Source organism: Pseudophryne corroboree, chromosome 3, assembly GCF_028390025.1.
Source record: "Pseudophryne corroboree isolate aPseCor3 chromosome 3, aPseCor3.hap2, whole genome shotgun sequence".
Classification (NCBI taxonomy): domain Eukaryota; kingdom Metazoa; phylum Chordata; class Amphibia; order Anura; family Myobatrachidae; genus Pseudophryne; species Pseudophryne corroboree.
In genome coordinates, this window is record NC_086446.1 from 178345120 (window position 1) to 178633477 (window position 288358).

Consider the following 288358-nt stretch of genomic DNA (forward strand, 5'->3'; position numbering starts at 1 on the left):
AGTGGCAGCCAATCAGGAGCAGTCTCTTATTATTCACAATGAGAGACCACTCTTAATTGGCTCCTTGTCTATACAGTGTGTGAGCTTGTAAAAGTGTAACTAATTTGAGTCAGGAAGCTCAGGCAAGAGTTCCACTTTGATAGTTTTGATTTTTGGGGGGATTTTTTTTAAGATACGAAGAAGTAGAAAGGCAAGTAATAACCGCTACACTACAAAAAATAGGGTAGGAGCATTAAATATTACTATTTTAACAGTGCAAAGAATATAAAAAATGGAGGGGGCAGTCAAGGGCATAACTAGACCTTTGTGGGCCCTATAGCAAAATTTTTAAAGCCCCCCCCCCCCCCCCCCCCGCCGTACTCTGTGAGATTGATGAGGACGACAATGTGGTGCTCTACCTGATAGTAGCTTGTCTGATGCTCACATAAATGGCATATGGAGAAGTCTGAGAGGGGGTCTGATGGCCATTGTACAGGGCAAAATGACAGCAGGGAAGAGTGGCAGTAGGGAAGCAGGGTACAGGGCAGAGTGGCAGTAGGGGGGGCAGGGTACAGGGCAGAGTGGCAGTAAGGGAAACAGAGTACAAGGCAGACAGGCAGTAGGGAAGCAGGACTCAGGGCAGAGTGGCAGTAGGGAAGCAGGGTACAGGGCAGAGTGGCAGTAGGGGGAACAGAGTACAAGGCAGACAGGCAGTAGGGAAGCAGGGTACAGGGCAGAGTGGCAGTAGTGGATACATCGTACATGCTCCTGGTGCCCACTGCTGCAGAGGACTAGGAGGGGGGGGGGGGGGGGTCATCACTGCTCACTCACCTCAACATGATCTGCGCTGCTGAAGAGTTATTTCCGGTCTCTAGGCGACCCCGGGCAATGCATACAGTCACAGTGAGTGACTGTACAGTACCAGTGACACTCCCCCCTCTGCAATGTTAACAGCACAATATTATAAAAAATGAAGACAAAGAACAAACGGTGCAGAGGGGTTGCTTCCTGGGCTGACGGGGGCCCCTGCTCAGCTGAGCCCCATAGCAATTGCATTCTTTGTACCCTCTCTAGTTACGCCACTGGGGGCAGTAATATTATTTTATTTATGAAGGGGGCACTACAATTATAACTATCTTTAAAAAAAAAGTGGCACATGTATTAATAATAAAGTAAGGTGACACAAACAGTATGTATAATAATAAAGGGAGAATATAAGTTTTTATAATGTAAAGAGTGCACATATATTCTTTATTAAGAGAATGGTGGCACACATTAGTTTGAATAAACTATAGTGCCCTACATTTCTTTTCTTTAGTCCTGGTGCCCAGCAGCCACAGTAACCAGGAAGGGGATGCGGTCAAGATGCCGCCGGCCGGAATCCCGGCGGTCGAAATACCGACGCCGGAATCCCGACCGCCACAATCCCGACATATTCTCCCTCCGTGGGTGTCCACGACACCCATAGAGGGAGAATATAATAGTGTGCCGAGCGTAGCGAGGCACCGAGCCCGCAAGGGGCTGCGTTCCGCTCACCACCCCTGTCGGGATTGTGTGGTCGGGATTCCGGCGTCGGTATTTCGACCGCCGGGATTCCGACCGGCGGCATTTAGTACTGATCCCCCAGGAAGGGATCAAGGCTACTTTGCATTGGAATGGAGAGCTCTAGGTGTGGTGCATTCAGACTACCACAAAACATAAATCCTATAGTGCAAAGGTTCTATAATGTGGTCCTCAAGGCACCCCAACAGTCCAGGTTTTAAGTTTATCCATGCTTGGCCACAGGTGACTTAATTAGCACATCGGTCAATTTTATTTAACCATTTGTGCTGAGCCTTGGATATACCTAAAACCTGGACATTTGGTGGGCCTTGAGGACTGCGTTTGATAACCTATGTTATGGTGTATTTATATAAAATAAAAAAGGGAGAAGGGGCTATGAGGTCTAAATCCAGCTCTGTCTAGCTTCCACACAAAAAATTCCGTTATAAAACTAATGAATGTTCTGCAATCCTTGTTTCCAAAGCTAAAGGAGGCAACCATGAGGAGCAGGTTAGGCAAGCTGGTGCAGACGGCAGAAACCAGGAAGGAATGTTGGAGGAGACAAGAACTGCAGAGCGGAAAGGTTGATGGGAGACAGGAGTGTAGTGGCAAGCCTGAAAAGGAACTCTCGTGGACTGCCTACTTCATGCCCTAGGTTCAGGCAGCCCTACCCCTAAAACCCAGACACCCCCACCCCTGAAACACCACAGAGAGCTTTAGTGGAATATAGCAAAAAAAAAACCTAAAACACAATCACAGTGGCTGGCGGAGAACACTCGTGAAGGGGATGGAGTTCTTTTTTTATGTTGCTTTTTTTTTCTGAGAAAACTATGGTTTCAGATATCTCACCTGACACCACTTTTGGTTTTGGGGTGATTTTCAGCGGGTTTGCCTGCAGTTTGTGTAAATATGATTTCCAGTGGTCGAGTTTGATAAATGGCGGTTTTTCTTTGATTTCCCAGAGGTTTTGCTTTCAGAAATCTGTGTACTGTTTAACTAAAGCCTGTTATAAAAGATCTGTTGCACTTGTAACCTTAATTGCATATCCAAAACAAAATGATTGCCATCTCAACCCTCTTGTGCTTATCCTTCCCTTACTTAAACCATCCTCGACGCAACTTAATCCCATGGTTTTCTGCCACCCTGATACTTATGTCAGTGTTAATTTACCCAGTACTTGTCCTATATTGTCTTCAACTGTAAGGCACTATTGTCCTGTTTTTTCTTATGTATTCAGTAATTGGGCACGGCGGATCCCTTGTGGTGCGATATAAATAAAGGATAATAATAATAATCTTCCTTTTTTTTACTGGACGAAATGCATTTCACTATTCACATTCCACTACTATCTTTGAATGTCAAGTAGAACATAATACTAATTCAAAGTAAGATTCATATTCCTATAAATAGAGCATAACATAAATGGTAAAAGTTACAGTATGAAAAAGAATAAGTATGAAAACAAATTGACACATAAATTGTATTTCTTAACAAATTAGTTTTTTTGCAGCAATTGCTTTCCAATGAGGTATCTGTCTTGAATGGTAGAATGAAAAACCTCCCAAATCACATAGATATAAAAATAAGCAAAATTATATTAGTAATGTAGTCCCTAGAAGTATTACAGCTGGCAGAAAGGCAGGGGAGTGGTTTCCCACTGGAAGGGGTGGTCTTCAGTATGCCGACTGACGGGATCCCGGCGCACAGTATACCGGTGCCGGAATCCCGACAGCCGGCATACCGACACTTATTCTCCCTCGTGGGGGTCCACGAACCCCCTGGAGGGAGAATAAAATAGTGTGGCGCACATATAGCATAGCGCGCCACCGTGCCCGTAGCGTGGCGAGCGCAGCGAGCCCGCAAGGGGCTCATTTGCGCTTGCCACACTGTCGGTAAGCCGGCGGTCGGGCTCCCGGCGCCGGTATGCTGGTCGCCGGGAGCCCAACCGCCGGCATACCATACTGAACCCACTGGAAGCACTATCCGCTGATCGCAGTTCTGACTGCCTGTCCACATGTGATTAGCAGATAATGCTTCCAATGGGAAGTCATTGCAATCACTGGGGGCTCACCGGTGTTGGCGGATTTTTACTGGAAAGGCTGCTACCCTTAGGTGAAATCTACCACTGGTTATGTTTGTGAGTTTTCGGTAGCCAAGAGATGTTGGTGATTTAACCTGTTGAATTTGCCTGTTAACAAATTACAGTTTTAAAGCTAGCAGCTAAATCTCTGACATCTCGTGGCTGCCTGCAACTTGCAAGATAGTACATATATCCAATGGTGTTGTTGTCCTATACCATACCCTCCAACACGGCTGAGCAGAAAATCGGTACAAATTAGGAAAGTGGGTGTGGCCACAGGTAAAGAGGGCATGGCCCTGTGGCGCTACCATAGGAATCAATAGGAATGGGAGATGCTGAAACCCGGTACAAAGACCTTTATGGCCGGTACAGACCTCAAAAAAACTGTACTGCACCAGTCAAAAATGTACAGTTGGAGAGTATGCTATACTATAGAAACCCGCAAAACTGTCCCTTTACATTTGCAGCATGACACTTGAACATGAAGACATCCTTACCGAAGTGTAATTATCTATGGGTTGGGGCTGTGAGATGGGTGCTGGGAATGCCGGCGGTGGGGGCGATTGTAACAAAGCCTCTTGTGGGCTCAGTGGGTGTCTGCGCTCACTACAGGTTCAATTCCCACCCTATGGGTGTCGTGGGACCAGTCCCTGTCAGTTGGCATGTTGACTGTCGGGTTGTTATGTGGGCGGGATCCCAGCATCGGCATGGTGACTGCCGCAATCCTGAGCGTTGGTCACATGACCGGATCCTTTATCTATATCTAGGATGGGTGATGTGCACAGAGTTATAGAATCTTATTGCACACTTTGGCCAATACAACAATCAGTTGTTTTTATGAATGTGCCCTGTTGTTGGCAGCGTAATTGCACCAGAAACATCACCAGCATGCGCAGTGCCACCTCTAGATAGCGCCTCAATGATGATGCATCATTCCTCCTAATAGATTAAGTACAAACACTGCTTCTGGTATAGCTATAATCTTGCTGATGAAATGTTGACACAAGGGCAGTCTGTAAAATCAATTAAAACATTATTATTTGTTAATCAATAACTTCTTTCTATCTGAACTATAAGGTCTCATCTGTGTGGTCAGCATTTTTAAAGTGTTTATCACGCATTCTCAAAGCTTATTAAATATGCTCCATGCTGATAGTCCCAATGATAATTTGATGGAACAAACATGTACGTACACATATAATCTGGTTCTCTTACACATATTCTGATAAGAGTTCTTTTAATCTTATATTGGATGAATTTCCATTTTGCCTGCATTTGAAAATCACAATGGAGTTTTATGGTAATGGTCAAAAAGTACAGTACAGTAAGTTTCAGAGAAGATTGTAGACGCATTAATGAATACACTATAAAAATAGGGATAAAGTTAAAATTTTTGTTTGTGCTTTAATCAGTTTTATTTTTCCGTGCCTGTGTATCCGCACTCCTAGCAAGCTGTTATAAAATTGTAATTCGCAAAACATCACAATGATTAAAATGAGATTAACCTTTTTTCCTTTAAACAATTAACAATACAAACTGTGTCAAGTTGGGAGTAGCTGGAAAGGGGGACATCAATTAAGTCAGCAACACTCTGCAGTAATTAAGAGCCCCTGGAGTGACCATGAAGAGGACAGTACACAGGCTGTGGTCAGTTCACACTGATTGAATCAGCATGGCACAATTTGGCCTCATGCAGGACAACTGAGATCAAAGCACTTGTGAGGAGAGTGTCAATTACAGATCTGTACAGGAGGGAGAGCCGGGAAGTCATCAGAAAAGTCCCTATCTTTGTCCCATCACTGGCCCTGTATAGCCTCCAGGCTGCGGTTGGAGGAAGTACGGGAGAGAAGGGAAAATTCTGCTTCCCACATCCATCTGACACATGCTGAGCATGTGATATGCACCCTAGACCTGTAGAGACTCATTGCAAAGAAACAGAGCACTGCTATAGTATATTTGCCTTAATACTCAGAATCAAATTATTCAAAATAAGTCCGAAGAAACATATTTAACGTCTAACTGCCAATGTGTTCTTTCAGGATGACATTGCTGCACAAGGCCTGAAACAAGACACTGTGTTCAGTTGCAGCTGGCCTCCAGTCTCACAGAGCCTAATGTAGTTAGTGTTTTTTTTTCTTCTATGAATTGTCCTCCTAATAAGACTTGGAGCCTGCTGAATAAGCTCCCCCTCCCTCCCTTCCCCCAGGCTAGTGAGTCATGATAGCTTTCCTGAGCACTAGATCTGCTCATACTATATGCATACTTGCCTACCTGACCCTCTCCATGAGGAAAAAAATGCTCTGTTCCTGGACTTTCCTGGTAATGTATGATTGCCATCACCTGTGGGGAAACACCTTTCTTATCAATTAACTAGCTCACCACAGGTGATGGCAATCATACATTACCAGGAAAGTCCAGGAACAGAGCATTTTCTCCCTCATGGAGAGGGTCAGGTAGGCAAGTATGACTATATGTAGTACTTCTCTGTATGCATTCAATTCTTAACTATGCCCTGGCCTATGCTGTACTCATATGGGAAACATTGCATTTGAAAATATGAGGTTTATAGTTATCAAAATATTTCCGTTTCTAAGAATGCATTGCACTGGGTAAGGGGGGTAATTCCAAGTTGATCGCAGCAGAAATTTAGTTAGCAATTGGGCAAAACCATGTGCACTGCAGGGGAGGCAGATATAACATGTGCAGAGAGAGTTAGATTTGGGTGGGTTATTTTATTTCTGTGCAGGGTAAATACTGGCTGCTTTATTTTTACACTGCAAATTAGATTGCAGATTGAACACACCCCACCCAAATCTAACTCTCTCTGCACATGTTATATCTGCCTCCCCTGCAGTGCACATGGTTTTGCCCAATTGCTAACTAAATTCCTGCTGCGATCAACTTGGAATTACCCCCAATGTGCAATACGTTTGTATGAGTAATGTGCTTGTCATCACTTTGTCACCATGCAATCAGTGGGGGCTCTGCTCTAATTCTTCTGGCTTGGTAGCATCAAACACACAGTGGGCCTCAGTTAGAGTTAGTGGTAAACCAAGCAAAAGGTTGTAAATTTGCACCTTGACAAACCATGCTACCTACAATATATGTGGCCAGGGTTTTGGTGGGTACACACTGATAGATATATCTGCAGATCAATTGATCTGCAGATATATCTATGGACGGATCGGGCAGGTGCTGTGCATACACGCTGTCTGATCTGTCGGGGACTGAGGTCATGAACTGGGCGGGCGTGTACACACTCCCGCCCAGTTCAGCTGTCAATTACAGCCTGCTGCCGCAGCTTGTGTACGGATGGTTGGCTGGTCGCCAATACACACACAGCGATGCGCCAATATATCGTAGATATATTGCCCGTCGGCTGTGCTGCAGGGTCGACGCGATATGTCTGTGAACGACGGAGTTCATAGACATATTGTCCGTGATTGACCGACGGACCCGCGATATCGTCCGTTCAATAGAACGGACCATATATCGTCCAGTGTGTACGGGCCTTTATGCTTGCCACACACTGCCAAAATACTGGACAAGAGTGTAAAAAAATCAAGATGACATACCACAGGCGCTTTAAGAGAAGAGGGGATCCGTGTGGAATCTCCAATTGGGCCCCCTCCTCTCTGGTAGTTCAGCAGACTCTGGCATTGTGCCAGAGTCTACGTCCACGCCATGTTCCCGGGGACATCTTTTTTTGCGTATGTGTGAATCACCAGTAAATATCAATTTTCTGAGTGATTTTTGCAACTCTACATCAAGTGCCAGGCTGCAGAGTGTGCGTTGTGTGGGCCCCCCTGGACCCCAGGGGGCCCCACAGAATGCACACCCTGCATCTATTTAACTATACTCACCCATTATAGAAACGCCAGTGTGACATACTAATTTGATCTTTAATGTTATTAGCTACATTAGAGACATTTTATTTATTACCAGTTATTTATATAGCGCACACATATTCCGCAATGCTCTACAGAGAACATTTGGCCATTCACATCAGTCTGTGCCCCAGTGGAGTTTACACACACGTTAGGGTTAATTTTGTTGGGAGCCAATTAATCTACCAGTATATTTTTGGAGTGTGGGAGGAAACCGGACTACCCAGGGAACTCCACACAAGCACAGGGAGAATATACAAACTCCACACAGTTAGGGTAATGGTGAACCCATCACCTCAGTGCTGTGAGGCAGTAATGCTAACCATTACACCATTCATGCTACCCAAATGTGGTTATTTATTTCTTGGTCAAGAACAAAAATGAAAACAACTAATTACAATAATTGCAGCACATATATAGGTATCATTAAAGTATATTCTACAGTTGTCTGTCCACACATCATAAAACATGCTACTGAGTCATACTGAGTCATCCTCGTTATAGGACCACCCTGTGTCCAGGAAAGGAGTTGAGATACTCTGTTCTGAATAATTGAGGTGATATAACCACAACCATGAACACAGCACCTATTGTGTAGAATACATCCAGCAGTGCAGGAAGCCCTTATCTCACAAGAGATAACTGTGTTAATGTCACAATTATCTTTCATTACAAAATGAAGCTCTCCCCATTGCATCAATCCACGTTTCCTCGCTGTCTGACACTGTTTAGTGAAGCCATTCTAGCAGTGTGGAGCGATAATAAGAATTTACTCACCGGTAATTCTATTTCTCGTAGACCGTAGTGGATGCTGGGAACTCCGTAAGGACCATGGGGAATAGACAGCTCCGCAGGAGACTGGGCGCATCTAAAGAAAGAATTAGGACTATCTGGTGTGCACTGGCTCCTCCCCCTATGACCCTCCTCCAAGCCTCAGTTAGGACACTGTGCCCGGAAGAGCTGACACAATAAGGAAGGATTTTGAATCCCGGGTAAGACTCATACCAGCCACACCAATCACACCGTATAACTCGTGATAGGATCCCCGGTTAACAGTATGATAACAAAAGGAGCCTCTGAACAGATGGCTCGCAATAACAACCCGATTTGTGTAACAATAACTATTTACAAGTATTGCAGACAATCCGCACTTGGGATGGGCGCCCAGCATCCACTACGGACTACGAGAAATAGAATTACCGGTGAGTAAATTCTTATTTTCTCTGACGTCCTAGTGGATGCTGGGAACTCCGTAAGGACCATGGGGATTATACCAAAGCTCCCAAACGGGCGGGAGAGTGCGGATGACTCTGCAGCACCGAATGAGAGAACTCCAGGTCCTCCTCAGCCAGGGTATCAAATTTATAGAATTTTACAAACGTGTTTGCCCCTGACCACGTAGCAGCTCGGCAAAGTTGTAAAGCCGAGACCCCTCGGGCAGCCGCCCAAGATGAGCCCACCTTCCTTGTGGAATGGGCTTTTGCAGATTTAGGCTGCGGTAGTCCCACCGCAGAATGCGCCAGCTGAATAGTGCTACAAATCCAGCGCGCGATAGTCTGCTTAGAAGCAGGAGCACCCAGTTTGTTGGGTGCATACAGGATAAACAGCGAGTCAGTTTTCCTGACTCCAGCCGTCCTGGAAACATAAATTTTCAGGGCCCTGACTACGTCCAGTAACTTGGAATCCTCCAAGTCCCTAGTAGCAGCAGGCACCACAATAGGCTGGTTCAAGTGAAACGCTGATACCACCTTCGGGAGAAACTGAGGACGAGTCCTCAACTCTGCCCTATCCATATGGAAAATCAGATAAGAGCTTTTATAGGACAAAGCCGCCAATTCTGACACACGCCTGGCCGAAGCCAGGGCCAACAACATGACCACTTTCCACGTGAGATATTTCAAATCCACAGTCTTAAGTGGTTCAAACCAATGTGATTTCAGGTATTCCAAAACCACATTGAGATCCCAAGGTGCCACTGGGGGCACAAAAGGAGGCTGAATATGCAGAACTCATTTGACAAAAGTCTGAACTTCAGGCAGTGAAGCCAGTTCTTTCTGGAAGAAAATCGACAGGGCCGAAATCTGGACCTTAATGGACCCCAATTTGAGGCCCAACGTCACCCCTGCTTGCAGGAAATGCAGGAATCGACCCAGTTGAAATTCCTCCGTTGGGGCCTTCCTGGCCTCACACCAAGCAACATATTTCCGCCAAATGCGGTGATAATGTTTTGCGGTGACATCCTTCCTGGCTTTGATCAGGGTAGGGATGACTTCCTCCGGAATGCCCTTTTCCTTCAGGATCCGGTGTTCAACCACCATGCCGTCAAACGTAGCCGCGGTAAGTCTTGGAACAGACAGGGCCCCTGCTGCAGCAGGTCCTGTCTGAGCGGCAGAGGCCAAGGGTCCTCTGAAAGCATCTCTTGAAGTTCCGGGTACCAAGCTCTTCTTGGCCAATCCGGAACCACGAGTATAGTTTTCACTCCTCGCCTTCGTATTATTCTCAGTACCTTGGGAATGAGAGGCAGATGAGGAAACACATAAACCGACTGGTACACCCACGGTGTTACTAGAGCGTCCACAGCTATCGCCTGAGGGTCCCTTGACCTGGCGCAATATCTTTTTAGCTTTTTGTTGAGGCGGGACGCCATCATGTCCACCTGTGGTCTTTCCCAACGGTTTACCAGCATTTGGAAGACTTCTGGATGAAGTCCCCATTCTCCCGGGTGGAGGTCGTGCCTGCTGAGGAAGTCTGCTTCCCAGTTGTCCACTCCCGGAATGAACACTGCTGTCAGTGCTAACACATGATTTTCCGCCCATCGGAGAATCCTTGTGGCTTCTGCCATTGCCCTCCTGCTTCTTGTGCCGCCCTGTCTGTTTACATGGGCGACCGCCGTGATGTTGTCTGATTGGCTCAGTACCGGCTGGTTCTGAAGCAGGGGCCTTGCTTGGCTTAGGGCATTGTAAATGGCCCTTAGCTCCAGAATATTTATGTGAAGCGAAATCTCCTGATTTGACCAAAGTCCTTGGAAATTTCTTCCCTGTGTGACTGCACCCCAGCCCCGAAGGCTGGCATCCGTGGTCACCAGGACCCAGTCCTGTATTCCGAATCTGCGGCCCTCTAGTAGATGAGCCCTCTGCAGCCACCACAGCAGCGACACCCTGGTCCTTGCCGACAGGGTTATCCGCTGTTGCATCTGGAGATGGGACCCGGACCATTTGTCCAACAGGTCCCACTGGAAAGTCCTTGCGTGAAACCTTCCGAATGGAATTGCTTCGTACGAAGCTACCATTTTTCCCAGGACTCGTGTGCATTGATGTACCGACACCTGTCCCGGTTTTAGGAGGTCTCTGACCAGAGATGACAACTCCTCGGCTTTTTTCACTGGAAGAAACACTTTTTTCTGGTCTGTGTCCAGAATCATTCCCAGGAACAGAAGACGTGTCGTCGGGACCAGCTGTGACTTTGGAATATTGAGAATCCAGCCGTGCTGTTGTAGCACTTCCCGAGAAAGTGCTACCCCCACTACCAACTGTCCCTTGGACCTCGCCTTTATCAGGAGATCGTCCAAGTACGGGATAATTAAAACTCCCTTCTTGCGAAGGAGTATCATCATTTCGGCCATTACCTTGGTAAAGACCCTCGGTGCCGTGGATAACCCAAACGGCAGCGTCTGGAACTGATAGTGACAGTCCTGTACCACAAATCTGAGGTACTCCTGGTGAGGAGGGTAAATGGGGACATGCAGGTACGCATCCTTGATGTCCAGGGAGACCATGTAATCCCCCTCGTCCAGGCTCGCAATCACCGCCCTGAGCGATTCCATCTTGAACTTGAACTTTTTGATATAAGTGTTCAAGGATTTTAAATTTAAGATGGGTCTCACCGAACCGTCCGGTTTCGGTACCACAAACATTGTGGAATAGTAACCCTTTTTTGCTGAAGGAGGGGTACCTTGACAATCACTTGCTGTGAATACAGTTTTTGAATAGCCACCAACACTGCCTCCCTGGCATAGGGAGTTGCCTGTAAGGCAGATTTTAGGAAACGGCGGGGGGAGACGTCTCGAATTCCAGCCTGTACCCCTGAGATACTACTTGAAGGACCCAGGGATCCACCTGTGAGAGAGCCCACTGTGCGCTGAAATTTCTGAGACGGGCCCCCACCGTACCCGGGTCCGCCTGAGCAGCCCCAGCGTCATGCTGTGGACTTACCGGACGCAGGGGAGGACTTCTGCTCTTGGGAACTAGCTGTGTGCTGCAGCTTTTTTCCTCTACCTTTGCCTCTCGGCAGAAAGGATGAGCCTCTAGCCCTCTTGCTTTTCTGGGGCCGAAAGGACTGTACCTGATAATACGGTGCTTTCTTTTGCTGTGGGGTAGCCTGTGGCAAAAAGGTCGATTTCCCAGCAGTAGCTGTGGAAACGAGGACCGAAAGACCCTCCCCAAACAGTTCCACCCCCTTATAGGGCAAAACTTCCATGTGCCGTTTAGAGTCGGCATCGCCTGACCATTGCCGAGTCCATAACCCCCTTCTGGCGGCAATGGACATAGCGCTTATTTTTGATGCCAGCCGGCAAATATCCCTCTGTGCATCACGCATGTATAAGACGGCGTCTTTTATATGCTCTATCGTCAGCAAAATATTGTCCCTATCCATAGTATCAATATTATCCGACAGGGAATCTGACCACGCAGCTGCCGCACTGCACATCCATGCTGATGCAATAGCTGGTCTCAATATAATGCCCGTGTGTGTGTATATAGCTTTAAGGGTAGTTTCCTGCTTTCTATCAGCAGGTTCCTTTAGGGCGGCCGTATCCGGAGACGGTAGTGCCACCTTTTTTGATAAGCGTGTCAGCGCCTTATCTACCCTAGGGGGTGTTTCCCAACGTGACCTATCCTCTGGCGGGAAAGGGTACGCTGCCAATAACCGTTTAGAAATTATCAATTTCTTATCGGGGGAAGTCCACGCTTCCTCACACACCTCATTTAATTCCTCAGATGCAGGAAAAACGACAGGTAGTTTTTTCTCACCAAACATAATACCCTTTTTTGTGGTACCTGGGGTATTATCAGAAATGTGTAATACATTTTTCATTGCCTCAATCATGTAACGGGTGGACCTATTGGAGGGTACACTAGTCTCATCGTCGTCGACACTGGAGTCGGTATCCGTGTCGACATCTGTGTCTGTCACCTGAGGTAGCGGGCGTTTTAAAGCCCCTGATGACATTTGAGACGCTGGAACAGGCACAAGCTGAGTAGCCGGCTGTCCTATGTCGTCAAACCTTTTGTGTAAGGAGTCGACACTGTCACGTAATTCCTTCCATAAGTCCATCCACCCAGGTGTCGACCCCGCAGGGGGTGACATCACATTCACAGGCATTTGCTCCGCCTCCACATCATTTTCCTCATCATACATGTCGACACAGCAGTACCGACACACAGCACACACACAGGGAATGCTCTGACAGAGGACAAGACCCCACAAAGCCCTTTGGGGAGACAGAGGGAGAGTATGCCAGCACACACCAGAGCGCTATATACCACAGGGATATCACCTATAAAGAGTGTTTTCCCTTATAGCTGCATATATATATTATACTGCACCTAAATTTGTGGCCCCCCTCTCTTTTTTTACCCTTTCTGTAGTGCAGGACTGCAGGGGAGAGCCAGGGAGCGATCCTTCCAGCGGAGCTGTGAGGGAAAATGGCGCCAGTGTGCTGAGGGAGATGGCTCCGCCCCTTTTTCGGCTGGCTTTCTCCCGCTATTTTAATAATTCTGGCAGGGGTTAATATACACCTATATAGCCCCTGGGGCTATATATGGTGTCAGTTTGCCAGCCAAGGTGCTTTTTTATTGCTGCTCAGGGCGCCCCCCCCCAGCGCCCTGCACCCATCAGTGACCCCAATGTGTGGTGTGCATGAGGAGCAATGGCGCACAGCTGCAGTGCTGTGCGCTACCTTGGAGAAGACAGAAGTCTTCAGCCGCCGATTTTCCGGACCTTCATGCTTCTCGCTCTGTAAGGGGGACGGCGGCGCGGCTCCGGGAACGGACGACGAGGTCGGGTCCTGTGTGCGATCCCTCTGGAGCTAATGGTGTCCAGTAGCCTAAGAAGCCCAAGCTACCACCACTTAGGTAGGTTCGCTTCTTCTCCCCTTAGTCCCTCGGTGCAGTGAGCCTGTTGCCAGCAGGTCTCACTGTAAAATAAAAAACCTAAACTATACTTTCTTTCTAGGAGCTCAGGAGAGCCCCTAGTGTGCATCCAGCTCGGCCGGGCACAGAAATCTAACTGAGGCTTGGAGGAGGGTCATAGGGGGAGGAGCCAGTGCATACCAGATAGTCCTAATTCTTTCTTTAGATGTGCCCAGTCTCCTGCGGAGCCGTCTATTCCCCATGGTCCTTACGGAGTTCCCAGCATCCACTAGGACGTCAGAGAAATATGATTTAGTAATCATTCCACCCATTCTTTGTTCTTTATAGTTTATACTCTCTGAATGTGATGATAAATTGTTATCTTTGATACCAGTTTTCAGTAAATAGTGTTTGTGCCCTATATGGAAAAAAAAACGGATAGTAAATACAATAGGGCTGATTCAGAGCTGGGAGGCAAAGCAAAAAAATCATATCTTTGCACATAGGCATAAACCATGTCGCAAAGCAGGTGGGCAAGATTTGAAATGTGCGGAGGGATTTATGGGGGTGATTTTCCAGAAAGTGAACATCAAGTCCCGTGCATCACACGCTTTGAATTTTTTTTTCCTTTTAAACTGGTCTGTTGAGAAATTGTTCTTATATGAAAACGTATTTGCTTACCCTATAGCTTACCCTATAGCTTAAGACTCACTAAAATCTTGGTATTTTGGAGAAATATGTCGTTTGACTTTGTTTAGCTGTCCTGTGCATCACAGAGTATGCGCACGGGTATATTTACTAAAGTGCGGGTTTTTAGAAGTGGAGATGTTGCCCATAGCAACCAATCAGATTCTGGCTATCATCTTCTACAAGGTGCTAGATAAATGATAGCTACAATTTGATTGGTTGCTATGGCAACACAGCCGCCTCTGAAAAACTCACACTTTAGTAAAAATATCCCTTAGAATTGGGAGGTTCATGTCCTAGCTGAACTCTAATTGCACTTTAAAAATAAAAGTTGTGAAGCTACATGTAAGAGCAGCCAGTATTATAAAAGTATAAATGTATTTGTACACCTTGTATTGCAACATGGTTCGTCCAGGTGCTAAGTTACTTCAGTTTTACACTTTTCCCATGTCAGAAGCAGCCCCTATCTGTGCACCTCACAGTGGTGGTCATTCCGAGTTGTTCGCTCTGTAATTTTTTTCGCATCGCAGCGATTTTCCGCTTAGTGCGCATGTGCAATGTCCGCAGTGCGACTGCGCCAAGTAAATTTGCTATGCAGTTAGGTATTTTACTCACGGCTTTTTCATCGTTCTGGTGATCGTAGTGTGATTGACAGGAAGTGGGTGTTACTGGGCAGAAACTGGCCGTTTCATGGGTGTGTGCGGAAAAACGCTACCGTTTCTGGGAAAAACGCGGGAGTGGCTGGAGAAACGGAGGAGTGTCTGGGCGAACGCTGGGTGTGTTTGTGACGTCAAACCAGGAACGACAAGCACTGAACTGATCGCAGATGCCGATTAAGTCTGAAGCTACTCAGAAACTGCTAAGAGAGGTGTAATCGCAATATTGCGAATACATCGGTCGCAATTTTAAGAAGCTAAGATTCACTCCCAGTAGGCGGCGGCTTAGCGTGAGTAAATCTGCTAAAAGCAGCTTGCGAGCGAACAACTCGGAATGACCCCCAGTATTTGTTTCTTCCTACTAACCGCTGTCAATGTAATGTATAGCCTCTACATCAGTAATGCATGACTAACAGTAACCCAGCAGCTAACGTGCAGGGAGGAATCTCTGCCTCTGACTTCCTCATTTCCTCAAAATGATGATTATTTAAACGTCCTTATGACTCAGAAAGAGAGGAGGGCCTGAGATGAGGATCCATCCAATCACAGCCATATGTGATTAACATATTCATGTATGCAAATGAGTTTGGGATATAGTCTGTGGTCCATGTGCTGGGCGTGCGTGGGAACAAGCAGAGGATACACTGTATTCAGTAGAGTCGCAGTACAGCATGGGCTACATCCTCTCCGCACTGCTGCTGGCTCTATGGGCTGCGCTGCCGGGTAAGTCATCTCTAGGACACATTGCCGGTGACATGAAGATCATGGTCTGGGGAGAACATCATAACTTTTTTTTTTACAAAAAGAAAACCTGAAATAATCAGGAGGGATCAGTTGATCTATTGCAGTCACACGGATCCCCTGTGAAGGCTGATGTATGGAAACAGCATATTCCATGTATTATGTGCGTCGTCTGGAAATCTATTTTGTTTATACACAGAGGGTGAGAGAGTATGTTATATATAAAGCGCATGATATGGATCCCAACAATAGATGGCTAGAGTGAACAGTTTGCTTTATGTATACTTGCCTAAAGTTTTATTTATAAGGAACATGTTTCCACTGCACGATTTTAATTGTGACTTTTAAGAACAGCTAAGCAGTCATTGGGTACAAGGAGCTTTGATGGAGCAGGACTGGAGTGTCTATATACAGATTATGGGCCAAATGTAATAGAGTGAGAGCTTCCAAAAGTGTGAGATTTGGTAAGGTTTTGCAGGGTTTTTTTTAAGTGGCAATCATTTACACAGCAAGATTTGCAGTGTAAAACCTTACCAAATCTCTCACTTTCTGAAACTCTCACTCTTACATTTGGCCCTATCTGTTTTACTCTCTTTTTAACAGTTCCTATAACCCATGATCAGCACTATATTATGTTTTATTCTTTGGATCTCTCTCTCTCTCTCTCTCTCTCTCTCTCTCTCTCTCTCTCTCTCTCTCTCTCTCTCTCTCTCTCTCCCTCTAGAACATTGTGACAAAGTAGTTGTGCATATTTAATATGGAGAGACAGTGACCGAGGGACATGATTGCTTTCACACTCTCATTGTGAATTGCATAGGCAATTCATAATAATACCCCAGTGTTAAGGTGTGTACTTTGGGTTTCCATGTATTTGTCTTATGCTTAAGGTTTAGTAAGCCATGAGCCATTGCACATACAGGAAACTTGTGAAATGGATATTAAATGATACATTTACTTATATATCCAGTGTAAATAGACTTTTTAAATATTGGATAGTTAATTGTGTTGTGAAATAATACAATTAGTCTAAAATGTATGTTTATTGACATTTTTTATCAATTGCTAGCGTATTCCATTGCACTTTACAATTGTTCATTCAATTTGTGTTCATATGTGAAACAAAAAAATGAGAAGATTCACTGATATCTGGCCACAGACCTTCTGTGTTGATAGATGGATAGATGGATGGATAGATAGATAGATAGATAGATAGATAGATAGATAGATAGATAGATAGATAGATAGATAGATAGATAGATAGATGTGTTTTATTTTGGTGTTGATATTTGATTAGATTGCACTTTATTTTGTGCATGTGGTATAGTTCCTGTTATTGAAAATGTGTAGATCACATAAAATATGAAATAATGTAGATTTTGGTAATCTGCCCTCTGTGCATTTCCAGGTGCAGAAAAGGGATCCAGGTGTCTAGGAGCAGAGCTGCAGTACCTTAGTTTTGGGGGTTTTCTCTGTCCCGTGTTGATATTTTCATTTGTTTATTGTGATTTGCAAAGTAATATTAGCCATTCATCACCACTGTTGTTACTATCATTAGATGCTTTCGACTCATCATAAGCCTTCTGTTCTTTTGCAGGCTATTCAGAAAAAATAAAACTCCCACATGTTGAGACATATGAAAGTGTGTTCCCCATAAAGTTGCATCACGTCTTTTCCAAAAGGGACTTACATGGGACACAGGTTAGTGTATTTTTTTATATGCTTTATTATATCTTTTTATACCTTTCATTTCACAAACATGTCTATAAGAGGTGGATGCAGTATTCATGTGTACATGGCAGTGGAAAGGTTAATCTAATATATCATGCCTGGGAGCATTCTGTCTAGGCAATAACAGGACAAATTAAATGAGCGACCCTGTAGCAAAACCTATAAACCATTCTGAGAAGGCAAAGTTCAACCTCTGATCTGGCGCAGCCCTCCTTTGTCTTCTTACTACTTTTTATGAAGCTATTTTTCATGTCAGCGAGAAATCTTGTGTTCCCTGGGACTTTGACTCAGACGAGAGAAGAGGGGTGTCCGACCAGAGATAATGTAAACAGTCTGGGCACAAGCCCCACTTATTCACTTCCAAGTATGACATTTCTGATGTGAACAGTTCATAAGCCAGCAGTGATCATTGGGGTGCTGTAATGGTGACTTATTGCACCGCCAGAGAGAGTGACTAGGCCATCACATACTTCCTGCTGAATTTACAACGGGTTATATGCAAACAGAGAAAAATGTCCAAGCACAGTCCTAAAGGCTTTGTGAACTCATACAATGGGGTAAATTTACTAAGATTCGTATTTTCCCGTTTCAGGTCAAAGTTCAATCACGAATGACATCGACAGTGTAAAATTGCAACTTTTTGAATTGATTACGTCTAATTTACTAAGCTGCCGTATTTAGCCTTTTCGGGTTTTCCGATGTCGATGTCATTCGTTTTTTTTTTCTGTTTTTTACGGCAGTGATTAGCAAAACACTGCCGACTTTTTTACAATGAATCTCGGCCGGATCTGTGTGATCCGTGCTGGGGTTCATTTTTTTTTTTTTTTTTTAAATGAAACACTGTAAAATCCAAAAAAAAAATTGCGTGGGGTCCCCTCTCCTAAGCATAACCAGCCTCGGGCTCTTTGAGCCGATCCTGGTTGCAAAAATATGGGTAAAAAATTGACAGGGGTTCCCCCATATTTAAGCAACCAGCATCGGGCTCTGCGCCTGGTCCTGGTTCCAAAAAAACGGGGGACAAAAAGAGTAGGGGTCCCCCGTATTTTTAAAACCAGCACCGGGCTCCACTAGCTGGACAGATAATGCCACAGCCGGGGGTCACTTTTATATAGTGCCCTGCGGCCGTGGCATCAAAAATCCAACTAGTCACCCCTGGCCGGGGTACCCTGGGGGAGTGGGGACCCCTTCAATCAAGGGGTCCCCCCCCCCCCCCAGCCACCCAAGGGCCAGGGGTGAAGCCCGAGGCTGTCCCCCCCCATCCAATGGGCTGCGGATGGTGGGGCTGATAGCCTTTTGTGATAATGAAAAGATATTGTTTTTCATTGTTAAAGTGACGTCACCGCTGAGCAGAAAGTTCCCACCATTGGTTACAATGGAGCGCATAGGCGCTACATTGTAACACTGCCGTGTGCCGCCTGTCAGACAGTACAGGAGCACACAGCCGATCAGGAGGGTGCTACAACGTAGCGCTCCCTGATTGGCTGAAGAAACCCACTTAGACATCAGTCAGAGTGGGTTTCTGGCATTCGGGGAAAGGAGTCCCATGTGAAAACATGGGGCCCCTTTCAGTTCGTGGCTCGGCTTTCCGTTTTGTTATTTTATTCAAGTACCTGGATTACAAATGGTTGCCCCGAGGACCCTGGGACCCGGGATCTGGTGAGTAGAATTTATTCAACAGGTACCCCTTGGATTCTACTGGAGAAGAGGACAGACCCTCGTGTGAACATAAGGTAAGTATGTATGTATGTTTGTGTGCATGTATGTAATAAATCTTTACTTTCACGGTGTGTGTGTCTTGTCTTTTTTTGGGTATTTTTTTAGTAGTAGTACTACAGGTACCAGCGGGCCCGTTTTTCCGCCGCATGCTGGTACTTGTGGTTCTCCAAGTACCAGCATGCGGGGAGGCTTGCTGGGCCTTTTAGTACTGCTACTAAAAACAATATCTTTTCATTATCACAAAAGGCTATCAGCCCCCCCATCCGCAGCCCATTGGATGGGGGGGGGACAGCCTCGGGCTTCACCCCTGGCCCTTGGGTGGCTGGGGGGGGGGGGGGACCCCTTGATTGAAGGGGTCCCCACTCCCCCAGGGTACCCCGGCCAGGGGTGACTAGTTGGATATTTGATGCCACGGCCGCAGGGCACTATATAAAAGTGACCCCCGGCTGTGGCATTATCTGTCCAGCTAGTGGAGCCCGGTGCTGGTTTTAAAAATACGGGGGACCCCTACTCTTTTTGTCCCCCGTATTTTTGGAACCAGGACCAGGCGCAGAGCCCGATGCTGGTTGCTTAAATATGGGGGAACCCCTGTCAATTTTTTACCCATATTTCTGCAACCAGGATCGGCTCAAAGAGCCCGAGGCTGGTTATGCTTAGGAGGGGGGACCCCACGCAATTTTTTTAAATAAAATAACCACTTTCCCACCCCTTCCCACTGATATACATGCACGGATCTCATGGACAATCACGGATTAAAAAAGCAGGTCTGTTTTTTTTTAGCACTTTTTTACGAGTTGTAATTTTTCACGGCAGTGTTTGTTTTTTTTTTGCTTTGCACTTCTTAGTAAATTACCGAGATTCATACTTAAACAGCCGCGTTTTGACCGATGGTGTATTCATTTGTATTTTTTTTGTTGGACTTCCATAAAATTACGAATGCCCTCATCACTGCCGTGATTATTGCTTAGTAAATTACCGAGATGACACTTTGATGAAAAAACGGCATCTCGGTCAAAATCGGGACCTTAGTAAATTTACCCCAATGTTTCTTGTGCATCGTTTTAATGCTCTTATGCCTGTTTTACTGGAGATGCACAAGGACTAAATAGAAATAAGTCAACAAATATATTTTGAGTACATTTTTGGCCATTAATGACCAGATAACCATATGGTGTTGATGTTTATTAGACCTATGCCATTACTTTCTGTGGCCTTTTGCGTTCCAAAATAGGTACTTTTTCACAATATAAAACATGTTACATTTCTTTCTTGGCAGTAATTGTCACCTAACCTAGAGATTTGCTGTGTTCCCTGTGTATTGTCTGTATGTATATGCATGTGATTTGGGAATTGAGGTTACAGACACACACAAAAAATAAAAATAACTGAAGGATTAGTATAACTGACATTTTTATCATGTTGTAGTTTTCCCCATACTATGAGATATTAGAGTTTCTTGTTGCATCTTAAGGTATTTGTCATATGTTAGTTTAAATCACCATCGGGAGTATATGAATGAGTTATGTAATCAGCTGCAAGCTTCTTATTTCTTCTCCTGTGGTCCAACAATTTCTTACATGTATTCTTATACCTCTGATGAAAGCCAGGCCTAAACTAGGCCCAAACGTGAAATACAGTCTATATCACTTCTTTACTCAACTCTACTTCCCTTTCTAATATTTATTGTCCAGTATTTATTATTATTATTATTATTATCCTTTATTTATATGGAGCCACAAGGGTTCTGTAGCTCCTAACTAAGTACAGAAAAAATGAGCAAAACTAGAAAACAGCAACTTACAGCACAAGACAATGCAGGACAAGTACATGATATAAAAATAGTTCTACAGCAGCATTCATAACACTAACATAAGCATCAGGGTGACAGAAACCTAGGGCTAGGGGCAGATGTAGGGAGTATGGAGTAGAAAATAGGTACTTTATCTCTCTCAACTTTTTCTCTCTCCAAGCTTTGATACATCTACCCCTTAGAGTGAACTAGATAACTAATAGGTAAATGCTATTTGGTTGCTATAGGCAACACCAGAAGTTTGACTAATTCTTCCTCTAATGGGCCCTACACACTGGCAGATAATACTGAACGATATGAACGATCTCGTTCATTAATGAATGAGATACCGTTTATATCTTTCAGTGTGGAGTCTCCAGCGATGAACGATGCGCGGCCCCGCGCTCGTTCATCACTGGTGCCCCGTTGCCTGTGCATGCAGGACCAATATGAACGAGATCGTCCATATTTTCCTGCACTGCTATGGAGACGGGGGAGTGAAGAAACTTCACTCCCCCGTCACTGCTCCCCCCCGCCACCAGGTCGCCCGTCGGCCGCATCTGCCGTCAGGCAGCTCGGCGGCGGATCTATCAGTGTGTAGGGCCCATAAGTCTTAAGCTTTTTATGAATGAAGCAATTAGCCTCATCGGAAATGTTTGTTCATTTAGCAGTTGATTTAATGCCAACTGGCAGTACTCAAAAATCATTGTGGCATTTCCTCACGCAATAACAATACCAACCAGTAAAACATGTAAATTTTAAAAAAAAGTATGTACAAAGTTGTATTTTTTAAAGTTTTTTTTTGTTTTACAAATCATTAATGCACATTTTTCTTTTTAATAATCAAGATTAAGACATATTTGTTGCTTATTTATCCAATCTAAAAGTACAACTGACTAATGCAAGCTACCATTCCTTGCATTGCAAAAGGGCGCACCGCTTTCAACACTCCACAAAAATATTGAATTATGCGCCAGCTCAGAGCAGGTGGTCTCTGTGACCTTTAGTTGGAACGGGGTGGTATAAGGTTAAACATTGATGTGAAGTTTACACTCTTAAGTGCACTAATGATATATTCCACCTACCTGCATACCGTGGCACATTTCCAGGTTGTAGAGGTGTCTCCCATTAGCGAATAATAGTTGTGTGCCTTGTAGTACACTTACTGTACATGACATGCTATTATCAATGTAATTGTTGCTGATATTGATTGTTTACAGGACCTGTACCCAGACCATGCTCACTACGCACTGACTGTGGGAGGCAACAATCTCATACTGAAGCTGATAAAGAACAGGTATTGACAGCAATGTGGTGGGCGGTGGGTACTGTTTCCTGGTATAAGTACAAAGACACGTGAATATAGGACAACAAAATGTTCATTATTTTAATACCATGAAAGCTTCTAGGGCTTAATGGGTTAACTTATTCCAGCTGATAGATGGTAATATTTTCTGTGGCCATTTACACTGGGCATCACTTATCTCTGCTAGCTGTTCTTCCAGTCATTGGCAATATAGCTATTTTTGGACCATACCCATGGGAATTATAAACAGATCTACACTTCCCCTTTCTGATTTTTTTCACAATAAGATGACAGTAGAAAAGTAAGCTTACTGCCTGCTAAGGAGGTTACTATACAAAGCTGTGTGCATGAGGTTTCCAGTGTAGATGTCACAGTTACTAACCATATGAACAATTCACTTCCCATGCCCCTTATTTCTGGTCACACGTAGGGGCTGATTCTGAGTTGGCGGCACTGCCTATGTTGGAAGCAGTTTGCTGATCTGTATTCTTCTGCACATGCATCTAGAGTCAGTGCCCACAGAACTGCAGTAGTGATTGATATACTCAGTATCAGTAATGTCTTGAGAATGTTTTGGACGTTCCTGAGCAGTAACAGAGTTTTTTTTACTGTATAATGCTGCATTTTTAATTCCTGTGTAACGCTATGAGCTGTTTTTTAAATGATCTTAATTTTTGTTCCGTTTAGACATACATGTAATCACGGTCGGATTGGCCCACATGGGGTACAGGGGAGACCCCCGGTGAGCTTCACTGTTTATGGACCCATCCCCTCCTCTAGGGATCAGGTTCCAGACTGTGCACTTGTATTATACAAGTGAACAGTCTGGAACCTGATCATAGTGCAGAGTCAGGATCTGTAGTCTTGTGCAGTATAACGTTATCTTATACTGCACAGAATTATGGTATATTTCAAGCCTCTATGGAGGCTGACCACACCCCTAGCTATGGGCCCCTAGTGGGCCCTTCTTGCCTCAGTCCGACACAGCATGTAATAGTGGAGCTTATTGAGTTAGCTGGGCTATTGAGTTAGCTGTCTCAGGCAGCAAATTTTGTCAAGATGGAAAATGTAAAGCAATCATTTAAAGGGGGACAATGCGATTTGTTATATTCCGACCATTTCTCTGGCACCTTGCGCTTACCAAGTTCGCAGATTCCCCATGGAGACGCGCAGGAGCACTCAGTGTTGCAGTAATTTAATAAGTGGTAATAAGCAGCCGCACATCCTACATGCACAGTGCTGCTAATTTCATTAAACGTTCACAGTTTTTTGCTGAAGAAGTTGGGCAAATAGTAGATTCAATAATGAATAGTTTCAATGGGTGTATCGTTACAATGAACAGCTCATATGTACAAATATTGTGTTAAACAGTGTTAATGTTGGTGTGGGCGCTACTTTCACGTGTATTTGTGGTTTACTTTGAAGATAACCTATTTCACAGATCTTAAATTACAATCGGCTAACCAGATGATCTTGTGAAGGTGTTTCATTGAGTAAATCGGTTAATGAACACTTTTGTAAGGATTGTACTAAATAATGATCTCTATAGATTTATGGCAGTTCACAGCCGGCAATGTGTATGGGCACAGGATTCAGACCATTATGCTAATAACTTGCTCATTTGTGTAGGGAATTTCTTGGGAAATCGTTTACAGTGACTTACTATTTGGAAGATGAGACGGAAGTGACAGAAACTCAGGATGGGGAGGTGGGTATCCTTACATATGTGCAGTAGAACAGCTACATTACTTGTTATCGTTCTTTTTAATACCATGCTTTTTACAGCTGTAGGATTACTTTGTAGCATTTATGCAATAAAGATCTCATGCAGTGCCAGAAATGAGGTAACATGGAATTGCATGTAATTTGTAAGGAAAGTTACTTTGCAATTTAGCCAGAGCCAGCCTCTTATGGTGTCTTTCTCATCAAAGAATCTTTACAATGCTGACATGGCAAAGTGCTCACTTGCAATTTAAAAAGAACCTATATCACTATAGTTTACATGTCTAGGTTACCTCATTTTCATTGAAAGCATAAAAGCCTGATTTGTGGGTGCTTGATCACCTCAAATATTTGGGCACAAATATATGTGGGTTAGAGCACACCCAATTATTTTATAAAAGATCCTATCATAGTGCCTAGCGGTGCTAGCTCTGTGGGTTCTACTACAGGTGGTTGATTACCTTCAATATTTTTGCTGCCACTATCCATATCTTCCCATGTCTGTGTATGGCATTTTCCAGTCATATCTGTGGGTGTTTGAGCACCAACAATATGTGTTCTGCCAATATTCAAATCCAGGCATGAATTTATTTATTTTTATCGGTAGGGGTAGTTATTTGAGCACCCCCATTTATTATAGAAATATATCTTCCATGCACCTACTCATTTAAAAAAATGACTGCCTACAGTATGTTTGTGTCCAGAGGCAGATACAGAAATATAAGCAGTTTGGAAACTATCTGCCTATTTATTACAATAAAAATATTGACTGGTTGCTAAGAAACATCTGATTCATATTCAACTACATGCTACATAAGAATTGGGATAGTGTAAAAAGTTGTCAAAAGTTTTTTACACCAATTACCCTAATAAGTCTCAAGTTCTACCAGTCTCCAGTGACTAAGCTAAGGTGTGAAACATTGTGGTATGTGCATTTTATGTCGGTTCTACCTTTACACCATATATGTAACTCTCCGTTTCAAAGACAACGATCATTAGTTGTGAAATGAATATTTCAATTAGAATAGAATAAGGGACTCCACATATTTTTTGTTGTGTTACTAGTGATATAAATATTAAAGAAAAGTGTTCTATAATCTTCTAATTACAGAACTTTAGTTTCTATGGTTTCATGGTTGTGCTGCCAGCAAGTCTGCTTGTAGAGCTAATCATTTAGTACAGTTCCATTATTTGCTTTCTTTTCCCCACAATCACTTTATCTTCTCCCAGAATTCTGTCAATCCAACTGTGGTATGATAATCTTCTGACAATACAACACCTTTGGGGCATGTCCTTATGACATTGGCTATATGTGACCTCATTTTGGATGTGATCGGATTCAGAGAGGTCCAAAAACATGATTGCAGTTATAGGGCTAACCCATGACTTCTGATGTTTGCCCGTGGCATAAACAGTAACGTCGTCTCCAGAATATATAACATAACTTTTACATAGGCACAATTGATCACAGATCATATATCGCTTTAAGGAACCACTAACCCCCCACCACCCACTCTATTGAGCAGAGCAGGAGGAATAGAGAGGAGGTTGTGTGTGAAGAACCTTCTGCTGTTTTCTCCTTCATGATACTCTGCAATCTGTCTCCTGAAGACTGGGAGAGGCCTGCACGGCTCTGCACTGCTAGCACATGGCTCGGAATAAGTGTTTTTCTCTCTCTCAAGAACATACTGTACTTGAAAATATTATGTTCTTCAGTCAGCTCCTTTCACCAGTATTCCATTTCTATAGCGCTGAATCGGTTAACAGTTTTATTTCTAAAAATATATAAAAGGTTCAAAGATATTCTAACTTACAAAGACCTGTCAATCACATTCAATAAAAAAATCATATTGGTAATACTATGCCAGCATAAACAACAATTAGGATGGATATTACCCAATAAATAGTGACTGTCCTTTATTTTCCAACATAATATGTGTAATTAGTAGCTCCCATAGAAGTTGTGGAAACCGAAGTCCTGGATCTTCCAGCATGTTTAATATGGACATACCATAGAGTTGTGAAGTCCTGCGGGATAACTGTGCAGTGGTAACATCACACTATCCTCCCCATTTAGAAAGCCTCCTACATTTATTACTTAAGACTGCACTAGTGCCGGGAGGAACAAAGCAGCACTGAGTTCTTACAGAGGCCCCCAGAGCCACTGCTGCAGTTTCTATTGCTGATCCTTACTCCACTGATCTCTACCAATAAATATGGTCATCATTATCTTTTATAAATGTGTGAACATTTCAAAATACTGTTTTTTTTTAAGTGTTCAACCATATTATTTCATGTCCATTAATCATATTGATAAACTGCAAAGGTAAATAGCAGTCCTCCTATCACTTTTGCTATTATTTGGGGAAATATTTTGTTAACCTGTGTCTTTTGTCTGACAGGATCACTGCTTTTACCATGGAGATGTGGATGGAGAGAGTGATTCATCAGCCAGCATCAGCATCTGTAATGGAATAAAGTAAGATTCACATAAATGGAAAAGACAGACACTTAATATTTAAAACAGTAATACCACTTAATTTTTTTTTCTTCAAATAGCATGTTAAGTACATTTTCAGGCTTGCATCTTGTAGTCTTTTTTTCTTTTGCTATTAGCCTGCAAATCATTGTCTTTCTCTCTCTCTCTCTCTCTCTCTCTCTCTCTCTCGAGAGAGAGAGAGAGAGAGAACAGACATAGACCATCCAGCTCTCAGCATGTCATGTAATGGCAGAAGGGATTAGAAAGAGGGAGGATATCTCAGTGAAAACAGCTTAGTTGGGAGTTACAAAGTCTCTATGCTCACCCCATCGTGTGCTATTCCTGTAACGTGTACCTCAACTCATTGCACACCCTGCCAGCAGTAACCTATGCAGTGCACCCCAGATGGTTGCCTTGGATGGTTTCTCCCCCGGCAGGATGTATTTCACAGGGTATATCATACTACTACACATGTGTCAGTTTTCCCATACATGCATTGGGCCCTTGTATGGCTCATCTCCCAACCTTCGAAGTGCGCACAACATGGCTGCCTCATCTGGTACACTTGCGATGAATAATACATGGACCCAACGGTTTTGTTAAGACCTTCCTCTGAGCGTTAGGATGCTGCAATCACCCCATATTGTGTCATCTCTTCTAGGGGTATACTATTCCACCAAGGGTAATCCTCTGCAGTGCGCCCAAGATGGCTGCCTCACCTGTTACCTGTGAGGGTGGAATACACAACCTGTGGAAGTTATTACCCACAATGCCTACAACAATCTTAGATTATGATTACTGTACACTCTAGGTTTTCTTTTTTATGTGTGTGGCTTGTCTATTGCTTTATTATTTAAATATTCTGTATTATGTGTATTGTTTGTAAAGCACCTTGAGTCCTGTTGGAGAAAGAGTGCTATATAAATAAAATGATTATTATTATTATTATTATTATTATTACATCATGTGTCATGTGACTGTGGTTGTCAAGGTAGTCACAAAATTATCCATCATTAACCACTTGCCTGGAATGGTCGCATCATTTGCGACCACGCCAGTCAGTGAGTTATCTGATCTGGTCGCAAATGATGCAAGCAGTCAGATACAGTGTGGGCGGCTGCAGGAAGAGAATCTTCCCTTATCTGCTGCCCTCAGGAGGACCTTCCATTGATCAATCGGCACGGCACGACCCCCCACCCAGCGGCTGCAGACATTAGCAGCCACTGGGAAAATGTAAATTAACACGCCCCCCCCAGTCCCCAATTGTGTACCTGATGGCTGCTTAGATGAACAGCCGCTGGGAAAATCAACATCCCAATATTCTGATGGTGACAATACGATGTTTTGATGTTTGGGGGAAATAAAATTAATTTGTACAATATATAATTATTAGAATTATTATTTTATTTATAAAATCATTTTGGATAAGTTTAAATACATGTTCTTCACCTAATCCACAATTTTCCAGTTAAGTGGTTAATAGCAGTCCAAAGAAACAGACCAGTGAACAATGTTAATTACCAAGATGCTTCTTATAGTGATTTATAAAAACATATAATTCGATTTCTGCTTAAAATATGTACCATTGCTTACACAAAAATTACTGTCCTGTAATACAAAAAGCAGAGACATACAAAAATTGTGCAATGTCTGTTGATTGATTGATTGATTGATTGATTGATTGATTGATTTAACTGAACCCAAATGAAGGAAAGTTTTTTTGAGAAGAGCGACTGTTGAAATATATACTGATATCTGGCTAGCCTAGGAAGCTTTATGTATATATATATATATATATATATATATATATATATATATATATATATATATAGTTACTATATATATTGGATAAATTGGTTGTTGTAGGCCGGCAACAGAAATCTTGGGGCCTGTACAGTGATATCTCTGGGGCCCCCTCAGATTAGATAGATAGATAGATAGATAGATAGATAGATAGATAGATAGATAGATAGATAGATAGATAGATAGAATCAAGTTGAGTCCCAAGTTAACAAGCATCTAGTTGAATAAAAGTTATAAAATGAATGGGGCCTGATCTCGGTCTTTTTAATGTATGGAAAACAAGTCAATTTATTTAAAAGAATAAACTTACTTTCTTGCCCTAAATAAACTTAAGAGGAAATGTAACACTAAGCAAAAAGAGCTTCCTTTTTTCTGATTATTAACTCTTATACTGGAAACTCATAACATCCAGGAAATGAGGCGTACGGAGGTAATTTCTCATATTGTCTATTTCCTGGCCTGAGGCATAAATACTCCCCCCCGTGCAGCTCTTCTTTCTTCAGAAAGCAGGAGAAATATATATATATATTTAGCTAGAGAGGGCTGTGCAGAAATATACAGATAGATAATTGTGTCTATATATATAGTATGTACATCTCTACAAATTGACGGAAGGAAATGTGCATTTTATCTAGCAATGTAACTGCTTTATTTTAGGAAACTAAGATGTAGATAAATTGAATGTGTTTATATGCTATATTGTTGTATTTTTCAATCAAGAGTTTAAGAGAATTTAAAAAAACAAAAGCTTTTTAACTTAAAAGGGACATTAAAGTGAATAAGAAATGAGATATTTAATAGACTAAAATAGTAAGATCCCAGGTTTGATTATTGTACAGTTGTTCATATTTAATATATTAACTTCTTTTCTAAGTAAACACCTTATATTTGCTTTTTAGAATGCTGACATATACCCCTTTCACACATGCAGCTATATCCCGGGTTTTTGCACATGAACGCACATCAACCCAGGATTTCTGCCTGGTCTGGAGCAAAGTCATCTGGGTCAACGACCTTGTTCCCGACCAGGGTCATCGAGCTGAGACTCTGGAATTTGCCGGCTTGCTAGACCAGGCAAATTCCCTGGTCACACTTCTGAAAGCGGCATAAGGTGGGCTGCAGGTGTAAATATGAAACCAGAAGTTTTACTTCCAGAATTTCTAATCAACACCAGCTGCCTAGTCAGGATTGTTAACTGAATAAGTTGGTTTAAGATTTTCTGATGATCAGGTTTCAGAAAATTCTGATTAATATCTATTCTTTCATCTTCATATAAATGAAAGAAAAACTAATTACCGGTATACTTATTTATTTTTCATTCCTGTTATAAAGATTCCCACATATTTAGTATTTAAAATGTTTGACAGAAGGGATGCAGTTAAATTGCCAGCAGTTGGGATCCCGGCACTCAGGATACCGACGCCGGGATCCCGACTTCTGACAATGCCGCCAGCCGGAATCCCGACTCACAGGGGCTATTCCCATTCATGGGAGTCCACGACACCCTTAGAGTGAATATAGAACCTGCGCGAGCCACCAAACCCGCAGCGTGGCGAGCGCAACAAGCCCACAAGGGGACTCTGCGCTCACTGTCGGCATACTGACAGCCGGGATGCCGTTGTCTTTATACTGACGGCCGGCATCCCGACTGTCGGTAATTCATACTGATCCCTTACAGCACTATCTATCTATCTATATATAAAGACATATATATATATATATATATATATATAGCAGAAAATGCTAATTTGCCCATTTTTCCTCCTTTTGTCAACAGTAAATTGAATATTGTGCTTACCAAGTCATCAACTCAATTGTAAACTGTATAGGGGGGTACACACGGAGAGATCCGTGTTTAAAATGTAAGCAATCTGACAAGATTGCTTAGATTTTAAGCACGGATCTGCCGTGTGTATTGTATGCCCCCCAGTGATAGCGATGCGCGGGCTATCGCTGGTGCTAGATTGAGCCTGCATGCAGGCTCAATCTAGTGGGTCGCTCGCTTCACCGTTATGTGAAGTGAGCTCCCCCCCCCCCCCCCCGTCCGTCTTTCCCCTCGCTCAGCACATCGCGCTGTGCTGAGCGGGGGGAGAGATGTGTGCTGAGCGGTCTCTGTTAAGATCGCTCAGCACACATCTCTCCCATCAGTACCCCCTTTATGATTAGTTCCTGTCATCCTTTGTGCTGGTAATGTTCTTGGGTGTTGGCTCAGGCTGCTGTAATTTCATTGGCTTGTGTATCTTCAGTGGGTTCTTTCAGGTGGATGACCAGATGTACTTAATAGAGCCTCTCTCAGGGGTCGATGACCAAGGTGAGCATGCTGTCTACAAACATGAACACTTGAGGATGAAGAGAGGAACCTGCCAAGACACCAACAGCAATACTGTGTATGACTATGGGCCTAAAGTGGCAGCAATGCTGAAGCCCCAGTCCTGGGTAAGTAGAAGTGTTTTGATATGTGGAGAGTGAGCTGATGTCAGGCCTCATTGTAAAGGTGGAAGCTGTGCAAGTGTGTACACCAGAGAGATAGGGGAAAGTCCCACGTGTACATACAGCATGCAGATCTGTAATGTCATTATGAGACTGCTAACCTTGTAGGATGTATCTGTGTTGTGTTTATGAGACAGCCTTATGAGTGGTGGAAGAATGTAGCAGATTAGATCAGTGATGTGATTAGTGCTTCCGTATTGTATAAACAGAAATGTAGGACATGCCATGTTAATTCAATTCATAAACACCTCATTATACTTCCGAGTGTTATCCACTCCTATAAATCAATTTTATTAAATTCAATCCAGTAAATCTGTTAATCCAGGTACATTAGGAAGATAATTATTACAATATCATATTTGCTACCTGCATACTACCATTATAGTCTTCTCAAAGTGGCCAATATTGTTCTATATAAGCCATAAACAAATAGAATTCTGTGATAACAAATATAGCTTTTATGAGATATTTAAAAAGTATAAAAAAATTCAACAATAAAATATTTAAATGAGCTATGCTAATGTATAATTTATTTATTGATCAATTTAGGGACAGATTTATCAAAGCTTGGGGAGAGATAAAGTACCAACCAATCAGCTCCAAACTGTCATTTTCAAACACAGCCTGTAACATGGCAGTTAGAAGCTGATTGGTTAGTACAGAGACTATAGTATCGATTGTGTACCGTTAGCATATATACAAATGTCTTCTGGTTTTAGTGACACCAAATAAAGGCTCCAACATACAAACCATTTTGTATTTGCTACTTTGTCATATTTAATAAGTTCATACAATTATCGTTATTTGCTAAAAAAAAATGCAATTGATGCGGTTCGATAATTTTGGTCGCCCAGCTCTTCACAGCGGTTCTGAATTTAGGGATAAATTGAACATTCATGACTAAGCAATTGTTTTACAGTGCATGCTTAAAATTCCAATTATATAATTTTAAGATAGTTTGCTATATGTAAACATTGTTCATCAACAATATATTTAACATACAATTAAAATTCATCTGATGAGTGTAAAGTAGCATTAACACTTATTCCATCAGTTTTCAATGACCAAGTTCTGCCCCTTTACAAAAGCAGCTGTCCAGAAGCACCCTTTGGCTTCTGGCCAGGACTGTAATACAGCAATCCCTGGTAAGTGACTGCATGAAGCTGCCAACATGGCTTCCAAAGAGGATGATTTTGTTTTCACCCTACTTGGCCAGGTGGCTTTAAAGCTAAACCTATAGTGAAAGGAGTGATTACTGATTATACTGATGCACTAAATGAAATCCTGTTCTGTTTCTATGAAATTGAAAGCTGTAATAATGTATATGTATTATAGAGATTTGCCCCTCTGCACACTGGCATCAGATATGTGGAACTGTTCCTGGTGGTTGACAACACTGAGGTACGTTCAGGATCTTGGAGATAATTAGACTACAAGTATTTATTTATGTGCGCACATTGTCTTACCATCTGCTCTCATACCTTTCCAGTACCTCAAATACAAAGACATCCCCACTCTCCAGCATCGCATGAAAGAGATTGTCAACCATGTAGATAAGGTGAGGGCTTTAGCCTGACATGCTGTTCTACTCTGGGATTTAGATGAGCAAGTGTTACAGTTTGGTGAACAACTTGTTTAGTGGCTGAATCACTACAGTTTCTAGGGAACATATGTATCAAGCTTTTTTTTCTCAGAAAATTATGTAGAAACTGGAGTTTCTGCATTATTGTATGGTTTGTGGCTGTGTACTAATAGCATAATGCAGGAGATTTCTGTGAATGGGCACTATGATCTCACCCCTATGTATAAAACCATGAAAAGTGAAGCTTCTCAGAGTTTGGCCACGTTATATTACACCATCTTCAGATGAAGTAAACTCCTTTAAGTCTATGTTGGCATGGTAGCGGGAGAAAAATCCATCTGTGTTCCCCACCTGCAGTCTCTGTCCAGTGCGGACCTCAATTCCGGAAACTCATACTGTGCACATGCACAGCATCAGATTCCCCCAGGGGAGTGAAGAACTCCTCCAAAATGCAGGGGAAATAACTCCCAGGGACTGTGGTTATCGCTATCACTGTCCCTGCGGATTTTCCTACATACATAGTGGGGATCGATTCATTAAAAAGATCTGCCACAAAACGAAATGTTAAAAATTGCGGCAGTTTGCGATTATTAATACATACAGTACATACCTAAATATGAAAAGTGGATGTGTTGCCCATAAGCAACCAATCAGATTCTAGCTATCATTTTTCGTTTCTCTATTACATTCTAGAAACTAAAATCTAATTGGTTGCTAAATACAACACAACCTCTTCTCTGGTTTAGAAGCTTCAGTAAATCTACCCCTTAGTGCAATCCTGGTCAACCTGATGTGAAAGTACAAGTCCTAGCATACCCTACCACAGTTTTGCTATTAGGGGGGATGCTAAAACTGTGACAGGGCATGCTGGGATGTATATGTAGAGCCAAAGGTTGGCTAGACTTGCCTTAGTGTTATATAAAGTTTTTGGAATTTAACTTTGATCATTTAGATGTATATGACATAGGTGAATTATTAAATAATACATGATAAAATTCTGTGTTTTGTGATTTCCATCAGCTGTACCGTTCCTTGAATTTCCGAGTTGCTCTTATTGGTATGGAGGTTTGGACCAAACGTGACAAGATAGTAGTGAGCCCCAATGCTGGTGTAACTTTAGACAATTTCCTGAACTGGCGCAAGAAGGACCTTCTACGAACAAAAGTCCATGATAATGCCCAGCTCATCACGTAAGATTGATGTGTAATAAATGTTTGCCTGCTATTTTAGAATTTTTCTGTGAACCCTATGTTTTTTTTAATCATGCGGCGTCATTGACAGACATTACTGGTGTGGTTTTACTTCTTTGATGGAATTTTTAAACATCTTTGACCTCTTTATGTTTACACATAGTGGGGTGGACTTCGAAGGGAATACTGTCGGCCTGGCCACCAAACTTGCAATGTGTACTGGTGACTCTGGAGCTGTAAACCAAGTGAGTGGAATGGAGATTTGTTTCTATTGAATTTGTAATGTACACAGAACCCTTTGGGATACATAGTAATATTACACAATTACCTGACAATAGGCCGGATTCTGAGTCACAGGAAGCGGTTTCCGTATGTACGGCTTTGCCAATTGCACATCTGCGACTTGGTGCTAATACCGCTATAAACTGTTACCTTGTGTATATCTGTGCTTGTGAATGTGCAAGGACTGAGACGCCCACTTCGAGTGTCTCCAGACGCTGCATTTGTGCTTGGTGCCTCTTTAGACACCACTATCGGTCGCACCATGGGAATTTGCACCAGCCCTATGTTAGGTGCAGATTTGCATCCGAGTATGGCTTCCAAAGAGAGCGATTAAGCAAATGTGTACACAGACACTTCAGCAACACTCCTTTAAAACAGCCATAAAATGGACCATCTCCATGCGTTTCATGAGCCACCTTCCTGTCACTGCCCAGAAACGCCCAATCCATTTTCAATACACTTCTGGGTGCATACGTCTGATATCACAACTGCAACTCTGTACAAGCACAATTGGGGTACGACTTAGACTCGTGTGCAGTGAAAAAAAAGACAACTATGTCCCATATTGACATTGGGCCTGATTCTGATTTTCAAGAACAGCAAAAAAAAGCAAGCAACTGGGCAAAACCATGTTGCACTGCAGGTGGGGCAGATGTAACATGTGCAGAGAGAGTTAGAATTGGGTGCGGTGTGTTCAAACGGACATCTAAATTGCAGTGTAAAAATAAAGCTGTTTAATATTTGTGGGCTACATGCAGAAGCAACCAGAATATACCCTGCACAAAAACAATAAAAATGTATTTGCTCCCCATGTGTGGCAACATAATTTGTTTCATACACAAAGGGGGTAATTCAGACCTGATCGCTGCTGTGCGATTTCGCACAGCGGGTGATCAGATCTGAACTGTGCATGCGTATACACTGCAATGTGCAGGTGTGACAAATGGCTGCAAAGTGGATCACTGGTCAGTGACAGGTTTGTGAAAAGGATCCATTCACATGGGCATATGCAAGGAGATTGACAGGAAGAGGGCATTTGTGGGTGGCAACTGACCGTTTTCAGGGAGTGTCTGGAAAAACGCAGGTGGGATCAAGCGTTTGCAGGGAGGGTGTCTGACGTCAAATCCGGCCCCGAACAGGCTGATGTGATCGCACCGGCTAAGTAAGTCCTGTGCTGCGCAGAGACTGCACAAAATCTGTTTGTACAGCTCTGCCACACATGCGTTCGCACACTTGCTCAGCAAAAATACACTACCCTGTAGGCGGCGACTATCTGTGAACGCAGGACTGCAAAAAATCGCTGCCTAGCGATCAGATCTGAATTACCCCCAAAGTTACTTGTTTTTTTTTTTTGTTTACTTACAAAGCTGAATCAGGCCCATAGTATATAACCCAGAATCTAGCCCTATTGTACTGATTCTTGAACAGGCCATTTTTTTAGTCCATAACTCCAAAAATTACCAAGCATTATTTAATTTTTAATAACCTAGGACCACAGTACAAATCCCATTGGGGCTGCGTCCACCCTGGCACACGAAATGGGGCACAACCTTGGCATGTCTCATGACGAAGATTTGGAAGGATGCAGCTGTGCCGTCAGTCGAGAAAAAGGAGGTTGTGTCATGTCGAAGATTGTTGGGTGAGCGCAAAATGATTTACAAGGTCTTTTATACGAGCCTTAATGGCTTTCCATATGTTTCTAATACATAGCGAGTGTGCATATACTCTGATTACCATTTGTGCCTGTTATGACTGCATCTAAATTTATGTGTGTTCTCTGACCCACAGCATAGTGTATCCCAAAATCTTCAGCAGCTGCAGCCGGAAAGACCTACAGACTTTCCTAAGTAATATAAGCCCCAGCTGTCTCTTCAACGTCCCAGACAGTAATCAGCTATTTGGGGGTCCAGTCTGCGGAAATGAATTTGTGGAAAGTGGAGAGGAGTGTGACTGCGGAACACCTGAGGTAACCATTCCATATAATACCGGCAACTGTGCTCAAGTATCTACATATCAAAAGAGAGCAGTAAAAGCTAATTCAGCCCCACATATGGCAGATTGTAGTTTGCTGTTTCTTCATCTCTGCTTCTTTTATACTGACAGGAATGCACTAACCCGTGTTGCAATGCTACCACATGCAGGCTGAAGGAAGGAGCAGAGTGTGCACAAGGAGAGTGCTGCCAGCAGTGCAAGGTACACATATCATGCCAATGTCTTCAGCCTTGTGGTGGTCAAAAAACACTGGATCCTTGGTAGCGTGTGATTGCAAACAATGACATGTTTAATGCTATGTTTCCATCCATGAAGCTACTTGGTAAGAAAATAAAACCGGTTATCAATCGGATATCTTCCTTTTACTAGATCCGTCCAGTTGGGGAAATGTGTCGCAAGAGAAAGGGAGAGTGTGACCTGCCTGAATATTGCTCTGGAAACTCTGCCCAGTGCCCCGAGGATGCTTTTCAGGAGAATGGAGCGTCCTGTGCATCTGGGAGCAGCTACTGTTACAATGGAGACTGCCCATCTCTTGCTCAGCAATGCAAGGCACTGTGGGGATCAGGTATATGTTCAGGCCTTGTCATGGTGTACAAGCTAACTTAATGTTGGCTGCTGATTGACTGTAGGTTAGGGCAACGAATTGTATCCTATGAGTTATAGATGTATGCCTCATTTTGTGTGTGTGTGTGTGTGTGTGTGTGTGTGTGTGTGTGTGTGTGTGTGTGTGTGTGTGTGTGTGTATAAAGATACTTCACGGACATGTACTGGAGCATTTGTTGCATTGTATGTAATTTTTAATATGTAGTATTAAACTTACCAAGTTGTATTATTTTGTTATGTAGATGCACAAGTTGCCCCAGATACATGCTTCAGGAGCAACATTCATGGCAACAAACATCTGCACTGCAAGAAAACGGAGCATGGATTTCAAGGCTGTAGAGCTAAGTATGTGTCACCAGTGGCGCCCTTCCCTGTTGCGGACAGCAGGCAGGCAGGGAGAGAGAACTGACTGCTGCTGCTTCAGCAGCCTCTCTTCCCCAGCACAGCACATGCAGCAGCAGTCAGCCTCTCTCCTATGTGCGGTGATTGATTGATAAATATATAATGATTATTTTTAATCTGCTAATGAAAGAATAGAAAAGACCGTGTATTGTGCCTGTGAATAATGAAATCGTGCCTTTCATACTTTGGATTCAATTTGTTTTGTTATGTAATCATGCTTTAGTTATGCGGCATACAATAAAAGATTGTTAAGTACATGTATTCTTGTGTTTGTCTTCTTCTAGGGATGCGAAATGTGGCAGAATACACTGTATAAGGGGCACGGAATTCCCTATAACTAACAACAAGTATATGATGAAACTTCAAGGCGGCCAGGAGTGTAAGGTGGCTGAGGTTGCTGATGAGGAGAGAGGGATCACTCCTGATCCTGGCATGGTTTCAACAGGGACAAAGTGTGGCACAGGAATGGTAAGATGTATGCAAGTATTCAGCTTCATGTAACTGGCTTTATCTCGCCTCATTACACGGCTAACGTCTGATGCTCTTGACATTTTGTGAAATGTGCCTATAATTCTTTACAAGCCTGACAGGGCCTGCAACAGAACTCTAAATTACAATTAACCTATGTTGTAGGTGTGTTTTGATGGTGAATGCCAGGATTTATCGGTGTATGGAGAACAGAACTGTTCTGCAAAGTGCAACAACAGAGGGGTATGTATACATGTCATCATTATTAACTACTGACTTAACATGTAGCAGAAGTTCTGGCAGTTTGTTTATTAGAGAAATGAGTGAAATTTGAGTGTGTGAAGCATGATCCAAACCCACTATTTTGGTGACACCACTACTTAGTAACTCCCCGCTCCCCAACTAACTGTACCTGGGGCTCATATGTTCCCAATAAACCTTTGATGTCTCAGTAATAGTCCCTTCTATAGAAGTGGCAGTCAGGAGAATTTGAATGCCATTGCTACTGCTACCCAGGTGTCAATTGTTAGTAATTGCATCGAAAACTAATTTTTTATCCATTTCATTGGCTGATTGTGGTACACATTGTAGAAAGTATTACCTGCTTACAGCCATGCGTTGCTTGCAGTTGATTGGTCAGCTTTGGTAGCTGTCCAGTGAGTTAGAAATGATTGCACACTTGTTATCAGTATTGGGATACAGAAGTTTCTTGAGAGCATTGGCTGGGAATGGTTCATTTCTGAAGATCAAGTGCTGGACATTTCTCACATGCTGTTAGTTGGGGAATTTTCGATAAAACACACTGCTTCATAAATATGGCTCCCGTTGCCTTACAGTAGAAATGATTATTATCTTTCTATAGATTTGTAACCACAAGCAACAGTGCCACTGTGATCCTGGCTGGGCACCACCATACTGCGACCACAAATTTACAGAGAACTATGCAGGTATGAAACTTCCTGTTACTAATCTGTCACTGTTACCATGACTCTAAACTCTCTAATAGCATCTCAATCATTAGGACATAGCACTTAAGTAAATCAATTTAAACCTCAAGTTGTCTTTCTTTAGCCAGTGTTCTTGGGATCAGCTTGGTGTACCTGGCCAAATAGGGCATCACAGGTTAGTATGTGAGCCAGCCATGTGCAGTCATGGCAGTGTAAGCTACGCCACTTGATCACAATAAGGGGCCAAACAAACTAGCATTTATTATTAAAACTCATCACAAGGTCCGACAGTGCAAGTACAATATCTTGGTGCAGCACAGTATTTCTCAGCTGTTTTACATACTGTACGGATGTGTCCACATAAAGTTGCACTAAACATCCCTTCTAGACACATGCGACTTGGCTTACACCGAGTATTTCTGTCGCAGGAATGTGCATCTTTGTTGCAATGCGAGTGGACTAAACCGCTTCACGAGACTGTGCTAATTAACTTGATATGTGACACTTGTACATCTGTGTGCAGCTGAGTCTGAATAATTTTTGATTCTACGATGCAGCTGCTTTTTTATTTTGCCAAATTCCGTTGTGCTTCAGATACAGAATCAGTCGCACACAGATATACAAGTGTCGCATATCACCCCAAGCCCTTGCGCAGCATTGCCTATTGTGGCTCCCCATTTTTCCTTTAACTGTTTACCAAGTCCCCCCCCCCAAAAAAATAAATAATAATAATAATAATAAATAAATATATATATATATATATACACACACATTTGTACAGTATCCACCTATTGTGTACACATTTTTGTAATGTATAAATGCTTGGCAGTACGCTTTAGTGTGCATTAGCTGTATTTACAATTTTTTTTCTTTAGTTTTCCTTTTTGTTAATTGGTCTTTATCATTGATTATTGTTTTTTCCTGTTACAACTTTTGAGTATATTTTACTAATAGAATAAACTTGTTACAGAGAATGACAAAGGGGTTCTAGTTATTGGAATTCTAGTCGCTGTTTCTCTCTTAGCCATCATTGTTGCCATAAGCATTTTCTACTACAAGAAAAGACAAAGGAAATTTCCAGAAAAAAGGTGAGCAGTGCTTAAAGGAATGAATCAGTAAGCTGGCAATTTGTTGAACAAAATTCCATTTAAATCCGTGGGAGCAGACTGTTTCCTATCAAATCATTAGGGTTTTGTCCAATGAACACATATCTAAGAACAAAATGTATTTTTTTATGTTGTTGCTGAAATATGTTACAGCTATACTCTTCCTGAACTGAATCATTCTGTGATGAGGTTTCATGTTACAAACTAATTGCCATCAGCATTCCTGAGCCTTATGACCAATTATTGATTAGATTTTATGTCAGAGTAAATCAGCCTTTTGTGGTGTTCATCAGCATTATGCTAATACAGCAGTATGAGTCATTGTTTTACCTTGGCAGCTCTCTGCTTCTATCTGAATCATACCATGATACATTTTGGAAGTTGATCAAATCTGTCTAATGCTATGCTAGAGTCTCTTTGATGTGGTTGCAACATGGAGAGTGCTGCTTAGGGTAGATACCCCCACTGGTGTTTGAATTCTGCTTTTCACAGGTTTTTTTTAATAAATGCAAAGGATTGGAGATCATATAGAAGGGGAGAAGGAGGTGAAATATGTCATAGAAAAAATAGAGTTCAGAGGGGTACTCAAAAGCCTCTCTGCTCGCTACATCATGGGCCATGTGACTGATATTGCCATGGAAATTATCAGTCATTAATAGTAATCTGAAGACTTTAACCATAAAAAGTAATTACTAGTGAATTACGTAAAGGTGTGTACACACGGTAAGATCTTTTCTTCCGATTCTGACTATATAGTCAGAATCGGAAGAAAAGATAGTGCAGATCGCAAGGTGACAGTCACCTTGCGATCCCGATCCGATGCCGATGCGCGGCCCCGCGCGGTCGGCATCGGCCGAAAAAATAGGCTGTGCAGGCAAGTCAATCCTGACTATCTCTATAGAAGAGATAGTCAGGATTGACACTTAGCCAAAATCGCACAGAACCAGGATCGCAAGCACACTCATTATGTGCTTGCGATACTGGCTAAGTGCCGACCCGGCCCCCTGTCGCACAGTGAGAATCGGATAAGTCCGAATCTCACCGTGTGTACACGCCCTTACAGCAAAAAAACAAACTTTATTTTTTCTTGGGATTGCTGCTCTTAACTGTCCAAACTTGTTACAATGTTAAGCTAACTTCTGCTCTCCAAAGCATCAAAAGCAAGAGTAATTTGTAAGATGTTTGAATGCCCATTTAATCAGATGTCATTGTTTTGTTGGAAAAGGTTGACACATGTTCATACATGTATGTCCTTTTTAGTAAAGCACTACTGCTGATCTTGATACTTTTAAATTGGAGCTGAGGAAAGCCCAAAGGTGACCTGAAAATGTATTACAATTTATAATCTACAGCAGTGATTCTCAGCCTCAGTCCTCAAAGCACACTAACTGTCCAGGTTTTAGTGATATCCATGCTTGAGCACAGATAATTTCATCAAAATAACGGAGATCTAAAAGTATGACTATTCTTAAAACCTTGACTGTTATAGACCCATGTACACTGAGCTTTTGACACAGATTATTGCTGGGTTAATCCTGGTCGTGGCTCGATGTAAGAAGGTTTACCCGGGACAAGTGACCCGAGAATCCAACACGGCTAGCTTGCAGGGTTGGTCCTGGGAAGGATCTGGGTCACAGTGTAGTGTAAATGGGTAAGCCGGGTTGATGTGACCTGGAATAGGAAAAGGTGGCGCTTGGAGATCATTTCATCTCCAAGTGCTGCCTCCGCATGCGTCGGTGATGTTACCAACCCGGCATATGGTCGGCCCGTTGTCTGAAAGGGGTCTCAGCAGAGTCGCACTCGGGAAGAAGCTGTGTACAAATCCCATGTGCGACTCTGCATTTAGTTATAAAAGCGTTATCAGTGTGCCTTGAGGATCGTGGTTGGGAATCACTGATCTACAGTCTCACAAATATACTGAACCTCATTTACAAAGAACACGAGATATGCAGTGAAAAATTACCTGCATTTGCATTATTGTGCATCATTTAAACCCCATTTATAGTTTAACCTAATCAAGACAGCTAAAGGACATTGGATCTGCCTTTATTACATGTAACTTTATCTGAGTTTGAAGATTTATTTTGTACTTCCTAACTGAGGCCCACTGTGTTTCATCATTACCTCTTCTGGACCACAACCGGTCACTGGCTTCGGCCACTTCCTGCAGCTGTGCGGGCTCCTTCCTGTTCAGTGGGTCACAACTTTTGTGGTTTTGCTACAGCTGTGTGCTATGGTTTATATATGTTTATTTCTGGAGGAAGAGGAACTGATGATATAGACTGGTCAGCATCAAGAGAATGACTCAATACTTTGCAAACATCCCGTTTCTTTTTTTTTTTCTTTTTTTTTCCAGGTCATGTGATTAACACTTTTAAACCCAGTGATTGCTTAGGTTGATTGTGAATACTCCATATACAGGGCAATTATGTCCATTCCTTATTTTTCAATGTTGTTAGCAATTAATAAAGTCATTATTAATGCTGATGTCATTGATTAAAAACATGTGTTTAAAAATATGTTTGGGAGACAGGAGGGATGAATTCCCTGTCATGAACTTGGGTGTGGATTGAAGGATAGACTACATAGATAGACAGTCAATAGGTCAGCACCAGATAGTCAACAGGCAAAAGTCAACAGGTTTCTCTACCATGAGATCTCTACCATGAGATCTCCAGGACCAGGCTTACCACCTCTCCAGCTGAGAACATGCCCCTGGGCCTAACCCTCAAGATGAGCAGGGAACTGTGCGGGGAGAGCACCAGGACCAGGTTCAGCAGGGACATCTCCATTGCTCCTGAGTGTGCTCCCCACATTCTCATACCCACCCGTACTATGATCTTGGCAAAATAATGTTATTCCAATTTTCCTTGTGCCACTGGTTACATGCAAATGTTTTTTTCCCTCCTGTATTTTTTTTTTCTTTTCTCTTCCACCCCACTGTGTGCTTTTCCTGTAATGTTTACCTCAACTGATTGCACACCCTGCCATTGCGCCCTACATACAGGGTACATCACACAGGTGTCAGTTTTCCCATATATGCACTGGGCCCTTTTATGGCTCACCTCCCACACTGTAACCTTCGAAGTGCGCCCAACATGCCTGCCTAATCTGGTACACTTGTGGATGGGATGAAAAATACATGGACCTGGTGGTTTTGTTTGAACCCTACTCTGAACTTTAGGACTCTGAAATCACCCCCATTTTGTGTCATCTCTTCTAGGGGTAAACTATTTCACCCTGGGCAATCCTACGCTGTGCGCCCAAGATGGCTGCCACACCTGGTACCTTGTGAGGGTGGAATACACAACCCTTGGAAGTTATTACCCAAAATGCCACCAATCATGCATTATGCTTTCTGTGCGCTTAAGGTTTTATTTTATGTCTGTGTGGCTTATCTATTGCTGTATTACTTAAATCCCCTGTATTATGTGCATTGTTTTTGATGTCTGTAAAGCGCCTTGAGTCCTGTTGGAGAAAGAGCGCTATATAAATAAAATTATTATTATTTAAATAGTCGACATGCAAATGGTCGACACAGAAAAGGTTGACTTATTTATTTAGTTACTCTATTCGTAAAACTCCACTGGGTGCCTAACCATAGCCTTTCCTCTAGTGCCTAAGGCTACGGCCACACATAGCGGTCAAGCGGGTCCCACTGAACGGGACCTGCTTGGCCGGGAGGGGGGTTTTGTGTTCACACAGATCCTGTTCTGCGGGATTCCGCAGAACAGGATCCGGCCAGTGACACACGGAATTTCAATAGCACACATGCTGCAGTTGGATCCGGTGGTGGCGGGACTGCCACACATGTGTAGGCGCCTGCATAGGCGCCCATGTGCAGTCTCCTTGCGGCCAAGTGGGACCCGCTTGGCCGCTATGTGTGGTCGTAGCCTAACCCTGACCAGCCCCTTCAGCAGTCTAACCCTAACTGGTCCCTCCAGCAGCTAAGGCCTAACCCTAATCCTAACCCTAAAAATCATGAAAAACCATGTGTTGAACCTTTCTGTTTTGACAATTTGACCCTGTCAATCTATTGCCTGTCGACCATCTGGTGTCTACATATTGACTACCATTCAGATACCTATGAACTTTACAAGTTTCCAATGCAGCTGTCTTTTTTTTTATCCATTTGCTGCTCTAAGCTAGTTCAGTGACAGTGTTTTTTTATTTTAGGACGGCCACTCCTGGTTCAGGATCTGGATTGTCCAATCCTTTATTCCAAGACAGCGGTAGCAGCAAGCCTTTCATCAAGAGGGATGCCTTCAGTCACCTGATTGGGCATCCTCGGTTGATTGCCAGCACGTCTAATCTGCAAGACTCCAGCGCTGCATTCATCACTATAGTCCCCAGTGATGACACAGTGAAGGTGAGAGCTGAGAATATCAATATATAAAAATTGAATTATTAATTTTGCCAAGGTCACATGATCTTCTACATTATGAAAAAAGTAAGGTATCTTTTTTTTCCCTAATAATCCATCATAGGAGATACGTTTTTTTACTTTCAATGTTATTATTAACACCTATTGGTAAATATCTACAGTGCTGCACAGGTAATGTTAGCCTTAGAAGGTTACAATTTACACCTCATCTTCAGTGTGCTGTTACTTCTTCCATGCGTAATGTTATTTATTTATAAAGCTAATGGGAGTTGATTGGTGAGGGTTTTTTTTTCACATTCTAACGTTACAGCACCTAATATTGGATACTTGTGTATAGAATATGCCATTTTTGCGATGGTACCTAGATTTACAGTTTATTTTGTCATTCTGTTTAGCCCCATTTTCTTGATGCACCTCTTCAGTAGAATATTTTACCATGTCATCTCAGTGTATACACTGTAATTACCCAAACTTGTTGTTGAATATCACTTTTTTGTTCATTAGTATATATATTTTAAGAATTCATATCATCCTTTCTGCCTAGCTCTGATCTTTCCTGATTTAGGCCAATTTGAGAGGTATGACTTCAGGGAGTATCAGGAGGTATGTCCTGCCCACCTTGGTGCATTTAGTAGTGCCGGGGCATGACAGGAAATATCCTTGGTCACATGAACACTGTTCTGATTTTTCCAGTGACAATGTTGGGAGTCTTTTATTTAGCACTCTTCAGGCACCAATGTCAGGAAACTTTGCTCTGATAATGGTGAATAAACAGCACCAAAACCTTAAGAATAATTAATTTGCACTGAATAAGATGCATTCCAGAACCTGTTCTGGAGCTTATTTATGTGTGCGACAAGCTTTCTGTTATTAAATTGCCATATAATCCGTGACAAAATGACTTCTAAAGTACCACTAATTGCTACTTTACATTTTAGTACTTTTTATTGCTTAATTTAGTTAGATTGAATTACTATATTTGTGCAGACAGTCTAGGTTAGGAAATATACACTTTCATTATTGGTACACTAAATATTAAATAAAGAAAGTAGTTTGTGACTTAAGGCCAGTACTGACGGGAGAGATGTGTGCTGAGCGATCTTACCACAGAGCTCTCCGCATACATCTCACCCCCCCCCCCCGCTCAGCACAGCGCAGCGCAGTGTGTGCTGAGCGAGGGGGGGGGGGGGGAACGACAGGGTGCCACTCACTTCACACAGCGCTGAAGTGAGTGACCCACTAGATTGAGCCTGCATGCGTATCGCTATCGCTGGTTGGCATACACACGACAGATCCATGCTTAAAATCGAAGCAATCTAGTCAGATTGCTTAGATTTTAAACACGGATCTCTCCATGTGTACCCCCCTTTACTCTATTTCCTAGTTGGATTTTAAAGCAATTTGCTAAGCATTGAATCCAGTAGTGTATTGCTGTCTTGGTCTACATCTGTTTCTTGCTTTGATGGTCTTTGTTTTTGTCTTACAGAGTCCCTCATTCATCTCCAGTCCCCAGCCGGTGACTCCTATATCTATCCCCAAATCCCCACAGGTAATTTGCTTTTTGGTTTTAAGTAATAAAGTTTTGTCTGAACTCTTAGTAAATATATGTGCTATGTGCAGGTCATTTGATGCCTATAGGTTTTACCATGTCATTGCCATTACTGTACAGTCTTCCTCTCACAGGGTTTTATCCAAGCTGTCAGCAGTGTTTAGTGTCAGACTTACAGTGAATGGGAAAAGACCTTCCATTTATTAATGTTTTCATCCTCAGGGATGGTTAGTAACTATAGTGGTCTGTTTACTAAGCCTTGGATGGAGATGAAGTGGACGGAGATAAAGTACAGGTTGAGTATCCCTTATCCAAAATTCAAAATGACTAATTTTTGGGTCCCCTTCTGAGATAATGACACATATCTATATATATTATATTGGGTGTGGTATGGTATGCCGGCGGCCGGGCTCCCGGCGACCAGCATACCGGCGCCGGAAGCCCGACCGCCGGCATACCGACAGCGTGGGGAGCGCAAATGAGCCCCTTGCGGGCTCGCTACGCTCGCCACGCTGTGGGCACAGTGGCGAGCTATGCGCGCAGCGCTATTTATTCTCCCTCCAGGGGGATCGTGGACCCCCACGAGGGAGAATAAATGCCAGTATGCCGGCTGTCGGTATATTATATATCTATATCATTTATCTATATATACACATAATATATAATATATATGTCATTATCTCAGTAGGGGACCGAAAAATGTGGGATTTAGAATTTTTGGATAAGGGATACACAACCTGTACCAGTCAATCAGCTCCTAACTGCCATGTCACAGGCTGGGTTTGAAAAATGTCCACTTTATCTCCATCCAAGGCTTAGTAAATAGATCCCAAAGTGTACAGAGATAAAGTACCAACCAAGCAGCTCCTTTTATTTTTCAAACACAGCGTGTAACATGGCAGTTAGGAGCTGATTGGCTGGTAGTTTATCTAGCTCCACTTTATCTCTTTCCAAGGCTTAGTAAATAAACCTCACTGTTTCTACAGCGGGGTACACTGGTATTCCACAGGGAATAACATTGGGGTGTAGAGATGGATCTTGATCCGAGGCACCAACAGGCTAAAGCTTTGACTGTTCCCAGGAGGCACTGCATCGCCTCCTCTATAGCCCCGCCTCCAGGAACTGGAGCTCAGTTTGTAAGTTGGTGCCTGCAGTGCAGGTCACTAACGGGGGTGGGCTGCGCTATGCAGCCCTAAAAGTGCTTTTTAAGAAGACTTCAAGGGCCACAGCACTTATGTCATTCTGACATGCTTTGCTGCGGCTCCATCACCTCCCTCAGCAGCACTGCAAACTCCTGCGGCCTGGTTCCCGGGTACTTGCAGCGGGGACGCACCGGTTTCTAGGCATACCACCGCTGCTGCTCTCCTGGATCGCGTAGCTGCATGACGGGGAGGAGTTAAGAGGGTCCCCCAGGTGGGACCCGCCGGTAAATCGCAATCCGGTAGCGGTCCCAAGAGACGGACCGCGCCGCTAGCGTGGACACTGTGGCCGTACAGAGACCCCACTATATCCACCAGGGCAGGGAGCACAGGTCAGATTTACTAAAAATCCGTTTGTAATAGGCTCCATAGTACCCGATGGTGAAGTCCAGCAGATGGGGATAAGGCGCTGACCCGTAGCCCCTCCCCCAGCTCCGGGTGCCATCTACTGCTGGTGTTCCCGCCCTGGAGCTGCTTTTCTCTCTCCCTCACTCCCTGCTGAGATTTTAGCGCCATCTTCACTACTAGCTGGGCTGATCTCCGGGACTGCTGGGCTCCGTCTCCTCTGTAAAACTGCCTGTCTTATCAGCGCTGTGTATTTACAGACACTTAAGTATTCTACATGTCATTTTAGACAGTGTTAGTTACAAATAAGTGTACTGCTATATGAATATTTAGTACAAGTATTCTGTGATATACATCCAGTGTTTACTGTGCAGTTATATCTGTATACATATATGTCTATATGTAGATTTACTAGTCCAGTGCAGTCTTATTGTTTATATGTAATAATTTCTACATTGTATCTGTGACTGTGTGTGCCTATAGCTGCTGTGTGGATTCTATTCTGTGTATCACACGTATTGCTATCACTATATTCTGTACCCTGGGGGGCTAAGTGCATCAGGGTCTCATATCAAATATAGTGTTCCACAGGATCTACTGTTTTGTATTTTTCACTGGGTGTTTCAGTCACCTCACACCGCTTAAATCCTCTGTTTGTGCTCTGCATTTGCTGTCACATAACACTGTTTTTTTTTTAAGGTATTGTGTTTGGCTATATTGTACTGTTGCGCCCTCTGGCTACATTCCCAATAATGGCAGCTACACAGGGTGGGAAATCCGCAGACGCTCCTGCATCATGCTGTGCTGGCGCCATGGATTTGACTGAGAAAAAGGTCTCCGCTGAGGGTTCAGGTACTGGGTGCCCAGCACCTTCCAGTCAGTCTGCAGCACCTGTGGCAAATCAGGACCCACCTTGGGCTGCATTTTCAAATATGCTGACTAGGCTTGTAACACGACTTATGCCTCCTGTGGGGCCTCCTGTGCCATTGCAGCCCCATATTGTCCCTGTAGTTAACCCGCCTTGGGCGGATACTCTCTCTACCCAGTTACAACAATTAAATCAGTCTTTGGTTAGGCAAAAACCTACCCCTCGCCCTGCTGGGGCCAAGGGGTCATCTAAGCGGGCCATTTCTTCCTCACAATCCTCTAATATTTTGGATGATTCTTCCGATGAGGATGGGGATTATACTAATCCATCAGACACTGATACAGTTGCTTCTGATGAGGAATCTACAACTCAAGTTGATGTTCCTGACCAAGTGGAGGCTATCAAACTGATTCTCCAGATTGATGATGAGATTGATCCTCCTGTTACGTATAAGAAACCTGATAAGTTCAAACGTCAGAAGGTTGCTAAAGTAGTTTTACCACATTCTGACCTTTTAATTGACATACGTCAGGAATCCTGGTCGTCTCCAGGAAATACATTTTCCCTGTCCAAAAAGATGCTAGCTCTTTACCCTATCCCTGCGGAGTTGAGTAACAAGTGGGAAACTCCACCGCCGGTGGACTCTCATGTCACCCATCTAGTGGTATCTTCTACTCTGCCTGTCACCACAGTCACCTCACTGAAGGAACCGACAGATAAGCTTGTGGAGGGATGCCTGAAGTCTGTTTACACACTTACCGGTGCTGTGCATAGACCCACTATGGCAGCCTCTTGGGCTGCAAAAGCTATTGAAACATGGGTTCAGGCAATTGAGGATGAGCTACCTCTAAATTTTTCTGACACTGCCAGATAATATCTGTCGTATATTACCACAGCCTCACACTATATTCAGGAGGCGGCCTCTGATGCAGGGGTCATGGCAGCCAAGGCATCTACTACGTCTATCCTGGCTGCCGGATTCTGTGGTTGAGGTCCTGGAAAGTGGACCTGGACTCTATAAAGACCTTGAAGGTGCTTCATTTCAAGGGAGACATACTATTAGGGGAGGATCTGAACAAGATTGTGACTGACTTGGCGACGGCCAAGACGGCGTTTCTCCCAAGTACTAATCCTTCTACCCAGAATGCTAAGAGTACAACTTTTCATTCCTTTTGACCTCCAAGTAAAGCAAAAGGTCAGGCGTACCCGAGACAGGCTCGTACTTCCAAAACCACTAAGCCCAAATCTAAACAATCCTGGGCCGCCCGTTAGCCTGCTTCCAAACCAGCCAAGCCTGCTGCATGATGGGGCGGGCCTCCCCCTGGGGGATCCCAGGGTGGGAGGCCGACTTCTGCAGTTCGCCCAGGCCTGGTTAAAGACCACTTCAGGTACCTGGGTGCGGGAAGTTGTCTCTCACGGGTACGCAATCTCTTTCAAGAGACGTCCACCTCGCCAGTTCTATTCAACGGTTATCCCCTCGGCTCCGTTGAAAGCGCAAGCTCTACACTTGGTTATACAATCCCTCATAGAAACAGCAGTGATAGTGCCGGTACCTCTGTCCCAGAGCGGCAGGGGATACTATTCGACCCTGTATCTAGTTCCGAAACTAAATGGGTATTTCTGGCCTATCCTCAACCTCAAATCATTGAACAAGTTTGTGAGAGTGTCCAAATTCCGTATGGAAACCCTGTGCTCTATTGTGCTGGCCATGGAACCCGAGGACTATATGGTATCCCTGGACATACAGGATGCTTACCTGCACATACCTATTGCCATTTCACATCAGCAATATCTGCGGTTTGCTATTGGCAACCTTCATTTTCAATTCCAGGCTCTACCATTTGGACTGGCCACTGCACCTCAGATTTTCACCAAGGTCATGGCCGTGATAACGGCTATCCTCCGTCGTCAGGGAATCCTGCCGTATCTGGACGACTTGCTGATTCTGGCGAACTCCCAAGATGTCCTCCTCAGTCAACTAGAGATGTCAGTCCAATGCCTACAAGCCCACGGGTGGCTCATCAATTGGAAGAAGTCCTCGCTGGTCCCTACTCAGAGCATGGTGCACCTGGTGGCTCAGCTGGAAACACTCAGCCAAAGACTGTTTCTGTCTCCAGAGAAGGTTGTGAAACTTCAGGACAAGATGAGATGCTTCCTCTCTCGCCAGAGAGTGTCGATACACTCGGCGATGCAAGTACTAGGTTTCATGGTGTCGGCTTTCGACATGGTAGAGTACACTCAATTACACTCTCACCCTCTGCAGAGGTTAATCCTTTCCAAATGGGACTGCCTGCCTCATCGGATCAGGTCGCAAATTATCTCCTTGACTCCGGAGGTTCGTCGGTCACTGAGCTGGTGGCTACAGGACCAACAGTTGAGCAGGGGCCATCCCTTCTGGATCTCCACCTGGGTCCTCCTGACAATGGACACCAGTTTGCGGGGTTGAGGGCGCGGTGTTGGAGAAACACTTTCTCCAGGGTCGGTGGACCAGGGAGGAATCTCTCCTCCCGATAAACATTATGGAATTGCAGGTAGTATTCAATGCGTTGACATTGGCCCTGCGTCTTGTACAGAACAAGTACAATCAGACAGCGCCACCACGGCGGTGTACATAAATCATCAAGGCAGCACTCGAAGCCGCATGGCAATGATGGAAGTGTCAAAAGCCCTCCAATGGGTGGAACGCCATCTGCCAACCATATCGGCAGTGTTCATTCCGGGAGTCCTCAACTGGGAAGCGGACTTCCTCAGTCGTCAGGACGTGCACGCCGGAGAGTGGAGTCTTCATCCCGAAGTCTTTCAACTCCTAGTGGACAAGTGGGGCCTACCAGATGTAGACCTGATGGCATCTCGACACAATCTAAAGGTTCCGGTCTTCGGAGCACGGACAAGGGATCCTCAAGCAGCGTTCGTAGACACACTGGCAATTCCATGGAACTTTCGGCTGCCATACGTGTTCCCTCCAGTGTCACTCCTGCCCAGGGTAATACGGAAGTTCAAGCAAGAAGGAGGAATACTACTTCTAGTTGCTCCAGCGTGGCCCAGACAGCATCGGTTCTCAGACCTGCAGGGTCTCTCAATAGAGCATTTTCTTCTACTTCCTCAACGGCCAGACCTCCTCGTTCAGGGCCCTTGTGTCTACCTGGACCTGGCCAGACTGGCTTTGACAGCGTGGCTCTTGAAGCATCACTCCTGAGAGCCAAAGGATTCTCTGAGGCGGTCATTCAAACTATGTTGAAAGCCCGTAAACCAGCTTTTGCTCGTATTTATTACAGGGTCTGGAATTCTTACTTCACATGGTGTGCTGCTAAGAATTATGATGCATATTCTTTCAAAACTTCCAGACTTTTTGGCTTTTCTGCAACAAGGCCTAGACGTGGGCCTTCGTCTGACCTCTCTCAAGGTTCATATATCTGCCTTGTCGGTGTGGTTTCAGGTGAAAAATTGTGTCTCTTCCTGATGTGCACACTTTCACTCAGGGTGTCCTACGGATTCAGCCTCCCTATGTCCCTCCTGTGGCTCCATGGGATCTGTCTGTAGTCTTAAATGCCCTGCAAGAGTCTCCATTTGAACCTCTTGAGTCTGTGGACCTTAAATGCCTTACGCTTAAGGTCGTGTTTCTGTTGGCTATTGCCTCTGCTAGGAGGGTGTCGGACTTAGGCGCTTTGTCCTGTCGGCCACCCTTTCTGATTTTTAACCGTGACCGGGCAGTTCTTCGAACTCGCCCTGGTTATTTACCTAAGGTGGTATCATCTTTTCACCTTAACCAGAAGATTGTGGTTCCGGCCTTCAACTCTTCTGGTTTGTCCTCCACAGAAAGATCTTTGGACGTGGTACGGGCTCTCCGTATTTATGTGGAAAGGACTGCCTCTATCAGGAGTTCAGATTCCCTTTTTGTACTTTTTGGTTTTCACAAACGTGCCTGGCCTTCGAATAAGCAAACCTTGGCCAGATGGATTAGAATGGTGATTGCACAAGCTTATGTGCAGGCTGGGCTCCCAGCTCCTGCTGCTATCAAGGCCCAGTCTACTCGATCTGTTGGGCGGCCCGCCGTGGCGCGTCCGCAGAACAATTGTGCAAGTCGGCTACGTGGTCCTCAGTGAACACGTTCATCAGGTTCTATGCCTTTGATACTTCCGCCTCCCAGGATGCTTCCTTTGGACGCCAGGTTCTTGTGCCCGTTACAGTGGAATACCAGTGTACCCCGCTGCATAAAAGGAGCTTTATGGTGGATTTACCATTGTTAAATCTCTTTCTGCGAGGTACACTGGATTCCACAGGGCGCACACCTTGACGCACTTAGCGTCTTTGGGTTTGTATGGCATTAGCCGCTAGTCCCTTCTCCTGTCGTGAGAATGTCGTTCTATGTGACTAACATTTACCGTCTCTCTTACCTGCTACTTCATTGGACTGGTTAACTTAACTGAGCTCCAGTGCCTGGAGGCTGGCTATAGAGGAGGCAGTGCAGTGCATCCTGGGAACAGTCAAAGCTTTAGCCCAGGCATGTACAAACTACGGCCCTCCAGCTGTTGTGAAACTACATATCCCAGCATGCCCTGACACAGTTTTGCTGTCAGAGAATGCTAAAGCTGTGTCAGGGCATGCTGGGATGTGTAGTTTCTCAACAGCTGGAGGGCCGCGGTTTGGACATGCCTGCTTTAGCCTGTTGGTGCCTCGGATCAAGATCCAACTCTACACCCCAATGTTATTCCCTGTGGAATCCAGTGTACCTCGCAGAAAGAGATTTAACAATGGTATGTCTACCATAAATCTCCTTTTTTACCTCATGCTGTTGCATAAAAAGCACTAGGGATCTGATTCTGATTCAGTCAACTCTGACAAATTTTCTGCAACTGTATTGCCCACAGCCCCCTGCCCAGTATTATCTGCCCGTGCACGGATCTTTGCAACTGTACCGCCCACAGCCCTCTGCCCACTATTAACTGCCTGTGCACACAGATCTCTGCAGTTGTACTGTCCACAGCCCTCTACCCACTATTAACTGTCTGTGCACACAGATCTCTGCAGTTGTACTGTCCACAGCCCTCTACTTACTATGATTTACCAGTGCATGGATGTCTGCAGTACCGCCCACAGCCCCTGTCCAGTATTATCTGCCTGTGCATACGGATCCCTGCAACTGTACAGCCCGCAGTTCCCTGCCCAATATTATTTGCCTGATTATGGATCTCTGCAGCTGTAATGCCCAGAACCCTCTGCTCACTATTTTCTGCCTGTGCACACAGATCTCTGCAACTGTACCGCCCACAGCCCTCTGCTCACTATTATCTACCTGTGCACACAGATCTCTGCAACTGTACCGCCCACAGTCTTCTGACCACCATTATATGAATGTGCACATGGATCTCTACAACTGTACCGCCCACAGCCCTCTGCCCACTATTATCTGACTGTACACAGATCTCTACAATTGTATCGCCCACAGCCTTCCGGCCACCATTATCTAAAATGTGAACATGGGTCTCTGCAACTGTACCACCCACAGCCTTCTTGGCCACTATTATCAGAACGTGCACATTGATCTCTGCAACTGTACCGCATACAGCCTTCTGCCCACAAAGCACAGCTGTCCTCACTTTTGGCACCTACCCTGTACTCGGTGCAAGAGATATGACTGAAAATGGTTCCAACTCCGCATACGCAGAACTCAGAAAAAGACACAACTCAGGCTACACACCCATGACACTCCCCTGCGTACGCTCAGTTTGTGCCCAGTTCATAACCAGAAATGCCCATTTGACGGACTGAGTGAAACTTCAAAAATGAGTCTGAACAGAGCTATGCAAAGATTTGTGTTTGTTGCAGCGTGTGCAAAGATGTGTGTTTGTTGTGTGACTCACAATCAGACCCTAAATATTTATGTATTAGTATTTTATCAAGATGTTTTGTTGAAGTGAACAAGTCATAGGTTATACATGTACAATAATAGTAGACTCAGGTTTTTTTTTATTATTCTATTTATTAAGGTGTCAAAACCTCCTGTAGCCCCGCCTAGACCTCCAGGCACAGCTGTGTCAGCACAAGGTGGACCAAAATGCCCGCAGGTTTGTGAATTAACAATGGGACTTCTCTAACACCTTACACAATATGGCTCAAGTTTTACTGAGTTTGGTTTTCCTTCTTTATTTCAGAAACCGACACCTCCAAACAAACCATTGCCAGTCCTGAAACCAAAACCGGTAATTAATGGCTTACCTTGAAATCATTACTTTCCCATTACAGACTTGTAATGCACTAATACACAGAGATTGTCTGAATAGGCATCAATAATTCTTTAACTTTATTGGGCACTTAGATGACTATAAAATGTAACAATTATAGGTTGGGCATACCATTTTCCCATAAACTATCATGTCCATGACTGGTAGATAATAACATCACATCATATTTCTAACAATTTTTACACAGGATGGATATAGGTGATTTGCCACATTGAAGAAATAACTTGCATTCTGGTGTCTTAATGTTTATAGACTATTACCTTACAGTTATCCAGAAACTTATATCATACTTTGTTATATACAAATTGTATTTGGCAATCCGCACTTTTCAAAGGTTGTTCTATGCAAATTCTATATTTCCTTTCAAAGCACTCTCTGTTCCAACTAATGGTCCATGTGAATCTCTCCATCGGGGAAGCAGTGTTAATTGCTTACTCTCCCCGATCACAGTCTTTCTCCATGCAGCTGTGTCTGGGGACTGTTGAAATAGAGCAGGGACTGCTTTGGTTGCCATGAAACTTCTGATTGGTTAAGCTACATATTCCATATCCATTTTAAATGATTCTATGGTATTTGCATGGAGTTATCCTATAAACTGTAACTTCATGTACAAATCCAAATTCTAAAAACTTTCTAATGTCACCTCTTCTTTTTTTTTTAGGTATTAAAACAGAAGCCATCACCTTTGGCTCCTTTACCGCCTTTAAAACCGTCGTCAATGAAGACTACCCCTCACCCATTGCATGTGAGTATAAGAAAATAAGAATTTACTCACCGGTAATTCTATTTCTCGTAGTCCGTAGTGGATGCTGGGGACTCCGTCAGGACCATGGGGAATAGCGGCTCCGCAGGAGACAGGGCACAAAATTTAAAAGTTTGACCACTAGGTGGTGTGTACTGGCTCCTCCCCCTATGACCCTCCTCCAAGCCTCAGTTAGGATACTGTGCCCGGACGAGCGTACACAATAAGGAAGGATTTTGAATCCCGGGTAAGACTCATACCAGCCACACCAATCACACCGTACAACTTGTGATCTGAACCCAGTTAACAGTATGATAACGTAGGAGCCTCTGAAAAGATGGCTCACAACAATAAACAACCCGATTTTTTTGTAACAATAACTATGTACAAGTATTGCAGACAATCCGCACTTGGGATGGGCGCCCAGCATCCACTACGGACTACGAGAAATAGAATTACCGGTGAGTAAATTCTTATTTTCTCTGACGTCCTAGTGGATGCTGGGGACTCCGTCAGGACCATGGGGATTATACCAAAGCTCCCAAACGGGCGGGAGAGTGCGGATGACTCTGCAGCACCGAATGAGAGAACTCCAGGTCCTCCTTAGCCAGGGTATCAAATTTGTAGAATTTTACAAACGTGTTCCCCCCTGACCACGTAGCTGCTCGGCAGAGTTGTAATGCCGAGACCCCTCGGGCAGCCGCCCAAGATGAGCCCACCTTCCTTGTGGAGTGGGCATTGACAGATTTAGGCTGTGGCAGGCCTGCCACAGAATGTGCCAGTTGAATTGTTCTACAAATCCAACGAGCAATCGTCTGCTTAGAAGCAGGAGCACCCAGCTTGTTGGGTGCATACAGTATAAACAGCGAGTCAGATTTTCTGACTCCAGCCGTCCTTGAAATATATATTTTCAATGATTTGACAACGTCCAGCAACTTGGAATCCTCCAAATCGCTAGTAGCCGCAGGCACCACAATAGGCTGGTTCAGGTGAAACGCTGATACCACCTTAGGCAGAAAATGAGGACGCGTCCTCAATTCTGCCCTGTCCGAATGGAAAATCAGATATGGGCTTTTATACGATAAAGCCGCCAATTCCGACACTCTCCTGGCTGAAGCCAGGGCCAGTAGCATGGTTACTTTCCATGTAAGATATTTCAAATCTACCGATTTGAGTGGCTCAAACCAATGGGATTTGAGAAAATCCAAAACTACATTGAGATCCCACGGTGCCACTGGGGGCACAACCGGGGGCTGTATATGTAGTACTCCTTTTACAAAAGTCTGGACTTCAGGAACTGAAGCCAATTCTTTCTGGAAGAAAATCGACAGGACCGAAATTTGAACCTTAATGGACCCTAATTTGAGGCCCATAGATAATCCTGTTTGCAGGAAATGTAGGAATCGACCCAGTTGAAATTCCTCTGTCGGGGCCTTCCTGGCCTCACACCATGCAACATATTTTCTCCAAATGCGGTGATAATGTTGTGCAGTCACCTCCTTCCTGGCTTTGACCAGGGTAGGGATGACCTCTTCCGGAATGCCTTTTTCCCTTAGGATCCGGCGTTCAACCGCCATGCCGTCAAACGCAGCTGCGGTAAGTCTTGGAATAGACACGGTCCCTGCTGAAGCAGATCCCTTCTTAGAGGTAGAGGCCACGGATCTTCCGTGAGCATCTCCTGAAGTTCCGGGTACCAAGTCCTTCTTGGCCAGTCCGGAGCCACTAGTATCGTTCTTACTCCCCTTTGCCGTATAATTCTCAGTACCTTGGGTATGAGAGGCAGAGGAGGGAACACATACACTGACTGGTACACCCATGGTGTTACCAGAGCGTCCACAGCTATTGCCTGAGGGTCTCTTGACCTGGCGCAATACCTGTCCAGTTTTTTGTTGTGAAGAGACGTTTCCAGGCTTGACCACACGCCCTGGAAGTTTCTTCCTTGTGTGACCGCTCCCCAGCCTCTCAGGCTGGCATCCGTGGTCACTAGGACCCAGTTCTGTATGCCGAATCTGCGGCCCTCTAACAGATGAGCACTCTGCAACCACCATAGCAGAGAGACCCTTGTCCTTGTCGACAATTTTATCCGCTGATGCATCTGCAGATGCGATCCGGACCATTTGTCTAGCAGATCCCACTGAAAAATTCGTGCATGGAATCTGCCGAATGGAATCGCTTCGTAAGAAGCCACCATTTTTCCCAGGACTCTTGTGCATTGATGCACAGACACTGTCCCTGGTTTTAGGAGGTTCCTGACGAGTTCGGATAACTCCCTGGCTTTCTCCTCCGGAAGAAATACCTTTTTCTGAACAGTGTCCAGAATCATCCCTAGGAACAGCAGACGTGTCGTCGGGATCAGTTGGGATTTTGGAAAATTCAGAATCCACCCGTGCTGTTGGAGCACTACTTGAGTTAGTGCTACTCCGACCTCCAGCTGTTCTCTGGATCTTGCCCTTATCAGGAGATCGTCCAAGTAAGGGATAATTAATACGCCTTCTCTTCGAAGAAGGATCATCATTTCGGTCATTACCTTGGTAAAGACCCTGGGTGCCGTGGACAATCCAAACGGCAGCGTCTGAAACTGATAATGACAGTTTTGTACCACGAACCTGAGGTACCCTTGGTGTGAAGGGCAAATTGGGACATGAAGGTAAGCATCCTTGATGTCCAAGGACACCATAAAATCCCCTTCTTCCAGATTCGCTATCACTGCTCTGAGTGACTCCATCTTGAACTTGAATTTTTGTATGTACAGGTTCAGAGATTTCAGATTTAGAATAGGTCTTACCGAGCCGTCCGGCTTCGGTACCACAAATAGCGTGGAGTAATACCCCTTTCCCTGTTGTAGAAGGGGTACCTTGATTATCACCTGCTGAGAATACAGCTTGTGAATGGCTTCCAATACCGTCGCCCTGTCTGAGGGAGACGTTGGCAAAGCAGATTTTAGGAACCGGCGAGGGAGAGACTTCTCGAATTCCAACCTGTAACCCTGAGATACTACCTGCAGGATCCAGGGGTCCACCTGCGAGTGAGCCCACTGTGCGCTGAAATTCTTGAGGCGACCCCCCACCGCCCCTGAGTCCGCTTGTAAGGTCCCAGCGTCATGCTGAGGCCTTTGCAGAAGCCGGGGAGGACTTCTGCTCCTGGGAAGGGGCTGCTTGCTGCAGTCTCTTACCCTTTCCTTTGCCTCGGGGCAAATATGAATGTCCTTTTGCTCGCTTGTTCTTATAGGAACGAAAGGACTGCGGCTGAAAAGACTGCGTCTGTTTCTGCTGGGAGGGGACTTGAGGTAAAAAGGTGGACTTCCCGGCTGTTGCCGTGGCTACCAAATCCGATAGACCGACCCCAAATAATTCCTCCCCTTTATACGGCAATACTTCCATATGCCGTTTGGAATCCGCATCGCCTGACCACTGTCGTGTCCATAGACTTCTTCTGGCAGATATGGACATCGCACTTACTCTTGATGCCAGAGTGCAGATATCCCTCTGTGCATCTCGCATATAAAGGAATGCATCCTTTAATTGCTCTATAGTCAATAAAATACTGTCCTATCCAGGGTATCAATATTTTCAGTCAGGGAATCCGACCAAGCCACCCCAGCACTGCACATCCAGGCTGAGGCGATTGCTGGTCGCAGTATAACACCAGTATGTGTGTATATACTTTTTAGAGTATTTTCCAGCCTCCTATCAGCTGGATCCTTGAGGGCGGCCGTATCAGGAGACGGTAACGCCACTTGTTTGGATAAACGTGTGAGCGCCTTGTCCACCCTAGGGGGTGTTTCCCAGCGCGCCCTAACCTCTGGCGGGAAAGGGTATAACGCCAGTAACTTCTTTGAAATTAGCAGTTTTTTATCAGGGGTAACCCACGCTTCATCACACACGTCATTCAATTCCTCTGATTCAGGAAAAACTACAGGTAGTTTTTTCAGACCCCACATAATACCCCTTTTTGTGGTACTTGCAGTATCAGAGATATGCAAAGCCTCCTTCATTGCCGTGATCATATAACGTGTGGCCCTACTGGAAAATACGTTCGTTTCTTCACCGTCGACACTAGATTCGGTGTCCGTGTCTGGGTCTGTGTCGACCGACTGAGGCAAAGGGCGTTTTACAGCCCCTGACGGTGTTTGAGACGCCTGTACAGGTACTAACTGGTTTGCCGGTCGTCTCATGTCGTCAACCGACTTTTGCAGCGTGCTGACATTATCACGTAATTCCATAAACAAAGCCATCCATTCCGGTGTCGACTCCCTAGGGGGTGACATCACCATTACCGGCAATTGCTCCGCCTCCACACCAACATCGTCCTCATACATGTCGACACACACGTACCGACACACAGCAGACACACAGGGAATGCTCTGATAGAAGACAGGACCCCACTAGCCCTTTGGGGAGACAGAGGGAGAGTTTGCCAGCACACACCAAAGCGCTATAATTATATAGGAACAACCTTATATAAGTGTTGTTTCCTTATAGCTGCTTAAATATATATAATATCGCCAAAAAATGCCCCCCCTCTCTGTTTATTACCCTGTTTCTGTAGTGCAGTGCAGGGGAGAGCCTGGGAGCCTTCCTAGCAGCGGAGCTGTGTAGGAAAATGGCGCTGTGTGCTGAGGAGATAGGCCCTGCACCCTCAGTGACCGCCGGTGTGAAGTGTGCCTGAGCGCAATGGCGCACAGCTGCAGTGCTGTGCGCTACCTCATGAAGACTGAAAAGCCTTCAGCCGCCGGTTTCTGGACCTCTTCTTACTTCGGCATCTGCAAGGGGGTCGGCGGCGCGGCTCCGGTGACCCATCCAGGCTGTACCTGTGATCGTCCCTCTGGAGCTAGTGTCCAGTAGCCTAAGAAGCAAATCCATCCTGCACGCAGGTGAGTTCACTTCTTCTCCCCTAGGTCCCTCGTTGCAGTGAGCCTGTTGCCAGCAGGACTCACTGAAAATAATAAAACTATCAAAACTTTTACTCTAAGCAGCTCTTTATGAGAGCCACCTAGATTGCACCCTGCTCGGACGGGCACAAAAACCTAACTGAGGCTTGGAGGAGGGTCATAGGGGGAGGAGCCAGTACACACCACCTAGTGGTCAAACTTTTAAATTTTGTGCCCTGTCTCCTGCGGAGCCGCTATTCCCCATGGTCCTGACGGAGTCCCCAGCATCCACTAGGACGTCAGAGAAATACCGGTGACATTTCAGCTCCAGAGACTGATGAGACTCTGCACATTGAAATATCTTCTGAGTGGAAATATATTGTTATCTACAATGTCCCAAATGCTAATGGGGTTATTCAGAGATGGACGGCGATCTTGCTTCCACAGCGAGATCTGGGTCCATCTATCACATGCTGGGGACTGCCCAGCACAGGACAAGGCCGCCTAGTGGTGCATTCGCAATTTAATTGCGAACGCATCGATTAGAGGACAAGCCCAGGCTGCGTTGGCAGGTGGTCCGGTGCCATTTTTTCCTCAGAGCGGCTGCGTGTGATGAAAAAAACGGTCTGGACACTGCTTTACTTTTTTTTCAGTGGTATTCAGTTCTCCACAATGTGCAGCCGCCATATTCATTACAGTAAAATGTAGTATCCCAACAGCACCCCATTACCTGTGCATCTCTATGCAGTGCAAGGGAAAACTGGCAAAGTAAGTGACCACAAAGTGAAGGCGTTCTGACCATCCACTGTTATTCTGTCTACTAGGTTTTCTCTGCTGAATTAAGCCAGACCTGTATTCATGTTTGCCACCATTAGTAGCATTTTAAAGATGGCTTTATGCTCCCCTTATGTAGGACCATTTTAAGTTTTGTGTAATGTAATTACAGTTACTCAGCGAAGAAAAATTCCTTTAGTCTAAACAGCTTAGGGATGTCAAACAAAGCAGTTAAACTGACAGATGATTATTTTGTTTAATCATATGATACAGTGGAACAGCCTGAGACTATTCTTCCTCACAAGGCTCTTCTGGCTATATTCCATTCTGTTCAAAAGTGTATATGGGGTGGTGTTTGTGGGGCTGTTACGTTCTAATCTAAAAACGCTGGAATTAAGCCATTAAAGTTCAAACTCTTGCTCTGAATGAATATGTAATTGCTAACGTCAATAGCTTTTAAAGTTATTGACTTGACTCCAAAGAAAAACCAGAACATTTATTTGCCCTTTACTGACCTTAAAACTGTTTTTATTTTGCTTTCAGAAAATTGCCTTGAGACCTCCAGTACAACAGAGATGACCCTATCCATGATCTACGGGGCTAGCCAAAGATTGAGAAATTGCATAAGACATATCAGTGTCAAGTTGTCTACCTAAGTCATGGTAACCACTCTAAAAACACAAGATGTGCCTTAAGGATCCTTCTTATGAGATTAACAAGGCTTGTGACATCAATTTCCATTAATGAAGCCTTGAGCAGAAGGTTTCTGCTTTCTGATTGGTTTAGCACGTTACAAAAGGCAGTTTGTGTTTGAGGCAAGTATGTAAAAAAACAAGTGGAATGAAGATTAAATACCATTCATTGGGACTGCAGTTGCTGGCGTCAGGATATGTGTGCTAGGATTAAGTACACTGTGAGAGTATCATACTGCGTTAAAGAAAGAAGATTCACTCCGAGTAAATGAAGGAAGAATTCCAAGCTACCACTCTCCTTACAGTGCAATATGGGTTTGGGGTTTAACAGACCAGACAGTTTGCACTAAAAGGCATGGACATCCACTAGGAAAAAATGTTTTTAAGCAAGAATCTCAAGTGTGTTTAAAATAAATATATTTTTACATTCATTAATTTGCACTGCCGCATGCACACGTTACAATTTAGATTATAGGGTTAAAGGGATTTCAATTGTCACATTTTTTTTATTACCTTTCATGTTTTTAATAATAATAATGTTTGTCATTTAAAAAGGACCTAGATTGTTTACAAATATGTTTTTCTTGCTGATCTTCCTTGTACATTTAACTAGAATCTAAATTAGCTTTATTTATAAATTGGCATCTGTGAATATTAGTTGCATGCTTTATAGCTTCTTTACTGCTTCACTAGGATTTTTTAAAAACGTTAGTATTTTTTATTATTATATTACTATTTATAATGTATGCTTATCTCCATGTTGGAGGAAGCATAAGTTTACATGTTAGGTACACACGAATTCATGATAGGAACGAATTCTTGGTTACTGAGATCCTATGCAGATCCATATTGCGTTGATAGCACATACATTCTCCTATATCCTCTTAGATGCACATTCTTTAGTTTTGAACATTGTAACAATGAAGTGACTTATTCTGCTATTGCATTGCAGCTTTTTTTAAACATCTCATAGACTGTAACTGGCATTTTTAGATCTTCTGGAAAAAATGGGTTTATTTGAGTCAAAGAAATACTGTGTTTCATCTCAAAACCACACCGTATCTGCAGTTTCCACTGTTATATGTAATTGGAAACACTTAAGTACTATGAAAAAACTGGAGTCACAGGACTAGTCATCATGGAACATTGCAACCTTAAGTCTGAGACACATAGCTGAGCGGTGTGGTCAGAGGTTATGCTGACAGACTGGATTGCTGCCTAGCTCAAATCCACTGGTGCTTTCTTCACAGAACCATACATGACTTTTCTTTCTACTATTGTTTGTCATGTGAACCAGCCCAGAAAAGGTTAATTTATTACCACGTACATATACCTTTTCAAACTGGGTAGGAAAAAAACCACTTCTTTTTATTTCTTATGTGAATTGTTAAATGCTGCATTTCTGTATGTATTTTTTATTACATCCTTCTGAACAAAGAGTCCTGTGCAGTGCACAGTAGAGGTGTAATGCAGATTCCTTGGGCAGACAAAGGCTTAAATTATTGTTTAAACTATTTGTTGAAAGAATAGTTGAAGGTGGAATTTGTGTGCATGGCTTTCAGGCCACCACAATGTGAGGGTATTTTCAATATACTGTTTTATTAATAAAAAAAAAAGTGTAATATTGGAGATTCTCTGTAGTCAATGCAATATTAATACAAAGTTGCAGTGTGCAGACTGTACATGTGATTGCAGGTCTTTTGCTGGTCAACATGAGGTTAATTTATAAAGTGGATTTATATTCTGTACTGTTCAATATTGCTGCAAAAGAGACAGAATAGTATCTGTCCGGGTTCAGTATGATGTACCGCCACACGGGATGCAGAATGTCAGTTTATCGACATCGGCATCCCGAGTGGTGGAATGCTGGCAGGGTGGCCAGCACAACTAAGCCCTTTGCGAGCTAGCTTTGCTCGCCACAGGTTCTATTCTCCCTCTATGGGTGTCGTGGACACCCATAGAGGGGGAATCACCTACCTCGCCAGTATACCGGCGGCGGTATAGTCCCCCCGTCGGGATCCCGTCACCTGTATTGTGACCGCCAGGATCCCGATGATTGGTATGCTAACCGCATACCGTCTGTCCCTCTGCCCACAGCCACACACCATCTTTCACACAGTATAGCCATGGCAGGAGCAGTGGAGAGCATATGCCCACAGCCAGGGCTGCCATCAGAAATTATGGGGCCCGGGTCTGGCCAAATAGGCAGGCCCCCCACTCCTCCGTCCCCCCCCCCCCCCCCCCCAAAAAAAAATAAAAATAAAAAAAATTATATATATATATATATATATATATATATATAAATAAAATAAATGTATATATAATAATAATTCCTATGACCCCATCATCAAATTATCATATTATTTAATGCCCCACTACCTGTATTGGGGTTCTAGTCGCGTTGTCAGGGGTTCTGCTTGTCCTCCACCCTACCCTTCTGCCGCAGCAGGCAGTTCAGCAGCCTACTTCTAGTAAAACTATTGAAAATGTCCCTCCCAAAATGTCCGCCGCCTCAGAGGAGACAGTTATTAAAGATACTAGAGCCTCCTCTAGTATCTTTAATAACAGTCTCCTCTGAGGCGGCTGCCATCTTTAAAGGGACATATTCAATAGCCTGCTACGGGTAGTGGGCACACAAAGGCAGTGGCGGCAGACGGACGGGCAGCAGCATGAGCGGCCCGGCCCTCCCCTCTCTGTCAGAGAGGCCGGGCCTGGGACAGCTGTGCCCGCAGCACCCCCCTGATGGCTGGCCTGCCCAGAGCCTTTTCCTATTATAGGAAGTCTTTGATTATATTCCACAAAATTCAAATTTAAATTAACCAGAGTTAACGTAATCCAAACAATCCCTTGTATATCAGCTATGTAGTATTTTAGTAACACAAAGACAACATATATAGTATATTACTATGACAGCCTTAACATTTAAAAATTTTTACATTGCAATAATCGAAAATAGGTACAGAGGGTAGCTCATACTGAGACTGAAGCTCAGGTTTTAAAGAAGTCTATGGCAATTTGGTCAGGTTCTGTTCCTATTCCTTCAAAATCTGCTAGCATACATCCACAGAAACGTGAACTTGCCCAGATTTTGCAAGATGACACGGATACCGGCTCTGACACTGCAGACGGTGATGTGGAGGTGCTGAGTGGGGCGTCATCCCTTGCAAAAGGGGTGCAGCTAATGATTGAGGCCATTAGAGATGTGTTAAATATTACTGAATAAACACCTGAGCAGGTTGAGGAGGCTTACTTCACAGACAATAAGAAAGCCTCGCTAACCTTCCCTGCGTCTAAAGAATTAAACGCTTTATTTAAAAAATACTTGCAAAACCTGGAGAAAAATTTCCAGATTCCCAAAAGGATTCTGGTTGCTTTTCCCTTCCCTGAGGAAGATAGAAAAAAAGCTTCTTTAGAGGTGGGCGGGCAAAATACAAAAAGTCTGCACCCGCAGGCTCCCAGGACCAGAAGCCTGCTTCTGGTACCTCAAAATCCTCAGCATGACGGTGGACCACACAGCCTGGAGGACGGGCTGGTGGGGGCGAGACTCAGATGTTTCAGCCACATCTGCGTGTTGTCCGGCCTGGACCCCTGAGTACAGGATATTGTGTCCTAGGGGTACAAAATGGAGTTTCAAGAAACCCCACCTCACCGATTCTTCAAATCAGGCTTGCCAGCTTTTCTGACAGACAGAAATGTCCTACTGGAAGCTATCCAAAAATTGGAAAAGTCAGAGGTCATTGTTCCAGTTCCACCTCATATGCACAACATGGGTTACTATTCAAACCTTTTCGTGGTACCGAAACCGGATGGTTCGGTGAGACCAATTTTGAACTTGAAATCGCTAAACCCTTATCTAAGGGAGTTCAAATTCAAAATGGAGTCTCTGAGAGCGGTGATCTCAGGTCTGGAGGACGGGGAGTTTCTGGTATCCCTAGATATCAAGAATGCGTATCTGCACATTCCGATTTGGCCTCCGCACCAGGCTTATCTCAGATTTGCACTGTTAGACAGTCACTATCAGTTTCAGGCACTGCCATCCGGTCTCTCCACGGCACCGAGGGTGTTCACCAAGGTGATGGCAGAGATGATGGTTCTCCTCCGCAGACAGGGAGTGAACATAATTCCATACCTGGACGATCTGCTGATAAAGGCGTCATCTAGGGAGAAGCTGTTGCAGTCCATTGCTCTCACGACTCATCTGCTCAGGGTCCATGGTTGGATCCTGAACCTTCCAAAGTCGCATTTGCAGCCGACAAGGAGATTGTCTTTCCTGGGGATGATCCTCGACACGGAAACGCAGAGGGTGTTTCTACCAGAGGAGAAAGTGTTGGTGATACAAACAATGGTCCGGGATGTCCTGGAGCCAGCCTGGGTTTCCGTTCATCAGTGCATTCGCATTCTGGGGAAGATGGTTGCCTCCTACGATGCTCTACAATATGGAAGATTTCATGATCGATCCTTCCAATTGGATCTCCTAGACAAGTGGTCGTGTTCTCATCTACATATGCACCTGAGGATACGTCTGTAGCTGAAAGCAAGGATTTCACTCCTCTGGTGGCTACAAATGCCTCACCTTCCGGAGGGCCGCAGGTTCGGGATTCAGGACTGGATACTTCTAACCACGGATGCAAGTCTCCAAGGTTGGGGCGCAGTCACTCAAGGGGAAACCTTCCAAGGAAGGTGGTCAAGTCTGGAAACCAGTCTTCCAATAAACATTCTGGAACTAAGAGCCGTATACAACGGTCTTCTCCAAGCAACTCATCTTCTGCGAGATCGACCCATTCAAGTGCAGTCGGACAATGTAATGACTGTGGCCTACATAAACCGTCAAGGCGGAACAAAGAGCAGAGCTGCAATATCAGAGGTGAGAAGAATCATCCTTTGGGCAGAAAAGCACGCGTTAGCACTGTCAGCAATTTTCATTCCGGGAGTGGACAACTGGGAAGCGGACTTCCTCAGCAGACACGATCTCCATCCAGGAGAGTGGGGCCTCCATCCGGAGGTGTTTACGGAGGTGACTTTTTTTTGGGGTTCCTCAAATAGACATGAAGGCCTCCCGCCTCAACAAAAAACTTCGGAGGTATTGCTCAAGGTCAAGAGATCCACAAGCAGTGGCGGTGGACGTCCTGGTAACTCCGTGGGTGTTCCAGTCGGTGTACGTGTTTCCTCCACTTCCACTAATTCCAAGGATTCTAAAGCTGATAAGGAGAACAAGAGTTCAGGCAATCCTCATTGCTCCGGACTGGCCAAGAAGGGCTTGGTACGCGGATCTTCTGGATCTAATGCTGGAAGAGCCGAGGCCTCTTGCTCTTCAGGAGGACCTGCTGCAGCAGGAGATGTTCGCTTATAAAGACTTAACGCGGCTACGTTTGACGGCATGGAGGTTGAACGCCAGATATTAGCTTGGAAGGGCATTCCGAACAAGGTTATTCCTACCCTGATACAGGCTAGGAATGGAGTAAGGTCTAAACATTACCATCGCATTTGGAAAAAGTATGTATCTTGGTGTGAGTCCAAGAAGTTTCCTACGGTGGAGTTTCAACTGGGACGTTTTCTCCTCTTCCTGCAAGCAGGTGTGGATATGGGCCCGCAGTTGGGATCCGTAAAGGTCCAGATTTTGGCCCTATCCATTTTCTTCCAGAAACAATTGACTTCCCTCCCTGAGGTTCAGACTTTTTTGAAAGGAGTTCTGCACATCCAGCCTCCCTTTGTGCCGCCTATGGCACCCTGGTATCTTAAGGTGGTGTTGCAGTTCCTCCAATCGGATTGGCTCGAACCTCTACCGGAGGTTGAGGTCAAGTTTCTCACGTGAAAAGCTGTCACTTTGTTGGCCTTAGCTTTTGCTAGACGTGTGTCGGAGTTGGGGGCTTTGTCTTGTAAGAGCCCCTACTTGATCTTCCATGAAGATAGAGCTGAGCTCCGGACAAGTCAGCAGTGCCTTCCGAAGGTTGTGTCTGCATTTCATATCAACCAACCTATTGTGGTGCCAGTTGCGACTGACTCCTCAATTTCATCAAAGTCCTCGGATGTTGTAAGGGCTCTGAAAATCTATGTGAAGAGGACTGCTTGTTACAGAAAATCGGACTCTCTGTTTGTCCTGTATGATCCCAAGAAACTTGGGTTTCCTGCTTCTAAGCAGACTATCTCTCGCTTGGTCTGGTTCACTATCCAGCATGAGTATTCTACCGCAGGATTGCCGTGTCCTACATCTGTTAAGGCCCACTCTACTCGTAAGGTGGGTTCTTCCTGGGCAGCTGCCCGGGGTGTCTCGGCTTTACAGCTTTGCCGAGCGGCTACTTGGTCTGCGTCGAACACGTTTGCGAAGTTTTACAAGTTCAATACTTTAGCCTCTGAGGACCTGAAGTTTGGTCAATCAGTTCTGCAGGAGCCTCCACGCTCTCCCCCCCGTTCTGGGAGTTTAGGTGCATCCCCATGGTATTAATGTGGACCCCAGCATCCTCTAGGACGTAAGAGAAAATAGGATTTTAATTACCTACCGGTAAATCCTTTTCTCGTAGTCTGTAGAGGATGCTGGGCGACCGCCCAGTGCTTCGTGATCCTGCAGTGGTTACTTAGTTCAGTACTGCTTAGTTCTTGGTTAAGTACTGTTTTGTTACTTGGTTAAGTAATCTGGTTCAACCATTGCTGAGTTTTCAAGCTGGTTAGCTTGGTTTGCATTGTATGTGTGAGCTGGTGTAAATCTCGCCACTATCTGTGTAAAATCCTTCTCTCGAAGTTGTCCGTCTCCTCAGGCACCGTTTCTAGACTGAGTCTGGTAAGAGGGGCATAGAGGGAGGAGCCAGCCCACACTCTCAAACTCTTAAAGTGCCAATGGCTCCTAGTGGACCCGTCTATACCCCCATGGTACTAATGTGGACCCCAGATCCTCTACGGACTACGAGAAAAGGATTTACCGGTAGGTAATTAAAATCCTATTCTCTGTGCAGGGTATATTCTGGATCCTATTGCATGTAATCCACAAATGTTAGACAGCTTTATTTTTACACTGCATACCTCCCAACATGACCCATTCAAGGAAGGACAAAATGCTCTGTTCATGGACTTCTCTATTCATTTTTGATTGTCGTCACCTGTGTTGAACTAATTATTTAATAAGAAAGGAGTTTCAACTGACGTTTTCCGCAACTTTTTCCCAATGTTTCTCTGATATTTTTTTCATGCTATCCTATTAGGTCGTGTGAAAAAAAAAAAATTCTCTGAAAAACGCACAGATTCACTGACAACTGTGTTTTCGCCAGCTGCAGCCTCGTTTTTGCATGAAAACGGGGCTGTTTTCGGGGAATTGGTTTCGTCTGCCTGAGGCAGGTGAAACAAAATCCTTCATAAACCGGTGGGGGCTACGGCCTATCAGGGCTAATTGGATAGCCCCCGGCGAGATATTTACTCGCAGTAATTGGATACCCGCCTTAGCTTGTATTTGATGACTTTGAAGGGATCGTCTATCCTAGGGCATTTGGTTGGTTCACTAAAACATTATCTAACAAGCTGATTTTAGCTATGGTAGACTGTGGACGTACCACCTTCGTACTCAACCACATATAGGACATTGGCCACCGAAAGAGTTAATATCTGGCATAAAAGGTGAAGTCCTAGTATTGTGCACAAGGTGTCTGTATGACACTGTGCTGCCAGCAGATGCAACAGCACAGTAACCCAAACCAGCAGACACAGTACAGTGGATGCCACAGTAAACTTGTAATTATGCAGCCTTGATTCAGAGTAATCTAGGCTATGCAGTGCCTCCTGAGGACCAAATTGCAGAGTGCCACACTGGAGCTCCTCCAGCAGAAGCTTTCAGGGGACTACTGGCTACTGGTCTGGAATCTGGATACCCACCCTAAGGAGCCAAATTTAGTTTGAGGAGGAACTGCATGTGCATGAAGAGATAACCAATGAGCAGACATCATTCTAGGCTGCAGGGACCCTTCAAGCTAAATGCTGGTGCCACAGGGGAGCTATGGTGACGCCTCCTAGACCCTGTATTCAGTGATTGACATTTGTCACTGTTAATCCCATGACTTTATCTCATTTGTCTCTAAACAGCTCCTTTTATAACAGGACACAGGATGAATAGATTCAAGGCAAAAGGCCAGGTACTATGTCGGCAATCTCAAATTAACCAGGCACACAGGGAAATTACATGTTACAACTATTCATATTATTACAGGTACAGTATGTGGGCCCAAATAAAGAGTAAAAAGTACTGTATGATATGGTGAATCCTGAAACTTCTATGACCGCTCGTCTGCCTGACCAAAGTTTTTAGCACATATTCAAAGATAACGTGTAATTGGAATATAATGAGATTGGCATATGAGAAATAATGTGTTATTGTAATATCATGAGCTCTCCTGTGACTCCTCTCCGTGTCTCTGGCCAAGCTGTCACACGCAGCTGTAAGCGCATGCCGAATGTTTATGTTCCTGCTGGTTACCCGTAGACTAGAGCTTGAGCGGCATGTCGCTTAGCAACCCATGCGGTATCCATAGTAACGCGGGCAGTATAGGCCAGAGTCGCCTGCGATCGCTTATACCGTGCATCGAGGTGTAGTACATAACGATGAGCGCAGAACTGAGCGAGGAGCAGCTGCAGGAGCTGTATGCCTGGATAGACCAGGTGCCTCTCAGCCGAGCCAAGAGAAACATTACACGGGACTTCAGTGATGGAGGTACGGGGCGAGGAGGGGGTGGTGTACGTAGTACAGTATGAGCACTGTCACACCAATGGGTATGATGCAGGCAGGGGTCAGGCTAGGGTCAGTATGATTGCTGAAAAAGTCGTTCGGCTGCTAAGCAGGTGCTGCATATGCTGGTTATGTACATTCATATCACATATTTATTAATTACTTTATATTTTAAATTCATTGTACCACTGTACTGTATGGATGGAATCAGAGGTGGGTTTATACCTCATGGGGCCCTACGCAAGACCCTCCTCCCTCAAACAATCCATAGCACTATATTTTTGCAGCTGATTGCAGGTGGCATTGGTAACGTATCTTGGCGCATGCACAGTCTACTGATAAATGCTTAGATGCATGGACATCAGCATTGCGTACAAATCTGAATTAGTTTCTAAATTTTTTGGAAGTAGGCTTAATACCTGTGTCAAATATAGAGTAAATGGACTGCCCACATACAGTGGATGAAACCATTTTGTGTGTCCAAACATTTTTTATCCTATCAAAAAACATCAAAGGAACTTTGAGAGTGTGGGCAGGTCCATGTGATGTCACAACATCACACAGTAGCCGCGCAATGCTCCTCTGGGAACGTTTTGGGTGGCCAGGATATCTTTATGGGGCCCCTTGGGACCTGCTGGGCACTAGGCAGGCACCTAGGTTGCCTTGTGGAAATCCTCCTCTGGATGGAATCAACATAATGGTCCATGACCTCATTCATGTCTTGTTAAGCCCCATATAGACGGGAGAGATGTGTGCTACAGCACACATCTCTCCCGCCGCTTAGCACAGCGCGATGTGTGCTGAGCGATGCGGGGGAGGACGGGGGGCCGCTCATTTCACCCAGTGGGTGAAATGAGCGATGTGCTAGATTGGCCTGCATGCAGGCCAATTTAGCACCGGCGATAGCGATGTGCCGGGCGGCGCATCGCTATCGCTGTGGAGGGTACACACGAGTGATCTGTGCTTAAAATCTAAGCAATCTAGTCAGATTGCAAGGATTTTAAGCATGGATCTCTCCGTGAGTACCCCCCTTTACAGTTAAATTGTTCATTTCTAATTAGTGACATTGAAATAAAGGCTAGCATGCTCTCAGGAATATAGGGGGAATATTGTGTGTCCATTTGTGAGATAGATAGATACTGTCCATGTGTCTGTTCTTTGGCAGAAAAAAAAGTTATTTCTATGGGGTCAATTCAATTAGATGCAGGTTTGCGAAAATTATTTTGCGCCACAAATTAACATACATTACTGCAATGTGCACACCCATGAAATGTGGTGCAAACAAAAATACCACACTTACATACAGTACTGTGCAAATGTTTTAGGCAGGTGTGCAAACAATGCTGCAAAGTAAATATGCTTTCAAAAATAGTAGTGTTAATAGTTTATTTTTAGCAATCTATCACAGAAATACAGGCAGGTACTTATCTGTCATGCAATACCATCAGGTAGGTGTCTTATTGGCTGCAAATCTATTCTGCAGCAGGGCAATGACACCAAACATACAGTCAATGTCATTAAGAACTATCTTCAGCATAAAGAAGAACAAGGAGTCCTGAAAGTGATGATATGGCCCCTACAGAGCCCTGATCTCAACATCTGTGTGGGATTACATTAAGAGACAGAAGGATTTGAGCAAGCCTACATGCACAGAGGATCTGTGATTAGTTCTCCAAAATGTTTGGAACAATTTCCCTGCCAAGTTCCTTCAAAAACTATGTGCAAGTGTGCCTAGAAGAATTTATGCTGTTTTGAAGGCAAAGGGTGGTCACGCCAAATATTGATTAAATTTAGATTTATCTGGGAATCTATATAAGCAGCAGCAGTGGCATGATTCATGGGTGGGGGTGGGGGGGTCCGTGTGTGTGTGTGTGTGTGTGTGTGTGTGTGTGTGTGTGTGTGTGTGTGTGTGTGTGTGTGTTGTTTATTACATACACACTTGTTTTGGTCATTGATACGATTTGCATAGCTTTGTGGGAGGGGACTGGGACCACAATGATATAATTCACATAGAGCTGCATTAAATAGAAGGGCAACTAAAATGGTGCATGGCCTACATTAAACTTACCCGGAAAGGCTAAAATATCTTAACATGTATAGTTTGGAGGAGAGTAGGGAAAAGTGGGACATGATAGAAACTTTCAAATATACCAAGGGCCTTAACAAAGTTCAGGAGAGAAACATTCTTCAAAGGAAGAGAAGTATTAGAACTCGAGGACATACACTGAGACTGGAGGGGGGGATGTTCAGGGAAATTGAAGGAAAAATTACTTCATAGAAAGGGTAGTGGATAAGTGGAATAGCCTCCCGTCAGAGGTGGTAGAGGCTAAGACTGTTGAGCAATTTAAACATGCTTGGGATAGGCATATGAATATCCTTACAACGAACTAAGGTTCAAAAAGGGTTGGAATTACCTAAGGATAAAAAAGGGGAAGACTAGATGGGCCAAGTGGTTCTTATCTGCCGTCAAATTCTATGTTTCTATATTTGCTCCGCCCCATCCCAACAGACCTGCAAATCACTACATAAAACCGAGAGGGGGAGGGCTCTAAATCACGACCCATGGGCCTGACAGTCAGCCAGAAAGACATTTGTTCCGTCATGGGGGTTTCTAGGTACTCAGCTGCGACAAGCACCCTAACCGAGTGTTTTCCACAAGATATGCATCTTATTCACATCATTAATGCGTCAAAACTACAATGCATAGGTATCGTGAATACTGATGCTGGCATTTCATGTGTGCAACTAATTCGCTAATTTGTGTAAAAAGGCAAAAGACAAAGTTCTGATACAAGTGACCCTCACCATGACTTGTACCACGTGTCGTTATTTGTAATGTGACTTTATACCATTTCCTTTGCTGCAAAATTACTATTCTAGTGTGATAACCGTGGTGGAGCCATACGCTACAGTGCTTTGTGATGTGTGCAGTTACTTATTATGATAAGTTTTTAATACAAAACTTAAGTGTGTGTCTATGAATACATTAAGGTCTTTGCTCTTTAGAAAGATTGTGTTTTATGTGTAAGTTTATTTATACTGTATATATTCATACTTTTAGAGTAAATATTTCTATAAATAAGAGAGCATGCTTCATTCATCGTGTACTAATTTAGTTAATGTTTAATATATACCTATACTAGTTGTACAACTATGCAAAATGGGAAAATAAATATTTTATCTATTCTTTACTACTGGTCAGACAGAGACATACAGTACAAATAGAAACTGATAGATTTCAGTAGAGAATATTATTGCTGCTTATGATTGTCAATGATGGAGAACATAGAAGTATTTTATTATCATGGGTTATCCTGCAAAAACATGCAGCAACCTGTAGAAATCATTTATACATTTAATTTTAGTAAAGTAGTGTGAATGAGTCAAATGACAATCAGTGTGACATTTTGCACCTTTGTGCCATTTAGTTTAGGTAAACCAGGGCCGAAACTAGGATTTTCGGCACCTGGGGGAAGGACAGTAACTTAGCTCTCCACCCCCCTTCCCAATAAGTAAGTATACAAAAAAAAAATCTAAATTATGCCACACAGTAGTGCAACCTTACTCTCATTACACTGCACAGTAGTACCCTCATTAACATTATGCTGAACCACAGGGGAGAAACAGGTAGGGAGAGAGAGAGATGGGAGAGAGAAAGATAGAGGAGAGGGGGATAGAGAGAGGAGAGACAGAGAAAGTAAGGATGGGAGAGAGGAAAGAGAGAGAGAGAGAGAGGTGAGAGAGGAAAGAGGAGGAGATATAGGGGGTCATTCCGAGTTGTTCGCTCGGTAAATTTCATCGCATCGCAGCGATTTTCCGCTTAGTGCGCATGCGCAATGTTCGCACTGCGACTGCGCCAAGTAAATTTGCTATGAAGTTAGGAATTTTACTCACGGCTTTTTCTTCGTTCAGGCGATCGTAATGTGATTGACAGGAAGTGGGTGTTTCTGGGCGGAAACTGGCCGTTTTATGGGCGTGTGGGAAAAAACGCTACAGTTTCTGGGAAAAACACGGGAGTGGCTGGAGAAACGGAGGAGTGGCTGGGCGAACGCTGGGTGTGTTTGTGACGTCAAACCAGGAACGACAAGCACTGAACTGATCGCAGATGCCGAGTAAGTCTGGAGCTACTCAGAAACTGCACAGAGATGTCTTTTCGCAATATTGCGAATCTTTCGTTCGCAATTTTACTATGCTAAGATTCACTCCCAGTAGGCGTAGGCTTAGCGTGTGCAAAGCTGCTAAAAACGGCTTGCGAGCGAACAACTCGGAATGACCCCCATAGACAGGAGAGTGGAGAGGGAGAGATGGTAAAGAGAGAGAGAGAGCTGCGAGGGAGAGTGAGATCTTTCTCACTGGCTCCCCCATAATATTATGCATCAGAGACAGTACCCAGTAATAATATGCTCCAGCCTCCTCTCCCCATAATAATTTGCACCACTGACTCACACACTGAGAGAATGAGACCCTCGACGCTGCAGGCTGGCAAAGGCAGGGTGATGGTAAAACTAAAAAATAATAGTTTCAAAAAATAAAAAGCAAGGTGCCTAAATAGGCTACTACTGCAAAGGGGACAGGCAGGAGACAGGCCCACGCCTCTGCAAACTGGCCACCGCACTCGGCACTGCTCTGCTGCTGAAGACGTATGTCAGAAATCTCTAAGATAAAGGAGGACAGGGGCTGCGGAAGACACTACTTAGCCCAGCATCAGCGGTGGGTGAGTCATTGCTGGTGTTGCGGCTGCAAGCGAGTCCAAATGTCGGCCGCAGTAGCAGTAAGTGGGCGGGGCTTCGGGGATGTGTATACGGGGTTCCTAAAAATAAATATATTGTAGTACATTGGTGTTAGTAGTGACCTGATTCTCTTCATGTGAATCAGCGATCTGCATTTATACAGTATCATATATATGACTGGTAAACCATATTCCCAATGTGAGGACAGACCTGCATGTGATCCTTCTAACGTCACTGTATAGTTGATGGGATAAAATATTTCTGTTTAATGAACGGCTCATTTTTTTGTATTTGCTGAAAAGTGTTGGTTGCAGAGGTCATTAAACATTTCATCCCCAAGATTGTGGAAATGCACAACTACATCCCAGCAAGCTCAACCCAACAGAAACTCTGCAACTGGGGAACTTTAAACCGGTAAATATTTCTTGTTATATTTCTCCATTACATATAAAAATGACTTAATATTGTACATAACAGAAGACACCAGTATTTACATAACAGCCAGGTGTGGGAGCATGTTTACAGGTCAAACTCTCAAGTCTGGTCCCTCCTAGACTGAATTTATAAACTATTTGGTTCTATATTTGTGAGATTGTTAAAAATCATTTGGTTAATTGGTTCATCAGTTCTGAGCTAGCGAGTGCCACTAGAAAACCACTACAACTCCAGAGCAGAAATGAGGGTTAGCTGCTCCCATGGTGACCATGGTCTGTCATTGACTAGCTGCTGCCGCTTTATCTATGGAAGCTAATTTAATTGGCTCCTGTAACTTTTCCAAATTTAGTAGTCTTCCGGGTATTCCGTGAGAGTAGACTATTATGAGACTGTTAAACTGGTTTTGCAGAACGGATGTATAGTACTTTCTATTCCCAGTTTAGTTTAAAATCTACTATTATTATTTATTTCACAGCCTTTGTCTCTACAGCTTAGTTTGTCTGGAGTGAACGAATGTCACACTGCAAATTCAAAATAGAATTGCTATATTGTGCAAAATTGGAAGCGGGAAAATGGGTAATTGTCCGATATTAAAAATACCCATAACATTTTTCCTTTTATTAATATTCAGGAAAGTATTTTCCAAGCTGAACTCCCATGTCCAAGAGGACCTTGTCCGAAAGATTATTTCCAATTCACCCGGAGTGATTGAGTCTGTTCTGTACACTCTGCGGCAGAAGATCAATGAGAAACTGCAAAACAGGTGCCAGAGAGAAAGGGACACACAGCAAGTCAAGGTATGCTGCCCATTGTAGTTTTTAATAAAGTTATACCAATTCTAGATACCAAAGTGTTTATGATATTATTAAGCACATTTACGTTATTAGCCTGCAAGGGCTATATGTAATAGAGTGTGTGTTTCATGAACCAGTAGGATCTCGGCGATTATGGCTGTAGTATTAAAGCATCAATAATGTAAAAGGCTGAACCAGTCCCAGTTCAGATTTGGATGCACAGTACTAGAAAATGTGAGGGGTGTTCCTGGACTGTGAATGGGAAGTAACAAAAGTGGCTAAAAAGACGTACAGACCTGTTTCTTTTTATGGGAGTGTCGGAGGTGTGTCGTTGGCAAGTCAGGGAAAGTGCTTACTTACAAAGATGTTGCACTGCTCATATAAGAAGCCGTACTAGGATGGAGACACTGCACTGCTCGTATAAGAAGCCGTACTTGGATGGAGACACTGCACTGCTCGTATAAGAAGCCGCACTCGGATGGAGACACTGCACTGCTCGCATAAGAAGCCATACTCGGATGGAGACACTGTAATGCTCGCATAAGAAGCCATACTCGGATGGAGACACTGTACTGCTCATATAAGGAGCCGTACTCGGATGGAGACACTGCACTGCTCATATAAGAAGCCGTACTCGGATGGAGACACTGCACTGCTCATATCAAAAGCAATACTTGGATGGAGACGCTGCTCACATAAGATGCTGTACTCGGATGGAGAAGCTGCACTTGCCATAGGGCTAGTGCAAGTTTCAATAGTGCAACCGATGGTTCATCCGAAGATGCGCCTATTAGTAATTAAAATAAAATAATAACATGCCCCTCCTGCTGTCCTGCGCCGTCTCTCCACATACTTCCATACAGTGAATGGCTGTCGGCACTCTGATTGGTGGAAAGCTTCAGCCATCCATAAATCAGCATACTGACAGCCATTCACTGTCTGGCTGCAGGCTGGTATGCAGTTAGAGAATGCTGCCTCAACACTCTGGGGGTAATTCCAAGTTGATCGCAGCAGGAATTTTGATAGCAGTTGGGCAAAACCATGTACACTGCAGGGGAGGCAGATTTAACATGTGCAGAGAGAGTTAGATTTGGGTGTGGTGTGTTCAATCTGCAATCTAATTTGCAGTTTAAAAATAAAGCAGCCAGTATTTACCCTGCACAGATACAAAATAACCCACCCAAATCTAACTGTCTCTGCAAATGTTATATCTGCCCCCCCTGCAGTGCACATGGTTTTGCCCAATTGCTAAAAAATTTCCTGCTGCGATCAACTTGGAATTACCCCCTCTGATTGGTGTGGTGTGACTACCACCTACCCCTGATCAAAGGCCCATAGAATTGTGGGCAGGGCGGCCATCAGATATTGTGGGGCTCGAGACTAACAAAATAGGCAGCACCCCCCCAAGTCAATACACATATATATATATATATATATATATATATATATATAAAATCTCTGTAATAGTCAGCAGCACTCCATACTAAACAATACAAGTGAATTAGGCCGGTGCCCTCCGTATGGCATCCCCATACAATTTTTGCACCTTTAAAGTCTCCGAGTGCCGCCCCCTTTTTTGCCTATATATATATATATATATATATATATATATATATATATACACATACATACATACATACATACATACATACATACATACATACATACACATATATATATATATATATATATATATATATATATATAGGCAAAAAAAGGGGGCGGCACTCGGAGACTTTAAAGGTGCAAAAATTGTATTTCACGAACAAACCAACGTTTCGGGGTTAATATACCCCTTTGTCAAGGTGAACAAGTGTACAATAAGTGAACAACATACCTTAAATACTGAAGAATCCCGCTATGTGTTCCACGCTCGGCTGCGCTGTTTCCTCTTTCTCTTCCGGCTACCCGCTGATGACGTCACTGGAGACGCGTCTGGTTGCCATAGCGACTACAGACGCCAAACGGCCGGGCTGCAGCGCTGTATGAGTGAAATAGAAGTGACTGACTAAAGTACAGTACCCAACCACCACATAGGAAAAAAGCCTCAACTAAAAAAGCATCCACTTAGATATCAGACATGATCACAGGGGGTTATTGCGGCCGGATGAAAAGTTGCTAGAATACCACATATGTATCTTTCAGACCAAAAGAGTATTCAACACTTTGAGATTTAAAGGGTTATCATAAAACAATGGTGGTCATTCCGAGTTGTTCGCTCGGTAATTTTCTTCGCATCGCAGCGATTTTCCGCTAATTGCGCATGCGCAATGTTCGCACTGCGACTGCGCCAAGTAAATTTGCTAAGAAGTTTGGTATTTTACTCACGGCATTACGAGGTTTTTTCTTCGTTCTGGTGATCGTAATGTGATTGACAGGAAGTGGGTGTTTCTGGGCGGAAACTGGCCGTTTTATGGGAGTGTGTGAAAAAACGCTACCGTTTCTGGGAAAAACGCGGGAGTGGCTGGGCGAACGCTGGGTGTGTTTGTGACGTCAAATCAGGAACGACAAGCACTGAACTGATCGCACTGGAAGAGTAAGTCTCGAGCTACTCAGAAACTGCACAGAGAAGTCTTTTCGCAATATTGCGAATCTTTCGTTCGCAATTTTGATAAGCTAAGATTCACTCCCAGTAGGCGGTGGCTTAGCGTGTGCAATGCTGCTAAAAGCAGCTTGCGAGCGAACAACTCGGAATAAGGGGCAATAGGCGGAAAGTGATTATGAAGGGGGCCACCATAAAATTAGTAAATAACTAAAGGAAGGGTTTACTAAATAAAAGCCCTCCCCATATCTAAACTGCTCATCTAATATCTAGATCCTGACTAATACCTCAGTGGTCTGCATAAAAAACACTTCCCAGTAGGGATTCAAGAAAATAATTAACTATAAGAGAACTCATAGTTAAGGCTACTTGAAGATATTCAAACTCAGTTTTTCATTGAGGCCATTCGGGCTAGTAGTCCCGAGTTCGTAAATCCATCTCGCCTCCAGCTGTAACAATCTACCATCTCTATCACCTCCTCTGACATGTTTAGGGACATGATCAATAATTTGGTGGCGTAAGTCCTTCATAGTATGGCCCGCTGTTGCAAAATGTCTCGCCACTGGCTGCTCAGATTCCTTACCCTGCAGCGCTTGTTTGATGGCCGAGCGATGGAGGGCCATCCTTTCTCTGAAGGTTCTAATAGACTTCCCCACATAGTGGAGATCACACGGGCATTTAATAATATAGATGATGTGGGTGGTGGTACATGTAAGAACATGTTTAATACTGTAGATCCTGTCACGGTGAGGATGCTTGAAGCTCGAGCTGGTAATCATATATTCACATGTTGTGCATTTAATGCATCTGTAGCAACCGGGTTTTTTTCCCAAAAATACAGAATGGGACCGTCCTTGCCTGTCCAGTTCGGCTTGAAAGCCCGTGACATCTGAATGGACTACTCTGTCTTTGATATTCCTACCACGCTGGTAACACATCATAGGTCTTCTATTATTAAGAGAAGGAAGAGCTTGGTCAGAGGCCACTATAGGCCACAAGGCTGTAGTGGCTCTTTGCACCACTGGGCTGGAGGTACTATACCTTGTAGAGAATGGGATGACAGATTTTTGTTGTTGAGTTCTTGATGTTAACAGCAACTCTCTAGGAATCCGCATAACCTCCTCCTTATGCTTAAGGAGGAGCTGGCGGTTGTACCCTCTCTCCAAGAATTTAGTTACCATGCGATCCAATTCATGTTCCAAGGTAAGGCGGTCACTGATGATTCGAGATACCCTGATCATTTGCGACCGGGGAAGGCCATCTTTGAGAGCCTTAGGGTGATGACTGCTCGCTTTGAGAAGGGTATTTCTGTCTGTTGGTTTACAGTAAAGGCCTGTGTGAAGTGTCCCATCTCGGATGGTAACCTGGACTTCCAGGTAATTTAAAGTACTAGTACTTGTCTGGAAGGTGTATTTGATACTAGAGGATCTAGAGTTGATGGTAAGCATAAGTGAATTAAATTGATCCTCACCTCCTGTCCACAAGATAAACAGGTCATCTATAAACCGAGTGAACAGAAGGATGTGGGCCGCTATTGATTCATTCCTGAAGAACACTTCAAATTCCTCCTTAAACATAAAAATATTGGCGAACGATGGGGAGACATTGCTCCCCATCGCGCACCCCGTTTTCTGACGGTAAAATTTACCGTTAAAAAGAAAATAATTATTTTCTAATATCATACGGAGGAGAGCCATGAAGAGTGGACGGTCAAGCGACTCCATTTTTTCATTTATTAAGAATTCTTCCATAGCAGCCAAGCCTGCCTCGTGGGGGATACTAGTGTACAGACTGACCACGTCTACAACACAGATCAAGGTATCAGCTGGAACTTGTTTAATCTCTCCAAGGCGGTTAATGAAGCACGTTGTATCTTTGATGAAATTCTTGTGCTTAAGGATCAACGGTTGCAGGATACTGTCCAAAAATATAGACACCGGTTGGAATATTGAATCACGGGCCGCTATGATGGGTCTGCCCGGCGGTGCCTGAGGGTTTTTATGAACTTTAGGAACAGTGAAAAAGATGGGTACTAAAGGATGTTCCTGCTTTAATGCTTTGTACAGCTTCTGTGTGATTGTACCTTCCAGTTTGGCCTTATCCAGGATGAGATTCAGTGCCCTTTGATACTCAGTGGTGGGGTCCTGTGATAGTTCCTCATATGTGGCTATGTCAGCCAGTTGGCTATAAATCTCCTTAACATAATAGTCCAGATCGAGCACCACCACTCCTCCCCCTTTGTCCGCCGGGCGGATCACGATGTCCCTATATTCCCCCAACTTCTTTAAAGCAGCCCATTCTGCCCGTGACAGGTTACAATGTGCTTTTGGTAGCTCAGGAGCCGCATTGTATTTTTTAACAGAGTCTTCCAGCAGTCTCGAGAAAGACTTTATGGAGGCATTCGTAGAGATAGGGTCGAAGGAGGATTTCAAACGTTGGTTCAAAAAATCTGGTGTTGAATATCCAGCATAGAGGGTGTGGGGGTGTCTCCAACGCTGGATTGAAAATTATTCCTGGCGTCTCAATTTACGGGTGAACTGGTGTAATTCAACATGCCAAGTAAAATCTTTAAATGGATTAGTGGGGACAAAAGACAGCCCCTTCTCTAACACGGACTGTTCCACCTCAGAGAGAACCCTCCTGGACAAATTATATACTAAGGTTTTGTGCTTGTTGAGGCACCTCTGGTCCCGCGTGTTTTGGCTGCCCCTGCGGGTGGCCGACCTCTTCTTCCTTTCTCTGCCGGCGTGATTGTAGTTACCCCTAAAGGTGCAGCCGGCTGTTGGATTGGTCCTTCTGAGTCAACCGGGCCAAAATCACTGTCGCTGTTGGAAGTACCTGCAGTACTCTGCTGCGCTTCCCTCCTTTTTCGCCAGCTGTGTTTGCTCCGATAATTATACGGTTTGGAAGTTGCTGCATTATCCCGCATTAACCATCTGTAAACTCTATTAGAGTCGTAGTCCTCTTTCACAATAAGTAGTTTATTACGCTTGAATTTAACCAGATCACCTCTATATTTATCAACTTGGTTCTGCAGTTTCATCATCCATTCCTGGTTTACATCACTCTGCAACACTGACTTGTATGTACTTTCAATTCTGCTAATTTTCTCCCGGGTGATACCCAACTCCTTGCCTGCTTCTTCCACCACTAGCAGCATAAGATCTAGGCTGCATTTGTTTAGTATCCCGACCCACTTCCTGCAGAAGTCGGGACTAAACCGGCCTATGGTGGGTTTTTAATACGGAATCCCCTTGGCACCATTTTTTGCCTATGATAGTCAGAAAGAGAAATTCCGTGCAGCAGGAAGTCCGTCTCCCGTCGTTTAAGTTTTAGCAATTGATGATAAAGATCCTCAATATTCCCTGAAGATTCTTTGGGATCAAGATGTTCTTTAAATCGCAGACGTTCTGCGTCATCGTCAGTGAAGCTGAAGGACTCCCCTAATGTGGAGAACATCCCCTTGCATCCTGGCGAATCATCAGTGATGGCTGATTCCATATTGGTTAAGGTGCTGTGTGCTTAATAGTGATGCCACAAAAGTGCTAAGTGTCCAAGGTGCTTGAGTGCAAAGTGCAATATATCCACTCCTGACAGAGAGTAATCCTCAGCTAGTGTCCCAAGCTGATGGGGCCGTGAGATTCACAAACCAGCATCAAAGCAATAGATTCCACACGGACCGGCACTTCCTCCTCCACTCGGTCAGAGCTCCGGTGCCCTCCGAGAACATTTGTACGTAGGCAAAAAAGGGGGCGGCACTCGGAGACTTTAAAGGTGCAAAAATTGTATTTCACGAACAAACCAACGTTTCGGGGTTAATATACCCCTTTGTCAAGGTGAAAAAATTGGATGCCCCACACAGTAATGCCCCAGTACCTGCTTGTTATCAAGGGTTCTGCTCATTGTTAGGGCATATGATCCCCCCCACCACCACCAGCCCCCTCCTCCGCCGCAGCCAACTGTTTGGCAGCCTGTTTCAAGCAAAAACTATTGAAAAAGTCCCTCCCAAAAAGGCCGCCACCTCAGAGGAGACAGTTATTAAAGATACTAGGGCCTCCTCTAGTATCTTTAATAACTGTCTCCTCTGAGGCGCAGCGGGCATTTTGAGAGGGACATTTTCAATAGAGACTGCGGGTGTTGTCAGACGATGGCAGAGGGACTGGTACACGGACTGGGCGAGCGGCGGCATGAGCGGCCTAGGCCCTCCCCTCTCTGTTAGAGAGGCTGGGCCCAGAACTGCTGTGCCCACAGTAACCCCCTGATGGTGGGCCTTATTGTGGGGCCCAGTGTGCCTATACATTATGATGGCCCTGGGTGTGGCCTCATTGCAAGGAGTGTGGCCTCACGGGAAAAGATTACCTTAACACCATATTGCACCCTGCACTTCCACACATTGGCTGCTGCAGGGAAAAAAAACACTGACCCCCACACTAAACAAACACATAAACAAAACACAATGGCCCCCACAATAAAAAACACACTGTACTGTAAGCTCTCACAGTAAAAAAATAAAATACATGGGACCTCACAGTAAAAGAACAAAACAAACACATTATTTGCCCCAATTTCCCCCCCCCAGAAGACTTACCTGACCTGTCAGTAGCACTGGAGGAGAAGAGCTGAGTCCATCCCTCAAGCGTGTGCAGCACCGCCATCAGGATCAGTGATGCAGAGGCAGCACTGTGCGGGTGGGACAGAGTGCGGCTGCGTAACCTATGATATCACATTGTCAATGGTCAATGCACTGCACCTTTCACCTGTTGTATTGTTTTTTCTGTTACACAGGTTTGTGTAAGAAAATGAAACAGTTATAGTAAGTAACACTAAAAGCTGATGGACGTGGATATGTTGAAGACTGCTATATAACTATTTTTGTTCAGTATTTACGATTCAAAGAGATCATTAAAGGGGTCAGTTAGGGAATAGTTCAGCATTCTGTAGACACAAATGTATTTAGGGTACTCAAAACTAAAAGTAGATAAGACAGTGGTTCAAGATTATACACATCCAAGAGTACTAAACCTACTAGTAATGGCTTGTAGCACCATTTCCAACCAATCATTAATGCTGTATATAATTCCAAGTGTTTCGAGGATGTAGTTCCACTACACAAACAAATGCAACATGGAAAAATGTGATACCTAGTGGCAGTGAGTAAAGCATCAATAATAGGAAGATTCATGGAATCGCTTTAACAAAATAAAATAATTATTTATTTGCAAAAATCGCAAAATAAAAAATCTAAGGCAAGGTAATCCTTACTGCAGTGGTTCCCAAAGTCGGTCCTCAAGGTACCCTAAAGGTCAAGGTTTTAAAGATATCAATAGCTGAGCACAGATGGTTAAATCAAATAGACTGAGGTCCTAATTACAGTAGGTCATCTGTGCATGGTTAAGGACTGAGGTCCTAATTAGGTCACCTGTGCCCAAGTATGGTTATCCTTAAAGGTGCCCTGAGGGAACCTCTGCCTTACTGATTCCTTATTGATGCACAGGGTGGCCTGGTGACATTATATTGAATATAGGCCCTCATTCCGAGTCGTTCGCTCGGTAATTTTCTTCGCATCGCAGCGTTTTTCTGCTTAGTACGCATGCGCAATGTTCGCACTGCGACTGCGCCAAGTAATTTTGCTATGAAGATAGTTTTTTTACTCACGGCTTTTTCTTCGCTCCGGCGAACGTAATGTGATTAACAGGAAATGGGTGTTACTGGGCGGAAACACGGCGTTTTATGGGCGTGTGGATGAAAACGCTACCGTTTCCGGAAAAAACGCAGGAGTGGCTGGAGAAACGGAGGAGTGTCTGGGCGAACGCTGGGTGTGTTTGTGACGTCAAACCAGGAACGACAAGCACTGAACTGATCGCAGATGCCGAGTAAGTCTGAAGCTACTCTGAAACTGCTAAGTAGTTTGTAATCGCAATATTGCGAATACATCGTTCGCAATTTTAAGAAGCTAAGATTCACTCCCAGTAGGCGGCGGCTTAGCGTGTGTAACTCTGCTAAAATCGCCTTGCGAGCGAACAACTCGGAATGAGGGCCATAGTGATAGTGGTTTGTTTATTCGCACCTATCCAGGGCCCTCGTTCCGAGTTGTTCGCTCGCAAGGCGATTTTAGCAGAGTTACACACGCTAAGCCGCCTACTGGGAGTGAATCTTAGCTTCTTAAAATTGCGAACGATGTATTCGCAATATTGCGATTACAAACTACTTAGCAGTTTCAGAGTAGCTTCAGACTTACTCGGCATCTGCGATCAGTTCAGTGCTTGTCGTTCCTGGTTTGACGTCACAAACACACCCAGCGTTCGCCCAGACACTCCTCCGTTTCTCCAGCCACTCCTGCGTTTTTTCCGGAAACGGTAGCGTTTTCATCCACACGCCCATAAAACGCAGTGTTTCCGCCCAGTAACACCCATTTCCTGTCAATCACATTACGTTCGCCGGAGCGAAGAAAAAGCCGTGAGTAAAAAAACTATCTTCATAGCAAAATTACTTGGCGCAGTCGCAGTGCGAACATTGCGCATGCGTACTAAGCAGAAAAACGCTGCGATGCGAAGAAAATTACCGAGCGAACGACTCGGAATGAGGGCCCATGTGCAACCAGATCCTGGGTGCAGTATATTTTGTTAAGAGTCAATGTTGACAACATAATGTCAACATGTTCTGAATGTTGGCATGGTAGTCGACATGTGGAAAATGTTGACGTGTCATCACTGACATAATTTTTACATTGCCAGAATGTAGACATTGTGACTGTTGACAGCATGTTAGGGATGTTCTAAACCTAACCCTAATTGCAGCATATACCTAAAACCAGATGTCGACATTGTTGCTGCCGACATTCTGTTGACATTTTGTCAGTGTCAATATTTTCCATGTCAATATTCTGTGCACGTCAACATTCTGAATGTTAACATTTTGAGCATCTGGACATTATGTTGTTGATATCCTAAGTGTTGACATTCTGAATACTGACAAACTGACTGCATACCATCCTGGGAGTGCACAACTTAGAATCCTGAGTAACACACCCACGACACGTCCATGTGATGGTACTTGTCTGTGATTAAGCCCAGTTGCTACCTAGAAATGACCATTTCCCATACAGCAAGAAACGGGCCAGATACTTCTGACTCGGGATCGACCTTGCCACAAAGATGCGCAGTATGAATTTTTTTTTCACTCCATCTGCATTCTGAGCTACTTGTACCCCTTAGTCAGGCCCCAGATGTCTAAGTATGTATAGAAATTTACCTAATAGTAAATCATCATTAATTACATTTTCCGATATGCACTCTAATAGTGATTCATTTATTGCAGGAATCTGAATACTACAGCACAGATACAGCTCAAACTACATATGGTAAGAACTATAGAAATAATGAATACTTCAGAATACATGACATCAATATTTATATATTTAGCAAAAATCTGATTTTGTATCATAAAAGTAATCTAATTTTTGTCATATATATGCAAGGCATCACAAAAAACTGCAGCATGCAACAGGATATTTGTGTCATATATAAAATTACACAATTATATCACATGCTGCTAAAATGTGGCGCTGATGTGATTTGGAAAATGTGCCTAACATACGTGTACTTATAATTATTGTGGTACAAACATTTCCATATAGAATAAAATAATCCTAGACATATCATGCAGTAAATGCAGATATCCAAGGAAGTATTGGTCTGATGAACCACATAATGATGGTAGAACAAGTAGGGGTTAGGTCAGATTATTCCGCCTTGCATATGGAAGAATATGAACCTTATGTTGATGCTGGTGTGCAGATGTCCCAAGTTTTTGTGTCTTGCACTGAAGACATTTCAGATCTCTTCCTGACAGATTTCCATTTAAATCAGTCCTCAGACAAGGAATAATGGCAGAACAGGATAGAATCTCTGGTGCATTACTTTATTGATCCAAGCAAACTAGATCTCATATTAAAAAGAAAAAAGCACTGTTGTCAGATGCCACAAGTGCTCGTACCAGATAAAACAGGCAATGTGTATTCAGTATCGCAACGTTAGATGTATAGTAAATCCCAGGATTGATGCGTTCCTCCTCAGTCACATTGACAGTTTCTGTCCAGTTATTATCTTCGATTGGTAAGCAGCCTCAAGAGTTCAGTAGCACCGTACATAGGGGGTCATTCTGAGTTGATCGCTCGCTAGCAGTTTTTAGCAGCCGTGCAAACGCTATGCCGCCGCTCACTGGGAGTGTATTTTAGCTTAGCAGAAGTGCGAACGTTTTTATCGCAGAACGCGTGCAAAAAAAAATGTGTGTAGTTTCAGAGTAGCTCAAAACCTACTCAGCGCTTGCGATCACTTCAGACTATCCAGTTCCGGATTTGACGTCCCACTCCCGCCCAGCGTTCGCCCAGCCACGCCTGCATATTTCCTGGCACGCCTGCGTTTTCCCGCACACTCCCTGAAAACAGTCAGTTGCCACCCAGAAACGCCTACTTCATGTCAATCACTCTGCGGCAACCAGTGCGACTGAAATGCATCGCTGGACCCTGTGCAAAACTGCATCGTTCTTTGTGCCCGTACGTCGCGAGTGCGCAGTGCGCCCGCATACGCATGCGCAGAACTGCCGTTTTTTAGCCTGATCGCTACGCTGCGAACAAATGCAGCTAGCGATCAACTCGGAATGACCACCTTAGTGAATGGATCATACAGCAAAATTGCAGAGTACAAGTTCAAATAAGACCGTTTTAGACAAGTTCATAACTTTTCAGCTATACAGATACATTTAATAATATAATTATAATCCACAGATTTCATAATTAATTAGAGACCACAGAGTTAGAGAGGTCCTGCTCACAAGAGCTTACAGTCTGTGTAAATACTTGACTGCACACCGTTGCTTGAGCGATGATGTGAAAATCGGTGGCCGGAAAATCGCACAGTGCATACACACTGAGTGATTTTCTCCCGGCCCAGCAATTTTCACGGGGGTGAACCACTTTCCACAGTAGGAACTGTGAAAGTGGTTTACTCGGCCGGTATAATAGGCCAACGGACGGCGGCCGCCAGCGATGATGCAGGAGCGCGCATCAGCGCTCATCGCCCCGCCAAACACACTAGGCTATTTCGAGCTCAAAGTAGCTCAATACGCAAAAAATGAGCTACTTTGAGTTCAAAATCGTCCCAGTGTGAATGGTCCTTTACGGCTGTAGTTTTTCTCAAAATCTAAATGATCTTGATATTTAACCAATTTGTAACCAGTTAGGTGTAGTTCTATTTACATGTTATAAAATGTTGCAGAATGTACATACCGGTAAATACATATCAATAGTGTTAATACATCTACATATTATTAACACTATTGATATGTATTTATATAGCATGTGCATATGCTACAGCATTTTACAGTGGGAATAAACATAGTAATAGAATGAGACGGTAATAAGAGAGAGGCAGAGAGGTAAGAGGACCCTGCTTGCAAGCTTATAATCTATAGTATACATATCTAATATGTATTTGGTAACCTAAATTCATTATTTAATTACAAAAGTGTTTTAATATCTACAATATAATCCTGAATGTTGTCCTAGCTCTGTCATACACAGTGGGAGCTGGAGCATGCACCTAACTGCATGTGTCCATCACTAACGGCACCCTCTGCCACCACTGACCTCGATGCTGATTCCCCCACTCTTCCCCATACAGCTGACCCTGATATCTGATACTGGTCTAGGTTAGGGAGAGGGCAGAAAGACATAGACAAGGGAAATAAGAGGTTAACAAAAGACAGAGGAAAGGCTGTAGATTATTATGTACACTAAAATGGTCTATAGTCAATAGGTTGACCACTAATGGTCCACATTCATTAGGATGACAGGGCCAAAAGGTTGGCATGGAATAGATAAACAGTAGAAAAGTTTGACGGAGTGAAAAGGTCGGCATGGAAATGGTCGACACAAAAAAGTAGACACTTTTTTTTTGGGAGGGAGGAGGGGGGGGGGGGGGTTGGCACTCTTCTGCCACAAAAAAGCCCCATTAGTCTACTGCATCCTCTCACATAGCTCCGGGCAAGGTTACTATTTCCAATTGTAGTCCACATGGATGGTAAAGTATAAAAAAGCTGGAAAAAAAGAAAAATAGTTAAACAAGTGTACCAACCATACGTGTGTCTACCATTGTCATGTTGACCTTTTACATGTCAACCTTTTGACCCTGTCGACCTAATGCAAGTCAACCATTTGTGGTCTACTTATTGACTGTAGACCTATTTAGGGTAGATCTAGAGACCGGTACCCAGAGGAAAGGAGGGGGAAAGAGATACAGGGACAAAGAGGGGGAGGGTAAAGCTATGGGAAGGTAGGAAAGAGAGAGACAAAACAAATCACAGGCACAATACTTAGCAAACCAGTGAATAACAGGTCAAAGATACTAGTTAGCCATATTTTATTGTGTACAAATTCCAAACAATACTGCTCCTCACCTGCATGTACCTTTTAAAAAATGTTTGTTTATATATATATATATATCAGGGACGTGCAGTCAGGAGAGGCAGTGCCTCCCCTGTCATTAATGATTAAGATAATACAAAGAAGATGCATATGACACATATTCTGTGTCATATGTATCCTCTTAATATTATTCTTATCATTGCTCCCCTCCTTATGTGTTTGGGAGGCACCGAAGGTGCGGGCAGCGGGATGCGGCGGTGGAGCGGGCGGTGGTGGAGCGGGTGGTGGGTTGCGGCGGCAGTGCGGGCGGCGGAGGTTTACCTTTAGCCTGCAGAGTTTGGCAGCGGAGCGGTACCAGTTTCAAAAATGGCGCCTCAGCGTCATTTTTTAAATTCAAGATGGCCACCGCGAGCCAATCACGGCTCGCCGCGCCATCGCCCCGCCCCCTCCGGCTGACTTATATAAGTCAGCGCGAGGCAGAGGAGCGTCAGTCCGACGGCGGAGGAGGAGCTGTGAAGAGCTCCTGAAGAAGGAAGACGCTGGAAGTCCCGGATGGGCGGCGGCTATGCAAAAGAGCTTAGCAGCCGCCGCCCACCAGGTGAAGACGCTGGAAGCCCTGGGGAGGTGGCGCCCCCCCAGGTGAAGACGCAGGAAGCCCTGGGAAGGCGGCGGCCACGCAAAAGAGCTTAAAGGCCGCCGCCCCCAGGTGAAGATCCAGTTTAATCAAACTTATTTTTAAGACCGTGTGGTGTTTTATTTTAATATTTTCTTTACTGGTGGACTACAGGTGCCAGCGGGCCCTTTATGTCCGGGCATGCTGGCACTTGTGGTTCTCCAAGTGCCAGCATGCTGGGGCAGGCTTGCTGGGACCTGTAGGCCACCTGTAAAGAACAATATTACTATTCTTTGCAGGTGGACTACAGGTGCCAGCGGGCCCTTTATGTCCGGGCATGCTGGCACTTGTGGTTCTCCAAGTGCCAGCATGCTGGGGCAGGCTTGCTGGGACCTGTAGGCCACCTGTAAAGAACAATATTAACACACAATGAACCCCGCACCCACCGCCACCAGGGGTGCGGGGCATAGCACTGGGCTATCAGCCCAGTGCTGGTTATTGCTCGGGAGGGGGGACCCCTTTTTTATTTTTTGGGGTTCCCACTTTCCGAGGAATTCCAACCCTGGGCTGACTGGCTGGGGGGATGATTAATGTTATGGCAGGGGGACCCCTCACTGAGTGTCTCCCCTGCTATGGCATTACTCCCCCTGGCTGGTTCTGCCTAGTGCTGGTTTTATTGATGTATCGGGGGACCACACTTTTTTTTTTTTTTCCTCGGGAAGGGGGGGGGGCTTGTTAGCTGCCAGTGCCTCCCCAACCAGTGACCTCACCGCACGTCAATGATATATGTATATATATATAATGTGTGTGTATATATATATATATATATACAGATTGTAAGCTCGCAGGAGCAGGGGCTTCTTTTCTCATGTGCTATTCCTTTTCTTACTTACACTATCTTATACTCCATACTCCCTTTGATGGCACCTAACCCTGGGTTTCTATACCTGTCCTATATTGTCTTGAACTGTAAAGGACCATATTCACGGGCAGATGTGGCCAGAGGTGTGTGCTGAGCGAACCGCTCAGCACACATCTTCCCCCCCCCCCACTCAGCATAGCGCGATGTGTGCTGAGAGTGCGCGGGAGGGGGGGGGGGGGAGGAGGCGCCCAATGAGCGACCTGCTAGATTGAGCCAGGCCAATCTAGCACCATGAGTACCCTCCTTAAGTGCTGTTTTCTTGCTTGTTCATCTTATGATGTACTGTGTAGTGGGCGCTGCGGATCCGTTGTGGCACCATATAAATAAAGGATAATATATATATATAATTAACTTTTTTTTTTTTTTTTTTGAGATGACAGAAAAGAAATGTTCCTCAGGAAAACATGAACACAGTAATACAGTAGATAAAAAATCAGCAGCACATCATGTAAAAAAAATTGTTTGGAAAAGTAAATTGTAGGAATATAGAGGGCAGGAAAGTGGGGTGGGGGGTGGAGAGAACAGGGCGCCAGTTAGGACAAAATCATAACCAAGAAAGGAACCATGAAATACCAATGGATATTGGGCCTAATTCAGACCTGATTGCTGTGCTGCAAATTAAACTGTCCTGCGATCAGTTAGTCTGCACCCAGGGGGAGTGAAAATTTGCCCCGTGCAAGTTTGCGATTGCATGTGTACGATGTGCGAAAATTCCCCTCAGTCAGCGGACAGCTGCAAAACCGTTCCCATCACACTCACCATCTAATGATTTTCCCATTCTGTGCAGTGTGTGCGTAGCCCAATACTTACTCCTCCAGTTCGAAGAAATCAGGCTGATCGGGGCCGGAGCTGACGTTACACACCCTCCCTGAAAACGCTTGGGAACGCCTGCGTTTTACCAGACACTCCCAGAAAAGGCCAGTTATCACCCACAAACGTCCTCTTCCTGTTAATCACCTTACGAACGGCGTGCAATTGAAATTTTCGCACTATCCTGTCGCTGTTTAGCAGCGTGCCTGTGCATTGCTGTGCATACGCATGCACAGTAGTTCGATAATCGCCCACTGTGTGAAAATGCACAGCAGCGAGCAGGTCTGAATTGGGCCCATAGATGGATAGACCAGAGTATTTTACACCAAACACAGCATATTGGGGGTCATTCCGAGTTGTTCGCTCGTTGCCGATTTTCGCTATGCTGCGATTTGTTATTTAACTAAAAACTAAGTAGATTTGCTGTGGATCCTGCGGCGCTTTACAGTCGCTCTGCTGATCAGAGAGTGATTGACAGGAAAGGGGCGTCTCTGGGTGGTAACTGAGCGTTTTCTGGGAGTGTGCTAAAAACGCAGGCGTGTCAGGGAAAAACGCGGGAGTGTCTGGAGAAACGGAGGAGTGGCTGGCCGAACGCAGGGCGTGTTTGTGACGTCAAACCAGGAACTAAACGGACCGAGCTGATCACAATCTGTGAGTAGGTCTGGAGCTACTCAGAAACTGCAAGAAAATATTTAGTAGCAGTTCTGCTAATCTTTCGTTCACTATTCTGCTAAGCTAAGATGCACTCCCAGAGGGTGCCGGCCTAGCGTGTGCAATGCTGCTAAAAGCAGCTAGCGAGCGAACAACTCGGAATGACCCCCATTGTCAGATGTCAGGCTGCATATGAATTTGTATTCATTTTATTCATTGTTCAAGACTTGTTATGTGTCTTTTGTTCATTGATGGATAAACATAGAAACATAGAATTTGTCGGCAGATAAGAACCACTTGGCCCATCTAGTCTGCCCCTTTTTTTTTTTTTTTTACTATTATTTCTCTATCGTCCTAGTGGATGCTGGGGTTCCTGAAAGGACCATGGGGAATAGCGGCTCCGCAGGAGACAGGGCACAAAAAGTAAAGCTTTAGGATCAGGTGGTGTGCACTGGCTCCTCCCCCTATGACCCTCCTCCAAGCCTCAGTTAGATTTTTGTGCCCGGCCGAGAAGGGTGCAATCTAGGTGGCTCTCCTAAAGAGCTGCTTAGAAAAGTTTAGCTTAGGTTTTTTATTTTACAGTGAGTCTTGCTGGCAACAGGATCACTGCAACGAGGGACTTAGGGGAGAAGAAGTGAACTCACCTGCGTGCAGGATGGATTGGCTTCTTTGGCTACTGGACATTAGCTCCAGAGGGACGATCACAGGTACAGCCTGGATGGTCACCGGAGCCTCGCCGCCGGCCCCCTTGCAGATGCTGAAACAAGAAGAAGGTCCAGAATCGGCGGCATGAAGACTCCTCAGTCTTCTTAAGGTAGCGCACAGCACTGCAGCTGTGCGCCATTTCCTCTCAGCACACTTCACACGGCAGTCACTGAGGGTGCAGGGCGCTGGGAGGGGGGCGCCCTGGGAGGCAATGAAAACCTATTTTTGGCTAAAAATACCTCACATATAGCCTCCGGGGGCTATATGGAGATATTTAACCCCTGCCAGAATCCGTTAAGAGCGGGAGACGAGGCCGCCGAAAAAGGAGCGGGGCCTATCTCCTCAGCACACAGCGCCATTTTCCCTCACAGAAAGGCTGGAGGGAAGGCTCCCAGGCTCTCCCCTGCACTGCACTACAGAAACAGGGTTAAAACAGAGAGGGGGGGCACTAATTTGGCGTTAGAAATATATAAAAAAGATGCTATAAGGGAAAACACTTATATAAGGTTGTCCCTATATAATTATAGCGTTTTTGGTGTGTGCTGGCAAACTCTCCCTCTGTCTCTCCAAAGGGCTAGTAGGTCCTGTCCTCTATCAGAGCATTCCCTGTGTGTGTGCTGTGTGTCGGTACGTGTGTGTCGACATGTATGAGGACGATGTTGGTGAGGAGGCGGAGCAATTGCCTGTAATGGTGATGTCACTCTCTAGGGAGTCGACACCGGAATGGATGGCTTATTTAGGGAATTACGTGATAATGTCAACACGCGCCAAGGTCGGTTGACGACATGAGACGGCCGACAAACAATTAGTACCGGTCCAGACGTCTCAAAAACACCGTCAGGGGTTTTAAAACGCCCGTTTACTTTAGTCGGTCGACACAGACACAGACAGGGACACTGAATCCAGTGTCGACGGTGAATAAACAAACGTATTCCTTATTAGGGCCACACGTTAAGGGCAATGAAGGAGGTGTTACATATTTCTGATACTACAAGTACCACAAAAGAGGGTATTATGTGGGATGTGAAAAAACTACCGTAGTTTTTCCTGAATCAGATAAATTAAATGAAGGGTGTGATGATGCGTGGGTTCCCCCCGATAGAAAATATGGGCGGTATACCCTTTCCCGCCAGAAGTTAGGGCGCGTTGGGAAACACCCCTTAGGGTGGATAAGGCGCTCACACGCTTATCAGAACAAGTGGCGGTACCGTCTATAGATAGGGCCGTCCTCAAGGAGCCAGCTGACAGGAGGCTGGAAAATATCATAAAAAGTATATACACACATACTGGTGTTATACTGCGACCAGCGATCGCCTCAGCCTGGATGTGCAGAGCTGGGGTGGCTTGGTCGGATTCCCTGACTAAAAATATTGATACCCTTGACAGGGACAGTATTTTATTGACTATAGAGCATTTAAGGATGCATTTCTATATATGCGAGATGCACAGAGGGATATTTGCACTCTGGCATCAAGAGTAAGTGCGATGTCCATATCTGCCAGAAGATGTTTATGGACACGACAGTGGTCAGGTGATGCAGATTCCAAACGGCACAAAGGTGTATTGCCGTATAAAGGAAGAGGAGTTATTTGGGGTCGGTCCATCGGACCTGGTGGCCACGGCAACTGCTGGAAAATCCACCGTTTTTACCCTAAGTCACATCTCTGCAGAAAAAGACACCGTCTTTTCAGCTTCAGTCCTTTCGTCCCTATAAGAGTCATATCTGCCCAGGGATAGAGGAAAGGGAAGAAGACTGCAGCAGGCAGCCCATTCCCAGGAACAGAAGCGTTCCACCGCTTCTGACAAGCTCTCAGCATGACGCTGAGACCGTACAGGACCCCTGGATCCTACAAGTAGTATCCCAGGGGTACAGATTGGAATGTCGAGACGTTTCCCCTGCGCAGGCTCCTGAAGTCTGCTTTACCAAGGTCTCCCTCCGACAAGGAGGCAGTATGGGAAACAATTCACGAGCTGTATTCCCAGCAGGTGATAATTAAATTACCCCTCCTACAACAAGAAAAGGGGTATTATTCCACACTATATTGTGGTACTGAAGCCAGAAGGCTAGGTGAGACCTATTCTAAATCTAAAAAAATTTGAACACTTACAAAGGTTCAAATCAAGATGGAGTCACTCAGAGCAGTGATAACGAACCGGGAAGAAGGGGACTATATGGTGTCCCGAGACATCAGGGATGCTTACCTCCATGTCCCAAATTTGCCCTTATCACTAAGGGTACCTCAGGTTCGTGGTACAGAACTGTCACTATCAGTTTCAGACGCTGCCGTTTGGATTGTCCACGGCACCCCGGGTCTTTACCAAGGTAATGGCCGAAATGATGGTTCTTCTTCGAAGAAAAGGCGTCTTAATTATCCCTTACTTGGACGATCTCCTGATAAGGGCAAAGTCCAGGGAACAGTTGGAGGTCGGAGTAGCACTATCTCGGATACTGTTACAACAGCAGGGGTGGATTCTAAATATTCCAAAATCGCAGCTGATCCCGACAACAAGTCTCCTGTGCTTAGGGATGATTCTGGACACAGTCCAGAAAAAGGTGTTTCTCCCGGAAGAGAAAGCCAGGGAGTTATCCGAGCTAGTCAGGAACCTCCTAAAATCAGTGCATCATTGCACAAGGGCCATGGTAAAAAAATGGTGACTTCCTTCGAAGCAATTCCAGTCGGCAGATTTCATGCAAGAACTTTTCAGTGGGATCTGCTGGACAAATGGTCCGGATCGCATCTTCAGATGCATCAGCGGATAACCCTATATCCAAGGACAAGGGTGTCTCTCCTGTGGTGGTTACAGAGTGCTCATCTTCTAGAGGGCCGCAGATTCGGCATTCAGTTTTGGATGTTGGTGACCACGGAGGCCAGCCCGAGAGGCTGGGGAGCAGTCACACAAGGAAAAAATTTCCAGGGAGTGTGATCAAGTCTGGAGACTTTTCTCCACATAAATATAGCTAAGGGTAAATTTATAATGCTCTACGCTTAGCAAGACCTCTGCTTCAAGGTCAGCCGGTATTGATCCAGTGGGATAAAACATCACGGCAGTCGCCCACGTAAATAGACAGGGCGGCACAAGAAGCAGGAGGGCAGTGGCAAAAACTGCAAGGACTTTTCGCTGGGCGGAAAATCATGTGATAGCACTGTCAGCAGTGTTTCATTCCGGGAATGGAAACTGGGAAGCAGACTTCCTCAGTAGGCACGACCTCCACCCGGCAGAGTGGGAACTTCATGGGGAAGTTTTCCACATGATTGTAAACCGTTGGGAATTACCAAAGGTGGACATGATGGCGTCCCGTCTGAACAAAAAACGGGACAGGTATTGCGCCAGGTTAAGAGACCCTCAGGCAATAGCTGTGGACGTTCTGGTAACACCGTGGGTGTACCAGTCGGTGTATGTGTTCCATCCTCTGCTTTTCATACCTAAGGTACTGAGAATTATAAGACGTAGAGGAGTAAGAACTATACTCATGGCTCCGGATTGGCCAAGAAGGACTTGGTACCCGGAACTTCAAGAGATGCTCACAGAGGACTTATGGCCTCTGCCGCTAAGAAGGGACTTGTTTCAGCAAGTACCATGTCTGTTCCAAGACTTACCGCAGCTGCGTTTGACGGCATGGCGGTGGAACGCCGGATCCTAAGGGAAAAGGCATTCAGGAAGAGGTCATTCCTACCCTGGTCAAAGCCAGAAAGGAGGTGACCGCACAACATTATCACCACATGTGGCGAAAATATGTTGCGTGGTGGTGAGGCCAGGAAGGCCCCACGAAGAAATTTCAACTCGGTCGATTCCTGCATTTCCTGCAAACAGGAGTGTCTATGGGCCTCAAATTGGGGTCCATTAAGGTTCAAATTTCGGCCCTGTCGATTTTTCTTCCAGAAAGAATTGGCTTCAGTTCCTGAAGTCCAGAAGTTTGTCAAGGGAGTATTGCATATACAACCCCCTTTTGTGCCTCCAGTGGCACTGTGGGATCTCAACGTAGTTCTGGGATTCCTCAAAACACATTGGTTTAAAACCAGTCAAATCTGTGGATTTGAAGCATCTCACATGAAAAGTGAACATGCTCTTGGACCTGGCCTGGACCAGGCGAGTGTCAAATTGGTGGTTTTTTTCTCAAAAAAGCCCATATCTGTTTGTCCATTCGGACAGGGCAGAGCTGCGGACTCGTCCCCAGTTCTCTCCCTAAGGTGGTGTCAGTGTTTCACCTGAACCAGCTTATTGTGGTGTCTTGCGCCTACTAGGGACTTGGAGGACTCCAAGTTGCTAGATGTGGTCAGGGCCCTGAAAATATAGGTTCCAGGACGGCTGGAGTCAGGAAAACTGACTTGCTGTTATCCTGTATGCACCCAACAAACTGGGTGCTCTTGCTTCTAAGCAGACTTTTGCTAGTTGGATGTGTAATACAATTCAGCTTGCACATTCTGTGGCAGGCCTGCCACAGCCAAAATATGTAAATGCCCATTCCACAAGGAAGGTGGGCTCATCTTGGGCGGCTGCCCGAGGGGTCTCGGCTTTACAACTTTGCCGAGCGGCTATTTAGTCAGGGGCAAACACGTTTGTAAAATCCTACAAATTTGATACCCTGGCTAAGGAGGACCTGGAGTTCTCTCATTCGGTGCTGCAGAGTCATCCGCACTCTCCCGCCCGTTTGGGAGCTTTGGTATAATCCCCATGGTCCTTTCAGGAACCCCAGCATCCACTAGGACGATAGAGAAAATAAGAATTTACTTACCGATAATTCTATTTCTCGGAGTCCGTAGTGGATGCTGGGCGCCCATCCCAAGTGCGGATTATCTGCATTACTTGTACATAGTTACAAAAATCGGGTTATTATTTGTTGTGAGCCATCTTTTCAGAGGCGCCGCTGTTATCATACTGTTAACTGGGTTCAGATCACAGGTTGTACAGTGTGATTGGTGTGGCTGGTATGAGTCTTACCCGGGATTCATAAATCCTTCCTTATTGTGTACGCTCGTCCGGGCACAGTATCCTAACTGAGGCTTGGAGGAGGGTCATAGGGGGAGGAGCCAGTGCACACCACCTGATCCTAAAGCTTTACTTTTTGTGCCCTGTCTCCTGCGGAGCCGCTATTCCCCATGGTCCTTTCAGGAACCCCAGCATCCACTACGGACTCCGAGAAATAGAATTATCGGTAAGTAAATTCTTATTTTTTATCTCTAACCTTGGAGGTCATTCCGAGTCGTTCGCTCGGAAAATTTATTCGCATCGCAGCGTTTTTCCGCTTAGTGCGCATGCGCAATGTCCGCACTGCGACTGCGCCAAGTAAATTTGCTATGAAGTTTGGATTTTTACTCACGGCTTTTTCTTCGCTCAGGCGATCGTAGTGTGATTGACAGGAAATGGGTGTTACTGGGCGGAAACAGGCCGTTTTATGGGCGTGTGGGAAAAAACGCTACCGTTTCCGGAAAAAACGCGGGAGTGGCTGGAGAAACGGAGGAGTGTCTGGGCGAACGCTGGGTGTGTTTGTGACGTCAAACCAGGAACGATAAGCACTGAACTGATCGCAGATGCCGAGTAAGTCTGAAGCTACTCTGAAACTGCTACGAGATGTGTAATCGCAATATTGCGAATCTTTCGTTCGCAATTTTAAGAAGCTAAGATTCACTCCCAGTAGGCGGCGGCTTAGCGTGTGCAATACTGCTAAAATCGCCTTGCGAGCGAACAACTCGGAATGAGGGCCCTTATTTGATCCTTATTTCTTTGTAAGGATATCCTTATGTCTATCCCATGCATGTTTAAATTGCTCTACTGTCTTACTCTCTACCACCTCTGATGGGAGGCTATTCCACTTGTCCACTACCCTTTCTGTGAAATAATTTTTCCGCAAATTTCCCCTGAACCTCCCCCTCTCCAGTCTCAGTGCATGTCCTTGTGTCCTATTGCTTCTCTTCATTTGGAGAATGTTTCCCTCCTGGACTTTGTTAAAACCCTTGATATATTTGAAAGTTTCTATCATGTCCCCCCTTTCCCTTCTCTGCTCCAAACTATACATATTGAGATTTCTTAGTCTTTCTGGGTATGTTTTGTGATGTAGGCCATGCACCATTTTAGTTGCCCTCCTTTGTACAGTTTCTAATGTATTAATATCCTTTTGAAGATATGGCCTCCAGAACTGAATACAGTATTCTAGATGAGGCCGTACCAATGACCTATACAGTGGCATTATTACTTCTTTCTTTCTGCTGCTGATTCCTCTCCCAATGCAACCAAGCATCTGACTAGCCTTCCTCATTGCCTTGTTACATTGCTTACCTGCCTTTAAGTCATCTGAAATAGTGACTCCTAGATCCCTTTCCTCCTCAGTAGTTTCCAGTATAGTGCCATTAATACTGTATTTAGCTTTAGGATTTTTGAGACCTAAGTGCATGATTTTGCATTTTTTGGCATTAAACTGTAATTGCCAGACTCTTGACCATTCCTCTAGTCTACCTAGATCCTCAATCATTTGTTTTACCCCACCTGGTGTGTCTACCCTGTTGCATACCTTTGTGTCATCTGCAAAAAGGCATACTTTCCCTTTAATGCCATTTGCAATGTCACCAATAAAGATATTAAAAAGCACTGGTCCAAGTACAGATCCCTGGGGTACTCCACTGGTAACATTTCCCTCCTGTGAATGCACTCCATTTACCACAACTCTCTGTGTTCTATCCTTCAACCAAGATCTTATCCATTCAATAATCCTAATATCCAATCCCAAACTTTCAAGTTTATTTAGCAGTCTGCGATGTGGAACTGTGTCAAAAGCCTTACTAAAGTCTAGATAAGCTATATCCATGGCTCCACCTTTATCCATCACTTTAGTCACACAATCAAAAAAGTCAATAAGATTTGTTTGACATGATGAAGGAGGAAATACACCAGGAATCTTTAACTTCAACAAAACTGTAAGGAAAAATAATGGTGAATGAATAGGAAATGTTACCATTATACATGAGAATATCAATGTTTGGGTTTAGTTGCTCTTTTATGTAACTTATTGCTTTTTATACTAATGGGGTATATCTTCATCTAGGGTCTATGACTCATACATCACCCCAGTATGGAAAAACATTTCCTTACACAGGTTCCACAGACCAGGCACAGAATCACACAAAAAGGTAAGATGTTGACAATGCTAAATTCCTTGTCGTGTAAACAACCCTTATGAAGCTAAGAACACTGTACGCTGTTTATTTAAGAAATACCGTAATGATACGCTATTTGCGTAACGATCGCTCAGCCGTAGGCGAGACGCTCAAGCGTCACGTTCGCTCACGGCCCAGTGATCACAGGACACGTTATTGGTTATGTCTAGGGGAAAGATTCGCTGTAACGTAGCGTACGCTAGAGACCACGAGGAGGTCACCAGCGATGCAGACGCTCACAACACTATACCTTTATGTTAAACCTTATACCGATGAAATACACTGAATACCTTAATGTGAGTACAGGGTGTAAGTGCAACCTTGTGGAACCTGACTATCTACAAAGCTGCATGAGCGTCACCGACGCTCAAATGAACACTTATCACTATAGGAAATACACAGATACTGGTTTAGGTTTCCAAGGCCTATTAACTGTATTATGTCTAATATACTTGTAAAAGGGGATAACAGTACATATGATACACTACAATATAACAGAGACTTCCTAACCACAGAACTAAACAATAAATACAAAAAAGAAAATACTACACTGACCTAAATGCAATACGATACAATACTATAATACTATAAGGTATTTAAGAGAAAAAGAGGAGAGAGAGAGATAGAGAGAGAGAGAGAGAGAGAGAGAGAGAGAGAGAGAGATTGGCTCGCAGAAAGACAATGATTATGGAGAGAACTTACGCACAAAGGGTATGATCGCCAGCGCCTCGATATCCAGCTCCCGATTATCAGCAGATAACCGTTGATGAGAGAGTGAGAGCTGGATGTGGTCGGCCTGCCTATTTATGCTCCACACACAATGCAATCTCCTGGTCCTACAATCCCATTGTCCATTGGCCGAAGGAATTCGGCCCTGCATCATAACAAAAGGTCATAGGGTGATTCATACAGGTGGGCTGTGACGATTTCCAACAGCTCAGGTGGGTGGGAAACTGGGTTTCCCGCCGCATACCTGAGTATGTGCAAATCATAGAAATGGACATAAACTTCTTATGTCCATAACTATTCGCACGAGCGATTAATACGCTCCAAACCAACACCGGAATATTGCTAATTAAATACTCTTCCGATGGGTACCAAACACTGCTGTATGATTCCTGTTAAACCCTTCGTACGATGCAAAGAGGGATTCCTCAGCTCTGGGACATTATACTTTAACCAAACTTACAGAAACTATCAAAGGGATCATGATCTATAAACTACATTAATTGTGAACATTTGTAACTAATGAGTCGCACGCTACGATCACATAAACTCTACCGTAAATGCGCATACTGCGCGTGCGAGTGCACGCTATTGCGGGTATGCGCTTCCACGGGAGAGCGTACGCATGCGCAGCACGGACCAGTGTGCGGTGCAAATATGGCAACGTGCATTGAGACATTTTTCTGACTTTGACAGTCCACCCTTTGGCAGTCAATAATAACTGCCACAAAATATTTAAGGAGAAAAATGTAAGTCAGGGGTTAATTGATTTCCATGGTTGGGTAGGGGAGGAGAGAGGAGAAGGTGTGAAGAGGGTATGACCTAGTGAGAAAGCAGGAGCATGTGTGTATGAGTCCATGTTTGGAGGGTCATGTATCATCGTGCCGTACGTGTAGTAAATCAAGCTTCGAGGTATTGCGAAGTATACATTTGAATTCCTTCTTATCCTGTGGTACAGGTCTGTGGATGGGCTGTCAAACTTTACCGAGCTCATTTCGGCTTTCAGTTGTAACAAAATGGGGATGCACATTTTAGTTGATGATACATGAATGGGGGAGGTATGTGGTTGCTGATATCTGTGCCTGTATTCCCTATCGTCTATGTGTGTCGTTACCTGAGGGTTGTAGAGATGAAGATAAAGAACACTTACGAAAAATGCAATAATATTCTATGTCAGGGAAATGTACATTCGTCGATTGAGGTCTTGATTGGTGTCAGTTGATTGGAGTCTTCTTCTTTGTGCTTTTGCTCATAAATCGTGAGTAAAGCATACAACGTCCATGGATTTACAAAAAATGTTGGGCTAGCGTGATTTTAAAGTTCCTAGGGAAACTGGGGTACCCATGGCATTGTCCATCAAAATCTTGTTTATCAGGTCGTCTGCTCTTCTTCTTTCCATCTTTCCGTTGTCGGCCCCTTGGCTCATCAAATCCTTCGTCTACGTGGGTCTTTGTACCTCGGAGGAAAACATAGAAATGGGTGAAAGACGGACCGTATACTCATTACATCATTACGTCATGGTTTCTAGCATTGGGTCATAAATCAAATCCAGGTTAATTACAGTTTCCTCACTCCTCAAGCTCATCACTTTTGTACTTTGTTTGCACCTTATTAAAGCCTGCCCGCATCTAAATATCAATCCAAACGATATAACGACACCCAAAATACATAGGAGAAACTTTCCAACATCCATTATGACTCCTTGAGCCCAGTCTCCTAAACCGGAGAACCAATTTCGCGGGTTCAACCATGACACCCAACCAGTCAGCTCATTACCTACAGCAGCAAGGGTGAGATTGTGTTTTCGACGAAATTCCCACTTTAATTGCAGAATATCGTCCATCTTTTGGTCTATGACCTCTATCGGATCCTCGGTGCTATTTGTGATATACGTGCAACACTTTATGCCGTACTGTGTTGCCAATGTAACACAATATCCGCCTGTTACTGCTGTAAGATAATTAAGAACCATCCTATGCTGAACTAGTTCTGTTTTGTAAGCTTGAAGTTCTCTTCCAGTGTATCTAAACGTGTCATCATACATTTCAGTGATATTATCTAACAAATTGGCGAGTGCGGAAATGTATCTATAATTCATCACACCTCGAGCGGTGCGAGTGAAATCTAACGCTACCAGAACCTGAATCCCGGTGGATTCATGGATAAGATCAGAGGCCGGATGCTCTAACCTTTCTGACAGTTGTCTTTTAACAAGGTGCTCGTAGTGAGTGTGAGTATAAGGAGTTTGGGCACCACGGTGTATGTCCTTCATTTTGTCATGTGTAACAGTCATTACTTCAGGCAATACTTTTCCAATATAACACAATCCTTCAGAGTTTGGGGCAAGCCACTTGTACGCCTTTCTCCCACATATGAAATATGCACCATCGGGGAGAACATAGGGGACGGAGAAGGACATGACCATGTTACAAACCTTCCAGGTGAAATCTCCTGACCCTAATTCTTCCATCTGCCTAATGCACGTATCGGTTTGTACGATATGTGCACAGTATCCTGGTGATACCTCTCCAACTTTAGTAATCCTATTTCCTAAGGTATATCGATACCGGAAAGATTTTCCTCTACTGGCTATGTGGCGTACGAGCTCTGTATCTGTAGGCATTCTATCTGCTCTGTGTGAAAAGGTCATGGTAAGGTTGCTCCATGACACTTCCCAATTTCCCGGTTTTCTAGGATTGGAGATGTTGAAACATAAGAGGGACCTATCCACATGGTACTGGTGGAGCTTCAAACTAGGAGGGCTGGAGATGTTAAACCTCCGGTCCACCGGTCTCCCACCCTTTAGCTCAAGTACCTCCCCTACCGTTAAAGGAAATGGTACTAGCCCTGATTTGCTGTGACCCTGAGGTACTTGAGAGCATACCCAACAATCTGTTTGGTCTGATACGTTACCCACTAAGGAGTGATTGTCACTCAATGGATGCCGGTCCATATGGATATTAAACCTAGATTGGCATTTCTTTGTTACAGAGCCTACAGATACAACTTTCTTTTTGAACTAACATTACTTCACAGTTGTTTACAAATAACATGGTTGTTAGATCGTGCCCGGTACTCGCCTTTGCTTGGTGATTGGGTTGCTATTGGAAATTTACACCTCCGTCTCAGTCATCAGGACCTTTCTGGATCCTTTCTCGACCTCACTGGTACTCTCACCGAAACAGACTGCTTTGGTCAACATCATGGTTAACGGGAAAAATCCATATCACAGTCTCTTGGGGCAAGTCCATCTTACAGGAGGAGAAAAGAAGAAATTTGTAAATGGGGTATAGAAAAATCAGTTTGAGGGGGAGAGAACTCGTTACGATAATAAGTTCTCTCGTCTTGTTGTTCTTCTTGTTCTGCTGTCCTCTCAAAGGTGTTGTCTCTCAGTCTTCAAAACGATCATTCTTGTGATGCAATATTCCTTCCCAACCGACGATCTTTCTGTAAGGAGCAAAAATCTGGCATTACCATTGGTCCAACTGAGGGGTGACATAGCATCTTTAAACCATGGAAACATGAGTGAGAAGAGAGAGAAAATAAAAAAACAAAAGAGATAGAGAACAATTCATGTGCATATATACCTTACATAACCCGACAATAACCACCAATAAGAGAAGAGAAACAAAGCATTTTTTAAACATTGTAAGAAAACATTGTTAGCATTAGAAAAACATTGTCAGACTATCAGGCTGTCGTATCTACGTGTCTAATGGTCTCCTTGAGCAGTCCCTCCCCACCAGCACTTGCATTATTCCACTGTCTGTATCTGGCCAGAATACATTGTGGTGGTTAGGTCATGCTGGGGTTTGGTAGACTTCTACAAGGACCAAGCGAATATGCAATGTTTGAATTCTTACCAATAATCGTCAGAGATGGGGATAGAGAGTGAGACAAGAGGAAAACATTTTTCACAAATACATTTACAACGTTTAACCTGGTCATTCCTGTGTCTTCAGTGAATGACCTCTCACTTCATTAACCGTTACCTCAGGCTTGCCTCCATTCCTAACAATCACCTTTCCTGCCTATGTGTTATGGGTGTGGCCCAAAATTCTTCCTATATGATCCCTGCTTGTAATTTGGTGTGTTATATTCATGCTTATTTTCATGTCTAGGGGGTCTAACTTTATGTGGGTTATTACAGTTACTGGCATAATGCCCTTCTCTTCTACAATGGTAACAAATCCTGGGCTCCCTCCAAGTGTCAGTGAAATGGGGTCTTGGCTGATTTGATGCCTCCTCAAACGCTCGGATGCTCATCATCATCAATCGTTTCCCCTGTACTTCCCTGGTTCCTTGGATTTTATGATTATGGTGTTGTCTTTCTCGTGATCTACAATCTCTTGCAATGTGTCCCTTTCTATGACAATGGTAACAGACTACCATATCTGGATTTCTCGCAGGGGTGTGGGGCTTTTGTTGGGGTGGTCTTGTGGTTTGGGCCTGTATTTTTGCTGCCATTAACTTATCTCTTTGTGACTCTCTGTATCTGGTGATATTCTGATCCTGATTGATGACGGCCTCTCTTAGTGCAGTCACCGAGATATCTCTCCAGTTTGGGTTGGTGGTCTGTACCCTTGTTTTTAATTCATCTTTTAAACCATTCATTAATACCTTAACCGCTATTCCTCTATGTTGTGCATTTGTCTTAATGTCTGTGATCCCAGTGTTTCCAGCCATTATTTGCAGTGCTCGATTGAAATAATTAGAAACATTTTCCCTTTCGTTTTGCCTTATGGAGAAAATTTCATTCCACTTGACAGCAGCTGGGAAATATATTCCTAACTGTCGGTTAATCTGCTTAATACATTTCTGATTGTGTTCCTCCGTACAAGGTACCTCTGTGTTTAATTTACAATCAGCAATGAACTTTTCAGGGTCAACCCTAGAGGGCAAACATGCCCTCAGCACTGTCCGCCACTCTTTGTTGGTGGGTTCTGTGGCGTTTCCTAGTTCTTTTATAAACCTTTGACATTTGGCTAGATTTTTCCTAGGATCAGGAAATTCAGACATAATTGATCTCAATTCGGTCCGGGACAAGAGACAGCGCATTGCACTGTCCTTGACGGGAATGATTCCCTGGTCGTCAGTCTTCCCATTGGGGACTGAGATCGCCCTGGCCAGATCGAGCTCAGTTACATCATCTTGTGTTGGTCTTACAATATGGGGTACATTTGTTTGTGCGTGATATGAAACATTGTACGTACCTGTGGACACGACCTCACCTGACCCTCCGTTAGGGGGTTCGATTATTGCCTTTACCAATTTGGTCGTGTCCACCTGGATGGCTTCTGTGATGGTTGCTGGAAGAGGTGCTGACATCGTTCTGGGCTCACTGTCTTGTTTGTATTCCTGAGGGAGGTTTGACATGGGGGGCAACTTGCACAGGTTAATAGTTGTACATTCAACAGTATTACAATAATCATAGTTACATTTATTACACTTATTCTTATAATCTATATTACAGTTGCTAAGAGCGTTTTTATTGTTCCACTTTTGTGCTTTTCTCTCCGCAATCAACTCCTCTCCTGATGCCATGTCTCTCCTCTCAAGATAAGAGTCAGAAGAGTCAATAGACTCTCTTTGTAATTCACTTTCCTGTTGCCATAACTGTAAATATTCATAATGTTTATTTTGTCTCTTCGTTGGTTCAACGAGACTTATCCTCCTCCTTAAATTTTGTAACACCTCTGGACTGAAGCTACCTATTCTTGGGAACTTGTCCCTGTCTTGTACAGTCATGCTCTCCCATTCATCACATAAACTTCAGCGTGATTTCCATATTTCTTACACATCACATATCGTGCCGACCCGATGGATCGGTTCTCAGAATCAACCTGAACCTGGGTTGATCGCCCCCTACCGGAACAAATGGCCCCCATAATCTGCAGGCGTTGCTTATTCCTCCTTGAATATCAAGGCTTTCAGCGAAACCTTACAAACAAACCAAGATGTCCTTGGGCAGGCCGGCGGTGGTGGTTTATCAAGTACCCCACTTACTTCTCGCCCACGTTGGCCTATGCCGCAATCACTGTAAACCAGAGCTGTGGTACCCAACCCAGGGCCCCTGTGAACCTTTACTTACTGGGGCGTGCTGGACCTACCAGTCCCCAGCAAGTATCGGTTGTTGGATAGTTCCTGAGTGACCAGCGAACTTCCCTTCCCAAAAAAATAAAAAATTACACAAATCACGTCAGAATGTACAAATAGCGTTTGTGACCACTTTACTCTAATGGTATTTAGGTCAGATTACTAACTACTGCACACAATTACGTGTGGTCCAATCGTTCAGTACACGAGCACTACTTGTCATGTACTGAAAGATCAATGGAATCGATGTTTCCGGCCGCGATTCCTTCAGCAAGAGCTTATGGCCTATATGGGTTCTGCACCAACACCCCAGGCGTTGTGCCACTGGACTTTTATAGCGGACCTTTTACCTTACGACCTCCTGGTCTTGTTCCTTATGACCTCCTGGTCTTGTTACCTTATGGTCCGCTATACTCTAATGCTCAAATATTATTTAACCAGGGATGCCTCCCTGGCCACCGTATATGTCACTTACACGTATGTTCCTTGACGAGTACCCGACTTTCCTTTTGGTTCCACCTTAAAGTTATATAAACTTTTGTATACAAAACACACTCACTCAACACATGTACACTTTGTTTCTATATCTATTTCTGCGCAGAAATTGTCTTCAGGCCAAAAGTGTTACCAATTAGGAGCAGGATCTGTTAAACTAAATTTCAGATTTTCCAAAAAATAGATTTGCGTTATTTACCGCGTCGCGTTATCTACCGCTGTGCGTTACTTATCGCTTTTGCGCTAATTATCGCTTTGCGCTAATTATCGCTTTGCGCTAATTCAACTTTTCGTGACTTGGGCTACGTGGGCGTAACCAGACGCTACGTTGCGTAGTGAACGCTGCGTGCGTCTGCCTTTTGGATTGCGTACGCTAGTCTTTGTTAGCGACACGTGTACGCAATGCAAAGGATCCACCGTAACACAATATATTTATTTATCAATGTAGGTGATCCCTGATCATCTACCGCAATCCACACTGCCTGCCTTGTATCTCAGACAAACCGTGTGTTTGTTCTATACTTTAACTATTACCTCTAAAATAACAGCAAATCTCTTTTTTAGCACTTTCTATCAACTATAAAAAATTGGCAAACAGGAATAGTGATATACGAAAATGAAACAGAAATGCAGATAAATGTATGCGTACGCAAGACAAAAGAAAAATAAACAGTTTTAAAAGACACAAGCGTTTTGTTCTTACTTCCGGTTACCGGATTCCTTCAGCACTCTTTACCTAAGCGAAGCAGACGCTTATCCCGTCAGCAACTGCGAGACAACCTCCCACCCTTTTGCTGGGGGATAACGTCTGCTGATCTACCTAGTGCAGATGTGAAAAGGACCGGACGAGCCCGCAATTGACAATGCTAAATTCCTTGTCGTGTAAACAACCCTTATGAAGCTAAGAACACTGTACGCTGTTTATTTAAGAAATACCGTAATGATACGCTATTTGCGTAACGATCGCTCAGCCGTAGGCGAGACGCTCAAGCGTCACGTTCGCTCACGGCCCAGTGATCACAGGACACGTTATTGGTTATGTCTAGGGGAAAGATTCGCTGTAACGTAGCGTACGCTAGAGACCACGAGGAGGTCACCAGCGATGCAGACGCTCACAACACTATACCTTTATGTTAAACCTTATACCGATGAAATACACTGAATACCTTAATGTGAGTACAGGGTGTAAGTGCAACCTTGTGGAACCTGACTATCTACAAAGCTGCATGAGCGTCACCGACGCTCAAATGAACACTTATCACTATAGGAAATACACAGATACTGGTTTAGGTTTCCAAGGCCTATTAACTGTATTATGTCTAATATACTTGTAAAAGGGGATAACAGTACATATGATACACTACAATATAACAGAGACTTCCTAACCACAGAACTAAACAATAAATACAAAAAAGAAAATACTACACTGACCTAAATGCAATACGATACAATACTATAATACTATAAGGTATTTAAGAGAAAAAGAGGAGAGAGAGAGATAGAGAGAGAGAGAGAGAGAGAGATTGGCTCGCAGAAAGACAATGATTATGGAGAGAACTTACGCACAAAGGGTATGATCGCCAGCGCCTCGATATCCAGCTCCCGATTATCAGCAGATAACCGTTGATGAGAGAGTGAGAGCTGGATGTGGTCGGCCTGCCTATTTATGCTCCACACACAATGCAATCTCCTGGTCCTACAATCCCATTGTCCATTGGCCGAAGGAATTCGGCCCTGCATCATAACAAAAGGTCATAGGGTGATTCATACAGGTGGGCTGTGACGATTTCCAACAGCTCAGGTGGGTGGGAAACTGGGTTTCCCGCCGCATACCTGAGTATGTGCAAATCATAGAAATGGACATAAACTTCTTATGTCCATAACTATTCGCACGAGCGATTAATACGCTCCAAACCAACACCGGAATATTGCTAATTAAATACTCTTCCGATGGGTACCAAACACTGCTGTATGATTCCTGTTAAACCCTTCGTACGATGCAAAGAGGGATTCCTCAGCTCTGGGACATTATACTTTAACCAAACTTACAGAAACTATCAAAGGGATCATGATCTATAAACTACATTAATTGTGAACATTTGTAACTAATGAGTCGCACGCTACGATCACATAAACTCTACCGTAAATGCGCATACTGCGCGTGCGAGTGCACGCTATTGCGGGTATGCGCTTCCACGGGAGAGCGTACGCATGCGCAGCACGGACCAGTGTGCGGTGCAAATATGGCAACGTGCATTGAGACATTTTTCTGACTTTGACAATGTAATTACAATTTAGCTACAAATGCTAACAACCTTAAATATCTATATATTAATACGACTTTTATGAGTGACATATTTCTCTGATGCCGTTGTCTGAGCAGGGCACATCATATACTAAATTTAAGGTCTTGGTCCGTAGATTTGCATAATTGGTTGCTTGTTTCGGATTTAGGTGGCAAAACGTCTGCCTGCCTGGAACATGTGACCTGCATGGGTGGTCTGGAAACTGTGATAGTTATTTGTAGGCACCCTGTAAGCAGGAATCTTTAGAAAACCTTAACTCCTAAGGGAGTGAAAGGGGGTAAAATGTTCCACCCGGCAAACCTTTACCCAGTTGAAGCTAGGTATTCTATATTAGTGTAATCATAAGTATAGATGAGATGGGAGTGCCGCTCATCTCTTTGTATATACAGCGGGTGCACCTGCACGAGAAGGCACCGGGCATTACTTTGTCTAAGATTGGAGTGCCGATTACGAGGACGTCTATATATATATATATATATATATATATATATATATATATATATATATATATCTATCATTAGTCCACTGCACATATACAAATACACACTGAGTACTGGGTCCCGGTCCTTCTGTACTGTGTGAGTGGCTTTGGTAAGACTGGGTACTGGGTCCCGGTCCCTCTGTACTGTGTGAGTGGCTTTGGTTAGACTGGGTACTTGGTCCGGTCCCTCTGTACTGTGTGAGTGGCTTTGGTTAGACTGAGTACTGGGTCTCGGTCCTTCTGTATGGTCTATGCACACAGAGAGGATTCGACACTGACATCAACAGGATTTTATTGATGTCCACCACGTGCAGTGATTGCTCGACACATGTTCCAGACATGTATGATATAGCCAAAGTTTTCACCAATTAGACCAAATGGGGCACTCACCAATTCGTATAGTAGAACAAAAGGTTTATTAACACATCAATATATCCTTAAGTTTCGACCCCTAAGGGTCATTATCATGACAATCGCTGGAGGACATCTGTACAGCATACAGGCAGCAGGTAAACCTGCTGCCTGCATGCTGTACTGATACCCTCCAGTGCTGGAACTGGTGGTTCTGGATGCTGTGCTGAGAACTGCGTTATTGTAGCTGTCACCGGTGGTTCAGGACGCTGTGCTTGGAACAGTGGTACTGTGGCTGGACACTAGGCTGGAACTGGTGGTTTTGGTCCCTGTGCTGGGAACAGCGGTACAGTGGCTGGACACCAGGGGGTAAATTTACTAATATGGGAGTTCTATTTAAGATGAGATGTTGCCCATAGCAACCAATCAGATTGCAGGTATTATCTTATAGAAGGTGCTAGATAAATGAGAAGTCGAATCTGATAGGTTGCTATGGGCAACAACCCATCTTAAATAGAACTCCCGTCTTAGTAAGTTTACCCCAGGCTGGAACCAGTGGTTCTATACACTGTTCTGGGAACAGCGATACTGCGGTTGGACACCGGGCTGGAACTGGTGGTTCTTAACACTGGGATAGAAACAGTGGTTTTGGGGCTGGAACAATGAATCACTGTGGAGGACCCAATAAAAGCACACTGGGGCACACAGGACATCTACTCATGCTGAGAGCAATGAGAGACATTGCACTGGCAACCTGCCAGCACTTCAGGAAGTCCTTTTTGTAGGGACTGCAGGCAGCGGATTTACTTGAGACCCTTAGGGAACCAGGAACTACATTTCTATTGGCAATGCAGTGGTCAGCTGACTTGCTGGAAGATGGCTGCTCCCTTAGTCCGGGGCTGGCGGAAATTCCCGCGTGGAAGATGCCAGGACCGGCCACACAGACTGAACTCAGAAGCCGGTGGGGAGATGGAGTACCCTTAGAAGCTTCAGCAGAGACCAGCAGCCAGCAGACTCCCAGCACGCCACGGAGGAGACCCAACAGCACCTGGACAGGCAAGTGGCGGGGTCTGCAGCTTACAGTAGGTCTCCAGTGCGAGCTGTGATGCCTAGAAATAGATAGATACCAAGCAATATCATTTGTACAATATAATAACAGATCTTATTCTGGAATAGTCCAGAAACCAAAGAGAGATATTTATAAAAGCGGCATACATAAAGGAAATTACTATTGGGAATTCTACATATTTAAGAACTAGTAATGTCCATGACTTTAAATAAAAATGTAATACTCAAATGTGAATGGAACATTCTCCTATCTATGTGAATGGAACATCCTCCTATATATGGCTTTTACATTGCTGTAATTTCTTACTGGTGTCAACGTTGCATTAAAGGGTTAAGAGCTTCAGATGAAAAGGCAAAATTCTTCTGTTTTGGTAAAGTGACCCTTTTGTGCAGAAGGTGCATGCTCCAAGGGCTCAATATATAATGCATTGCAGACTTTTCACTGCCTGGGTTCATACTCCCATCAGATACAGGAAACGGAGGTCAGTGGCTCCAATATTTCTTTGCTTTTCCTTCTTACTTTCCCATGGGCAGCGGTCTTTCTATTCAGTGAGACTATACATTTTTCTCTATTGCTCTAACTCTCAGTCGCTCTCAGTGCATACACCTGGAAAGTCATGTAATACATATAACAGAATAACCAACAATTTTGTACGACACATCAGCATGTTTTCCAAATGGATTTTTTTTAAAAAGTGTATTTTATTGGTTCCCAAACTTTTGAATCACGTGACCCTAGAAGAGTAGCAAACATTTTTTCACGGCTCCACTAGGCCAAAAGTGGCTGATTCATAAATTTATATTAATTTGTGTAAATAATAATATCCCTCATTTTATTATGAAGCATATGCAGCCTGTGCTCCGCAGATTATATACACATTGTGACCTGCTGTGACAATGGGCCTAATTCAGAGATGTGCGCAGTGCTGCTTATCGGACGACTGCACGTGTGTTTTGGTTTCACTGTGCATGGTACCTTTGTGGCATCGCAGCTGGGAGCAGGGGCTCTGTCATGCTGAGGGTGTAGCATTAGCTTTTTATGGCCTGTGCGGTGTGTGGGAGGGGCAAGCACAGGATCCCGTCCCCCCACCGGCGTGCAGTATATATAAGGCAGTTGAGACGATTATCTGCCTCCTCACCCGCATAATCTGCAGCCCCAATGCTGACCTCTTCTCCTCCTGGTCACCGCACTGCTCACTCCACACATGGTCTCGCCCCTTTCTGCTGTACTGACTCACCTTCTCTTCCCTACCGATAAGTGGCCACACGTGTCCCTAGTGTCTCCACTCTGAGTGCTGCGGGAGTCTTGTGGTTCCTACATCTGTTTTCTGGTTACCTCTGCTACATGTTGCCGAGTCCCGGGATGGCAAGTTACCTGGGTTTGCAGCATAGTATATAGAGGAGGGGATGCAGAATATGCGGCATGTGGTGGAAGCAGTATATGGAGGAGGGATGTGCCCTGTATATAAGGGCACTATATGGAGGGGTATGAGGGTGCAGTGTTTATATAGGGGCTGTTTATGGTGGGGGGAGCAGTGTACATAGGGCGTGTGTGTGTGTGTGTGTGTGTGTATGTCCCTCCAGTGGCTGCCGGTGGCGCCACAGTGGTGAGGAGCAGCGTTAGATTAATGTAACCGTATGTGGAAATCAAACAAAAGGATAGAAAATCCAGTCCATTTTGAATATGAAATGTTGGGGTGGTATTCATGTGACCGGTAGTCAGCAGACCGACGGTCACATGACCTCCCCCAAAATCCTGCCCCCTCACTATCCCGACGGTCGGGACTATTTCCACTCATAGGTGTCCACGACACCCATAGAGTGGGAATAGAATGACTAAAAAAAGGCGGATTGAGATGAGGGAGCTGAGAGGAGGAGACGGGGAGGAGAGCCGCAGGGAGACAGGGGGAGAGCAGCGCTATAGCACAGCATATGCAGGAGGATGCCGTGAGGTCTGGAGGCGCTGCCACATCCTCCTACAACGCTGCTGTAGCTGTAGTGCTGCTCTCCCCCTACTCCCGTCCATCTCCTCCTCTCAGCTCCCTCGTCTCAATTCAACTTTTTTTTAAGTCGAATTGAGATGGCCATTGAATAGCCCTTGTCGGATCCATTCTGACAAATGCATGTCGGAATGGATCTGACTTCAAATGAATATACCCCTAAGATGGTTAATGGTGAGTTTTTAATTTGAGGAAGTCCTGATTGCCTGTAAATGTATGAGAAGTGATAGAGGGGCTGATACAGAGGTGGACGCTATGGCATAGCCTTCGTGTACGCAACACCTGTGTGATATTATGCTAAAGCCGCAGGAGGTGTCTTACGTTAAGACGCCTACTGCCAGCTTCTCTGATCCGCTACTGGATGCAACATCGGATCAACTGTGTGACTATGGACATCTGAGTAACCTTGGACACAGCCACAGGCTTTGGCACGACTAGAGAATGGACCCTATGCTTCTCCGCTTTCTGGAATGCTGCCAGTTGCAGACCCCAAAATCCAGACGCATGTCAATTATGCTGTGACTTTTGGAGTACTGCAAGCAACATTGCATCCCCAGATCTGCACATGCTCAGTGCGGCTCCTGCAAATGCGCAGAGCCACAATCGTCGGCCTACTGCGAAAATAATTGAAATAGCATCCACTTCTGAATCTGCACCAAAGTCATTTAGACCAGAACTTGGCTCCCGTCTTTCAGATAAAATATGTTCACTGTGTTAAGATCCAGCATATGGCAGCATAAAGTCAATTACGTTATTATTACTATGCAAATATACAGAAGATATAGTTTTTATCTGCTCCACTTCACCTAAAATATATATAGTTAAAGGTTCCGCATATTTATAAGCCTTGGAAATATGAAAGCCTTTTTAACATGTCTGATAATATCAACATTATTAGAGTAGTGAGGAAATTATCCAGGCTTCATTAGAGAATGTAACATTCCTGAGGGCTGATTTATCTGAAGTGAACGCATCAAGAGGGGACTACTTTATTTATCTGGGTTTTCACTTCTGTAAACCCACAAATCCATTGATGTCCTTTGTAAAGGGAATGGAAACACTTTAGAAGTATCACCAGAATCTGATACTGGTCTTAGCTAAGCCGTCAGTCTGGACAATGTCAGTATTATACATCTTTTTGGCAATATATACAATAAATACTTATACGAAATGTTGCATGAAGTATAGATCCAATTACTGATTTGTTATCACAACCTAGTGAATAATTCTGCTTCATTCCAAACAAATGAAACTATAATTCACAATGTAGAAAAATCGTTTTCGTTGGCGACATGGGAAAAAAAAGGTGCCTTTTGTTTATGCCCACAATAAATAAAAACTAGAGGCTTTATTGTGTTACATGTCAGTGGTGCACCTGATTGGTTACATAATCACATATTTGTAATGTAAGGTAGATGTGAGAATATCTCAGCAATGCTTTGGACTGAAATACTTATTTTTAAACAATTCCTTTTGGAAAACATTCTGAGATGCCATAAAGAAGTGATGCTTCTTATTCTGCTGAATGGATAAGATGACTCTTAGGTGTCTGCACTGACAGTGACAAAAGCGAAAAAATTTAAAATGTGACTGCGTGGAAAGACCCCTGCCCATGGGAACATAAGATGAAAACGCAAATAAATCATAGAACACTCTGTTTCTTGCATCTGATCTGGGAGTATGAACTCAGACAGTGGAAAGCCTGCAAAGCATTATAGATATTGAGCCTTTGGAGCATCTACCTTCTGTTTACCAGGTAATAATTATAATCTTTTCTAGTTACAAAGTCATACACAAAAGTCGTAGTGCTGAACAGGGGTTGAAGTGAGCCGGAACGGGGCGGAACTGCGTTCTGTCAGTTCCATTTGGAGAGTCTTCCGGCCCACCTAACCCAGTTGCCACTGTGAGGGAAGGGGGGGGGGGGGGGGGGGTTGAGTCAGTTCCACCACCTCGTTCCACCACCTCTCTAGGACCACTTTAAGCACTTGTGCTGAATACATTTTTGTTAAGATTAAAATGTATACAGATTATGAAACCAAACTAATACATTTTGATTTTATATATTAAGTAGTAAGGTAAAATGTATTGTTCAGTCTTACTTTGAGTATCCATTGCTTAATTATTTTATTTTCTTAGAGCAACACCATTCTTCGACAGTAGCAAAGTAAAAAGAGAAAAAATTCTGATACAGGACCAGTGGCAGCTGCTGACCATAGGCTTGAGGGGTTGTCTTCAGTATGCCGACTGTCGGGATCCTGGCGCACAGTATACCGGCGACGGAATCCCGACAGCCGACATACCGACACTTTTTCTCCCTCGTGGGGGTCCACGACCCCCATGGAGGGAGAATAAAATAGCATAGCGCGCCACCGTGCCCGCAGCGTGGTGAGCGCAGCGAGCCCGCAAGGGGCTCATTTGCGCTCTCCACGCTGTTGGTATGCCAGCGGTCGGGCTCCCGACGCCGGTATGCTGGTTGCCGGGAGCCCAGCCACCGGCATACCATACTACACCCGGCTTGAAGGCACACCACACTTTGCATGGGGGGTGGACGGTTAGCACATATAGACATACATGCAGTGTTGTATGTAATATATGTGCTGGCTACCTTACCTCCGGGATTACCAGCGCTGTGCATTTCACAGCCGCTGCACCCTGGGTACAGCAGCATTTGGCCTAATTTCTCCTTCTGAGCTCACCCCCTTACTCCTGTGAAACTAGCCAATGAGTGGGGGGTTCCTACTGTGCTGACTGATCAGCAGTGATCGGCAGCACGGCAGATACTAAGGGCAAGTTCAGGAAAGCAGAGGGGCCGAGATGTCCTTCTGTGATTGAGGCTGCTAGAAGAATATCTTCCGGCAGCCAGCCACTCTGTGTAGCTGACAGGTCGCATTGTGTTTGCGACCAAGTCAGATAACACACTGCCTGGTGTGGTCACAAATGATGAAACCACTCCAGGCAAGTGGTTAAAGGGTACAGGTGTTGAAGTTGCCTATAGCAAACCAATCCGCTTCTAGCTTCCATTGTATAGCATGTACTTAATAAAAAATAGCTAGATGCTGATTGCCTGTGATGGACATCTTTAACATCTGTCCACTTCAGAAGGTTTGATACATCTCCCCCAAAATATATTGCCCCAGTTATTCAGGTGCCCTCGTTCATCCTATCTAATCTATGAACAGCTTAAATCAGATGATGGCAATGCATCTATCTATTGCGCAAAGCTTAGTTACAAAGTGACACGCCTTTGTCTGAGAGGAAAATGAAAGTTTATTAAAATAAACAATTAAAAAATGTTAAATTCAAATTTCTCATACGTCCTAGAGGATGCTGGGGACGACATCAAGACCATGGGGTATAGACGGGATCCGCAGGAGACATAGGCACTCTAAAAACTTTTCATTGGGTGTAAACTGGCTCCTCCCTCTATGCCCCTCCTCCAGACCTCAGTTTTAGAAATGTGCCCAGGCAGACTGGATGCACTCTGAGGAGCTCTACTGACTTTCTCTGAAAAGACTTATGTTATGTTTTTTATTTTCAGGGAGATCTGCTGGCATCAGACTCCCTGCTTCGTGGGACTGAGGGGGCAGAAGTAGAACCAACTTCCTAAAGAGTTTCATGGCTCTGCTTCTGGCTGTCAAGACACCATTAGCTCCTGAAGGGTACTGAACGCTAGCCGTGTCTAGATGCTCACTCCCACAGCACGCCGTCACCCCCCTCACAGAACCAGAAGTCAGAAGACAGGTGAGTATGAGAAGAATGATCTTCAATCAAGTAAGTGACGGCTGAGGTGCGGCGCGGCTGGCGGGAGTGCAGCGCGCCATTGCTGCCCACACACACAGGCACTGCAGGGGGGGGGGGCCCTAGGCAGCAAGAAAAATACCTCAAACTGGCTAAAAGGGGGCATAAGATGCCGCTGGCACAGCCCTACCCCCACCAGTATAAATATTATGTAGTATACTGAGTGTAAGGATGCGCCATTGCGGGGGCGGAGCTTCTTCCTCAGGCAGCCAGCACACTGCTCAGCGCCATTTTCTCTCTCTCCTCAGGCTGCAGAGAACACGCTGGTCCTCTCCTCCACTTCTGACAAGTACAGGGTGCTATTAAGGGGGGGCACAAAGCGATTGTGGTGCATTTGATAGTGTATATTACTATTTAAAAGCGCTGTTGGGCTGTGGACATACTGTGTTCACAGGCAATACTGGCGCTGAGATTGTGAACTGGCTGCTCCTATCCTGTGTCCCTCTGACAGATTTTACTGTGGGTCTGTCCCCAAAATAAGTCCCAATGTGTCTGTGAGTGTGCTGTACACGTGTGAGGCATGTCTGAGGCAGGGAGTTCCTCCCCGGAGGAAGCCATTTTAGGGACACAGAGTTGTAATGTGGTGGCACTACCGGCACACCAAGAGCCTGCATGGGTGAAAGAGATACGTGACAGTATGCATCTGATTAACCGTAGATTAGATAAGTCTGAATCTAAGGCTACATGCTGGAGAAAATCTGTGGAAGATGTGATTTTTCAGGATGCTGTTATTCCTTATGCGGGCGGCCCCTCTGGGTCACATAAGAGAACACTGATACCGACACGGATTCTGATTCTTGTGTCGACGATAGTGAATCCAGAGAGAGAGATCATAAATTGGCAAAAAGTATACAATATATGATTGTGGCTATAAGGGACGTGTTGGAGGTTACAGAAACCACTCGTGTACCTCAGGCGAAGGCTTATTTATGTAAGGAAAAGAAATCCAAAGTCACGTTCCCTCCTTCACACGAACTAAATGCTCTGTTTGAAGGGATGTGGGTGAATCCTGATAAAAAATTTCGTATTCCCAAAAGGCTTCACATAGCTTACCCTTTCCCAGCTGAGGACAGAAAAAAATGGGAGTCACCCCCTGTGTTAGACAGTGCACTTTCCAGGTTGACAAAGAAGGTAATTCTCCCTGCTCCTGGCACAGCTTTTCTTAAAGAGCCGGCAGACCGCAAAATGGAAACAACATTGAAATCCATTTATGTTACCAATGGTACACTGCTCAGGCCCACTATTGCCTGCGCATGGGTGAGTCGCGCTATTGAAAAATGGTCAGAAAGTGTGTCATCAGAAATTGACACGATTAATAAAGATTAGGTACTCCTTAAGTTAGGGAATATCAAGAACGCTGCCGCCTACATGCTGAAAGCAATGAAGGATATTGGACTCTTGAGTTCACAAGCCGCTACCATGGCAGTATCGGCTAGGCGGCGTTGTGGATTCGCCAGTGGAACGCGGATGCGGATTCCAAAAGAAACATGGAGGCTCTCCCATATAAAGGTGAGGCCTTATTTGGTGATGGCCTGGATGCGTTAGTCTCGGCGGCTACCGCAGGTAAGTCGACATTTTTGCCCTCTGCACCGGCAAAAAAGACCTATCACCTGCAAATGCAGTCCTTTCGGCCCAATAAATACAAAAAGACAAGAGGTTACCCCTTCTTTGCTGGTAGGGGAAGGGGAAGGGAAAAGAAGCCCGCAGCGGCTCCAGGTTCCCAAGAGCAGAAGACTACCCCTAATTCTGCCAAATCCCCAGCATGACGCTGGAGCTCCCTTGCGGGAGGCCGCTCGGGTGGGGGCACGTCTCAAACTCTTCAGCCAGGATTGGATTCTGTCTGGCCTGGATCCCTGGGTGTTGCAAATAGTTTCCCAGGGATAGAAACTGGAGTTTCAAGACGTTCCTCCATGCCGATTTTTCAAATCGACCTTGCCAGTTTCTCCGCCAGAAAGAGAAGCAGTAACAGCGACAATCCCAAAATTATGTCAAGACCAGGTCATAGTCCTGGTACCGTTGTCACAACAAGGGCGGGGTTTTTATTCAAGCCTCTTTGTTGTTCCGAAGCCGGACCGCTCGGTCAGACCGATCCTAAATCTAAAAGATCTGAATTGCTACCTGAAAAGGTTCAAGTTCAAGATGGAATCACTTCGGGCGGTGATTGCCAGTCTGGAGGAGGGGGACTACTTGGTGTCGGTGGACATAAAGGATGCTTACCTGCATGTTCCCATTTATCCTCCTCACCAGGCTTATCTGAGATTCGCAGTTCAGGATTGCCATTACCAATTCCAGACGATACCTTTCGGTCTCTCCACGGCGCCAAGGGTATTCACCAAGATGATGGTCCTCCTTCGTCAGAAAGGAGTCAATATAATTCCTTTACTGGACGACCTCCTGCTAAAGGCGAGATCCAGGGAGCAGTTGTTACAAAATATATCACTTTCTCTGTTAATACTCCAACAACACGGGTGGATCATAAATTACCCAAAGTCACAGTTGGAACAGACGACAAGGTTGTCTTTCCTCGGGATGATTCTGGACACAGAAGTTCAGAGAGTATTTCTTCTGCTGGAAAAGACTCTAGAAATCCAGAAAATGGTAAAACAGATATTGAAACCATCAAGTGTGTCGATCCATCAGTGCATTCGGTTGTTGGGGAAGATGGTGGCGGCCTACGAGACCATACAGTTTGACAGGTTCCATGCCAGAGTATTCCAGTGGGACCTGTTGGACAAGTGGTCGGGGTCACACCTACACATGCACAGAAAGATAATCCTGTCGTCAAAAAACAGGATTTCGCTCCTGTGGTGGTTGCACGGCTCTCACCTGCTAGAGGGACGCAGGTTCGGGATTCAGGACTGGGTCCTGGTAACCACGGATGCAAGTCTCCGAGGCTGGGGAGCAGTCTCTCAGGGAGAAAACTTCCAGGGACGTTGGTCACATCAGGAAGCCTGCCTTCACATAAACGTACTGGAGCTAAGAGCCATTTACAACGGCCTTCAACAAGCGGTACATCTTCTTCAAGACCGTCCCGTGCAGATCCAGACGGACAATGTAACAGCAATCGCATATATAAACAGGCAGGGCGGAATGAAAAGCAGAGCGGCAATGGCAGAGGCGACAAAAATCCTCCGCTGGGCAGAAAAACATCTACAAGCTCTGTCGGCAATATTCATTCCGGGAGTAGACAACTGGGAAGCAGACTTCCTCAGCAGACACGATCTCCATCCAGGAGAGTGGGGCCTCCACCAAGAAGTCTTCACAGAGGTGACAAGTCTTTGGGGAGTTCCACAAATAGACATGATAGCGTCTCGTCTCAACAAGAAGCTTCAGAGATACTGTTCCAGGTCGAGAGACCCTCAAGCAGTAGCAGTGGATGCACTGGTGACCCAGTGGGTTTTTCCGTCAGTGTATGTCTTCCCTCCACTTCCGCTGATCCCAAAAGTACTCAGGATCATAAGAAAAACAAGGGTTCGAGCAATCTTCATTGCCACAGACTGGCCAAGGAGGGCTTGGTACCCAGATCTTCAGCAGTTGCTCATAGAAGTTCCTCGGCCTCTTCCTCCTCGAGAGGACCTGCTGCAGCAGGGGCCGTGCGTGTACCAAGACTTACCGCGGCTACGTTTGACAGCATGGCTGTTGAGCGCCGTATCCTAGCCAGGAAGGGTATTCCCAAGGAGGTCATCCCCACCCTTATTTAGGCCAGAAAGGGAGTAACGTCGAAACATTACCACCGTATTTGGAGAAAATATGTGTCTTGGTGTGAATCCAAGAAAGCTCCTACGGAAGAGTTTCAATTAGGACGTTTTCTCCAGGATGGTGTGGAGGCGGGCCTCCGATTGGGATCAATCAAGGTCCAGATATCGGCCTTGTCAGTGTTCTTCCAAAAACAATTGGCATCTCTTCCAGAGGTTAAGACCTTTGTGAAAGGGGTTCTGCACATCCAGCCTCCATTCGTGCCCCCAGTGGCACCATGGGACCTTAACATGGTATTGCAGTTTCTTCAATCAGATTGGTTTGAGCCTCTACAAAAGATAGAGTTGAAGTTTCTCACTTGGAAAGTGGTGATGCTTTTGGCTTTGGCATCCGCAAGGCGGGTGTCTGAATTGGGGGCCTTGTCTCACAAGAGCCCTTACCTGATCTTCCATGAAGATAGGGCAGAGTTGAGGACTCGACAACATTTTCTTCCGAAGGTGGTTTCATCTTTCCACATAAACCAACCTGTTGTAGTTACTGACACATTCACTGATTCAAAATCTCTAGATGTGGTTAGAGCTTTGAAAATCTATGTTGCTAGAACGGCTCTTATACGGAAAACAGAGGCTCTGTTTGTCCTGTATGCTCACAACAAGATTGGCTGTCCTGCTTCCAAGCAGACTATTGCACGTTGGATCAGAAATACGATTCAGCAAGCTCATACTACGGCTGGATTGCCGTTACCGACGTCGGTAAAGGCCCACTCCACTAGGAAGGTGGGCTCGTCCTGGGCGGCTGCCCGGGGGGTCTCGGCATTACAACTTTGCCGAGCAGCTACTTGGTCAGGGTCAAACACATTTGCTAAGTTCTAGAAGTTTGACACCTTGGCCGATGAGGACCTAAAGTTTGGTCAGTCGGTGCTGCAGGGTCATCCGCACTCTCCTGCCCGTACTGGAGCTTTGGTATAGACCCCATGGTCTTGATGTCATCCCCAGCATCCTCTAGGACGTATGAGAAAATAGGATTTTGATACCTACCAGTTAATCCTTTTCTCCTAGTCCGTAGAGGATGCTGGGCGCCCGTCCCAGTGCGTACTTTACCTGCAGTTTAGTTTTTAGAGTTACACAAGTTGTGTTATCTTTGTTTTCAGCATGTTGCTGCAATTGGTTCATGCCTGTTGGCGTGTGTTATGTTGAATGCCATGTGTGCGGCATGGTTGAGGGTGTGAGTTGGTAGATATCTCACCACTAGTTAAGTAATTCTTTTCCTCGAAATGTCAGTCTCCCTGGGCACAGTTCCTACAACTGAGGTCTGGAGGAGGGGCATAGAGGGAGGAGCCAGTTCGCACCCAATGAAAAGTTTTTAGAGTGCCCATGTCTACTGCGGATCCCGTCTATACCCCATAGTCTTGATGTCATCCCCAGCATCCTCTACGGACTAGGAGAAAAGGATGTACCGGTAGGTATCAAAATCCTATTATCTCCCACCAGGAACTGTGTATAGTACGGTCTATAGCAAGTAAATGAGCACAAGTTCTAGCTGACTCTCAGCTTCACATAAAAGGTTCCTGGTGGAAATCCACAATTGCTATACACAGATGTTGTCAAAAGGGGAGGCACTCGATATCCCGGCTGTCGGGATCCCGGCACTCTGCATACCGGCGCCGGTATCCCGACCGCCTGGATGCCAGCAGCGTGGCGAGCGCAGAGAGCCCGCAAAGGGCTTTTTTCTGCTCGCCCCGCTGCCGGCATTCCGGCAGTCGGGATCACGGCGCCGGGATAATGTAGTACACCCGTCAAAAGGTAGATTAACCTAATAACATGTAGGAGCAGTACATCTGCACATCTGTTCTGTGCTAACACCCCCCGGTTTCTTTGCCATGTTACAACTGCCCAAGTTCTCATATTTTTTTACAAGGTTAGGTGTTCTTTTATCTTATCTTTCACAAGATGTGTTTGCAGACTGTGTTACTATCTTATAGACTGAGTATCCGCAGTCACAATTTACAAAGTTGTGTACTATTTAGAGATGAGCGGCGAATCCGCTCATCTCTAGTACTAGTGTGTCCTTTTTATACTGTGGCTTTAGCCACGCCAGGTAACCTCTCTCAGCACGCCAGGTCACAGGCGATTTGGCTGGGCCAAGCAACTTTGTTATTTAAAATTTGCTTCTTTTTTGCATAAGCAAAACAACTGGAAGCAGTAGACGTGCATTGCTAGCATACACAGACCACTGGGGCTTACAACATTTGCACATCTGTGTGCGACTTAGAATCAGTGATGTAACGATCCGAGCAGTCGCTGCTTTTCCTCGCGCCAAGTTCCCTTGTGCTTAATCTGCAACGTTGCATGTGTGTAAAACCAATTCCTGTGTAATCGAAGTCGCGCCCAGCGTGTCTGGTACACTGTGTGCAGCTTTTCTCTGCATCTGCAATGTGACGATAAATAAGGGAAAAATAAGATATGCTGCTCGTCCCGAAGTTTCTCAGTCGCTCCAGGTGTCTTGCACCTTATGCTTCATGTATGAGAACAGATCTGTACAAATATACAGAGCATCTGATCAACGCATATTAACAAGCTTACAAAGTGTTATGGAAAAAAACAAATTAACCAACAGAATTCTGATTGCAAGTATAAATGTACAAAGCATTTTATGACATGTATAAGGCTACCTTGATGCGTTACATGGACACCAAACTAAAACATTGTTTAAATAAATAGTAAATTCATTTCTTGAAAGAAATAAAAAGAAGTGATTTGTAGATCTAGGTGTTCCTTTCTATAAGGATATGCAGCTGGCATTATACCATTCTGGTAGCTGGTCAGGCAATTCCCTTAGTCCATGATTACACAGAAGTGACAGTCGCAGCACCACAGTGCTTGAGAAAACAGGTCAGATATCTAAGAACTCTTGTTAAGGTTTGACACAACGCCTTTAGACAACTTCTAAGCACCTTTATTTAGAGTTCATGTAATCAGAAGACATTGTAACTTAAATATTTTGACATGTGAATAAACTGTCTTTCAGCCTAAATTCAGTCTACTTGTGTCTGGCCTCTAGCAACCACTTTCTCCTCTCAGGCTGGCCAATAATGTTACCAGAGCATACTTTGGTGAGCCTCAGAATGAGGATACAAATAAAACATGATGCGACATGTGACTTTATTGCCATCTGTTATCACAAAATCATAACCCAAATACATCCAATTTTCAGACCATTGTGTATCTATAATATTAATTATGTGTATCTATAAAAATATTTCCACCCTTATGGACTGTAACCGCAACATTAATACCCCTTTCAGACATGCACTTTTGACCCAGATATTGCCGGGGCTTGCAGCTCGACCCAAGTCTCGGTAATGTGTGAACAGACCGTGACCCTGCTCGGTACGGTACTAGGGTTATTCTTGTGACTGATCCGGGTCACCTGTAGTAAGAACAAATGCAACCAGGTTTTTAGACCCAGGGTTGCTTTACAAATACTTTGATTGGCTGTTTGGGGAGCTGGCATATGACCTCATATGCAGGTGCCAGAGCACATGACAGCGGGGCAGACGCAGACACACTGAATACCAGGGCAGACGGGTGATTCAGTGTACACAGGTTTTCGACCCGGGAATTCCTAGCTGAGACCCGGGTTTAAGCAGTTCTCAAAAACCTAGGTCGGAATCGTGTCAGAGCCCTAATTAATGTAAGATGTAGAAATCATCTGAAATATGCAGAGGGCAAAAGAAATACTATATATATGTTATACTGTACATTTAGTAGTAGTTTGAACCAAGCATCTGCCCCAGGTACCCCCTGTCAAAGTCGAAAAATATTGTAGCACACACACCACGTACTAACCACACACACATGCCCTCTGCGCGTGCACTTGTTCCGCCGCGCGTGCACATATCCGCAATTTGCGTATGATCGCTCCCGCGGTCCTGCGCATGGTATGGGTATTTATGGCGGAGTTTGTGAGCGCATAGTGGGTTATCAAAACATAACATATTTAACCCAAATAGTGCACATTGTACACATAGCCCCCCTGCACCACATCAGCAAGTATCAACAGTTTAAATGATTCCAGGACTAAGGGATTCACCTTTGCATGATAGGAAGGGACAGACTAAGGTTATAGGGTGATGTCTAGTATCCAGCTGTAGGGTATTTTAAGGGTAACATTCCGGTGTTGGTTAGAGGAAGATCGCATGTTCCTGCGTATAGTTATGTGCAGAAGTAGAATATAGATATAAACTGTATTTACTGTATATTATGTATGCGGCGGGAATCCAGAGGAGACCACCCACAAGAGCAGTTGGGAAAGACATCGCCCACCTTTTCAAATCAACCTATGACCTCTCCTGTAATGTAAAGATGCATCTCTGTGTCCAATGGACAAAGAGATTACAGTAACCATTGTATTGTTTATGGAAGTAGTGTATAAAAAGCCTGTTGCTGCCTGGCCGATCAGAAGACTCTGAACGCTATCTACCTGATGAGCGGAGGACTGGTCCAGGTTGCGCAAGCGAATATTCTCACGTATGTACAATTGACTGTAGCCATTTTACTCTGTTGTATTTTGTAGTGTATAAATTGTATTGTTATCCCCTTTCAGACATATACGCTGAGGTTTCGGTGCCCAGTGTTTAACTACAAATCGGTGTTGTGTCCTCTTTTCCCTGCTAGGGTTTAAAGCGTATTACATTACCTAACTGTATAAGGTTTAAGTGTATTGATAAGGTGTGTACGCACTGCGGGTACTTTATACTGTCAGCGCTGCGTAAGGTTTAAGGTGTAACATCATTGCAGTGCTTTGCGGCACAAGGTTTAGAGTGTAATATTATCATTGCATTGCATTACGAATAAGGTTTAAAGTTTATCAAAAGTGTGTGCGCGCGCTGTGTGTACTTTGTACCCCCAGCGCAGCGTTTATACGCTAAGTCTGTACGCGGTACGGGACTTTGTACGCAAATAGCGTACAAAGTACGTAGCGTGGGTATCAAGTGAAGCGGCCGCAGCGGCTCCATTATAAAAGTGTGTTTAAAGGTATAGCTTTATGGTTTAAGATAATATCGACATTATCACCCCCCCCCCTTCCCCACACACACCCACACAGTATCTACAACTAACACATTCTGAACTTTCCAGCGGTCCTCACTTTCAACACCACCACCCACAGTGTGAGCCAATAGCAGGGCTGGGGTGGGGGAGGGGTCCGTAACACAGTTATAGATGCTTGGCCTGGCTCTGAATGAGCAGGGTTACATTTTTGTCCAGATATGTCTGATAACAGAGTTATAAATGGGCCTAAATCAGAGTTGATCGCAGCAGCAAATTTGTTAGCAGTTGGGCAAAACCATGTGCACTGCAGGTGGAGCAGATATAACGTGTAGAGAGAGTTAGATTTGGGTGGGGTGTGTTCAAACTGATATCTAAATTGCAGTGTAAAAATAAAGCAGCCAGTATATACCCTGCACAGACACAAAATAACTAGAGGTGAGAGGGTTCGGATTTACTCTGTTCTCAAAACGGCATCTTATTGGCTCATGCATGTCACGTGTTTTGGATAGCCAATAGGAAAAATCCGGACAAAACCGAACTGGCGTTAACTCCGAACCCGCTCATGTCTAAAAATAACCCACCCAAATCTAACTCTCTCTGTAAATGTTATGTCTTCCACACCTGCACAGCACATGGTTTTGCCCAACTGCTAATAAATTTGCTGCTGCAATCAACTCTGAATTACCCCCCAATGAACGGCCAGTTCAGGAGCCTTCTTGTCAAATCTAGTAGCGTTCCAAATTCATTATAGAGAGGCACTCCTTGAGATTGATGAAAGTTGCCCCTAAATTAAAGATCAGTGGTACTGTTCTGGGCTCCATATGTGCTTCGCTTCTAGGACTGACAATTATTGTCTCACTTGGTATTTTTAGCAAGTGTTATTTTAAAAAGACAAAGTTATTTCCAACCAATGTTTACTTCATCTGAAGCTTTCTGGGGCATGTCACTACACTCATAACTGATTCATCTTTTAGGTTTGCGTACGAAATCCTTGTCAAAAATTAATTTATGACTTTGCAAAGCTACTGTTTGTAAAACAGAAACGTCAACATGTGTTATCCTTTTATCTATCTACATGATACAACTTTGATAGAGTGATGTGTAGTAAAACTCATTGACCTGATTCAGAGTCGAGCGGTTATTTTTGGTACTGCGTGAGCCAGATACCAGTTTATGCATTTTTGTGAACCTTTGAATGATTCTGAGTTGGACGGATATCTGCTTGATCTAGATTTGTGTGAAATGCGCTGAGAGTAGCCTGCAGCATGCAAGAGATATGTTTCATGGCAGTGTCATAGAAGTGTTGGGAGTGTCATGGGCGTGTACCTGAAGCTCTGAGATTTTGAGTTACTCATATGGAGAAGGGAAGCCAGTTGCAGAGAAAATCAGTGGGCAGCGCAGCTTTCCACTTGAAGGTACACGGATTCTCATATTAAATTAATGGAATCTCGCATTTAGCATAAAGTAGTAATTCAGACTACTGCGGCTTTAACTCAAGCAATCACTTTTCATCTGATTCAGAATCAGATGAAAAGTTAAAGGATTGTAAAAGTGGGCATACCCACATAGCAAAAGGTGCATGTCTGTATCATGGAGGGGAGTGTCAAAGTCGAAAAATATTCCAGTACACACATCACGTACTAACCACACACACATGCCCGCTGCGCGTGCACTTGTTCCGCTGTGCATGCACATATCCGCAATTTGCGTATGGTGGCTCCCGCGGTCCTGCACGTGGTATGGGTATTTACGGCGGAGTTTGTGAACGCATGGAGGGTTATCAAAACATTACATATTTAATCCAAATAGTGCACATTGTACACATAGCCCCCCTGCACCACATCAGAAAGAAATAGCTGTTTAAAATGGTTACAGAACAAAGGGATTCACCTTTACAGGATAGGAGGGGACAGAACAAGGTTACAAGGTGGTGTTTGGTATCCAGCTGTAGAGTATTTTAAGGGAAACATTCTGGTGTTGGTTTGAGGAAGATCACATGTTCCTGAGGATAGTTAGGTGCAGAAGTAGAATATAGATATAAACTGTATTTACTGTACATTATGTATGCGGCGGGAATCCAGAGGAGACCACCCACAAGAGCAGTTAAGAAAGACATTGCCCACCTATTCAAATCGACCTATGACCTCTCTTGTACTGTAAAAGTGCATTCCTGTGTCCAATGGACAAAGGGATTACAGTATCCATTGTATTGCTTTTGGAAGTAGTGTATAAAAAGCCTGTTGCTGCCTGGCCGGTCAGAAGACTCTTAACGCTATCTACCTGATTAGCGGAGGACTGGACCAGGTTGCGCAAGCGAATATTCTCACGTATGTACATTGACTGTAGCCATTTACTCTGTTGTATTGTAGTGTATAAATTGTATTGTTATCCCCTTCCAGATATATACGCTGAGGTGTCGGATCCCAGTATTTTAACTACAAATCTGTGTTGTGTCCTCTTTTCCCTGCTAGGGTTTAAAGCGTATTACATTACCTAACTGTATAAGGTGTAAGAGTGTATTGATAAGTTGTGTACGCGCTGCGGGTACTTTGTACCGTCAGCGCTGCATAAGGTTTAAGGTGTAACATCATTGCAGTGCTTTGCTGCATAAGGTTTAGAGTGTAATAATATCATTGCATTGCATTACTAATAAGGTTTAAAGTATATCAAGAGCATTTGTACGCTAAGTCCGTACAAGGTACGGGACTCTGTACGCAAATAGCGTACAGAGTACGTAGCGTGTGTACTAAGTTTAGCGGCCGCAGCGGCTCCATGGTAAAAGTGTGTTTAAAGGTATAGCTTTATTGTTTAAGATAATATCGACATTATCAGGAGTGGCCAAACCCCTGGGGGCATGAATATTGGTAAAAGGTGGCAGACAGCCCCTTATGCCCCTCAGCTACTCTCCAATCACCGTTCACTGTCATTCACATGGTACCTGTTTACCGCTGCTCTCCTAATTTCAGATCTGTATTACTCCCATTCTGAAAAACAAATTCTGACCCTAACTCTCTGTCAAACTACTGTCCCATCTCTCAGCTCCATGCCCCTCTAAACTACTTGAGAGATTTGTCTAAACTCGCCTCACACACTTTCTTATCTCATACAACTTATTGGACTCATTTCAGTCAGGCTTTTGTTCCCCACACTCCAGCACTGACTGTCGAGAACGAGCCCTCTCGGCAGCGCCGGATTAAGGTTATAGGGGGCCCGGGGCACTTCAGACCGTCAGGCCCCTAATAAAGAGGCAGGCCAATGAATCATATGAATTATATGCCGCCGTCTTTGACTGGTGTGTGTGTGTGTGTGTGTGTGTGTGTGTGTGTGTGTGTGTGTGTGTGTGTGTGTGTGTATACACTGCTCAAAAAAATAAAGGGAACACTTAACACATCCTAGATCTGAATGAATGAAATATTGTTATTAAATACTTTGTTCTTTACATATTTGAATGTGCTGACAACAAAATCACACAAACATTATCAATGGAAATCAAATTTATTAACCCATGGAGGTCTGGATTTGGAGTCACCCTCAAAATTAAAGTGGAAAAACACACTACAGGCTGATCCAACTTTGATGTAATGTCCTTAAAACAAGTCAAAATGAGGCTCAGTAGTGTGTGTGGCCTCCACGTGCCTGTATGACCTCCCTACAACGCCTGGGCATGCTCCTGATGAGGTGGCGGATGGTCTCCTGTGGGATCTCCTCCCAGACCCGGACTAAAGCATCCGACAACTCCTGGACAGTCTGTGGTGCAACGTGGCATTGGTGGATGGAGCGAGACATGATGTCCCAGATGTGCTCAATTGGATTCAGGTCTGGGGAACGGGCGGGCCAGTCCATAGCATCAATGTCTTCGTCTTGCAGGAACTGCTGACACACTCTAGCCACATGAGGTCTAGCATTGTCTTGCATTAGGAGGAACCCAGGGCCAACCGCACCAGCATATGGTCTCACAAGGGGTCTGAGGATCTCATCTCGGTACCTAATGGCAGTCAGGGTACCTCTGGCGAGCACATGGAGGGCTGTGCGGCCCCCCAAAGAAATGCCACCCCACACCATTACTGACCCACTGCCAAACCGATCATGCTGGAGGATGTTGCAGGCAGCAGAACGTTCTCCTTGGCGTCTCCACATTCTGTCACGTCTGTCACATGTGCTCAGTGAGAACCTGCTTTCATCTGTGAAGAGCACAGGGCGCCAGTGGCAAATTTGCCAATCTTGGTGTTCTCTGGCAAATGCCAAACGTCCTGCACGGTATTGGGCTGTAAGCACAACCCCCACCTGTGGACGTCGGGCCCTCATACCACCCTCATAGAGTCTGTTTCTGATCGTTTGAGTAGACACATGCACATTTGTGGCTTGCTGGAGGTCATTTTGTAGGGCTCTGGCAGTGCTCCTCCTGTTCATCCTTGCACAAAGGCGGAGGTAGCGGTCCTGCTGCTGGGTTGTTGCCCTCCTACGGCCTCCTCCACGTCTCCTGATGTACTGGCCTGTCTCCTGGTAGTGCCTCCATGCTCTGGACACTACGCTGACAGACACAGCAAACCTTCTTGCCACAGCTCGCATTGATGTGCCATCCTGGATGAGCTGCACTACCTGAGCCATTTGTGTGGGTTGTAGACTCCGTCTCATGCTACCACTAGAGTGAAAGCACCGCCAGCTTTCAAAAGTGACCAAAACATCAGCCAGAAAGCATAGGAGCTGAGAAGTGGTCTGTGGTCACCACCTGCAGAACAACTCCTTTATTCGGGATGTCTTGCTAATTGCCTATAATTCCCACCTGTTGTCTATTCCATTTGCACAACAGCATGTGAAATTGATTGTCAATCAGTGTTGCTTCCTAAGTGGACAGTTTGATTTCACAGAAGTGTGATTGACTTGGAGTTACATTGTGTTGTTTAAGTGTTCCCTTAATTTTTTTGAGCAGTGTATATATATATATATATATATATATATATACACATACATATACACAGATACATACATATATATATATATATATATATACACACTTTTACAGAGCTTACCCGGGTTAAATGGAAACAGATCCGACATGGGATTAACCCGTGTCGAAGTGCAGTGGAAACGGCGGGGCCGAAGCGGGTTGTAGCCGGGTTAAGCATCCCGATCGGGCCCGGTACTCAGGTGGAAAAGGGGTATAAGGTAGTGACTGATCTGATCATCTAACGGTAACTTGGACAGGCGCTACAGCGGGCTGCATTGTCACAGCAGCGGTTTAGAAAAGTGGGATAATCATTACCAATAGATAATAGAAAAAATTCTATATTAAATTAATAATTACAGATTAAATGAAATATATAGAAATATTATGTTATAAAAAGATTAAAATATTAATCACATGTTGCAATGTATCTCAGATAACACAATAAAACCAATTAAAACCATGTATGGCATATGACCTGCACCTCTCTTTATAAGTGGTTATAACAATAAATAAGAAAATATTTTAGATTTAATACTTTGCTGATTTTGGTAATTGGGGTGATTTTTAGTCCACTAAAGTGCAGTTTAAAGTTGTACAGTATATGTTGTTTTAGTTATTTTACTCTTCTGGGATGATAAATCCCCCTCCCAGTAGTCTTAATGGCTGTGCTGGCTAGCCTGTGACTGGTTATACTAATGTGCTTGCATTAAGGATTTGGGGAGAGCGATAGGACTCTTGCTTTTTAAATTATTTAAATATTATTTGTTTATTATTTGCTGTTTGTGGGTGGATGACCGCATAGTATGAGATCATATCAATATCACTGTCTTGTGAAACAGAGGGCTATATTCAGAATAGTTAAAGGAAGACACTTCTATGTAATGAGTCTTCATTATTTGGTATGTTTAAAAAAAAAAAAACATTGTTTTATAGTTTTGGGTTTTGTTTTTTTAAATGCAATTCTTTTGTCCAAGGAAATTTGTAAACGTTCTCATGGGTTTAAATACAACTGAGTAGCTGGCCCAGCCCCATGTATTCTGCCCTTTCCTGTAATGTAAAGTGTATTCTAATTGTGTCCTATATTGTAAACCGTGAAAACACCTCTGACAAAAAGTGGGTAAGTGTGAGCTCCCAATGTGCCTTTTGATACTTACGGACTCATTGCAGAGACATGAGTTTTTCACATTTGTTTTTAATTTTTGAACATTGTCATACTTTACGATCCACGTGGACTACGATTGGGAATATTAACCTGTGCCGAGCGCAGCGGTAGCGGACCGAGGCACCTTGCCCGAAGCATGGCGATGGAAGCGAGTCATGTGAGGGGATACGGTGCACTAATTGGGTTTCTTGGACACCAAAAAAAATTATGTGTAGCACTAGCCTAAATAACTGTGATCCTTGCAAACTGATTTTGCAGTTTTTGGCTACTGAAAGTTCTATATAATAAGGTAATGAGTCCGTAAAGTACACAAGTACCGGCATTTTATTATTAAAGTTATTAAGATACAGCATAAGTTTGAATCATTAACTGTGTACATTTTTTGTTTCTGGCCTAGCAGCATTTACATGTTTGGATCCCATTTGGGGAAATAGAAATATGCATTGTATAACAAAAAGCAGAACAATCTAAAAAGATTTTCTGTAACTAAATAAATTCTTCAAACCACAAGTACAGTAGGTCTTACAAAAGCAGAAAGCGGGGAAACTGCAGCCTTAAACCCCCACCCCCACCACCTCTCCTGACCTTGATTGCTCTGTACTCCAAATGTTGTGTAGTCAGCAAAGCATTTCACAGGCAGAGGTCAAACCCAAGTGCACAGACACAGAGATTTATAGGTTTGAGACCAGGGTGAGGGGGTTACTCCAGGGTTGGGATGATTTATGTAAACCATATGTTTTTTTTATATTTTGTTGTTGTTCCTATCTTTGCTCCCAGTTTAAATAGGAAGCTGCATTGACAACTGACCATACTGTCATATTGTCTTATAGACCGGACGGTCGTTCACACCCATATGCACATCTGGAACCTGGTGTACGCTTGTTGTTGGAAGAAAAAGAACAAGAATTGCTAGCACTACAGGAAACTGTTCAAGTGAGTGTGAGGGGAGCCTAGAACTCTGCTTCTCCGAGACTTTGTTTTAGAACTCTGCTTCTCCGAGACCTTTGTTTGCAGTTCGGAGGTTCCGATAACACTGCTGTGCTGCTTCAATCAGGAGCGGTGACTGTATTACGTGGGTGAGGCTTGCTTAGAGTGAGCAACAACAGAGCAGTCCTCGCTATATATACACATCTGAACTTTTCATGTGGTATTAAGTTTATCATATGAACTTTAAAGAAGGAGAAGGTTGGTATGTGTAGTTTATGTATACATTCCATATTCCACACCCTAATAGATCATAGGGAGCAGAGAAAAGAGAGAGGTCCTTAAAAAGAATAAACAAAAAAAAAAAAAAGCAGAAACACATACTTTGCATGTTTTGTACTTCAATTCAAAGTAGGAAATTGGTTTGGAATCCAGAAAGATGAGATTATTACTGCCTTACAGCAATTAAAGTTATGAGGTCAATGTCTGACCAAGGCATTATCTGTGTGGAGTTTGTATGTGACCCCAGTGTATGTGTGGTCTTCTTCTGGGCGCTCCTATTTCCTCAAACACTCCAAAAACATACTGATGGGTTAATAGACTTCTGACAGAAAGCACTCTAGTGTGTTGGTGTGTGTACATGTGGTGGGGACTGCTGGAGCAGGGACTGAAATATTCTCTGTAAAGCACTACAGGATATGTGAGCACTAGATAAACAACTGAGTAAATAAATAAATGTTGATAGTGGAGAGTTTGCTAGACCTCAGTCAGAATGGGCAGCATTATAATTCAGTGCACATTAGTGTGTGCTTACAATCTTTGGATGCGCACATCCCAATAATCACTTTTTTTATGAGCTATGGGATTCAAGGGAAAATTGTTAATGTTGGTGTCTACGACGTGCCAGTGTTTCCATTATCACCATGCTATTGTTCCCATTGTCATCATGGCATTTTTACAGAAAAGAAATTGAGTTGTGATCGCATAGCGGGGCGGGGCCACACATGCCGGGCGGCCTTGTCTTGTGCTGGACGGCCCCCAGCATGTGATTTTAGTGGTCGTAGATTTTGCTAAAATAGCAAAAATCTGCGACCAACTCTGAATAACGCCTTTTATCCTTCTCAGTATCCTCAGTACTATAACATTCTCAGTATCATATCCTTCTCAGTATCCTCAGTACTATAGCATTCTCAGTATCACATCCTTCTCAGTACTATATCCTTCTCAGTACTATATCCTTCTCAGTATCATATCCTTCTCAGTATCATATCCTTCTCAGTACTATATCCTTCTCAGTACTATAACATTCTCAGTACTATAACATTCTCAGTACTATATCCTTCTCAGTATCATATCCTTCTCAGTACTCTGGGGGTCATTCCGAGTTGTTCGTTCGCAAGCGGATTTTAGCAGATTTGCTCATGCTAAGCCGCCGCCTACTGGGAGTGACTCTTAGCATCTTAAAATTGCGAACGAAGTATTCGCAATATTGCGATTACACACCTCGTAGCAGTTTCTGAGTAGCTACAGACTTACTCGGCATCTGCGATCATTTCAGTGCTTGTCGTTCCTGGTTTGACGTCACAAACACACCCAGCGTTCGCCCAGACACTCCCCCGTTTCTCCGGCCACTCCTGCGTTTTTCCCGGAAACGGTAGCGTTTTTTTCCCACACGCCCATAAAACGGCCTGTTTCCGCCCAGTAACACCCATTTCCTGTCAATCACATTACGATCGCCAGAACGATGAAAATGCCTTGAGTAAAATTCCTAAGTGCATAGCAAATTTACTTGGCGCAGTCGCAGTGCGGACATTGCGCATGCGCATTAAGCGGAAAATCGCTGCGATGCGAAGATTTTTACCGAGCGGACAACTCGGAATGACCCCCTATATCCTTCTCAGTATCATATCCTTCTCAGTACTATGGGGGTCATTCCGAGTTGTTCGCTCGTTATTTTTTTTCCGCAACGGAGCGATTAGTCGCGAATGCGCATGCGCAATGTCCGCAGTGCGACTGCGCCAAGTAAATTTGCTATGCAGTTAGGAATTTTACTCATGGTTTTTTCTTCGTTCTGGTGATCGTAATGTGATTGACAGGAAGTGGGTGTTTCTGGGCGAAAACTGGCCGTTTTATGGGTGTGTGTGAAAAAACGCTACAGTTTCTGGGAAAAACGCGGGAGTGGCTGGAGAAACGGAGGAGTGTCTGGGCGAACGCTGGGTGTGTTTGTGACGTCAAACCAGGAACGACAAGCACTGAACTGATCGCAGATGCCGAGTGAGTTTGAAGCTACTCAGAAACTGCTAAGAGGTGTGTAATCGCAATTTTGAGAATCTTTCGTTCGCAATTTTACTATGCTAAGATTCACTCCCAGTAGGCGGCGGCTTAGCGTGTGCAAAGCTGCTAAAAGCAGCTTGCGAGCGAACAACTCGGAATGAGGGCCTATATCCTTCTCAGTACACAGGTATAACATTCTCAGTACTATATCCTTCTCAGTATCATATCCTTCTCAGTACTATATCCTTCTCAGTATCCTCAGTACTATAACATTCTCAGTATCATATCCTTCTCAGTATCCTCAGTACTATAACATTCTCAGTATCATATCCTTCTCAGTATCATATCCTTCTCAGTACTATATCCTTCTCAGTACTATATCCTTCTCAGTATCATATCCTTCTCAGTACTATATCCTTCTCAGTACTATAACATTCTCAGTACTATATCATTCTCAGTATCATATCCTTCTCAGTATCATATCCTTCTCAGTACTATATCCTTCTCAGTATCATATCCTTCTCAGTACTATATCCTTCTCAGTACTATAACATTCTCAGTACTATATCCTTCTCAGTATCATATCCTTCTCAGTACTATATACTTCTCAGTATCATATCCTTCTCAGTACTATATCCTTCTCAGTACTATAACATTCTCAGTATCATATCCTTCTCAGTATCCTCAGTACTATAACATTCTCAGTATCATATCCTTCTCAGTATCATATCCTTCTCAGTACTATAACATTCTCAGTACTATATCCTTCTCAGTATCATATCCTTCTCAGTACTATAACATTCTCAGTACTATATCCTTCTCAGTATCATATCCTTCTCAGTACTATATCCTTCTCAGTACTATATACTTCTCAGTATCATATCCTTCTCAGTACTATATCCTTCTCAGTACTATAACATTCTCAGTATCGTATCCTTCTCAGTATCCTCAGTACTATAACATTCTCAGTATCATATCCTTCTCAGTATCATTTCCTTCTCAGTACTATATCCTTCTCAGTATCATATCCTTCTCAGTACTATATCCTTCTCAGTACTATAACATTCTCAGTACTATAACATTCTCAGTACTATATCCTTCTCAGTATCATATCCTTCTCAGTACTATATCCTTCTCAGTACTATATACTTCTCAGTATCATATCCTTCTCAGTACTATATCCTTCTCAGTACTATAACATTCTCAGTATCATATCCTTCTCAGTATCCTCAGTACTATAACATTCTCAGTATCATATCCTTCTCAGTATCCTCAGTACTATAACATTCTCAGTATCGTATCATTCTCAGTATCCTCAGTACTGTAACATTCTCAGGGGTCTATTCATGAAGCAGTGAAAAGTGTGGAGAAGTGAGCCAGTGGAGAAGTTGCCCATGGCAACCAATCAGCATTGAAGTAACATTTATAATTTGCATACTATACAATTGTATGGAGCAGCTGATTGGTTACCATGGGCAAATACTCTATAGGCTCACTTTTCACTGCTTCATGAATAGACCCCTCAGTATCATATCCTTCTCAGTATCCTCAGTACTATAACATTCTCAGTATCATATCCTTCTCAGTACTATATCCTTCTCAGTACTATATCCTTCTCAGTATCATATCCTTCTCAGTACTATATACTTCTCAGTACTGTAAAATTCTCAGTATCATATCCTTCTCAGGATCCTCAGTACTATAACATTCTCAGTATCATATCCTTTTCAGTACTATATCCTTCTCAGTATCATATCCTTCTCAGTACTATATCCTTCTCAGTACTATAACATTCTCAGTACTATATCCTTCTCAGTATCATATCCTTCTCAGTATCATATCCTTCTCAGTACTATATCCTTCTCAGTATCATATCCTTCTCAGTACTATATACTTCTCAGTACTATAACATTCTCAGTACTATATCCTTCTCAGTATCATATCCTTCTCAGTACTATATCATTCTCAGTATCATATCCTTCTCAGTATCATATCCTTCTCAGTATCCTCAGTACTATAACATTCTCAGTACTATATCCTTCTCAGTATCATATCCTTCTCAGTACTATATCCTTCTCAGTACTATAACATTCTCAGTATCATATCCTTCTCAGTATCCTCAGTACTATAACATTCTCAGTATCATATCCTTCTCAGTATCCTCAGTACTATAACATTCTCAGTATCGTATCATTCTCAGTATCCTCAGTACTGTAACATTCTCAGGGGTCTATTCATGAAGCAGTGAAAAGTGTGGAGAAGTGAGCCAGTGGAGAAGTTGCCTATGGCAACCAATCCGCATTGAAGTAACATTTATAATTTGCATACTATACAATTGTACGGAGCAGCTGATTGGTTACCATGGGCAAATTCTCTACAGGCTCACTTTTCACTGCTTCATGAATAGACCCCTCAGTATCATATCCTTCTCAGTATCCTCAGTACTATAACATTCTCAGTATCATATCCTTCTCAGTACTATATCCTTCTCAGTATCATATCCTTCTCAGTATCCTCAGTACTATGACATTCTCAGTATCATATCCTTCTCAGTATCCTCAGTACTATAACATTCTCAGTATCATATCCTTCTCAGTATCCTCAGTACTATAACATTCTCAGTATTGTATCCTTCTCAGTATCCTCAGTACTGTAACATTCTCAGTATCATATCCTTCTCAGTATCCTATCCTTCTCAGTACTGTATCCTTCTCAGTATCATATCCCTCTCAGTACTGTATACTTCTCAGTATCATATCCTTCTCAGTACTATATCCTTCTCCGTATCATATCCTTCTCAGTACTATATCCTTCTCCGTATCATATCCTTCTCAGTACTATATCCTTCTCAGTATCATATCCATCTCAGTACTATATCCTTCTCAGTATCATATCCCTCTCAGTACTGTATCCTTCTCAGTACTGTATCCTTCTCAGTACTATATCCTTCTCAGTACTATATCCTTCTCAGTATCATATCCTTCTCAGTACTATATCCTTCTCAGTACTATATGCTTCTCCATATCATATCCTTCTCAGTACTATATCCTTCTCAGTATCATATCCTTCTCAGTACTATATCCTTCTCAGTATCATATCCTTCTCAGTACTATATCCTTCTCAGTATCATATCCTTCTCAGTACTATATCCTTCTCAGTATCATATCCTTCTCAGTATCATATTCTTCTCAGTATCATATCCCTCTCAGTACTGTATCCTTCTCAGTACTATATACTTCTCAGTATCATATCCTTCTCAGTACTATATCCTTCTCAGTACTATATCCTTCTCAGTATCATATCCTTCTCAGTACTATGTCCTTCCCAGTACTATATCCTTCCCAGTATCATATCCTTCTCAGTACTGTATCCTTCTCAGTATCATATCCCTCTCAGTACTGTATCCTTCTCAGTACTATATACTTCTCAGTATCATATCCTTCTCAGTACTATATGCTTCTCAGTATCATATCCTTCTCAGTACTATATCCTTCTTAGTATCATATCCTTCTCAGTACTATATCATTCTCAGTACTGTATCCTTCTCAGTATCATATCCATCTCAGTATCATACCCTTCTCAGTACTATGGGCCTAATTCAGAGTTGACTGCAGCCGTTGCGTTTACATGCGCGACCCTTCACCGTATGATCACATCCCGGAAGGATGCGATTGCATGGTGATTGACAGGCAACGAGTGTCCGGAGGGCGGCAATGTGGAATTGGTGTGGGGGGGGGGGGGGGGGGGAGGATTGGGAAACGTAGGCATGTCATGGCCGTTTTTGGGGCCAGCCAATGACGTTAACTGCATGTGGAAACATGGAGGTGATGCCCCTCAGGTTAACCTCTATTCGATGTGATCACAACTGATTTGCGATCGCATTCCTTGGCGGCACCACACACTCGATGCTGCATTGGGAGGCAGCGCCACACAGATGCGGGGAGGCCTTGCCCTGTGCTGGGCGATCCCCAGCATTTGAGTATATGGTTGTAGATTTCACTGCGAGAGCAAAATCTATTACCAACTCTGAATAGCCCCCTATATCCGTCTCATCATATTCTTCTCAGTATCATATCCTTCCCAGTGCTATATCCTTCTCAGTACTATATCCTTCTCAGTATCCTCAGTACTATGGCCCTCATTCCGAGTTGTTCGCTCGCAAGCTGCTTTTAGCAGCATTGCACACGCTAAGCCGCCGCCTACTGGGAGTGAATCTTAGCTTAGCAAAATTGCGAACGAAAGATTCTCAAAATTGCAAATAGAAATTTCTTTGCAGTTTCTGAGTAGCTCGAGACTTACTCTGCCACTGCGATCAGTTCAGTCAGTTTCGTTCCTGGTTTGACGTCACAAACACACCCAGCGTTCGCCCAGACACTCCCCCGTTTCTCCAGCCACTCCCGCGTTTTTCCCAGAAACGGCAGCGTTTTTTCACACTCCCATAAAACGTCCAGTTTCCGCCCAGAAACACCCACTTCCTGTCAATCACATTACGATCACCAGAACGAAGAAAAAACCTTGTAATGCCGTGAGTAAAATACCAAACTTCTTAGCAAATTTACTTGGCACAGTCGCAGTGCGAACATTGCGCATGCACAATTAGCGGAAAATCGCTGCGATGCGAAGAAAATTACCGAGCGAACAACTTGGAATGAGGGCCTATATCCTTCCCAGTACTATATCCTTCTCAGTGTCCTCAGTACTATATCCTTCCCAGTTCTATATCCTTCCCAGTACTATATCCTTCTCAGTACTATATTCTTCTCAGGATCCTCAGTACTATGGTGGTCATTCCGAGTTGTTCGCTCGTTGCCGATTTTTGCTATGCTTCGATTTGTTGCTAAATGCGCATGGTACGCAGAGCGCATGCGCTAAGTTATTTTACACAAAACTTAGTAGATTTGCTGGTGTTCGTGCGGCGCTTTTCAGTCGCACTGCTGATCGGTAAATTATTGATAGGAAAGGGGCATTTCTGGGTGGTAACTGAACATTTTCCGGGAGTGTGCTATAAAACGCAGGCGTGTCAGGAAATAACGCGGGAGTGTCTGGAGAAACGGGGGAGTGGCTGGCCAAACGCAGGGCGTGTTTGTGACGTCAAACCAGGCTTACCACCTCTCTGGCTGAGAACATCAAGTCTGCCCCTGGGCCTAACCATCAAGATGAACAGGGAACTGTGGGGGAAGAGGACCAGGATCAGCAGGGACATCACCATTGCGTCTGAGTATGCCCCCCACATTTTCCTTCCCACCCGTACTAAGATCTGATCAAAATGTTATCCCACTCCTACTTCTGCCACTAGTTACCTGCTATTGTGTTTTTGTTTTGTTTTTTTGGTTTTTTTCTTTCCTCTTCATTGCTCGCTTCCACCCCACCATGTGTTTTCCTGTAATGTTTACCTCCACTGATTGCACACCTTTCCATTGTGCCCTACATGCAGGGTACATCATACTACTACATAAGCATCAGTTTTCCCATATATGAACTTGGCCCTTGTATGGATCACCTTGCACAGTGTAACCTCCAAAGTGCGCCCAACATGGCTGCCCCATATGGTACACTTGTGGATGGGATGAAAAATACATGGACCTTGTGGTTTTGTTGGAACCCTACTCTAAACTGTAGGACTCTGAAATCACCCCCATTTTGTGTCATCTCTTCTAGGGGTAGACTATTCCACCCTGGGTAATCCTACGCGGAGCGCCCAAGATGGCTGCTGCACTTGGTACCTGTGAGGGTGGAATACACAACCCTTGGAAGTTATTACCCAAAATACCTGCACCAATCCTGCGTTATGCTTTCTGTGGGCTTAAGGTTTTTCTTTTATGTCTGTGTTGCTTATCTATTGTTGTATTACTCAAATCCTCTGTATCATGTGTATTGTTTTTGATGTCTGTAAAGCGCCTTGAGTCCTGTTGGAGAAAGAGCGCTATATAAATAAAATTATTATTATTATTATTATTATTATAACTAAACGGACCAAGCTGATCGCAATCTAGGAGTAGGTCTGGAGCTCAGAAACTGCAAGAAAATAGTAGCAGTTCTGCTACTCTTTCGTTCGCTATTCTGCTAAGCTAAGATACACTCCCAGAGGGCAGCGGCCTAGCGTTTGCAATGCTGCTAAAAGCAGCTAGCGAGCGTACAACTCGGAATGAGGGCCTATATCCTTCCCAGTACTATAGCCTTCTCAGTATCCTCAGTACTATATCCTACTCAGTACTATATCCTTTCAGTACTATGGGGGTCATTCCGAGTTGATCGCACGCTGCCGATTTTAGCAGCGCAGCGATCAAGTTACTACTGCGCATGCTTATGCACCGCAATGCGCACGCGCGTCGTACAGGTACAAACAGCATCGTTGCTGGGCTTCTAGCGACAAATCCATTCGCACGAGTGATTGCAAGGAGATTGACAGAAAGATGGCTTTTATGGGTGTCAACTGACCGTTTTCTGGGAGTAAGAGGATTGGAAGAAAAAAGATTCCCTGTAATGGGCACACACGGACCAATATACTTTCCTATAGTCAGATATCTTTCGATAGATGATCACTAATTCTAAAATATAGCTTTTATTTCTCTAACGTCCTAGTGGATGCTGGGACTCCGTCAGGACCATGGGGAATAGCGAGCTCCGCAGGAGACAGGGCACATCTAAATAAAGCTTTTAGGATCACATGGTGCGTACTGGCCCCTCCCCCTATGACCCTCCTCCAAGCCTCAGTTAGGTTTTTGTGCCCGTCCGAGAAGGGTGCAATCTAGGTGGCTCTCCTAAAGAGCTGCTTAGAAAAAGTTTTTTTTAGGTTTAAATCTCAGTGAATCCTGCTGGCAACAGGATCACTGCATCGAGGGACTTAGGGGAGAGATTTCCAACTCACCTGCGTGCAGGATGGATTGGAGTCTTAGGCTACTGGACACTTAGCTCCAGAGGGAGTCGGAACACAGGTCCTCCTGGGGTTCGTCCCGGAGCCGCGCCGCCGATCCCCCTTACAGACGCTGAAGACGGAGGTCCGGAAAGCAGGCGGCAGAAGACTCCTCAGTCTTCATGAAGGTAGCGCACAGCACTGCAGCTGTGCGCCATTGTTGCTACATGTCTCACTGATTCAGTCACGGAGGGTGCAGGGCGCTGCTGGGGGCGCCCTGGGCAGCAATATTAAATACCTTTAGTGGCAAAATAAATACATCACATATAGCCATTAAGGCTATATGTATGTATTTAACCCAGGCCAGTTTTCTTAAAACCCGGGAGAAAAGCCCGCCGAAAAAGGGGCGGAGCTTATTCTCCTCAGCACTCAGCGCCATTTTCCTGCTCAGCTCCGCTGGTGAGGAAGGCTCCCAGGACTCTCCCCTGCACTGCACTACAGAAACAGGGTAACAAAGAGAAGGGGGGCATAATTTGGCGATATTGATATATTAAAAGCGCTTATATCAAAAACAACACCTTCTAGGGTTGTTTATATACATTTATAGCGCTTTTGGTGTGTGCTGGCAAACTCTCCCTCTGTCTCCCCAAAGGGCTAAGAGGGTCCTGTCTTCGATTAGAGCATTCCCTGTGTGGCTGCTGTGTGTCGGTACGTGTGTGTCGACATGTATGAGGACGATGTTGGTGTGGAGGCAGAGCAATTGCCGGTAATGGTGATGTCACCCCCTAGGGAGTCGACACCGGAATGGATGGCTTTAGTTATGGAATTACGTGATAATGTTAGCACATTACAAAAGTCAGTTGACGAAATGAGACGGCCGGAAAACCAGTTAGTACCGGCTCAGGCGTCTCAGACACCGTCAGGGGCTGTAAAACGTCCCTTACCTCAGTCAGTCGACACGGGTACCGACACAGATGAATCTAGTGTCGACGGTGAAGAAACAAACGTATTTTCCAATAGGGCCACACGTTATATGATCACGGCAATGAAGGAGGCTTTGCAGATCTCTGATACTGCTGGTACCTCAAAAAGGGGTATTATGTGGGGGGTGAAAAAACTACCTGTAGCTTTTCCAGAATCAGAGGAATTGAATGACGTGTGTGACGAAGCGTGGGTTAACCCAGATAGAAAACTGCTAATTTCCAAGAAGTTATTGGCATTATACCCTTTCCCACCAGAGGTTAGGGCGCGCTGGGAAACACCCCCTAGGGTGGATAAGGCGCTCACACGTTTATCAAAGCAAGTGGCGTTGCCGTCTCCTGATACGGCCGCCCTCAAGGATCCAGCAGATAGGAGGCTGGAAACTACACTGAAGAGTATATACACACATACTGGTGTTATACTGCGACCGGCAGTAGCCTCAGCCTGGATGTGCAGTGCTGGGGTAGTGTGGTTGGATTCTCTGACTGAAAATATTGATACCCTGGATAGGGACAGTATTTTATTGACTCTAGAGCAATTAAAGGATGCTTTTCTTTATATGCGAGATGCTCAGAGGGATATTTGTACTCTAGCATCAAGAGTAAGCGCGATGTCCATATCTGCCAGAAGAAGTTTATGGACGCGACAGTGGTCAGGTGATGCGGATTCCAAAAGGCATATGGAAGTATTGCCATATAAAGGAGAGGAATTATTTGGGGTCGGTCTTTCGGACCTGGTGGCCACGGCAACTGCCGGCAAATCCACTTTTTTACCTCAGACCCCCTCCCAACAGAAAAAGACACCGTCTTTTCAGCCGCAGTCCTTTCGCTCCTATAAAAACAAGCGACCAAAAGGACAGTCTTATCTGCCGCGAGGCAGAGGAAAGGGTAAGAGAGGGCAGCTTCAGGGTCAGCCGGTGTTGATCCAGTCGGACAACATCACGGCAGTCGCCCACGTAAACCGACAAGGCGGCACGAGAAGCAGAAGAGCAATGACAGAAGCTGCAAGGATTCTGCGCTGGGCGGAGAATCATGTCATAGCACTGTCAGCAGTGTTCATCCCGGGAGTGGACAACTGGGAAGCAGACTTCCTCAGCAGACACGACCTTCACCCGGGAGAGTGGGGACTTCATCCAGAAGTCTTCCACATGATTGTGAACCGTTGGGAAAGACCAAAGGTGGACATGATGGCGTCTCGCCTCAACAAAAAATTGGACAGATATTGCGCCAGGTCAAGAGACCCTCAGGCAATAGCTGTGGACGCTCTGGTAACACCGTGGGTGTACCAGTCAGTGTATGTGTTCCCTCCTCTGCCTCTCATACCAAAGGTACTGAGAATTATACGGAAAAGAGGAGTAAGAACAATACTGGTGGCTCCGCACTGGCCAAGAAGAACTTGGTATCCGGAACTTCAAGAGATGCTCACGGAGGATCCATGGCCTCTACCTCTAAGAAGGGATCTGCTTCAGCAGGGACCTTGTATGTTCCAAGACTTACCGCGTCTGCGTTTGACGGCATGGCGGTTGAACGCCGGATTCTAAAAGAAAAGGGCATTCCAGAGGAAGTTATTCCTACCTTGATTAAGGCTAGAAAGGAAGTGACTGTACAACATTATCACCGCATTTGGCAAAAATATGTTGCGTGGTGTGAGGCCAAGAAGGCTCCAACGGAAGAATTTCAATTGGGTCGATTCTTACATTTCCTGCAAGCAGGATTGTCTATGGGCCTAAAATTGGGGTCCATTAAAGTTCAAATTTCGGCCTTATCAATCTTCTTCCAGAAGGAATTGGCATCAGTGCCTGAAGTACAAACTTTTGTCAAAGGTGTACTACATATACAACCCCCAATAGTGTCTCCAGTGGCACCGTGGGATTTGAACGTAGTTTTGAATTTTCTCAAATCTCATTGGTTTGAGCCTCTAAAATCGGTAGATTTAAAATACCTTACATGGAAGGTAACCATGCTATTGGCCCTGGCTTCAGCCAGGAGAGTTTCAGAGTTGGCGGCTTTATCATACAAAAGCCCATATCTGATTTTCCATTCGGACAGGGCAGAACTGCGGACACGTCCTCATTTTCTCCCTAAGGTGGTTTCGGCTTTTCACTTGAACCAGCCTATTGTGGTGCCTGCGGCTACTAGCGACTTGGAGGACTCCAAGTTACTGGACGTTGTCAGAGCATTAAAAATATATATTTCAAGGACAGCTGGAGTCAGAAAATCTGACTCGTTGTTTATATTGTATGCACCCAACAAGATGGGTGCTCCTGCGTCTAAACAGACGATTGCACGTTGGATCTGTAGCACAATCCAACTTGCACATTCTGTGGCAGGCCTGCCACAGCCTAAATCTGTAAAGGCCCACTCCACAAGGAAAGTGGGCTCATCTTGGGCGGCTGCCCGAGGGGTCTCGGCATTACAACTTTGCCGAGCAGCTACGTGGTCAGGGGAGAACACGTTTGTAAAATTTTACAAATTTGATACTCTGGCTAAGGAGGACCTGGAGTTCTCTCATTCGGTGCTGCAGAGTCATCCGCACTCTCCCGCCCGTTTGGGAGCTTTGGTATAATCCCCATGGTCCTGACGGAGTCCCAGCATCCACTAGGACGTTAGAGAAAATAAGAATTTACTTACCGATAATTCTATTTCTCATAGTCCGTAGTGGATGCTGGGCGCCCATCCCAAGTGCGGATTGTCTGCAATACTTGTACATAGTTATTGTTACAAAGATCGGGTTATTACTATTGTTGTGAGCCATCTTTTCAGAGGCTACTTCGTTTTTTGTTATCATACTGTTAACTGGGTTCAGATCACAAGTTGTACGGTGTGATTGGTGTGGCTGGTATGAGTCTTACCCGGGATTCAAGATCCTTCCTTATTGTGTACGCTCGTCCGGGCACAGTACCTAACTGAGGCTTGGAGGAGGGTCATAGGGGGAGGGGCCAGTACGCACCATGTGATCCTAAAAGCTTTATTTAGATGTGCCCTGTCTCCTGCGGAGCCCGCTATTCCCCATGGTCCTGACGGAGTCCCAGCATCCACTACGGACTATGAGAAATAGAATTATCGGTAAGTAAATTCTTATTTTTTATCATTAAAACATACGCGAAATATGGTGCATGTGAAAAATAAATTGTGAAAACTAAATTAAGTGAATTAAAAAGCTTAACCACTGTATTTGTGTGTTTCTTCACTGTCTCCAGTATCTTAAACAATGTTTCAATATTTTTTAGCTGTGCTAGTTGCCAAGTGTCTTGTAATGATACATATGTATCCAGGAGCCACAAGCTCCTGAGTGATTTTATTTTTGTTTTTTACCACCACTAATAAGGTTTAATTTCGTATTTGCAGTGTGCGCATCACTGACTAATAATACACTCTATTATCACTACTTATCTGGTGGACCATATACTTTACAGAAGTGCCTCCTGATGTTCATTCTACGTGCTAAAATAACTTTAAATGAATTGCATATCACTGTCCCTGTGCAACTGTCCTTCATGGGTTGCTATATGATGAATGTTATATAATGGAGCCTCTCCTTATCTAAGGCTCCCCTTATCCTATCTGAGAGAGGGATAATACAGATAATTGAATTCATTCACATTCCCTCTGCTTGTTGTGTGTGTGTATCATGGATATTATAAGTGCTGTCAGGGCCGGTGCTAGGGTGTTCGACGCCCTCCTGCAAACTATACATTTTGCGCCCTCCTACAACTACAGATGTGGCCCTGTCCCCCCATAGCATACATTAATATGCCCCTGTCCCCCCATAGAACACATTAATATGCCCCTGTCCCCCCATAGCACACATTAATATGCCCCTGTCCCCCCATAGCACACATTAATATGCCCCTGTCCCCCCATAGAACACATTAATATGCCCCTGTCCCCCCATAGAACACATTAATATGCCCCTGTCCCCCCATAGCACACATTAATATGCCCCTGTCCCCCCATAGAACGCATTAATATGCCCCTGTCCCCCCATAGCACACATTAATATGCCCCTGTCCCCCCATAGAACACATTAATATGCCCCTGTCCCCCCATAGCACATTAATATGCCCCTGTCCCCCCATAGAACACAATAATATGTCCCTGTCCCCCCATAGCACACATTAATATGCCCCTGTCCCCCCATAGCACATTAATATGCCCCTGTCCCCCCATAGCACACATTAATATGTCCCTGTCCCCCCATAGCACACATTAATATGCCCCTGTCCCCCCATAGAACACATTAATATGTCCCTGTCCCCCCATAGCACACATTAATATGCCCCTGTCCCCCATAACACACACTGTTGATATTCCCCCTCCCCTTCCCTTTTATCCAGTACTTGCCTGAGTCTCTGCTTTTCTGTTAATCATGTGCTGCCTGTGGCTGCTCCACGCCTCCTGGCTCCTCCTGTGTGTGCAGCGCACAGACAAGTGTGACTCATGTGACTTCCTGATCTAATCAGGAAGAAAGCTCAGCAGAACGTCGTAACTGGGAGGTGGCTGCCCGGCTTCTGCTTTGAGCACAGTCAGAGGCGGGGACAGACAGGCGGAGCTGCTGTCTGTTATCCAGATTGACGGGGCAGTGGGGAGGAGCAGGTACGAGAGAGAAGGGGGAGCGCCCAACATGCAATCATCAGACTGGAGGAAAGGAGTCTGTAATCTGCTGATGCCGCTGCGCTGCCTATCATACTGCATGTGACAGGAGCGCTGCGGCAGTGAAACAGTGCACAACAGCTCAGCAAGGTGGCAGAGCGGGGAGAGCGCCTCTCTAGCCCAGCGCCTCCCTGCTTTGCAGACCTTGCTGAGCGGTTAGCGCCGGGCCTGAGTGCTGTATTTGATATGGTAGTGAACCATCTTTATATTTCCTTATGTCAGCACCAATTACACACAATATTCTGGAATTTAAATAGCACATTCATCAACCAGCTAATATCTACCATTAATATAAGGACAATTGTTCATTCAATATGACATTTAGCACGTAAATTTTTTTACATATATATGGTGTGGTGACACCGTGTGTTTTAACTGTGAGGCTGCCCTTGTATTGTAATTCACACATCCAAAATGTATGGGGATCTCTATGTGTCCCCTTACCGAGACGTTGCTCGCCCGCTGTGTGTCCGCTTAGTGCAACACAGTGGCACCTGGGAGCGGCATTAGCTTTGGCTTTGGGGCTTATTCACACATTTGCGCAAATATGTGTAACGAAGATCTCTGAATTCTATTATTATATGGAATTTAAATCTGGTTACGGTTATCATTCAGGGTGCTGGGGGAAACAAATGGCTTTTTTCTTGCTTAGAAATACCCCTCCCTTTCGAGCACCTGAATGATATCACTAAGCTAATTGAGCATCTACCAATATAAATGTTTGTTGTGAGAGGCAGAGAGGTTCCTGCATTAGGAGGAGGTACAGGCCCTGACATGCCACATGGAGCATTATGGGGTTGCTCCAAGGTAGGTAGCTCTTAGCTTAGACATATTGTAGTAAGGAGCCATTATCATGTGGCTCCTTGCTGGTTAATCTTAGACCCAGATTGGGGTAATGGAGGTGTGAGGTGTGGTGCCTCTGGACTGGCTGAGCTGGATGGCCTTAGTGTGGCATACCCTTACATTCTATTAACACTTTTCACTTATTAATTTTTTAACACTATTTCTCTATTTTAATTGCATTTCATTTTTGTATCACTTTCTCTATAGCTTCGGCTTCCTAAATACTAATTTATTAACACTATAGTTTTTTCACTGGTATGCTACGCTGGGCTTTCTGGCTTATGCTGGTGTTTTGGGGTGCCACACTGCACCTAGATATAGCGCTAGGGACCCCAAATATACAGAGATGCCTTGATGCGGCTTTGGGGCTTATTCACACATTTGAGCAAATATGTGTAACGAAGATCTCTGAATTCTATTATTATATGGAATTTAAATCTGGTTACGGTTATCATTCAGGGAGCTGGGGGAAACAAATGGCTTTTTTTCTTACATATGTATCATTACAAGACACTTGGCAACTAACACAGCTAAAAAATATTGAAACATTGTTTAAGATACTGGAGACAGTGAAGAAACACACAAATACAGTGGTTAAGCTTTTTAATTCACTTAATTTAGTTTTCACGATTTATTTTTCACATGCACCATATTTCGCGTATGTTTTAATGATAAAAATAAAAGCTATATTTTAGAATTAGTGGTCATCTATCGAAAAGATATCTGACTATAAGAAAGTATATTGGTCCGTGTGTGCCCATTACAGGGAATCTTTTTTTCTTCCAATCCTCTGTATCTGTTTTATCCCTTGGAGCACCTCCCGATATGTAAAAGGTATATCCCCGTACTATTGAGTATAAGGGAAAGGATCTATACTATATACGAGAATATAAAATGAAAATAGAAGTCTGTGCGACTCTTCAATTACCCCGTTTTCTGGGAGTGGTAGGGAAAACGCAGGCTTGTCCAGGCGTTTGCAGGGCGGGCGTCTGACGTAAATTCCGGGACTGGACAGGCTGAAGTGATCGCAAGGGCTGAGTAAGTTCAGACCTACTCTGAAACTGCAAAAAATCGTTTTCGTCCCGCTCGGCTGCACATGCGATCGCACACTTGCAAAGCGAAAATACACTCCCCCTTGGGTGGTGACTATGCGTTTGCACGGCTGCAAAAATTAGCTAGCGAGCGATCAACTCGGAATGAGGGCCAATATCCTTCTCAGTATCCTCAGTACTATATCCTTCTCAGTACTATATCCTACTCAGGATCCTCAGTACTATGTCCTTTTCAATATCCTCAGTATCATATCCTTCTCAGTACTATATCCTCCTCAGTATCCTCAGTACTATGTCCTTCTCAATAGCCTCAGTAACATATCCTTCTCAGTACTATATCCATCTCATTACTATGGGGGTAATTCAGACCTGAACTGCGCATGCGTCTGAGCCGCAATGCGCATGCGCGATGGAACGCAGAAACGGGGATCACCGGTCAGCGACAGGATTGTGCAGAGGATCCATTTGCATGGGCATTCGCAAGGAGATTGACAGGAAGAGGGCGTTTGTGGGTGGCAACTGACCGTTTGCAGGGAGTGTTTGGAAAAACGCAGGCGTGTCCAAGTATTTGCAGGGAGGGTGTCTGATGTCAAATCCGGTCCTGAACAGCCTGATGTGATCGCAGCGGTTGAGTAAGTTCTGGGCTGCGCAGAGACTGCACAAAATCAGTTTGTGCAGCTCTGCTATACATGCGATCGCACACTTGCACCGCTAAAATACACTCCCCTTGTAGGAGGCGACTATCTGATCGCAGGGCTGCAAAATCGCTGCCTGGCGATCAGGTCTGAATTACCCCCTATATCCTTCTCAGTACCATATGCTTCTCAGTAAAATATCCTTCTCAGTGTCCTCAGTACTATATCCTTCTCAGTACCATATGCTTCTTAGTACCATATGCATCTCCGTATCCTCAGTACTATATACTTCTGAGTGCCATATCCTTCTCAGTATCCTCTGTACCATATCCTTTTCAATATCCTCAGTACTATATCCTTCTCAGTACCATATCCTTCTCAGTATCATCAGTACTATATCCTTCTCAGTATCATATCCTTCTCAGTACCATATCCTTCTCAGTATCATATCTTTCTCAGTATCATATCCTCCTCAGTACCATATCCTTCTCAGTATCATATCCTCCTCAGTACAATATCCTTCTCAGTATCATATCCTTCTCAGTACTATATACTTCTCAGTATCATATCCTTCTCAGTACCATGTCCTTCTCAGTATCCTTAGTACCATATCCTCCTCAGTACCATATCCTTCTCAGTATCATATCCTCCTCAGTACAATATCCTTCTCAGTATCATATCCTTCTCAGTACTATATACTTCTCAGTATCATATCCTTCTCAGTACCATGTCCTTCTCAGTATCCTTAGTACCATGTCCTTCTCAGTATCCTCAGTAATTATATCCTTCTCAGTATCCTCAGTACTATATCCTTCTCAGTATCCTCAGTACTATGGGCCTAATTCTGAGTTGATCGCAGCAGCAAATTTGTTAGCAGTTGGGCAAAACCATGTGTACTGCAGGGGGCGGGGGGACAGATATAACATGTGCAGAGAGAGTTAGATTTGGTTGGGGTGTATTCGAACTAAAATATAAATTGCAGTGTAAAAATAAAGCAGCCAGTATTTACCCTGCACATAAACGAAATAACCCACCCAAATCTAACTCTCTATGCAAATGTTATATCTGCCCCCCCTGCAGTGCACATGGCTTTGCCCAATTGCTAACAAACTTGCTGCTACGATCAACTCAGAATTACCCCCTATATCCTTCTCAGTACCATATGTACAATATGCTTCTCAGTACCATATCCTTCTCAGTACTATGGTACTGAGAAGGATATGATACTGAGAAGGATATGTCCTTCTCAGTATCATATCTTTCTCAGTATCCTCAGTACTATATCCTTCTCAGTATCATATCCTTCTTAGTATCCTCAGTACCATATCCTTCTCAGTATCCTCAGTACTGTATCCTTCTCATGATCATATCCTTCTCAGTATCCTCAGTACTGTATCCTTCTCATTATCATATCCTTCTCAGTATCCTCAGTACTATATCCTTCTCACTATCATCCTTCTCAGTATCCTCACTACTGTATCCTTCTCATTATCATATCCTTCTCAGTATCCTCAGTACTATATCCTTCTCATTATCATATTCTTCTCAGTATCCTCAGTACTGTATCCTTCTCATTATCATATCCTTCTCAGTATTCTCAGTACTATATCTTTCTCAGTATCATATACTTCTTAGTATCCTCAGTACCATATCCTTCTCAGTATCCTCAGTACTGTATCCTTCTCATTATCATATCCTTCTCAGTATCCTCAGTACTGTATCCTTCTCATTATCATATCCTTCTCAGTACCATATCCTTCTCAGTATCCTCAGTACTATATCCTTCTCAGTATCATATTCTTCTTAGTATCCTCAGTACCATATCCTTCTCAGTATCCTCAGTACTGTATCCTTCTCATTATCATATCCTTCTCAGTATCCTCAGTACTGTATCCTTCTCATTATCATATCCTTCTCAGTATCCTCAGTACTGTATCCTTCTCATTATCATATCCTTCTCAGTATCCTCAGTACTTTATCCTTCTCATTATCATATCCTTCTCAGTATCCTCAGTACTGTATCCTTCTCATTATCATATCCTTCTCAGTATCCTCAGTACTGTATCCTTCTCATTATCATATCCTTCTCAGTATCCTCAGTACTATATCCTTCTCAGTATCATATCCTTCTTAGTATCCTCAGTACCATATCCTTCCCAGTATCCTCAGTACTGTATCCTTCTCATTATCATATCCTTCTCAGTATCCTCAGTACTGTATCCTTCTCATTATCATATCCTTCTCAGTATCCTCAGAACTGTATCCTTCTCATTATCATATCCTTCTCAGTACCATATCCTTCTCAGTATCCTCAGTACTATATCCTTCTCAGTATCATATCCTTCTTAGTATCCTCAGTACCATATCCTTCTCAGTATTTTCAGTACTGTATCCTTCTCATTATCATATCCTTCTCAGTATCCTCAGTACTGTATCCTTCTCATTATCATATCCTTCTCAGTATCCTCAGTACTGTATCCTTCTCAGTACCATATCCTTCTCAGTATCCTCAGTACTGTATCCTTCTCATTATCATATCCTTCTCAGTCTCCTCAGTACTATATCCTTCTCATTATCATATCCTTCTCAGTATCCTCAGTACTGTATCCTTCTCATTATCATATCCTTCTCAGTATCCTCAGTACTGTATCCTTCTCATTATCATATCCTTCTCAGTATCCTCAGTACTATATCCTTCTCAGTATCATATCCTTCTTAGTATCCTCAGTACCATATCCTTCCCAGTATCCTCAGTACTGTATCCTTCTCGTTATCATATCCTTCTCAGTATCCTCAGTACTGTATCCTTCTCATTATCATATCCTTCTCAGTATCCTCAGTACTGTATCCTTCTCATTATCATATCCTTCCCAGTATCCTCAGTACTGTATCCTTCTCGTTATCATATCCTTCTCAGTATCCTCAGTACTGTATCCTTCTCATTATCATATCCTTCTCAGTATCCTCAGTACTGTATCCTTCTCATTATCATATCCTTCTCAGTATCCTCAGTACTTTATCCTTCTCATTATCATATCCTTCTCAGTATCCTCAGTACTTTATCCTTCTCATTATCATATCCTTCTCAGTATCCTCAGTACTGTATCCTTCTCATTATCATATCCTTCTCAGTATCCTCAGTACTGTATCCTTCTCATTATCATATCCTTCTCAGTATCCTCAGTACTATATCCTTCTCAGTATCATATCCTTCTTAGTATCCTCAGTACCATATCCTTCCCAGTATCCTCAGTACTGTATCCTTCTCATTATCATATCCTTCTCAGTATCCTCAGTACTGTATCCTTCTCATTATCATATCCTTCCCAGTATCCTCAGTACTGTATCCTTCTCGTTATCATATCCTTCTCAGTATCCTCAGTACTGTATCCTTCTCATTATCATATCCTTCTCAGTATCCTCAGTACTGTATCCTTCTCATTATCATATCCTTCTCAGTATCCTCAGTACTTTATCCTTCTCATTATCATATCCTTCTCAGTATCCTCAGTACTTTATCCTTCTCATTATCATATCCTTCTCAGTATCCTCAGTACTGTATCCTTCTCATTATCATATCCTTCTCAGTATCCTCAGTACTGTATCCTTCTCATTATCATATCCTTCTCAGTATCCTCAGTACTATATCCTTCTCAGTATCATATCCTTCTTAGTATCCTCAGTACCATATCCTTCCCAGTATCCTCAGTACTGTATCCTTCTCATTATCATATCCTTCTCAGTATCCTCAGTACTGCATCCTTCTCATTATCATATCCTTCTCAGTACCATATCCTTCTCAGTATCCTCAGTACTATATCCTTCTCAGTATCATATCCTTCTTAGTATCCTCAGTACCATATCCTTCTCAGTATTTTCAGTACTGTATCCTTCTCATTATCATATCCTTCTCAGTATCCTCAGTACTGTATCCTTCTCATTATCATATCCTTCTCAGTATCCTCAGTACTGTATCCTTCTCAGTACCATATCCTTCTCAGTATCCTCAGTACTGTATCCTTCTCATTATCATATCCTTCTCAGTCTCCTCAGTACTGTATCCTTCTCATGATCATATCCTTCTCAGTACTGTATCCTTCTCAGTATCCTCAGTACTATATCCTTCTCATTATCATATCCTTCTCAGTATCCTCAGTACTGTATCCTTCTCATTATCATATCCTTCTCAGTATCCTCAGTACTGTATCCTTCTCATTATCATATCCTTCTCAGTATCCTCAGTACTATATCCTTCTCAGTATCATATCCTTCTTAGTATCCTCAGTACCATATCCTTCCCAGTATCCTCAGTACTGTATCCTTCTCGTTATCATATCCTTCTCAGTATCCTCAGTACTGTATCCTTCTCATTATCATATCCTTCTCAGTATCCTCAGTACTGTATCCTTCTCATTATCATATCCTTCTCAGTATCCTCAGTACTATATCCTTCTCATTATCATATCCTTCTTAGTATCCTCAGTACCATATCCTTCTCAGTATCCTCAGTACTGTTTCCTTCTCATTATCATATCCTTCTCAGTATCCTCAGTACTATATCCTTCTCAGTATCATATACTTCTTAGTATCCTCAGTACCATATCCTTCTCAGTATCCTCAGTACTATATCCTTCTCAGTATCCTCAGTACTATATCCTTCTCAGTATCCTCAGTACTATATCCTTCTCTGTATGATATCCTTCTCCGTATCCTCAGTACTGTATCCTTCTCATTATCATATCCTTCTCAGTATCCTCAGTACTGTATCCTTCTCATTATCATATCCTTCTCAGTACCATATCCTTCTCAGTATCCTCAGAACTTTGGACCTTATTCGGTAAGGATTGCAAAATTTGCAATTCATAATCCGGCCGATTATCGAACGACTGTGCATGCGCTGCGTTCGCATTGCGCGTGCATTGCGCACGCATGAGCAAAAATAGGAACAGAAATTGTAAACAGATCGTGGTCACAGTGCAGCTGCTGTTTGACTGACAGGAAGCCGGCGTTTATGGACGAAACCTGCTGTTTTCTTGGTGTGCCTGAAAAACCAGGCGTGCCCAGGTATTTTTAAGGAGGGCCTCTGATGTTAGCGATGACCACTTCCAGCCTCTTGTGTCGCAAGAATTGTGGCTGAAATTGCGCAGATAGGAAAAATCTTTGATGTTCCGGTAATTCCGTATGGTTTTGCAATCAGCCCACATATTGCGATGCATTCGCAATTTCTGCTATGGGCGTTTTTTCTCTATTTTGGGGTGGCAACTATTTGATCGCAGCAACTGCTTTTTAGCAAAAACTGCAATCCTTACTGAATGAGGTCCTATATCCTTCTCAGTAATGTATCTATTTCCCTTTTCACTAGTTCCCTACAGAGAAAAGAATTAGGTGAAAAACTGTCATCTTTCTTTTTATTTAACATACAAGTGTTACATTATTAGCACATAATAGCACAACTAGTCATAATTAAATCTTTAGAAAAACATATCAATACATATTTCCTTGCCTGGACTGTAGCAAGTCTATTTAGTTTATAGAAAATCAAATTCAGATCCTCTTATTCTGATCAGATCCTGGAATGGCCTATGCAGTTGTAGTGTGGAAACCCAGTATATTCATGGTGGCAGGGCTGGACTGGCCTTATGGCAAATGCCAGAAGGGCCGATGGCCAGGCGGGCTGGTCCGGTGCCCCTGAGAGTCGGGAAGGCCGCACGCAGCGCAGCCTCCATCTCTCTGGTTTAGCTGCCCCCCGCTCTCCATGGAAATGGGGGCGTGCCGCGAGTCCACGCCCCCCGGACTCGCATCGCGCCCCCTCCCACAGCAAGTATCGCCATAGAAATGGGGGCGTGCCATGAGTCGACGCCCCTTGACTCGCGGCACGCCCCGTATATCGTGTCACAAATGCCCGGGCTGAAACAGAGGCCCAGTCCGTTGCTGCATGGTGGTAACTGCAAACTGGGTACATTGCACTGCTATGGTCAGAAAATGAACTAGGGCACTATTGTGGGACATAAAATAGACAACTGCTGTGGAGAACTGTTTCTCTAGATGATTTGGGACTGGGCCCCTACAAAATGTTGCTATGGGCCCCATAGAGTTCTGGCTGTGCCCCAGGTTAAGGACAGTAATTGCATTTACAATTAAGGTAACCTGCTGCTTGTGCATCGTATAGGGAAATGCTGATTATAATATTTTGATAGAGATTGAATAGGGTCTCTTTTAGAATAGTTAAGACCCTATATGGTCTAGTCTGGTTCTGCTACTGTAATATATCCGGGACACATCTTTTCACCTTTAATGCCAGGAAAAAGTTTTACATGCTTAGATCAGACTCTTTAAAACCAACGTATGACAGCAGAAATCCAGACTTGCAAAGTATCTGCTAACATAAGGCCTCCAGTTGTTTAGAACAGAATTCCAACATAGAACTTTCCTTGCACTTTTCATGTGTCCTCAAACTATTCCAGACATAAACCTTCCCTTATACAAAATAAACGTGATGCTTTTCTGCAGTTGTTCATATGGAGTTATTGGGGAATGAAAAAATATACATAACACAGTTTGCTGTGTTCAGTCTTCAGATAAGACCCCTGAGATATTATCTTATGCGAGAATGGCAGAGCTCTGCAATGTGTAACAGGCGCCTTGTTGGGCTGTAACAAAACATAAAGGCTTCTTTATAGATAACACAGATGTTTCTCATCTGTCCTCCGTCCATCCCAGCTGATAACGTTAGAAAAACAACCAGCCAACCACTGTTTAGTTACACGCTGTAACTCCACATCAAGGTAAAGCAATTGGCACATTCTAAATTGTAAGCACTGAAAAAGGACAGTTGCCACAAGAAAGAGAAACCAGACAGTCTGTATTTAAGGTTTCATGCAAGTATCTATAATTGGGAGAGATCTGTTTAAAAAACAAAAACATTTCCCACGGCAGTGGGCACTTGCTGACCAGCTATATGAAGGCTCAGCTGCCACCCAGAATTGAGAAACACCATAGCAAACAATGTGGTCAGATATATTGTTTTAAGCTTTTGCCTTGTTGGCACTCATAGATGGTTATGCCAGAGTAAAGCATTACAGTATAAAACCAATGTTTATATCTCAGACAGCACTACGTGGTCCTGTATTTAGTGCACAGCATTACGTTATTGGCTCCAGTGTACGGTAGATTGGAACACAAGTTAGATGTAATTGCGCCTGCAGTGTGTGAGAGGAACTAAGGGCCTGATTCAGGTTTGTAAGTAAAGCAAAAAAGCAAGCAACTGGGCAAAACCATGTTGCACTGCAGGTGGGGCAGATGTAATATGTGCAGAGAGATTTGGATTTTGTGTGGGATGTGTTCAAACTGAAATGTAAATTGCAGTGTAAACATAAAGTAGCCAGTATTTGTAATCTACTTGCAAAACTAAGACAGTATTTACCCTGCACATAAAAAATATAACCCACTCAAATCTAAATCTCACTGCACGTTACATTAGCCCCATCTCCAGTGCAACATTGTTTTGCCCATTTGCTTTCTGTTTTGCCTTACTTACAAACATTAATCGGGCCCTGAATGCTGAGTAGGACACATCTTTGTGATCACCCTGGTCTGTGCGCTTGGCTTGATATCCATCATCATCATCAGTGCCCTTTGCACTAGCCCTACGCATATTTATGCATGCGCACAACTCTGCGGAGCTACGCTTTTTAGCCTATGTGTGATTGGCCAAGTGGAGATGCGGTTGAGTTGCATTCGACTTGGGATGTCTATAGTTGTGTACACTCAGCTCTGGAGCATACACTATGCAGTGCGAAAACACACAAAATACATTTGCAAAGAAATTACATTCAGCGCTGCATCATCCCCAATGTGTGGAGTCTTAAAAAAAGATCATATAAAATGTATATAGTACATATTAATGAATGACCCTTGGCTTTCTAGCAAAATATTATTTCTCTGACGTCCTAGTGGATGCTGGGACTCCGTCAGGACCATGGGGAATAGCGGCTCCGCAGGAGACAGGGCACAAAATTTAAAAGTTTGACCACTAGGTGGTGTGTACTGGCTCCTCCCCCTATGACCCTCCTCCAAGCCTCAGTTAGGTTTTAGTGCCCGTCCGAGCAGGGTGCAATCTAGGTGGCTCTCCTAAAGAGCTGCTTAGAAAAAGTTTGTTAGGTTTTTTATTTTCAATGAGTCCTGCTGGCAACAGGCTCACTGCAACGAGGGACTTAGGGGAGAAGAAGTGAACTCACCTGCGTGCAGGATGGATTTGCTTCTTAGGCTACTGGACACTAGCTCCAGAGGGACGATCACAGGTACAGCCTGGATGGGTCACCGGAGCCGCGCCGCCGACCCCCTTGCAGATGCCGAATAGAGAAGAGGTCCAGAAACCGGCGGCAGAAGACGTCTCAGTCTTCATGAGGTAGCGCACAGCACTGCAGCTGTGCGCCATTGCTCTCCGCACACTTCACACCAGCGGTCACTGAGGGTGCAGGGCGCTGGGGGGGGCGCCCTGGGCAGCAATGTAATATACCTATTCTGGCTAAAATATATCACATATAGCCCCTGGGGCTATATGGATGTATTTAACCCCTGCCAGGTTCCAAAAAAACCGGGAGAAGAAGCCCGCCGAAAAGGGGGCGGGGCCTATTCTCCTCAGCACACAGCGCCATTTTCCTGCCCAGCTCCGCTGCGAGGAAGGCTCCCAGGACTCTCCCCTGCACTGCACTACAGAAACAGGGTAAAAACAGAGAGGGGGGGCACTTATTGGCGATATTTATAATATTTGAGCTGCTATAAAGGGAACACACTTATTAAGGTTGTCCCTATATATATTTATAGCGCTTGGGTGTGTGCTGGCAAACTCTCCCTCTGTCTCCCCAAAGGGCTAGTGGGGTCCTGTCTTCTATCAGAGCATTCCCTGTGTTTCTGCTGTGTGTCGGTACGTGTGTGTCGACATGTATGAGGACGATGTTGGCGTGGAGGCGGAGCAATTGCCTGTAATGGTGATGTCACCCCCTAGGGAGTCGACACCAGAATGGATGGCTTTGTTTATGGAATTACGGGATAGTGTCAGCACGCTACAAAAGTCGGTTGACGACATGAGACAGCCGGCAAACCAGTTAGTACCTGTCCAGGCGTCTCAGACACCGTCAGGGGCTGTAAAACGCCCTTTACCTCAGTCGGTCGACACAAACCCAGACACTGACACTGAATCCAGTGTCGACGGTGAAGAAACAAACGTATTTTCCAGTAGGGCCACACGTTATATGATCACGGCAATGAAGGAGGCTTTGCATATCTCTGTGTCACGATCCGGGTATCTGGACGCCATTTCTTACCTATCAGATGCCTCCTAAGGCTGGCTCAGCGCTCCAGGACCGGATCCCATCTGTTATCCTGATGTGCACATTCCCGCATCCTCTCCTGTCTCTCTGGACGCAGTCACAGTAACGCCTTATACATCTGGCATGGCGTCTCCCGCGGCCTCCGCCGCCGTCCCTGAGCTTCTGCATTCTGAGTGGCGATTACGTCAGCCGCGGCCTCCGCTGTGTCCGCGTGGTCGGATGTGCATCTGTCAGCCTGGCGTCTCCTGTCTCCGGTGGCCGGCGCCGCCATTACTGTTTTCCAGACCACATGGTTTACAATCCAAACTTCCCTCCAAGTGTCTGCATGGGCGCAGCCATCTTGGATTCTGTCAGCTGATCTTTCCTACCAATCCGTTGTCAGTATTATTAATTTGCATAATTACCTAGCCAATGCCTTCCTTGCTGCAGGTATAAATAGGTTGTGCCTGAGCAAGGAAGGCGTCAGTGCTTTGGTTGTCAAACCTAGTTCCAGTTTGTCTCTCTTCTGTGAATGTCTTCCAGGTTCCAGCTCCTGTCTCCAGACTTCTGCTATAGAGACCCGCACCAGCATTCCATCTGCGGTGTAGCCTGACTCTCCGATCCATTCTGGACTCACCTGTTTCCAGCTACAACATCACCTGCTTCCAGCTCAGCTTCCAGCAGTGTACAGCTTCTCTTAAAGGGCCGGTGTCCTTTCTGCAGTTTACCACTCTCCACCGGTATTATTATTTCTCTGCTCTCAAATTCTACATTTCATCTACATTGCATCGCTCTCAAGCTTTATTTATTATTTAACTGGTTCCAGCCAGTATCCACTCCGTGCCAACACCTGTCTGGTTCTAACCAGTACCCACAGCAGCATTTTATCTACAGCAGTCCAGCTTTCCCTGGAACACCAGCTGGTACGACCCTGGGCTTTCCTCATTGCTACAGTTGAGCCTGGTAAGGACTTTCCAACTTGCAGATAATAAGAACTGTCTCATACCACCAGAGCTCTGTGGCCCCTGCCACCCTGTAGTACCCAGGAACTGTATTATTATTTCTCTGCTGATTTTTATGTTACTTTTTACTGCTACTGTGATGCATGGAGTTTGTCATAAATAAATATCATTGACTTTTACTCAAGTTGTCGTGGTCACGCCTTCGGGCGGTTTCTCTTCATGTTACTTACATGTCCAGGGGTTTGATACAACCTCCCAGGTTCCGGTACATCTCAGCCCCTACAACTGAGGCTGCCTTCCGTCAGCTCAGGCCCTCAGTTGTGACAGTAAGCACTGACCAAATGAATCCAGCCGGAGACCAGGATCAAGCGGCCAGGCCGATGCAAGAACTGGCAGCCCGACTTGAACATCAGGAGGCTGCACAGGGCCACATCATCCGCTGTCTCCAGGATCTCTCTACTCGGCTGGATGGGATTCAGACAACTCTCCGTGGATCAGACGCGTCCGGTGCGTCAACCACAGTGACTCCAGCTATAACCCCACCCACCTTACCCGTTTCTGCTCCACGTCTTCATCTTCCAACGCCAGCAAAATTTGACGGTTCTCCAAGATTCTGCAGGGGATTTCTCAACCAGTGTGAGATTCAGTTTGAGCTACAACCTGGCAATTTTCCCAGTGACCGTACAAAAATTGCCTACATCATCTCTCTTCTCAGTGGCTCAGCCCTTGATTGGGCATCACCGTTATGGGAGAGGTCCGACACCCTGCTATCTTCTTACACTGCATTCGTGTCAACATTCAGGCGCATCTTCGACGAGCCAGGCCGGGTAACTTCAGCTTCGTCTGAGATTCTCCGTTTACGCCAGGGATCACGTACTGTAGGACAATATCTTATACAGTTCCAGATCCTGGCATCCGAACTGGCATGGAACGACGAGGCCCTGTATGCTGCATTCTGGCATGGTTTATCCGAGCGTATTAAAGATGAGTTAGCTACCAGAGACTTACCCTCCAAGTTAGATGAGCTAATCTCACTTTGTACAAAAGTTGACTTACGTTTCAGAGAGAGAGCAACTGAGCGTGGAAGATCATCTGCTCCAAAATCTTCTGCTCCTCCTCCTCGCCAACTGTCACCAACTAAAGATGAGCCCATGCAAATTGGCCGTTCCCGTTTAACTCCTGCTGAGCGCCGAAGACGTCTCTCCGAGTCTCTCTGTCTTTATTGTGCAGCTCCGTCTCACACCATTAATGCTTGTCCCAAACGTCCGGGACTCCAGACCCTAGCTCGCCAAGGAGAGGGCCGGCTAGGAGTAATGATCTCCTCTCCATCCCCTCAAGATTGTAATCTCCCAGTCTCGCTTCAAGTTGCTCAACGTTATCAGAACGTCATTGCCCTCCTGGATTCCGGAGCAGCTGGGAACTTTATTACCGAAGCCTATGTTAAACGGTGGTCCCTACCCACCGAGAGACTTCCTTCCTCCTTTTCCTTAACTGCCGTGGATGGCAGTAAAATTTTTGATACAGTTATTGCTCTAAGGACTCTACCAGTTCGTCTGAGAGTGGGAGTTCTTCATTCCGAACTTATTTCACTTTTAGTGATTCCAAGAGCCACACATCCTGTGGTCCTGGGCCTTCCATGGCTCCGTCTTCACAATCCTACAATTGATTGGACGACTACGCAAATTCTGGCATGGGGTTCCTCCTGTGCTGAGACATGTTTGTTTAAAGTGTTGCCTGTCTGTTCTTCCTCCCCCAGGTCGTCTGATGTTCCACCTCCTCCATATCAAGATTTCACGGATATGTTCAGTAAAGCTTCTGCTGATATCCTTCCTCCTCATAGAGAATGGGACTGCCCGATTGATCTCGTTCCAGGGAAGGTTCCACCTCGAGGCCGAACTTATCCGTTGTCTCTGCCTGAGACGCATTCTATGGAGGAATACATTAAAGAGAACCTAGCAAAGGGGTTCATTCGACCTTCTTCTTCTCCAGCCGGCGCAGGCTTCTTCTTTGTAAAAAAGAAAGATGGTGGTCTGCGGCCGTGCATCGACTACAGAGGTTTGAACGACATTACCATCAAGAACCGCTATCCTTTACCCCTGATTACTGAGCTCTTTGACAGAGTTAGCGGAGCTACCATCTTTACAAAGCTGGACTTGAGAGGTGCATACAATCTCATCCGGATCCGTGAGGGTGACGAGTGGAAGACCGCATTTAACACCCGTGACGGACATTATGAGTACCTCGTCATGCCCTTCGGATTGAGCAATGCTCCAGCTGTCTTCCAGCATTTCGTCAATGAGATCTTCAGAGACATTCTATACCGTCATGTCGTGGTCTATCTAGATGATATCCTCATTTTTGCCAACAATTTAGAGGAACATCGTTTTTGGGTAAAGGAGGTTCTGTCCCGTCTCCGTGTCAATCATCTCTACTGCAAATTAGAGAAATGCGTCTTTGAAGTCAAGTCCATTCCGTTTCTAGGGTACATTGTGTCCGGTTCCGGACTAGAGATGGATCCTGAGAAACTACAAGCAATCCAGAATTGGCCGGTACCCTTAACCCTCAAAGGGGTCCAGAGGTTCTTAGGGTTCGCCAATTATTACCGAAAGTTTATACGAGACTTTTCCACCATTGTGGCGCCTATTACTGCTTTCACCAAGAAGGGTGCTAACCCGTCCAAGTGGTCTGAAGAAGCCATGCAAGCTTTTCATCTTTTGAAACAGAGGTTCATCTCTGCGCCTGTCCTGAAACAGCCTGACATTGACTCTCCTTTCATCTTAGAGGTGGATGCCTCCTCCGTTGGAGTAGGAGCGGTGTTATCTCAGAGGGCTAAAGATGGCCATTTACATCCTTGCAGTTTCTTCTCCCGGAAGTTCTCCCCAGCGGAGCGCAACTATGCCATTGGCGACCAGGAGTTGCTAGCCATCAAGCTCGCTCTAGAGGAGTGGAGATATCTGTTGGAGGGAGCTTCTCATTCAATCACCATACTTACAGACCACAAGAACCTTCTATATCTAAAAGGCGCACAATGTCTCAACCCTCGTCAGGCCAGATGGGCACTTTTCTTTTCCAGATTCGACTTTAAACTCCAGTTCTGTCCGGGCTCTCAGAATCGCAAGGCCGATGCCCTTTCCCGCTCATGGGAGCAAGAAAATGAGTCAGAGTCTTCAGACAAGCATCCTATTATAAATCCGTTGGCATTCTCCACGGTAGGGATGGACTCTACGCCCCCATCAGGGAAAAGTTTTGTGAAGCCGACACTAAGGAAGAAGCTCATGCATTGGGCCCATGCTTCCCGCTTTGCCGGACATACAGGTATCCAAAAAACCCTGGAGTTTATCTCTAGGTCCTATTGGTGGCCAACTCTGAAAAAGGACGTTTTGGAGTTTATTGCATCTTGCCCAAAGTGTGCCCAACATAAAGTATCCCGCCAGTCGCCTGCAGGGCAACTGGTTCCACTATCTGTTCCCCGTCGACCATGGACCCATTTGTCGATGGATTTTATTACAGATTTGCCCACGTGCAACAAGTTCAATACCATCTGGGTGGTAGTTGACCGGTTCACCAAGATGGCACACTTCATTCCTCTCACCGGTCTTCCGTCAGCTTCCAAGTTAGCTCAAGTATTCATACAAGAGATCTTCCGACTCCACGGTCTTCCAGAGGAAATTATCTCAGATCGAGGAGTTCAATTCACAGCCAAATTCTGGCGAAGTTTATGTCAAGTCCTCCAAGTCAAGCTAAAGTTTTCCACGGCTTACCATCCTCAGACCAATGGTCAAACTGAGAGGGTGAATCAGGACTTGGAGTCCTTCCTCCGCATCTATGTGTCCTCCTCTCAAGATGACTGGGTTCAATTACTTCCCTGGGCCGAGTTCTGTCATAACAACCAGTATCATTCTTCATCTTCTTCAACACCATTCTTCACCAACTTTGGATTCCACCCTAAAGTCCCTGAGTTCCAACCGCTTCCAGCAACTTCTGTTCCCGCAGTGGATATCACCTTGTATCAGTTTGCCAATATCTGGAAGAGCGTACGATCAGCTCTGCTCAAGGCATCGTTCAGGTACAAGAAGTTTGCGGATAAGAAGCGTCGAGCAGTTCCTGCTCTCAAGGTGGGTGATCGGGTATGGTTATCCACGAAGAATTTGAGGTTGAGAGTTCCAGGTATGAAGTTTGCACCTCGCTTCATCGGTCCTTTTAAAATTGATCAAGTCATCAATCCTGTTGCTTACAGACTCCAGTTACCTCCTTTCTTAAAAATACCCAGGACATTCCATGTTTCCCTGTTGAAACCGCTAATCTTGAATCGGTTTCATTCCTCACTTCCTCCAACTCCGAAAGTCCAAACTCAACGAGGCGTTGAGTATGAAGTGGCCAAGATCCTGGACTCACGTCACCGTTACGGTCAACTTCAGTATCTTATTGACTGGAAGGGTTATGGCCCTGAGGAACGTTCATGGACCAATGCTTCTGATGTCCATGCTCCTGCCTTGGTCCGGAGATTCCATTCCAAGTTTCCTCAAAAGCCAAAGAAGTGTCCTGGGGCCACTCCTAAAGGGGGGGGTGCTGTCACGATCCGGGTATCTGGACGCCATTTCTTACCTATCAGATGCCTCCTAAGGCTGGCTCAGCGCTCCAGGACCGGATCCCATCTGTTATCCTGATGTGCACATTCCCGCATCCTCTCCTGTCTCTCTGGACGCAGTCACAGTAACGCCTTATACATCTGGCATGGCGTCTCCCGCGGCCTCCGCCGCCGTCCCTGAGCTTCTGCATTCTGAGTGGCGATTACATCAGCCGCGGCCTCCGCTGTGTCCGCGTGGTCGGATGTGCATCTGTCAGCCTGGCGTCTCCTGTCTCCGGTGGCCGGCGCCGCCATTACTGTTTTCCAGACCACATGGTTTACAATCCAAACTTCCCTCCAAGTGTCTGCATGGGCGCAGCCATCATGGATTCTGTCAGCTGATCTTTCCTACCAATCCGTTGTCAGTATTATTAATTTGCATAATTACCTAGCCAATGCCTTCCTTGCTGCAGGTATAAATAGGTTGTGCCTGAGCAAGGAAGGCGTCAGTGCTTTGGTTGTCAAACCTAGTTCCAGTTTGTCTCTCTTCTGTGAATGTCTTCCAGGTTCCAGCTCCTGTCTCCAGACTTCTGCTATAGAGACCCGCACCAGCATTCCATCTGCGGTGTAGCCTGACTCTCCGATCCATTCTGGACTCACCTGTTTCCAGCTACAACATCACCTGCTTCCAGCTCAGCTTCCAGCAGTGTACAGCTTCTCTTAAAGGGCCGGTGTCCTTTCTGCAGTTTACCACTCTCCACCGGTATTATTATTTCTCCGCTCTCAAATTCTACATTTCATCTACATTGCATCGCTCTCAAGCTTTATTTATTATTTAACTGGTTCCAGCCAGTATCCACTCCGTGCCAACACCTGTCTGGTTCTAACCAGTACCCACAGCAGCATTTTATCTACAGCAGTCCAGCTTTCCCTGGAACACCAGCTGGTACGACCCTGGGCTTTCCTCATTGCTACAGTTGAGCCTGGTAAGGACTTTCCAACTTGCAGATAATAAGAACTGTCTCATACCACCAGAGCTCTGTGGCCCCTGCCACCCTGTAGTACCCAGGAACTGTATTATTATTTCTCTGCTGATTTTTATGTTACTTTTTACTGCTACTGTGATGCATGGAGTTTGTCATAAATAAATATCATTGACTTTTACTCAAGTTGTCGTGGTCACGCCTTCGGGCGGTTTCTCTTCATGTTACTTACATGTCCAGGGGTCTGATACAACCTCCCAGGTTCCGGTACATCTCAGCCCCTACAACTGAGGCTGCCTTCCGTCAGCTCAGGCCCTCAGTTGTGACACTCTGATACTGCAAGTACCACAAAAAGGGGTATTATGTGGGGTCTGAAAAAACTACCTGTAGTTTTTCCTGAATCAGAGGAATTGAATGACGTGTGTGATGAAGCGTGGGTTACCCCTGATAAAAAACTGCTAATTTCAAAGAAGTTATTGGCATTATACCCTTTCCCACCAGAGGTTAGGGCGCGCTGGGAAACACCCCCTAGGGTGGACAAGGCGCTCACACGTTTATCCAAACAAGTGGCGTTACCGTCTCCTGATACGGCCGCCCTCAAGGATCCAGCTGATAGGAGGCTGGAAAATACTCTAAAAAGTATATACACACATACTGGTGTTATACTGCGACCAGCAATCGCCTCAGCCTGGATGTGCAGTGCTGGGGTGGCTTGGTCGGATTCCCTGACTGAAAATATTGATACCCTGGATAGGGACAGTATTTTATTGACTATAGAGCAATTAAAGGATGCGTTCCTTTATATGCGAGATGCACAGAGAGATATCTGCACTCTGGCATCAAGAGTAAGTGCGATGTCCATATCTGCCAGAAGAAGTCTATGGACACGACAGTGGTCAGGCGATGCGGATTCCAAACGGCATATGGAAGTATTGCCGTATAAAGGAGAGGAATTATTTGGGGTCGGTCTATCGGATTTGGTAGCCACGGCAACAGCCGGGAAGTCCACCTTTTTACCTCAAGTCCCCTCCCAACAGAAAAAGCCGCAGTCTTTTCAGCTGCAGTCCTTTCGTTCCTATAAGAACAAGCGAGCAAAAGGACATTCATATTTGCCCCGAGGCAAAGGAAAGGGTAAGAGACTGCACCAAGCAGCCCCTTCCCAGGAGCAGAAGTCCTCCCCGGCTTCTGCAAAGGCCTCAGCATGACGCTGGGACCTTACAAGCGGACTCAGGGGCGGTGGGGGGTCGCCTCAAGAATTTCAGCGCACAGTGGGCTCACTCGCAGGTGGACCCCTGGATCCTGCAGGTAGTATCTCAGGGTTACAGGTTGGAATTCGAGAAGTCTCCCCCTCGCCGGTTCCTAAAGTCTGCTTTGCCAACGTCTCCCTCCGACAGGGCGACGGTATTGGAAGCCATTCACAAGCTGTATTCTCAGCAGGTGATAGTCAAGGTACCCCTTCTACAACAGGGAAAGGGGTATTACTCCACGCTATTTGTGGTACCGAAGCCGGACGGCTCGGTAAGACCTATTCTAAATCTGAAATCTCTGAACCTGTACATACAAAAATTCAAGTTCAAGATGGAGTCACTCAGAGCAGTGATAGCGAATCTGGAAGAGAGGGATTTTATGGTGTCCTTGGACATCAAGGATGCTTACCTTCATGTCCCAATTTGCCCTTCACACCAAGGGTACCTCAGGTTCGTGGTACAAAACTGTCATTATCAGTTTCAGACGCTGCCGTTTGGATTGTCCACGGCACCCAGGGTCTTTACCAAGGTAATGGCCGAAATGATGATTCTTCTTCGAAAAGAAGGCGTATTAATTATCCCTTACTTGGACGATCTCCTGATAAGGGCAAGATCCAGAGAACAGCTGGAGGTCGGAGTAGCACTAACTCAAGTAGTGCTCCAACAGCACGGGTGGATTCTGAATTTTCCAAAATCCCAACTGATCCCGACGACACGTCTGCTATTCCTAGGGATGATTCTGGACACTGTTCAGAAAAAGGTATTTCTTCCGGAGGAGAAAGCCAGGGAGTTATCCGAACTAGTCAGGAACCTCCTAAAACCAGGGACAGTGTCTGTGCATCAATGCACAAGAGTCCTGGGAAAAATGGTGGCTTCTTACGAAGCGATTCCATTCGGCAGATTCCATGCACAAATTTTTCAGTGGGATCTGCTAGACAAATGGTCCGGATCGCATCTGCAGATGCATCAGCGGATAAAATTGTCGACAAGGACAAGGGTCTCTCTGCTATGGTGGTTGCAGAGTACTCATCTGTTAGAGGGCCGCAGATTCGGCATACAGAACTGGGTCCTAGTGACCACGGATGCCAGCCTGAGAGGCTGGGGAGCGGTCACACGAGGAAGAAACTTCCAGGGCGTGTGGTCAAGCCTGGAAACGTCTCTTCACATAAATATACTGGAGCTAAGAGCAATCTACAATGCTCTAAGCCTGGCAAAACCTCTGCTTCAGGGTCAGCCGGTGTTGATCCAGTCGGACAACATCACGGCAGTCGCCCACGTAAACAGACAGGGCGGCACAAGAAGCAGGAGGGCAATGGCAGAAGCTGCAAGGATTCTTCGCTGGGCGGAAAATCATGTGATAGCACTGTCAGCAGTGTTCATTCCGGGAGTGGACAACTGGGAAGCAGACTTCCTCAGCAGACACGATCTTCACCCGGGAGAGTGGGGACTTCATCCAGAAGTCTTCCACATGATTGTGGTCCATTGGGAAAGACCAATGGTGGACATGATGGCGTCCCGCCTCAACAAAAAACTGGACAGGTATTGCGCCAGGTCAAGAGACCCTCAGGCAATAGCTGTGGACGCTCTGGTAACACCATGGGTGTACCAGTCAGTGTATGTGTTCCCTCCTCTGCCTCTCATACCCAAGGTACTGAGAATTATACGGCAAAGGGGAGTAAGAACGATACTCGTGGCTCCGGACTGGCCAAGAAGGACTTGGTACCCGGAACTTCAGGAGATGCTCACGGAAGATCCGTGGCCTCTACCTCTAAGAAGGGACCTGCTTCAGCAGGGACCGTGTCTATTCCAAGACTTACCGCGGCTGCGTTTGACGGCATGGCGGTTGAACGCCGGATCCTAAGGGAAAAAGGCATTCCGGAAGAGGTCATCCCTACCCTGGTCAAAGCCAGGAAGGAGGTGACTGCACAACATTATCACCGCATTTGGAGAAAATATGTTGCATGGTGTGAGGCCAGGAAGGCCCCGACAGAGGAATTTCAACTGGGTCGATTCCTACATTTCCTGCAAACAGGATTATCTATGGGCCTCAAATTAGGGTCCATTAAGGTTCAAATTTCGGCCCTGTCGATATTCTTCCAGAAAGAATTGGCTTCAGTTCCTGAAGTTCAGACTTTTGTAAAAGGAGTACTACATATACAGCCCCCGGTTGTGCCCCCAGTGGCACCGTGGGATCTCAATGTAGTTTTGGATTTTCTCAAATCCCATTGGTTTGAGCCACTCAAATCGGTAGATTTGAAATATCTTACATGGAAAGTAACCATGCTACTGGCTCTGGCTTCAGCCAGGAGAGTGTCAGAATTGGCAGCTTTATCATATAAAAGCCCATATCTGATTTTCCATTCGGACAGGGCAAAATTGAGGACGCGTCCTCATTTTCTGCCTAAGGTGGTTTCAGCGTTTCACCTGAACCAGCCTATTGTGGTGCCTGCGGCTACTAGCGATTTGGAGGATTCCAAGTTGCTGGACGTTGTCAGAGCATTGAAAATATATATTTCAAGGACGGCTGGAGTCAGAAAATCTGACTCGCTGTTTATACTATATGCACCCAACAAGCTGGGTGCTCCTGCTTCTAAGCAGACGATTGCTCGTTGGATTTGTAGCACAATTCAACTGGCACATTCTGTGGCAGGCTTGCCACAGCCTAAATCTGTCAAGGCCCACTCCACAAGGAAGGTGGGCTCATCTTGGGCGGCTGCCCGAGGGGTCTCGGCATTACAACTCTGCCGAGCAGCTACGTGGTCAGGGGAGAACACGTTTGTAAAATTCTACAAATTTGATACCCTGGCTAAGGAGGACCTGGAGTTCTCTCATTCGGTGCTGCAGAGTCATCCGCACTCTCCCGCCCGTTTGGGAGCTTTGGTATAATCCCCATGGTCCTGACGGAGTCCCAGCATCCACTAGGACGTCAGAGAAAATAAGATTTTACTTACCGATAAATCTATTTCTCGTAGTCCGTAGTGGATGCTGGGCGCCCATCCCAAGTGCGGATTGTCTGCAATACTTGTACATAGTTATTGTTACAAAAAAATCGGGTTGTTTATTGTTGTGAGCCATCTTTTCAGAGGCTCCTACGTTATCATACTGTTAACTGGGTTCAGATCACAAGTTGTACGGTGTGATTGGTGTGGCTGGTTTGAGTCTTACCCGGGATTCAAAATCCTTCCTTATTGTGTACGCTCGTCCGGGCACAGTATCCTAACTGAGGCTTGGAGGAGGGTCATAGGGGGAGGAGCCAGTACACACCACCTAGTGGTCAAACTTTTAAATTTTGTGCCCTGTCTCCTGCGGAGCCGCTATTCCCCATGGTCCTGACGGAGTCCCAGCATCCACTACGGACTACGAGAAATAGATTTATCGGTAAGTAAAATCTTATTTTCAGCTTTTATAGCCATTTAAATAACAATTGGCCTGATTTTGAGATCGGAGTAAAGTAAAAAAGAGCAAGTAACTGTGGGCCTAATTCAGACCTGATCGCGGGTGTGGTATGGTATGCCGGCGGTCGGGCTCCCGGCGACCAGCATAACGGCGCCGGGAGCCCGACCGCCGGCTTACCGACAGTGTGGCGAGCGCAAATGAGCCCCTTGCGGGCTCGCTGCGCTTGCCACGCTGCGAGCACGGTGGCGCGCTAAGCGCGCCACGCTATTTTATTCTCCCTCCAGGGGGGTCGTGGACTCGCACGAGGGAGAAAAAGTGTCGGTATGCCGGCTGTCGGGATCCCGGTGCCGGAATCCCAACAGCCGGCATACTGAAGACCACCCCCTGATCGCAGCAGCAACTTTGTAAGCTAATGGGCGAAACCATGTACACTGCAGGGGAGGCAGATATAACATTTGCAGAGAGTTAGATTTGGGTGGGTTATATTGTTTCTGTACAGGGTAAATACAGACTGCTTTATTTTTACACTGCAATTTAGATTTCAGTTTGAACGCACCCCACCCAAATCTAACTCTCTCTGCACATGTTATATCTGCCCCCCCTGCAATGCACATGGTTTTGCCCATTTCCTAACAAATTTGCTGCTGCGATCAAATCTGAATTAGGCCCTGTGGGGATAATTCCAAGTTGATCGCAGCAGGAATTTTTTTTAGCAATTGGGCAAAACCATGTGCACTGCAGGGGGGGGCAGATATAACATTTGCAGAGACAGTTAGATTTGGGTGGATTATTTTGTTTCTGTGCAGGGTAAATACTGGCTGCTTTATTTTTACACTGCAAATTAGATTGCAGATTGAACACACCACACCCAAATCTATCTCTCTCTGCACATGTCATATCTGCCCCCCCCCCCCCTGCAGTGCACATGGTTTTGCCGAATTGCTAAAAAAATTCCTGCTGCGATCAACTTGGAATTACCCCCTGTGTGCCTTCCTGGACAAACCATGTTGCAGTGCAAAGGGTGCAAATTCATTTATTATTTTTGCATGCAGGTTAAACACTGGCTGATTTTGCATGTAGCCCACTAATGCTGGACAGCTTTATCTATACACTGCAATTTAGAGTTCAGTTTGGACACGCCAGGGGCAAACACTGGATTTCTACAGGGCGGTTTCCAAATACTTTGTTTTAGAGCAAGTGTGCCGCCGATAAAAAGGACAAAATTAGCACTTGACCAGATATTTTCCACCTCATACAAAATCAGTGTATGTAGTACTTCAGGCATGTACATGACCAATGATCACATTAAGCCGTTAAATGTGAGCTATGTGATTTTTCTGGATGTGCTCACCTTTCCACAATCCAAGTCCCCTGCTCTGCGGAGCATTGAAGCAATTCTGGAGCTGTGGCAGAATAACCTGTACATATACATACACATTGGTCTCCTTATATGCTGGATATACACTGGAAAGTGTATGATATACAGTATTGATAATTAACAATATTGATGGGTCTATAGTAGTGTACCCTTAAGCTGGGTACAAACCTAAAGATTTATCCGTCCAATCTGTCTGCTTGGAACAAAATCTGGTAATGTACGGGAGCAAATTACAATTGACAATTTGCTCCCAAACACTGGAAAACAGACAATGGTCGTTATGGCAAATTGGTTAAGTCCATTTTATTTAACAAATTTATCCAATCATTTTTGTCCATTTTCCTGCATTTGGGAGAAATTGGCTGATTGTTATATGCTCCCATACACTACCAGATTTTTGTTCCTATTAGGCTTAACATACTATCCCTTTAAACCAGGACACTAAGTTATACCCCTTTCACACCTCACAAATAACCAGGTAGTCGACACGGGTCAGTCTGCGGTGTGAAAGCGCCATGTTGGATTTCCCGGGTCGCCTGACCCGGTAATTCAACCCGGGTTATAAGCAGTGTTATTCCCGGGTTGAATACCGGGTCAGGGGCTCTGTAAACGGATTCCCGGGTCGAGCAGATCTGGGACCCATTTACAAGATAGGGAGAGGCGGCGCTGGAGATGAGCTCATCTCCCAGCGCTGCCTCCGCCCCCGCTGCCGGCTCCGCAATTTGCCGGGTCGGGAAGCCACCAGAAGAGGTAGGAGAGTCTCCAATGCTGGATCCCACCTGGGAAGGACCCGTTTCCTATTCCCAGGTGGGATCCGGCATTGGAGATGTGAAAGGGGTATAATGTACACAGGTTCTCTAGCTGCTTAAAGTGAGGTGAACTGCAGGTTCAACATTTGCCAGCCACATAACCTGTATAATTAATGAGTGTCACATTTTAAAGGAATAGTATGGTAAGCCTACAGTTAGACACATTGAACAGATATTTCTTTAGGCATTTACCCAGCATGTTTTCCAGATCTCCAAGTTGGTGCACAGATGAAGTCATTACTTGCTGACACATTTTCACAGATTCACAGGTGGTGCTAATTATGGCGTGGGCCAAGTAGGGGGGTTTCCTGGCAACCAGAACCCCCCTCTGTGTTTGCCTATACACAATTCTCTCAATTTTAAATCTGTGCACATTTAACATCTGCCCCACCTGCAACACGGCATGGTTCTTCTAAGGTGAACATTTGCTTGTTCTTACTTTATTCAGGGACGTGCAGTGAGCTAAAAGGCTGAGGAGGTACTGCCTAGCACCAGAGCCAGATTAACACACACAAAATATGAGCCAAAGCGTACATCTGGCCATTATACACAGGTGCAGCAGTATAAACTCCTGGAAATTTGGTGAGTTTTGATCAGAGATGTGTGGAAAAGATAGGCAGGGAAGGCACTGCCTCACCTGCCATAGACTTTTTTTACTCCAGAGTTTTGGCTATAAAAATGATTAGAATAATGCAAAGAAGGTATTTCAAACATATTCTTTGTATTTTTCATATACTTTATACAGTCAAATCTCTGGCACAAACGTTAGTATGGCAGGAAAGGCTCTGCCTCACCTGCCTCACCCCACCGCACATCACAGACTTTATTCCCAACTAAGAATCAGGCCCACTGTATTCTTAGCACTATATGTTAGAGATATTATTTATGATCTGGACGTTACAGTTTTAAAAACATGGTTAACTGGGAAAAATAAGTTATGTAAAGTTGCACTAAAGCCCCGTCAGTGCTTAAAGTCGTCCTAGAGTAGTTAGCCCCTATGCAGTTCGCCCCCAGTAGCTAGCCCCTATGCAGTTTGCCCCAAGTAGTTAGCCCCTATGCAGTTTGCCCCCAGTAGTTAGCCCCTATGCAGTTTGCCCCCAGTAGTTACCCCCTATGCAGTTTTCCCCCAGTAGTTAGCCTCTATGTAGTTCATCCCAGTAGTTAGCCCCTATGTAGTTTGCCCCCAATAGAAGAGTTGCTTACACTCAAACATATAAAGAAAAACCCCTCACATACTCACCAAGCCCCGCTCCCGCATCCGACCACTACAGTCCTCCTGGCGTCCACTCCTCTGCACTATGGGAGAGACGTCATTACGTCTCTCCCATAGCGCACACTGACAGAGCCGGAAGCCGGATCTCAGTAGTGAGCTCCTGCCTCCGGCTTCCGCTGTGGAGAGAGAGCCGTGCGCCCGCTGGTAATGGTAATCCAATCTCAGCGGGCGCACGTCATCTCCCTGCGGCGCCGGGCACACATAGGGTTAGGTGAGCCGGAGGAGGCGGAATTGCGTTCCGTCTACAAATAGAACTGACGGAATGCAGTTCCGCCCGGTTCCGGCTCACTTTAACCCCTGAGCCCTGTACACACTGGGTGACAACACAGGACAATATTATGAACGATAGTGTTCTTTTTTTTTTTGCACATCCACAGGCCGTTCTCATTCATCCATGATCTACCGAACATGCAGCTCAATGTTAACTATATTGTTGAGCTGCATGTTCGGAGAGTGCGGGGGATGACGTCACTGAACAATATTGTTCAGTGTGTATGCACTGGAGATCTCCCCTAATTAGCAATCAGCGATATAGTGCTAATTGCTACTTAGGGCAGTTCAACCAGTGTGTACCAGGCTTTAATGTAGTTATTTACATTGGAGTTCTCAAAAGATTGTATTTCATTAAAAAAAAAAAAAAAAAAAGCAAAGTAAAAAAACTTTTTTCTTGCCAAGTAGAAAATAGCATTAAGATTTAGGTGGTTGTTTACAAAAGGCATACGTAGTTCTCCACCTTGGTGGATCTATAATTGCTTCAAATGCAGTCGGCTTAGGAAAATGATCAGTTATTTGTTTTATTTTCCCACTATCCTGAGTGAGTTTTAAAGGGGGTACTCACGTAGCAATCGCTGCTTAAAATCTAAGCAATCTGACTAGATTGCTTAGATGTTAAGCAGCGATCACTCCGTGTGTACCCCTCACAGAGATAGCGATGCGCAGCCCCGCGCATCGCTATCGCTGGTGCTAGATTGGCCAATCTAGCAGGTCGCTCATTTCACCCGCTGGATGAATTGAGCGCCCCCCCCCCCCCCCCCCGCTTCCCCCCCCCCCCCCCCGCACGCTCAGCACACATTGCGCTGTGCTGAGCAGTTCGCTCAGCACACATCTCTCCCCAGATCTGCCCGTGTATACGGGCCTTTAGAAATAGAGCCAGAAAGATTCATCGAGCTGGCACAAACTAAAACCTTTAATGAGTCGCCGCATTGCTTACAATAATTGAAAAGATAAGATTATGCAAAGAATTAATTACAAGAAAAAAGTTCTAAAAATTGTACACACATTTTCTGCAAATTTTATATGGAATAATAAGCTACTCATGTAATGCTGTGTCTAGCCATTCAAAGTATACTATAAATAGATTCCTTAAGGCTGTAAAGATCGCAGGGTTCAACAAACAATTTTTTTTCCTTTTGTCCCATATTTTTCATATATGCAATATATCATATTACGAACTGACTCATCTCCTTTAAAGAAAATGGTTTGATTGTAAGCTTGTGAGCAGGGTCCTTGTCAGTGACAGATTTTAACTATGGACTGCAGCCACCCCAGCAAAATCTGCCACTTGCAGGTACTGCTTTGCATTGGCTGTAGCTTCCCATTGGAAGCGCTCCCTGCTAATCACAGCCAGACAGACAGTCCCAGGGGGAGGATTTTCACCACCTGGGACTGCCAGTCTAGAATGCTATAGCAGAGAGAGCACTTTCCATCGGAAGCCACTCCACTGCTATTATAGTAGCTCTATCTGGCTTTTAGGGGCTACAGCTAATGCAGTCCCTAGAAGCCAGAGTGTACCTGACTCTGCTGGACTTAAGCTCTGCCCACTGGCGTATCTATAATGGGTGTAATGTGTGTTGTACACATGCGCCCCTAGGTCCAGGAGGGTCCACACACGCACACCCTGCACCCATTTAATTTTACTCACCTCTCCGTTGGCGCGGCGCTGGCTTCAAAGCTGCAAATATCACTCGGAAAATGCCCAACACGGTTATTTTCTGCTGATTCGTGCATGCGCAATAAAGATGTCCCCAGGAACTCACGCGGAAACCATGTTCCCAGAGACCTGTGCATGCGCAGTAGACTGTGGTACAATGCCAAAGTCTACTGCACCGCCAGAGAGGAGGTGGCCCAATCAGAGACTGCACACAGGCCCCCTCCTCATTTAAAACGCCCCTGGCTCTGCCCCTGGATTTAGACTCCACCTACTATCAGACTTAAGCCCTATCTCAGGGCTGTCAGCCATTATTCACTGGGAGAGCAGGGATGAGAGGGCGGCACAATGCTATATCCCACCCCCACCCCGGCCAGACAGGTAAAAAGCTGCCGCTAGTTCTTGTACAACTTTGTCTGTTACTATAGATCTTGTTTTAATACTCTGTGTGTTCCTAATTGTAAAGGGTTGTGCATACGTACCTACTTTTGCTCTCTCTACTCCAGGAGAAGCCCAGAGTAGAGAAGTAGCTGTGGGGTGGGACCCTGCACTACTTGCCACTAGGTCCCGCCCCTCACTGGAAATGTTGTGAATCACAGGTCGATCAAGAGGGGGCGAGGCCAGTATGATGTTATTTTCATATAAACATCATATGGGATCCCTGTTTAACAGCACTTCTTAGCATTCTCCTCCTCAGTGCCCACTTTACTAGGAAGTGGCCAGGATGCAGGAGGGCTGCCTACTCTTGCGGGGGACTACCTGCAAATTTAGGAGCCTCTCACATTATCCGGAAGAGTAGGTAAGTATGGGGCGTGTAATGTGTAATATTGGTAATACACAGTAATGTCGAGCACCACTCAGAAATAAGCTCTGCCACAGACCTAACTTTGTCTCTGTAATTTCCAGATACTACAAATGAAAGTCCAGCGCCTGGAGCACTTGGTACAGCTGAAGGACTTGAGGATAGAAGATTTAACAAGGTACATAAACCAAGAATACACAAGAACATAACATAACGTGATATGGTTTGTTTTAAAACAACACCACTACGGACTAGCTTACGCATCCTTGGAACTTTCAGGACTTTCAGACTCTGAGATGCACTTGAAGAAGTGTCCGTTATATTTCCTTTTCTATCATTAGCTTGTTTCCTAAGGCTGTAGTGCCAGCTACATATCTAAATGACATATTTTTGTTGTTGTATCTAATGTGTGCATGTAGTATATTAAACAGTCATTTATTAAAAATAACGTATCGTTATTCTACATAGTTAAAAAGAGAGTGAAGTTGAAAAAAGACTGTTCTTTATCATGTTCAACCTGTCACAAATATTAATTGTGTTGATCCAGAGGAAGGCAAAACAAAGCCCCCATTGTGACAGTTGCCAATTTAGCTTAACGGGGGGACAAAGTGAGCCAACTATAACCATAAGATACATAACCTGCATCAGACACCACTAAAGTAATGTTCTTTACTGATTAGAGATACTTATCCCATTGCTTAAAGGCACACATTCTACTTTCCAGTTCTGTGAGTGAGTTTGCCATTGGCACCTTCTGTGGTAAGTAGTTCTGTAGTGGAGTAGAATTCATGTGACCAGCAGTCAGCAGACCAACGGTCACTTGACCTCTCCCAAAATCCTGCCCCCTCACTATCCCGACGGTCGGCATGCCGACCAACAGGGACTATTTCCACTTGTGGGTGTCCACAATACACATAGGGGGTCATTCCGAGTTGTTCGCTCGTTATTTTTTTCTCGCAACGGAGCGAATAGTCGCTAATGCGCATGCGCAATGTCCGCAGTGCGACTGCGCCAAGTAAATTTGCTATGCAGTTAGGAATTTTACTCACGGCATTACGAGGTTTTTTCTTCGTTCTGGTGATCGGAATGTGATTGACAGGAAGTGGGTGTTTCTGGGCGGAAACTGGCCGTTTTATGGGTGTGTGCGAAAAAACGCTACAGTTTCTGGGAAAAACGCGGGAGTGGCTGGAGAAACGGAGGAGTGTCTGGGCGAACGCTGGGTGTGTTTGTGACGTCAAACCAGGAACGACAAGCACTGAACTGATCGCACTGGCAGAGTAAGTCTCGAGCTACTCAGAAACTGCACAGAGAAGTCTTTTCGCAATATTGCTAATCTTTCGTTCGCAATTTTGATAAGCTAAGATTCACTCCCACTAGGCGGCGGCTTAGCGTGTGCAAAGCTGCTAAAAGCAGCTTGCGAGCGAACAACTCGGAATGACCCCCATAGAGTGGGAATAGAACCCATGGTGACCGCAGGTCGCCACCGAGCCCGCAGCGTGGCAAGCGCAGTGAGCCCGCAAGGGGCTTGCTGCACTCGCCCCTTCCCGCCGTGATCCCTTAAGTCATTTTCCATCTCTGCGTTCTACAGTTGAACATAGGAAAGTTTTGCTGATGGATCCTGCATGTGTCCAAGCTGGGAATATGCAACTTTGAACAGTTACAGGCGCTTCTGAGTCTGTACTTGCGGTTGCATGTGTGTACATGGGAGACAACTAGGCAATCACACATAGGATAAGTGTTCTGAGGCATGTCACTGTGTGTAAGCAGCAGTGCCTGGCTGCAGCCTACAGCTCTAGGACTAGGGGGGCCCCAGTTGGCAGCTGGTGAATAAAATTAAGTCCTAAGTCATTCTATTTTGGGTTAAATAAAGAAGCTTGCTAATTATTCAGGCATCCCAACATAGGTGGTCATTCCGAATTGTTCGCTCGTTGCCGATTTTCACTATGCTGCGATTTGTTGCTAAATGCGCATGCGCATGGTACGCAGCGCGCATGCGCTAAGTTATTTTATACAAAACTTAGTAGATTTGCTGTGGATCCTGCGGCGCTTTTCAGTTGCACTGCTGATCGGTGAGTGATTGACAGGAAAGGGGCGTTTCTGGGTGGTAACTGAGCGTTTTCCGGGAGTGCTAAAAAACGCAGGCGTGTCAGGGAAAAACGCGGGAGTGTCTGGAGAAACGGGGGAGTGGCTGGCTGAACGCAGGGCGTGTTTGTGATGTCAAACCAGGAACTAAATGGACCGAGCTGATCGCAATCTAGGAGTAGGTCTGGCGCTACTCAGAAACTGCAAGAAAATATTTAGTAGCAGTTCTGCTAATCTTTCGTTCGCTATTCTTCTAAGCTAAGATGCACTCCCAGAGGGCGGCGGCCTAGCGTGTGCAATGCTGCTAAAAGCAGGTAACGCGCGAACAACTCTGAATGAGGGCCATTGTGTAGAGGTGAAGGTTGATAATGGATGTGCTCAGTGGCAGATTGGGCCAGTGAGAATGGGAGAGCCCCTGCTGCCCCCCACCCAGGCTGCACCCCCCCCCCCCCCCCCCTCCTCTACGGGCCATGCCGGTCAGGTCTGGTGTGATTGAATTCATAACTACATTGCTGCTAAAGGTTAAAAGGGACTGTAAGAATGCAGAACTGTGTGTGGTATACAATTGCCCCCACAGTGTCAGATCCACAATTGCTCCCACAGTGTCAGGTATTACCTGACACTGTGGGGGCAATTGTGGATCTGACACTGTGGGGGCAATTGTGGATCTGGCACTGTGGGGGCATTTGTATACCTGGCACTGTGGTGGCATTTGTGGATCTGGCACTGGTGGGGCATTTGTATACCTGGCACTGTGGGGGCATTTGTGGATCTGGCACTGTGGGGGCATTTGTGGATCTGGCACTGTGGGGGCTATTGTGGATCTGGCACTGTGGGGGCATTTGTATACCTGGCACTGTGGGGGCATTTGTGGATCTGGCACTGTGGGGGCATTTGTATACCTGGCACTGTGGGGGCATTTGTGGATCTGGCACTGTGGGGGCATTTGTGGATCTGGCACTGTGGGGGCATTTGTGGATCTGGCACTGTGGGGGCATTTGTATACCTGGCACTGTGGGGGCATTTGTATACCTGGCACTGTGGGGTCAATTGTAGACCTGGCACTGTGGGGGCAATTGTGGACCTGGCACTGTGGGGGCAATTGTGGATCTGGCACTGCACTATTGGGGGCATATGTCTGTGTTTCACGTCCCATTTTAATTGTCCACACCCATTTTTTGGGCGCACGCGCGCCGTGGGGCGCGCCGTGGGGCACAGTTCCTCTATGGGGCACTCTCTGTCTGATTGGTCACCGCTTAGCCCCGCCGGGAGTGCACACAGACGCTCTCATTCCAGTGAATGGGGCGCGTGCGTGTCACGGACACGTGCGCGCCCCAGACGTGGTGATAGGCCCAGGCACAGACGGAACTCCATCTGTAATGTAAGGGGGCATAAGTCAGAACAAAAATATAGTGCTATGGATTGTTTGAGGTAGGGGGGCCCCAAATCGGTATTTCGCTTAGGGCCCCATGAGGTCTAAATCCACCTCTGTGTGTGCTGCATCCGGACCTCCCAGTTCAATAGAGTTTGCGGGCAGCTACAGCGCTGTTGCAATCAGTTGGCCCACCTTCACATCTTACAATGTGAATAAGAAGCAGTGACTTCACAAGGCAACATCTCATTCCCGCAGCACAGAGAAACAGCAGAGGAGGCCGCTCAGCTGACTGATGTGAGTCACACTACTGGTGTGTGTATAGAAGCTAGATTCATCATGAACTAATTTAGTAAACAAATCTAAAAAATAATGCTGGGTACTCATGTCAGGAATCAGTGGTTGGGGACTGACATAAATTGGGGCAAAAAAAATATCAATAAATATACATAAAGAGGGGAAAGGGAGTTAGTCACGAGGCAGGTAGATGGCGCTAGTGGGACGAGGATGAGGCTGTAGAGACACTGGGGATGGTGCTGGGGAGACAAGGGCAATGTTGCTGGAGGGAGGATAGCACTGGAGAGACGGGAAATGTTACTGGAAGGAGTATAGCGCTGGAGAAACAGGAAAATGTCACTGTAGAGATGTAGGGAGGACAGGGAAAATGATTATGGAGAGAGAGATGCAGGGAGGGTGGTACTGGAGGGTTTTATGTAAAGCACCAGTCAATTACAAGGCAAAACCATGACTCGTAAAGACCGCTGCTTTAAAAAGAAATCCGAGATCAGCCGCTACCAGCACCTCTGGCAATCTTGGACGCCATTACATCTTGTCTATAATTTATTCAGGTCTTATCTATAATTGTGCTTTAATCAAGGGTTCCTACTTTCAAACATTCAGGGGCAGGTGGGAGGGGTGCTAATCTAGGCTGAAGGAGTCTCTTGGCCATTAAATATACATACATATACACAATATAGGATATATGGTGGGGCTGGTAGACTGCACACCCTAAATACATGTAATGAGAGGTGCTACTATGCTGAGACTTTTAGTGCCACACACAAAAAGAAGGAATGCAGATGCACTTTCCAATCATTGCTAATCAGAATTGCAATAAATGTAGCAATTAAGTATCAAGTTATTGGCTTACCCACCGCATCCAGAGAACCTCATCATCGGGTCCCTAACATTCTAGTCTAGGCTGGGGCGTGGAACACACCCAAGCCAACCTAACCAAACCACCCCAAGGCACCACACTAGTGCAATTGCAAGTGAGATTTTCTCAGCTTCACAACTGCTGATATCAGCAAGTGTAGCTGCCACCCAGAAATGAAAAGAGACACCCACGGGAGCTATTGCAACTCATTTCCAATTGCGTACACATTTGAAGTCGGGCCCTCATTCCGAGTTGTTCGCTCGCTAGCCACTTTTCGCAGCAGTGCACACGCTAAGCCGCCACCCTCTGGGAGTGAATCTTAGCTTAGCAGAATTGCGAACGCAAGATTTGCAAAATTGCGATTCGAAATTTCTTAGCAGTTTCTGAGTAGCTCGAGACTTACTCTGCCACTGCGATCAGTTCAGTCAGTTTCGTTCCTGGTTTGACGTCACAAACACACCCAGCGTTCGCCCAGGCACTCCCCCGTTTCTCCAGCCACTCCCGCGTTTTTCCCAGAAACGGCAGCATTTTTTCACACACACCCATAAAACGGCCAGTTTCCGCCCAGAAACACCCACTTCCTGTCAACCACACTCCGATCACCAGAACGAAGAAAAATCCTTGTAATGCCGTGAGTAAAATACCAAACTTCTTAGCAAATTTACTTGACGCAGCCGCAGTGCGAACATTGCGCATGCGCAGTTAGCGGAAAATCGCACCGATGCGAAGGAAAATAACAAGCGAACAACTCGGAATGAGGGCCTCTATACGAAAGAACAAGGAACATTGGCCTTAAGGGTAGCCCTATGGATTTGCAGACTGGAAACGGCAGGACAACACAAGCGCCATGTTTTTGTATACAATACTGTGCAGCTGATGGCAGATACACGCCCCGAAAATGCCTGCATTGTTGCAGCCACTCCCGTTAACACCTCCAAATGTTCACTTCCTGTCAATCACTGTGCGACGAAATCCTCATTGTGAGCGTGATCGCAGTGGCACCTTGACACATACACAATGCGATCACAGCACATGCGCGGTCTGCTGAAAATTGCTCAGTTGTGTGGAACATCAGCATTGAAAAATGATTAATCCCGGGATATCCGGGATTGGCTATTCCCTATGTGTCCGCCCCCTCACCCTGCCCGCCCCGCACACACAATACTCACCATACAACGGGGGCAGGCGAGTGGGTGGGAAACATCCGTCGCTCTCGGCAGATTACGGCAGACGGCGCAGCGTGACCTGTCACTGCACGTCACGCTGAGCTGGAGAGCCGGGAGGAGCGAGCCGGGCAGCGTCTGAGCATCCTGAGGACACTCAACGTGATCCCTTAATCCCAGGGATTGAAGCTCCCAATCCCAGGACTGAATCCCGGCCATTTTTGGGCCTAAATCCCAGGATCTTGCCGATCCCGGGATTGGCATCCCTACTACTGGTCCCCATGGCTTTTAACAATAACTTATAAGGATACTTTTAATAAGTATTGTTTAGAGGTATTGGTTAAATAAAATGTAGTTTATATTTTCAGATATATTATCTGGGTGTGGACAGGGTAGGGCAGAACGTTTTTTTAGGTTGCGGGGAGGGGGGGGGGGCAAGATATAATTTCAGTTTGGCGCCCCTAGCTTCCCAGCACACTTGACAGTGGTGACATGCTAATCATGTGTGGGTGCATCATTACCTGCAGCATGGTGACCACATGACAGAGGTTCAGCAGGTATATGACAGTTCTGGTGGCAAATTCAAAGCCAACCTCCACACCACACATCAGGCAGAGCACCACCAGCAGCAGGTTCTTGCCCAGGCTATCCGGGCAGGAAGCGTCTGCCGGAAGGTCCTTGTCCCCTGGCTTCCCCCGGCGATCCTACGCAGAAAAAGCCCAAGCTCCAGTCGTGACACCAGCAGCAGTACCAGGCTCTCACTAAGCTGCTCCTCTGTGGACAGGAAGGACGCACCCCCCATTGCTGGCCTGGGGTTCAACCCTGCGTACAGCCAGTCCGAGAAGCAGGACATGATTTTCTCGGTCAGCAGCACACCCCCTACTGCCTCCTTCCTGGCAGAACATGATCGGGATACTGACAGCCGGCATCCTGCCCGCTGGTAACACATATGTATTCCATTTCAATTACATCCCATATCTATATACCTGTATATCCATATATTCATAAATGAAAACAATTCTTACCTGGCAACCTTAAGTGGTGTTGAACAAGGTTGGTCGTCCATTCTGTCATGCCTCTTCTGATCAGCAGCCAGCAAAGCTATTTTGTGAGGCAGCAGAGGCACACAGGGACAGGGGTATATAGGGAGGGAGCAGAGGTACAAATGTGGCGGAGCAGAGGCACACATATGAGGAGGCAAAGGAAAGATGAGAAAGGACAAAAGCACATATAAAGAGAGGGCACAGGCACAGATATAGGCACACAGACAGGGATTGGCCAGAGGAACAGAAGTGTGTGTGTGGGGGGGGGGGGGGGGGGCAGAGGTGTAGATATGGGGAAGGGGCAGTGCACTTATATGGGGAAGGGGCAGAGGCAGGAATGGTAAGGAGGACAGTGAGTCTGTATAGCAGAGAAGCAGTGGTGCCGAGAGAGGGGGGAGAGGGTACAAATTACCCGGGCCCCCTTACCTGGCAGCAGCTGCAGCTCTTCTCCTCAGCCCAGTACACTCTGCTGTGTACTGGGCTGCACTGTGGCCATGGAGGTGCTTAAAATACTATTTTATGAGTATTTTTTTCTAAGGGTACATGACCACACCTCCTGTGATTAGGCCATGCCCCTTGAAAAGTAACTGGGTCCAGCCCGGCTCTCGACTGCCCTGCAGAGAGGCGTTTTGTGTGTGTGTGTGTGTGTGTGTGTGTGTGTGTGTGTGTGTAGGCAGAGCTGAAAGGGATCCGTTGTGATCCCTGAGAGTGGGTGAGGACCTGCTATGTGAGAAAGGAGGGCAACACAACACTCCTAATAGTAAGTGCCAGTGTTGATCCCTGTGGTGACCTGCTTGTGATCTATAGAAGCAGGTCACCATCCTATACACATACCTCCCAACATGACCCTCTCCAGGAGAGACACAACGCTCTGCTCCTGTACTTCCCTCTTAATTTATGATTGCCATCACCTGTGCTGAACAGGTTAGTGGATAAGAAAGGTGTTTCACTACAGGTAATGGCAATCATAAATTAAGAGGGAATCCCAGGAGCAGAGCATTGTGTCCCTCCTGGAGAGGGTCATGTTGGAAAGTATGTATACAGTGTGACTGTGCAGCTCATGATTGAGGGCAGGGCCCGCTATTAAGGGGACGGGGCTTCCTACGGACATTGCTAGCAAGCCTCTCACTAAGAGAACCTGGGAAAATTTTGTCATTTTTTTTTATTAAATAATTTGCAATTAAGGAAATTGATAACAATATTTGCAATTTCTTTCCCACATCCCCAGAGAGTGGTCCACTTTGTCCCCTGCTGTAAGGGAGTGTTTCAGTTTATGTGCCGATGGTGTAATGGTTAGCATTACTGACGTAAATGGCCAAATATTCTCTGTAAAGCGCTGTGGAATATGTGTGCACTATATAAATAACTGGTAATAATAATAATGTGCCATATAGGTGTGTGTATAACACACACACACGGTATATAGGCACAGACTTATAATTACACATATATGGTATATACACACAGACTTATAATTACACTTATTTTCAGTCTTGTGAGTGTTACTGGACTGGAACTTATTTTACAAAAATGCAGATGTAAAATGCATTCATAAAAAGACACATTCCCTTGTGCACGCAGAGTCTGATGTATCTCATGTTGCCTTTTATGCACAAATACAGGGGAAAGGGGGAGGAGCTGGACCGCTAACCCTAATTTTAATCTTAGTAAGGGTTGCTACCGTGCTGAAACTTGTAGTGCTATGCAAGAAGATTGTGCAGGTGCACACTCTAAACACTAAGAACACTAAGAGGTTCTCAGCACATATTAGGCCAAACACGTGAGCCCACCCACCAGATGAAGGTGAACCCATCATCAGATGGGTACCTAACATTGATAATACTAATATAGTTATATACATTTATCAAGGACTTACTCTAATAGTGCACACTAATATGTAGACAGCAATGAAGTGCACTTGTAAAGTTTGTGTGAAAATCAGCACAGGCCGCCCTAGTCCTAGAGCTGTAGCCTGCAAAAGTGTGACTTTACTAGCTGATTTTTGGGGAAGGGGGGCAGTGGACTCGAGCCCCCACTGTTATCCAACAAGCCCGGGACTGGGTAATTATTATTCGCTATCCACAACAACCTCTCGGTGCCACAGAGGAGAGACACAGCTGCACATGCTGGAATACCCTAACTATAGTATTTTGTTACTGACAGATGTGCTGTGACTTAAAGAATATATTCAGAATTTAAAAAAATATATAATAATAATAATAATATATAAAGCACCCATTAGAGATATTTTCTAAATATTGCCTTCCGCTCTGTTGGTATTTAAATTTATGTCATTGTGTATGGAGCAACTTGAAACCAAATGAATATACACTGCTCAAAAAAATAAAGGGAACACTAAAATAACACATCCTAGATCTGAATGAATGAAATATTCTTATTAAATACTTTGTTCTTTACATAGTTGAATGTGCTGACATCAAAATCACACAAAAATTATCAATGGAAATCAAATTTATTAACCCATGGAGGTCTGGATTTGGAGTCACACTCAAAATTAAAGTGGAAAAACACACTGCAGGCTGATCCAACTTTGATGTAATGTCCTTAAAACAAGTCAAAATGAGGCTCAGTAGTGTGTGTGGCCTCCACGTGCCTGTGTGATCTCCCTACAATGCCTGGGCATGCTCCTGATGAGGAGGCGGATGGTCTCCTGAGGGATCTCCTCCCAGACCTGGACTAAAGCATCCGCCAACTCCTGGACAGTCTGTGGTGCAACTCCTGGACAGTCTGTGGTGCAACGTGGCGTTGGTGGATGGAGCGAGACATGATGTCCCAGATGTGCTCAATTGGATTCAGGTCTAGGGAACGGGCGGGCCAGTCCATAGCATCAATGCCTTCGTCTTGCAGGAACTGCTGACACACTCCAGCCACATGAGGTCTAGCATTGTCTTGCATTAGGAGGAACCCAGGGCCAACCGCACCAGCATATGGTCTCACAAGGGGTCTGAGGATCTCATATCAGTACCTAATGGCAGTCAGGTTACCTCTGGCGAGCACATGGAGGGCTGTGCGGCCCCCCAAAGAAGTCATGCTGGAGGATGTTGCAGGCAGCAGAACGTTCTCCTTGGCCTCTCCAGACTCTGTCAAGTCTGTCACATGTGCTCAGTGAGAACCTGCTTTCATCTGTGAAGAGCACAGGGCGCCAGTGGCGAATTTGCCAATATTGGTGTTCTCTGACAAATGCCAAACGTCCTGCACGGTGTTGGGCTATAAGCACAACCCCCACCTGTGGACGTCGGGCCCTCATACCACCCTCATGGAGTCTGTTTCTGATCGTTTGAGTAGACACATGCACATTTGTGGCTTGCTGGAGGTCATTTTGTAGGGCTCTGGCAGTGCTCCTTCTGTTCCTCCTTGCACAAAGGTGGAGGTAGCGGTCCTGCTGCTGGGTTGTTGCCCTCCTACGGCCTCCTCCACATCTCCTGATGTACTGGTCTGTCTCCTGGTAGCGCCTCCATGCTCTGGACACTACGCTGACAGACACAGCAAACCTTCTTGCCACAGCTCGCATTGATGTGCCATCCTGGATGAGCTGCACTACCTGAGCCACTTGTGTGGGTTGTAGACTCCGTTTCATGCTACCACTAGAGTGAAAGCACCGCCAGCTTTCAAAAGTGACCAAAACATCAGCCAGAAAGCATAGGAGCTGAGAAGTGGTCTGTGGTCACCACCTGCAGAACAACTCCTTTATTGGGGGTGTCTTGCTAATTGCCTATAATTTCCACCTGTTGACTATTCCATTTGCACAACAGCATGTGACATTGATTGTCAATCAGTGTTGCTTCCTAAGTGGACAGTTTGATTTCACAGAAGTGTGATTGACTTGGAGTTACATTGTGTTGTTTAAGTGTTCCCTTTATTTTTTTGAGCAGTGTATATCAATGGTTTTGGCATGTATAATATAGGGTGGAAGTAGAACAAGGAGACATACACTAATAGTTGAGGGTAGTAGACTGTATAAAATTTGAATAAAAATTCTGGGGGAGATTTATCAAAGTACCAACCAATCAGCTCCTAAATGCCATGTTACAGGCTGTGTCCACAAATTGACAGGAGCTGATTGTTTGGCACTTTATCTCTCTCCAAGCTTTGATACTTACCCCCGAAGGGTCACTGATTGATATATGGAATAGCCAAATAACAGAGGTGGTACATGATAATACACTAGAGTAATTTAAGTATGCGTAGCACAGACATAAAGTTTTCCTTAATATGAAAAAAACCCAAAAAACTTTGCAGCAAATAGATTTCTGAGATCATCAGGGAAAAAATAAGATTTTACACTTACCGGTAAATCTATTTCTCGTAGTCCGTAGAGGATGCTGGGACTCCGTAAGGACCATGGGGAATAGACGGGCTTCGCAGGAGGCATGGGCACTTTAAGAAAGACTTTGGACTCTGGGTGTGCACTGGGTCCTCCCTCTATGCTCCTCCTCCAGACCCCAGTTAGAGAAACTGTGCCCAGAGGACATGGACAGTACGAGGAAAGGATTTTTGGGAATCCCAGGGCAAGATTTATACCAGCCACACCAATCACACCGTATAACTTGTGATAACTACCCAGTTAATAGTATGAACAAACAACATAGTCTCGGTCTAACCGATGAAACTATAATATAACCCTTATGTAAGCAATAACTATATACAAGTTTTGCAGAAGAAGTCTTATTTTCTCTAACGTCCTAGAGGATGCTGGGAACTCCGTAAGGACCATGGGGATTATACCAAAGCTCCCACACGGGCCGGAGAGTGCGGATGACTCTGCAGCACCGATTGAGCAAACAGGAGGTCCTCCTCAGCCAGGGTATCAAATTTATAGAACTTTGCAAAGGTGTTTGACCCCGACCAAGTAGCTGCTCGACACAACTGTAATGCCGAGACCCCTCGGGCAGCCGCCCAAGACGAGCCCACCTTACTAGTGGAATGGGCCTTAACCGATTTAGGCAATGGCAATCCTGCCGTAGAATGCGCCTGCTGAATCGTGTTACAGATCCAGCGAGCAATAGTCTGCTTTGAAGCAGGCGCGCCAACTTTGTTGGCTGCATACAGAACAAACAGCGCTTCAGTTTTCTTAACCCTCGCTGTTCTGGCCACATAAATCTTCAAAGCCCTGACCACATCAAGGGACTCGGAATCCTCCAAGTCCCGTGTAGCCACAGGCACGACAATAGGTTGATTCATATGAAAAGAAGAGACCACTTTAGGCAGAAATTGAGGACGAGTCCTCAATTCTGCCCTATCCACGTGGAAAACCAGATAGGGGCTTTTATGTGACAAAGCCGCTAATTCCGAAACACGCCTCGCAGAAGCCAAGGCCAACAACATGACCACTTTCCAAGTGAGATATTTCAACTCCACTGTTGTGAGTGGTTCAAACCAAGGTGACTTGAGGAACTTTAATACCACATTAAGATCCCACGGCGCCACCGGAGGTACAAAAGGAGGCTGAATATGCAGCACCCCCTTCATGAATGTTTGTACTTCAGGAAGAGAAGCCAATTCCTTTTGAAAGAAAATGGATAAGGCCGAAATTTGGACCTTTATGGACCCTAATTTTAGGCCAAAGTCACTCCTGTTTGCAGGAAGTGAAGCAGACGACCCAAATGGAACTCCTCCGTAGGAGCAGTCCTGGCCTCACACCAAGAAACATATTTTCGCCATATATGGTGATAATGTTTCAATGTCATGTCCTTCCTAGCCTTGATCAGGGTAGGAATGACCTCCTCCGGAATACCTTTTTTCGCTAGGATCCGGCGTTCAACCGCCATGCCGTCAAACGCAGCCGCGGTAAGTCTTGGAACAGACAGGGCCCCTGCTGCAGCAGGTCCTGTCTTAGAAGAAGAAGCCACGGATCTTCTGTGAGCAACTCTTGCAGATCCAGATACCAAGTCCTTCGTGGCCAATCTGGAACAATGAGGATTGTTCTTACTCTTCTTAGTCTTATTATTCTCAACACCTTGGGTATGAGAGGTAGAGGAGGGAACACATAGACCGATCTGAACACCCAAGGTGTCACTAGAGCGTCCACCGATACCGCCTGAGGGTCTCTTGACCTGGCGCAATACCGCTTTAGCTTTTTGTTGAGACGGGATGCCATCATGTCTATCTGAGGCAGTCCCCACTGACCCACGATCTGTGCGAAGACTTCTTGATGAAGTCCCCACTTTCCCGGATGCAGGTCGTGCCTGCTGAGGAAGTCTGCTTCCCAGTTGTCCACCCCCGGGATGAATACAGCTGATAGGGCGCTTACATGGCCTTCCGCCCAGCGAAGAATCCTGGTCGCTTCTGCCATGGCCACACTGCTCCTTGTGCCGCCTTGGCGGTTTACATGAGCCACTGCTGTGACATTGTCTGACTGAATCAGAACCGGTTTGTCCCGAAGCAATGCCTCCGCCTGGCGTAGGGCGTTGTATATGGCCCTCAACTCCAGGATGTTGATGTGGAGACAAGTCTCTAGATTCGACCAGAGACCTTGGAAATTTCTTCCCAGTGTGACTGCTCCCCAACCTCGGAGGCTTGCGTCCGTGGTCACCAGGATCCAGTCCTGAATTCCGAACTTGCGGCCTTCTAGGAGGTGAGCACTGTGCTGCCACCACAGGAGAGATACCCTGGCTCTGGGAGACAGGGTAATCCTCTGATGCATTTGTAAATGGGACCCGGACCATTTGTCCAGTAGATCCCATTGAAAGGTCCTCGCATGGAACCTTCCGAAGGGGATGGCCTCGTACGATGCCACCATCTTCCCCAGGGCACGCGTGCGGTGATGCACTGAAACCTTTTTTAGCTTTAATAGGTTCCTGACCAGGGCTATGAGCTCCTGAGCCTTTTCCATCGGAAGAAATACCTTTTTCTGGTCTGTGTCAAGAATCAGACCCAGAAAGGTCAGGCGCGTTGTAGGGACTAGCTGGGACTTTGGTATATTGAGAATCCAGCCGTGCCCCTGCAACATCCTCACCGACAGCGACACGCTGTCCAGAAACTTCTCCCGAGATCTCGCCTTTATGAGGAGATCGTCCAAGTATGGGATAATTGTGACACCCTGCTTGCGCAGGAGCACCATCATTTCCACCATTACCTTGGTGAAAATTCTCGGGGCTGTGGAAAGCCCAAACGGCAACGTCTGAAATTGGTAATGACAGTCCTGTACTGCAAATCTCAGGAACGCCTGGTGAGGAGGGAAAATTGGAAATTCAAAATCACCCACAAACACTCAGAACCCAGCCAACCTTATCCCTATCTCCCCTGTCCCCTCCCTTCCTTTCTCCTGTGCACTTTGGAATGCTAGATCAATCTGCAACAAGCTGCCAACTATCCACGACCTCTTCATCTCCCACTCTTTTCACCTTCTCGCCATCACTGAAACCTGGCTCTCCTCCTCTGACACCACCTCCCCTGCTGCCCTCTCCTACGGAGGCCTCTCCAACACCCACACGGTCAGACCTGATGGTCGCCAGGGTGGAGGCGTGGGCATCCTTCTCTCCCCTAACTGCACCTTTCGTGTCATCCCACCTGAGCCCTCCCTCACCTTCTCCACCTTCGAGGTCCACACTATCCGCCTCTTCTACCCCATTCACCTCCTTGTGGCAGTGATCTACCGCCCCCCTGGCCACTGTTCACCTTTCCTTGACAACTTTGCTGCCTGGCTTCCCCACTTTCTCTCCTCCGACCTCCCCTCTGTCATCCTCGGTGACTTTAACATCCCTATTGACATCACTAATGCCGCTTCCACTAATCTTCTCGCCCTTTCCACCTCCTTTGGACTTTCTCAATGGACCTCCACCCCTACTCACAATCTCGGCCACTCCCTCCACCTTGTCTTCACCCACCGATGTGATCTCTCTGATTTCTCAAACACTTCCTTCCCTTTCTCTGACCACCATCTGCTTTCTTTCACCCTCTCATCCTCCTTCCTCCTCTCCACGCCCAGACCCACCACCACCAGACGCAATCTCAGGTCTCTCAACCCCACTTTCATGTCCTCCCTCGAAACTTTCCTATCTCCTCTACTATAACTTGTCCCAACCAGGCAGCCTCCTTCTATAACTCTTCCCTAACCGCTGCTCTCGACTCTGTGGCCCCCCTCTCCTCTGTCCCCCTCCGCCGCTCCAAACCCCAACCCTGGCACACCAAACTAACACGTTTCTTGCAAAAATGCTCACGCTCCGCTGAACGCTCCTGGAGGAAATCACACTCTCTGCCGGACTTCCTCCATTTCAAGTTTATTCTCTCCTCCTACAGCTCTGCTCTTTCCCTCGCCAAGCAATCCTTTTTCCAAGCACTCATCTCTTCTCAGTCCTCCTTTCCACGCCGTCTCTTTGAAACTTTCAACACTCTCCTTCGCCCCCCTCCTCCTCCCCTCCCATCCTCCCTCACTGCCACTGACTTTGCCTCCTTCTTCATCTCCAAAATTGAGGACATCCAACACGACATCTCCCGCCGTCACCCCTCTGCTACCCCCCTGCCCCCTTTATCCCTCCCCTCCATCTATCCCACCCTGTCCTCCTTCTGTCCCACTTCAGAAAAGGAAGTCCACTCCCTCATCTTATCCTCCCCCCCCCCACTCCACCTGCGCCCTGGACCCCCTTCCCTCCCGTCTTCTCCGCTCCCACTCCCCCACTGCCTGCTCCCACCTTGCTCACCTCTTTAACCTGTCCCTCTCCACCGGCATCTTCCACTCACCATTCAAACATGCTCTGGTCTCTCCTATTCTCAAAAAACCCAACCTCGACCCCTCATCACCCACTAACTACCGCCCCATCTCTCTTCTCCCTTTCGCCTCCAAATTATTTGAACGACTAGTCTACAGCCGTCTCACAAGCTACCTCTCTGACAACTCCATCCTTGATCCACTACAATCTGGCTTTCGCCCACTCCACTCAACTGAGACTGCCCTGGTGAAAGTCACCAATGACCTGCTTTCGGCCAAATCCAAGGGCCACTTCTCTCTGCTCATCCTTCTGGACCTCTCTGCTGCCTTTGACACCGTAGATCATCCTCTTCTCCTCCGCACACTCCAAAACGCTGGCCTCTCTAGCACTGTCCTTGACTGGTTTTCTTCTTACCTCACTAACCGCTCCTTCTCTGTGTCTGCCTCCAGCACCACCTCACACCCTTCCATCCTTCCTGTTGGTGTCCCTCAGGGTTCTGTCCTTGGACCCCTTCTGTTCTCCCTGTATACCTCTTCCCTGGGTGCGCTCATTAACTCATTTGGCCTTCAATACCACCTCTATGCTGATGACACACAACTCTACATCTCATCTCCTGACCTGTCCCCCTCTGTCCTCTCTCAGGTTTCCAGCTGCCTCTCCGCAATCTCCTCCTGGATGTCTGAACGCTCTCTAAAGCTCAACATGGACAAAACTGAACTCATCATCTTCCCCCCATCCAGAGCAACACCCCCGACCAATATCTCCATCATTGTTGACAACACCACCATCTCCCCCGTTCCCCAACTCCGCTGCTTGGGCGTCACTCTTGACTCCTCCCTCTCCTTTGCACCCCACATCCAAGCTCTGGCACAATCCTGTCGTTTCCAGCTACGCAACATTGCTCGTATCAGGCCATATCTCTCCCAGAGTGCAACATCCACTCACTGGTCATCTCACGACTTGACTACTGCAATGTCCTCCTCACTGGCCTCGCTTGCTCCCATCTTGCTCCCCTCCAATCTGTCCTGAACTCCGCAGCTAGGCTTATCTTCCTCTCCCGCCGCACCACATCTGCCACTCCCCTTCAACAAAATCTACACTGGCTCCCATTCCCCTACAGAATCCTCTTCAAACTCCTCACCCTCACATACAAGGCCATCTCTAATTCCACTGCTCCCTACATCTCCAACCTCCTTTCCCTTCATACTCCCTCCCGCCCCCTACGGTCGACTAATGACCGTCGCCTCTCCACCGCCCTGGTCACTGCTTTCCATGCACGAGTTCAGGATTTTGCCCGTGCTGCACCCCTTCAGTGGAACGCACTCCCCCGCTCCATTAGACTCTCCCCGACCTTGCAAAGCTTCAAACAAGCACTAAAAACCCACCTATTCATCAAAGCATACCCTCCCGATGCATAACCCAGTGCTGAAGCCGCGCCTCCACCCCCCTGCCTCATGCTGTGAACATCTCAGCTTTGCTTGCACTTGCCTGCACCTCTTGTCATCTGTCTGTCACCCCTCCCCACTAGATTGTTAGCTCTTCAAAGCAGGGCCCTCTTTCCTCTTGTTATCTAAGCCCTCGTCTCGACACATTTCACTCGCAGCTCTCCCCTACTCAACGACCATCTTTATCCTGCTAGTAAAGGCTCATCTCCATCTATGGCCACCAGCCTCTAGTAGTACGATGATCACTCCATCAATACTTACATCTTAGCTGTATTGTGTCTTGAGAACGTGTGGTGCTCTTTTACCTGTACTCTATTTCTGTTATTTATTTACAGTAATGCTATGTTTTGTCTCCCTGTACTGTCCTTTGTACGGCGCTGCGAAACACATGTGGCGCCTTATAAATAAAATGTAATAATAATAATAATAATAATAACATGAAGGTATGCATCCTGAATGTCCAGGGACACCATCCAATCCCCCCCCCTCCAGGCTGACGATGTACTTTTTCAAGTACAAGTTCAGGGATTTTAGATTCAAAATGGGCCTGACCGAACCGTCGGGTTTCGGGACCACAAACAGGGTTGAGTAATACCCCTTTCCTTGCTGGAGAAGAGGAACTTTGACTATCACCTGTTGAAGACACAATTTTTGAATCGCAGTCAACACTAACTCCCTCTCTGACGGGGAAGCTGGCAGAGCCGAATTGAAAAACCGGCGAGGAGGCACGTCTTCGAATTCCAGCCTGTATCCCTGAGAAACAATCTCTATAGCCCAGGGATCCACCTGTGAGTGAACCCAGACCTGGCTGAAAAATCGAAGACGTGCCCCCACTTGAGCTGACTCCCCCCGGGAAGCCCCAGCGTCATGCGGTGGACTTTGCAGATGTAGGGGAGGTCTTCTGCTCCTGGGAACAAGCTGCATGCAGCTTTTTTCCCTTGCCTTTTCCTCTGGCAAGGAAGGACTAATCCCGTACCTTCTTGTTTTTATTGGAACGAAAGGACTGCATTTGATAATGAGGTGCCTTTTTAGTATGCTGCGGGAGGACATAAGGTAAGAAATTCGATTTACCGGCCGTAGTAGTAGAGACAAGGGCCCTCATTCCGAGTTGATCGCTAAGAGTCATCGCATCGCAAATGTCCGAAATGTAAGTATCTGCGCATGCGCAAATGCGTGATTACGCATGCGCGAAGACATACGTACGACAACTGTGCAAAATTACTTTGAACAAAAAAAGCCGTAACTGCCAAACGAAAACAAGGAGTGGCGTGGGCGTGGCGGAGGCGAGACTTCGCAATGCTCCGACATGGGCGTGAAAGTGGGCGTACTGTGTGGGAGTATGCAACTTGCAATGGGCGTGTTTTTCGCACATAAACTTTGTCGCTGTTAAAACTAACATAGGAAACCGTAGCAACATTCACGCAGCAGCAGAGTAGGTCTGCAGTTACTCTACATTTGCGAAGTACTGGTACAAGTGTGTATGCAGTAATTAGCAGTTAATTGGAGAGCACATTCATCTGATGTTCAATTACTTGTTAATTACTGAGCCCATGAAAGTTACCAACCAGCAATTGACTGAACACACATTACATGTTTATTCTACTCACATATTAATCTCACACACTGCTAAATAAGGTTGTTATTTGTGTTTAACTTGGTGTGTAAGCATTGTGCCGAAATGTTTGAATGTGTGTTAGACTACTAAATACAAACAAGTTACATTTGTATTTAAAGTTAGATAATTCTGCAACATTCTGATCAATTAACCAGCACCCACATAATGCCGCATACACTGATTTATTTTTCAAAGTCACAATAATATAGGTTTTTAACATCTGTCAATGTTTTCAATGATGTCATGTTGTCCAAAGATATTTTATCAAGTTGTCGTGTCTGTTTTATTAATATGGACCTTAAAGTGTGGTGCAAAACAAACATTTTTTTTTTTATTAAAAATTTTTTAAGGAGAATTAGCAGATTGGTCACCAAGTGTCTATATGTTGACAGAATATTTTTGTAAGTAAGATTTTGCTAATGCATTACCTTCAAGAAATTGCACACATTTTGAAATTATATTTTTTATTTCAGAAATAATATGATCCAACATTTAAACATGGCTCCACATGAGTCTCACAGGCAGAGATAGACCAAGCACCAAGCAGATGGCACTGACAAAAATTATATTGCAGAACTCAGTACTCTGCAAATTTCTGCTTCTGACAAAAGTATCTTATAAATTCAACATATTTCACACCCTGCCACACAAAAATGTGACACAAACTGAGAAATAATTAGTATCCACCACACAAACACAACAATACACAGCACACTAGTGAGAGGAAGATGGCTCTGTTGTTTTTTAAAAGAAACTCACAGGCTACAATTCCTCCAAACAGAAAAAAAGACATTTCACTAAGAGGGAGTGATCCATTCTGGCCACACAAGCCAAGTCCAAAATAACATAGAGGCAACTACAAAAACATGGGTGCTGCCCATCTGGAGAGACATCACTTTCTTCTTTTTGGCCCCGCCTGAGGCTGATCTTCTTTGCTTGGTCTGCGGAGTGACCTTCGTTGGGCCTGCCCAGTGTCCTGTTCTTCCTGGGCAGGGGCAGGGGAGGGAGCCGATGTGGTTGGCTCTCTGCCACTGTGGGCAAGGGAGACAGCGATGGCCTGGAGCCCTTGCAAGATGTTAGTTGCAAGGCTTTGGTTTGAGGAGGCCAGTTGTTCTTGGGCCTGCCTGATCTCTGCCAGACTTTGGCAGAGTTGAGCAACACCTTGCTCAACACAGGTTCGGATCTCAGTGAGCCGGACAGTTATCTGGCTTACCTCCCGGATGACCCCGTCTTGAAATGTGTTTAGGCTCTCACCATACCTAGCAATTTCAAGCAGGATCTCCGGGATAGCAGAGGGTTGGGTGGGGGGGCCAGTAGGAACCTGCATAGGTGGGTTTTGTTGGCCCACACTGGCAGACCCACTAGGTCCCTCCACCTCAGCCTCAACCACATAACCGGCCTGTGACTCAAACTGTTCACCCCCCTGTGCTGTGTTTTGTGGCAAGCAAATAGAAGAATGTGTGGGGGAAAAGTTGGAGTCAAAATTAGTTTAAGATTATTAATACAGTTCAAATTTCAGACAAATACATGTGTAAACTTACCTTCCAAGTCATGTCCCGTCACAATCTCAGGCAGGTCCGTGTCCATATGAGACACCCCTTGGCCCTCCTCAGAACTCACACAGGCCATCGCCATCTCCTCCAAGTCAGTATACTCCACAGCGACAGGTGGTCCCCCCCCTGTTGCCCTTGAGGCATTCCACTCCGCAGCCCTCTTTGCCTTCAGGCGGGATTTGAAGTCGGCCCACCTACATAAATATTGTGAAAGAGGGAAAAAGTTGAGTCTTCTTATTGTTCAAAGTAAATATCTAGCACACATGTTCTGCTTGTGTTTGCTAGACATAACATGACATGTAACTACATTTTTTAGGCAACTTAGCACAGAAAATGGATTCTCAAGATGCACTTACCGTCGTCTCACTTCCTGTGATGTTCTGACGACAGAGCCAACTTCATTCACAGATTTTGTGATGTCTCTCCAGATGCGTTCTTTGGAAGCAGCCCCCATGTTTTTGGGGCCCCTATGTATTTTGGACATGGCCTGCGTGACCAAGACACGCAACTCCCTCTTAGTGAATGCAGGCTGTCTTTTTTTCCGTCTGGAGGTAGCCTGTGAGGTTTCTTCAGGTTGGTCATCTCCATCTTCCTCCTCACTAGCAGCTTCTGTCTGCTGTGTTTGTGTGGCTAAAGTCAATTCTCCCTCAGTTTGCTCACTATGTGTGTGTGGCAGGGTATCCACACTCAATTCTTGAGGTTCAGAAGCAGAAATTTGCAGAGTACTAGGTCCTGCCTCAACATCCGCAGAGGCGGATTCTAACAAGCGCCTTTGCCACTCTAAGCGTTGTTTCTGCAATGCCATCTGCTGCTCTGCAATGCGGTCTATCTCTGCTGCGATTTGCTCACGAGAAGCCATGTTTGTGATGACGTGTACGCCGAGGTGTGTGCGCTTATATACCTACGTGCGAATCGTTAATTCACACAGGTGTACACTATTAATCTGGTGAATGATTGCACTGCTTATTTAAGGGCCGAGTTTGCACGCTGTGAGTGTAGGTAGTTTGGAGTTTCATTTGTTTGTTGGCTTGTGCGTGAAGGTGCTAGTGGAATTTGCAGAGTGAGTAATTGTCAAGCATACCTTTGTCCTTTTCTTTGCGTTTTGAATATAGGCAGTCATTTTTTGTGTGTATTTTCGTTTGTGAGTATTGTGTTTTTTTTTTTTTTTTTTTGTGTTTGCAAGTTTTTGTAATACATTTTAATGTTTTAATTTTTATAACACATATATATTTTGCAAGTCCATTTGTGAAAATATTCCCGTGCTTCTTTGTTTTGACTGTCATTAGTGTTCTCTTCTAGGAATCTACTTTTTGGTGAAAAAAACCAATTTTGACTTTATTTTTGGGTGTGGTCCACAAAAACAAGACTTTATTTCTTTAGGAGCAGGTAAGTGTCGTTGGCCTGTGTTGGAGTTTGTTTGTTGGAAGTGTCTGTATGCTGTTTTTGACTGTCATTTGTGTTCTCTTGTAGGTTTTGTTTTTTTGGTGAAAAAAACCAATTTTGACTTTATTTTTGGGTGTGGTCCACAAAAACAAGACTTTATTTCTTTAGGAGCAGGTAAGTGTCGTTGGCCTGTGTTGGTGCTTGTTTTTTTTTTTAATTTTTAATTAATTTTTGTGTAAAGTTTGCTAAACAAAGTGTTTGGGGTTTCCAGGATTGATCTGCAAAGTAGTGTTTGTCTTTCCTGGACTAGGTACTAAATTTTTTTTTTTAATTTTTTTTTTGTTTTTCAAAAGATTTTTTGCATTAATATATGTTTTTTATATCCAAATATTAAATTTAGTTTTATTTGCTTTTTATTTTTGTATTTTTTACATGAATTCAACACAGAAAAAATGTACGCTCCTGCAGTAAGTTGACACCACAATTGTAAAAACAGTTATTGTGTTAAATTTAGTAAAACTTTGATTTTTTTAAAATTGACATTTCTTAACATTCTCTCCAAAAAGTGTGTGATGTCAATACATATTGCGGCAGAAGCCCTACCTCCCCAACCCACGCCAGCACTCCCACCCCAACCGCCAGCCCCACAACCACAGCCGGCTCCTCATCAACCAAGGCAACGGAGGCGTGCTAGGCCACCAATTTTCAGAACCCGTGTCATACTTTTTGGGATGCCAGATGATGTGGTGGTGCGTAGATACCGGCTGCCACCACATCTAATCCTAGACACTCTCTCCATAATAGAGAGTGATCTGGAGTCTGAAATTCGGTATCCTACAGCAATACCACCATTGACACAATTCCTTGCAGTGTTACATTTTTTGGCCACAGGATCATTCCAGCATGTTGTTGGAGACCTGGTTGGCATGTCGCAGGGCCAGTTCAGTAAGGTCCTGCGACGTGTCTGCCAGGCTTTCATCAAGCGTGTTAAGCAATTTATTGCTATGCCTTTGGATGTTGGTGCCCTAGATGTGGTGAAGCGGCAATTTGCGGAAGGTGGTAGTCGCTTTCCACATGTTATTGGGGTTGTGGATGGCACACATGTTGCTATTCAGCCACCAAGACATAATGAAGAAATTTATAGAAACAGGAAACTGTTTCATTCTCTGAATGTAATGGTTGTTTGTGGGCCATCCCTCCAGATCCTTTCCCTGAACGCAAAGTTTACAGGGAGTTCCCATGATGCGTATGTCATTAGACAATCAGGGATATGGCAGAGATTAAGATCAAGTCAACGACCAGACATGTGGTTATTGGGTGAGTTGTTGCTCAAATTTTTTAGTTAAAAAGTAACAACAATATATGAAATTTGAGATCTAAAATGTGGCTCTTATTCCAACAGGAGACCGTGGATATCCTTGCACCCCCTGGCTCATGACTCCTTACCGTAATCCCAGGCCAGGACCACAGATGGCATTTAACTCCGCGCTTACTGCCACTAGGCAGCTGGTGGAGCGCACAATTGGTGTCCTGAAAGGGCGCTTTCGTGTGCTCCACCGCACGGGTGGCGACATCATGTATTCGCCGGAGATGGCAAGTAAAATAGTGGTCCTGTGCGCAATACTCCATAATATCGCGGTAAGGAGTAGTGTTGAGCTTCCTCAGGCAGAGGAATTGCCTGATGAGGAGCCAGGGGTTGTGCCACGCTTCGGTGGGGGGAGTGTGACACGGAGGGGGAGCCAAGTGAGGGCAAGAATCGTAGCAGAACATTTCAGGTATAGTGTTTTTCCCATTTATATTTGCACAAATAATACAACCCAGTATGCTTATGTATTTTTAAACATGATTGCATTTAGTATGTTCTTGTAAAGTGATTGGGGAATGCTGTTGTTGTGTTTGAATGGTTTTTTCTTTTTAAACATAAAAAACAAAAACACGTTAAGCTGACAATGTTTATGTAATAATTTAAATACTGTAATGTTAATAAATAGTGTCCTTATTTATTTTATATCCTCAAATCCTGATTATGTAAACAAACACACAAACAAATGATACTCAATGTTTGACACTTTGTGACTGTCCAGCTGAATGATCACACGACCTGTGGTGAGTACACAGATATGTTTAGTAATTTTCAGTAAAGTCTGTCTCTGTGTGTTTTATCTAATTGTTTCTAACAAACATTTTCGCTTCTGCTAATGCGAATTTCCGCTCGTGCAAAATAACACTCTGCTCTTCACAGCATTGCAAAGATCAATAAAGTTATTAGAAATGACATATTTTTGGCCAATCACATGCTACCAGACACTATAAATATATGCCCAAATAAGGAAAACGCCATTGCCATGATGCGTGCAGCACCGTTCTCCAGGCGGGAGCTCCGCGTGCTGGTGGCGGTGATGGACCGCCGCGTAGGCCGCGTTGGGCGCTTCATCCCCAATCGGGTGAAGCGCGAGGCCTACGCGGAGGTCCGCCGCCTGCTGCGGACTCGCGTCCGCAGCAGGCGGACAATCATCCAGCTGGAGAGGCGCTGGAGTGATCTCCGCAGGCGGACTCCAGATCTGTTGGCGGAGATCCGCCAGCAAATCCGTGCTCTCCATACACGAAGTAAGTTACATTACATACGATTTTTAACTTAAAATGTGCTAATGTTTGCTTGTTTTTCTTTGTTTCCGACGCATTGTTGAAAACCATTGTGCAAAACCATGTGCACTGCAGGGGAAGCATATGTAACATGTGCAGAGTGTGTAAGATTGTGGTGGTGTGTGTTAAAGCATTTTTTAAATTTGCAGTGTTAAAATAAAACAGGCTGGATTTTCCATGGCCATAATTTCTAAACACACCCAAATCTAACTCTCTCTGCACATGTTATATATGCAACCCCTGCAGAGCACATGCTTTTGGCCAAATGCAAAATAAATTCATGCTGTAATCCCCTTGGAATTACCAAGATTTTACAGTAAGTGGTAGGCTAATTGCATCCTTCAGTGTATTTTTTAGGAAATTAGGACAGTGTGTGTGGTTAGGGAAAACAGTACTGACTGTAGTAAAGTGACACGAAACAAGTGCATGTTTTCAAGAAATAAGAAGCAGCCTGGAAACTGCTCCAAAATACTGGATCAGTGCTGGCTATATAATAAGGTGCCTTGAATACTAATCTGGTGATGGTGCCTAGACCAATCACTATGACTCAATGGACTAGATTAAGGAATGAGCTTCAAAGTTCACGTTTTGAAACATTTTATTTGCTGTGGCCAACATGAAGAGGATCTTAACATGTTTGAGTTTCAAAAAAAAATATATTAAAAAAAAAATATGTAACAGAACATTGATATGAACAAATGAATACTATGCAATTTTGCATAATTTAACAATGTTTACAATATTTACATTCTAGGACAACAACAACGGCACAACTCCCCACCCCCTTCCCCTTCCCACTCACCCTCCCCTTCTCACTCCCCCTCCCCTTCTCATTCCCCCTCCCCTTCTCACTCCCCCTCCCCTTCACAGTCCCCCTCCCCTTCTCACTCCCCCTCCCCTTCACAGTCCCCCTCCCCTTCTCACTCCCCCTCCCCTTCACAGTCCCCCTCAGCTTCCCAGTCCCCATCATCTTCCCAGTCCACCTCATCTTCCAAGGCCCCCTCATCTTCCCTGGCCCACTCCACTTTCCATTCCCCTTCTCACCACACCTCTCCATCTCTTTCTGGGACCCCTTCTCCTCCTTCCCATACCCCTTCTCCTTCATCTTCGTCATCCCCATCTGAACCCCCCTCACCCTCTATTGCCTTACATTTCTCTCCACCCCCCTCGCCCTCGCAATCAGACCCCCCCTCTGAAATTGTTGCTCCAATCCAGCCTCCTTCCCCAATCCCTCCTCCTTCCCCAATCCATCCTCCTTCCCCAATCCCTCCTCCTTCCCCAATCCCTCCTCCTTTCACCATCCCTCAGCCGGCTTCACCGATCATGCCAAGCTCACCACCCAGTGAATGGGCACAGGAAGCCCCTGACGAACCATCCGGGAGTCAGGATGTTGCCGTGGAAAGTAAGTTTGGTTTTGGTGTCGAAATGATTACCCACTTACACTTACAATGCCAAAACATGCAGGGTTGTACTGTTTGAATTCTTGTCCCCAGGACAAAATTTGGATATTTTCCTCATGGTGTACATGTTGCCTTTACATATTTGTGAGTGTCATTATATGTACAGTGTGTATGTGTGCAATATTTTGTGTGTCCACTCTAGGTTGACACTCATTAGGTAGCCAGGGTTGGCAGGACAACAGGGTTTATATGTGTTAGTTTTGAAGGCCAACAGTTAGACCTGAGTGGAGTTTAGTATGTTGTTGTCGATTTACACTTGGGCCTGTGTAGTCAGAAAATTTAAACTTACAAAACACATGCTTCACTTTGTTATGTAGACTAATGACACACTGATTTGTGGTGGGAAAGTTACATTCACAAAATGAAAAAAAAATAAAATAAACCCTGTTTGCACTTATTTAGTAAGGGCAGCTTTCAGGGAGTGTGGGAATGCTATGATATGGTGGCCTTCGGAAGATATTGATATGCAGTGTGAGGAGGCAGGACCAAACCCCTTTTAAATCATGCCACAAATAAAGGATGTGAATGAATGGCAACATGGTGTAACAGTGTTGAAGATGGAACATAGGGGGAAAAACCAAGATGTTTGCATGCCGGACAAATTTAAGCAGTTGGGCCAAACCATGTGCACTGCAGGGGAGGCAGATATAACATGTGCAGAGAGACTTCGATGTGATTGGGTAATTTTGATTCTGTGCAGGGTAAATACTGGCTGCTTTATTTTTAATGTGCTAATTAGATAGAAGATTGAACACATCACACCCAAATCTAACTCTCTCTGCACATGTTATATCTGCCTCCCCTGCAGTGCAAATGGTTTTGAGCAACTACTTAAATTTTTAAAGCTGCAATCAACTTGGAATTACCACCATAACTTTAACATGGGATGTTGCCCAGAACAAACAATACAATTAATCTTGACTATTGGGGAACAACTTCTACAAGTTATTAAATTTATTTAGCCTTGTTTGCTATGGCCAACGCTACATCTTACAATGAAATCACATAGGAGCAAATGTAGGCCATGCTCTTTACAATTGGAATAAGTCACACAAAAAAACTGAGCATGCTGGCTTTTTTTAAGGCTAATGATTGAACCCTAAAACAGTCATGAGGTATCAACTTTGCCATTAAGCAGGCCTGTCCAAACTGCGCAACTGCAACTGTAGAAAAACTACACATCCCAGCATGCCCTTACACAGGTTTTTCATTCCCTGGCACCAAAACTGAGTCAACGACTGCTGGTATATGTAGTTTCACACAAGCAGGAGGAATGCAGTTTGGACCTGCATGCATTAAAGTGTGCTTTGTGCCTTGCTAGGCTAATAAGCAATGTGAGTAAGTTAGTAATGTTTGTTATCTCTTAATTACAGATGTTGCCGTTGGAGATCCAACATCCTTGCAGGATATAGTTGGCAGTATGAGGCGCCATCTCCAGGCCTTGGTGGGGCTTTTGGACGCCATGCAAAAATTTTGTTAATTTTATTATTATAATTTTATATATTATAAAAAAGGATAATATCAGTATTCCACTTTTAAAAAAAAATAAACTAATAAATTTAAAAACTTCAGCGGCTCTTTATTATTTAGTCATGCAATAAAGGAACAGCAGATTGCAGAACAAACATTTCTTACCTTAAACATTTCAAACATCTAACGTAAGTTTTTTAAAATCAACAACTAAAACATGTTATTGGCTTTTTAAACATGCATACACCTTCATTCACATACAAAAACTGTACTTTAATAAATTCTAAAAACACATTAGACCAAGCACATTGCAAACATCTATATTTATATTAAACATGTAAATAAAAGGAGGTTATTTTATGGCTACAAAGTGTTTTTCTGGGATTTCAACAAATACTTAATTGATCATGACCATTTCAATTAATTCACTAATTGGATTTGTTATTGAGGAGGGCTTGTGGACTTTGATTTGGAAGGTGTTAGTCCACTTAATAGTATAAAAACAAATTGTGGTGCGTTTTTCAGCAAAAGTGATCACTTTAACTGAAAAATGTGTAAATATACTACAACTTAGTATTTGTACGAAGAAGTATGTGTTTATGCGATGGGTTCGCATTGCTGCGAGGATTTCGCATTGTTGCGATGTCATTTGCCGTACGCCCACTTTGTGTAATAATGCGTGCGAATGTGCTAAAATACGTTGGGGGCGGATGTTCGCAAATTTACTACATTAACGCAACTTTACTAATAGGCTGTGCGAACGAAAAACTTAGCGATCAACTCGGAATGAGGGCCAAGGTCCGAGAGGCCTTCTCCAAACAACTCCTCCCCCTTGTAAGGCAACGACTCCATATGCCGCTTTGAGTCGGCAATCCCCGTCCACTGTCGGGTCCACAGGAGTCGACCTAGCAGAAAAAGACATAGCATTTATTCTGGAGCTTAGTAAACAAATGTCTCTTTGAGCAGCCCTCATATATAAAGCAGCATCTTTGATATGCTCTAGGGTCATTAGAATGCTATCCTTATCTAGGGTGTCAAGTTCCGTAGATAAGGAATCTGTCCATGCTGCGACAGCACTACACACCCAGGCCGATGCCATAGCCGGTCTAACGATAGTACCGGAATGTGTGTAAATGTGCTTCATGGTAACCTCCTGCTTACGATCAGCAGGATCTTTGAGGGAAGCTGTATCCTGAGAAGGCAGTGCCACCTTCTTGGATAAGCGTGTCAGCGCCTTGTCTACCTTCGGCGAAGATTCCCATCGTATCCTGTCCTTTTGTGGAAAGGGATACGCCATAAGAATCCTTTTGGGAACTTGTAGTCTCCTATCTGGAGACTCCCAAGCCTTTTCGCACAAGTCGCTTAGTTCAAATGAGGACGGAAAAGTGACCTCAGGCTTTTTCCCTTTATACATGTGTACCCTCGTGTCAGGGACAGGGGGTTCCTCAGTGATATGCAAAACCTCTTTAATGGCAATAATCATGTAACGAATACCTTTCGCCACCTTTGGCTGTAATTTTGCATCCTCATCGTCGACACTAGAGTCAGTATCTGTGTCAGTGATCTGGGATATGATGCGTTTTTGAGACCCCGAAGGTCCTGGTGCCACAGGGACAGGCAGGGTCTGACTACCTGACTGATCCCTAGCTTCAGCCTTCTCTAATTGTTTATGCAGTCAATTTACATTTGCATTCAAGACATTCCACATATCCACCCAGTCCGGTGTCGAGAGCCTTCCTCGTCAAACATGTCGACACACACGTACCGACACACTTCACACACACAGGGAATCTCTTTTCTGAAGACAGGTTCCCCCTGAGGCCCCTTGGAGAGACAGAGAGAGAGAGTATGCCAGCACACACCCCAGCGCTATATAACCCTGGAGAAAAACACAGATTGTTTACCCAGTAGCGCTGCTTAATGTATAAACGCCAATAATGTGCCCCCCCTCTACTTTAAAACCCCTTTCACCGTGTGTCAAGCAGGGGAGAGTCCGGGGAGCTTCCTCTCAGCGGTGCTGTGGAGAGAAAATGGCGCTGGTGAGTGCTGAGGGAGAAGCCCCGCCCCCTCGGCGGCGGGCTTCTGTCCCGCTCAAACTTACTAAAAAATGGCGGGGGCTCTTTTATATACATGTACAGTGCCCACCTGTACATGTATATAGACTTTTGCCATAGGAGAGGTGTTTTATTGCTGCCCAGGGCGCCCGCCCTGCACCCTTACAGTGACCGGAGTGTGTGAGGTGTATGGGAGCAATGACGCACAGCTGCGGTGCTGTGCGTTACCTCAGTGAAGCACCGAAGGCTTCTGCCGCCTGAGACGTCTTCTGTTTTCGTTTCTTCTGGCTCTGTGAGGAGAACGGCGGTGCGGCTCTGGGGTGAACGCCCAGGACGAACCTGTGTTCACTCCCTCTGGAGCTAATGGTGTCCAGTAGCCGAGGAAGCAGAGCCTATCATTTAAGTAGGTCTGCTCCTCTCTCCTCAGTCCCTCGATGCAGGGAGCCTGTTGCCAGCAGTGCTCCCTGAAAAAGAGAAAAAATCCTAACAAATATGCTTTCTAAGCAGGAAACTCAGGAGAGCTCCCTGCAGTGCACCCATTCTCCTCTGGGCACAGTCTAAAACTGGGGTCTGGAGGAGGGGCATAGAGGGAGGAGCCAGTGCACACCCAGAGTCCAAAGTCTTTCCTAAAGTGCCCGTGCCTCCTGCGGAGCCCGTCTATTCCCCATGGTCCTTACGGAGTCCCAGCATCCTCTAGGACGTTAGAGAAATCCAGGCTGACTAGATGGGTTTATAGGTACATCTGTGCATAACTAATTAATCCTGTCACTGAAGCTGTTTTCTCTAACGTCCTAGTGGATGCTGGGGACTCCGTCAGGACCATGGGGATTAGCGGCTCCGCAGGAGACAGGGCACAAAAATAAAGCTTTAGGATCAGGTGGTGTGCACTGGCTCCTCCCCCTATGACCCTCCTCCAAGCCTCAGTTAGGTTTTTGTGCCCGTCCGAGCAGGGTGCAATCTAGGTGGCTCTCCTAAAGAGCTGCTTAGAAAAAGTTTTTAGGTTTTTTATTTTCAGTGAGTCCTGCTGGCAACAGGCTCACTGCATCGAGGGACTTAGGGGAGAGAAGTGAACTCACCTGCGTGCAGGATGGATTGGCTTCTTAGGCTACTGGACACCATTAGCTCCAGAGGGAGTCGGAACACAGGTCTCACCCTGGGGTTCGTCCCGGAGCCGCGCCGCCGACCCCCCTTGCAGATGCCGAAGATGGAAGAGGTCCAGAAGCAGGCGGCAGAAGACTCTTCAGTCTTCCTGAGGTAGCGCACAGCACTGCAGCTGTGCGCCATTGTTGTCAGCACACTTCACACAGCGGTCACGGAGGGTGCAGGGCGTTGGGGGGGCGCCCTGGGCAGCAATATATAATACCTTTTTATGGCTAAAAATACATCACATATAGCCCTTTGAGGCTATATGGATGTATTTAACCCCTGCCAGATCTCACAGATTCCGGAGAAGAGCCCGCCGAAATAGGGGGCGGGGCTTATTCTCCTCAGCACACAGCGCCATTTTCCTGCTCAGCTCCGCTGTGAGGAAGGCTCCCAGGACTCTCCCCTGCACTGCACTACAGAAACAGGGTAAAACAGAGAGGGGGGGCACTTTTTTTGGCGATATTAATATATTTAAGCTGCTATAAGGATACAACACTTATATAGGGTTGTTCCCATATATATTATAGCGCTTGGGTGTGTGCTGGCAAACTCTCCCTCTGTCTCCCCAAAGGGCTAGTGGGGTCCTGTCTTCAATAGAGCATTCCCTGTGTGTCTGCTGTGTGTCGGTACGTGTGTGTCGACATGTATGAGGACGATGTTGGTGTGGAGGCGGAGCAATTGCCGGTAATGGTGATGTCACCCCCTAGGGAGTCGACACCGGAATGGATGGCTTTGTTTATGGAATTACGTGATAATGTCAGCACATTACAAAAATCAGTTGACGACATGAGACGGCCGTCAAACCAGTTGGTACCTGCCCAGGCGTCTCAGACACCGTCAGGGGCTGTAAAACGCCCTTTACCTCAGTCGGTCGATACAGACCCAGACACGGACACTGAATCTAGTGTCGACGGTGAAGAAACAAACGTATTTTCCAGTAGGGCCACACGTTATATGATCACGGCAATGAAGGAGACTTTGCATATCTCTGATACTACAAGTACCACAAAAAGGGGTATTATGTGGGGGGTGAAAAAACTACCTGTAGTTTTTCCTGAATCAGAGGAATTGAATGATGTATGTGATGAAGCGTGGGTTAACCCAGATAGAAAAGGGCTAATTTCTAAAAAGTTATTGGCATTATACCCTTTCCCGCCAGAGGTTAGGGCGCGCTGGGAAACACCCCCTAAGGTGGATAAGGCGCTCACACGCTTATCAAAACAAGTGGCGTTACCGTCTCCTGATACGGCCGCCCTCAAGGATCCAGCTGATAGGAGGCTGGAAACTACTCTAAAAAGTATATACACACATACTGGTGTTATACTGCGACCAGCCATCGCCTCAGCCTGGATGTGCAGTGCTGGAGTGGTCTGGTCGGATTCCCTGACTGAAAATATTGATACCCTGGATAGGGACAGTATTTTACAGACTTTAGAGCAATTAAAGGATGCTTTTCTTTATATGCGAGATGCTCAGAGGGATATTTGCACTCTGGCATCGAGAGTAAGTGCGATGTCCATATCTGCCAGAAGAAGTTTATGGACACGACAGTGGTCAGGTGATGCGGATTCCAAACGGCATATGGAAGTATTGCCGTATAAAGGAGAGGAATTATTTGGCGTCGGTCTATCGGATTTGGTGGCCACGGCAACTGCCGGGAAATCCACCTTTTTACCTCAGACCCCCTCCCAACAGAAAAAGACACCGTCTTTTCAACCGCAGTCCTTTCGGTCCTATAAGAACAAGCGGGCAAAAGGACAGTCATATCTGCCCCGAGGCAGAGGAAAGGGTAAGAGAGGGCAGCAAGCAGCCCCTTCCCAGGAACAGAAGCCCTCTGCGGGTTCTGCAAAGCCCTCAGCATGACGCTGGGGCTTTACAAGCGGACTCAGGAGCGGTGGGGGGTCGACTCAAGAATTTCAGCGCGCAGTGGGCTTGCTCACAGGTGGACCCCTGGATCCTGCAGGTAGTATCTCAGGGTTACAGGTTGGAATTCGAGAAGTCTCCCCCTCGCCGGTTCCTAAAGTCTGCTTTGCCAACGTCTCCCTCAGACAGGGCGACGGTATTGGAAGCCATTCACAAGCTGTTTTCTCAGCAGGTGATAGTCAAGGTACCCCTCCTACAACAGGGAAAGGGGTATTACTCCACGCTATTTGTGGTACCGAAGCCGGACGGCTCGGTAAGACCTATTCTAAATCTGAAATCTTTGAACCTGTACATACAAAAATTCAAGTTCAAGATGGAATCACTCAGAGCAGTGATAGCGAATCTGGAAGAAGGGGACTTTATGGTGTCCCTGGACATAAAAGATGCTTACCTACATGTCCCAATTTGCCCTTCACATCAAGGGTACCTCAGGTTCGTGGTGCAAAACTGTCATTATCAGTTTCAGACGCTGCTGTTTGGATTGTCCACGGCACCTCGGGTCTTTACCAAGGTAATGGCCGAAATGATGATTCTTCTGCGAAGAAGAGGCGTATTAATTATCCCTTACTTGGACGATCTCCTGATAAGGGCAAGGTCCAGAGAACAGCTGGAGGACGGAGTAGCACTAACCCAAGTAGTGCTGCAACAACACGGGTGGATTCTGAATTTCCCAAAATCTCAGTTGACCCCGACAACACGTCTGCTGTTCCTGGGAATGATTCTGGACACGGTTCAGAAAAAGGTGTTTCTTCCGGAGGAGAAAGCCAAGGAGTTATCCGAACTTGTCAGGAACCTCCTAAAACCAGGAAAAGTGTCTGTGCATCAATGCACAAGAGTCCTGGGAAAGATGGTGGCTTCTTACGAAGCAATCCCATTCGGCAGATTCCACGCACAAACTTTTCAGTGGGATCTGCTGGACAAATGGTCCGGATCGCATCTGCAGATGCATCAGCGGATAACCTTATCGCCACGGACAAGGGTGTCTCTTCTGTGGTGGTTGCAGAGTGCTCATCTGTTAGAAGGCCGCAGATTCGGCATACAGGACTGGGTCCTGGTGACCACGGATGCCAGTCTGAGAGGCTGGGGAGCGGTCACACAGGGAAGAAACTTCCAGGGAGTATGGTCAAGCCTGGAGATGTCTCTTCACATAAATATACTGGAGCTAAGAGCGATTTACAATGCTCTAAGCCTAGCAAAACCCCTGCTTCAGGGTCAGCCGGTGTTGATCCAGTCAGACAACATCACGGCAGTCGCCCACGTAAACAGACAGGGCGGCACAAGAAGCAGGAGAGCAATGGCAGAAGCTGCAAGGATTCTTCGCTGGGCGGAAGATCATGTGATAGCACTGTCAGCAGTGTTCATTCCGGGAGTGGACAACTGGGAAGCAGACTTCCTCAGCAGACACGATCTACACCCGGGAGAGTGGGGACTTCATCCAGAAGTCTTCCACATGATTGTGAACCGTTGGGAAAAACCAAAGGTGGATATGATGGCGTCTCGCCTCAACAAAAAACTGGACAGGTATTGCGCCAGGTCAAGAGACCCTCAGGCAATAGCTGTGGACGCTCTGGTAACACCGTGGGTGTTCCAGTCAGTGTATGTGTTTCCTCCTCTGCCTCTCATACCCAAAGTACTGAGAATCATACGGCAAAGGGGAGTAAGAACGATACTCGTGGCTCCGGATTGGCCAAGAAGAACTTGGTACCCGGAACTTCAGGAGATGCTCACGGAAAATCCGTGGCCTCTACCTCTAAGACGGGACCTGATTCAGCAGGGACCGTGTCTATTTCAAGACTTACCGCGGCTGCGTTTGTCGGCGTGGCGGTTGAACGCCGAATTCTAAGGGAAAAAGGCATTCCAGAAGAGGTCATTCCTACACTGGTTAAAGCCAGGAAGGAGGTGACTGCACAACATTATCACCGCATTTGGAGAAAATATGTTGCGTGGTGTGAGGCCAGAAAGGCCCCCACGGAGGAATTTCAATTGGGTCGATTCCTACATTTCCTGCAAACAGGATTGTCTATGGGCCTCAAGTTGGGGTCCATTAAGGTTCAAATTTCGGCCCTGTCGATTTTCTTCCAGAAAGAATTGGCTTCAGTTCCTGAAGTCCAGACTTTTGTAAAAGGAGTACTACATATACAGCCCCCGGTTGTGCCCCCAGTGGCTCCGTGGGACCTTAATGTAGTTTTGGATTTTCTCAAATCCCATTGGTTTGAGCCACTCAAATCGGCGGATTTGAAATATCTTACATGGAAAGTAACCATGCTACTGGCTCTGGCTTCAGCCAGGAGAGTGTCAGAATTGGCGGCTTTATCGTATAAAAGCCCATATCTGATTTTCCATTCGGACAGGGCAGAACTGCGGACTCGTCCTCATTTTCTGCCTAAGGTGGTGTCAGCGTTTCACCTGAACCAGCCTATTGTGGTGCCTGCGGCTACTAGCGATTTGGAGGATTCCAAGTTGCTGGACGTTGTCAGGGCATTGAAAATATATATTTCAAGGACGGCTGGAGTCAGAAAATCTGACTCGCTGTTTATACTGTATGCACCCAACAAGCTGGGTGCTCCTGCTTCTAAGCAGACGATTGCTCGTTGGATTTGTAGCACAATTCAACTTGCACATTCTGTGGCAGGCCTGCCACAGCCTAAATCTGTCAAGGCCCATTCCACAAGGAAGGTGGGCTCATCTTGGGCGGCTGCCCGAGGGGTCTCGGCATTACAACTCTGCCGAGCAGCTACGTGGTCGGGGGAGAACACGTTTGTAAAATTCTACAAATTTGATACCCTGGCTAAAGAGGACCTGGAGTTCTCTCATTCGGTGCTGCAGAGTCATCCGCACTCTCCCGCCCGTTTGGGAGCTTTGGTATAATCCCCATGGTCCTGACGGAGTCCCCAGCATCCACTAGGACGTTAGAGAAAATAAGATTTTACTTACCGATAAATCTATTTCTCGTAGTCCGTAGTGGATGCTGGGCGCCCATCCCAAGTGCGGATTGTCTGCAATACTTGTACATAGTTATTGTTATAAAAAAATCGGGTTGTTCTTGTTGTGAGCCGTCTGTTCAGAGGCTCCTACGTTGTCATACTGTTAACTGGGTTCAGATCACAAGTTGTACGGTGTGATTGGTGTGGCTGGTATGAGTCTTACCCGGGATTCAAAATCCTTCCTTATTGTGTACGCTCGTCCGGGCACAGTATCCTAACTGAGGCTTGGAGGAGGGTCATAGGGGGAGGAGCCAGTGCACACCACCTGATCCTAAAGCTTTATTTTTGTGCCCTGTCTCCTGCGGAGCCGCTAATCCCCATGGTCCTGACGGAGTCCCCAGCATCCACTACGGACTACGAGAAATAGATTTATCGGTAAGTAAAATCTTATTATTTTGTTTCTAAAAAGTAAGCGAGATCATGTGCTTAGTTTACACTTAACAATAAGCTAAACCCTTAATCTGTCTTGGCCCACAGATCCATTAACTAAGCACGTGCACAAAATAGAAGCATGACGTCACAAAACAGCATATGCTCTGCAGTGTTGCACTTTTGCAGTTCGCAAATGACCAGAAGATAACTGCTAATGTAGAGTGTGACCATATTATCCCTTTTACCTGGGACGCTCATAGATTACACAGGTTCTGTGGCTGATTAAAATCTGCTGAAATGTAGGCTTGTAGTCAGCCAGCCACAGAACCTGTGTAATCTATGAGCGTCCCAGGTAAAAGGGATAATATGGTCACTCTAGCCAAGTGGTTCTCAAACTCGGTCCTCAGGACCCCACACAGTGCATGTTTTGCAGGTAACCCAGCAAGTGCACAGGTGTATTAATTACTCACTGACACATTTTAAAAGGCCCACAGGTGGAGATAATTATGTCACTTGTGATTCTGTGAGGAGACCTGCAAAACATGCACCGTGTGGGGTCCTGAGGACCGAGTTTGAGAACCTGTGCTCTAGCCTAATGTGGAATATAGGTCGGAGGTCACAGTCAGAAGCACATCACAGAAGCACACTGTCATGTGATGTGAAGAAACTAGGCAGCAGCAGCAGCTTCCCTAGTAATGTTGCAGTCAAAGTCACTGCAAATCAGAGATACAGATTTTTATCTACGCTGAATTTTATATGACAGTAATTATGTAGTTAATCTCTGCCTATTGTTGCCTTGCTATTTAGAACAGTATTTTTATAAGAAGTTTCTTTGTGAAGCTCTAGTGAGTCATGGGGCTGTCAGTGGTAACATCCATCACCAAATATGTGGGATAAGAAAGCGGTATTCATCAGGAGGGGTCAGCATTCAGATCTCATGTCTCAGCGCTGAGTAGACGCTGTAAGCAGACTTTAAGATTATTAGCATTTCTACAAGATTGACTTTCTTTGCATTGTCAGGAAACCACAACTTACTTTTTCTTAAGTTAGCCAAAAGATGCTTAACTTTTTCCTGGCTGCTGTGACACCATATTTTGCATTATCCTCCACTGTGCTTGCTAAGCGAGAGACAGAAACAGAAAGACGATGCTGAAGTTAGCTTCTTATTCGGCCAGCTTCTTATTCACTTCTTATTCAAGCTGGCCGAATAAGAAGCTAACTTCAGCATCGTAACAGAAAGGCTTATTTTTTCCTTTAGTGTTTCCTTTTATCGTGTCTTTTCAACCCTTCAATTAACTTATTTGCATGTCTGAGAGAGGTGCTGTTTGTAAAAGGAGATGAGTGAGGCTTGATAAGGTGCCCCCTAATCCCTCTGATAAAGCAGGATGAAGTGTAGTGGAGCTGCAATCAGCCCCAGGGCACTCCTGATATAACTTTATTACTCAGTGGACTGAAAATGTCTTACAGGAAAAGAAGGTATCTGTTCAGATGGTCGACAATGTTAAGGTCGACACTCAGGTTGACCACTATTGGTCGACATTGACATGGTCGACACGTGAAAATGGTCGACACATGAAAGGTCGACATGAGTTTTAAAAAAATGATCTTTTTTTTTTGAACTTTTTCATACTTTACGATCTACGTGGACTACGATTGGGAACGGTAACCTGTGCCGAGCGCAGCAGTAGCTGAGCGAGGCACCTTGCCTGAAGTTCGCTTGCCATGCGAGGGGGCGCGGTGCATTAATTGGGGTTCCCCGTCACTTTACGCAGAAAACGACACCCAAAAAGTTTTAAAAAAGCATGTCCATCTTTTCATGCGTCGGCCATTTTCATGTGTCGACCATTAGTCCATGTTGACCATGTCAATGTCGACCAATAGTGGTTGACCTAATGAGTGTCGACCTTTACATTGTCGACCATTCATACCGGAACCGGAAAAGAAACAGGGGCTAGTGATAAGCTAGAAAAGCTCTCACACAATAAACCTTCCTGTCAGAGGGACTTATTCACACTTGTATGCAAACTCAATGTATTGCGTACAACTTCAATGGTGGGTAGACTGCCGAACCAGCCCTAGGCATAGGCAACTGCCTAGGGCATTTGGAATGCCATGGGACATGCATTGCAAGCCTAGGACCGCCTCAGTTTAACAGCAGGTAGCGGTAGTTTGAGTGGCACTTGACTGTGCTTACCCTCCACCATTACACGGTGTATGCAGGGGCAACATCCCTCCCTCCCTCCCTCCCTCCCACTGGGAGTCCCAATCTCCCAGAATGTAGATACTGGGCGTATCAATTTCACGCTGCATGACGTTGTTGCGCATGGCATTATAGGTCCAGCTGCGTTGAAGAGAGGGCGTAGGACTGCAGCTTGAACCAGCCAGTCAGCCAGTCTGACACCGAGCCCTGCTGTTGGAGAGACATGGGGTGGTGAGTAAAGGGGCATTACCTATGCATAAAGGGTCATTGCTTATTCAGGGTCGGACTGGCCCACAGGAGTACCAGGGAAACCACCGGCGGGCCCCACTGCCTGAGGGCCCACTCCTTCCTCTAGGGATCAGGTTCCAGACTGTGCACTTGTATTATACATGGTAGATAAGTTGCATTACACTGCACAAGACAATTGTGTATTTCAAGCCTCTGTGGGGGCTGGCCACACCCCTAAGTATGGGCCCCTATCACTGCATCCCCCAGTGGGCCCTTCATGCCCCAGTCCGACACTGTGCTTATTTGTACAGGGGCATTACCTTATACTTGCCTACTTTTGGAAACTAGAATCAGGGAGATTACAGTAGGATGTGCGTAGGGCTGTCGAGGAAGTGCCATACTCTGCTCAAAGGGCATGCCTAGCTCCACATAATGAGCGTGTCTATGCTTGTTTATGCAAGATATTTCTATATAACATTAGTAACAATAATGATCAATTATCGGACAATATATCTTTTGCTGATTTGCAGGTGTGTACTAGCAATATGTCTCAATATGTCTGAACGACATCTTTCACAGATATATTGCATCTGCTGTACAGCACAGCAGATGGCCAATATATCTGCAGATATATTGATGCATCTTTCTATGTGTATGAACAATCACCATCTGATTTGCAGATCGATTGAACTACAGATATATCTGCAATGTGTACCCAGCTTAAGTAACAGCTCACTAGCAGCAGCAGTATGCTATGGATCAGTGCACACCAGCACAGATAAGAAGAGCCTGGGGTAGAGGCACTTTAACAGACGAGTGAGCCCATGTGCACCTCTAGGTGGGCCCACTCCTCTGTATGGCGCAGTAGTCTCCGGCATTGTGTCGGAGTCTACTGTGCATGCACAGGTCTCTGGAAACATGGCGCCCACCATGTTCCGGAGACCAGTTTGGCTACTACACATGCATGGTGGCAGGGCCGATGCTAGGGTGTTCAGCGCCCTCCTGCAAACTATAAATTTGCGCCCTCCCATACTTTACAAAGCAGTGACACGTATACACATAATGCTCCCTGTAGTAGTGCCGCTTACACACGTTACGCCCCTGTACCAGTGACACTTTCACACGTAACGCCCCCTGTACCAGTGCCGCTTACACACGTAACACCCCCTGTACCAGTGCCGCTTACACACATTACGCCCCTGTACCAGAGATGCTTACACACGTTACGCCCCTGTACCAGTGACGCTTTCACACGTAACGCCCCCTGTACCAGTGCCGCTTACACACGTAACACCCCCAGTACCAGTGCCGCTTACACACATTACGCCCCTGTACCAGAGACGCTTTCACACGTAACACCCCCTGTACCAGTGACGCTTACACACGTAACGCCTCCTGTACCAGTGACGCTTACACACGTAACGCCCTCTGTACCAGTGCCGCTTACACACATTACGCCCCTGTACCAGAGACGCTTTCACACGTAACACCCCCTGTACCAGTGACGCTTACACACGTAACGCCCCCTGTACCAGTGACGCTTACACACGTAACACCCCCTGTACCAGTGCCGCTTACACACATTACGCCCTTGTACCAGAGACGCTTTCACACGTAACACCCCCTGTACCAGTGACGCTTACACACATAACGCCCCCTGTACCAGTGACGCTTACACACGTAACGCCCCCGGTACCAGTGATGCTTACACACGTAACGCCCACTTTACCAATGACGTAACGCCTACACACGTAATGCCACCCTGTACCAGTGATACATACACAAGTAACGCCCTTGTACCAGTGACGCTTACACGAGTAATGCCCCCTGTACCAGTGATGCTTACACGCGTAACGCTCTCTGTACCAGTGACGCTTACACACGTAACGCCCATGTACCAGTGACGCTTACACAAATAACGCTCCCATGTACCAGTGATGCTTACACACGTAACACCCACTTTACCAATGACGTTACGCCTACACACGTAACGCCACCCTGTACCAGTGACGCATACACACGTAACGCCCTTCTACCAGTGACGCTTACACATGTAACCGCCCCCTCTACCAGTGATGCTTACATGCGTAACGCCCCCTGTACCAGTGACGCTTACACACATAATGCCCCCTGTAGCAGTGACGCTTACACACGTAATGCCCCCTGTAGCAATGACACTTACACACGCAACACCCCCTGTAGCAGTGACGCTTACAAACACGCAATGCCCCCTGTACCAGTGATGCTTACACACGTAATGCCCACTTTACCAATGACGTAACACCACCCTGTACCAGTGACGCATATACATGTAACGCCCTTGTACCAGTGACGCTTACACACGTAACGCCCCCTGTACCAGTGACGCTTACACGCGTAATGCCCCCTGTACCAGTGACACTTACACACATAACGCCCCTTATAGTAGTGTTGCTTACACATATAATGCCCCCTGTATTAGTTATACTTACACACGTAACACAGCATACACATGTAACGCCCCATGTACCAATGACGCTTACACACGTAACACCCCCTGTACCAGTGACGTTTATACACGTAACGCTCCCTGTACCAGTGCTGCTTACACACATAACGCCCCCTGTACCAGTGACGCTTACACGCGTAACGCCCCCTGTACAGTAACGCTTACACTCGTAACGCCCCCTGTACAGTGACGCTTACACACGCAACACCCCCTGTAGCAGTGACCCTTACAAACACGCAACGCCCCCTGTAGCAATGATTCTTGCAAACACGCAACTCCCTCTGTACCAGTGATACTTACACACGCAACACCCCCTGTAGCAGTGACGCTTACAAACATGCAACGCCCCCTTTACCGGTGACGCTTACACACGCAAGGCCCCCTGTAGCAGTGATGCTTACACACAATATTCCACACAGTCACACACACACACACACACACACAGATACACACATACATACCGTACATACATTACACACATACACAGTCACACATATATCACACACACACACACACACACACACACACACACACACACACTCACTCACTCTCTTTCAGTCCTCTTACCTAAGGAAGTCTGCAGGCCGAAGCTGGAGTAGATCATCCTCCTGTTCAGCCTGGTCCAGTGTAGCTCCGCCCCCCCCCAGTTCTGTGTAGCTCCGCCCCCTTTTAGGTCAGCACACTTCACTGACAGGGGAGGGGAAGAGGACTCGGAGGCTTCATGCTGCTGGCACTTGCCCTGCTGCCTGTCATAGAGTGTGACAGGCGTAGCAGCTGCAGCAGCTCAGTACAGGACATCAGCTCAGTACAGGAATGCAGAGCAGGGAGAGTGCCTCTCCATTCCTGGCGCCTCCCAGCACTGCATCCCTTTGCTGAGTGGTTTGCGCCGGCTCTGCACAGTGGCCATTTTGGCTGTGATTTACACCGCAACAGCAGTGCCCGGCGCTGGACTCCGGAAAGGTGAGTATTACAATATGGGTGCAGTGTGTGCGGTGTGGGGCCCTCGCTGGACCCAGGGGCCTGTGTGCACTGCACACTTAGCACTCATTATAGATATGCCAATGCCCTGGGGACTATTCATGAAACAGTGAAAAGAGTAGAGAAGAGAGCCACTGGAGAAGTTGCCCATGGCAACCAATCAGCATTGATGTAACATTTAAATGCATTCTATAAACTTATAAGTAGCAGCTGATTTGTTGCTATGGGCAATTTCACCACTGTCGCACTTCTCCAATCTTTTCACTGCTTCATGAATAAACCCCCTTGTGTGTGATCATGTGTTGCTGCCTCTCTCTCCTGTCAGGGATTCCCACAAGGAGGGATAGTGAGAGTCATCAGTAGGGACTCCTGAGCAGCTACAGCAAATAACAGTAATTACAGCAGATCACTGTCCTTGCAAAGAAACTCCTTAGTGGCACCTCTGGCAGAATCAGATGAATCCAGGAGATTGACTTAAACAGGTAGGCATCTATTCAGTTCCTATGTGTAAAGGGCATTACTATGTGTAAAGGGGCATTACATATATGTAAACCTATGTGTAAAGGCAATTACTTAATGGGCTATACTGTATAAAGGCCAATAATTGCATGTGGCTTTCTGGGATTGGCCACTGCGCATCCACTTTCTGCTGGACATGCCCCTTAGAGTGATGAACAGGGAGAGTGCCACAAAACAACACCCCCTCTTTGGGAGCATGTCCTTATTGTTTTGTTTTTTCTTGTTTTATTTTGTGGGGGGGCCCTAAGCTCCACAAGCTCTAGAACCAGGCCATGAGCACCAGAGCAGGGAGCAGATACATTAGCAGCCACTAACAAAAATGGACAATGGTCCTGGTGGAGGGCTGCTGTGCATGCCCAGCCACATCAGCTCCTCCACCCATGGGCCTTTGTGAAGTTCAGCAGGCTGAGCCTGCAGTGACTGACTCCCTGCAGCTGGCCCTGGCTTCAATATCTGCGGAGACCAGGCAAACTGAGGTCACAGTTTTATTGACCAGTTGAGTCCTGTGCAAGGTTGGGGAGCAATAATGTTTGGCATTATGTGTATAAGGTGTACTACTGTGTGGCATAATATGTATAAGGTGTAATACTGTGTGGCGTAATGTGTATAAAGGGCACTATGGGGTGGCATTATGTGAATAGGGAGCACTACAGGGTGGTGTAATGTGAATAAGGAGCACTACGGGGTGGAGTAATGGGAATAAGGAGCACTACAGGGTGGCATAATGTGAATAAGGAGCACTACAGGGTGGCATAATGTGAATAAGGAGCACTACAGGGTGACATAATGTGAATAAGGAGCACTACAGGGTGGCATAATGTGAATAAGGAGCACTACATGGTGGCATAATGTGAATAAGGTCACATTGGGGTGGCGTAATGTGAATAAGGAGCACTACAGGGTGGAGTAATGTAAATAAGCACTACAGAGTGGCGTAATGGGAATAAGAAGAAATACGGGGTAGCGTAACATGTATAAGGTAAAGGGCATAAATAACTACTATTCTAAGTGGCATAACATAGTCCCTGTTGGTCGGCATGCCGACCGTCGGGATTGCAAGGCTTTGGGATGTAGGGGGAGGATACATGTATACATCCCATTTATATATGGTGAAGTGAGCAGCATGTCCTTAGCCTGAACAGGTATAAATAGTATGACTGTAATCATGATCACAGACACCTGTGTCACACTAACATGTGCTGTAATCTAACAAACCAAAGGGTCTGATAAACTGCACAGCCTTTGTGATGTATGAGCACGGGGCCGGTGCTAGGGTGTACAGAGCTCCCCTGCAAACTGTAAATTTGCGCCTTACCGTACTTCACAAGGGGGGGGGGGGGGACACAATGGCTGGGACAGAACATGGGGGGCGGGGTGAAACAGTGACAAAACACGGGGGGTTGGGGTGAAGTAGTAGCAGAACACAGGTGGGGGAGTGACACAATGGCTAGGACAGAGCACAGAGGAGGGTATGGAATAGTGACAGAACACAGGGGAGGGGGGTGACACAATGGTTGGGACAGAAATGGTGATAGAACATGGGGTAAGATAGTGACAGAACACTGGAAGGGTGAATTAGGGACAGAACACGGGGGGAGGGGGGGTGGAATAATGACAGAACACGGGGGTTGGGGGGTGGGGTGGAATAGGGACAGAACACAGGGGGGTGGAATAGTGACAGAACACGGGGGCGGGGGGGGGGGTGGAATAGGGACAGAACACAGGGGGGTGGAATAGTGACAGAACATGGGGGTGGGGTGGAATAGGGACAGAACACAGGGGGGTGGAATAGTGACAGAACATGGGGAGGTGGAATAGTGACAGAACACGGGGGGTGGGGGGTGGAATAGGGACAGAGAACACTGGGGGGTCGATTAGTGACAGAACACGGGGGGGGGTGGAATAGGGACAGGACACAGGGGGGGTGCAATAGTGACAGAACACGGTGGGAAGGTGGAATAGGGACAGATCACAGGGGGGTGGAATAGTGACAGAATACAGGGGCGGGGGGGGGGGGGGTGGAATAGGGACAGAACACAGGGGGGTGGAATAGTGACAGAACACGGGGGGGGTGGAATAGGGACAGAGAACACTGGGGGTCGATTAGTGACAGAACACGGGGGCGGGGGGGGGGGTGGAATAGGGACAGAACACGGGGGATGGAATAGTGACAGAACATGGGGGGGCGTGGAATAGTGACAGAACACGGGGGGGGGGGGGGAATTGGGACGGAGAACACTGGGGGGTCGATTAGTGACAGAACACGGGGCGGGGGGGTGGTATAGGGACAGAACACAGGGGGGTGGAATAGTGACAGAACATGGGGGGGGCGTGGAATAGTGACAGAACACGGGGGGGGGGTGGTGGAATAGGGACAGAGAACACTGGGGGGTCGATTAGTGACAGAACACGGGGGGGGGGGGGGGGTAAAATAGGGACAGGACACAGGGGGGGTGCAATAGTGACAGAACACCGTAGGGGGGTGGAATAGGGACAGAACACAGGGGGGTGGAATAGTGACAGAACATGGGGTGGGGTTGATACAATAGCTGGGACAGAACACAGGAGGGGAGGGAGGGTGTTTGAAACAGTGACAGGACACAAACTACTGATGGCAGCCTCAGTTGTTATGCTAACCATTACGCCCCCGTGCCCTCCCCAGCCCAGTGACCTGAAGCTCAAAGCTGCGTTCACCCACTTGGGTCACATGACTTACTGGCTCCGGCGCTGCCTGACTCACTGTGGCCCAGGAGAGCGTGCTTCTAGTTATGCACTGCCGATGAGTGACTTTGGGGGCTTCATGACGGCGGTCAAGGTGCATGGCGTTGGCAGCCGCAGCAGGAATATGAGGTGCTGCAGGGCATAAGGGGGCAGAGCTTACAGGCATACCGAACTCTCCAGGAGGAGAGGAGGAGGCTTGCTGAAACCTGGGCGCCTCCTCCACTGTAAAAGTGCCAGAGAGGAGCTGCAAGCTTGTATCCATACAGCTGCCTGCGTACCGCACTCTCTGGAGGGAGAAGAGGGGAGGGGTCTTGCTGAAGCCTGGGCCGCTCCACAGTAGTTCCGATCCGGAGAGGACTGGGGCTGCACTTCATATACTGTTCACACATCTGCCGGCGTGCCTATTATATAGACGCATCGGCAGAATCAGTCATGCAGGGACCCGCACAGCAGCGGAGATGTAGAGCGGGTTGAGCGCCTCTCCACCCTGGCGCCTACCTCCGCTGCATCCCTTTGCTGGGCGGGTAGCGCCGGGCCTGTATAATGAGCAGCATAGTTTTTATGTTTTAAAATTTTCTGATTTACATAAGCGTGTGAGTGCCCTCCTTTTTATATTTATGTCCATGCTGGAGAACTGGTTCATTCCTCCTGGCTACTACAGGAGGCAACCCTTCAAACTGAACATTTGTCTGTGAGTGGTGGCTTTTTTATTATATGAGATACTTATATATGTGATAAAGTATACCTATTTATATAGGCATACCATACTATCCCTTTTTTCACCGGGACACTCATGGATTACACAGGTTCTGTGGCTGGCTGACTACAAGCCTGCATTCACCTGGTTTTACGCAGCCACAGAACCTGTGTAATTCATGAGTGTCCCAGTTTATAGGTATAGTATGGTAAGCCTACCTATGGGGGTCATTCCGAGTTGACCGTAGCTGTGCTAAATTTATCGCAAACTCAGACATGCGGGGGGACGCCCAGCACAGGGCTAGCCCGACCCGCATGTCAGTGCCGGCCCCCCCCCCCCCCCACACAAATACAAAAGCATCGCACAGCGGCAATGCCTTTGTATTTGAGGAGTAACTCCCGGCCAGCGCAGCTCCTGCGGCTAGCCGGGAGTTACTCGTCGCACCCGCTGGCCGCAGAGGCCCCCCAACGGTTCGGCCATGCCTGCGTTGGCCAGACCGCTCCCCCTAAATGGCAGGTTAACGCCGCCGTTCAGCCCCCTCCCGCCCAGCGACCGCCTCTGTCTCAGAGGCGATCGCTGGGCACCGACGACTGCCATGCACCGGCGCACTGCGGCGCCGGTGCATGCGCAGTTCCGACCCGATCGCTGCGCTGCGACAAACTGCAGCGAGCGATTGGGTCGGAATGACCCCCACTATAAGAACTTATGTGTAAGGTTTAGTAGAAATCAGGGGCAAAATTGTATATTGACGTGTTTTGTCTCACGTTAGTTAAGTGTTACATAGTAAATAAGGCTACAATCTAATAAGAAAAGAAGAACATTTTATTGGAAAGGCAGAATTCCAGTGTGAGTCAGATGTTCTCTGGGATGGTATTATCTTACACATCTGCATACCTCCCAACTGTCCCGATTTTGGCAGGCAGTCACGTTTTTCAAGGTCTGTCCCGCTGTCGCATGGTCATGCGGGTGGGGGGGGGGGGGCAGTTGGGAGGTCCCCAGCCTCACTCGCTGCTCTGATCAGAACAGTGGTGAATAGATGCTGTGTGCATGCGCACAGTGTCTATTCCCCGACAAGAAAGGGACAGGGGTCATAGCCAGCATGCCACCATAATGACAAAAATGGGGGTGGTATGGTTTGAGATTGTGATGCATGTCACGAGGCCACGCCCCTTAACGCAAGGCCACGTCTACTTACCACAAGGCCACACCCCCAAATTCCGGCGCGCGCGCGTTACTGTCTTTCCTTCACATCTCTAGTGGAGAGGTGGACCCTCAGGTAGGTGGGCCCACAGGGGATTCCCCTGTAGGCAGTCCAACCCTATCTACTAGCCATTAAAAAGAGCTTTGTCTCTGTTTAGCACATTTTATTTATTATTTGCTTATTTATTTATTTATTTTAAATCATTGTTATCAAATATTTATACCTTGGGCAGTTTTTACACATCTCAGTAACAATTAAGGGGGGGGTCATTCCGAGTTGATCGCACGTAGCAACTTTTTGCTGCTCGTGTGATCAACTTGACGCCGCCTATGGGGGAGTGTATTTTAGAATAGCAGAGCTGTGAACGCTTGTGCAGCCCTGCTATGCTAAAAAAGTTTAATGTAAAACAAGACCAGCCCTAGACCTACTTACCATTTGCGACGGATCCAGCGATGCAGATCCCGGATTTGAGGTCAGACATCCGCCCTCAAAACGCCTGGACACGCCTGCGTTCGCTGGACCACTCCCGGAAAACGGTCAGTTGACGCCCGACACGACTTCCTCCTGTCAATCTTCTTGTGGTCGCTGCTGCGACCGCTTTCCTCGTCCCGGTGTCGTTGCCTGGCGACGCTGTCCTCGTTCCCGGCGTCATTGCCCGGCAATGGCAATGCCGTGTGTGTGCAATGCGCACGCCACGCATGCGCACACCACGCATGCGCAGTTCTGATCCAATTGCACCGCTGCGAAGAAGTGCAGCATGCGATCGGGTCGGAATGACCCTCAAGGTGCATACCGCTCATTTTCACCCTTTCTGAGCGAAGTCACTCATTTTCTCAGCAAATGTGTATGACGGCGAAGACGAGCGATGTGCAGCCCTGCGGGTTTTTAACGACCCTCACTGTCGGGTGTGCAGGCAGCTCAATTTGGACTGTCGTCCAGGAGCTGCCTGCCCGGCCGCTGCGTGACGTCACTGAGCGATATGAACTTCATATCACTCAGTGTGCATGCCCGGCCACCGGAAGGGGAAACACTAGGCGACGTCGCTCATAGAGCGTGTCGCCTAGTGTGTACCCACCTTTAGATGAGTAAATTGTGTACAAATGTATTCTTTCTACAATACATAGGCTTACCATACTATCCCTTTAAACCGGGACACTTAAATCACTTATACATCAAAAAGACAGGTTCGACCCAGGTTTCCAGACACAGGTCCAACCTGGGTCAGGCCAGGGTCAGACCCTATTTACACTGCACGTTGGACCGGGTTATTCCCAGGTCAGCCCCATATACATTGAACCCGGGTCTACCCTGCATGTCACTCACAGACCAGCCCTTAAGGTGGACCTCTGCATATACAGCCAATCAGCAGCTTGTACGCATAACCTGGGCTGGATAACCTGGGTTGAGCTGTTTACACTGAATTATAATACCCCTTTTACACGGCCTGAAATATCCCGGGATTTTGCACGGGAGTGCACAAAATCCCAGGACTGCAGGTGGTGTAAAAGGGTCCTTCTCCTAAATCCCGAGTCCATTTTCCTGGGAATCCCACCAGGCTTGCAAGCAGAGTTGTACACGGGTAAGACCCAGGGTAGGAGGCGAGGTAAATGGGTAAGCCGGGTCAGCCGACCCGGCACCCATTTACAGCATGGCAAACCTCCCGTACCGCAGTGTCCGGTGGGCAGTCGGGAGACTGGGGGTTACGGCGCACGCTGTCTATGCAGACAGCAGCGCCGTGCTGGTTGCCATGCAGCATCTGAGGCTAGGGGCATGGCACATGCTGTCTATTCAGACAGCAGCACCATGTCTGGTGCCTGGAAGCGCTGGAGACTGGGGGCAGCACAGAAGCTTCCAGATTGCTGGGCTTGCCCCCAGCATGATGCTCCAGAACACCAGTCTGCAGGATTTCCCAGCGCTTGGAGATTACATCATCTCTAAGTGCCGGCCCACAAGACACTGCACACGGGTGCAGTGTAAACTGTGCCAATCCGGGAATAACCCTGATCGGCACTGCGGTATAAATGGTATAAATGGGGTCTGAGCCGGCTTGGAACCGTGTTCAAGTCCTGGGTCAGACCCGGGAATTTGGTGTAAAAGTGGTATTACCTGGGTCCAATCCTGGTAGCTATCAGGGTCAGATTTGCTGGTCACTGGACCTGGGTTATTTTTCAAGGACCCTTTTACACCAAGCTGTGACCTGGGTAGACCCAGCAATAACCTGGGTCAAAAGATTGGTGTAAAAGGGGTACAATAGATTACACAGTTTCTATGGCTGATTAAAATCAGGTATTTATGCAGGCTTGAATTAAGCCAGCCACAGAACCTGTGTAATTCATGAGTGTACCTGTTTAAAGGGATAGTATGCTAAGCCTAGCTATACAGGGTGAAAAAAGGTATGACGGTAACAAGAGAGGTTAAAGGTATTTGCAATGTGATGGCAAGGTAAAAAGAAGACAAATACAGAGAAAAGTTGTTTTCCCACCAAACAAACCTATGGGTGGTCTTCAGTATGCCGACTGACGAGATCCTGGCGCACAGTATACCAGCGCCGGAATCCCGACAGCCGGCATACCGACACTTATTCTCCCTCGTGGGGGTCCACGCCCCCCCTTGAGGGAGAATAAAATAGCGTGGCGCGCGTAGCGCGCCACCGTGCCCGCAGTGTGGCGAGCGCAGCGAGCCCGCAAGGGGCTCATTTGCGCTCGCCACACTGTCGGTAAGCCGGCGGTCGGGCTCCTGTCACCGGTATGCTGGTCGCCGGAAGCCCGACCGCCAGCATACCATACTGAACCCAAACCTACAGTATACATAGGAGACACACACACTAATATATAGATTACCATACTATCCGTTTAAACCAGTACACTAATGAATTACACAGGTTCTGTGACTGGCTTAATTCAAGCCTGCATGTGTAATTCATGATTGTCCAGTTTTAAAGGGATAGAATGGTAAGCATACATATAATATGATATGCTTATTTTGAGCTTGTTATTGATTGGTCTATCGTTTATCTACAAGAGCAGTTTATTATGGCCCTCATTCCGAGTCGTTCGCTCTATATTTTTCTTCGCATCGCAGCGTTTTTCTGCTTAGTACGCATGCGCAATGTTCGCACTGCGACTGCGCCAAGTAATTTTGCTATGAAGATAGTATTTTTACTCACGGCTTTTTCTTCGCTCCGGCGATCGTAGTGTGATTGACAGGAAATGGGTGTTACTGGGCGGAAACACGGCGTTTTATGGGCGTGTGGATAAAAACGCTACCGTTTCCGGAAAAAACGCGGGAGTGGCTGGAGAAACGGAGGAGTGTCTGGGCGAACGCTGGGTGTGTTTGTGACGTCAAACCAGGAACGACAAGCACTGAACTGATCGCAGATGCCGAGTAAGGTTGAAGCTACTCAGAAACTGCTAAGTAGTTTGTAATCGCAATATTGCGAATACATCGTTCGCAATTTTAAGAAGCTAAGATTCACTCCCAGTAGGCGGCGGCTTAGCGTGTGTAACTCTGCTAAAATCGCCTTGCGAGCGAACAACTCGGAATGAGGGCCAATATACATTGAAAACAAAACTGTTGCACATGGTATTATTTGACTATACTACTGTTTAGTCAAAGTTACTGATTCATACAAACGGCATTCTTTATGGATAATGGTCCCATACATCTGCGATATATTGGGGTGATCCCTCAATGGCCGGGTCAGGGGATCGTGAATATTAACCATGTTTAAAAATCCTGATACCGACCATTTTCGAATCCAGTTGGTGGATCAGCATTTCTGGCAGGGTCGAGGAATCGCCTCATAGATGTGTGGGGGCCATTAGATAAAAGTAGGCTTACCATACTATCCCTTTAAACTGGGTCACTAATGAATTACACAGGTTCTGTGGCTGTCTGACTTCAAGCCTGCATTTCACCTGGTTTTTAATCAGCCACAGAACCTGTGTAATCCATGAGCATCCCTGTTTAAAGGGATGGTATGGTACGTATAGTTCTAAGAGACAATTTTTGAAAATTGTATCCCAATGAAAGCTACAAAAACTGATGGATTTGTTACTTGTTCTTAACCTTAGGTGTTCTGCCATACCATGGAGTCCTCCCACACATTTGCAAACATTAAGCCTCATGCTGAATTAAGTTTACATTGCGTCTTCTTCCTTGCTCTTCTAAGTGTGGATGTGTGTCAATTTGTGCTGGCACGTATTTTGCACTGGTGACTCCGCAACCATTTCCACCTATGGCTCCCCATGTCAAGGAACCTGGGACGGAGGTTGGGGGATATCTTGTAGATGTAGCCAATGTCATGTAAGGGAATATCAATGCAATTTGCATCTCAAGATGGCCGCCTAACAGACTGTTAGGCCATTGTTTGGAGTTGGATGACTTTCGGGTACTCAACTACTGGTGTAAGTTGTGCTCTTATGATGGTGAAGGACATGATTCGGCAAACAGGCTTAAGACACACACAATGATGCAAATACAATATAACTGCTGTATGATCTAATAGCAGAAATACAGTATTTCTCTATTGTCCTAGTGGATGCTGGGGTTCCTGAAAGGACCATGGGGAATAGCGGCTCCGCAGGAGACAGGGCACAAAAAGTAAAGCTTTAGGATCAGGTGGTGTGCACTGGCTCCTCCCCCCATGACCCCCCTCCAAGCCTCAGTTAGATTTTTGTGCCCGGCCGAGAAGGGTGCAATCTAGGTGGCTCTCCTAAAGAGCTGCTTAGAAAAGTTTAGCTTAGGTTTTTTATTTTACAGTGAGTCCTGCTGGCAACAGGATCACTGCAACGAGGGACTTAGGGGAGAAGAAGTGAACTCACCTGCGTGCAGGATGGATTGGCTTCTTTGGCTACTGGACATTAGCTCCAGAGGGACGATCACAGGTACAGCCTGGATGGTCACCGGAGCCTCGCCGCCGGCCCCCTTGCAGATGCTGAAACGAGAAGAGGTCCAGAATCGGCGGCAGAAGACTCCTCAGTCTTCTTAAGGTAGCGCACAGCACTGCAGCTGTGCGCCATTTCCTCTCAGCACACTTCACACGGCAGTCACTGAGGGTGCAGGGCGCTGGGAGGGGGGCGCCCTGGGAGGCAAATGAAAACCTTTTTTGGCTAAAAATACCTCACATATAGCCTCCGGGGGCTATATGGAGATATTTAACCCCTGCCAGAATCCATTAAAGAGCGGGAGACGAGCCCGCCGAAAAAGGGGCGGGGCCTATCTCCTCAGCACACAGCGCCATTTTCCCTCACAGAAAGGCTGGAGGGAAGGCTCCCAGGCTCTCCCCTGCACTGCACTACAGAAACAGGGTTAAAACAGAGAGGGGGGGCACTAATTTGGCGTTAGAAATATATAAAAGATGCTATAAGGGAAAACACTTATATAAGGTTGTCCCTATATAATTATAGCGTTTTTGGTGTGTGCTGGCAAACTCTCCCTCTGTCTCTCCAAAGGGCTAGTGGGTCCTGTCCTCTATCAGAGCATTCCCTGTGTGTGTGCTGTGTGTCGGTACGTGTGTGTCGACATGTATGAGGACGATGTTGGTGAGGAGGCGGAGCAATTGCCTGTAATGGTGATGTCACTCTCTAGGGAGTCGACACCGGAATGGATGGCTTATTTAGGGAATTACGTGATAATGTCAACACGCTGCAAGGTCGGTTGACGACATGAGACGGCCGACAAACAATTAGTACCGGTCCAGACGTCTCAGAAACACCGTCAGGGGTTTTAAAATGCCCGTTTACTTTAGTCGGTCGACACAGACACAGACACGGACACTGAATCCAGTGTCGACGGTGAATAAACAAACGTATTCCTTATTAGGGCCACACGTTAAGGGCAATGAAGGAGGTGTTACATATTTCTGATACTACAAGTACCACAAAAGAGGGTATTATGTGGGATGTGAAAAAACTACCGTAGTTTTTCCTGAATCAGATAAATTAAATGAAGTGTGTGATGATGCGTGGGTTCCCCCCGATAGAAAATTATGGGCGGTATACCCTTTCCCGCCAGAAGTTAGGGCGCGTTGGGAAACACCCCTTAGGGTGGATAAGGCGCTCACACGCTTATCAAAACAAGTGGCGGTATCGTCTATAGATAGGGCCGTCCTCAAGGAGCCAGCTGACAGGAGGCTGGAAAATATCATAAAAAGTATATACACACATACTGGTGTTATACTGCGACCAGCGATCGCCTCAGCCTGGATGTGCAGAGCTGGGGTGGCTTGGTCGGATTCCCTGACTAAAAATATTGATACCCTTGACAGGGACAGTATTTTATTGACTATAGAGCATTTAAAGGATGCATTTTCTATATATGCGAGATGCACAGAGGGATATTTGCACTCTGGCATCAAGAGTAAGTGCGATGTCCATATCTGCCAGAAGATGTTTATGGACACGACAGTGGTCAGGTGATGCAGATTCCAAACGGCACAAAGGTGTATTGCCGTATAAAGGAAGAGGAGTTATTTGGGGTCGGTCCATCGGACCTGGTGGCCACGGCAACTGCTGGAAAATCCACCGTTTTTACCCTAAGTCACATCTCTGCAGAAAAAGACACCGTCTTTTCAGCCTCAGTCCTTTCGTCCCTATAAGAGTCATATCTGCCCAGGGATAGAGGAAAGGGAAGAAGACTGCAGCAGGCAGCCCATACCCAGGAACAGAAGCGTTCCACCGCTTCTGCCAAGCTCTCAGCATGACGCTAGGACCGTACAGGACCCCTGGATCCTACATGTAGTATCCCAGGGGTACAGATTGGAATGTCGAGACGTTTCCCCTTCGCAGGCTCCTGAAGTCTGGTTTACCAGGGTCTCCCTCCGACAAGGAGGCAGTATGGGAAACAATTCACAAGCTGTATTCCCAGCAGGTGATAATCAAATTACCCCTCCTACAACAAGAAAAGGGGTATTATTCCACATTATATTGTGGTACTGAAGCCAGAAGGCTAGGTGAGACCTATTCTAAATCTAAAAAAAATTTGAACACTTACAAAGGTTCAAATCAAGATGGAGTCACTCAGAGCAGTGATAACGAACCAGGAAGAAGGGGACTATATAGTGTCCCGAGACATCAGGGATGCTTACCTCCATGTCCAAAATTTGCCCTTCTCACTAAGGGTACCTCAGGTTCGTGGTACAGAACTGTCACTATCAGTTTCAGACGCTGCCGTTTGGATTGTCCACGGCACCCCGGGTCTTTACCAAGGTAATGGCCGAAATGATGATTCTTCTTCGAAGAAAAGGCGTCTTAATTATCCCTTACTTGGACGATCTCCTGATAAGGGCAAAGTCCAGGGAACAGTTGGAGGTCGGAGTAGCACTATCTCGGATACTGCTACAACAGCACGGGTGGATTCTAAATACTCCAAAATCGCAGCTGATCCCGACGACAAGTCTGCTGTGCCTAGGGATGATTCTGGACACAGTCCAGAAAAAGGTGTTTCTCCCGGAAGAGAAAGCCAGGGAGTTATCCGAGCTAGTCAGGAACCTCCTAAAATCAGTGCATCATTGCACAAGGGTCCTGGTAAAGATGGTGACTTCCTACGAAGCAATTCCATTCGGCAGATTTCACGCAAGAATTTTTCAGTGGGATCTGCTGGACAAATGGTCCGGATCGCATCTTCAGATGCATCAGCGGATAACCCTATATCCAAGGACAAGGGTGTCTCTCCTGTGGTGGTTACAGAGTGCTCATCTTCTAGAGGTCCGCAGATTCGGCATTCAGGATTGGATGCTGGTGACCACGGAGGCCAGCCCGAGAGGCTGGGGAGCAGTCACACAAGGAAAAAATTTCCAGGGAGTGTGATCAAGTCTGGAGACTTTTCTCCACATAAATATACTGGAGCTAAGGGTAAATTTATAATACTCTAAGCTTAGCAAGACCTCTGCTTCAAGGTCAGCCGGTATTGATCCAGTGGGAAAAACATCACGGCAGTCGCCCACGTAAATAGACAGGGCGACACAAGAAGCAGGAGGGCAATGGCAAAAACTGCAAGGACTTTTCGCTGGGCGGAAAATCATGTGATAGCACTGTCAGCAGTGTTTCATTCCGGGAATGGAAACTGGGAAGCAGACTTCCTCAGCAGGCACGACCTCCACCCGGCAGAGTGGAAACTTCATCGGGAAGTTTTCCACATGATTGTAAACCGTTGGGAAATACCAAAGGTGGACATGATGGCGTCCCGTCTGAACAAAAAACGGGACAGGTATTGCGCCAGGTTAAGAGACCCTCAGGCAATAGCTGTGGACGTTCTGGTAACACCATGGATGTACCAGTCGGTGTATGTGTTCCATCCTCTGCTTCTCATACCTAAGGTACTGAGACTTATAAGACGTAGAGGAGTAAGAACTATACTCATGGCTCCGGATTGGCCAAGAAGGACTTGGTACCCGGAACTTCAAGAGATGCTCACAGAGGACTTATGGCCTCTGCCGCTAAGAAGGGACTTGTTTCAGCAAGTACCATGTCTGTTCCAAGACTTACCGCAGCTGCGTTTGACGGCATGGCGGTGGAACGCCGGATCCTAAGGGAAAAAGGCATTCCGGAAGAGGTCATTCCTACCCTGGTCAAAGCCAGAAAGGAGGTGACCGCACAACATTATCACCACATGTGGCAAAAATATGTTGCGTGGTGTGAGGCCAGAAAGGCCCCACGAAGAAATTTCAACTCGGTCGATTCCTGCATTTCCTGCAAACAGGAGTGTCTATGGGCCTCAAATTGGGGTCCATTAAGGTTCAAATTTCGGCCCTGTCGATTTTCTTCCAGAAAGAAGTGGCTTCAGTTCCTGAAGTCCAGAAGTTTGTCAAGGGAGTATTGCATATACAACCCCCTTTTGTGCCTCCAGTGGCACTGTGGGATCTCAACGTAGTTCTGGGATTCCTCAAATCACATTGGTTTAAAACCAGTCAAATCTGTGGATTTGAAGCATCTCACATGAAAAGTGACCATGCTCTTGGCCCTGGCCTGGACCAGGCGAGTGTCAAATTGGTGGTTTTTTTCTCAAAAAAGCCCATATCTGGTTGTCCATTTGGACAGGGCAGAGCTGCGGACTCGTCCCCAGTTCTCTCCCTAAGGTGGTGTCAGTGTTTCACCTGAACCAGCTTATTTTGGTGCCTTGCGCCTACTAGGGACTTGGAGGACTCCAGGTTGCTAGATGTTGTCAGGGCCCTGTAAATATAGGTTCCAGGACGGCTGGAGTCAGGAAAACTGACTTGCTGTTATCCTGTATGCACCCAACAAACTGGGTGCTCTTGCTTCTAAGCAGACTATTGCTAGTTGGATGTGTAATACAATTCAGCTTGCGCATTCTGTGGCAGGCCTGCCACAGCCAAAATATGTAAATGCCCATTCCACAAGGAAGGTGGGCTTATCTTGGGCGGCTGCCCGAGGGGTCTCGGCTTTACAACTTTGCCGAGCGGCTATTTAGTCAGGGGCAAACACGTTGGTAAAATCCTACAAATTTGATACCCTGGCTAAGGAGGACCTGGAGTTCTCTCATTCGGTGCTGCAGAGTCATCCGCACTCTCCCGCCCGTTTGGGAGCTTTGGTATTATCCCCATGGTCCTTTCAGGAACCCCAGCATCCACTAGGACGATAGAGAAAATAAGAATTTACTTACCGATAATTCTATTTCTCGGAGTCCGTAGTGGATGCTGGGCGCCCATCCCAAGTGCGGATTATCTGCAATACTTGTACATAGTTACAAAAATCGGGTTATTATTGTCGTGAGCCATCTTTTCAGAGGCTCCGCTGTTATCATACTGTTAACTGGGTTCAGATCACAGGTTGTACAGTGTGATTGGTGTGGCTGGTATGAGTCTTACCCGGGATTCAAAATCCTTCCTTATTGTGTACGCTCGTCCGGGCACAGTGTCCTAACTGAGGCTTGGAGGGGGGTCATGGGGGGAGGAGCCAGTGCACACCACCTGATCCTAAAGCTTTACTTTTTGTGCCCTGTCTCCTGCGGAGCCGCTATTCCCCATGGTCCTTTCAGGAACCCCAGCATCCACTACGGACTCCGAGAAATAGAATTATCGGTAAGTAAATTCTTATTTTTTTTAATACTCAGTTTGGGAAGAGGAAGACTATGTTTGTTAGTGTGGTGTGGTTACAACTTTATAATTGCATCTTGTTTGATTTGCTTTTAATATGCTCCATGCGACTTAGGTACTTATTATCTTTATATTCTGGCCACTAACTATAAGGTGTATGAGTCGTGTACTGTGTTTTTGAGCTTCTTTTGTACTCACAGTCTGGGCCATATTAACCCATGGCCAGACCCCTAGGCCTTCAGATATTTCAGGCCCCTCTGGCACTTCAGTCTTTCACCCGACTACAGCTAATGTTTTCTGTAGACCATAGGTAAAATCCGCCACTGGCTGTAACTAGGGTTGTGCAAGTGGTGCTGTCACACAGAGCACAGGGCTTTGGGGGTAGCACCGCCGTTAGCCAACGGCACTTGCTTCTGACTAGCAGGGTGCCTTTAAGCATCCTTTGGAGACTCCGGGGCAGGCACCTTGCAGTCTGTGCAGCCACTTGGATCCTTCTCAGGATGCTCCAAGCAGTGCTGCAGTTTCCGGTGTCGGCAGACCTGCCTCTTCTCTGAGATGTCATGACAACATGTGCCCAGGGGGCGTGGCTGGCACAGGGTGCTGTGGACCCTGTTATGCCACTGCCAGGTATATAATACATTTTCCCCACAATAAGCAAGTTTATCAGAGCAAATCTATAAAGGTTATTTGTGTCAAACTGACCGTTAGATGAACTTATATATTAAGCAAGTGATTAATCCTTGGATTATAGCAGAGGTTCATTATTATAAAAACAATAAAACAAAGTAATACAGCTGTTATAGTCACACAGTCCAAACTGCCCATCTCTACAATGGCTTAGTCTACAGTACTGTCCTATGGCAAATGAATGCTGACACAACAAGATACCACGCAGAGCAATTCTCCTTTGATTCAAAAAGGTAAATAGTAGATCACCTAAAATGTATTTAATATCCTCCCCGACTTTTCAAGATGCAATTGTTGTTCATTTGATCATCTTAAAATGCCTCACAATTTCCTGAAAATCTCGTTTTCCTTGTTATGGTAAAAGGCTCAAATTTAAGATAATCCTATTTCTCTGCATATAAAACATAGGTCTTCAGCCAAAACCAACATTATTATTCCAAGATATGAAGCTCAGTGGGAGAGTACTGAGAAGCAGGGGAGACAAGAAGACATGAGCAATGGACTTACTGCTGTCTGTGGATGACGGGTAGTGGGTCGTAGGGTCCCTGAAGTCTCTTACTGCCTAGAAAAGCTGAGGTCATGAACATTACAGTTTGGTTCCATAACATCTGGTGTAGACCGCAGTTTGCAGCTGGAGCTTGAGTTTTATTTAGATCTTTACCCAGAGACAGTTTCTCTAAGTGCTAGGGTTTGTTAATCTAGTTTATAAAGAAACATCATTATAAATAGTCCTACATGAAGAGAACATGGGCTGACTACCTTCCTTCAGCATTAAAACAGAACAAATCCTTTAAATACATCTCTGGTTACTTAGAAAAGCATTTAGTTGCTCACTGCATACTGTCACATCAGCCCCACATCTTGTGCCATATTTATTAATTCTTTTTTTTTACTAAAATAATGTGAAAAGGGGTGTTTTCACACCCTTTTCACATTATTTTAGTTTCACCAGAATGTATTAAAGAGCTTTTGGAGCAATTTTCGTGAAAAAACTGCTCCAAACCCTTTAATTTACATTATTTTTTTTAGTAGGCAAGATCTAATTTCCCATACTTATAAGTTATAATGGGAAATGCGATCTGACCTAATTTACTAAAAACAAAAACAAATACCATAGCTGGCGTAATCATAGTACTTACTGAGGTTTCATACTTCTGCATAGCTCTCTCTGCTCGTAGGCAGTGAAAGCTGTGCCGGGAGCCGTCAGTGTGTTAATCTACAGATATATCCACATTTATCTTGATGGTTAATAGGATTAACTGTGACTGGCCAGTCAGACTTTTAATCCCCTGTTGCTAATAAGTCATGTTGTGACTAGGCACAGAAAACTACTCAAGATAACGGTGGACACATCTGTATGTGTGTCCAGTGATCGGTGCTCCGGTGTGGGCTGCTTTGGGCTGGTAACTGGCCATTTAGGGCTACTGCTTCTAGGATGTAGTCAAAAGGTCGACATTACAATGTTGTCATCACAATGTCGACTTGTGAAACATCAACATTCTGCAGGGACCGGCAGCAGAGGTTTAGAGTTAGGCTGCAGGAGATGACGGTTTGGCATGTACAATCCATCCATGCTCCCATAATCAACAGTGATAAGCAGGCAAAACCCAGGTTTAGCTAGCTCAGAGTGCCCACAGCGAGTACATTAGAACGAATATAGCTCTTGTAACAGACTTACATGAGCCGAAACCACTTTTTGATCAACTGATCAATACACCTGCGGGTTTTACATATACATATGCATGAGTTTCATAAGGGATGTGGATGTCCATTCATACAGGGTTTAAATACTCAATTGTTTTCCTTGTCATTCCATTAGATAAATGGAAATGTGTTCAAAGTTCAAACAGGCAGTAATAACATTGTGTGCATAGCTGGGCACCTTATTCTAGGTGGTATACATGAGTCAACACAGAGATATGTGAGAAATCTAGAGTTCTGTCCGAGTCACCACTAAAGATGCACCTATCATCATTCTGAAATAAAACATTCTACAGTGAAACACTTTGTTGGATTCTCAAATTTCTTATAAAGGTAAGCATGAGTCACCAATGAGATCACTGGCGTATCTATAATGGGTGCAGTGTGTGCACTGCACACGGGCCCCTGAGTCCAGAAGGGGCCTCCACCGCACACACTGCACCCATTTTTAAAATACTCACCCCTCCGAAGTCCAGCGCCGGCATCCGCAGCGCTGTTAGAACACAGTGAAAATGGCTCAGCGGCCATTTTCACGGAGTTCTGCACATGCGCAGTAGAGAAATCTCAGGGAAAATGGCCACCGCGCCATTTTCCCGGAGATCTGCGCATGCGCAGTAGAGTCTGAGCCCTCTAGTGCTCAGACTCTACAGCGCTCCGGGCAGAGAGGTGGGGGCCCGAACGGAGGAGGCTGAATATGGGCCTCCTCCTCTCTTAAAATGCCCCTGAATGAGATGTCTATTATATAGTCCTATCATCCATTCTAACAACAGTGGATCTTATTCAGATTGGATCGCAATTGGCTGATGAGGGCGCATGCGCAGGGCCCGTCCTGCGCATGCTCCCGCAATTACTGCGAGCACCCCGCAGTAAATGCGAATGCCTCTGCCTGTCAATCAGGCAGAGGCGTTTGCGGGATGGGAGGGGGGCGGCAATGCTCAGTTTCCTAGTTAGAGGCAGAGTGTTGTGGGGGTGGCATCAGAGAATAGGGTCCATTATGCATAAAAACAACATGCATCATTCCTACTTAGATAAAACATTCTATCAGCGCCCTAATATGAAATAATGCAATAGTAAGATGCCTGTGTTTATAAATGGCAAATAAAATCCCAAAATATCACTTATTTCTTGATACTGACATATGTACTGTACTGTAAACCAGATTTGGGGAATAGCTTACTGTTGGATACAGTGTAGGCAAATAATTGGGGATGCAGTCAGGATCCCAGCAGTCTGGATCACGATAGAATACTGTCAGAATCCCAACATTAGAGTTACAGTAGGTTTAGGGTTAGAGGTAGGATTTTTCGCAAAACTACAACTCAAGCTGAATTAGGCACTAAATTCCTGAAATATAAAAAATAATAAACAATGACTTGCTAACTGTCTGTACTGTAATAATACAGCTTGGCCAATATTAACAACAAGGAACCTGAGGGGACTGGAGTGGACAGATAGGTCCGCTAAGCCACTGGAGTAGATGGACATAGCGTGGAGCCAGCACAGCGGTCCCGTGTGAAATCGCGGCCGAATTAATGCCACGAAAACTTGCAAGATCCGACACCAGGATGATGATGTTTTGCCTCGATTTGAAATCCAAGCAAGGTGGGAAAACCCTTGCCGCCACTTTGGATCCCGGAAGTTTGGGTGGGCTAAGTTCTCAGAGAACAGAGCCCGCTGATCTCTGATACAAATGTCATAAGCTCCAGTATCAGTGTACACTAGCAATGCAGTTTTGTCACTTCCAGTTGTTTTATCTATGTGACTGAGATGCACATTTGAAGCAAAAGGATACTCTGTGCGGCCAAGTCACAGGGGAACTGGTGCGCCGAGAGAGGCTATGGGGCAAAACATGAACTACAACATAAAAAGGACACATCTGTAGCTGCACTTTGCAACACAATTGAATATGCCTCTTAGTTAATTGGAGACGAGACAAAGCTCTGAAACAGTGAAGGTGGTCGGAATCCCGTTCACCGGCTGGAATCCCCACTTGGCTGGTGGCCCACGCCACCACCTGAAGGGGAATATAACCCTGTGGCCACCAGGCCTGAAGTGTGGTGAGCACAGCAAGCCCGTGAGAGGACAAACTGCGCTTGCCGCCGGTATCCTGGCTGTCGGCATCCCGACATGGTTTCCTGACCGCCAGGATCCCGACAGCCAGGATATAATACTGATCCCTGCAGGGATGGAGACAGAAAGGAAACATAAGGAGGCACTACCATACAGATAGGATAACCATGGACAGTTTCTTAGTAACAGTGGAGGGGAATCAACATAAGGCCATATTTGTCTGCGTGTTAAAACCCCTCTCCCCTTTATGATATCCTGAAGGGGAGGTCCAAGTGACAAGTGCAGGGGAATGACATTGATGCTGTGCAATGATGCAGTTTTGGGCATTTGCATGAGAACATGACTTACATTGCATCTTTGTAAAAATAACTTCTGACCTCCTGCCTGGCAGACAAAGCTGCAATCTCCTGCTTGATCTCCAGATATACTGATGTCTAATGCAAAACAATGTCCTGGATTCACTGCCACCATGACATAAATGCAGGATTTTGTTGAGGAGGGGAATTCGTATTGTTAGATTTCAGAAAATAAAGTTGTTGTAAAAAGCTGCTAAGTCTCATGACACACTTTTTGTAACGATTCATTTGGCTCCTTGTCTATGTAATATGTACGTGTGTGAAGGCACCATGAAATGCTTGCTTCCCTGCACAATACATATTTTACATCCCATCAAATCTCCACAGCTGTTTTCCCTCACATGGGGGCAGCTGTAAGCGTTTCCCAAAGCAGAGTCGTGTTGGACGCAGCAGCGAATCATGCAAGCATGCAGGAGGCGTCTATTAATGCAAGATACTGTACTTCCTGCGGCACTAGCATATTATGGTAGAACAGCTGCGTGAAAGACACAGCTGCTGTGCTTACTGCAGCTATCTCTGTATAAGGCGATGAGCCTACGTAAGGCTAATTATACTTATTCATTCATGTAATTCATTGACTGCAGAGGGTCACGGCTGTAGTTATTTGTGAATCTGAACTAGGACTGGACACTGGGTCTGGTCTTGAGAGTTGTGGACAGAACTGGGCAGGCTTTATGAATGATCTTCCTTTTCAGACGTGGCAGGTTGGCTGTGAGGATTAGGATTGAAGGTGACCAGCTATGGGGGTACTGGAGTGACCCACCAGTGCAAGAGATAGCTGGATTGTCACCAATACTAATAGTCTTTGTGAAGACTGGAATGTTCTGGTGATGAACGTCAGAATGCTGGACGGAACCAGCATGGCAGGTTTCTGGAGTGCTGGGCGGAACCAGCAATGCAGATATACAGGATGCTTGACGGAACCAGCAAGGCAGGGTTTCAGAATGCTAGACGGAACCAGAAAGGTAGGAATGTAGAGTGCTGGGCGGAACCAGCACAGTAGGTTTTCCGGATGCTTGATGGAACCAGCGGAGTAGATTTGCAGAAGGCTCGGTGGAACCGGCACAGCAGGTTTTCCAGATGCTGAACGGAACCAGCGGAGTAGATTTGCAGAAGGCTGGGCGGAACCAGCACAGCAGCTTTTGTAGATGCTGGATGGAACCAGTGGGTATTTGCAGAGGGCTGGGAAGAACCAGCACAGCAGGTTTTCAGGATGCTGAATGGTGCTGTATCAGCGCAGCAGGTTTTACGGATGCTGAATGGTGCAGTATCAGCACAGTAGGTTTTCCAGGTGCTGAATGGTGCAGTATCAGCACAGTAGGTTTTCCGGGTGCTGAATAGCGCTGTATCAGCACAGCAGGTTTTCCAGATGCTGAATGGTGCCGTCTCAGCACAACAGAAGGTTTTTCGGATGCTGAATGGTGCTGTATCAGCTCAGCAGGTTTTCTGGATGCTGGATGGAACCAGCAGAGTCACTAATGTTGCAATGATATGCAGGACACTCCCTCTGGATCACTGGAATGGCACACCAGTGATTCTGGAAATGCTGCGCTGTTATAGCAGTAGTGGCCCTTTAAATCATCCAGGGAGTTAGGTAGTGCTAGAGGTGAATATTGCACTAAGGGGGTAATTCAGAACTGATCATAGATGTGCTAAATTTAGTACATCTACGATCAGTTTCTCAGACATGCGGGGGGACGCCCAGCACAGGGCTAGTCCGCCCCGCATGTCTGTTTCCCCGCCCCTCCGCACGGGTGCAAAAGCATCGCACAGCGGCTATGCTTTTGCACCAGGCGAGTAGCTCCCTGCCTGCATAGCCTAGCTGCCCGTCGTGTCCCAGGTAGCAGCGGCTGCATGTGACATCACGCAGTTACCACAGCCCGCCCCCCGCAATGGTCTGGACACGCCTGCATTGTTCAGACCTCACCCTGCCAACGCCCCCGACCACCCCGCAACCGTCTCTGCCTGTCAGTCAGGCAGAGACGATCGCAGCCGTATCTCACTGGGCTCCCGGGTGTGCAAGCGCACTCTGCAAAGGCCTTCAGACTGCGATCGCTGCGACTGCAGTGATCCAGTCTGAATTAGACCCCAAGGGGCCTATTTATCACCATCCGCATCCAGGATGCAAATGACAGGTGATAAAATTGCCCAAACTCGCACTGCGATAATTGATTACATCGCAGGGATGTATCAATTATCGCATGCAGGGACAGAGCTTGCGGTCAAGCTCTGTCCCTGCGATGACACTCCGCAGCATCATCGGGGTACTTTTCGTAAAAAAAATACCCAGATGTCCTGCTGTGCATGCGCTGCCCCCACCGACATCGCCGCTACTGCCGTCATACGGTCGGTCCCCCCATCATGACTACCCCCGTGAGCCGCAAACCTCCCCTTCCCCACCAGCAGGTCAGTATACTTACCAGTCCATGGAGCTGGTCCGCGCTGCTCCTGCTGGGCGGATAATGGGGGTCATTCCGAGTTGATAGTAGCTGTGCTAAATTTAGCACAGCTACGATCAGGCACTCAGACATGCGGGGGGAAGCCCAGCACAGGGCTAGTCCACCCCGCATGTCAGTGCTCCCCCCCCGCAGAAATGGAAAAGCATCGCCCAGCGGTGATGCTTTTGCATTTGAGGAGTAACTCCCGGCCAGGGCAGCTCCTGCGGCTGGCCGGGAGAACCTCTTTGCTGCCCAGGTCGCAGATGCTGCTGCTGCCTGCGTTGGCTGGACCGCGTCCCCTAAATGGCGGCTTAACACCGCTGTCCAGCCCCCTCCCGTCCAGCAAACGCCTCTGCCTGTTAATCAGGCAGAGGCGATTGCTAGGGGACGCCTGAGCTGGTGAGATTATCACAGGGCACACTGGTATTTCTCTGACGTCCTAAGTGGATGCTGGGGACTCCGTAAGGACCATGGGGAATAGCGGCTCCGCAGGAGACAGGGCACAAAAGTAAAAGCTTTAGGATCAGGTGGTGTGCACTGGCTCCTCCCCCTATGACCCTCCTCCAAGCCTCAGTTAGGTTTTTGTGCCCGGCCGAGAAGGGTGCAATCTAGGTGGCTCTCCTAAAGAGCTGCTTAGAGTAAAAGTTTTGTTAGGTTTTTTATTTTCAGTGAGTCCTACTGGCAACAGGCTCACTGCAACGAGGGACTTAGGGGAGAAGAAGTGAACTCACCTGCGTGCAGGATGGATTGGCTTCTTAGGCTACTGGACACTAGCTCCAGAGGGACGATCACAGGTACAGCCTGGATGGGTCACCGGAGCCGCGCCGCCGACCCCCTTGCAGATGCTGAAGAGAGAAGAGGTCCAGAAATCGGCGGCTGAAGACTTCCCAGTCTTCTTAAGGTAGCGCACAGCACGGCAGCTGTGCGCCATTGCTCTCAGCACACTTCACACCAACGGTCACTGAGGGTGCAGGGCGCTGGGGGGGGCGCCCTGGGCAGCAATGAAAGTACCTATGCTGGCTAAAAATACATCACATATAGCCTCTGGGGCTATATGGATGTATTTAACCCCTGCCAGGTTGTCAGAAAAACGGGAGAAGAAGCCCGCCGAAAAGGGGGCGGGGCCTATTCTCCTCAGCACACAGCGCCATTTTCCTACACAGCTCCGCTGCTAGGAAGGCTCCCAGGCTCTCCCCTGCACTGCACTACAGAAACAGGGTTAAAACAGAGAGGGGGGGCATTTTGTGTGGCGATATTATAATATATTAAGATGCTATAAGGGAAAACACTTATATAAGGTTGTCCCTGTATAATTATAGCGTTTTGGTGTGTGCTGGCAAACTCTCCCTCTGTCTCCCCAAAGGGCTAGTGGGGTCCTGTCCTCTATCAGAGCATTCCCTGTGTGTGTGCTGTGTGTCGGTACGTGTGTGTCGACATGTATGAGGACGATGTTGGTGAGGAGGCGGAGCAATTGCCTGTAATGGTGATGTCACTCTCTAGGGAGTCGACACCGGAATGGATGGCTTATTTAGGGAATTACGTGATAATGTCAACACGCTGCAAGGTCGGTTGACGACATGAGACGGCCGGCAAACCAATTAGTACCTGTCCAGGCGTCTCAAACACCGTCAGGGGCTTTAAAACGCCCATTACCTCAGTCGGTCGACACAGACACAGACACGGACACTGACTCCAGTGTCGACGGTGAAGAAACAAACGTATTTTCCATTAGGGCCACACGTTACATGTTAAGGGCAATGAAGGAGGTGTTACATATTTCTGATACTACAAGTACCACAAAAAAGGGTATTATGTGGGGTGTGAAAAAACTACCTGTAGTTTTTCCTGAATCAGATAAATTAAATGAAGTGTGTGATGATGTGTGGGTTTCCCCCGATAGAAAATTATTGGCGTTATACCCTTTCCCGCCAGAAGTTAGGGCGCGTTGGGAAACACCCCCTAGGGTGGATAAGGCGCTCACACGCTTATCAAAACAAGTGGCGTTACCGTCTCCAGATACGGCCGCCCTCAAGGAGCCAGCTGATAGGAGGCTGGAAAATATCCTAAAAAGTATATACACACATACTGGTGTTATACTGCGACCAGCGATCGCCTCAGCCTGGATGTGCAGCGCTGGGGTGGCTTGGTCGGATTCCCTGACTGAAAATATTGATACCCTTGACAGGGACAGTATTTTATTGACTATAGAGCATTTAAAAGATGCATTTCTATATATGCGAGATGCACAGAGGGATATTTGCACTCTGGCATCAAGAGTAAGTGCGATGTCCATGTCTGCCAGAAGATGTTTATGGACACGACAGTGGTCAGGTGATGCAGATTCCAAACGGCACATGGAAGTATTGCCGTATAAAGGGGAGGAGTTATTTGGGGTCGGTCCATCGGACCTGGTGGCCACGGCAACAGCTGGAAAATCCACCTTTTTTACCCCAAGTCACATCTCAGCAGAAAAAGACACCGTCTTTTCAGCCTCAGTCCTTTCGTCCCCATAAGGGCAAGCGGGCAAAAGGCCAGTCATATCTGCCCAGGGGTAGAGGAAAGGGAAGAAGACTGCAGCAGGCAGCTCCTTCCCAGGAACAGAAGCCCTCCACCGCTTCTGCCAAGTCCTCAGCATGACGCTGGGGCCGTACAAGCGGACTCAGGTGCGGTGGGGGGTCGTCTCAAGAGTTTCAGCGCGCAGTGGGCTCACTCGCAAGTGGACCCCTGGATCCTACAAGTAGTATCCCAGGGGTACAGATTGGAAGTTCGAGACGTCTCCTCCTCGCAGGTTCCTGAAGTCTGCTTTACCAACGTCTCCCTCCGACAGGGAGGCAGTATTGGAAACAATTCACAAGCTGTATTCCCAGCAGGTGATAATCAAAGTACCCCTCCTACAACAAGGAAAGGGGTATTATTCCACACTATTTGTGGTACTGAAGCCAGACGGCTCGGTGAGACCTATTCTAAATCTGAAATCTTTGAACACTTACATACAAAGGTTCAAATCAAGATGGAGTCACTCAGAGCAGTGATAGCGAACCAGGAAGAAGGGGACTATATGGTGTCCCTGGACATCAAGGATGCTTACCTCCATGTCCCAATTTGCCCTTCTCACCAAGGGTACCTCAGGTTCGTGGTACAGAACTGTCACTATCAGTTTCAGACGCTGCCGTTTGGATTGTCCACGGCACCCCGGGTCTTTACCAAGGTAATGGCCGAAATGATGATTCTTCTTCAAAGAAAAGGCGTCTTAATTATCCCTTACTTGGACGATCTCCTGATAAGGGCAAGGTCCAGAGAACAGTTGGAGGTCGGAGTAGCACTATCTCAAGTAGTTCTACGACAGCACGGGTGGATTCTAAATATTCCAAAATCGCAGCTGATTCCGACGACACGTCTGCTGTTCCTAGGGATGATTCTGGACACAGTCCAGAAAAAGGTGTTTCTCCCGGAGGAGAAAGCCAGGGAGTTATCCGAGCTAGTTAGGAACCTCCTAGAACCAGGCCAAGTGTCAGTGCATCAATGCACAAGAGTCCTGGGAAAAATGGTGGCTTCTTACGAAGCGATTCCATTCGGCAGATTTCACGCAAGAATTTTTCAGTGGGATCTGCTGGACGAATGGTCCGGATCGCATCTTCAGATGCATCAGCGGATAATCCTGTCTCCAAGGACAAGGGTGTCTCTTCTGTGGTGGCTGCAGAGTGCTCATCTACTAGAGGGCAGCAGATTCGGCATTCAGGACTGGGTCCTGGTGACCACGGATGCCAGCCTGAGAGGCTGGGGAGCAGTCACACAGGGAAGAAATTTCCAAGGAGTGTGGTCAAGTCTGGAGACTTCTCTCCACATAAATATACTGGAGCTAAGGGCAATTTACAATGCTCTGAGCCTAGGAAGACCTCTGCTTCAAAGTCAACCGGTGCTGATCCAGTCGGACAACATCACGGCAGTCACCCACGTAAACAGACAGGGCGGCACAAGAAGCAGGAGGGCAATGGCAGCAAGGATTCTTCGCTGGGCGAAAAATCATGTGATAACACTGTCAGCGGTGTTCATTCCGGGAGTGGACAACTGGGAAGCAGACTTCCTCAGCAGGCACGACCTCCACCCGGGAGAGTGGGGACTTCATCTGGAAGTCTTCCACATGATTGTGAACCGTTGGGAAAGACCAAAGGTGGACATGATGGCGTCCCGTCTGAACAAAAAACTGGACAGGTATTGCGCCAGGTCAAGAGACCCTCAGGCAATAGCAGGGACGCTCTGGTAACACCGTGGGTGTACCAGTCGGTGTATGTGTTCCCTCCTCTGCCTCTCATACCCAAGATCATGTCTGTTCCAAGTCTTACCGCGGCTGCGTTTGACGGCATGGCGGTTGAACGCCGGATCCTAAGGGAAAAAGGCATTCCGGAAGAGGTCATCCCTACCCTGGTCAGAGCCAGAAAGGAGGTGACCGCACAACATTATCACCACATTTGGCGAAAATATGTTGCATGGTGTGAGGCCAGGAAGGCCCCACGGAGGAATTTCAACTCGGTCGATTCCTGCATTTCCTGCAAACAGGAGTGTCTATGGGCCTCAAATTGGGGTCCATTAAGGTTCAAATTTCGGCCCTGTCGATTTTCTTCCAGAAAGAATTGGCTTCAGTTCCTGAAGTCCAGAAGTTTGTCAAGGGAGTACTGCATATACAACCCCCTTTTGTGCCTCCAGTGGCACTGTGGGATCTCAACGTAGTTCTGGGATTCCTCAAATCACATTGGTTTAAACCGCTCAAATCTGTGGATTTGAAATATCTCACATGGAAAGTGACCATGCTGTTGGCCCTGGCCTCGGCCAGGCGAGTGTCAGAATTGGCGGCTTTGTCTCACAAAAGCCCATATCTGATTGTCCATTCGGACAGGGCAGAGCTGCGGACTCGTCCCCAGTTTCTCCCTAAGGTGGTGTCAGCGTTTCACCTGAACCAGCTTATTGTGGTACCTGCGGCTACTAGGGACTTGGAGGACTCCAAGTTGCTAGATGTTGTCAGGGCCCTGAAAATATATGTTTCCAGGACGGCTGGAGTCAGGAAAACTGACTTGCTGTTATCCTGTATGCACCCAACAAACTGGGTGCTCTTGCTTCTAGGCAGACGATTGCTAGTTGGATGTGTAGTACAATTCAGCTTGCACATTCTGTGGCAGGCCTGCCACAGCCAAAATATGTAAATGCCCATTCCACAAGGAAGGTGGGCTCATCTTGGGCGGCTGCCCGAGGGGTCTCGGCTTTACAACTTTGCCGAGCTGCTACTTGGTCAGGGGCAAACACGTTTGCAAAATTCTACAAATTTGATACCCTGGCTGAGGAGGACCTGGAGTTCTCTCATTCGGTGCTGCAGAGTCATCCGCACTCTCCCGCCCGTTTGGGAGCTTTGGTATAATCCCCATGGTCCTTACGGAGTCCCCAGCATCCACTTAGGACGTCAGAGAAAATAAGAATTTACTTACCGATAATTCTATTTCTCGTAGTCCGTAGTGGATGCTGGGCGCCCATCCCAAGTGCGGATTGTCTGCAATACTTGTACATAGTTATTGTTAACTAAAACGGGTTATTATTGTTGTGAGCCATCTTTTCAGAGGCTCCGCTGTTATCATGCTGTTAACTGGGTTCAGATCACAGGTTGTACAGTGTGATTGGTGTGGCTGGTATGAGTCTTACCCGGGATTCAAAATCCTTCCTTATTGTGTACGCTCGTCCGGGCACAGTATCCTAACTGAGGCTTGGAGGAGGGTCATAGGGGGAGGAGCCAGTGCACACCACCTGATCCTAAAGCTTTTACTTTTGTGCCCTGTCTCCTGCGGAGCCGCTATTCCCCATGGTCCTTACGGAGTCCCCAGCATCCACTACGGACTACGAGAAATAGAATTATCGGTAAGTAAATTCTTATTTTTTTCACATTTTTTTTTTTGTAGTAAATTTGGCCACATCACATTTCCCATTATAAGTATGAAAGGGTTTGGAGCAGTTTTTCATGAAAACTGCTCCAAATGCCATTTTATACATTCAGGTGATACTAAAATGATGTTAAAAGGGTTTGAAAACGGGTGTAGTATGAGTTGCCGGCGGCCGGGTCCCCAGCGGCCAGCATACCGGCGCCCAAATCCTGACCGCCGGCATACCGACAGCTAGACAAGCGCAAATTAGCCCCTCCCTCCAGGGGGGTCGTGGACCTCCAAGAGGGAGAAAAGCTGTCAGTATGCCGGGGGTCGGGATTCCGGCGTCGGTATGCAAATTGTAGAACACCCGTGAAAACACCCTTTTTCACATTATTTTAGTAAAAATAATGTTAATAAATAGACCTCTACGGGGTCATTGCGACCCGTTCACACGCATCGGTTTATCGCTGCAGTGCGAACGGGTGCGGAATGCGCATGCGCGGCAGGCGCAGTGGACGTGTGCGACGTTGCCTGGCGACAGGAGTCGCCGGGTTATGTCGCGACTTACAAAGGAAGCGGACGCAGCACCGACCGCAAAGAAGATTGACAGGAAGGAGGCGTGCCAGGGCGGATCCGGACCGTTTGCAGCCGTTTTCGGGTAGTGGTGAGTATAACGCAGGCGTGTCCAGCAGAACGGAGGGCGGAGGAGTGACGTCAAAGTCGGGCCCATCATCACTGGATCCATCGCACAGGGTAAGTAGGAATAGGCCTAGTCTACTTCTGCTTGAAATTTTTTAGCTTAGCAGGGCTGCACAAGCGATTGCAGCCTTGCTAAGCTAAAATATACTCCCCCATAGGCGTGGACTAGTTGATCGCACCAGCAGCAAAAAGTTGCTGGCTGCGATCAACTCGGAATGACCAAGTAAGTCTTTACCAGCAGGAGATACTGGAGCTAACTCCAGACTGAGAGACAACAAAGCACTGACAACTTGCCAGTGCTGGGACTTGGAACTTATACCTTGTGCTAACTGCTGACTGGATGAACGGCTCACATGATAAGGAAGTGGTTCCGGATTGGATCCAGGGAGATCAGCTGACCAGGAAGTGTCATGGCGCTGTCCATGGAGCTTAACAGTGGGAACCTTGGCGTGGTGCAGCCATAGAGATCAGCTATGGCCGCCGATCCCAGGAGCGCCGATATGGAGACTCTAATGCAGCGGCTGGCTGTGCAGAACATCAGAAGAGCACACAGATGACGGATCACGCCTGGGCTTGCGGCGGAGGTAAGACAGAGCATGGCTGGGAAGCGCTGATAACCTCCATTTTGTGACACAGAGATTAAGTTTTGCCTTTTTCTCTGACGTCCTAAGTGGATGCTGGGGACTCCGTAAGGACCATGGGGAATAGCGGCTCCGCAGGAGACAGGGCACAAAAGTAAAAGCTTTAGGATCAGGTGGTGTGCACTGGCTCCTCCCCCTATGACCCTCCTCCAAGCCTCAGTTAGGTTTTTGTGCCCGGCCGAGAAGGGTGCAATCTAGGTGGCTCTCCTAAAGAGCTGCTTAGAGTAAAAGTTTTGTTAGGTTTTTTATTTTCAGTGTGTCCTGCTGGCAACAGGCTCACTGCAACGAGGGACTTAGGGGAGAAGAAGTGAACTCACCTGCGTGCAGGATGGATTGGCTTCTTAGGCTACTGGACACTAGCTCCAGAGGGACGATCACAGGTACAGCCTGGATGGGTCACCGGAGCCGCGCCGCCGACCCCCTTGCAGATGCTGAAGAGAGAAGAGGTCCAGAAATCGGCGGCTGAAGACTTCCCAGTCTTCTTAAGGTAGCGCACAGCACGGCAGCTGTGCGCCATTGCTCTCAGCACACTTCACACCAACGGTCACTGAGGGTGCAGGGCGCTGGGGGGGGCGCCCTGGGCAGCAATGAAAGTACCTATGCTGGCTAAAAATACATCACATATAGCCTCTGGGGCTATATGGATGTATTTAACCCCTGCCAGGTTGTCAGAAAAACGGGAGAAGAAGCCCGCCGAAAAGGGGGCGGGGCCTATTCTCCTCAGCACACAGCGCCATTTTCCTACACAGCTCCGCTGCTAGGAAGGCTCCCAGGCTCTCCCCTGCACTGCACTACAGAAACAGGGTTAAAACAGAGAGGGGGGGCATTTTGTGTGGCGATATTATAATATATTAAGATGCTATAAGGGAAAACACTTATATAAGGTTGTCCCTGTATAATTATAGCGTTTTGGTGTGTGCTGGCAAACTCTCCCTCTGTCTCCCCAAAGGGCTAGTGGGGTCCTGTCCTCTATCAGAGCATTCCCTGTGTGTGTGCTGTGTGTCGGTACGTGTGTGTCGACATGTATGAGGACGATGTTGGTGAGGAGGCGGAGCAATTGCCTGTAATGGTGATGTCACTCTCTAGGGAGTCGACACCGGAATGGATGGCTTATTTAGGGAATTACGTGATAATGTCAACACGCTGCAAGGTCGGTTGACGACATGAGACGGCCGGCAAACCAATTAGTACCTGTCCAGGCGTCTCAAACACCGTCAGGGGCTTTAAAACGCCCATTACCTCAGTCGGTCGACACAGACACAGACACGGACACTGACTCCAGTGTCGACGGTGAAGAAACAAACGTATTTTCCATTAGGGCCACACGTTACATGTTAAGGGCAATGAAGGAGGTGTTACATATTTCTGATACTACAAGTACCACAAAAAAGGGTATTATGTGGGGTGTGAAAAAACTACCTGTAGTTTTTCCTGAATCAGATAAATTAAATGAAGTGTGTGATGATGCGTGGGTTTCCCCCGATAGAAAATTATTGGCGTTATACCCTTTCCCGCCAGAAGTTAGGGCGCGTTGGGAAACACCCCCTAGGGTGGATAAGGCGCTCACACGCTTATCAAAACAAGTGGCGTTACCGTCTCCAGATACGGCCGCCCTCAAGGAGCCAGCTGATAGGAGGCTGGAAAATATCCTAAAAAGTATATACACACATACTGGTGTTATACTGCGACCAGCGATCGCCTCAGCCTGGATGTGCAGCGCTGGGGTGGCTTGGTCGGATTCCCTGACTGAAAATATTGATACCCTTGACAGGGACAGTATTTTATTGACTATAGAGCATTTAAAAGATGCATTTCTATATATGCGAGATGCACAGAGGGATATTTGCACTCTGGCATCAAGAGTAAGTGCGATGTCCATGTCTGCCAGAAGATGTTTATGGACACGACAGTGGTCAGGTGATGCAGATTCCAAACGGCACATGGAAGTATTGCCGTATAAAGGGGAGGAGTTATTTGGGGTCGGTCCATCGGACCTGGTGGCCACGGCAACAGCTGGAAAATCCACCTTTTTTACCCCAAGTCACATCTCAGCAGAAAAAGACACCGTCTTTTCAGCCTCAGTCCTTTCGTCCCCATAAGGGCAAGCGGGCAAAAGGCCAGTCATATCTGCCCAGGGGTAGAGGAAAGGGAAGAAGACTGCAGCAGGCAGCTCCTTCCCAGGAACAGAAGCCCTCCACCGCTTCTGCCAAGTCCTCAGCATGACGCTGGGGCCGTACAAGCGGACTCAGGTGCGGTGGGGGGTCGTCTCAAGAGTTTCAGCGCGCAGTGGGCTCACTCGCAAGTGGACCCCTGGATCCTACAAGTAGTATCCCAGGGGTACAGATTGGAAGTTCGAGACGTCTCCCCCTCGCAGGTTCCTGAAGTCTGCTTTACCAACGTCTCCCTCCGACAGGGAGGCAGTATTGGAAACAATTCACAAGCTGTATTCCCAGCAGGTGATAATCAAAGTACCCCTCCTACAACAAGGAAAGGGGTATTATTCCACACTATTTGTGGTACTGAAGCCAGACGGCTCGGTGAGACCTATTCTAAATCTGAAATCTTTGAACACTTACATACAAAGGTTCAAATCAAGATGGAGTCACTCAGAGCAGTGATAGCGAACCAGGAAGAAGGGGACTATATGGTGTCCCTGGACATCAAGGATGCTTACCTCCATGTCCCAATTTGCCCTTCTCACCAAGGGTACCTCAGGTTCGTGGTACAGAACTGTCACTATCAGTTTCAGACGCTGCCGTTTGGATTGTCCACGGCACCCCGGGTCTTTACCAAGGTAATGGCCGAAATGATGATTCTTCTTCAAAGAAAAGGCGTCTTAATTATCCCTTACTTGGACGATCTCATGATGAGGGCAAGGTCCAGAGAACAGTTGGAGGTCGGAGTAGCACTATCTCAAGTAGTTCTACGACAGCACGGGTGGATTCTAAATATTCCAAAATCGCAGCTGATTCCGACGACACGTCTGCTGTTCCTAGGGATGATTCTGGACACAGTCCAGAAAAAGGTGTTTCTCCCGGAGGAGAAAGCCAGGGAGTTATCCGAGCTAGTTAGGAACCTCCTAGAACCAGGCCAAGTGTCAGTGCATCAATGCACAAGAGTCCTGGGAAAAATGGTGGCTTCTTACGAAGCGATTCCATTCGGCAGATCTCACGCAAGAATTTTTCAGTGGGATCTGCTGGACGAATGGTCCGGATCGCATCTTCAGATGCATCAGCGGATAATCCTGTCTCCAAGGACAAGGGTGTCTCTTCTGTGGTGGCTGCAGAGTGCTCATCTACTAGAGGGCAGCAGATTCGGCATTCAGGACTGGGTCCTGGTGACCACGGATGCCAGCCTGAGAGGCTGGGGAGCAGTCACACAGGGAAGAAATTTCCAAGGAGTGTGGTCAAGTCTGGAGACTTCTCTCCACATAAATATACTGGAGCTAAGGGCAATTTACAATGCTCTGAGCCTAGGAAGACCTCTGCTTCAAAGTCAACCGGTGCTGATCCAGTCGGACAACATCACGGCAGTCGCCCACGTAAACAGACAGGGCGGCACAAGAAGCAGGAGGGCAATGGCAGCAAGGATTCTTCGCTGGGCGAAAAATCATGTGATAACACTGTCAGCGGTGTTCATTCCGGGAGTGGACAACTGGGAAGCAGACTTCCTCAGCAGGCACGACCTCCACCCGGGAGAGTGGGGACTTCATCTGGAAGTCTTCCACATGATTGTGAAGGGACGCTCTGGTAACACCGTGGGTGTACCAGTCGGTGTATGTGTTCCCTCCTCTGCCTCTCATACCCAAGGTACTGAGAATTATAAGACGGAGAGGAGTAAGAACTATACTCGTGGCTCCGGATTGGCCAAGAAGGACTTGGTACCCGGAACTTCAAGAGATACTAAGAAGGGACTTGCTTCAGCAAGGATCATGTCTGTTCCAAGTCTTACCGCGGCTGCGTTTGACGGCATGGCGGTTGAACGCCGGATCCTAAGGGAAAAAGGCATTCCGGAAGAAGTCATCCCTACCCTGGTCAGAGCCAGGAAGGAGGTGACCGCACAACATTATCACCACATTTGGCGAAAATATGTTGCATGGTGTGAGGCCAGGAAGGCCCCACGGAGGAATTTCAACTCGGTCGATTCCTGCATTTCCTGCAAACAGGAGTGTCTATGGGCCTCAAATTGGGGTCCATTAAGGTTCAAATTTCGGCCCTGTCGATTTTCTTCCAGAAAGAATTGGCTTCAGTTCCTGAAGTCCAGAAGTTTGTCAAGGGAGTACTGCATATACAACCCCCTTTTGTGCCTCCAGTGGCACTGTGGGATCTCAACGTAGTTCTGGGATTCCTCAAATCACATTGGTTTAAACCGCTCAAATCTGTGGATTTGAAATATCTCACATGGAAAGTGACCATGCTGTTGGCCCTGGCCTCGGCCAGGCGAGTGTCAGAATTGGCGGCTTTGTCTCACAAAAGCCCATATCTGATTGTCCATTCGGACAGGGCAGAGCTGCGGACTCGTCCCCAGTTTCTCCCTAAGGTGGTGTCAGCGTTTCACCTGAACCAGCTTATTGTGGTACCTGCGGCTACTAGGGACTTGGAGGACTCCAAGTTGCTAGATGTTGTCAGGGCCCTGAAAATATATGTTTCCAGGACGGCTGGAGTCAGGAAAACTGACTTGCTGTTATCCTGTATGCACCCAACAAACTGGGTGCTCTTGCTTCTAGGCAGACGATTGCTAGTTGGATGTGTAGTACAATTCAGCTTGCACATTCTGTGGCAGGCCTGCCACAGCCAAAATATGTAAATGCCCATTCCACAAGGAAGGTGGGCTCATCTTGGGCGGCTGCCCGAGGGGTCTCGGCTTTACAACTTTGCCGAGCTGCTACTTGGTCAGGGGCAAACACGTTTGCAAAATTCTACAAATTTGATACCCTGGCTGAGGAGGACCTGGAGTTCTCTCATTCGGTGCTGCAGAGTCATCCGCACTCTCCCGCCCGTTTGGGAGCTTTGGTATAATCCCCATGGTCCTTACGGAGTCCCCAGCATCCACTTAGGACGTCAGAGAAAATAAGAATTTACTTACCGATAATTCTATTTCTCGTAGTCCGTAGTGGATGCTGGGCGCCCATCCCAAGTGCGGATTGTCTGCAATACTTGTACATAGTTATTGTTAACTAAAACGGGTTATTATTGTTGTGAGCCATCTTTTCAGAGGCTCCGCTGTTATCATGCTGTTAACTGGGTTCAGATCACAGGTTGTACAGTGTGATTGGTGTGGCTGGTATGAGTCTTACCCGGGATTCAAAATCCTTCCTTATTGTGTACGCTCGTCCGGGCACAGTATCCTAACTGAGGCTTGGAGGAGGGTCATAGGGGGAGGAGCCAGTGCACACCACCTGATCCTAAAGCTTTTACTTTTGTGCCCTGTCTCCTGCGGAGCCGCTATTCCCCATGGTCCTTACGGAGTCCCCAGCATCCACTACGGACTACGAGAAATAGAATTATCGGTAAGTAAATTCTTATTTTTAACTATTTTTATTTTTCTTTCTTAATTTTTTTTTAACATTGCAGGTATACGCTAGAGTGTACAGAAACATAAATAGTAAATTGCTACTCTGCATTTCCTTGTTGGGGGGAGGTGAGTCTGGGGGCGTTTTAGCAGGACTGCAGGTGCTTGAAGCCAATTCCCAGGCTGTTGTTTCTGCAGAAACATAGATGTCTGGCTGGCTGGCTTCTCCAGCACACTCCTGGAAATCAACCCCCTGACTCACTCACTGCCAACACTCCCTGCCCACCTCCCAAATGTTTCTCACATTCTGACTATCTGCTGACATTCCGTGAACATTTTAATGAGAGTAATGCTGTTAGCAGTACGAAGGAGCAATCTGGGAGTTTACTGTATGTTTTAATCAAGGCTGCAAACAGTCCTATAATCGTTGAACCATTGGATAAAATTGACTTGTTCTTATTTTCAGAAGTCCAAAATCATTTCTCAAAATAATCCCCAAAGACTATGGATGATTTTTATCTCATCTTAATGTAAAAACATTTGTTGATGAGCACACCACTCTTACCCACTGCCCCATTTCCTATTGGTCCTACGCCACGATGCATCCTACCTGTAGAAAGTAAATCAATGACAAAAAAACATAAACTTACAGCCTCAACAATATGTACAGTAGATAGTGAATTAATAATAGTGATGTGCACCAGACATTTTTCGGGTTTTGTGGTTTGGTTTTGGATTCGGTTCCGCGGCCGTGTTTTGGATTCGGACGCGTTTTGGCAAAAACCTCCCTGAAAATTTTTTGTCGGATTCGGGTGTGTTTTGGATTCGGGTGTTTTTTTACAAGAACCCCTCAAAAACAGCTTAAATCATAGAATTTGGGGGTCATTTTGATCCCATAGTATTATTAACCTCAATAACCATAATTTCCACTCATTTTCAGTCTATTCTGAACACCTCACACCTCACAATATTATTTTTAGTCCTAAAATTTGCACTGAGGTCGCTGGATGACTAAGCTAAGCGACCCAAGTGGCCGACACAAACACCTGGCCCATCTAGGAGTGGCACTGCAGTGTCAGACAGGATGTTACTTCAAAAAAATAGTCCCCAAACAGCACATGATGCAAAGAAAAAAAGAGGCGCAATGAGGTAGCTGTGTGACTAAGCTAAGCGACCCAAGTGGCCGACACAAACACCTGGCCCATCTAGGAGTGGCACTGCAGTGTCAGACAGGATGGCACTTCAAAAAAATAGTCCCCAAACAGCACATGATGCAAAGAAAAAAAGAGGTGCACCAAGGTCGCTGGATGGCTAAGCTAAGCGACACAAGTGGCCGACACAAACACCTGGCCCATCTAGGAGTGGCACTTCAAAAAAAATAGTCCCCAAACAGCACATGAAGAAAAAGGAAAGAAAAAAGAGGTGCAAGATGGAATTGTCCTTGGGCCCTCCTCCCACCCACCCTTATGTTGTATAAACAGGACATGCACACTTTAACAAACCCATCATTTCAGCGACAGGGTCTGCCACACAACTTTGACTGAAATGACTGGTTGGTTTGGGCCCCCACCAAAAAAGAAGCAATCAATCTCTCCTTGCACAAACTGGCTCTACAGAGGCAAGATGTCCACCTCCTCCTCATCGTCCGATTCCTCACCCCTTTCACTACATACCCCTACTCACAGATTATTAATTCGTCCCCACTGGAATCCACCATCTCAGGTCCCTGTGTACTTTCTGGAGGCAATTGCTGGTGAATGTCTCCACGGAGGAATTGATTATAATTCATTTTGATGAACATCATCTTCTCCACATTTTCTGGAAGTAACCTCGTACGCCGATTGCTGACAAGGTGAGCGGCTGCACTAAACACTCTTTCGGAGTACACACTGGAGGGTGGGCAACTTAGGTAAAATAAAGCCAGTTTCTGCAAGGGCCTCCAAATTGCCTCTTTTTCCTGCCAGTATACGTACGGACTGTCTGACGTGCCTACTTGGATACGGTCACTCATATAATCCTCCACCATTCTTTCAATGGTGAGAGAATCATATGCAGTGACAGTACACGACATGACAGTAATCGTTGGCAGGTACTTCAGTCCGGACCAGATGTCAGCACTCGCTCCAGACTGCCCTGCATCACCGCCAGCGGGTGGGCTCGGAATTCTTAGCCTTTTCCTCGCACCCCCAGTTGCGGGAGAATGTGAAGGAGGAGCTGTTGACGGGTCACGTTCCGCTTGACTTGACAATTTTCTCACCAGCAGGTCTTTGAACCTCTGCAGACTTGTGTCTGCCGGAAAGAGAGATCCAATGTAGGTTTTAAATCTATGATCGAGCACGGTGGCCAAAATGTAGTGCTCTGATTTCAACAGATTGACCACCCGTGAATCCTGGTTAAGCGAATTAAGGGCTCCATCCACAAGTCCCACATGCCTAGCGGAATCGCTCTGTTTTAGCTCCTCCTTCAATGTCTCCAGCTTCTTCTGCAAAAGCCTGATGAGGGGAATGACCTGACTCAGGCTGGCAGTGTCTGAACTCAGAGCCGTTTTAACAGCAGTGTGGGCCCCTGGGCACAGCAATGCACTGGGGCCCCTACCCATCCTCCAGGGAAGGAGGTGTTATCAGTGGCAGCTTTGATGTCCCGCGAGCGGTAGGGGGTGTACTATCTTCCGCCCAGCATATAGGACCTGGAGCAGTAATTTCTGCTAATTACTCCTTTACTGCACAGATGGGGTGGGAGGGAGAACACTAAACTGTAGAAGGTGGCATTGGACTGAATGAAGGGGCCCCGGTACATGACTTCCAGGGTGGTATGGGGTGTTTAATATGTAATGGAAGGGTCGATAGTGGAGTGGGCTTAATATTCATAATTTTCTGTTGAGAGAGCAGCTTGCATGACTGCAGATATCTCAAGTTCCTGGAAAAAGATTTCTCAGCTTTAATGGGATAAAAAATTAGAGTGTCTCACCTGTCAGGAGGTACTGGGGACTTGGGGATTAGAGTTCAGGAGCCAGAGCAATCCACCAACGAATATATAAAACTGCATATTAGGCGTGTGGAGCTTGAGCAGGGACCAGCTACTTGAAGGCTGATATCTCTGGTTCTGGGCATAGTAGAGACAAGCTGCCAGTGTCGACCGAAAGTGAAGAGTCCCAGCTTTTGAAATATACCCACATAAAAACTCTAAGTCATACAGAGCCTGAGATATCTGGCTGGGAAGAGTAATTATCAGGCTTGGATGGGGACCACTGCTTTGAAGTCGGATATCTCAGGTTCCCTATGGCCGATTTTCAAAAATCTGGTACCTCTGGAAAGAGGGGACCCTCAGCTATCAGCCTAGGGCCCTTATACTCCTGGGGCCCTTGGGCAAGAGCCCATTGAGCCCATACAAAAAGACGGCCCTGTCTGAACTGACTTCACATGTGGCAAGTTCAAAGGGTTGCAGAACCTTGCACAACGTTGAAATCATTCTCCACTGCGCTTGAGTCAAGTGCATTCCCCCTCCTTTGCCTATATCGTAGGCAGATGTATAGGCTTGAATGGCCTTTTGCTGCTCCTCCATCCTCTGAAGCATATAGAGGGTTGAATTCCACCTCGTTACCACCTCTTGCTTCAGATGATGGCAGGGCAGGTTCAGGACTGTTTGCTGGTGCTCCAGTCTTCGGCACGCGGTGGCTGAATGCCGAAAGCGGCCCGCAATTCTTCGGGCCACCGACAGCATCTCTTGCACGCCCCTGTCGTTTTTTAAATAATTCTGCACCACCAAATTCAATGTATGTGCAAAACATAGGACGTGCTGGAATTTGCCCAGATGTAATGCACGCACAATATTGCTGGCGTTGTCCGATGTCACAAATCCCCAGGAGAGTCCATTTGGGGTAAGCCATTCTGCGATGATGTTCCTCAGTTTCCGTAAGAGGTTGTCAGCTGTGTGCCTCTTCTGGAAAGCGGTGATACAAAGCGTAGCCTGCCTAGGAACGAGTTGGCGTTTGCGAGATGCTACTGGTGCCGCCGCTGCTGTTCTTGCTGCGGGAGGCAATACATCTACCCAGTGGGCTGTCACAGTCATATAGTCCTGAGTCTGCCCTGCTCCACTTGTCCACATGTCCGTGGTTAAGTGGACATTGGGTACAACTGCATTTTTTAGGACATTGGTAACTCTTTTTCTGAGGTCTGTGTACATTTTTGGTATCGCCTGCCTAGAGAAATGGAACCTAGATGGTATTTGGTAACGGGGACACAGTACCTCAATCAAGTCTGTAGTTGCCTGTGAATTAACGGTGGATAACGGAAACACGTTTTTCACCGCCCAGGCTGCCAAGGCCTGAGTTATCCGCTTTGCAGCAGGATGACTGCTGTGATATTTCATCTTCCTCGCAAAGGACTGTTGGACAGTCAATTGCTTACTGGAAGTAGTACAAGTGGTCTTCCGACTTCCCCTCTGGGATGACGATCGACTCCCAGCAGCAACAACAGCAGCGCCAGCAGCAGTAGGCGTTACACTCAAGGATGCATCAGAGGAATACCAGGCAGGAGAGGACTCATCAGACTTGACAGTGACATGGCCTGCAGGACTATTGGCTTTCCTGTGTAAGGAGGAAATTGACACTGAGGGAGTTGGTGTCACGATCCGGGTATCTGGACGCCATTACTTACCCTTCAGATGCCTCCTAAGGCTGGCTCAGCGTTCCAGGACCGGATCCCGCTGTTCCTGAGTTTCCACATGCAGAATGTCAGAGTGGTGATTTCATCAGCCGCGGCCTCCGCTGTGCCCGCGTGGTTAAATGTGCGCTTGTCAGTCTGGCGTCTCCTGTCTCCTGTGGCCGGCGTCGCCATTACTGTTTCAATTCTCACATGGATTACAAACCAAACTTCCCTCCAAGTGTCTGCATGGGCGCAGCCATCTTGGATTTTGTCATCTGATCATTTCCACCAATCTGCTGTCTGTATTGTTGATTTGCATAATTGCCTAGCCAACCCCTTCCTTGCTGCAGGTATAAGTAAGCTGTGCCTGAGCAAGGAAGGCGTCAGTGCTTTGGTTGTCTAACCTAGTTCCAGTTTGTCTCTCTCCTGTGGTTGTCTTCCAGGTTCCAGCTCCTGTCTCCAGACTTCTGCTATAGAGACCCGCACCAGCATTCCATCTGCGGTGTAGCCTGACTCTCCGATCCATTCTGGACTCACCTGTTTCCAGTTACAACAATCACCTGCTTCCAGCCCAGCTTCCAGCAGTGTACAGCTTCTCTTAAAGGGCCGGTGTCCTTTCTGCAGTTTACCACTCTCCACCGGTATTATTATTTCACCGCTCTCAAACTCCAAACTTCATTATCAATCACCTGCTTCCAGCCCAGCTTCCAGCAGTGTACAGCTTCTCTTAAAGGGCCGGTGTCCTTTCTGCAGTTTACCACTCTCCACCGGTATTATTATTTCACCGCTCTCAAACTCCAAACTTCATTATTATTTCATCGCTCTCAAGTTCGTTTATTATTTAACTGGTTCCAGCCAGTATCCACTCCGTACCAACAACAGTCTGGTTCCAGCCAGTATCCACAGCAGCCGTTTTATCTTCAGCAGCCCAGCCTTTCCTGGAACACCAGCTGGTACGATCCTGGGTTCTCTCCATTGCTACAGTCAGGCCTGGTAAGGACTTTCCAACTAGAAGATTATAAGAACTGTCTCACACTACCAGTGCCTGTGGCCCTTGCCACCCTGTAGTACCCAGGAATTGTATTTATCCTCTGTTGACTTTTATGTTTCCTTTACTGCTGCTGTGTTACGGAGTTTGTCATAATAAACATCATTGACTTTTATCCTGGTTGTCGTGGTCACGCCTTCGGGCAGTTATTCTACATGTTACTTACATGTCTAGGGGTCTGATACAACCTCCCAGGTTCCGTTACATCTCAACCCCTACAACTGAGGCTGCCTCCCGTCAGCTCAGGCCCTCAGTTGTGACAGTAAGCACTGACCTAATGAATCCAGCCGGAGACCAGGATCAAGCGGCCAGGCCGATGCAAGAACTGGCAGCCCGACTTGAACATCAGGAGGCTGCACAGGGCCACATCATCCGCTGTCTCCAGGATCTCTCTACACGGCTGGATGGGATTCAAACGACCCTCCGTGGACCTGGCACGTCCGGTGCGTCCACTACAGTGACACCAGCTGTAACCCCACCCACCTTACCCATTTCCAGTCCACATCTTCATCTTCCAACGCCAGCAAAATTTGATGGATCTCCAAGGTTCTGCAGGGGATTTCTCAATCAATGTGAAATCCACTTTGAGCTTCTACCTGGCAATTTCTTCAGTGACCGTACCAAAATTGCCTATATCATCTCCCTTCTCAGTGGCTCAGCCCTTGACTGGGCATCACCTTTATGGGAGAAGTCTGATCCCCTGCTATCCTCCTATACTGACTTTGTAGCTACATTCAGGCGCATCTTCGACGAGCCAGGCCGGATAACATCTGCTTCATCTGAGATTCTCCGTTTACGCCAGGGAACACGTACTGTGGGACAGTATCTTATACAGTTTAAAATCCTGGCATCCGAACTGGCATGGAACGACGAGGCCCTGTATGCTGCATTCTGGCATGGCTTATCAGAACGCATCAAGGATGAGTTAGCTACCAGAGACTTGCCCTCTAAGTTGGATGAACTAATTTCTCTTTGCACGAAGGTTGATCTACGTTTCAGAGAGAGAGCAACCGAGCGAGGAAGATCATCTACTCCTAAATCTTCTGCTCCTCCTCCTCGTCAACCATCTCCATCCAAGGATGAGCCTATGCAAATTAGTCGTTCCCGTCTATCTCCCGCTGAGCGCCGAAGACGTCTCTCTGAGTCTCTCTGTCTCTACTGTGCAGCTCCGTCGCACACTATCAATGCCTGTCCCAAACGTCCGGGAAACTCCAGATCCTAGCTCGCCAAGGAGAGGGCCGGCTAGGAGTAATGATCTCCTCTCCATCTCCTCATGACTGTAACCTCCCAGTGTCGCTCCAAATTGCTCAACGTTACAGGAACGTCATTGCCCTCCTTGATTCCGGAGCAGCTGGGAATTTCATAACCGAAGCTTATGTTAAACGGTGGTCCCTACCCACCGAGAGACTGTCCTCGTCCATCTCTTTGACTGCCGTGGATGGCAGCAAGATTTTTGACGCAGTCATTTCCTTAAGGACTCTTCCAGTTCGTCTGAGAGTGGGAGTTCTTCATTCTGAGTATATTTCTTTTTTAGTGATTCCAAGAGCCACACATCCAGTGGTTTTAGGCCTTCCATGGCTCCGTCTCCACAACCCATCAATTGACTGGACGACTACGCAAATACTGGCATGGGGTCCCTCCTGTGCTGAGACTTGTTTAGCCAAAGTTCTTCCTGTTTGTTCTTCCTTCCCCAGGTCATCTGATGTTCCGCCTCCTCCATATCAAGACTTCACGGACGTGTTCAGTAAAGCCTCTGCTGATATCCTTCCTCCTCATAGAGAATGGGACTGCCCAATCGACCTCATTCCAGGGAAGGTTCCACCGCGAGGTCGAACTTATCCGTTGTCTCTGCCTGAGACACACTCCATGGAAGAGTACATCAAAGAGAACCTGGCGAAGGGTTTCATCCGACCATCTTCTTCTCCAGCCGGCGCAGGCTTCTTCTTCGTTAAGAAGAAAGACGGTGGTCTGCGTCCGTGCATCGACTACAGAGGTCTGAACGACATTACCGTCAAGAACCGATACCCTTTACCCCTGATTACCGAGCTCTTTGATAGAGTTAGTGGTGCAACTATTTTCACAAAGCTGGACTTGAGGGGTGCCTACAATCTCATCCGAATCCGTGAGGGTGACGAGTGGAAGACCGCCTTTAACACCCGTGACGGACATTATGAGTACCTCGTCATGCCCTTCGGATTGAGCAACGCTCCAGCAGTCTTCCAGCACTTCGTGAATGAGATTTTCAGGGACATCTTGTACCGCCATGTCGTGGTTTATCTAGACGACATCCTCATCTTTGCTAATAATCTCGAAGATCATCGTTTCTGGGTAAAAGAGGTTCTTTCCCGTCTCCGTGTCAATCACCTCTATTGTAAATTGGAGAAGTGTGTGTTTGAAGTTAAAACCATTCCGTTTCTAGGTTACATTGTGTCCGGTTCCGGACTAGAGATGGATCCTGAGAAACTCCAAGCAATCCAGAATTGGCCTATACCCTTAAGCCTCAAAGGGGTCCAGAGGTTCTTAGGGTTCGCCAATTATTATAGAAAATTTATACGAGACTTTTCCACCATTGTGGCGCCTATCACTGCATTAACCAAGAAAGGTGCTAATCCGTCCAAGTGGTCCGAGGAAGCTACACAGGCCTTTCACCTTCTGAAGCAACGGTTCATCTCTGCACCAGTTCTGAAACAGCCCGACACCGACTCTCCTTTTATCTTAGAGGTAGATGCCTCCTCCGTTGGAGTAGGAGCAGTGTTATCCCAGAGGGCCAAAGATGGACATCTACATCCTTGCAGTTTCTTCTCCCGGAAGTTCTCCCCAGCTGAGCGCAACTATGCCATTGGCGATAAGGAGTTGCTAGCCATCAAGCTCGCTCTGGAGGAGTGGAGATACCTGTTGGAGGGAGCTTCCCACTCAATCACCATACTTACCGACCACAAAAATCTTTTATATCTCAAAGGCGCACAATGTCTGAATCCTCGTCAGGCCAGATGGGCACTTTTCTTCTCTAGGTTTGACTTTAAACTCCAGTTCTGTCCGGGTTCTCAGAATCGTAAGGCCGATGCCCTTTCCCGCTCATGGGAGCAAGAAAATGAGTCCGAGTCTGCAGACAAGCATCCTATTATTAATCCGTTGGCATTCTCCACGGTAGGGATGGACTCTACGCCTCCACCAGGGAAAAGTTTTGTTAAGCCAGGTCTAAGGAAGAAGCTCATGCATTGGGCCCATGCTTCCCGTTTTGCTGGACATACAGGCATTCAGAAAACCCTTGAATTTATTTCTAGGTCCTACTGGTGGCCAACTCTGAAGAAGGACGTTATGGAATTTATTGCCTCCTGCCCAAAGTGTGCCCAACACTAAGTCTCCCGCCAGTCGCCTGCGGGGCAACTGGTTCCATTATCTGTTCCCCGTCGACCTTGGACCCATTTGTCGATGGACTTTGTTTCCGATCTACCTATCTGCAACAAGTTTAATACCATCTGGGTGGTAGTTGACCGGTTCACCAAGATGGCACATTTCATCCCTCTCACCGGTCTTCCGTCAGCTTCCAAGTTGGCTCAAGTGTTTATATAAGAGATCTTCCGACTTCACGGTCTTCCTGAAGAGATCATCTCGGATCGTGGAGTACAATTTGTAGCCAAATTTTGGCGAAGTTTGTGTCAAGCCCTCCAAGTCAAGTTAAAGTTTTCCACGGCTTACCATCCTCAGACCAATGGTCAAACCGAGAGGGTGAATCAGGACTTGGAGGCCTTCCTCCGTATATATGTGTCTTCCTCTCAAGATGACTGGGTTCAACTCCTTCCTTGGGCCGAGTTCAGCCACAACAATCAATACCATTCCTCATCTTCTTCTACACCATTCTTCATTAATTATGGATTCCACCCTAAAGTCCCAGAATTCCAACCGCTTCCCGCAACTTCTGTTCCAGCAGTGGATGTCACCTTGCGTCAGTTTTCAAATAACTGGAGGAACGTCCGCGCAGCCCTGCTTAAAGCCTCATTCAGGTATAAGAAGTTTGCCGATAGGAAGCGTAGAGCGGTTCCTGCTCTCAAGGTGGGTGATCGTGTGTGGCTGTCCACGAAGAATTTGAGGTTGAGAGTTCCCAGCATGAAATTTGCACCTCGCTACATCGGACCCTTCAAGATTGAACAAGTCATCAATCCTGTTGCCTACAGGTTACAGTTACCATCCTTCTTGAAAATACCCAGGACATTTCATGTTTCTTTGTTGAAACCGCTGATCCTGAATCGGTTTCATTCCGCACTTCCTCCAGCTCCCAAAGTTCAGACTCAACGGGGAGTCGAGTACGAGGTGGCCAAGATTTTGGACTCACGTTTCCGTTACGGTCAGTTACAATACCTCATTGACTGGAAGGGCTATGGTCCTGAAGAACGCTCTTGGACCAATGCCTCAGACGTCCATGCTCCTGCCTTGGTCCGAAATTTCCACGCAAAGTTTCCTTTAAAGCCTAAGAAGTGTCCTGGGGCCACTCCTAAAGGGGGGGGTGCTGTCACGATCCGGGTATCTGGACGCCATTACTTACCCTTCAGATGCCTCCTAAGGCTGGCTCAGCGTTCCAGGACCGGATCCCGCTGTTCCTGAGTTTCCACATGCAGAATGTCAGAGTGGTGATTTCATCAGCCGCGGCCTCCGCTGTGCCCGCGTGGTTAAATGTGCGCTTGTCAGTCTGGCGTCTCCTGTCTCCTGTGGCCGGCGTCGCCATTACTGTTTCAATTCTCACATGGATTACAAACCAAACTTCCCTTCAAGTGTCTGCATGGGCGCAGCCATCTTGGATTTTGTCATCTGATCATTTCCACCAATCTGCTGTCTGTATTGTTGATTTGCATAATTGCCTAGCCAACCCCTTCCTTGCCGCAGGTATAAGTAAGCTGTGCCTGAGCAAGGAAGGCGTCAGTGCTTTGGTTGTCTAACCTAGTTCCAGTTTGTCTCTCTCCTGTGGTTGTCTTCCAGGTTCCAGCTCCTGTCTCCAGACTTCTGCTATAGAGACCCGCACCAGCATTCCATCTGCGGTGTAGCCTGACTCTCCGATCCATTCTGGACTCACCTGTTTCCAGTTACAACAATCACCTGCTTCCAGCCCAGCTTCCAGCAGTGTACAGCTTCTCTTAAAGGGCCGGTGTCCTTTCTGCAGTTTACCACTCTCCACCGGTATTATTATTTCACCGCTCTCAAACTCCAAACTTCATTATTATTTCATCGCTCTCAAGTTCGTTTATTATTTAACTGGTTCCAGCCAGTATCCACTCCGTACCAACAACAGTCTGGTTCCAGCCAGTATCCACAGCAGCCGTTTTATCTTCAGCAGCCCAGCCTTTCCTGGAACACCAGCTGGTACGATCCTGGGTTCTCTCCATTGCTACAGTCAGGCCTGGTAAGGACTTTCCAACTAGAAGATTATAAGAACTGTCTCACACTACCAGTGCCTGTGGCCCTTGCCACCCTGTAGTACCCAGGAATTGTATTTATCCTCTGTTGACTTTTATGTTTCCTTTACTGCTGCTGTGTTACGGAGTTTGTCATAATAAACATCATTGACTTTTATCCTGGTTGTCGTGGTCACGCCTTCGGGCAGTTATTCTACATGTTACTTACATGTCTAGGGGTCTGATACAACCTCCCAGGTTCCGTTACATCTCAGCCCCTACAACTGAGGCTGCCTCCCGTCAGCTCAGGCCCTCAGTTGTGACAGTTGGTGGTGTGGTTTGCAGGAGCTTGGTTACAAGAGGAAGGGATTTAGTGATCAGTAGACTGCTTCCGCTGTCATCCAAAGTTTTTGAACTTGTCACTGACTTATGATGAATGCGCTGCAGGTGACGTATAAGGGAGGATGTTCCGAGGTGGTTAACGTCCTTACCCCTACTTATTACAGCTTGACAAAGGCAACACACGGCTTGACACCTGTTGTCCGCATTTGTGTTAAAATAATAACACACCGAAGAGGTGATTTTTTGTGTAATTTGACCAGGCATGTCAATGGCCATATTCGTCCCACGGACAACAGGTGTCTCCCCGGGTGCCTGACTTAAACAAACCACCTCACCATCAGAATCCTCCTTGTCAATTTCCTCCTCAGCGCTAGCAACACCCATATCCTCATCCTGGTGTACTTCAACAGTGACATCTTCAATTTGACTATCAGGAACTGGACTGCGGGTGCTCCTTTCAGCACTTGCAGGGGGCGGGCAAATGGTGGAAGGCGCCACCTCTTCCCATCCAGTGTTGGGAAGGTCAGGCATCACAGCCGACACAATTGGACTCTCCTTGGGGATTTGTGATTTAGAAGCAAGCACAGTTCTTTGCTGTGCTTTTGCCAGCTTAAGTCTTTTCATTTTTCTAGCAAGAGGATGAGTGCTTCCATCCTCATGTGAAGCTGAACTACTAGCCATGAACATAGGCCAGGGCCTCAGCCGTTCCTTGCCACTCCGTGTCGTAAATGGCATATTGGCAAGTTTACGCTTCTCCTCAGACGCTTTTAATTTTGATTTTTGGGTCATTTTACTGAACTTTTGTGTTTTGGATTTAACATGCTCTCTACTATGACATTGGGCATTGGCCTTGGCAGACGACGTTGATGGCATTTCATCGTCTCGGCCATGACTAGTGGCAGCAGCTTCAGCACGAGGTGGAAGTGGATCTTGATCTTTCCCTATTTTACCCTCCACATTTTTGTTCTCCATTTTTTAATGTGTGGAATTATATGCCAGTATCAATAGCAATGGCCTACTACTATATATACTGCGCACAACTGAAATGCACCACAGGTATGGATGGATAGTATACTTGACGACACAGAGGTAGGTAGAGCAGTGGCCTACTGTACCGTACTGCTATATATTATATACTGGTGGTCAGCAAACTGTGCAAAACTGAAATGCACCACAGGTATGGATGGATAGTATACTTGACGACACAGAGGTAGGTAGAGCAGTGGCCTACTGTACCGTACTGCTATATATTATATACTGGTGGTCAGCAAACTGTGCAAAACTGAAATGCACCACAGGTATGGATGGATAGTATACTTGACGACACAGAGGTAGGTAGAGCAGTGGCCTACTGTACCGTACTGCTATATGTTATATACTGGTGGTCAGCAAACTGTGCAAAACTGAAATGCACCACAGGTATGGATGGATAGTATACTTGACGACACAGAGGTAGGTAGAGCAGTGGCCTTCTGTACCGTACTCCTATATATTATATACTGGTGGTCAGCAAAATTATGCACTGTACTCCTACTATATACTACAATGCAGCACAGATATGGAGCGTTTTTCAGGCAGAGAACGTATAATACTGGTGGTCACTGGTCAGCAAAACTCTGCACTGTACTCCTCCTATATAATACTGCTGGTCCCCAGTCCCCACAATAAAGCAGTGTGAGCACAGATATATGCAGCACACTGAGCACAGATATGGAGCGTTTTTCAGGCAGAGAACGTATAATACTGGTGGTCACTGGTCAGCAAAACTCTGCACTGTACTCCTCCTATAATACTGCTGGTCCCCAGAATAAAGATATTTGCAGCCCCCTGAAAGCTCTGAAACAAAGTGAGAGGGCGCCAGCCACGTCCTCTCACTATCATTTCCAATGCACGAGTGAAAAATGGCGGCGACGCACGTCTCCTTATATAGAATCCGAATCTCGCGAGAATCCGACAGCGGGATGATGACGTTCGGGCGCGCTCGGGTTAACCGAGCAATACTGGAGTATCCGAGTATGCCTCGGACCCGTGTAAAATGGGTGAAGTTCGGGGGGGTTCGGATTCCGAGGAACCGAACCCGCTCATCACTAATTAATAATAAATCAAACAAAACAATAAAACAAAATAAAAAAACCCACGCAGTGCAAAGTGAGTAAAGTGCTGTCCAGAGTAAGATTTGGCCATGAAGGGTACACTTGGGGAATGCAGTTTTAGGGGTCCATGCTTAAGGGGTGTGGTCAGCCACCAGAGGGGGTGTGGCCAATCACCACTATTTTTCAGCTAACCATTAGAGCAGGGCTGGCAGGTCTTTTTGACCTGGCATCTACTTTTTGTTAGCGTAGCATTGCTCTACTGTACTAGAGTCAATGTGCTGATGTGGAAATTATTAAATAAATAAAAAGAATAAATAAATAATAGCACTAATAACAAAGCCCACATCAAATAACAGCACCAATAATAATGCACACATTAAAAAATAGCCTGAATGATAATGTGGGCATTATTTTTATAGCTATCTTTTTGATGTGGATATTGTTATTCGTACTATTATTTAATATCACAAATACTGTAATAATTTCCACCTCAAATAATAATCCCAATTATTGTACTCACAGAACACAACTTACCTGATAAGTCATCAGTCTCGCTCTGTGACAGCTGGGCTGACCTATTGGGCTGACTGCTGCCATTCGCTGCCTGACTGGGTCAGCCTGCATGTTTCATAGGCTACTCATTAAGTCATGATGTCATTCGCATGCTGCATCAATGAGAACTGGGTTTCTGATGCCCCAGAAGTCGTCAGAGGTTTGTTAGCAGTCAGAGGCTGTTCAGGTGGTAGTTCTATGAGCTCACAGTAGATAGCGTTCAACAGTTTGGCCAAGTCAGTATTGTCTGTGTATATATACCACATTAAAGTGCTGGGGCATGAGGGTGAATATTGGTGTGGCATTATGCAGTGGGGCCTGCTGAGGATTTTCCCTGCACCTACTCGGGTGCTGTCCTTACAGCTTTGGTGACATAAAAGCGGAGCACAGGGCTGCTTGTCAGCATGGATTTCAGTTGGACGACCGCAGCATCATGACACTCTGTATCCATGTGCAAGAGCTGTCGGGGTGGTGTGGTCACATTATTGTAATGGGGCAGGAACCTGGACAGTTAGTTATGCCCAGTAAACAATATAAACTGAGCTTGCCCATAGGAGTGGGCATTTGCTGTATAGCCAATGTTTTGGAGGGATCCAGTCTGATGCACTCAGAAGTGAGGAGGTGACCCACGTTTTGGCCCTTTGGGGACTTGAGAGCGACATTTAGCAGTATTCAGTCTCATGTTGAGCGGTCTGATGCAATGCAGAACTTTCAGTTTGTTTAGTTCTTGCATAGAACAACTGCATACAAGGATATTAGTCATAATGATCTTGCAGGAACAGGTGTTCCGTGTGCTGCTGGAACACTTCTCTGCTGGTGTAGTTACTGTATGGCATCCTAAGAAATGCATCATAAAGGTCATTAGCAGAGATGACTTCTTGTTTGGGGAATCTGTCAGAATCCACACTTGCCATGAAGGGTGGTGAAGACATTGGCTTCTGACATGTCTACAATTACCTTCTCCACAGACTTAAGTGGATGACATGGGGCCTAATTCAGACCTGATCGCTAGGCTGCGTTTTCATACAGGTCTGAACTGCGCATGTGTATGCACCGCAATGCGCAGGCGCGTCGGTCCGCAGCGTCGGGGAGTGCCGGGCAGCGATGGGATGGTGCGAGAAAAGCGATCGCACGGGCGATCGCAAGGTAACTGACAGGAAGAGGCCGTTTGTGGGTGGCAACTGACCGTTTTTAAGGAGTATCTGAAGAAATGCAGGAGAGACCAGGCGTTTGAGGGGAGGGTTTCTGACGTCAGCTCCAGCCCCGATTATCGCGCAGGAAGAGTAAATCCTGGGCTGTGCAGAGGCTACACAAACTTCTGTTTGTGCAGCTCTCCTGCACATGCGGTCGCATCCCTGCACAGCGATTTCCCCCTCCCCCTGTAGGCGGCGACGGGATCCGGTCTTTAGGTCAACAAGACTTGGGTCGACAATGTCTAGGTCGACCATTATTGGTTGACAGTAAGTAGGTCGACAAGGACTCTAGGTCGACATGACAAAAGGTCGACATGAGTTTTTCACTTTTTTTCACTTTTTCATACTTTACGATCCACGTGGACTACAATTGGGAAAGGTAACCTGTGCCGAGCGCAGCACTAATTGGGGTTCCCAGTCATTGTATGGAGAAAACGACACCAAAAATAGTGAAAAAACGTATGTCGACCTTTTGTCATGTCGACCTAGTACATGTCTACTTAGAGTCCCGGTTAACCTAGAAACCATGTCAACTTCCTTACTGTCGACCAGTAGTGGTCGACCTAGACACTGTCGACCTAAGTCACAATAACAGGTTGAACGCGATGGGCATTTTGCCTCTTTTCAACCTCAAATACTAACATACCACACCCGCGGCGACTACCTGATCGAAGGGATGCAAAAAATGCACCCTAGCGATCAGTTGAACATGATCTATGCAAATGCAGATGGAGCCATCCTCTTTTTTTTTTTTTTTTTTTTTTTAACTGAAGCTACCATGGCCCAGTGGGTGGCTTCCTCCACAAGAGCAATAGCAACACATAACATCATGCAGTTAAGTTCTGCAATCACCTTGTATTTCAATGGGTTAGGTCTGGGAGAACATCTGATGGGCACAATAGACTCATCCAGATACATTTGGTATAGGACCGGGAGTTTGCCAAAGGATTTGTTGTCCTAGTGATCTCTGTCTCAGATCTCTGGAAAGAACTGCTGGATAACATGCACCTTGGCTCCCAATTGTATGCTGTTTGGTAGTCTTAGGTGCAGTCTAACGTCAATGGCCTAATTCTGAGTTGATCGCAGCATCAAATTTGTTAGCAGTTGGGCAAAACCATGTGCACTGCAGGGGGGACAGATATAACATGTGCAGAGAGAGTTAGATTTGGGTGGGGTGTGTTCAAACTGAAATCTAAATTGCAGTGTAAAAATAAAGCAGCCAGTATTTACCCTGCACAGAAACAAAATAACCCACCCAAATCTAACGCTCTCTGCAAATGTTATATCTGCCCCCCCTGCAGTGTACATGGTTTTGCCCAATTGCTAACTTTCTTGCTGCTGCGATCAACTCAGAATTACCCCCGTAGAGTTACTTATAGCAATGCCTATAGTCTTGTTCATCTGACTACCATAGGAAATTAATTCACTTTGTGAGAGTGAACAATGCTTGCTTGAGGTTTGATAAAGTGAAAGAGATGTTTTGACATAACGGTTGGTTCCAGTGTCGATTTTTATCTTTATGGCATTATTGGTGTCTTTGTCTGTGGGTTGTGAATATTTCTCCCTACTTTTTCTTCAGATCAACACTTTCACAATAAAAATCAATGACAGTTGGGGGGCATAATGATTAAAGGGTCTATGTACTACGCCTTGAAGAGAGATGAAGTGGAGAGAGATAAAGTACCAACTAATCAGCTCCTGTCACATTACAGGCTGCATTTGAAAAATGACAGGAGCTGGCTGGTACTTTATCTCTATCCACTTTAACTCTTTCCGAAGATTAGTAAATAGACCCCTTTTGTTTTGTGTTTTATTTATATAGTTTCATTAACCTGTAATGGGATTTACAAAAACAAAAAATATATGCCCATCAAAGTGGAATAAAGAAATAGTGATTAAGGATGACATTTACTAAGCAGTGATAAGAGCGGAGAAGTGAGCCAGTGGAGAAATTTCCCCATCAACCAATCAGCAGCACTGTATAATTTTATAGTATGCAAATTATAGATGTTACTTCAGTGCTGATTGGTTGCACAACTTCTCCACTGGCTCACTTCTCCGCTCTTATCACTGCTTAGTAAGTGTCCCCCTAAAAGTCACATAGTGGGGGGAAAGGAGGAGGGGGGATCCTGTGTGTTTAATTTGATACTTGCTCTCTCCAAGGCTTAGTACATGGATCCCTAAGCCATTACCTTGAAAAAGACCCAAGAAAAGGGTTGAAACGCGTTGGTGGGGGTGCAGCAGCGGTGACACAGGTTCTACATTTGCCAGGAGGAGACAAAGGTCCAGGGAGCGGGTCCGGAACACCGACTGGTGATATAACACTCTTTTTGCCTCCAGAGATTGACTTTTGCGAGCTTTCTCTCTGCTTCTGGTAATTGATTGAATTCTACCATCACCTATGCTGTCTCTATTGATTTGAGTGTTACTGCTTTGAGGAGGATTGTGGATTTTAACGTTTTAACTGCTGAATTTCAATTACCATCTGGTAATTGCTTTGGTTATACCATCTAGATTCCAAAAGGGATCATGTGTTGTTTTAGTAAATATGTGTGTTATTAAAAAACGTATTATACTATGAGTTTTCCCCTATCTTTTACATTTATGCTGAAGGTGGAGGAGATCTCATCTGAGCAACTGCATGACGATTATTACAAGGTGGGAGAAGGAGGATTTTGTGACCATACATCGCCTTGATACATGGAGTGAAGGAATGTACTCCTTGATAATTAGAGTTAGCGCCGATGCAGAAATTACTTACCAATTGTTCATATATATCTATATTTTAGGAGTTGTGGAGGAATACTCCTATTAGCAATTTATGATTTGGCCGCTACCATTTGCGCACATTAGGGACCTACCACCTTTTATATACATGGATCCCTAAGTCGCCTAACAGCTTTTCATTCCACACACACACGATAAACAGAGAATAGTATCTAGTATAATACTGTTAGGATAATTCAGCCTAAAGATTATTTTATTAAATACACTCACATAAAAGCAAAGCAATAATAGTACATAGTTTTACAATTCAAACAAGCTTCCCACCAGATGATTTAATGAGCATATTGCAAAAGTATGTGCAGATTCCAGATATCTGTAATAATAGTATATGCAATGTTCAGAATCAAGATGATAACATAATCACGTCTGTTGGGTCCTTGTGATCCTTTTCAAGATTTATTTTCCATAGCGATCAATCAAAACTGTTATTGTCATGTGACCTCTCAATAGGAAATTCCACACCTGCCATAAAATGCTTGTGTTCCACATGTTGTATATACTGTAGGCAGGAAATGAGGTAGATATTCCACCGCAATTGGTAAAAACCCATTGCTAATTGGGATTTGCTGCATTCCACTTCTGGTTCATAAACCAGAAACGGCTTTTACAATAAAATATCATGAAGTACATTACATTTCATGCATCAACATCAAATAAAACATATTAAACATTCTAGATATTAAAGTGCATAGATGGAGTTTCAAAGGGACGGATAATAACCCTAAACTGCTAAAAATAGACAAATAACCTTTATATAAACAATTCTAATAGATATTCAGATTGAAAATTACAAATCCATAAACAATAGAAAGAGCTTTTTTCATATATGTAGGCAGCCTCTGTTCATGCATCTTCAAAGTAGTAATACTGCAAAGTTACCTTATCATGTGTTCTACTTGCACAAACTTTGTGACTCATCTAATGTAATTCTACATATAAGCCGGTATATAAATGAATGGCATTTTATTCTATAGATGTTACTCAATGTACTTGTATATACGTCTATGCGTATAGTAAAATATATATTTTTTTCCCTACGATTATTAAAAAATATCACATCTAGTTGTATTTCTAAATAATCACACAGAATGTTGGAAGCAATTAAGCAACAAGGAAATCCTTTATTTTCAAAATGATTCGATTACGGTTACCATTTATGCAATTACTTCTCCATTTAAACTCCATGATGACGCATCACAGTACTGTTAATTATCCTATTCTTGGAACCATGTCTGCATTAGGTTACTACAGTATGTGATCACGCTACACGTCAGAATGTTGCAGCATATTTGGCATTTCCTACACCATCCACATAATTCTGTACAAGAAAGTGAATAGAGACAGGGAGGAAATGATCTCGCTGATAAGCTAAAAGCCAAACCCGTGCGGATTAGAATGATTTCATTTAAAGATAGCACACACATATAGAATACCAAAAACTGAGTAAATACATTTTGTGATTAATATGTAACGCTCTACAACATTCTTGTTGAATACAAAGACTTAAAACTCACAAAATCTGAACGCGATGTTAAGTTAGATTTTTATTAAAAAAAAATGTCAGTCATTTGAAGTTCTTCTAGATTATTATCTTGATACTATTGTTTTTTTTTAAAGACCATATATATTTACTGTATGGATAACTCACGCCTGCCAGATTTGTATATTTGTGTATGTTTTTGTCATAACATTAGTTGGCTATATTGTAATATGTATTTTAAGTTAAGCATATGACTGTTCCCCTATTAACAATAAAAAAATACAAATTAATTTTTTTTTAATTTTTTTTTTTTAATGTTTATTCCCTTAATGAAAATTACACAGGTGCTGCTGCTGATGTTATTGATATGTTCCCTATATAATGGGAAGTTTATAGGAAGGTTCATAATCGTTTACCTTTACATCAATGGTGACTAATGCATAAGGGACCGTTATTGCAGCCATTGATTTTGAGATGAGGTAGATCAGGATTTTTTTTGCTGCTACTATTGATGGTTCACTGGCTGTGATTTGGAGGGTGACTTTCAGTATTTACTGAAAAAGTTTTATTTACCTGCAGTCACCTGTTTTTGTGAGGCATTTGATATGCCGGCTGTTGGGATCCCGACAGCCGGCATACCGACACCCCTGGAGTGAGAATAAAATAGCGTGGCATGCGTAGCGCGCCACCGTGCCCGCAGCGTGGTGAGCGGAGCGAGCCCACAAGGGGCTCTTTTGTACTCACCCCACTGCCTGCATGCTGACGGTCGGGATCCCGGTGCCGGTATGCTGGGCGCCGGGACCCCATTCGCCAGGATAACATACTACACCCCCTGTTTTTATGTATAAGTGCACTTCTGAAAATATCCATACTGTAGATGGTGTATTTTATTAACTGCCATTCCATAAGAGTCAATAACAGAAATTTCTGGAACATTGTTATGTTTCTATAAACTTTTTATGGTCTATTATTAGTTCTGATAATTATTAAAAAAATATATATATACACAATTGTTGGGATCGCATCGCCAGTGTCTCATTTTGAGATTGATTTCACTATATTGTACCCATTTTGTCCCTGCAGTGTATTTTTCATTACCATTTTATATATCATATTTTAGTATTGTGCATACCAGGGCAGGCTCCAGGGCAAGCAGCACCCTGAGCGAGAAAATTTTAAACCCCCCCATGCACTCGCTCCTCGCAACCAGGGCTGTTTCTAGCCAATTTTGCTCCAAGTGCGAGATTTAAAAATGTGCCCCCCCCCCCACACACACACCTCGATAAAAAAAAAAAAACGTGCGCGTGCACCCGGCAAGGGGGCGTGGCCTCATCTAAATGGGTGTGGCCTCGTCTGAAAAGACTACCTCACAATCCAGTTTTTGACCCTGCTCCAACTCACGACCACCACAGGAAAAAAAAATTCTACCATATTAAGCCCCACACAGTAATGGCCCCTGCACCATATTATGCCACACACCGCAATGCCCTTGATACATTAAATCCCCACACTGCGGCAGGCAAGAGTCCCCATTTTACACATTGAGAGAGAGAGAATACTTACAGAGGCGATTACCGCTCTTCGGCCCGCCTCACCAGTCGCTCCTCGCGCCGGCCTTTCCCTCTTCCTGACTTGGATCCCCCTCTGTATTCCGCTCGGGGGGGGGGGGGGGGGGGGGGTTTCGCGGAGTGATGGGGTTGCGTCATGACGTAACGACGCAACCGCGTCATTCTGTGAAACTCCGCCCCCCGAGCGGGTTACTCGGGGAGAAATAGGCAGGGAGCCACAGTTAGTGCTGCGGCGGGTGCCCAGTGCGGTTGCACTGCTCGCCTGCCCCAAGAAACAGCCCTGCTCGCAACTTTATATTATCAGACTATAAAATATTTTCACACCCACTGCACACACAATTAGCAGCCTTATACAGTAGTGTACTTTAAACATAATGTCTCCAGTACAGTGTGCAGAGCCAGTAGTACCAAATACAGATACTCCCCCAGCAGTGCCAGATACACATTATATGCTCCCAGCAGTGCCAGATACACATTATATGCCCCCACAGTGCCAGATACACATTATATGCCCCCACAGTGCCAGATACACACATGCCCCCAGCAGTGCCAGGTACACATATGTCCCCAGCAGTGCCAGATACACATATGCCTCCAGCAGTGCCAGGTACACATATGCCCCCAGCAGTGCCACATACACATATGCCCCCAGCAGTGCCAGAAACACATTATATGCCCCCACAGTGCCAGATACACATATACCCCCATCAGTGCCAGAAACACATTATATGCCCCCACTGTGCCAGATACACATATGCCCCCAGAAGTGCCAGATGCACATTATATGCCCCCCACAGTGCCAGATGCACATTATATGCCCACACATTGCCAGATACAAATTATATGTCCCCACAGTGCCAGATACACATAATATAATATGCCCCACAGTGCCAGATACACATGTACCCCCACAGTGCCAGATACACATAATATGCCTCCACAGTGCCAGATACACTTGCCCCCCAGTGTCAGATATACATTGCCCCCAGATTGCCAGATACACATACTGTAATATGCCCCCACACTGTCAGATATACATGTGCCCCCACATTGTCAGATACACATTGCCCCCACAGTGCCAGATACACATTGCCCCCACAGTGCCAGATACACATACTGTAATATGCCCCCACACTGTCAGATACACATGTGCCCCCACAGTGCCAGATACACATAATATGCCCCCACATTGTCAGATACACGTGTCCCCATAGTGCCAGATACATGTGCCCCCAGAGTGCCAGATATACAGTGCCCCCCGAGTGCCAGAAACACATGCACCTGCGTGTGTCACGTGTGTTCGGCGTGCCATGCGCAGGAGGGAAAGGACAGCAGCACTGAGCTTGCAGCTGCATCCGTCCCGTGGCCTGCCTCCTGATTCCTATCAGTAGCTGTGCCAATGAGGGGGAGTGCTGTTGGCGGACTAAAGCTAAGCTACCATGTGGGCGCTGTGCGGTGCCGGGGTCTGACGTCAGACGCCGGCGCCTCACAGCACGCACATAGTAGTTTAACTTTGTCCCACCCACAGCCAGAGCTGGATTAAGGCTATGGGGGGCCCGGGGCACTTCAGACTGTGGGGCCCTTACTAAAGAGGTAGATGAATTTTATATATAATGTATATATATATATATATATATATATATATACATACAATGCAATATAGCCAGCCTTACTCAGGCTGCTGTCTGCTGAGACAGGAGATCGAGAGCTCGTTCCTCTTTGCCTCTGGTCTCCTCCCTGCACCAGGCAGCCTCTGCTGGCACCACATGTTACCAGGGATCCGTCTTCCTTCCTCCTCTCTGCAGCCTGCGTGCCCAGCCAATGACTGAGCCGCAGGCTGCAGCTTTAACCGCTATTGGACAGCTGAGCCGTCGCTCAGCTGTCCTTTACTCTGCTATGCAGCGTCGTGGCTGGTGCTGCGGGGAGCAGGGTGCGCAGCAGCACCGCAGAGCGGATCGGTAAAAGCGATCCATTCTGTGGAAGGGGGCCCCTTTTAGAAAGGAGGGCCCGGGGTACGTATCCCTGGGACCACCCCCTTAATCCGGCTCTGCCCACAGCACTCCCCCTCCCTCATCATCACACACAGACACAGCCACTGCTAGCGCAATGAGGGTGTCTGGGACGGACGCTGCTTTGCTGCTGCAGGACCAGGCTCCAATATGGCGGTGCGAGTGTGCGGCGCCCATTAAGGGTGGCGGCCACTCTATTGGAACGTGCCTGGAGCCGTCCCTTGTGCATACTATACAATAGAATTACAGTTCTACGTATTGTGATAAAGAAGCTGTGTTTTGAATGCACACACTGATTTAGGACTTTTTTACCACTGTTTTATTCTGTCAGGATGACTGGAAATCAGCAACTTTCACAGAGTAAATGTTCACAGCCCTGTCACTCACCAACAGACACCTACTCCCTAGACACCATCCATTAACTGGCATAGACATACAGCTAAAATGGCCTTATACATCCTAGACTCCTCCTTCACCTCCTAGACTGACAGGCAAATGTCACTCCCACCTGGCCTTTAAAAAGGAGCTCCAGACATGTGCTCTGTTGTGATTACTTCAGCTGTGCCATGCTGCAGGGGAGGCGGATACTGAAATCACCAAGCATGTAAAACACACAGATTTTTATTAACCACTTAACTGGCGATTTCTTTTCTCTGAAAACCGCTCCGCAAATGTAGTTTTTTTTTTGTGTATGAGTGAATTAGGCGAAGAGCACGTATTTAAAGTTCTCCACATAGATTTTATTAGATTTTTTTTTTTAAACATCAGAACATCGCAACCATCGTGACTGATACTGGTAAAGGGGGGGGGGGGGATGTGAGGTGAGAGTGCAGCGACACTGGGCTGCCTGGCCACAGTGATTGGGTCATTGGGGGGGGAGCAGCGGCTGTGTTTTTTTTTACTCACATCTGATGCCGGCAGAAAGGGGTGAAGCTGGGCAGCCTGCCCGATCGCTGCTGGCTGCAGTGATCGGGACAGAGGAAGGAGGAGGGAGGGCAGAGTTTTGCTGCCACTGATGCCCGATCGCTGTGAAAGTAGTGATTGGGACAAAGGGAGTCATCGGGCGATCAGGTACTAACTGCGTATGCACCGTAATGCACACGCGCGTCTGACAACAACAAAAGGCATCGTTTGTCAGTGACGGGATGGTACAAAAAACCTAATCGCATGGGCGTTCGCAAGGTGATTGACAGGAGGAAGCTTTTTGTGGGTTGTAACTGACAGTTTACTGGGAGTGTCCAGAAAAACATAGGCGTGGCCAAGCTTTTTGTGAAGGGTGTGTGACCTCAGCTCCGGTCCCGATCAGCCCCGATCTGTAGGAGTAAGTCCTGGGCTGCACACAGACTGCACAAAGTGGATTTTAGCAGCTTGGCGTACACACAGGATCGCACACTTGCATGGCGAATATACACTACTCCTAGGGGCGGCAACTATCCGAACGCAGGACAGCAAAATTAGCAGCCCAGTGATCAGGTCTGAATGACCCTCAGAGAGAGGGAAGGAGGGAGGGTTTCCACCTGGTGGGGGTGTTGCTGCAGGGCAGCCCGACCACTGTATGTATTAGTGATCGGGATACACTGCCGTGGCAAGTGCTGGAGGGATGGCAGGTCCCGCTAAGTGGGCGTTTCTGACTGGTCAGATCAGATGCGACCATGACAGGGAAAGCCCAGCCTGGTCTAGTCGCATCTGAAGCGACCATGCCAGGCAAGTGGTTAAAGTTTAGAACCCTCATGTGCTTATCCTTCTCTCACTTAAACCATCTTCAACGGTACCAAATCCCGTGGTTTTCTGCCACCTTAATACTTATGTCAGTGTCATGTGCTGATGTAGCCATGATTATTTACCCTGTACTTCTCATATAGTGACTTCAGCTGTAAGTCACTATTTTCCTGTTTTGATTATTCGTTTATGTACTCTGTAATTGGGTGCTGCAGATCCCTTGTGGTGCCATATAAATAAATAATAAAAAAGGTTGAATTTAAAATTGATCTAAAGCTACCAACATCAACATCGTGTTTCAGGCTCTAAATTGCACAGTTGCTAACACTCTGTTTTGAAATTTATAGCAAAATCGACATTGTTTATTTTTAGTAGTGTGAAGTCTGTCATTTTGTCAGTTCCATTCGAAATGGACTGTAAATAGGAAAAAAAAAATAAGATTTTACTCACCGGTAAATCTATTTCTCGTAGTCCGTAGTGGATGCTGGGAACTCCGTAAGGACCATGGGGAATAGCGGCTCCGCAGGAGACTGGGCATAACTAAAGAAAGCTTTAGGACTACCTGGCGTGCACTGGCTCCTCCCTCTATGACCCTCCTCCAGACCTCAGTTAGGATACTGTGCCCGGAAGAGCTGACACAATAAGGAAGGATTTTGAATCCCGGGTAAGACTCATACCAGCCACACCAATCACACCGTATAACTCGTGATACTATACCCAGTTAACAGTATGAAATAGAACTGAGCCTCTCAACAGATGGCTCAACAATAACCCTTTAGTTAAACAATAACTATATACAAGTATTGCAGACAATCTGCACTTGGGACGGGCGCCCAGCATCCACTACGGACTACGAGAAATAGATTTACCGGTGAGTAAAATCTTATTTTCTCTGACGTCCTAGTGGATGCTGGGAACTCCGTAAGGACCATGGGGATTATACCAAAGCTCCCAAACGGGCGGGAGAGTGCGGATGACTCTGCAGCACCGAATGAGCGAACTCTAGGTCCTCCTCAGCCAGGGTATCAAACTTGTAGAATTTAGCAAATGTGTTTGACCCCGACCAAGTAGCTGCTCGGCAAAGTTGTAAAGCCGAGACCCCTCGGGCAGCCGCCCAAGAAGAGCCCACCTTCCCCGTGGAATGGGCTTTCACAGATTTAGGATGCGGCAGTCCAGCCGCAGAATGTGCAAGTTGAATTGTGCTACAGATCCAGCGAGCAATAGTCTGCTTTGAAGCAGGTGCACCCAACTTGTTGGGCGCATGCAGGATAAATAGCGAGTCAGTCTTTCTGACTCCAGCTGTCCTGGAAACATAGATTTTTAGGGCCCGGACTACGTCCAGCAACTTGGAGTCCTCCAAGTCACGAGTAGCCGCAGGCACCACAATAGGCTGGTTCAAATGAAACGCTGAAACCACCTTTGGGAGAAATTGGGGACGAGTCCTCAATTCCGCCCTATCCATATGGAAAATCAGATAAGGGCTTTTACATGACAAAGCCGCCAATTCTGACACACGCCTGGCCGAAGCCAAGGCCAACAGCATGACCACTTTCCACGTGAGATATTTTAGTTCCACGGTTTTAAGTGGTTCAAACCAATGCGACTTTAGGAAATCCAACACCACGTTGAGATCCCAAGGTGCCACTGGGGGCACAAAAGGGGGCTGAATATGCAGCACTCCCTTAACAAATGTCTGAACTTCAGGTAGTGAAGCCAGTTCTTTTTGGAAGAAAATCGATAGAGCCGAAATCTGGACCTTAATGGAACCCAATTTTAGGCCCATAGTCACCCCTGACCCCTGACTGTAGGAAGTGCAGAAATCGACCTAGCTGAAATTCCTCCGTTGGGGCTTTCCTGGCCTCACACCATGCAACATATTTCCGCCATATGCGGTGATAATGGTTTGCGGTCACTTCTTTCCTAGCTTTAATTAGCGTAGGGATAACTTCCTCCGGAATGCCCTTTTCCTTCAGGATCCGGCGTTCAACCGCCATGCCGTCAAACGCAGCCGCGGTAAGTCTTGGAACAGACAGGGCCCCTGCTGCAGCAGGTCCTGTCTGAGCGGCAGAGGCCATGGGTCATCTGAGATCATTTCTTGAAGTTCTGGGTACCAAGCTCTTCTTGGCCAATCCGGAACAATGAGTATAGTTCTTACTCCTCTCCTTCTTATTATTCTCAGTACCTTGGGTATGAGAGGCAGAGGAGGGAACACATACACCGACTGGTACACCCACGGTGTTACCAGAGCGTCCACAGCTATCGCCTGAGGGTCCCTTGACCTGGCGCAATATCTTTTTAGCTTTTTGTTGAGGCGGGACGCCATCATGTCCCCAAGTGGCCTTTCCCAATGTTGTACAATCATTTGGAAGACTTCTGGATGAAGTCCCCACTCTCCCGGGTGGAGGTCGTGTCTGCTGAGAAAGTCTGCTTCCCAATTGTCCACTCCGGGAATGAACACTGCTGACAGTGCTAACACATGATTTCCGCCCATCGGAGAATCCTTGTGGCTTCTGCCATCGCCATCCTGCTTCTTGTGCCGCCCTGTCGGTTTACATGGGCGACCGCCGTGATGTTGTCTGACTGGATCAGCTCCGGCCGGTGTTGAAGCAGGGGTCTCGCCTGACTTAGGGCATTGTAAATGGCCCTTAGTTCCAGAATATTTATGTGTAGGGAAGTCCCTGACTTGACCATTGTCCTTGGAAATTTCTTCCCTGTGTGACTGCCCCCCAACCTCGAAGGCTGGCATCCGTGGTCACCAGGACCCAGTCCTGTATGCCGAATCTGCGGCCCTCTAGAAGATGAGCACTTTGCAGCCACCACAGCAGCGACACCCTGGCCCTCGGAGACAGGGTTATCAGCCGATGCATCTGAAGATGCGATCCGGACCACTTGTCCAACAGATCCCACTGAAAGATCCTTGCATGGAACCTTCCGAATGGAATTGCTTCGTAAGAAGCCACCATCTTTCCCAGGACTCGCGTGCAGTGGTGCACCGACACCTGTTTTGGTTTTAGGAGGTCTCTGACTAGAGATGACAACTCCTTGGCCTTCTCCTCCGGGAGAAACACTTTTTTCTGTTCTGTGTCGAGAACCATCCCCAGGAACAGTAGACGCGTTGTAGGAACCAGCTGCGACTTCGGAATGTTCAGGATCCAGCTGTGCTGTTGTAGCACTGCCCGAGCTAGTGCTACTCCGATCAACAACTGTTCCCTGGACCTCGCCTTTATAAGGAGATCGTCCAAGTACGGGATAATTATAACTCCCTTTTTTCGAAGGAGTATCATCATCTCTGCCATTACCTTGGTAAATACCCTCGGTGCCGTGGACAGACCAAACGGCAACGTCTGGAATTGGTAATGACAGTCCTGTACCACAAATCTGAGGTACTCCTGGTGAGGGGGGTAAATGGGGACATGCAGGTAAGCATCCTTGATGTCCAGTGATACCATGAAATCCCCTTCGTCCAGGCTTGCAATAACCGCCCTGAGCGATTCCATTTTGAACTTGAACCTTCGTATATAAGTGTTCAAGGATTTCAAATTTAAGATGGGTCTCACCGAACCGTCCGGTTTCGGTACCACAAACATTGTGGAATAGTAACCCCGTCCCTGTTGAAGGAGGGGTAACTTGACTATCACCTGCTGCGAATACAGCTTGTGAATTGCCTCCAGCACTGCCTCCCTGTCCGAGGGAGCCGTCGGCAAGGCAGATTTGAGGAAACGGCGAGGGGGAGACGTCTCGAGTTCCAGCTTGTACCCCTGAGATACTACCTGTAGAATCCAGGGATCCACCCGTGAGCGAGCCCACTGGTCGCTGAAGTTCTTGAGACGGGCCCCCACCGTACCTGGCTCCGCCTGTGGAGCCCCAGCGTCATGCGGTGGACTTAAATGAAGCGGGGGAAAACTTTTGTTCCTGGGAACTGGCTGTATGCTGCAGCTTTTTCCCCCTACCTCTGCCTCTGGGCAGAAAGGACGCGCCTTTAACCCGCTTACCTTTCTGGGGCCGAAAGGACTGTACCTGATAATACGGTGCTTTCTTTGGCTGTGAGGGAACATGGGGTAAAAATGCTGATTTCCCAGCTGTAGCTGTGGAAACGAGGTCCGAGAGACCATCCCCAAACAACTCCTCACCCTTGTAAGGCAAAACTTCCATGTGCCTTTTAGAATCAGCATCACCTGTCCACTGCCGAGTCCACAATCCTCTCCTGGCAGAAATGGACATTGCGTTTATTATTTTAGATGCCAGCCGGCAAATATCCCTCTGTGCATCTCTCATGTATAAGACTGCGTCTTTAATGTGCTCTACGGTTAGCAATATAGAGTCCCTGTCTAAGGTATCAATGTTTTCTGACAGGGAATCTGACCACGCAGCTGCAGCACTGCACGCTTCTTCACACACTTCATTTAATTCATCAGAAGGGGGAAAAAACCACTGGTAGTTTTTTCTCCCCAAACATAATACCCTTTTTTGTGGTACCTGGGGTAATATCAGAAATATGCAACACATTTTTCATTGCCGTAATCATGTAACGGGTGGCTCTATTGGAATGTACACTAGTCTCATCATCGTCGACACTGGAGTCGGTATCCGTGTCGACATCTGTGTCTGCCAACTGAGGTAGCGGGCGTTTTAGAGCCCCTGATGGCTTTTGAGACGTCTGGGCAGGCACGGGCTGAGAAGCCGGCTGTCCCACATCTGCTATGTCGTCAAACCTTTTATGTAAGGAGTTGACACTGTCACGTAATTCCTTCCACATAACCATCCACTCAGGTGTCGACCCCGCAGGGGGTGACATCACATTTATCGGCACCTGCTCCGCCTCCACATAAGCCTCCTCATCAAACATGTCGACACAGCCGTACCAACACACCGCACACACACAGGGAATGCTCTGACTGAGGACAGGACCCCACAAAGTCCTTTGGGGAGACAGAGAGAGAGAGTATGCCAGCACACACCAGAGCGCTATATATATAGGGATTCTCACTACCCACAGTGATTTTTCCCCTATAGCTGCTGATATTACACAGATTGCGCCTAAATTTAGTGCCCCCCCTCTCTTTTTTACCCTATGTAGTCTGGAAACTGCAGGGGAGAGCCTGGGGAGCGTCCTTCCAGCGGAGCTGTGAGGGAAAATGGCGCCAGTGTGCTGAGGGAGATAGCCCCGCCCCTTTTCCGGTGGACTTCTCCCGCTTTTTTATGGAATATATGGCAGGGGATTTTACACATATATAGTCTTAATGACTATATTATGTGTTATTTTGCCAGTAAGGTACTCTTATTGCAGCCCCAGGGCGCCCCCCAGCGCCCTGCACCCATCAGTGACCGGAGTGTGTGGTGTGCATGGGGAGCAATGGCGCACAGCTGCAGTGCTGTGCGCTACCTTAATGGAGACCGAAGTCTTCTGCCGCCGATTTTCAGGAACATCTTCTTGCTTCTGGCTTTGCAAGGGGGACGGCGGCGCGGCTCCGGGACCGGACGACCGAGGCTGGGCCTGTGTTCGATCCCTCTGGAGCTAATGGTGTCCAGTAACCTAAGAAGCCCAAGCTAGCTGCAAGCAGGTAGGTCCGCTTCTCTCCCCTAAGTCCCTCGTAGCAGTGAGTCTGTTGCCAGCAGATCTCACTGAAAATAAAAAACCTAAATATAACTTTCTTTTCTAAGAGCTCAGGAGAGCCCCTAGTGTGCATCCAGCTCGGCCGGGCACAAAATTCTAACTGAGGTCTGGAGGAGGGTCATAGAGGGAGGAGCCAGTGCACACCAGGTAGTCCTAAAGCTTTCTTTAGTTGTGCCCAGTCTCCTGCGGAGCCGCTATTCCCCATGGTCCTTACGGAGTTCCCAGCATCCACTAGGACGTCAGAGAAAAACCCTTTTCTGATTTTCCTATTGGACAAAACATACCACATGGAAAAAGCTGCTGTGGTTCCTCAAATCCTGCTTCCTGGGTCTCTTCAGTCAGGTGGTGATTTACATACCACTAGACTGTGCCCAACATTGCATAGACTTGATTTGCAATAGTGGCCCATTCAGAGATGTATGCAGACCTGATAGTTTGCGTACATGACTGATGGTGGGACATCTGAGCAGGACGTTTTGGGGGCAGTGAGTGGGCAGACCTAAGCAGTGTTCCCAAAAATAGAGGCATGTCATCCGTTTTCTGGGAGCGCCGATGCCAGGGTCTGTCTTCCGATGCAGACTTCCTGGCTTTGGCTATGGCGCTGCCTGGAGGAGTCTTTTCCCTCAGATGCCTTTTGCTGTATTAGCATATTTTCACATCACTGCTGCATCCAAAGACATCGCACCAATGTTCTCTGCTCTGAATGAGCCCCATAATTCCTACAGCCACAGAGCACCACATGGCTAAGTCCCTTCTTATTAGAGATGTGCGCAGATCCTTGTGTTTTTGGTTTTGGCTATCGAATTCTTTAAACAAAACATCTAAAATCATGTGATGATTTGGATCTGTAAGTTCCTACACTATTAACATCAATAATATTATTTTCCAGCCATTTATAGTGTGAAATGGTACCTGCATTCGCAAGGGAGGGACTTACATTAAAAACACACGACATTAGGTTTTCAGATCCGAGATCTGAACTTAGCGGGATGACCCATGCCGGGACTCTGAACACACCCGAACTTTGGGGTTCCAATTTCAACAGTTTTCCACAAAACTGGCCTGCTCATCTCTACTTTTTATAGGCACCATAATGAAGGCTAACCAATAAAATGTGTTTAACAAGTGAAAAATGCCTGTCATGTATTAGTCTGCTTGGTCAGTTTTCCTGATGATTTTTGGTCGATTTAAAACTAACCATTAGCAAATATCCGGTATTTACTGTTTTCTATGAGAAAACATCGATGTTTTACTTTAGTTTGATTTTGGTCAGAAATGGTTTTTAAGGCCAATTTTTTTTTCTTCTTTTTCTCCTGGCCTTCCCTTTATTAAATCTTCAATTTGCAAAATCAACCGAAATTCAACACAAATACCACAAAATTGACCTCAATGGATCGTTAGTTAATATGCCACTGTAACTTTTCTGGTCAGTACCAGAAAATGAAATATCTAGAAATTTAGCTAATTAGGTAATCAGTTGTTTTCTGTGCATTTTGCCTGATTGTTCAATAATCAAGACTCACAATATGGAATCATTTAATTATCTTGTTTCAACTGTATTGTAGCATCTTGCCTATAAACCTATACCTGTGGCAGACTCACCAGCTAATCTTCTATCTGGAAATCACAGGAAAAAATAAGATTTTAAACCTACCGGTAAATCTTTTTCTCCTAGTCCGTAGAGGATGCTGGGGACTCCGTAAGGACCATGGGGTATAGACGGGCTCCGCAAGAGACATGGGCACTATAAAGAACTTTAGATGGGTGTGTACTGGCTCCTCCCTCTATGCCCCTCCTCCAGACCTCAGTTAGAGAAACTGTGCCCAGAGGAGACGGACAGTACGAGGAAAGGATTTTTGTTAATCTAAGGGCAAGATTCATACCAGCCCACACCATCCACACCGTATAACCTGGAATATACAAGACCAGTTAACAGTATGAACAAAACAGCATCAGCCAAAGACTGATCTAAACTGTAACATAACCCTTATGTAAGCAACAACTATATACAAGCCATGCAGAAATATGTCCGCACTGGGACTGGCGCCCAGCATCCTCTACGGCCTAGGAGAAAAAGATTTACCGGGAGGTTTAAAATCTTATTTTCTCTTACGTCCTAGAGGATGCTGGGGACTCCGTAAGGACCATGGGGATTATACCAAAGCTCCAGACCGGGCGGGAGAGTGCGGATGACTCTGCAGCACCGATTGAGCAAACATGAGGTCCTCATCAGCAAGGGTATCAAACTTGTAGAATTTTGCAAAAGTGTTTGAACCCGACCAAGTCGCCGCTCGGCAAAGCTGTAATGCCGAGACGCCTCAGGCAGCCGCCCAAGAAGAGCCCACCTTCCTAGTGGAATGGGCCTTTACCGAATTTGGTAACGGCAATCCAGCCGTAGAATGAGCCTGCTGGATCGTGTTACATATCCAGCGAGCAATAGTCTGCTTAGAAGCAGGAGCGCCAACCTTGTTGGCTGCATACAGGACAAACAGTGCCTCTGTTTTCCTAACCCGAGCCGTCCTAGCTACGTAAATTTTTAAGGCCCTGACTACATCCAGGGAATTGGAATCCTCCAAGTCACTCGTAGCCACCGGCACCACAATAGGTTGGTTCATATGAAACTATGAAACCGCCTTAGGCAAAAATTGAGGACGAGTCCTCAACTCTGCTCTATCCACATGGAAAATCAGATAGGGGCTTTTGTGAGACAAAGCCGCCAATTCAGACACCCGCCTTGCAGATGCCAAGGCCAACAACATGACCACCTTCCAAGTGAGAAATTTAAATTCCACTGTTTGAAGGGGCTCAAACCAGTGAGATTTTAGGAACTGTAACACCACGTTAAGGTCCCCTGGTGCCACTAGAGGCCACTAGAGTATGTGCAGCACTCCCTTTACAAAAGTCTGGACTTCTGGGAGAGAAGCCAATTCCTTCTGAAAGAAAATTGATAGGGCCGAAATCTTTACCTTAATGGAGCCTAATTTAAGGCCCATATCCACTCCTGTCTGTAGAAAGTGGAGAAAACGGCCCAGATGGAAATCTTCCATAGGAGCATTCTTAGATTGACACCAAGATACATACCTTCTCCAGATACGGTGATAATCTTTTGCCGTCACCTCCTTCCTAGCCTTTATCAGAGTAGGGATGACTTCTTCCGGAATGCCTTTCCCAGCTAGGATTCGGTGTTCAACCGACATGCCGTCAAACGTAACCGTGGTAAGTATTGGAACACGCAGGCTCCCTGTTGCAACAGGTCCTCTCTGAGAGGAAGAGGCCACGGATCTTCTGCAAGCATTTCCTGAAGATCTGAATACCAGGCCCTTCGAGGCCAATCTGGAACAATGAGTATTGTCTGCACTCTTTTTCGTCTTATGATTCTCAATATCTTTGAGATGAGTGGAAGAGGAGGGAACACATAGACCGACTGAAACACCCACGGTGTTACCAGGGCATCCACTGCTACTGCCTGAGGGTCCCTTGACCTGGCACAATACCTCCGAAGCTTCTTGTTGAGGCGTGACGCCATCATGTCTATTTGAGGAAGTCCCCAACGACTTATTATCTCTGCAAAAACTTCTTGATGAAGTCCCCACTCTCCTGGATGGAGATCGTGTCTGCTGAGGAAGTCTGCTTCCCAGTTGTCCACTCCCGGAATGAAGACTGCTGCCAAAGCGCTTATGTGATTTTCCGCCCAGCGCAGAATCCTGGTGGCTTCTGCCATTGCCACTCTGCTCCGTGTTCCGCCTTGGCGGTTTACATGAGCCCCGGCTGTGACGTTGTCTGATTGAATCAGAACCGGTAGTTCACGAAGAATATTCTCCGCTTGACGTAGGCCGTTGTATATGGCCCTCAATTCCAGTACGTTGATGTGTAGACAAGCCTCCTGGCTTGACCATATCCCCTGAAAGTTTCTTCCTTGTGTGACTGCTCCCCATCCTCGGAGGCTCGCGTCCGTGGTCACCAGAACCCAGTCTTGAATGCCGAACCTGCGACCCTCTAGAAGGTGAGCACTCTGCAGCCACCACAGGAGAGACACCCTGGCCCTGGTGGACAGGCTTATTTTCTGATGAATTTGAAGATGGGACCCGGACCACTTGTCCAGAAGGTCCCACTGAAACGTCCTCGCATGAAACATGCCGAAGGGGATGGCCTTGTAGGTCGCCACCATTTTCCCCAGTACTCGAGTGCATTGATGAACTGACACTCTTTTCGGTTTTAACAGGTCTCTGACCATGTTCTGGAGTTCCTGGGCTTTTTCCATTGGGAGTAAAACCCTCTTTTGTTCCGTGTCCAGAATCATGCCTAAGAAAGATAGCCGAGTCATTGGAACCAACTGTGACTTTGGTAGATTTAGAATCCAGCCATGTTGCTGCAGCACTCTCAGGGAGAGCGACACGCTTTTCAGCAACTGATCTCTCGATCTCGCTTTTATCAGGAGATCGTCCAAGTACGGGATAATTGTGACTCCCTGCCTGCGCAGGAGCACCATCATTTCCACCATTACCTTGGTGAAAATCTTCGGGGCCGTGGAAAGCCCAAACGGCAACGTCTGAAACTGGTAATGACAGTCCTGTACAGCGAACCTCAGGTACGCCTGATGAGGGGGATATATGGGGACATCAAGGTATGCATCCTTTATGTCTATTGACACCATACAATCCCCCCCTTCCAAGCTGGAGATAACCGCCCTGAGCGATTCCATCTTGAATTTGAACTTTTTTAAGTACAGGTTTAGGGATTTTACATTTAGAATGGGTCTGACCGAGCCATCCAGTTTCGGGACCACAAATAGGCT

At 46.0% G+C, this 288358-nt stretch overlaps 2 protein-coding genes across 9 annotated transcripts; both read left to right on the forward strand.

The window, feature by feature from the left end:
- Window positions 1-15593: 15593 nt before the first annotated feature.
- ADAM8 (ADAM metallopeptidase domain 8) lies at window positions 15594-61404 on the forward strand. Its single transcript, XM_063958633.1, has 25 exons — window positions 15594-15685; window positions 17298-17401; window positions 22157-22233; window positions 23872-23950; window positions 26367-26443; window positions 30493-30682; window positions 32072-32137; window positions 32226-32294; window positions 33339-33508; window positions 33672-33753; window positions 35281-35429; window positions 35579-35756; window positions 35894-35983; window positions 36152-36347; window positions 36628-36730; window positions 37072-37255; window positions 37421-37498; window positions 38118-38202; window positions 39173-39290; window positions 43485-43677; window positions 45179-45241; window positions 53641-53718; window positions 53806-53853; window positions 54557-54640; window positions 60825-61404. Exons 1-25 carry the CDS (start codon window positions 15634-15636, stop codon window positions 60858-60860), a joined length of 2649 nt encoding a protein of 882 aa, XP_063814703.1. The 5' UTR covers window positions 15594-15633; the 3' UTR covers window positions 60861-61404.
- An 8040-nt stretch (window positions 61405-69444) lies between these two features.
- On the forward strand, window positions 69445-203651 carry LOC135055046 (sperm flagellar protein 1-like). Of its 8 annotated transcripts, XR_010243631.1 has the most exons (13): window positions 69449-69662; window positions 74710-74821; window positions 75474-75639; window positions 85496-85538; window positions 99342-99426; window positions 132462-132564; window positions 176605-176678; window positions 197898-197984; window positions 198069-198155; window positions 199184-199298; window positions 199384-199756; window positions 200066-200087; window positions 201379-201464. XR_010243631.1 is itself a non-coding variant. In XM_063958635.1 (7 exons), exons 1-7 carry the CDS (start codon window positions 69554-69556, stop codon window positions 176707-176709), a joined length of 723 nt encoding a protein of 240 aa, XP_063814705.1. In that variant the 5' UTR covers window positions 69452-69553; the 3' UTR covers window positions 176710-176939. The 8 variants fall into 8 exon arrangements, 2 of the variants coding, with proteins under 2 accessions (XP_063814705.1, XP_063814704.1); XR_010243627.1 differs by lacking the exons at window positions 197898-197984; window positions 198069-198155; window positions 199184-199298; window positions 199384-199756; window positions 200066-200087 and adding an exon at window positions 203458-203651 and having other exon boundaries at window positions 69445-69662; window positions 201379-202026; XR_010243628.1 differs by lacking the exons at window positions 197898-197984; window positions 198069-198155; window positions 199184-199298; window positions 199384-199756; window positions 200066-200087 and adding an exon at window positions 203458-203651 and having other exon boundaries at window positions 69576-69662; window positions 74748-74821; window positions 201379-202026.
- Window positions 203652-288358: the final 84707 nt, after the last annotated feature.

Bases quoted from the DNA above. Each gene is read 5' to 3' on its own strand.
- LOC135055046 (XM_063958634.1), top strand. From the start codon at position 198,908: ATGTCGCAGGGCCAGTTCAGTAAGGTCCTGCGACGTGTCTGCCAGGCT. The intron at 199,299-199,383 runs GTGAGTTGTTGC...TTATTCCAACAG, and splicing joins ACCAGACATGTGGTTATTGG to GAGACCGTGGATATCCTTGC.
- ADAM8 (XM_063958633.1), top strand. From the start codon at position 15,634: ATGGGCTACATCCTCTCCGCACTGCTGCTGGCTCTATGGGCTGCGCTG. The intron at 35,757-35,893 runs GTAACCATTCCA...TTATACTGACAG, and splicing joins GTGACTGCGGAACACCTGAG to GAATGCACTAACCCGTGTTG. The intron at 37,256-37,420 runs GTAAGATGTATG...CCTATGTTGTAG, and splicing joins CAAAGTGTGGCACAGGAATG to GTGTGTTTTGATGGTGAATG.